At 54.7% G+C, this 271,310-nt stretch overlaps 75 protein-coding genes across 78 annotated transcripts; 42 read left to right on the top strand and 33 right to left on the bottom strand.

The window, feature by feature from the left end:
* Positions 1–35,442: 35,442 nt before the first annotated feature.
* IUM83_08171 (uncharacterized protein) lies at positions 35,443–35,796 on the bottom strand (the record flags this gene model as incomplete). The annotated part of the gene is made up of 1 exon (XM_067932526.1): positions 35,443–35,796. The coding sequence occupies one exon, from the start codon at positions 35,794–35,796 to the stop codon at positions 35,443–35,445; it is 354 nt and encodes a 117-aa protein (XP_067790082.1).
* A 2,406-nt stretch (positions 35,797–38,202) lies between these two features.
* Positions 38,203–39,844, bottom strand: IUM83_08170 (GTP-dependent nucleic acid-binding protein engD; the record flags this gene model as incomplete). The annotated part of the gene is made up of 6 exons (XM_067932525.1): positions 38,203–38,486; positions 38,555–38,847; positions 38,924–39,178; positions 39,259–39,429; positions 39,501–39,632; positions 39,726–39,844. 6 exons carry the CDS (start codon positions 39,842–39,844, stop codon positions 38,203–38,205), a joined length of 1,254 nt encoding a protein of 417 aa, XP_067790081.1.
* A 3,888-nt stretch (positions 39,845–43,732) lies between these two features.
* On the top strand, positions 43,733–44,113 carry IUM83_08169 (uncharacterized protein; the record flags this gene model as incomplete). Its single annotated transcript, XM_067932524.1, has 1 exon — positions 43,733–44,113. The coding sequence occupies one exon, from the start codon at positions 43,733–43,735 to the stop codon at positions 44,111–44,113; it is 381 nt and encodes a 126-aa protein (XP_067789932.1).
* A 4,661-nt stretch (positions 44,114–48,774) lies between these two features.
* IUM83_08168 (nucleolar complex protein 14) lies at positions 48,775–49,302 on the bottom strand (the record flags this gene model as incomplete). The annotated part of the gene is made up of 1 exon (XM_067932523.1): positions 48,775–49,302. The coding sequence occupies one exon, from the start codon at positions 49,300–49,302 to the stop codon at positions 48,775–48,777; it is 528 nt and encodes a 175-aa protein (XP_067789933.1).
* Positions 49,303–50,106: 804 nt separating this feature from the next.
* IUM83_08167 (Origin recognition complex, subunit 4) lies at positions 50,107–51,728 on the top strand (the record flags this gene model as incomplete). Its single annotated transcript, XM_067932522.1, has 4 exons — positions 50,107–50,505; positions 50,577–50,741; positions 50,822–50,904; positions 50,981–51,728. The coding sequence occupies 4 exons, from the start codon at positions 50,107–50,109 to the stop codon at positions 51,726–51,728; spliced, it is 1,395 nt and encodes a 464-aa protein (XP_067789930.1).
* Positions 51,729–53,137: 1,409 nt separating this feature from the next.
* On the bottom strand, positions 53,138–54,860 carry IUM83_08166 (uncharacterized protein; the record flags this gene model as incomplete). The annotated part of the gene is made up of 5 exons (XM_067932521.1): positions 53,138–53,149; positions 53,666–53,827; positions 53,907–54,078; positions 54,154–54,577; positions 54,644–54,860. The coding sequence occupies 5 exons, from the start codon at positions 54,858–54,860 to the stop codon at positions 53,138–53,140; spliced, it is 987 nt and encodes a 328-aa protein (XP_067789931.1).
* Positions 54,861–55,752: 892 nt separating this feature from the next.
* IUM83_08165 (uncharacterized protein) lies at positions 55,753–57,771 on the bottom strand (the record flags this gene model as incomplete). The annotated part of the gene is made up of 5 exons (XM_067932520.1): positions 55,753–55,760; positions 55,844–55,893; positions 56,147–56,695; positions 56,789–56,979; positions 57,046–57,771. The coding sequence occupies 5 exons, from the start codon at positions 57,769–57,771 to the stop codon at positions 55,753–55,755; spliced, it is 1,524 nt and encodes a 507-aa protein (XP_067789928.1).
* A 1,084-nt stretch (positions 57,772–58,855) lies between these two features.
* Positions 58,856–60,749, bottom strand: IUM83_08164 (uncharacterized protein; the record flags this gene model as incomplete). Its single annotated transcript, XM_067932519.1, has 3 exons — positions 58,856–59,711; positions 59,805–59,995; positions 60,069–60,749. 3 exons carry the CDS (start codon positions 60,747–60,749, stop codon positions 58,856–58,858), a joined length of 1,728 nt encoding a protein of 575 aa, XP_067789929.1.
* A 1,326-nt stretch (positions 60,750–62,075) lies between these two features.
* Positions 62,076–63,695, bottom strand: IUM83_08163 (FAM188A protein; the record flags this gene model as incomplete). The annotated part of the gene is made up of 1 exon (XM_067932518.1): positions 62,076–63,695. The coding sequence occupies one exon, from the start codon at positions 63,693–63,695 to the stop codon at positions 62,076–62,078; it is 1,620 nt and encodes a 539-aa protein (XP_067789927.1).
* An 875-nt stretch (positions 63,696–64,570) lies between these two features.
* Positions 64,571–65,194, top strand: IUM83_08162 (uncharacterized protein; the record flags this gene model as incomplete). Its single annotated transcript, XM_067932517.1, has 1 exon — positions 64,571–65,194. The coding sequence occupies one exon, from the start codon at positions 64,571–64,573 to the stop codon at positions 65,192–65,194; it is 624 nt and encodes a 207-aa protein (XP_067789946.1).
* Positions 65,195–65,583: 389 nt separating this feature from the next.
* IUM83_08161 lies at positions 65,584–68,187 on the top strand (the record flags this gene model as incomplete). 2 transcript variants are annotated; one of them, XM_067932516.1, is made up of 1 exon in its annotated part: positions 65,584–68,187. In XM_067932516.1, the coding sequence occupies one exon, from the start codon at positions 65,584–65,586 to the stop codon at positions 68,185–68,187; it is 2,604 nt and encodes an 867-aa protein (XP_067789925.1). The 2 variants fall into 2 exon arrangements, with proteins under 2 accessions (XP_067789925.1, XP_067789924.1); XM_067932515.1 differs by having other exon boundaries at positions 66,379–68,187.
* Positions 68,188–70,112: 1,925 nt separating this feature from the next.
* IUM83_08160 (cellulose synthase 2) lies at positions 70,113–73,193 on the top strand (the record flags this gene model as incomplete). Its single annotated transcript, XM_067932514.1, has 1 exon — positions 70,113–73,193. One exon carries the CDS (start codon positions 70,113–70,115, stop codon positions 73,191–73,193), a length of 3,081 nt encoding a protein of 1,026 aa, XP_067789926.1.
* A 2,388-nt stretch (positions 73,194–75,581) lies between these two features.
* IUM83_08159 (cellulose synthase 1) lies at positions 75,582–78,602 on the top strand (the record flags this gene model as incomplete). Its single annotated transcript, XM_067932513.1, has 1 exon — positions 75,582–78,602. One exon carries the CDS (start codon positions 75,582–75,584, stop codon positions 78,600–78,602), a length of 3,021 nt encoding a protein of 1,006 aa, XP_067790066.1.
* Positions 78,603–78,827: 225 nt separating this feature from the next.
* On the top strand, positions 78,828–79,412 carry IUM83_08158 (Gem-associated protein 6; the record flags this gene model as incomplete). Its single annotated transcript, XM_067932512.1, has 2 exons — positions 78,828–79,172; positions 79,254–79,412. The coding sequence occupies 2 exons, from the start codon at positions 78,828–78,830 to the stop codon at positions 79,410–79,412; spliced, it is 504 nt and encodes a 167-aa protein (XP_067790065.1).
* Positions 79,413–80,669: 1,257 nt separating this feature from the next.
* Positions 80,670–83,376, top strand: IUM83_08157 (methylmalonate-semialdehyde dehydrogenase; the record flags this gene model as incomplete). Its single annotated transcript, XM_067932511.1, has 3 exons — positions 80,670–80,966; positions 81,047–81,208; positions 81,298–83,376. The coding sequence occupies 3 exons, from the start codon at positions 80,670–80,672 to the stop codon at positions 83,374–83,376; spliced, it is 2,538 nt and encodes an 845-aa protein (XP_067790070.1).
* A 419-nt stretch (positions 83,377–83,795) lies between these two features.
* On the bottom strand, positions 83,796–84,665 carry IUM83_08156 (N-acetyltransferase san; the record flags this gene model as incomplete). Its single annotated transcript, XM_067932510.1, has 1 exon — positions 83,796–84,665. One exon carries the CDS (start codon positions 84,663–84,665, stop codon positions 83,796–83,798), a length of 870 nt encoding a protein of 289 aa, XP_067790069.1.
* Positions 84,666–84,962: 297 nt separating this feature from the next.
* Positions 84,963–92,933, top strand: IUM83_08155 (IQ motif, EF-hand binding site; the record flags this gene model as incomplete). Its single annotated transcript, XM_067932509.1, has 2 exons — positions 84,963–85,949; positions 87,327–92,933. 2 exons carry the CDS (start codon positions 84,963–84,965, stop codon positions 92,931–92,933), a joined length of 6,594 nt encoding a protein of 2,197 aa, XP_067790068.1.
* A 100-nt stretch (positions 92,934–93,033) lies between these two features.
* On the bottom strand, positions 93,034–95,880 carry IUM83_08154 (Pre-mRNA-processing factor; the record flags this gene model as incomplete). Its single annotated transcript, XM_067932508.1, has 1 exon — positions 93,034–95,880. The coding sequence occupies one exon, from the start codon at positions 95,878–95,880 to the stop codon at positions 93,034–93,036; it is 2,847 nt and encodes a 948-aa protein (XP_067790067.1).
* Positions 95,881–96,133: 253 nt separating this feature from the next.
* On the bottom strand, positions 96,134–96,610 carry IUM83_08153 (putative secreted RxLR effector protein; the record flags this gene model as incomplete). The annotated part of the gene is made up of 1 exon (XM_067932507.1): positions 96,134–96,610. The coding sequence occupies one exon, from the start codon at positions 96,608–96,610 to the stop codon at positions 96,134–96,136; it is 477 nt and encodes a 158-aa protein (XP_067790074.1).
* A 2,401-nt stretch (positions 96,611–99,011) lies between these two features.
* IUM83_08152 (uncharacterized protein) lies at positions 99,012–99,230 on the top strand (the record flags this gene model as incomplete). The annotated part of the gene is made up of 1 exon (XM_067932506.1): positions 99,012–99,230. One exon carries the CDS (start codon positions 99,012–99,014, stop codon positions 99,228–99,230), a length of 219 nt encoding a protein of 72 aa, XP_067790073.1.
* Positions 99,231–101,144: 1,914 nt separating this feature from the next.
* Positions 101,145–103,440, bottom strand: IUM83_08151 (Lysosomal beta glucosidase; the record flags this gene model as incomplete). Its single annotated transcript, XM_067932505.1, has 3 exons — positions 101,145–101,557; positions 101,658–102,095; positions 103,263–103,440. The coding sequence occupies 3 exons, from the start codon at positions 103,438–103,440 to the stop codon at positions 101,145–101,147; spliced, it is 1,029 nt and encodes a 342-aa protein (XP_067790072.1).
* A 1,770-nt stretch (positions 103,441–105,210) lies between these two features.
* On the top strand, positions 105,211–105,583 carry IUM83_08150 (putative secreted RxLR effector peptide protein; the record flags this gene model as incomplete). Its single annotated transcript, XM_067932504.1, has 2 exons — positions 105,211–105,344; positions 105,400–105,583. The coding sequence occupies 2 exons, from the start codon at positions 105,211–105,213 to the stop codon at positions 105,581–105,583; spliced, it is 318 nt and encodes a 105-aa protein (XP_067790071.1).
* Positions 105,584–105,844: 261 nt separating this feature from the next.
* IUM83_08149 (acyl-CoA dehydrogenase family member 9, mitochondrial precursor) lies at positions 105,845–107,740 on the top strand (the record flags this gene model as incomplete). The annotated part of the gene is made up of 2 exons (XM_067932503.1): positions 105,845–107,158; positions 107,222–107,740. The coding sequence occupies 2 exons, from the start codon at positions 105,845–105,847 to the stop codon at positions 107,738–107,740; spliced, it is 1,833 nt and encodes a 610-aa protein (XP_067789906.1).
* A 192-nt stretch (positions 107,741–107,932) lies between these two features.
* Positions 107,933–110,271, top strand: IUM83_08148 (Patatin-like phosphoLipase; the record flags this gene model as incomplete). The annotated part of the gene is made up of 2 exons (XM_067932502.1): positions 107,933–108,599; positions 108,701–110,271. The coding sequence occupies 2 exons, from the start codon at positions 107,933–107,935 to the stop codon at positions 110,269–110,271; spliced, it is 2,238 nt and encodes a 745-aa protein (XP_067790048.1).
* Positions 110,272–110,313: 42 nt separating this feature from the next.
* On the bottom strand, positions 110,314–113,235 carry IUM83_08147 (putative guanylate-binding protein; the record flags this gene model as incomplete). Its single annotated transcript, XM_067932501.1, has 3 exons — positions 110,314–112,915; positions 112,997–113,053; positions 113,168–113,235. 3 exons carry the CDS (start codon positions 113,233–113,235, stop codon positions 110,314–110,316), a joined length of 2,727 nt encoding a protein of 908 aa, XP_067789907.1.
* A 168-nt stretch (positions 113,236–113,403) lies between these two features.
* On the top strand, positions 113,404–114,292 carry IUM83_08146 (radial spoke protein; the record flags this gene model as incomplete). The annotated part of the gene is made up of 2 exons (XM_067932500.1): positions 113,404–113,624; positions 113,707–114,292. 2 exons carry the CDS (start codon positions 113,404–113,406, stop codon positions 114,290–114,292), a joined length of 807 nt encoding a protein of 268 aa, XP_067789908.1.
* Positions 114,293–114,490: 198 nt separating this feature from the next.
* On the bottom strand, positions 114,491–116,641 carry IUM83_08145 (putative dicer-like; the record flags this gene model as incomplete). Its single annotated transcript, XM_067932499.1, has 1 exon — positions 114,491–116,641. One exon carries the CDS (start codon positions 116,639–116,641, stop codon positions 114,491–114,493), a length of 2,151 nt encoding a protein of 716 aa, XP_067789909.1.
* A 147-nt stretch (positions 116,642–116,788) lies between these two features.
* Positions 116,789–120,127, bottom strand: IUM83_08144 (Nuclear export mediator factor NEMF; the record flags this gene model as incomplete). Its single annotated transcript, XM_067932498.1, has 1 exon — positions 116,789–120,127. The coding sequence occupies one exon, from the start codon at positions 120,125–120,127 to the stop codon at positions 116,789–116,791; it is 3,339 nt and encodes a 1,112-aa protein (XP_067789910.1).
* Positions 120,128–122,274: 2,147 nt separating this feature from the next.
* Positions 122,275–123,033, top strand: IUM83_08143 (YrhK domain; the record flags this gene model as incomplete). Its single annotated transcript, XM_067932497.1, has 1 exon — positions 122,275–123,033. The coding sequence occupies one exon, from the start codon at positions 122,275–122,277 to the stop codon at positions 123,031–123,033; it is 759 nt and encodes a 252-aa protein (XP_067789911.1).
* A 1,930-nt stretch (positions 123,034–124,963) lies between these two features.
* IUM83_08142 (pre-mRNA-splicing factor ATP-dependent RNA helicase PRP43) lies at positions 124,964–127,129 on the top strand (the record flags this gene model as incomplete). The annotated part of the gene is made up of 1 exon (XM_067932496.1): positions 124,964–127,129. The coding sequence occupies one exon, from the start codon at positions 124,964–124,966 to the stop codon at positions 127,127–127,129; it is 2,166 nt and encodes a 721-aa protein (XP_067789912.1).
* A 112-nt stretch (positions 127,130–127,241) lies between these two features.
* On the bottom strand, positions 127,242–128,717 carry IUM83_08141 (DEAD/DEAH box RNA helicase; the record flags this gene model as incomplete). The annotated part of the gene is made up of 1 exon (XM_067932495.1): positions 127,242–128,717. The coding sequence occupies one exon, from the start codon at positions 128,715–128,717 to the stop codon at positions 127,242–127,244; it is 1,476 nt and encodes a 491-aa protein (XP_067789913.1).
* A 1,452-nt stretch (positions 128,718–130,169) lies between these two features.
* On the top strand, positions 130,170–132,311 carry IUM83_08140 (myosin-like protein; the record flags this gene model as incomplete). The annotated part of the gene is made up of 3 exons (XM_067932494.1): positions 130,170–131,721; positions 131,798–131,945; positions 132,026–132,311. The coding sequence occupies 3 exons, from the start codon at positions 130,170–130,172 to the stop codon at positions 132,309–132,311; spliced, it is 1,986 nt and encodes a 661-aa protein (XP_067789914.1).
* Positions 132,312–132,748: 437 nt separating this feature from the next.
* IUM83_08139 (mynd finger domain containing protein) lies at positions 132,749–134,155 on the bottom strand (the record flags this gene model as incomplete). Its single annotated transcript, XM_067932493.1, has 1 exon — positions 132,749–134,155. The coding sequence occupies one exon, from the start codon at positions 134,153–134,155 to the stop codon at positions 132,749–132,751; it is 1,407 nt and encodes a 468-aa protein (XP_067790038.1).
* Positions 134,156–135,104: 949 nt separating this feature from the next.
* IUM83_08138 (uncharacterized protein) lies at positions 135,105–135,688 on the top strand (the record flags this gene model as incomplete). Its single annotated transcript, XM_067932492.1, has 2 exons — positions 135,105–135,410; positions 135,485–135,688. 2 exons carry the CDS (start codon positions 135,105–135,107, stop codon positions 135,686–135,688), a joined length of 510 nt encoding a protein of 169 aa, XP_067790037.1.
* A 333-nt stretch (positions 135,689–136,021) lies between these two features.
* Positions 136,022–137,523, bottom strand: IUM83_08137 (Tubulin-tyrosine ligase family; the record flags this gene model as incomplete). Of its 2 annotated transcripts, none has more annotated exons than XM_067932490.1 (5): positions 136,022–136,628; positions 136,698–136,964; positions 137,027–137,118; positions 137,186–137,354; positions 137,435–137,523. In XM_067932490.1, the coding sequence occupies 5 exons, from the start codon at positions 137,521–137,523 to the stop codon at positions 136,022–136,024; spliced, it is 1,224 nt and encodes a 407-aa protein (XP_067790045.1). The 2 variants fall into 2 exon arrangements, with proteins under 2 accessions (XP_067790045.1, XP_067790044.1); XM_067932491.1 differs by having other exon boundaries at positions 137,465–137,523.
* A 136-nt stretch (positions 137,524–137,659) lies between these two features.
* On the top strand, positions 137,660–138,699 carry IUM83_08136 (Dolichol-phosphate mannosyltransferase; the record flags this gene model as incomplete). Its single annotated transcript, XM_067932489.1, has 5 exons — positions 137,660–137,760; positions 137,835–138,045; positions 138,135–138,160; positions 138,238–138,298; positions 138,376–138,699. 5 exons carry the CDS (start codon positions 137,660–137,662, stop codon positions 138,697–138,699), a joined length of 723 nt encoding a protein of 240 aa, XP_067790043.1.
* Positions 138,700–139,037: 338 nt separating this feature from the next.
* IUM83_08135 (GntR family transcriptional regulator) lies at positions 139,038–139,970 on the bottom strand (the record flags this gene model as incomplete). The annotated part of the gene is made up of 1 exon (XM_067932488.1): positions 139,038–139,970. One exon carries the CDS (start codon positions 139,968–139,970, stop codon positions 139,038–139,040), a length of 933 nt encoding a protein of 310 aa, XP_067790047.1.
* Positions 139,971–142,389: 2,419 nt separating this feature from the next.
* Positions 142,390–144,627, bottom strand: IUM83_08134 (translation initiation factor eIF-2B subunit epsilon; the record flags this gene model as incomplete). The annotated part of the gene is made up of 1 exon (XM_067932487.1): positions 142,390–144,627. One exon carries the CDS (start codon positions 144,625–144,627, stop codon positions 142,390–142,392), a length of 2,238 nt encoding a protein of 745 aa, XP_067790046.1.
* Positions 144,628–144,894: 267 nt separating this feature from the next.
* Positions 144,895–146,387, top strand: IUM83_08133 (RasGEF domain-containing serine/threonine-protein kinase X; the record flags this gene model as incomplete). The annotated part of the gene is made up of 2 exons (XM_067932486.1): positions 144,895–146,079; positions 146,181–146,387. 2 exons carry the CDS (start codon positions 144,895–144,897, stop codon positions 146,385–146,387), a joined length of 1,392 nt encoding a protein of 463 aa, XP_067790040.1.
* Positions 146,388–146,519: 132 nt separating this feature from the next.
* Positions 146,520–150,387, bottom strand: IUM83_08132 (putative type II inositol-3,4-bisphosphate 4-phosphatase; the record flags this gene model as incomplete). The annotated part of the gene is made up of 2 exons (XM_067932485.1): positions 146,520–150,026; positions 150,133–150,387. The coding sequence occupies 2 exons, from the start codon at positions 150,385–150,387 to the stop codon at positions 146,520–146,522; spliced, it is 3,762 nt and encodes a 1,253-aa protein (XP_067790039.1).
* A 1,585-nt stretch (positions 150,388–151,972) lies between these two features.
* Positions 151,973–155,686, bottom strand: IUM83_08131 (Guanylate cyclase; the record flags this gene model as incomplete). The annotated part of the gene is made up of 1 exon (XM_067932484.1): positions 151,973–155,686. The coding sequence occupies one exon, from the start codon at positions 155,684–155,686 to the stop codon at positions 151,973–151,975; it is 3,714 nt and encodes a 1,237-aa protein (XP_067790042.1).
* Positions 155,687–155,942: 256 nt separating this feature from the next.
* On the top strand, positions 155,943–173,134 carry IUM83_08130 (Tudor-like, plant; the record flags this gene model as incomplete). Its single annotated transcript, XM_067932483.1, has 11 exons — positions 155,943–156,417; positions 159,034–159,770; positions 159,840–159,982; positions 160,060–160,114; positions 160,196–160,339; positions 160,404–160,604; positions 164,008–164,304; positions 164,375–164,425; positions 165,389–165,421; positions 165,497–165,668; positions 171,849–173,134. 11 exons carry the CDS (start codon positions 155,943–155,945, stop codon positions 173,132–173,134), a joined length of 3,594 nt encoding a protein of 1,197 aa, XP_067790041.1.
* A 2,919-nt stretch (positions 173,135–176,053) lies between these two features.
* Positions 176,054–178,416, top strand: IUM83_08129 (putative 6-phosphofructo-2-kinase/fructose-2,6-biphosphatase; the record flags this gene model as incomplete). The annotated part of the gene is made up of 2 exons (XM_067932482.1): positions 176,054–176,280; positions 176,355–178,416. The coding sequence occupies 2 exons, from the start codon at positions 176,054–176,056 to the stop codon at positions 178,414–178,416; spliced, it is 2,289 nt and encodes a 762-aa protein (XP_067790076.1).
* A 190-nt stretch (positions 178,417–178,606) lies between these two features.
* IUM83_08128 (putative N2,N2-dimethylguanosine tRNA methyltransferase) lies at positions 178,607–179,556 on the bottom strand (the record flags this gene model as incomplete). Its single annotated transcript, XM_067932481.1, has 3 exons — positions 178,607–179,114; positions 179,183–179,343; positions 179,449–179,556. 3 exons carry the CDS (start codon positions 179,554–179,556, stop codon positions 178,607–178,609), a joined length of 777 nt encoding a protein of 258 aa, XP_067790182.1.
* Positions 179,557–179,724: 168 nt separating this feature from the next.
* Positions 179,725–181,605, top strand: IUM83_08127 (uncharacterized protein; the record flags this gene model as incomplete). Its single annotated transcript, XM_067932480.1, has 1 exon — positions 179,725–181,605. The coding sequence occupies one exon, from the start codon at positions 179,725–179,727 to the stop codon at positions 181,603–181,605; it is 1,881 nt and encodes a 626-aa protein (XP_067790176.1).
* A 391-nt stretch (positions 181,606–181,996) lies between these two features.
* IUM83_08126 (uncharacterized protein) lies at positions 181,997–183,487 on the top strand (the record flags this gene model as incomplete). The annotated part of the gene is made up of 1 exon (XM_067932479.1): positions 181,997–183,487. One exon carries the CDS (start codon positions 181,997–181,999, stop codon positions 183,485–183,487), a length of 1,491 nt encoding a protein of 496 aa, XP_067790177.1.
* A 141-nt stretch (positions 183,488–183,628) lies between these two features.
* IUM83_08125 (uncharacterized protein) lies at positions 183,629–184,714 on the top strand (the record flags this gene model as incomplete). The annotated part of the gene is made up of 1 exon (XM_067932478.1): positions 183,629–184,714. The coding sequence occupies one exon, from the start codon at positions 183,629–183,631 to the stop codon at positions 184,712–184,714; it is 1,086 nt and encodes a 361-aa protein (XP_067790126.1).
* A 2,850-nt stretch (positions 184,715–187,564) lies between these two features.
* IUM83_08124 (putative beta-galactosidase) lies at positions 187,565–189,009 on the bottom strand (the record flags this gene model as incomplete). Its single annotated transcript, XM_067932477.1, has 2 exons — positions 187,565–188,726; positions 188,801–189,009. 2 exons carry the CDS (start codon positions 189,007–189,009, stop codon positions 187,565–187,567), a joined length of 1,371 nt encoding a protein of 456 aa, XP_067790175.1.
* Positions 189,010–189,558: 549 nt separating this feature from the next.
* On the bottom strand, positions 189,559–190,698 carry IUM83_08123 (arabinogalactan endo-1,4-beta-galactosidase; the record flags this gene model as incomplete). Its single annotated transcript, XM_067932476.1, has 2 exons — positions 189,559–190,432; positions 190,493–190,698. 2 exons carry the CDS (start codon positions 190,696–190,698, stop codon positions 189,559–189,561), a joined length of 1,080 nt encoding a protein of 359 aa, XP_067790180.1.
* Positions 190,699–190,966: 268 nt separating this feature from the next.
* On the bottom strand, positions 190,967–191,506 carry IUM83_08122 (Arabinogalactan endo-1,4-beta-galactosidase; the record flags this gene model as incomplete). Its single annotated transcript, XM_067932475.1, has 2 exons — positions 190,967–191,240; positions 191,301–191,506. The coding sequence occupies 2 exons, from the start codon at positions 191,504–191,506 to the stop codon at positions 190,967–190,969; spliced, it is 480 nt and encodes a 159-aa protein (XP_067790181.1).
* Positions 191,507–192,881: 1,375 nt separating this feature from the next.
* On the bottom strand, positions 192,882–194,051 carry IUM83_08121 (Arabinogalactan endo-1,4-beta-galactosidase; the record flags this gene model as incomplete). The annotated part of the gene is made up of 2 exons (XM_067932474.1): positions 192,882–193,755; positions 193,843–194,051. 2 exons carry the CDS (start codon positions 194,049–194,051, stop codon positions 192,882–192,884), a joined length of 1,083 nt encoding a protein of 360 aa, XP_067790178.1.
* An 866-nt stretch (positions 194,052–194,917) lies between these two features.
* On the bottom strand, positions 194,918–196,077 carry IUM83_08120 (Arabinogalactan endo-1,4-beta-galactosidase; the record flags this gene model as incomplete). The annotated part of the gene is made up of 2 exons (XM_067932473.1): positions 194,918–195,791; positions 195,869–196,077. The coding sequence occupies 2 exons, from the start codon at positions 196,075–196,077 to the stop codon at positions 194,918–194,920; spliced, it is 1,083 nt and encodes a 360-aa protein (XP_067790179.1).
* Positions 196,078–196,783: 706 nt separating this feature from the next.
* IUM83_08119 (uncharacterized protein) lies at positions 196,784–198,418 on the top strand (the record flags this gene model as incomplete). The annotated part of the gene is made up of 1 exon (XM_067932472.1): positions 196,784–198,418. The coding sequence occupies one exon, from the start codon at positions 196,784–196,786 to the stop codon at positions 198,416–198,418; it is 1,635 nt and encodes a 544-aa protein (XP_067790098.1).
* Positions 198,419–204,014: 5,596 nt separating this feature from the next.
* On the top strand, positions 204,015–204,584 carry IUM83_08118 (uncharacterized protein; the record flags this gene model as incomplete). The annotated part of the gene is made up of 1 exon (XM_067932471.1): positions 204,015–204,584. The coding sequence occupies one exon, from the start codon at positions 204,015–204,017 to the stop codon at positions 204,582–204,584; it is 570 nt and encodes a 189-aa protein (XP_067790027.1).
* A 178-nt stretch (positions 204,585–204,762) lies between these two features.
* IUM83_08117 (2Fe-2S ferredoxin) lies at positions 204,763–205,312 on the top strand (the record flags this gene model as incomplete). The annotated part of the gene is made up of 2 exons (XM_067932470.1): positions 204,763–204,887; positions 204,961–205,312. 2 exons carry the CDS (start codon positions 204,763–204,765, stop codon positions 205,310–205,312), a joined length of 477 nt encoding a protein of 158 aa, XP_067790026.1.
* Positions 205,313–205,569: 257 nt separating this feature from the next.
* IUM83_08116 (Vacuolar sorting protein 9) lies at positions 205,570–208,212 on the bottom strand (the record flags this gene model as incomplete). 2 transcript variants are annotated; one of them, XM_067932468.1, is made up of 2 exons in its annotated part: positions 207,249–207,307; positions 207,369–208,212. In XM_067932468.1, 2 exons carry the CDS (start codon positions 208,210–208,212, stop codon positions 207,249–207,251), a joined length of 903 nt encoding a protein of 300 aa, XP_067790025.1. The 2 variants fall into 2 exon arrangements, with proteins under 2 accessions (XP_067790024.1, XP_067790025.1); XM_067932469.1 differs by having other exon boundaries at positions 205,570–208,212.
* A 2,471-nt stretch (positions 208,213–210,683) lies between these two features.
* On the top strand, positions 210,684–211,835 carry IUM83_08115 (ras-like protein; the record flags this gene model as incomplete). Its single annotated transcript, XM_067932467.1, has 5 exons — positions 210,684–210,737; positions 210,816–210,996; positions 211,085–211,284; positions 211,373–211,459; positions 211,548–211,835. The coding sequence occupies 5 exons, from the start codon at positions 210,684–210,686 to the stop codon at positions 211,833–211,835; spliced, it is 810 nt and encodes a 269-aa protein (XP_067790023.1).
* A 397-nt stretch (positions 211,836–212,232) lies between these two features.
* Positions 212,233–215,492, top strand: IUM83_08114 (SAP domain; the record flags this gene model as incomplete). Its single annotated transcript, XM_067932466.1, has 3 exons — positions 212,233–212,420; positions 212,510–213,855; positions 214,471–215,492. 3 exons carry the CDS (start codon positions 212,233–212,235, stop codon positions 215,490–215,492), a joined length of 2,556 nt encoding a protein of 851 aa, XP_067790022.1.
* Positions 215,493–215,654: 162 nt separating this feature from the next.
* IUM83_08113 (run and fyve domain-containing protein 1) lies at positions 215,655–216,991 on the bottom strand (the record flags this gene model as incomplete). Its single annotated transcript, XM_067932465.1, has 2 exons — positions 215,655–216,737; positions 216,809–216,991. The coding sequence occupies 2 exons, from the start codon at positions 216,989–216,991 to the stop codon at positions 215,655–215,657; spliced, it is 1,266 nt and encodes a 421-aa protein (XP_067790097.1).
* Positions 216,992–217,514: 523 nt separating this feature from the next.
* On the top strand, positions 217,515–219,742 carry IUM83_08112 (uncharacterized protein; the record flags this gene model as incomplete). Its single annotated transcript, XM_067932464.1, has 5 exons — positions 217,515–217,649; positions 217,731–217,852; positions 217,937–218,087; positions 219,546–219,579; positions 219,648–219,742. The coding sequence occupies 5 exons, from the start codon at positions 217,515–217,517 to the stop codon at positions 219,740–219,742; spliced, it is 537 nt and encodes a 178-aa protein (XP_067790021.1).
* Positions 219,743–220,265: 523 nt separating this feature from the next.
* IUM83_08111 (hydroxyisourate hydrolase) lies at positions 220,266–220,682 on the bottom strand (the record flags this gene model as incomplete). Its single annotated transcript, XM_067932463.1, has 1 exon — positions 220,266–220,682. The coding sequence occupies one exon, from the start codon at positions 220,680–220,682 to the stop codon at positions 220,266–220,268; it is 417 nt and encodes a 138-aa protein (XP_067790020.1).
* Positions 220,683–220,784: 102 nt separating this feature from the next.
* Positions 220,785–221,700, bottom strand: IUM83_08110 (Mitochondrial Carrier (MC) Family; the record flags this gene model as incomplete). The annotated part of the gene is made up of 2 exons (XM_067932462.1): positions 220,785–221,311; positions 221,379–221,700. The coding sequence occupies 2 exons, from the start codon at positions 221,698–221,700 to the stop codon at positions 220,785–220,787; spliced, it is 849 nt and encodes a 282-aa protein (XP_067790019.1).
* Positions 221,701–222,142: 442 nt separating this feature from the next.
* IUM83_08109 (Alternative oxidase) lies at positions 222,143–223,168 on the bottom strand (the record flags this gene model as incomplete). The annotated part of the gene is made up of 1 exon (XM_067932461.1): positions 222,143–223,168. The coding sequence occupies one exon, from the start codon at positions 223,166–223,168 to the stop codon at positions 222,143–222,145; it is 1,026 nt and encodes a 341-aa protein (XP_067790166.1).
* Positions 223,169–224,320: 1,152 nt separating this feature from the next.
* Positions 224,321–225,234, bottom strand: IUM83_08108 (Alanine--tRNA ligase; the record flags this gene model as incomplete). Its single annotated transcript, XM_067932460.1, has 2 exons — positions 224,321–224,820; positions 224,895–225,234. 2 exons carry the CDS (start codon positions 225,232–225,234, stop codon positions 224,321–224,323), a joined length of 840 nt encoding a protein of 279 aa, XP_067790167.1.
* Positions 225,235–225,883: 649 nt separating this feature from the next.
* IUM83_08107 (Alternative oxidase) lies at positions 225,884–226,894 on the top strand (the record flags this gene model as incomplete). The annotated part of the gene is made up of 1 exon (XM_067932459.1): positions 225,884–226,894. One exon carries the CDS (start codon positions 225,884–225,886, stop codon positions 226,892–226,894), a length of 1,011 nt encoding a protein of 336 aa, XP_067790162.1.
* Positions 226,895–227,892: 998 nt separating this feature from the next.
* On the top strand, positions 227,893–228,900 carry IUM83_08106 (Alternative oxidase; the record flags this gene model as incomplete). The annotated part of the gene is made up of 1 exon (XM_067932458.1): positions 227,893–228,900. The coding sequence occupies one exon, from the start codon at positions 227,893–227,895 to the stop codon at positions 228,898–228,900; it is 1,008 nt and encodes a 335-aa protein (XP_067790163.1).
* A 369-nt stretch (positions 228,901–229,269) lies between these two features.
* IUM83_08105 (Alternative oxidase) lies at positions 229,270–230,274 on the top strand (the record flags this gene model as incomplete). Its single annotated transcript, XM_067932457.1, has 1 exon — positions 229,270–230,274. The coding sequence occupies one exon, from the start codon at positions 229,270–229,272 to the stop codon at positions 230,272–230,274; it is 1,005 nt and encodes a 334-aa protein (XP_067790164.1).
* A 1,179-nt stretch (positions 230,275–231,453) lies between these two features.
* Positions 231,454–233,298, top strand: IUM83_08104 (ABC transporter-like protein; the record flags this gene model as incomplete). Its single annotated transcript, XM_067932456.1, has 1 exon — positions 231,454–233,298. The coding sequence occupies one exon, from the start codon at positions 231,454–231,456 to the stop codon at positions 233,296–233,298; it is 1,845 nt and encodes a 614-aa protein (XP_067790165.1).
* A 438-nt stretch (positions 233,299–233,736) lies between these two features.
* Positions 233,737–235,599, top strand: IUM83_08103 (ABCG transporter ABC superfamily; the record flags this gene model as incomplete). Its single annotated transcript, XM_067932455.1, has 1 exon — positions 233,737–235,599. One exon carries the CDS (start codon positions 233,737–233,739, stop codon positions 235,597–235,599), a length of 1,863 nt encoding a protein of 620 aa, XP_067790158.1.
* Positions 235,600–236,068: 469 nt separating this feature from the next.
* IUM83_08102 (Secreted protein) lies at positions 236,069–236,572 on the top strand (the record flags this gene model as incomplete). The annotated part of the gene is made up of 1 exon (XM_067932454.1): positions 236,069–236,572. The coding sequence occupies one exon, from the start codon at positions 236,069–236,071 to the stop codon at positions 236,570–236,572; it is 504 nt and encodes a 167-aa protein (XP_067790159.1).
* A 495-nt stretch (positions 236,573–237,067) lies between these two features.
* On the top strand, positions 237,068–239,010 carry IUM83_08101 (Secreted protein; the record flags this gene model as incomplete). Its single annotated transcript, XM_067932453.1, has 3 exons — positions 237,068–237,597; positions 237,778–238,179; positions 238,476–239,010. 3 exons carry the CDS (start codon positions 237,068–237,070, stop codon positions 239,008–239,010), a joined length of 1,467 nt encoding a protein of 488 aa, XP_067790160.1.
* A 6,867-nt stretch (positions 239,011–245,877) lies between these two features.
* Positions 245,878–246,218, top strand: IUM83_08100 (ABCG transporter ABC Superfamily; the record flags this gene model as incomplete). The annotated part of the gene is made up of 2 exons (XM_067932452.1): positions 245,878–246,097; positions 246,169–246,218. 2 exons carry the CDS (start codon positions 245,878–245,880, stop codon positions 246,216–246,218), a joined length of 270 nt encoding a protein of 89 aa, XP_067790161.1.
* A 4,399-nt stretch (positions 246,219–250,617) lies between these two features.
* Positions 250,618–253,715, top strand: IUM83_08099 (ABCG transporter ABC Superfamily; the record flags this gene model as incomplete). Its single annotated transcript, XM_067932451.1, has 5 exons — positions 250,618–251,302; positions 251,374–251,655; positions 253,131–253,259; positions 253,329–253,610; positions 253,669–253,715. 5 exons carry the CDS (start codon positions 250,618–250,620, stop codon positions 253,713–253,715), a joined length of 1,425 nt encoding a protein of 474 aa, XP_067790075.1.
* Positions 253,716–254,302: 587 nt separating this feature from the next.
* On the top strand, positions 254,303–255,895 carry IUM83_08098 (ABCG transporter ABC superfamily; the record flags this gene model as incomplete). Its single annotated transcript, XM_067932450.1, has 1 exon — positions 254,303–255,895. The coding sequence occupies one exon, from the start codon at positions 254,303–254,305 to the stop codon at positions 255,893–255,895; it is 1,593 nt and encodes a 530-aa protein (XP_067790050.1).
* Positions 255,896–256,099: 204 nt separating this feature from the next.
* Positions 256,100–257,188, top strand: IUM83_08097 (ATP-binding Cassette (ABC) superfamily; the record flags this gene model as incomplete). The annotated part of the gene is made up of 1 exon (XM_067932449.1): positions 256,100–257,188. The coding sequence occupies one exon, from the start codon at positions 256,100–256,102 to the stop codon at positions 257,186–257,188; it is 1,089 nt and encodes a 362-aa protein (XP_067790053.1).
* Between the last annotated feature and the right edge of the window lie 14,122 nt (positions 257,189–271,310).

Raw genomic sequence — 271,310 nt, 5'->3', positions numbered from 1 at the left:
GACGGGCCGTCTGCTTCGCGGTCACCTCTGCCGGCACCGCAGCAAGATGTACCATCTTGCTGAAGCCGTCGACGAAGACCACAACACCGGTATTCCCTCCGCTGTCCGGGGGAAGACCAAAGATGAAGTCCAATGACATGGACTTCCAACACTCCGACGGAGTCGGTAGTGATTAATGGAGCCTGCGCGAATGGCGCAGGCTTTACGCGTTAGCATACCTCGCAAGCACGGACGTACTTGCGCACCCACTATACTGGTGGTGCCAGTAGAAGTCACGCGTGAGAAGGACGTATGTCTTCTCACGTCCGAGATGTCCCGCAGACGGGGCATCATGATACTCGTACATGATCCTGAGTCGCAGGTCATGGTCATTTGGCACGACAACGCGGTCCGCGTTGTCGTCGACTGCATTATAAAGAAGCAGTCCGTCGTGCACCCGATATCGGTGTGCACGCGCTCGAAGGTGCTTGGGCAGCTTCTGACGGGACTTGTCAGAAGGCGCTGTGCCATAGGCCAGCAAGAGCTTCGCGTCCGCGTCGTGCGCGTACGCGGCCTTCACGTCATCCAACAGAGATGATGTGGGTTTGCTCGATCGCATGGCGTCAATGGCATTGACGTCAACAGCTTCTGCATAGTCCGGCCGACGTGATAACGCGTCGGCCACCACGTTCAATCTTCCGGGTTTGTATTCGACCCGGAAGTTATACTCCGCAAAGAATGAGAGCCATCTCGCCATTCTTTGTGAAATGTGTGGCGACTTCACTGCGGTGCGCAGTGAAGCATGGTCGGTGTTGACTGTGACGAGGTCCGAGCCAATTCTTGGCCAGGACCCATCAGTCAGAGGCCCAAACCCTACCACGTACCGGCCACATGTCACTTGAAATGTGGATATTTCTTGACCCAAGTCTGGTTTTTGTACATACTTCAAGTTGTGCTGGCTACATCTGGAAACTGAGCTCTGCGAACGTCGAGTTGCGGCGACCCCAGAATCCCCAGGTCTGAGATTTGAATTCGGTCTGGAGTCTGAGGTCTGAGAATCGCTCTAGAGGCCACAGATCTGAGGTTCCAGGCCTTGAATCGGACTCTGGGCGAAGAGCTGAGCCCTGGCCTTCTGGGTTTGTGATTTGAAGTCCCATGGTTGCTTAAGTCTCAGACCCCAGGTCTCAGATTGGTGACCTCACAGTTTGGAATGCCCGGAGTTCTGAGACCTGAGAATGATGGCAAAAGTCTGAGACTTGGTGATTTGGAGTTCGGTCTGAGGTTTGCCTGTGGACCAGACCCTGAGATGTGCAGTTTGGGGTCTGGGAAGAGGGCGTGGCGTGCGGCGTCTGATTTCATCTCGGCTTTGGGGTGCCACAACTGAGATATGGAGTCAACATCGTAATTTTGCCCCCAGCTCAGATTCCCAGACTCAGAGTCCCAGAAGTTGAACCAAAACTGAGACTCGTCAAATTGGTTGGACAGCCGGGATATGGAATCAACATCGTAATTTTGCCCCCAGCTCAGATTCCCGGCCTCAGAGTCCCAGAATTCGAGCCAGAATTGAGACATGTCAAATCGGTTGGACAGCCGGGGTATGGAATCAACATCGTATTTTTGCCCCCAGCTCAGGTTTTCAGCCCGGCAGTTCCTCAACTTGTGCCAAAACTGAGACACGGTGATTGTGGGCGCAAGTTGGTGTCTGGATGCACGATGTTCGTGAGGATAAGTGGCAACTGGTGAAAGACAGCTGACGCTCCAAGCCTAGGATGTGACTAAAAGCCTACGGCGTGCCTGCAGAGCCCGAAGTATGATTTCGTGGCCTCGCATATGAAGTGGGTACACAAGCGATGGCTACATTGCCGGTCTGGGAGCTGCGGTAGTTGCTCTTTGGAGTTGGCGGTTGCCGCTTGGAAGGTCGCTCTGAAGGGTCGCCCCGTTGTGGCTTTTCGGCCCCTGGTGTCGGGCACACAAGATTCGGCCTGACCAGTCGCCTATGGATTTGGGCCAACGGGAGCCGCAGAATCTTGGCGTCATCCTGATTACACACTGATTTGTACCCAGAGTAATCAGTGTAATCAGGTGATGACAGACCAAGTCCGCCCAATCCCGGCCACAAGATCCTGGCGTAATCAGGATATCACTGATTTGCACCCAGGTGTAATCAGTGTAATCAAGTGATGACTGACCCAGACAGGCCAGCGGAAGGACGCCAAGGCAGCGACACGCATTCACGGGCGCCGCCAAGCCAGTAGTTTAGTGGGTGTCTCACCCTTGTTCAAGGTGTACCCAGGAGATGTTTGCACCCTTACTTGATAGGCCCTTTGTATGTGCATGTGCATGATAATAATCAGAGTTTGTTTTGCCCCGAAGACCGCAAGCTGCGGAGTTCGTCTTGCGCCGACGGGCGTGTTGCTTCACAGGGACCAAGTCCCTACCCCCGGCGGCGCGCGCAAGGTCAAGTGGAGTCGCTACGAGTGTTCTACGGTCAAGCTCAGCTAACTCCAAATAAATTCAAGTTCAACAACCAAGCCTTTTCGTGTTTCGGCCCGGTTTGCCTTCGTTGTTGTATTTCCACACGCGGGACATTGGTTTTGCTGGTTTTTCGTGCTGGTTGGCTGGTTTCCTGGCGGTGCTTCATATTTTCGGGCGGAAGGTGCTCCGCTCTGAGGTTTCAGCAGAGCAACACCTGGGATAGTGGTTTCTGGGGTTGCTGGTGGTATCCGTGTGGCGCGAATAGTCTGGGATAGTGGTTCCCAGCTTCGCTGTGTCGCCTACATCAAGGCGTGGTGCGCGGAAGTCCCGGGGTGCAGAGCGAGAACCCTGGATCAAGGCAGGCTCAGACCGAGCCAACTCTCGGGGCCACTCTGGTCTGAGGGGCGAGTGAAGACCGTTGTGCGGCTCTCAGTCTGAGCCGCCAGAGGAAGTGTCGTGACTGGAAGCGACTCGAAGCCGGAGTCGCTGAGCAAGGAGGAGGCTGTTAAGGCCCAGAGTCCAAGGGCCTGAGAAGAGAAGTGGACTAAGTGTGTGTGGAGTGAACGTGTTTATATTCAAGAAAACGGGGCACAGCGGACTCAGCACGTGCGTACAAGGGCCTTCCAAGCAAGGAGCAAGCTTCGTCTGGGGGCATCTGGGAACTGTCGAGTTCGGAGGCAGCTGGTGTGGCCGACGCAAGTCTGGGCCCACAGCGTAGCCTGAGGAAGAACCAAGTCAAGGGATTGCAAGAGTGAGGAACACACGCCTCACCCAGCTTGGGATCTGAGATCTAATCTCAGGTTCTGAGTTGAGTGGTCTGAGATCGAGGTCTAGCCGCGAGGCTATTCCCTGATTTTGGAGCCCGCATCGCCACAAGACCACAAATGGTCTACTCCCAAGCAAGTACACTCGGAACTTTGCGAGTGCATACTTCATGGCAAGGAGTTCCTTGTCATGCACCGGATAGTTGCGCTCAGCTGGCTTCAGCTGACGCGATTGGTAGTAGACGACACGATCACGGCCCTCGTGATCGTGCTGCATCAACGCGCATCCGATCGCGAAATCGGATGCGCCACACACTACGTGAAATGGGCGATCTTGGTCAGCCACTGCCAAGATCGGCGCCTCAGTCAAGCCCCGCTTGACTGCATCGAATGCATTTTGGCAATCGGTTGTCCAATTCCACACAGCTTCTTTCTTAAGAAGCTGTGACAGCGGGCGGATTTTGCCCGCGTAATCCTCCACGTACTTGCACAAGTACGTGGCCAAGGAACTGCCTCAGTTCCTTCGACACTTGAAGGCGTTGGCCATTCGTTGATCACTCTGACCTTTTCTGGGTCAGGGCGAACACCATTTTTCCTACGAGACACCCGAGGACGGGTATCTCGCTCGCCCCGAAGATACACTTCTTCAGGTTCGCGTAGAGCTTGTGCTTTCGCGTAAGCTCAAGTAGCTTCCGGAGATGCACCCTGTGTATCTCTACGTCGGTCTTCCGTCCACAGCCCGGCTGTGGATGAATACATCATCGAAGTCGCTCGGTGCGAAGTCGCGCACCGAGCGCAACAAGTGCGTCACGCACCTGTTGAAAGTCGCAGGGGCGTTCTTAAGCCCCTGTGGCATTACTAGCCATTCCCAGAGCATGCCGCTTGGCGTGCTCACTGCCGTGAGAGGGATATCGCTCTCACGCATTAGGATTTGATAAAATCCATCTCGCAAGTCGAGAGCACTGTAAACGGTGCTCCCGGCCATCGAATCGATGATAACATCTTTTCGTGGTATCGGCGTCTGCGCCGGTACCGTCGCATCGCTCAGCTTGTTGTAGGCATGAACGATGCGCCATCCGCCCTGTGGCTTCTTGACACAGAACGTCGGAGCACTGTGCGGGGACTTTGATTCCCGCACTTGTCCTGCTTTACGACGACTTTCAAAGAAGTCCTCGATCGCTTTCACTTGCTCTCGCGGCAGTGGCCACTGCCGCTGACACAGTACTTCGTGCCCGGCAAGAGATCAATCTCGTGCTGAATACCCTTATCCTACGGAAGCTCCGTAGGAATCTCTTCCGGGAGTACGTCTTTGTACTCCCTCAACAATTCGTAATAGGGACTCGACTTCAGCGAGTCCCAACCTTGTTCCTCGAAGCGCTCTCGCTTCGTCTTCGCACTGAGAGTGTCTTCACTCTCAGTGGTACTTCCCATGAAGAGCTGCCTCAGCTCTTCGCTCTCGCTCTCCGTTCTTTCGCTGTCCGAAAAAACGCACACTTGCTCGATGCGTCCATCGTGCAAGTCGCGCGTGAAGCGCTTCCAGCTCATGGCTGGAAGCGAAGTCAACTCCGACGCCGTCGTCGGAGGACTAGCGAGTTCCATGTCACGATACTGGAATCCAGTATCGGTGCGCGTCAAGACGCTTAGCGTCTTGACATTCGGCGTCACCGCCGCAGTCTGCCCAGCAGCCTGCTCTTGTTGCGTCTCGGTCCCGGACCGAGACTTGCGCAGCGTTTTCCGCTTGCGCCGTCTTCTTGTTGTGCGGAGCCCGGCTCCGCACAGTTGTTCTTCTGGTCCAGGCCCGGCCGTGGACTGTCGTTCGCCGGCGGACCCTGTCTGCGGGCGCGTGGTATCAAGCCCGGCTTGACCGCATTTTCCTTCGTGCAGCCCGGCTGCACGGTAATGTGTCCCTTCGCCGGCAGACCCTGTCTGCGGGCGCGCGATATCAAGCCCGGCTTGATCGCATGGCGCTTCGTCGTGCAGCCCGGCTGCACGACAGCATGCAAATTGCGTCAGTGCGGTACGTTTGCAACCGTCCGCACTGTTTGCAGCGTCAACTCCCGGAGTTGACACGCCTTCGTCACCTCGACGCCATTCATTGGCGGAGCCCCTCATGACCGAGGGTGCGTCGGCTCCCGGAGCCGACGCGTCGTTGTCGACCTGACCTTTTCGGGTCAGGGACTGTCCCTTACACGCTTGAACGTGGGTGTTGGTTCCCGGAACCAACACATCTTTTTCTTCCGACGTCGGCAGCATTGCCGACGTGGGTCTCACTTGTGCGCGCCCTCGCGCACTTCTTGGGCGCTCCGGGACAGCAGCATAAAGCGCTGTCTCGACTGGTGAGACGCGCGCACCTGCTGGTGCGCGCGCTGCGGTAACAGGGCCATCGCTCTCTGTTCCGCTGTCGCGTCCGAAGCGCACGAGCGTGCGCTTCTTCCAGTCTATCACCGGATCATGCCGTGCAAGCCACGGCATGCCCATTACTACGTCGAATTTATCGTCCAGGTCCAGGACGATAAAGTGTTCGACAAACACTTGTTGTTTGTACGAGAAGCGCACGTTCACGACGCGCTTCTCGGTTTTTACGATGGCACCTGTTGCCAATCGTACCTCCAGAAGACTTCGAGGTGTATCTACCTCCTCGAAGTCAAGTCTCGACAGGCTTCGTAGTCGAACAAAGTTGTTCGACGCGCCTGAATCTACCAAAGCTCGAAGAGAGTCACTCGCTCTCTTCGAGTAAACCTTCAAGATGACTAGGTTCGGCCTGTCATCTTGTTTCTTGCAGTGAGAGCTGGTCTCACTGGGGGCTGCAGTCCTCAGTGTCGCGTGCCCGATGTCGGCACGCGCGACTGCATTACCAGTAGGGCGCCCCGCGCCTACTGGATGTTCGCGTTTTTTGTTGGTCCGCGGCGATGCCTAGCATCGCCACGACGGCCACCTCCAGGGGACACTCCCGTGCAAAGTGACCGATCCTTCCGCAACGGAAGCATCGCACGTTACCTCCCTGCTGCTGGTAACCAGCAGTTGTTGCGTTCGAGAGGTCCATTGGTTCCGGACCTCCCGGCCTCGCTACCGGGCGCGGTTGCGGCCTCGGCACGTTCACATGCAGTTTAGCCTGCCGCAGGCTAAACTCTTCTTGCATGGCAAGAGTAATCGCAGCTTCGAGAGTACTCGGGTACTCTCGGAAGAGATAGGTCTTCACATGCCCATCTCTAAGTCCCTTCATGAACGTGACGACCTTGGTCGCCTCGTCAATCGGGTTAGTCACGATATTTGAGACCAAGTATCGTGCGCGCTGCGCGTAAGCATGGACGTCATGCTTACCCTGCTGAAGGTCGAGGAACTCCGCCCTCGACCGGAACTCGTTTGCGGGGGCTCAAACGCTTGTTTGAGCTCCTCTTTAACACTTCGTACGTGCTGAAGCACGTAGGATCGGAGAGTCGGCGTCCATACGCCCAACTCCTTGCGCGTCCGCCAAGGCAGGACATGGCGAACGCGACCTTCGACAGCGGGTCGACGATGCGTCGAGCCGCTATGGCTGTGTCGAGCTCGACAAGCCGCCGGAGGAGAGGCTCGCCCTCTCTTCCCACGTAATTACTTACGCTCAACTTTAATGGTTGAGCACGTGGTGTCGTCCCAGACGACGCCGTCATTGAGGAAGCAGCATCACGCTGCTCCTTCATGATGAACCCCAGAGCAACACCATGTTGCTCCGTCGGCGATAGCGTACGCAGCATTGTAGCTATCGCCGCTTCTCCAATGACTGTTGACAGTCGTTGGAGGGCCTCCCACTCTGGGTCAGACAGGTGGGGGCAGTCAGCGCGTGCAACATGCGTTGCAGGCGTGTTGGAGCTCTCCATGGGCACCTCCGTGCTCATGTGGTTCTCGGCTCCGCGTTCGTACACCGCGTACGAACGTCAAGCAGTCGGTCGTTGGACGGACTACAAAGTGCTACCAGGTGTAGTGGGTCTAACTTGACTCACTACTTTAGCTTACACGTTGCGCAACGTGTATGAGGAAGCGTAAGTACTTAGTAATTACTTAGGTTAATTATATTTGAATACACAAATATAAGTTAACTTATGCAAGACTCCAAGTAGCTAGTTTAGGGTAAAATGAGAACTGTATTGTTTTGTGAATTGATCTTCCTCTAAAATCTGCTAAAAACTGTTTATCATCTATGAAAGGGTTGGCAGCGACTGGCTGTCAGAGCCCCGCTAATATGCATGTCTCTGATTGGTAGAAAGATGCTGCTTTCTACCAATAGGATCTTTGGGTATGTGTGGACCACTAATTGTGGTGGCCCACTTCAATGTATCCATTGGTGTGTCTTACACCAATGTGAGGAAGTATCTAAAACCTTTAACATATATTTATCTGTTAAACCATAAGTGACAAATGTCATGCACAAGTGACAGTTGTCACTTGTGACCGTTATCGTGCACAAGTGACTGTTGTCACTTGTGTGTGTAACCCCGTTACACGACAGCTGCAATCGATGTACCTGTTCATGGCGGAACTCTACAAGAAGATGAAATTGTTGTTGCCTCCGAGGAGAAGCAACAAGAGGTGCTGAGTGAGATCGAAACAAATCTACTTAAGTCACTAAAGAACGACACAGCTGGAAAACGTGCGTTAGCCGCCATTCGTGACGTTGTCCAGCGATTTCGCACCCTCGCAACGTATTTTCGCAAGTCGCCAAAAGCGACAAATCGCTTGGACGCTATACAGAGCGAGGAATGGAAAAGACCACCGCTGCATTTAATCACAGATTGTCCGACAAGATGGAATTCGTGTCGTGATATGCTGGAGCGACTTATTGAGCTCGAAGCACCTCTAGATACCTTTTTTTTTACTTATCTTGAGAAGCCAGAGGGGTAGGCGGAATTTAGGGATCTCAGTCAAGACAAGTACCCAGTGCCTAGGGATTGGTTTATGATTAAGTGTATGGTAGCGCTGCTGGACCCTATCGCCGCTGTTACCAAGGTTCTTGGAGGTAATTACTATACTACATTAGCATTGGCCTTCCCCATGCTCCGCAGGATCAAAAAAGTGCATAGTAGCTCAACTATCTTGATAAGCAGGTGCGACTTGTGGCCCGCCATGACTTTCAAGCTGATACGCTTTCAAAAATGCACGTGGTTCGTAAAGCCATTCTTTCGCTTTTCATAGAGCGTTTTCAAGGGCTGAAGTTTGAGCTGGTTTGGATCACGTTTCTGGATCCGCGTTTCCACAAAATGAATTTGGTACGACCTGATGGAGTTGAGGCAGCAAAACACGCATTAGTTGACGCTGCTGCATTAGCCACCTTTGATTTTGCAGAACAATCACATACACCGGCCCAACAATCACGCAGAAGCTCTTTGCAGCGATCTCCAAGTGATGATACAGCTGGTGTTTGAGACGACGTGTTGGGCTCTGATGACGAAGAAGAAAATTTGCCTTCTGGTGATGGTCTGTTGCTTCAAAATATTCGGCTCACGTGCGCTCAGGAATTTGTTTCTTATCTCGATGCTGCGAAGATTGTCCCCCGTAAGCAGGATCCCCTTGTATGGTGGTCTGTGAATGGTCAACAATACCCTTCTCTTAAGCTTTTGGCACGAAAGTGGTTAGGATGCGTCGCTACATCAGTGCCATCAGAACGGGCGTTTTCCACGGCAGGCAACACAGTGACAGCGAAGCGCTGTCAAATGGATCCTAGCCTAGTGCGTGATATAGTGTTCATGGCTGAAAATGCCGACCGCAAAAACAAGTTGTGTGAAACTAATTCGTAAGTATTTACTTGCTAATTGATGATATCTTTGCTTGCGCTTTTAACGCCTCACACTGCGCACCGTCGGCCTTCATCGGCTGCGTACCGATCGTGTTATATAGCAGGTTGTTGTCCGTCGTGGCCAAGCTGTCCGTGTCGGTGGCCGCGGCGCCGAAGGATAGCTGCAGGCCCGTGGTCATTGGTGTCTGCACGAGACGCACGCGGCCGTCGTGTTCCAGCATCTCACACAGACGCTGGCAGGCCACGCACTTTTAATGCGCGAGGCCCAGCACTTGCCGCAGCACGAAGCGCAAGTCCACCATCTGCGGCGCAACTGCCTTCCCTCCAATAATGAGTATAAAGTGTGCAATGAAAGTGTACAGACGTAGGCTTTAACCTCAACCTCTGATTCTTGACGTTCGGCTCAACCGCGAGGTTGAAATTAACGTTGGGGGGACTAATTTCGGTGACACGTAGATCGACGAAGGAATGTGGTTGGTTAATTTCAGGTGATGGCCAGAACAAAACCTGTCAAAAAACTTCTAATTGCGATCTCCTTGCAAAACCGTTTCGGGAATGACAGCGACGAGCCAGTGGAAGCACGACAAAACGATCATCATTCTGGAAAATTCAACCCTGTGTTCATCTTTTCATTTTGTGTCTTACTCCTCGTCTCCTTCATCACTAACTTCGGGCGTACGCTTGCTAACAGACCGGATCTTGTGCTGCAGGTTAGCAGGGATAGCGGTCTCATTCTTCCATGTTTGGTGCCAGATCTGGTTGCAGTTAAACGTGTTGCCCTGGTCCAGCCGGCGAGCTTTGTTGCATAGCAAGACTCTGCCTCTCTTTGCATGAGAGCAGGTTGCGCAGTAGAAGCTAGTTTCGAAGCTCCGGACACCCGCACCAGCGTACGCAGAATACACCTTGCAGAGCCACTGCCTGCGCTTAGCTCCATTCATCTCCTCCGTCTTTTCCACCGTGTGCGCCTGTTGGTGCAACGGCTCGGTCACCAGGTCCACCAAGTCGTCGTCGGCAACGAAGTCGTCGCTGCCTTGGTTAACCAAGTCCACGTGCAGGCGACGCATGAATGCAGCGTGTGTCGGCACTGGCTTGTTTCGTTGCTTCATAGCTAGCTTGTGTATCATGAAGGCGTTGACCATAGCGATGTCCACTAACCCGAGGAATATAATCTTGTAATACTTGCGCATTCTGATAGAGCGTTGAATGGAGTACCGTTGTAGCCTTAGCTGATCATGCACGTCGACGCCCCGCCGTAGCCTCATGGTAATCACGTACCATGTGAGGGTATGGGGCCTGCGATACTGAGCCATCTGCCTCGTGTCGGGCCACTTGGGTCAGGTGGGTGGAGCATCCTGTAGCTAGAAACCACACAGGCTTGTTGTCCATCCACGTCAAGGCAACAAACTCGGGGCGGTTACGCCAAACACCAGTCCGATAAGTTCCTCGTGGCATCCGCTTGGGACGCCGCTTCTGAGTGAACTCAATCCCCAGGCACCAACCCTAGCGGTTCTTCCGAATGGTACCGACGTGATAGTGCCCCATACTCATGAGCTTGTGTGACAGTGGATGGACGTGTAGAAATTGTCTGTACAGATGAGACGTTGAGCTGGTTGACCACGTAAAACGTGGGTGAGGTTGCTCACTACAGCTCGCTGGGCAACACTGTCTTCATCCACGTTAGCCTTCCTACAGTAGATGTCCAATCTGTAATAAAGAAGGACAATGTCAGTATCATCCGTAATTCATATAGTTTGTTGTACGGAACATCCCGAACACATTACGGATTCTCCGTCTCGCACTAAAACGGAGTAGGCGGCGCAAACGCACTTCGAACCTTGAGCAATAGGCGGTTTCAGCACAGCATGCCAAGTAAAACTTGCCCCCCACTTGTTTGGCTTCATAGGCATGTACTGCCGCATTGGGTTGCGGCGGTGGCGCATCGGAACCATGCCCTCGTCGAATGAAATGCGAGCTCCCAGTCGAAAGCCACGGAAGAATGTCTTCTGCAGCGCTTGAACGACGGGGCGAATCTTGAAAGCACGATCTCCACTCTCGGCTTGCAGCCCGTTCTTGTTGAAGTGGAGATACCGTGCGATGTCGTGAAATCGATCGCGACTTAGAAACTGGCCGAATATTCCTCTCGCCAACGCTCCCTCGACCTTTGTTACCCAGTGACGGCTCAAGCTCTCACGTCGTGGTTTGAGCGTGCGAGCAATGAGAAGGCCGATGAACCTGTGACTGGATGAAGTTCTTGCGCTGGAGCTTCACCTTGTACTCGTCCACACTCAACACGATTGTCGACGGCGTTGAAATCCGTTTTTGTTGTGCTCGCGCGCGCAAACCTCGCGCCACCTCGTCAATACTGTCGCGTTGATACTGATCAGTCTCGTCGGCAATCTTCCTCCACAACTCCTTCGGCAGGAAAAAAGTAGAAGATGTCAAGAGGATTCTCAGCGAAGGCAACTGCCGCCCGTGTTGGTCCTGTCGGGCCCTCGCAAAGTGGTGCTGCGTCTGTCATCACTCCATGACTTACGCTCATCAAACGTCTCCCACTCTTCGTGTTGAAGTCTGTCCAATGCTTCATCGGATAGACGAAACTCTGCCGGCGTCTCGTCCACCGGCAAGTCTTCGTCGGTATGGTCGGTCTGGACAGGTCGGCCGTCTTCACTGTCTTCGTCATCTGAGTCTTTATCAAGGAGGATGAAATCCTCGTCACCTTCAGCATCAGAATCCAGAGAGAGCAGCCAGTCGTCGGCGCCAATGTTGAGATCGTCAGGGATCGTCGGTTCAAAGAGCAGATCTCTTCGGAGGGCGTCGGGAAATTTTCTCGAGTTGAAGTCGACCAACGAAACGCCGCTGCGTTCAGGAACGTGCGAGTGCCGGTTCGATTCGCTCTCATCCGGATCTTCCGTGTTGACTTGCTCCGGACTATCCCGAGTAGACCCAGGAGTATTCGGAACAATGTGTCCTGTAACCACCGTAATACAACAATCCATTAGTTTCTGATATGAATTGGCGGCACGCATACCAATAACGTCACTTACCACGATCCGATTGCTCTGTAGCCTGGCTTTCTGAATTGTACGGACTATCATCGGTAGGCTCCGGAAGAGGATATTCTGAATCATACGTAATAAGACATGTCACTATATATCAGGCGGCACACAGTCGTTGAACACGCGTACCTTTACGTGATCTCTTAGAAGCATCCGTAGTCGACGCAGTAGCTCACCGCTTCGAAGATGTCCCTCGCTTCTTTTGCGATTAACCATGGGAAGGCATCGACTCCACCGTCGCGTTCTCTTCGCCCACCGCAGCAGCAGGCGTCTCGCTACCTTCGCCAGGCGTCGCTGCAGGTTCAGTGGACGTCTTGTCACACACGGTTGCCGCCGCAGCGGAGGCACCAGACGTCTTGGCAGCTACGACAGATGTCGGAGTAGGAGCAGCGGGCGTCTGGTAACCTCCGGCGGACGCAGCAGCCGCAGCGGTAGTCAAGGCAGGTGCGGGTAGTGGTGGGGAAAGTGCCAGCCACCCTCGGCGCCGGCAATGACTTAGAAGGCTTGTCTTGCCTACAGACACCAATCCATTTAGCCATCAACCTCACCACAAATGAATAAGACTTGCATACCATCGAAGTAATCCACGCCTTCCGTGCCTCTGAGGTTTCCTGCAGGTGGCAGGTACCTGTTGTCGTTGCTCAGACCAGTGGACTTCTTGTACTTCCATCCTTTCTTGCTCAGCTCACGCCAGATTAGCTGGAGTGTCTTGTCGAAGACGAACATGGCAGTCAGGAGTGATTGTCTTCTCTGGAGGGGTGATTTCGAAATGAAGGGCTGAGAGCCGCTCCCAGGTATCTGGATATTCATATCTGTAACCCTACCCCTTTGCAGCAAATCTCATGTCGCGTACACCACAAATGACCTGCTTAAATTAATCCAATACAAATTCCTATATGCGGAATTTAGATGGCTCCTGGACTGATGTGAGCATCGCGGAACAATATCACCTCTATAAATTAGATTCCGGATAATCCGTAATACCGTAGTAGAAGGGTTATAGCGCTCGGCCCAGCTCCACTAAAAATAATGCACCAGCCCTGAGCCAAAAAGGTATAAAATAGAGCGGAAACCAAGCAAAAAAAGTGCGGCATCTGCGAGGCAACAGAACCGCAGGTAGGCTGGTTACTACTACGGCGTCAGCAATGCCAAAAGCTATGCCGGCATGGCGTATTGTGCGACGCTCATGAGTGAGGAAGCCTTCGAAGAATTCAGGGCTACTGCGTTGTGCTGCTCGGCTATCTTCAACATAGTGCAATTCAAGATTTACCGCGTGTGCTGTAGCACCCACACTATGACCGAACGGCGCCTTCACTGTAATAGCAACACCTGCCTTCAGTTTGACACAACGTGTCGTGTTGTATAGAAAGTACAGCACTGTAGTGAGCTATACAAATGGGTTGTAAAGGTGAATGAAGATCCGCATAGCCCCGGAGTGCTCCATTGCACTGTTGAACATCAACCAAAGGTTACCAAGGCCATAAAGGCTGCTATTGCCCATCAAGATGAGTGCGGTTTCCCTCCTCGCGTCATTTTGGTCAACATGAAGAAACAGCTTCAACAACAGCCCCAGCCCACGGGTGGCCAACTGGACACCAGATTCAAAACCAGTTTCGTCGTATTGGCAGAGATCAAGGCTCCAAGAATACTGTCGAAGCTGTTGAAGCTCTCGTTCGAGAACGTTGTTACAAACCTGGTATAGACAAGAAAGAGGCCTTCCTCTTCGGCTACACACTGGACTCCCATGGCTACGCACACGCTGGCCCGGGCGAGATGATGACCCGTTCATAATTGGCCTGACTTCCGTTATGCTCATCGATAATAGTCTGGCGTACGCTACGTCCGAACAGTACTCCATTTTTCACGCGGACGCGACGTTCTAGTTGAGTGATATCGGGTATCCAGTCATCACTTGTGGCTTCCCAGATTAAGCGCGATCGTATCAAATCGCCTTCTTTCTCGTGGTGAGTCGCCGTACCAAACTCGAATACAGACTGTGTTTTCAAAGATATGTTGAGATGGTCCGTGAGGTACGCGGAAGCCGCCAGCACATCCACGCACTCATGGGGGACGCGGAAGAAGCGCATATTAATGCGCTGGCGAAGTTACCCGAATTTGCCGAAGGAAAAGTTCTCGTTTTTCACGTTCTGTATAATGTGCGCAAATGAATTCGGCATTTGCCTTCAGCGGATTGCATGATGATTTTGCGATCCATACTTGATATGCATTTCTGTGAGGATGTGAACGAGTTCTACGACTGCCGTGACAAAGAGTTAACCAAGTGGAGAAAGCATCTCATTTGGAGGCGTTCGCGGATTATTTTCAAAAGCAATGGCTGTCGAGTCGATTTTGGCGCTGATAGGCGTTCCATACACCGGGAGACTGTGCCACGTCGAATATTCCTTGCGAAGTGTACAACGCCAGTATCAAACCCTTTATGCGGCGACACAGATTTCACATGCGTCGTCTACTCCTGAAGCTCTCGGACGTCGTAGAGATCATTGAAGCCTCCAAACCAGTTCCGAGCGATTACGGTCCTGCGCCTTCAACGGAGTTCAAACAAGCTGCGGACGTGTGGCTGTGTGATAAGTGCTTGGCCGTTGTCAAGACGGCTGTGGCGTTTCGAGTTCGAGTCTTAGATCGCAGTTGGAATGATATCAACGAAAGGGGTGATGACGATGAAGAGACGTATGAGTCCGAAAATTTGAGTCACCATGGTGCAGATCAACTCGACAGAGATGGTTTCGAGCTGTTGCTTGACTGTGAAGAGGAGCTCTATCCGTCTGTTGATAAATTGTCCGCTAAACTTGCTTCAATCCTGTGACCAGTCGGGGCGACTTGAACCAACGCTCAATATCTCGTTTACCAGTCTGCGGAGCCGCAAAAAAACAAGGATGAAAATGGACCAAATTCAGACGAAGAAGAGGACACTGGTTAGGCGATCGAATTGTACACCAACGCTGTGAAGTGGTCATTGAAAAGATCGCACAGAGCGGGAATGCCAGAAAACGACTGCCTGGTGGATGTAGAGCTGCGCCTGTGCTCGTGCAAGTATTCTGCCAAGTTTCTTACTTGTTATCACGTTGTAGTTGCAACCCCGAGCACTAGAAATCTATCCTGCAAGGGAGGGTTTCGGAAACTAAAAAATCGAGTCGTAGGCAAGACAAAATCCAAACAGACAGCATCAACACAGAGCGTGACGTCCACTGGAAAGCGTGGCACCAGAAACAAACAATCAATGGCATCACAGACAAACAGGTCGGTGTCCACCGTTTTATCGCAGAATACAAAAGAACCGGCTAATAACTCGCTCGACGGCAGTATAGCGATCGGAGACGTGGTAGCAGAGGTGACGCAAGGAAGGCCGCCTCATTCATCCAGAGTTCTTTCTATCCAGTTCCTACTAAATTTCTGAATAAGGCAGACATGTAGGTTAGCATATTACATTCGATTCATGAATAATACAATGCATGCCGTGATCTACCCTGATGAACCTGCCACAATAGGATTATGGGGAGATTGACCGTTTTCTAAAAGCGAGGATTTCGGATCCAGTAAAACAGAAGTGAAGCGATACATGGATTGATGTATTGAGTGCGAGTAGAATCTAGCTGAAAATATGAAATCGTTCAGATCCTTCAAACCGCTTTATTGCGAGCCTAAAAACTTAGTTAGGAAATCCCGACCGTATTGTGCCAAAATTAAAACAAAAATGAAAAGATATATGAATATATTTATTGTGAGCTAGTAGTGTCTTGAAAACAGGAAACCTTTCAGGTCCTTCGAACCATTTATTGCGAGTCGGTATTCTCTGGAAAACAGGGGAACCCTTCGGGCTTTCCAAATACCTCGAAACCCGGCGGAAGGATTGGTGGGCTTGGGCTATTTTGTAGTTCTATCCCGCTGTTGTAGAGAGCAGCAACTGCACCTCGATACTTCTGTCTGGCGCTTTGCACTCGCGCAGCAGCAAATGAAGGGTCTGATCCATCCCCGGTTGGGTCGGGAGGGAAACGAGTGATCGCACGTACACCCGCAAAGACATCCGCTAGCCGTGTTGCTACAGCAACAAAACAATCCGAATTTGTTTCTGGACGATCAACCAGTTTTGAGAGATGCACTGCACTCTCTGTGCTGTTCATTAAACTATCCAGCACACCCGTGAGACCCCTTGATCGTATGCGATCTGGACTTGCACGATCTCTTCCTTCATCCTCGTCTCGTGGTAATGTCTTCTAGACGTCGTAACACGATTCGCTAACTCAATGTTGTCGAAACGCCCTGTGGTGGGCGACAGACCAGCAGAGCTGCATAGTTCATCTGCATTTCCTGTGTCTAGAGTGGCAACTTCGGCCTCGACATGAGTCGCCAGGATATCATCTGTAAGCGCCCTGGGTTCCTCCATGACGCCATTTGTAGTGACAAGCGTGGATTCATCGGCGCCTGCCTCGACCATGGTCACTACAGAAGTATCCTGCGCCCTGGCTCCATCCATGATGCGCACCCCGCGTTCATCCATGACCCCAGTGTCACTATCTCCCCTAAAACTGGCGTCAGGTGTAGCTTCCATTGAGCGGAATCGGGTCTGTATCGATTGCTGCTTCCATGCATTCCTCAGGCGAGTCCCCTCACGCCCACGAATCCACTCGGAATCACGACGACGTAAATCAGTATCGCTTAGTATCATTGTTTCAGCAGCATATTGCTTTGCGTAGGTGTTTCCCTTATCTTCGGCAAACTTCCACATCGCGCTGTGTACTCACATTATCGTGAGCGCTCGGCAGAACAAGGCTGTTCAGAACTAACAATGGTAGAAAGCTCCAGGAGTGAATCGGAAATTAAAGATACGAGCATCTTCACAGCCAACGCTAAATACATCAGTGTAAGTTCAGCACAATTCCGCCGATATAACCTCTCTGAATATGTAGACTAATTTTGACACAATTCTGCTGGGACTACACTTTTTCATAGCCTGTTACAGTACGTTTCATTATACGGGGACTCTGTGCAAATTTAATTGGTTCCGCAAAAAAAAACAGAATGTCCTTTGTAATAGGGCATCCCCGATACGGTGTGCCCAAAAAAAAGCAAGGATTTGATATACAAGGTTGTCACACCCCTAAACATTATCATACTGTTCAATGGGATAATATTTTTGAAAAATTTCGTAGTAGCATGTCTGTCAGACCTCCTATTTTGGTTGGGTTCGTCAATGAGCTCAGTATTACTGCTGTGTTCGGGCTTAGATCGGATTTGTTTGTTGTGTTTGTATTTACCATTGTTTTTATTAGAACTTGAGGCCGACCTATGCTTAGTAGTCATGCAATCAGTGTCAAAGCTTATTATGAAGTTTGGTGGTTCATATCCTGACATTTCGTCAAGCAACAAAATAATTCAGAGATTGGTATGAATAAGGATATATATATATGTTTTTATACATGTGCAATGTATATTCTCGTGTGCCCATGGACAACGAGGAATCCCAGTCGTTCGAGCTCCTTTTGTTATTGACCAATCTGCTCTTCTTGTGATGTGAGGAGATGCACTATTACAAGGAAAGCAACATCAGTTTGGCACAATCCTGCCGGGATTAATACTATAAATATGCATACTATATCTGGCACAACCCTGCCAGGATTACCTCTTTATTTACATATATAGTGTTGAAGTACATTTTATTATAGTGAAAACCAGGCAAATTTCATTGGCTTAGATTTAATCTGGCTTATTTCTGCCGGCAGAATCACCAGCCGCGCAGTTCACGCCCCTCGGCATTCGTTCTTTTGCAGCCGCTACCATGGACCTAATAATGAGAAACAAGCGTAAGGTCTACCGGGCCTTGTGCATTGCCCATTTACGGTACAGAATCCTACGGTCCCGTCTGCTGGTCGATCATCCTCAGGACCTGACAGCGGTGACAATATCCACTCTAGATGCAATTAGCGACCGCCGCATTACCCACGATGTGGTGGATCGCTTCTTGCTGGCAGGCGTCACGTTCAACCAGCTGCTCCACCTGCCCAGTCCCCCACGACCTGAGCACCATGCAGCCCCACTGGTGCCACGTTCTCAGCCAGGTGCTGATACGGGGAAAACCGTGGCACTGTCTGCCCCAGGTGGGACTGGCACCGCGACGCCGCAACGCCGCAGCGCCCAGCACCCGTACGCGGTACGCCGCAAAGCACCCGTCGGTCAAGCACGCCTTTCACAAGCGCGTTGAGGCGCCGTCGTCACCGCCCGGTCTACCTAGCATCTGAAACTGGGTATGAGTACCCCTATCGAGGTATCCTGCAGCAGCGAGTTCGCGAAGGTGAGCCTCAGGTCCAAGTGGATTGGGAATCCACTTGGGAGCCTGCGCGAAACCTCTTGCGCGACGCGATTGCGAAGTGGTAGAGTCGGACGAGGTCCAAAAGGTGTGCACGCCGTCTGTAACTCCGTACAGCTAGCGCAGATAGCGATCACCATTAACGAAGAACGAAGAACGAATACAAAGGCATTAATGGTATACTTCCTACTCGTGCATTTAGCTTACAGCAAAGGACATTAATCTGAATTTGTAGATCAATACCGAAACAGGTTCCGCACTCTACACCTTCAGGCTACCAGCAGTTGCACACAACGCCCGAAGGCTAACAGTTATCGCGCGCTCATATCGCAGGGTAATGTTTGCCGCGAAACAACCAAGGCGAGAAGGATGAACGCCAAGTGCTTTATATTTAATACAGCACACGAAATAACATTCACACTAGTCAGATTCCAATAAGCAAGCGCAACTAACGAAACTAAATCCATGCCGTGTAGGGTCGTACCATTTTGCAATATCCATCATGCTGGCTGACATCTTGGAGCTTCTCATGCAGCTGCGACGATACACGTCCGATGCACGCAGCTCCTCTTGGTTCCCTGTATTATGTATTGTTGCTGCTGTGTTGCTTGGTCCTCCTGGTGCACTACTGATCGGCAATCGCCGCCGCGAGCTTCCGGAAGCTACGTTCATCGAGTGGGCAAGCTGGGTTCAAGCAGACTTTCCGCTCGCTACAAGACCTTCAAGCAGCTGATTGCGCGAGCACTGTTGTGCGATGACCGCCTACGTCGACTCGCTGATGATTGCCTCCACCGATGCTCCACTAGGCCACGCTATCAACTTCAATTGGATCAATGTATCGTTGAATACATCAAGGCGGCTGAAGAGATTCAGATGGCTATCTCGGGCGCGATGGTTGTTGTGCGAGTAAAGTGGGTGCACCGGCTCAACATACCTCGTGCTTCATGGCCACGACTCGAAAAGTCGAGGCTCAGACGGCTTCAGCGCCGCTACGGAATTCGTCGGCTGCGCTCGTATGGGGAGGTCGATGGCGTGGATTAGGGTGCAGTGGAAGGGGAAATTGAGAATCTGCGCGGTCTCGTTCGATCATATACGTACACGGACGTGTGCAAATGGATGAGACCAGCTTTTTCTGCTATAATGTGCCCTGAGGCTCTCTCTGTATCAACGAGGCCGCAGCGCTGAATCAAGATTAAGTACGCCTTACCTTGGCGGTGTGTACCAACGTCACTGGCACTTGTGGTATCAAAATCGTTAGCTTCACACTCCCACACCAACAAAACCTACGCTCGTCGAGCGTAGGCTTATCGGGTGATCCGAGTCGGGCTTCACTACCAAGTTCGAGTGCAACCAACAGATTGTGGTAGTCTTGGCCGATTGCTCTCGCCAGGCTTCTGCACTCCTCTCACCGAATTTTCGGGAGTGATCTCGGCCATCTAGCAAGTCCAAGAAGCGTACGTGAGCACGCAACGCCTGCCTGCCAGTCGAGTAAATGAATAATGAAAGAAAATCGTCGTTAAGTTGCTAATGTTTATATTAGCAAGTACGAGAGGAAAATGTTCAGATCGCCAGCTGCGATCTGGATAGTACAGGAAGAGAGCTGCCTGACATCCATAGTGCGATGACGACAAGAGGCCGAGGAGTGAGCTGTCGAGGACGCAGTCCGAAGACGAGCTCACTTCCTCTTTTGCCTCCAGGTACAGCGCACGGGCCTAGAGTAGTAGGCATAGGAATAAGAGGTTAAGCGTAATATATTGTTGAGAGTTACCTACAGTATTATGTTCATTTTAACATTTCAAGTAACATAAGCAAGCCCCCAGTTGATAGGAGTTCGGTCGACTCGCTGCGGTTCAGCGGAAAGCCTCTGCACTTCGCATCATGGAAGAGCAAGCTGGTCATCCACCTCGAGGCGTTAAGCGAACAACGCGCGCTGGAGGAGCTGCAGCACAAGCGTGCAAAGCCGCTGACTCGGTTCGAGGATTTGCTCGAGAGCCAGCTGGTAATGCCGCCGCGTCCTCCTGCAGAGGATAAAGACGCGGCATGGCAGCACGATTTTCACGAGACGCTGCTGAGTCAGCAGTCGTCGTACATCAAGCGGCTGCTGTGCGAGACGCTGCCGGGCGATTTCAAGGGAATCGTGACCAACAGGATGGACGAGCCGGTCTATGTAATTTGACGCTCGTTGAAAAACAGTACAGCCTCAGCAACGCGGCAGGCGTCGTTGGGCTGGTTCGGCAGTTCATGGAGATGGTGAACACTGACTTCAAGAGCGTGGGACAGCTCTTTCAAGATCTCAACAGTGTGCGTAGCCAAGTCAACGTGAACGCGCACGAGGCTCTGCACAGCCACATGATGACCTCTCAGCTTTTGCTGGTTATGGTGCTCGGAGTGCTTCCGAGGCACATATGGGGCCCTTCGGTTGAACTGACCCAGGATGGGTTTACGCTCGAGAAGGTGAGCGACAAGCTCAATGCCATCTTCGGCACCAAGAGCAAGAGCGAGATCTGGGCTCTGGCCAGCGGAAAGGCGGTCAACCATGTCAACGCGGCTCCTGCAAATCCGAAGGGGCCTGTGCTTGGCAAGCGCAAGGCCGTAGATGGGCCGGTGCGCGATTTGCACTACAACATTGGTGCAATGAAGTGCCACTACTGTGGTGGTGACTTGGGAGGTGTAGAATAAGTGGGAGGCTCTGCCGTCCGTGAGATGATCAACTGCCCCCAGCGTGCACTTGACAAGGCAGCTGGCGCGCACCGCCGGAACATCTGGTCAAGGCCGAGCCGCCAGGCTCGCAAGGAAGTCCACGAGCCAACGCCCAACATGAGGGGCAATGGCAAGGGAAGGGCCAAGGCCAAGGTGAGACGTGAAGTCCCATTGGATGAGTGCCTGGCTAAAGCCGTGGCGGTGGACGCGTGCAACGCTGAACACGGCGCGTCACCAGCGACAGCTGATGGGTACACGAGCCCGCCTCCGAGCAACTTCGAGGTGCCCGTGACCCCGGGAAAGGGCACGCTGCCCTTCAGCGACGAAGACGAGCCAATGGATACCGTCGTCAACGCAGTGAATGCTGACGCCACGGGCAAGGCTCAAGCCGCGGGTAAGGAACCGGACGGCGACGTGGACATGGAAGAGGAGCCAGGCAAGGTCAGCAATCAAGAGATTGCTGAGACGACGAAGTCCTTCGCCGGTATGCTGACTGAGCTCGAGAAAAAGGTGCGAAGTTTGTATCCATTTCTGTTAGATGATGAAATGTATCTAACCACAAATTCTTGGGTACTTGACTCAGGGTGCGGGCATGGCCTAACCAGCGAGACAGCGGGGTTTGTGCGGAAGGAGCCCAACACCCAGTACATGTTTACATTTGCACAGGGCTCTAAGCATTCAAATACACATATTGGTACAATAAAATTGTATTTGCATGGTCCACGAGGAATTAGACCTTTTCTGTTCGAAAATATTGCGTTAGTACCGGACGCTACCTCGAACAGTCTGAGCGAGTTCTCGCTCAGGCGCGGTGGGTATCAAATTTTGGGATCCTTAACTTGCGAGTATTTGTACTTTTCAAAAACTAATTAGGTTTTGTTGCGAAAGCTATCAACGGGGCGTATTATATTCAAAATAAAACGCTGCAAGAAAGACAACTGCTGTGTAACGCAGTGAAGCAAGGGCCGTGTAAGCCGCTAGCTCACCTTAATAATAAAAGGTTTGAGCGCACACTGCAAGAGTGGCATGTCAAACTAGGTCACCTCAATAAAGAGGCAGTTATTGCGATGCTAAGCGCAAAGTTAGTGGCTGGAATGCCAAAATTACCCGCGTCAGGTCTCAGAAAAATTCCGTTCTGCTGCACAAAGTGTGCAGAGATGAAGAAACGGAGGATGTCCTACCGGAATGCGAGGGGTTCGAGAGACGAACACCCGATTAGCACTATTCACATGGACACAAACGGCCCCATGAAAACAATTGGGGTGTATGGCAGCTGCGGGAAAATTAAATACTTTCTGAGCATCGTTGACGACAACACGTCATGGCGTTGGACTTATGTCCTGCGCAATAAGAAATAAGTATTTGGGAAAGTAGAGGAGCTACTGTTGCAGCTGGAGCGTGAGGGAAAGTTCACGATTCGTCGGATCAGGTCCGATGGAGGAACTGACTTTGTGAATGCAGCCTTTAAAAGTTTTTGTAAAATCAAAGGAATTGTATTCCAAACATCGAATGCCTACAGCCCTGAAGAGAATGGTGCTGCAGAGCGAGATCATCAGAGCAAACTGGACAGAGTTCGCTGCGCATTGAAAGACGCTGATATGACACACAAGTGGTGGCCAGAGGCACTTATGTACATGACGTATGTGCACAATCGCACACCTATGGCGCGGTTGGGAAATAAGACACCGTATGAGATGGTGTATGCAGGCCTCCGAAAATACCGTAGTCAATATACGCAGGCAACGCACCCACCAGTAATACATAGTGCAATATCAAGACGATCAATAATCTGCAATACCGCAATTTTCAATGTATTGTTGCGGCCAGCCTTAACTCTAAGATCACGGCACGAGCGTTGACGCGTTCCATAGATCCCGGTTAGCCTTTAGAAACATCAGTCTCTTGAAGGTTGCTGAGCGCATGGAAGCACGGTGCGACTCAAGCACGTACTTACACTCCGAGAATAACCGCTCGCATCGGTTACTGGTTGGGGGAATTGCACCAAGTAGTGGGACGTAGTCAACAGCGCGCCTCTGCGAGGTGCGGGGGTTCTTAGCACGGCGAAGAATCTGGCTCGCAAAGTCAGCAGCCGGTTCTTCATCAATGTGTTCGGAGCCTTCTGGATGTCGAAACGGCTCGAGCGTCTTGGACTCGGCACTGGAAACAGGACGAGAGCTCATGACCTTGATAGCAGCAGATTCAAAGGTCGGCGAGTGAACAATCTGGGCAGTAGGCTTGAGATACTCTTCCATGACAGGGTACTTCGCCATACAAGCGTCAAAAAGAGCACGTACTTCACCGAGCGTTCGCTTGTGCTTGCAGCCAGTCGTACATGTGGGTCGTCACCTCGTCCACGAAGCCGAACACCTCAAGGGAGTCAGGTTTCGGCGCTCGAACTCAGCGTACTCGTCACTGTGAGTGGGATGCTTGGAGTTCAGGTGCGACATCAGGTTTGTGTAGCCTGTATGCTGAGATTGCTTGCGTGGCTGCTCGCAGATGTTGCATCTATAGAGCCCAGGCTCCACGACAGTGTAGAAGAAAGCTGCGAGTTGCTGGGACGACATGGAGGATTGAAGAATGAACTTTTCTTGCTTGGGTGCGGAGCTACTCGAGCTCCGAGTGAATGGATGGCAGCGGGGAACGACTGGCTGGCAACATCTGCGGGATTTATTTGTATTATTCCGTCAGTATCACACTATATTATTTCTCGAAAAAAGCAATAATCCGCAGTATAATATAAAATAGGTAGTAATTACGGCAGTGATATTATTTTCTCGGAGGCCTGGGTGTATGGGACACCTCCCAACGTGGAGGAACTGAGTTTGTGAATGCAGCCTTTAAAAGCTTTTGTAAAAGCAAAGGAATTGTATTCCAGACATCGAATGCCTACAGCCCTGAAGAGAATGGAGCTGCAGAGCGAGATCATCAGATCAAACTGGACAGAGTTCGCTGCGCATTGAAAGACACTGATATGGCACACAAGTGGTGGGGGGCACTTATGTACATGACGTATGTACAAAATCGCACACCTATGGCGCGGTTGGGAAATAAGACACCGTATGAGATGGTGTATGGGACACCTCCCAACGTGAACAAGCTACCCGTGTGGGGCTCTGTGTGCTTTGCGCATATCCCTGTCGTCCTAAGAAAGGACAAGAAGCTGTCTGCTCGTGCCGTAAAGTGCCGGTTCCTCGGAATGTCGGAGGAAACGAAGGGTTATCGACTCTGGGACATGTACAACAACAAGTACATCCATTCACGATACGTGTTGTTCGATACGACCAATGTATCCACCATGGTCCAGTGAACGCTCGGGCAGACTGATGAGGCCCTCACAATTGAATCTGCGCGAGAGTTACCCGCAGCAGAGGGAGCCGATGCACTTGCAACCGAGACTACGGGAGCAGTGGGAGCTGAAGAACCTGTGGAAGGGTCTACTGGTGCAGTGGGGGCTGGAGAACCTGCGCAGGCCAGTAACCCAGCAGTGGGAGCTAAGAAACGCCGACGTGCGGGACTCGTGGATACGCCACCAAGGCGTGAGCCCCGCCCACGTCAAGAGGCGAAGAAACCGAAGTGATACTCGGACTACCAGTGCTTCCAGGCATTGTTAGAGCACAACGTTGCGCAAGACATTCTAGAGCACAGAGTGCCTACACCACGATCGCTCAAAGTCGCGTTGAGTGGCCCTTATAGAGAGCAGTGGAAACAGGCTCTGGATCTTGAGTACGACTCCTGGATCGAGAATGGGACGTGGAGACTCGTACGACTGCCACCTGGGCGTAAGGCTTTGCCATGTCATTGGGTACTAGTTGTAAAGTATAACGCTGACGGGACTGTCGAGCGGTTCAAAGCACGTCTCGTAGCACAAGGCAACCACCTGGAGTTTGGGGTAGGCTGTGACGAGGTATACGCACCAGTGACACGATTCGAGTCTCTGCTCCTAGTGCTGGCGATTGTAACGGTATTGGACTGTCATACCCATCAGATGGATGCCCATACGGCGTTTCTGAACGGCACGATGGGCGGAGAGCAAAAGATCTATATGAGGCAACCTCACGGATTTGCGAAGCGAGGCCATGAGCATTTGGTCTGTGAACTTCAAAGAGCATCTATGGCCTGAAGCAAGCCTCACGCATCTGGTATCGAGTTTTACATACCTTTTTGACGTCGATGGGTTTTGCACGCTGCCACAAAGAGTATTGCATCTACGTGCAAAACGTGGGAGAAGAATGGATCATAGTCGTGGTATATGTCGATGATCCGACGATCATGTCGCGAGATATGCGACTCATTAACAGGTTGAAAGCCGAATTGTCAACCGGCTCAAAATGAAAGACCTGGGCGACATTCATTACATCCTCAAGATGGAGGTGCACCGCAATAGAAATCAGCGTGTGATGATGATCTCACAGCGCAAGTACATTACAGAGCTGATTACAAAGTACAAACTGGGCGAATGCGCGCCAGTAATGACACCACAAGTGCCTGGCCTCGTACTCGAGCCCGAGACGAAACTAAGCGCAGAGCAAATTGCTGCGCAACCCTTTGACTACAGAGGTATTGTTGGCTCACTCTAATATTTGGTCCGTGGCACACGCCCGGATATCGCCAACGCGGTTAGAGAATTAAACAAATTTCTATCTTGCTACAACCGCACGCATTGGGATGCAGCTAGGCGAGTACTCAAATACTTGAAAGGGACGTCAACGTACGGTCTGTTTCTCGATGGAAAAACAAGAGACGTGACTTACGAAGTGTATACTGACGCGAGCTTCGCGTGTCAATCAAAAGAACGTAAATCCGTAACTGGGTATGTGATCCAAATGACCGGCGCGAGTGTGTCATGGTGCAGTAGCAAACAGGGAGGCGTGTCACTCTCGACTGCTGAAGCTGAACATATCGCACGAAGTGAGGGAGCCAAGGAAAGTGAGCGGTTGTGGCATTTGCTCGAGGAAATGGGATTTCCTCAAAAGGTACCAGTGCAGGTATGGTGTGACAGCAACGCTGCCATCAGCATTGTGAAAAACCCTGGAAATCACAAAGCAAATAAGCACATTGAGATCCACTATCTGTTTACGAGGGACCTTGTTGAGCTCGGTCGCTTTTAGATAGCCTATTGCTCTACAACAGAGATGACAGCGGATATTCTCACTTAAGCTCTTCCCACAAAACAATTCCTGAAACTAAGAGAGAAACTAGGCGTTCGCGAACTGAAATTGTCCCCTAGTACTTAGTGGGAGTGTTGAATGAGGTGGCGCGCAGCGCGCGCTCCGCTCGCAGAATAGCAGCAGGCAACGCCTGTCTGCCAGTCGAGTAAATGAATAATGAAAGAAAAACGTCGTTAAGTTGCTAATGTTTATATTAGCAAGTACGAGAGGAAAATGTTCAGATCGCCAGCTGCGATCTGGATAGTACAGGAAGAGAGCTGCCTGCCATCCATAGTGCGATGACGACAAGAGGCCGAGGAGTGAGCTGTCGAGGACGCAGTCCGAAGGCGAGCTCATTTCCTCTTTTGCCTCCAGGTACCGAGAACGGACCTAGAGTAGTAGGCATAGGAATAAGATGTAGTGGGTCTAACTTGACTCACTACTTTAGCTTACACGTTGCGCAACGTGTATGAGGAAGCGTAAGTACTTAGTAATTACTTAGGTTAATTATATTTGAATACACAAATATAAGTTAACTTAGACAAGACTCCAAGTAGCTAGTTTAAGGTAAAATGAGAACTGTATTGTTTGTAAATTGATCTTCCTCTAAAATCTGCTAAAAACTGTTTATCATCTATGAAAGGGTTGGCAGCGGCTGGCTGTCAGAGCCCCGCTAATATGCATGACTCTGATTGGTAGAAAGATGCTGCTTTCTACCAATAGGATCTTTGAGTATGTGTGGACCACTCATTGTGGTGGTCCACTTTAATGTATCCATTGGTGTGTCTTACACCAAGGTGAGGAAGCATCCAAAACTTTTAACAGATAACCTATCTGTTAAATTCACAAGTGGCTTGCAGCCACTTGTGCGTGTAACCCCGTTACACCATCCCCCCCTTAAGGTTAGACGCGCGGGGTCTCCGCACGTCAATCTTCGGAATTGATCATTCGTCAATTCTCCGCGTTTGGAGAAGAAATCCGCGCTCATTCAACGATGAGCGCGCCTCAGAAGAAGTCCACAAAGTCGGTGGGGAGTCATCTCTCCATCGATGACTACTTCGAACGCCAGAAGGCGAAGTATGGCGACGTCGTCGACTTCGACGACGACGATGGGGACATGGAGGGCGAGGAGGGCGAGGAGGACTCGCCCTCAAAGCGTAAAGACTCAGTGTCGAGCGAATCGCTCGATCCTCACGCCAAGAACGTTCGCCCGCGTGAAGGGGACGAATCGGACACTTCGAGTTCGAAGCGTTCGCGTACTGAGAGCGATACCCCACTCCCTTCCGCTGGGGCTCTCAGTACTCCGCGCGCTGCTGCTGCAGCGCGTGATGTCAAAGCTCAAGGCTCTCCGCGCGCTGCGCCTGCAGCGCGCGATCCATGGATGCCGTCCGCGTCCGAGATCGTGGACCGGTTTGGGAACTCGGTACCTCCGAATAAAGTGCCGTTGTACGTATGCAGCGCCATCAAAGATGACGCTGTGGCTGCCGAGCTACACTTTGATGCGGAAACGCATCAAAGGCGCGATTACTACATCGGACTCTTTCATGAGCTCCGATGGTTTCAAAGCAAGAAGACATCTTCTCGCAGCAAAGTGCCCGAATGGCAGGCACTTTGTCAACGTTTGAACGCCTTTGTTGAAAACTTCAACAAGAGGCCGAGTGCTTACCGTGATCGGATTAAGCAAGCGCGTGATCGCTTCGACACGTACTCGAAGCGTGGAAAGCTGGAGCAACTTCATGTTGCTGCTGAGGAGGCAAATGTGCCGTGCGCTGTGCCCGAGGGTTTTCAGTGCACGAAGTGCTTCCCTGGCGCGGTCCGCTTGAGCGACCGCGACCTGAACGGGTACACGTCGTTCCGTGTGCCCGAGAGTCTCAAAGAGCTCCGTGCTAAGTTCTTAGCACGTGAGGGTTTGGGCGCTAGCGATGATCGCAGCGCTCGTGTTACTTCCGCTGTGCCAGCGCGTACTGCTCCTCGTACGCCCTCACCATTTCCGGAACGTCCTCCAGCAAGACGTTCCGCGGCTCCCATGTATCTCGATGGGGAAGAAATCCTCTCCAACGAATACGAAAACGAACCCCTTGAGGGTTCGTTATCGGGATACTATGATCAACAATCCGCTCAACAATCCAGCGGGTTGAGCCGCGGGCATCACGGATCGGCGGTGGCGGGGGTGGGAACACGCCCCGGGTATGATCAGCCCCGGGCTGAACAGTATGCGCCTTTCCACGACCGGGTGACCGCCGTGGAGCGTCTGCAGGGCGCTGAGTTCGCCGCCCTGAAACAGGAGCTGGCGAACCAGAAGGCCCAAGTCGCGGCGGTCTCGCAGACCGCCTCGAATATCCAGGTCGAGCTGGGGACCCAGATGAAGGGGTTGCTCCAGCGCGTCCGCGCGCTGGAGGAGAGGCTGCTCGTCGCCGAGGCCAAGTCCTCCGCTTCTGCCTCGGCTCCTGCCGAGGCTTCGGGTCAGCCGAGCTAGATGGCTCGTGCTGCAGGTATGGCTTCAGCCGTCCGACGTAAAAGGTCGGGTGGAGGCGCATGCTAGACGGTATGTCTAGCGTGTATGCGTTGCCGTGCCGTGCCGTGCCAACACAGTGAACGGCCCGATGAAGCGCGGAGCAAGCTTGCTTGCTCCGATATCCGAAACTGCATGTCTAGGCTGGTTTTGTGTAGCTAACAAAACTAATGAACCAACTTTAAATTCATTTGTGTTGCCTCTGCCCGCATTGTCTGCGTTCAGCTTCTGTTGATCAACAGAAGCTGCTATTGTGTCTTGGACAAACCGAATTACGGCTTGTCTTTTATTGATGAAGTCGATTGCATCCGAGCTGAATCCATTCAGCTCGCTCTCCACTAGAGGCCCGGCCTCTGCGTGGTTCTTCGCGGTGTATGCGCCCTGCGCAGACCCGTGCGCCACGCGCAGACCCGTGGTCTTTGTCGTTGTTGTTGGAGGAGTCTGCGCCCTCCGCAGACTCATGCGTTTTGTTCGTTGTTGTTGCAGCTGACACTGTGCAAGTGTCAGCGGTTTTCTGCGGCTGCTGTATTGCAGTCGTAGATCCTCCCCCACTTAAGTGGGAGCCATCACTCCGAGTACACTCGGTAGACGTGGATGTCGCATGGCATTCACGTAGAACGGTGTATGCCCGGTCGAGGCATGCACTGAGTTATTGATGGCAAACTCTGCCATCGATAAGCACTCGCTCCAGTATTGGAACGAGTGAGCGTAGCTCTTCGAAATATCGACGAGCACGCGATTCACGCGCTCGGTTTGACCGTCCGTCTGCGGATGATCCGCAGTCGACATTGAAAGTTGGCTCCCAAGAAGTGTAAACACTTCTTGCCACAGGTGCGCTGTGAAGCGCGGGTCTCTGTCCGACACGATGTCGGACGGCATGCCATGGTGTTTAAACACCATGTCGACGAACAGACGGGCCGTCTGCTTCGCGGTCACCTCTGCCGGCACCGCAGCAAGATGTACTATCTTGCTGAAGCGGTCGACGAAGACCACAACACCGGTATTCCCTCCGCTGTCCGGGGTAAGACCAAAGATGAAGTCCAAAGACATGGACTTCCAACACTCCGACGGAGTCGGTAGTGATTGCAATGGAGCCTGCGCGAATGGCGCAGGCTTTACGCGTTGATATACCTCGCAAGCACGGATGTACTTGCGCACCCACTTGTACTGGTGGTGCCAGTAGAAGTCGCCCGTGAGAAGGACGTACGTCTTCTCACGTCCGAGATGTCCCGCGGTCGGGGCATCATGATACTCGTACATGATCCTGAGTCGCAGGTCATGGTCATTCGGCACGACAACGCGATCCGCGTTGTCGTCGACTGCATTGTAAAGCAGTAGTCCGTCGTGCACACGAAAGCGGTGTGCACGCGCTCGAAGGTGCTTGGGCAGCTTCTAACGGGACTTGTCAGAAGGCGCTGTGCCATAGGCCAGTAAAAGCTTCGCGTCCGCGTCGTGCGCGTACGCGGCCTTCACATCATCCAACAGAGATGATGTGGGTTTGCTCGATCGCATGACGTCAATGGCATTGACGTCAGCAGTTTCTGCATAGTCCGGCCGACGTGATAACGCGTCGGCCACTACATTCAATCTTCGGGGTTTGAATTCGACCCCGAAGTTATACTCCGCAAAGAATGAGAGCCATCTCGCCATTCTTTGTGATATGTGTGGCGACTTCACTGCGGTGCGCAGTGATGCATGGTCGGTGTAGACCACAAATGGTCTACTCCCAAGCAGATACACTCGGAACTTTGCGAGTGCATACTTCATGGCGAGGAGTTCCTTGTCATGCACCGGATAGTTGCGCTCAGCTGGCTTCAGCTGACGAGATTGGGAGTAGACGACACGATCACGGCCCTCGTGATCGTGCTGCATCAACGCGCATCCGATCGCGAAATCGGATGCGTCACACACTACGTGAAATGGGCGATCTTGGTCAGCCACTGCCAAGATCGGCGCCTCAGTCAAGCCCCGCTTGACTGCATCGAATGCCTTTTGGCAATCGGGTGTCCAATTCCACACAGCTTCTTTCTTAAGAAGCTGTGACAGCGGGCGGATTTTGCCCGCGTAATCCTCCACGTACTTGCACAAGTACGTGGCCAAGCCAAGGAACTGCCTCAGTTCCTTCACACTTGAAGGCGTTGGCCATTCGTTAATCACTCTGACCTTTTCTGGGTCAGGGCGAACACCATTCTCTCCTACGAGACACCCGAGAACGGGTATCTCGCTCGCCCCGAAGATACACTTCTTCAGGTTCGCGTAGAGCTTGTGCTTTCGCGTAAGCTCAAGTAGCTTCCGGAGATGCACCCTGTGCATCTCTACGTCGGTCTTCCCGTCCACAGTTCGGCTGTGGTTGAACACATCATCGAAGTCGCTCGGCGCGAAGTCGCGCACCGAGCGCAACAAGTGCGTTACGCACCTGTTGAAAGTCGCAGGGGCGTTCTTAAGCCCCTGTGGCATTACTAGCCATTCCCAGAGCATGCCGCTTGGCGTGCTCACTGCCGTGAGAGGGATATCGCTCTCACGCATTAGGATTTGATAAAATCCATCTCTCAAGTCGAGAGCACTGTAAACGGTGCTCCCGGCCATCGAATCGATGATAACATCTTTTCGCGGTATCGGCGTCTGCACCGGTACCGTCGCATCGTTCAGCTTGTTGTAGGCATGAACGATGCGCCATCCGCCCTGTGGCTTCTTGACACAGAACGTCGGAGCACTGTGTGGGGACTTTGATTCCCGCACTTGTCCTGCTTTACGACGACTTTCAAAGAAGTCGTCGATCGCTTTCACTTGCCCTCGCGGCAGTGGCCACTGTCGCGTGACACAGTACTTCGTGCCCGGCAAGAGATCAATCTCGTGCTGAATACCCTTATCCTGCGGAAGCTCCGTAGGAATCTCTTCCGGGAGTACGTCTTTGTACTCCCTCAACAATTCGTAATAGGGACTCGACTTCAGCGAGTCCCAACCTTGTTCCTCGAAGCGCTCTCGCTTCGTCTTCGCACTGAGAGTGTCTTCACTCTCAGTGGTACTTCCCATGAAGAGCTGCCTCAGCTCTTCGCTCTCGCTCTCCGTTCTTTCGCTGTCCGAAAAAACGCACACTTGCTCGATGCGTCCATCGTGCAAGTCGCGCGTGAAACGCTTCCAGCTCATGAGACTGGAAGCGAAGTCAACTCCGACGCCGTCGTCGGAGGACTAGCGAGTTCCATGTCACGATACTGGAATCCAGTATCGGTGCGCGTCAAGACGCTTAGCGTCTTGACATTCGGCGTCACCGCCGCAGTCTGCCCAGCAGACTGCTCTTGTTGCGTCTCGGTCCCGGATCGAGACTTGCGCAGCGTTTTCCGCTTGCGCCGTCTTCTTGTTGTGCGGAGCCCGGCTCCGCACAGTTGTTCTTCTGGTCCAGGCCCGGCCGTGGACTGTCGTTCGCCGGCGGACCCTGTCTGCGGGCGCGCGGTATCAAGCCCGGCTTGACCGCATTTTCCTTCGTGCAGCCCGGCTGCACGGTAATGTGTCCTTCGCCGGCAGACCCTGTCTGCGGGCGCGCGATATCAAGCCCGGCTTGATCGCATGACGCTTCGTCGTGCAGCCCGGCTGCACGACAGCATGTAATTGCGTCAGTGCGGTACGTTTGCAACCGTCCGCACTGTTTGCAGCGTCAACTCCCGGAGTTGACACGCCTTCGTCACCTCGACGCCATTCATTGGCGGAGCCCCTCATGACCGAGGGTGCGTCGGCTCCCGGAGCCGACGCGTCGTTGTCGACCTGACCTTTTCGGGTCAGGGACTGTCCCTTACACGCTTGAACGTGGGTGTTGGTTCCCGGAACCAACACATCTTTTTCTTCCGACGTCGGCAGCATTGCCGACGTGGGTCTCACTTGTGCGCGCCCTCGCGCACTTCTTGGGCGCTCCGGGACAGCAGCATAAAGCGCTGTCTCGACTGGTGAGACGCGCGCACCTGCTGGTGCGCGCGCTGCGGTAACAGGGCCATCGCTCTCTGTTCCGCTGTCGCGTCCGAAGCGCACGAGCGTGCGCTTCTTCCAGTCTATCACCGGATCATGCCGTGCAAGCCACGGCATGCCCATTACTACGTCGAATTTATCGTCCAGGTCCAGGACGATAAAGTGTTCGACAAACACTTGTTGTTTGTACGAGAAGCGCACGTTCACGACGCGCTTCTCGGTTTTACGATGGCACCTGTTGCCAATCGTACCTCCAGAAAGACTTCGAGGTGTATCTACCTCCTCGAAGTCAAGTCTCGACAGGCTTCGTAGTCGAACAAAGTTGTTCGACGCGCCTGAATCTACCAAAGCTCGAAGAGAGTCACTCGCTCTCTTCGAGTAAACCTTCAAGATGACTAGGTTCGGCCTGTCATCTTGTTTCTTGCAGTGAGAGCTGGTCTCACTGGGGCTGCAGTCCTCAGTGTCGCGTGCCCGATGTCGGCACGCGCGACTGCATTACCAGTAGGGCGCCCCGCGCCTACTGGATGTTCGCGTTTTTGTTGGTCCGCGGCGATGCCTAGCATCGCCACGACGGCCACCTCCAGGGGGCATGGGAGCTGTACACTCCCGTGCAAAGTGACCGATCCTTCCGCAACGGAAGCATCGCACGTTACCTCCCTGCTGCTGGTAACCAGCAGTTGTTGCGTTCGAGAGGTCCATTGGTTCCGGACCTCCCGGCCTCGCTACCGGGCGCGGTTGCGGCCTCGGCACGTTCACATGCAGTTTAGCCTGCCGCAGGCTAAACTCTTCTTGCATGGCAAGAGTAATCGCAGCTTCGAGAGTACTCGGGTACTCTCGGAAGAGATAGGTCTTCACATGCCCATCTCTAAGTCCCTTCATGAACGTGACGACCTTGGTCGCCTCGTCAATCGGGTTAGTCACGATATTTGAGACCAAGTATCGTGCGCGCTGCGCGTAAGCATGGACGTCATGCTTACCCTGCTGAAGGTCGAGGAACTCCGCCCTCGACCGGAACTCGTTTTGCGGGGGCTCAAACGCTTGTTTGAGCTCCTCTTTGAACACTTCGTACGTGCTGAAGCACGTAGGATCGGAGAGTCGGCGTCCATACGCCCAACTCCTTGCGCGTCCGCCAAGGCAGGACATGGCGAACGCGACCTTCGACAGCGGGTCGACGATGCGTCGAGCCGCTATGGCTGTGTCGAGCTCGACAAGCCGCCGGAGGAGAGGCTCGCCCTCTCTTCCCACGTAATTACTTACGCTCAACTTTAATGGTTGAGCACGTGGTGTCGTCCCAGACGACGCCGTCATTGAGGAAGCAGCATCACGCTGCTCCTTCATGATGAACCCCAGAGCAACACCATGTTGCTCCGTCGGCGATAGCGTACGCAGCATTGTAGCTATCGCCGCTTCTCCAATGACTGTTGACAGTCGTTGGAGGGCCTCCCACTCTGGGTCAGACAGGTGGGGGCAGTCTGCGCGTGCAACATGCGTTGCAGGCGTATTGGAGCTCTCCATGGGCACCTCCGTGCTCATGGGGTTCTCGGCTCCGAGTTCGTACACCGCGTACGAACGTCAAGCAGTCGGTCGTTGGACGGACTACAAAGTGCTACCAGGTGTAGTGGGTCTAACTTGACTCACTACTTTAGCTTACACGTTGCGCAACGTGTATGAGGAAGCGTAAGTACTTAGTAATTACTTAGGTTAATTATATTTGAATACACAAATATAAGTTAAGTAACAAAAGGATTCCAAGTGACTTTGATTAGGTAAAATGAGAACTGTATTGCTTGTAATTGATCTTCCTCTAAAAATCTGCTAAAACTGTTTATCATCTATGAAAGGGTTGACAGCGGCTGGCTGTCAGAGCCCCGCTAATATGCATGACTCTGATTGGTAGAAAGATGCTGCTTTCTACCAATAGGATCTGTGAGTATGTGTGGACCACTCATTGTGGTGGTCCACTTGAATGTATCCATTGGTGTGTCTTACACCAAGGTGAGGAAGCATCCAAAACTTTTAACAGATAACCTATCTGTTAAATTCACAAGTGGCTTGCAGCCACTTGTGCGTGTAACCCCGTTACATAAGAGGTTAAGAGTAATATATTGTTGAGGGTTACCTACAGTATTCTGTTCATTTTAACACTGTGGTTCCATTGCATTTCAACTACCGCCACGTAGATCAACGCACCAGTCGGAATTTCATGTCGATGTCAACAATGCCTGCCAAGTTGCCATTGAAATTTAGGCTCTTACTGCTCTGGTGAGCGAGCCATCACTATCACACCCAATGGATGACCCGTGATCACTTCGACGCACATCGACATCATGTCCACCTAGCAGCCCGACACACACCCGTGCCTGTTTGCTGACGGTTTAACATCATTCCTACCACCTTCAATGCGTTAAGAAGCCAGAAAATTGTTCTATCTCTTTCGATCTTCCTGCACCTGACACGCGCCTTGCTGAAGCGCGTCCAAGAGGACAGAGCAGGCAATATTGAACGGGTGTTTGCACCCTGTGAAGTCAGCCGGCGTTTTGTTTTTGGTGAGATAAACTATACGCTAGTGAAATGTTTCCAAAGACCGAACTTTATTGAAGTAAATTCTCGTGGTTTCCATATGGATGCTGCCAAGCCATCTCCCCCGTGCTCTTTGTAGATTGCCACCTATTTATGATGCCAAACTAAGATCACCGGCACCTATTGGCGTTACACGTCCTGATTGCACGCAATGCCTTTTGATTCGACGTCGCCGTGAGCTTATTCTCCCAGTGCTGCATTGCTGCGCTTGCGGCATGCCGCCCCATTATCTTCCGACTTGGGGTGTTCGTCGACCTCCACGTTGGCGGCGTCCATGAGCCTCATTGCGGCCACGTAAGCATGCACCATTTGCCTACGCTCCTTTTTCTCAGCGACAACGCAACGCGCCCTTGTGCATCCAATAATTGTCGAGACACTGGACAAGACGATACAACTCGGGATGGAGATGTCGTCCTCACCGCCGTTGTCGCTGTCGTCATTGTCGTCTTCGAGGCCGTGCACAGCAAGAGATCCCGGGAGCGACGAAAACACCTGCAGCTTAGCCTTCCAATTCTGCGTCGGTGTTTCAGTCATGGTCCTGTGCTTGTCCTTCGCATAGCGGTCGCACTGCAGGCGTCTGCTTGGGATTTCTGTAGAGACCACCGGCGCGAAACAGGATGTAAGGCTCCCACGTGACCCGCTCTTGGCGTCCCACACGGTGAACTGGGCAATGCAGGGCTTCTTCTAGCTCGAGGATAGTTCCAACAAGCCTTCGCTCGTCGCCTCGAAAAAATCGCGCTGACTAGCGTCGATGACAGTTACACGAGCCCCATTGTCGCCGTTGAGACTCTTCGACAATAAGTAACACATATTGGCAGTGATGTTGACGGCAGACGCTGGATCTGTGGAGGCGATGAACCTACGAAGATTCGCGACGCGCGCGAGAGAGTTTACGACCTCCTCTCTCTTTTGCCCCAACACGTCCTTGCGAATAGTGTCGTAGAGTTCCGTCGCGACCGCAGGAACGATTGAGAGTGAGTGAGAGAGAGAGAGAGAGAGAGAGAGAGAGAGAGAGAGCTGGAGGCAGGAGCTTGTCCTTGGGAACGCAAATCGCGAAGTGGTAGAATATCACCTAGGCGCTCTGTAAAACCACTTCGGTGCCAAGATACAGACACCGATCAAACCGAATGTGCTACACCCAACGCCTTCTCGCCCACTTCACAATGCGTTGTTAATTTTTCTGGGCGTGAGCAAACCTTTTCACACCCCTTTGTATCGCTTGTGTTCCATGTTTGCCTGCCCCCTGTATTCACGGGCAGATAAAAGATCATAATCCCATGGGCGCACCGGAAACAGAGAGAGAGAGAGGCTGGAGTGCATACAAAATCTTCTGTACGCGTGACTTGGTCAGTCGATATATAGCAACAGTACTGCAACCAGAAAACTACGACTGGGTGAGAACGTCGCGCACTCCCGGCCTCCACATTTTCGGACTGCTTCAGTTGCGGCTGCTGATCGCCACTCAGCAACGCTGCGATCGGTGGCAAACTTGCCGGTCAGTGGTACCGGCATATATACATCGCCGAGCAGCGGCGGCGTGCTCACGGACTCCCCGCGCTCCGCACTTGTGGTATGCTTGAATCGAAGCTTGACCGTGTCCTCGTGTTTCACTGCGTTCATGCAGTCTTTGCACGTGTGCGTGGAGAAGAGGTGGCTGTTGACGCGTCGCTGGTGCTTCAACTTGTCACCGATCGTTGAATATGCCCTGTCATAGCACCGTCTCGCCAATACCGCGCTCAACACATCGAGCTGCATTTTGAGCACCTACTCGTAGGTTAGACGAGGTTACCACCACTTTAAGCACACCAGTCCTAAGCTGACGATGTGCCGATACGCCACGCTGTGAAGCATCGCGCTTCCACCACTGTAGACTTTTTTTACGTATCAGTTCATACCGTTTTTAACCCCGATCTACACTTGAATCGGGGTGATCCATCGTGTAATTTTAAACTCGGGGATACCTCGTGAAACTAACTCATCACTTCAATTCGTAACGTAAAGCGTAGTATTTTACGTAACCCTTCACTGCCTAATACAAACACGAACCGTCAGGGTTCCATAAAAGATCGTTCTGGGTTTAGTGGTATCTTGACCTTCCGAAAGAGGTGAGTTTCTATTGCCGCTGTTTGAAGGGTCACACATCTGATTCTTATAAGGAGGTAAATCTCGCTCGAAATTTGCTAAAGCGGAACTGCATTGGAATACTCAAGGGAAGAATTAGTAACAGCACTTCGCTGGCCCTGTGCGATATTGTGTAGAGTTACGTATATTTGAGCACGCAGAATCGGACAGGTTTGATCCAGTAATTGGCAACTTCCGGACAGGAATCTAGAAACCTGCCAAACCTGCAAAAGAGCAACACAGGTGGAACATCGAAATCTCGACGATCAAAACCTCGCTTGGCCGGTCATGCGAACTCGAACGCGAAGGCGTGGGCGTGGCGCGTATGTGAAGAGGCCTCAACCGAGTGTTCTCGGAGCTGCTGCGCCAAGCGCACTCGAAATCCGCCACGCTCTTTTGAGGTATCGCGTGTGTACTCGCGGTTTCCCTGGTGGAATCGTGTGGCAAAGACCGAATCCTCCCAGCACCTCGAGCCAACGACGGTTGTTATGTTCAGGGCTGCCAAATATTGCATTCTTATCTATTGCTAACATCTACCGAGAATATATCATTGAACACCACGTCAAGCAAACCCCAATAGGACATTGGAATATCGATCACACACAAACAGATCATTGATGCAATGTCAATATCGATCACAGACAAATAGATTATTGATGCAATGCCATTGTATTGATGGGTTAAATACCTATCACTTACTCTGCGCTCTCAACCGTGCGAGCATCCCAGTAATCGGCGTTCTGCCGAAGAAACAGCAGCATCTCCAGCGTGTATGGCTGTAGCGAGCGGCGCTGCTGCCCAAACGCGGTTCGAGCGACACTAAAAAAATCGCTCGACCACGTAGGATATAGGCGGAATGGACGCCAACAGCTCGTAAGTTGGTTGGCGTTCTTCTAGGCGCCGGAGCTTCTGCAGCCGCTCCACGAAGGAGATGCTGGCCTCTTCGTCTTTCTCTTCCTGTTCACCTTCGTCTGCTGGGGGAGACACAAGCAAAGGCTCCAGCGCCGCCTTCTCCGCTCGGGTCAGCCGCTTGGCTTGCCCTTTGAGCACCCGCACGCAGCCTGCCTCGAAATCGGGGCTATGGACGATGTCAGCCCTAGGCGCTATAATAAAATACAAATAAATTCACATTAGTAAGTAAATCAATAATTCCAAATAGACTTATACGCACCGAGATAGCGGGCATATGAGGGCTTCGCCGCAATGAGACTGTCGAACCAGATGCGGACGTCGAGGAGGTTCGCGTCGGCGCCTTGGAGTGCCTTCGACACGGACTCGACGTCCTTCAGCTCGCCGAGCAGGTCGCGGAGCCGCCGCTTGGATGCTGCCGGTGGAAGCAGCTCGGCCAGCTCCTCGTCCTCCGCGTCAATAAATGGGAGAAGCTCGAAATATCGATTGAGCATAGTGAATGTCGAGCTCCAGCGGGTTTGCTGCCGGATGATTGGCCGAAGGTCGGTCTTGAAGCTGCAGGCAGCAAATGTAAAAGTTACAGTTACAATTTATAACATAACAAAAATAACCAATTAAATACCAAACTTACCGGAGTTTTGCAGAATGATGCAGAGTCCGTAACTTAATCATCAGCGCTTGCACCAAGTCGAGGTCATCCGCGCACTCACTGAGTCGAGCAGCGACGGCACGGTTGAGCCGGTGACTGGCACACCCGACTAGCGGGACGCCCATCAATGTTGCGAGGCGGCGGTTGACGCCACAGTTGTCGCCGACCAGGAACAGAACCTGTTCTGGGCGCTTCTGGTAGTCGCGCGCTAGCATCGTAGCCAAGAAGGCTTGATGACTAGCCGCAGAGAAGTCATAGGTCTCTTCATTGACGAGTGGGGCCATGCAGAGCAAGGGGCATCGCATGCCCCCATTCACCTCGTAGCACGCAAAGACTGACTCCATTGCTCGGAGTCATCGCTCCACCCGTCAAAGATGATTCCAAATCTTGCGGGCATTTCCACCGCGATTGCACGCTCAACAGAGCGTGTCACAGCCTCTATGATGCGCCGAAGCGTCTCAACAGAGACAGGCTTCGGGTGCGTGTAACTAGTCGCAAAATGTAAGCACGTCGTTAGCTAACCGTCAAACGGTACATGTTTGATGAAATGGGATCGTACCGCCGTGCGAGCTTGCTCTCACAAAACGAGAGCGGCAAGTTGCACTTCACCAGCCACTCCAACCACCCGAACAAATTCTGGGCGGAGTGGCGGACGTAGTGCACCAGCGAGCCCGTCTCTCCGGGGTCGCGGCTAGTATCTCCTCGTCAAACACGGGGTGCTCGCGCCTGATATGCTGCATCAGGTTCGAGTACCCCGTCCCGGCGATTCCGAACCGCCCCGCACCGGCAACGATAGTACTCGATAATCACCTCGTCGTACTGGTCGCGGCACGGTCGGAAGTAGAACCCGCAGACCTGCCTGTTGGTGAAGGTCGTGCGAGGAGAACGGGGGGCTGCGAGCATCGTGGTGGTTGGGTGGTCTTGCAGGAGGGCGGTGGGCTAGATAGAATCAAAAGTGAGGCGACGAGACTCGAGTCTCGGGTTTGAAGGATGGTTGGTTGCAGTAGTCTCCAATACATTATTGAAGATGTTCAGCCGTAATCGAAAGATAACTGGTACTAACCGTTAAGAACCACTCAATAAATTATTGGAGCACATCTATTGCAATAATGTCAGCACCAATTTATTTTCGGCAGCCCTGGTGATGTTGTCTATCCCGAGAATATTGGAAGGTGGAGACGCGTAGGTCGAGTCGTAGTTCTCACAGCCCAAGAAGCAGGATTGAAGTCTGCGCTCTGGGGTTGCAAGACGCCATCTTGGACTGCCACAAGACCACCAATGTGTTGGCGACACTGAAGTGAACGTGCAGTGGCTGGGTCAAGGTGGTTTGCTGCCGCCACGCTGGACCCTAACCTGGATCGCAAACACGTATTCTTGTAGCTCGCAGTAGTTGATATCAAATGCGTTGGTGGCGCCTTGGTTGAACGCGTCGACTTCGGCGCGCTCGGACACCGAGAAACGGTAAGTGAGTGTGAACCGGAGCGGGGGAACGACGGGCAAGGACGTACCAGGAGAACTCGTAGATGAAGCGGTGCTCGGTGATGAGGTACCACAAGACACACAGACGCGTCGGTGAACACAACAAAATCGGGGTCAGGAAGCGCGTCGAAAAATTCCAGCCAAACCCGTTGAGCGACGGGTTGCGAACGTTATGCCACCACCAAATCAGATCATTGCGCATCGCTGGAGTGACGGTACTGAAGGCATTTCGGTGCAGGATCGTCTTGTTCACCCTGAGCTGCTAGAGAAAGGCCGGGGCCAGGAGCTCGCATGGCGAAGAGAGTCGAGTAGTACCGCAAAGCAATGCGGGGCAATCGGGTGGCGTTGTAGGCATTTGCCACAACCCGCTTGGCCTTGGCGATCTGGTCGGGTGGCATAGTGGCTGTCTCACGCACAGCGTCGAAAATGAGGCCTAGTTCTTTTTGTCGCGTCCACCAGCCTCTCAATTCGTCATCAATGACGGTGCCGGGGCCCAAGCCAAGAGTCATGGCGTACCGATGCGAGCGGTCGGCGTCAGCACAGAGAGTTCCGGCGTTGGTTTCGATGCTGACGTGGCCGCTGGCTAGTGATAGTGATAGTTGTAGAATCCGGTGGGATGGGCGGCATCGACACTGATGCCGTGGGCGAACGCAACCGCCCCTCCTAAGATGCTGTATGTACCGGCAGAGCCGGTCGAACCGTATACTGTCAAGAGATCCTTGAAGACGGCGTTATCCTCTGTAATGTATCCACCAAACAGGTATATGCTCTCGCTGTGCGTACACGCGTTGCGATTCGCCACTGCCACATTTCACGCCATTACTGGACCTCGTGACTGGGGTTGGCACGGTTGCACCGCAACATCGCGCAGGATAATCAGGAACAGTGATCGTACAACGGCGTTGGTACGTCGGTGTCGTCCGTATCGCTGTTGACGGAGGTTTCGTCAGGACATGAGAGGCCGTGGATAACATGGTCGGAGACGAGGATGTCGCAAGTCACTTTGCCGACCACGCCAGAGGGACGGAAGTACAGCCCGGACCGCAAGGCGGCTACGTCCGCCTCAACGACGATACACCTGAAGCGGTCTTGCTCCTTACTAATGTTCTAGAGGAACACGTAGATTCACACTAATGCGGAGGGGTGGTTTCTGGGGTAACCATTTAGCACGGCGGCGGTTCGCGAAATTGCACCCGGACGCCCTCAGCCGCAATTCGCAGCAGCCTATCCAAATGAGCGTAGTCCCCGCACTGATGCCGCAGGATCGCCGGAACGTTAGACCGGTAGTCGTCAGCGATCCGTCCACGAATGAACTCGATGAATGCTGGCAGCGATAGTTGGGCTCGCCGTATGACCGTGGACATTGCGGTCTGGAGCGCTGTGTTTAGCTCGGGCGTGTGTCCAACAGTTGCCTCCGGGGCAGGATCTGGGAACGCGACACCGACGCAGCCGAACGCGGCAGTGATCGTTCCACGTTGGATGCGCTTCACGAAGCCCAGCTGTTAGACGCCCGACTTGCTCTAGCGGTCGAGGGTGGCAGGCATGGAGCCTTGCGGGAGAAATTGCCATGGTCGACGCTGCTGGGGGAAGTGATCGGCGCGGAGGGTGCGGCGGCAGCAGCAGTGGTTGGTACATTCTCGACATGGAATATCGAAGTACACGCCTCGGTGGAAGGACGGCAAGGCCGGCGATAGGGTCGCGCGGTCTCTTACTGGCAGAACTTGCGCCGCGAACCGGGGACTGTGCCTGCACGGTGGTGGTCCACGGTGGGATACCTCGGGGATAGGACGCTGTCACCGGCAGGCACGAGATGTGATGCTCCTGGACGGGAGCTGACGCGCGTCGCTGAAGCAGATATGACGAGGCGCTTGGCGGTATCCGTCGTGAGACGGGCTGGCTCAGTATCGCGCCGGAATGCAACTCACAATTGCCCGAAGCATGCAATTAATTTGGGTTGCAGCTGGGATCCGGATAACGAAGCGCTGGTGAATCAGCGACACTTCGTCCGCCAGCGCCGCTGGAGCTCTCAGCAACGTAATTTGTCAGCTACGAGGGAACCGGGCCACCCCGCTCGCGCGTCCTGTCCCTGGAGGATCATTGGGCGCGGGTGCCTCCTGTCAAGCGAAGAACCTCATGCACGGCTCGACGCTGTCGAGCCGGGATCAGCGCCTTGATGTGCGCAGGGGTGCTGCTGGGTACCCTCCAACGCTGCCCCCGGGGCAGTCGGCCAACCCCGCAATGTCAGCACAAAGCCATTGACCGTGCCTTGGAGTCGAAGTCAATCCGAGCGACCGCCGCTGAGAAGTCACGCCACCAGTGTGGCGAATCACTGGGGAGGTGGATAAACGCGGCGCCGAGTAGCTGGTTGACCTACTGGAGAGTGTGCTGCACCAGGCTCGGCGAGTAGCCCGAGCAGGCATCCATATTGGCGACGGCAAACTCGCGCACGCGGTACAGAGCGTGGGCCAAAGGTTCGAGCCATTGAGCATTCGCAAACGCACGACGTACAGGGCAGACCTGCGGGCGAGGCCGCGTTAAAGTCGAGCGAAACGTGCGCGTCGGAACTCACCGCCGCGAGCAGCGCTTCTTGGTCGACGCGGTGGAAATGCATGACTGGGATCCTGTATCGCCCAAAGCGGACTACGTTTGGGGCTGCTAACACCGAAGCCGTGTCGAGAAATGTCAGACAGGCCAGACTCTGCCATCGCAGCACGCACGATGTGGGCGGTTCGTGCTGGCCCTCGGGCGACAGCAGGCAGAAGTAAAGCCGATACACTGCAAGAGTGTACCTGGACGCCGGGCGGAAGCCCCCGCGTCCGCGACTGGCCAGGTGTCGCAAAATGCGCAGCACGGAGTTCGCGTACGACGGCCGTGGGTTGCGCGCCGTGGTGGTTAGGCAACGACCACGATGCAAATGCGGTAGCCGGTGTTGGTTACCCGCCGTCCAACTGTCCGTCAGCCTGGGCCAGATTCGCGTCTCTGCCCAGGAGGAGGACAAGCTCGCGGAGTAACTGCGCTACTCGTCCACTGGCTACTGAGGTATGATCGAGTACGTCGGCGATTAGTACTTGGCGGGCGGCCGCCTGTGTGCTCACCGGGAAATCACTAGCTGTCGATGCTTCCCGGAATGCGCCGGGCTCAGCGCGGAGACCACCGTGACATCGGCAGAAGCAAACGGAAAGTCGCTGGCACGTGGCATCTGGACTCTGAGCGAACCAGATACGGACACAAGGCCCCTCACAGTGGGTTGGGACATGTCCCGTTACGCCAAGCATATCGGACTAGGGTGTCGAGGTGTCCAACTCGCTGTCACTGTCGGAGTACACCGTCAGGACGGACGGCTGTTCGGGCGGTGCCGTCCAGGAGACAGGGCCGTTGGAATTGTCGAGTAGCGCGGAAGACGCGCTGGTTGCTGTCAGCGAGATGGGCGCCGTTGATGCCGTGTATTTAGCGGGAGTGGGCGACTTGGTGGCGGGCTCCTTCGAGCAGCGGCGCGCCGGCGACTTGACTGAGACCCGATCTTTGGACCTGCGGACGGACTGGGCCGAGCCGCGTGCCGCCGCAGCTGCAGCTTCGGTTGGATCGCTGGAGGTCGATTCGGCTGCGTCCGCGGCGGTGCAGGAGTCCGGTCCTGAGGTGTTGGGTGGGCTGAGCGACTCCACCAGTTCGGAACGGGTCGGAGATCCGAGTTGATACGTCGGCGTCGGGGCTGGTGGTACGACGACGACGCGGCGCAGACGCAGATGGCGCACAGCTGCGCGCGCTTCCGCTTCGCAACTCGCACGCTGTTGCGGACGCGGAGGGGGTCATCGGTACAGACACGCCGGCAGGTGTGTAGCCCACGCTATCCGAGCTAGGGGCGCTGGTGCCGTATGAGGCAAAGCGGCCGGCTTCGGCGGCGCCGCGGAAGCAATGGGCGAAGTCGTTACGGCCTTCGTGGGACGAGCCGATGATGAAGGGGGCGATTCGAGCGCTTGGTGGCGAGGGAAACGGGAAATGTGGTGGCGCAGCGTGCACAGCGCCTCTGTCAGTCGGCTTGGTGTTGTTCGCCCTGGACCTGGCCGCTGGCTCCCGCGTAAAGAAACCTCACCTTCAGAACCCAGAAGACACGATTTAATGAAATGAGAAAATCCTCTCGATTAGTTCTCTCTCTTATGGCGTTCTTCGGCACGACAAGAAGCAACACGGCGGGCAGCGGCGCACACGGACTACTGGAAGGCGGACGGCTGCGCTCACGGGAACCAAGAGGGCGTGCAGCGCGCAGGATCGCGGCGCAGCGATGGTCGGCACGGTGTTCTACGATAGTGTACCCGACAGAGACGCTGATCTTCGGGGGTAGGCCCCTCCATTCTCAACGCCACTGTAGCTCAACGGCAGAGCGGGAGCCTATGTCTATAGGACACTAGTTCGACCCCAGTCGTGGGCAATCTTGGTGTGTGATCGTTTGTGTTTCGTGTGTACTTGTCGTTGTGATTAGGTGAAAACTAAGTCAAATCCGAAGGCCACCACTGGTGCGAATCTGGCGTGCGACTGCACCACCTGCTTCTAGGGAACGAAACGGAGTGTCGAGTGCTCGGTTTGCGTTGGGAAGCGCCGTTCGAAGCTACCACCAGCGCTTTCTAAGCACCGATATCTCCCGGATGGGCTTTTGTTTTCATCAAAGACATACAGGCGCGGATTTACAGTCTTGTCTATTTTCAGTGCGATCTCCCATTTTAGGTGCTTCCAAGCTTGATATGTGGTGGCCTCGTTTCGCGGTGGTTCGGTAGTTATTCAAATGGTTTCTGGTAAAGAACATCATGATGCTTACTGCTGGCTTTGCCTCTGATCGCTTATTTTATTCGCGTTTTCCTTTGACTGTTTGCCAGATATGATCGACATACCAAAGCAAAAGGCAGCCAGGCAGCGTTGTTGCGGTCGCTCGCGCATGTGCTGATGGGGCTTCTGCTGAAGCGGCAGCATGGGTCTCAGTATACGCCTGGTTCTCGGATTCCACGAGAGGAGTTCGCGCAAGCAGCGCAGTGTGTGCGTCTTCAAGGCGCCCGAGTCAAACGTTGATCACTATTAGCTAGCCCAGCATGCAATCAGGAACGAATGCAAGCTGCGTTTCTCTGCTTGATACAGCTCTGCTAACATGTGCATGGTTCACTGTGCACCAGCGTGAATTGATGTGCTCGCCCCACGCGCAGTATTTTGCGATAAACACGCCGGATCCTAGGCAGGTGTTTGTTGCAGCGAGGTCACGCTCCAGTTCGTACATGTATCTCGCTACGTGGGTCTGTGACGTGGTATAGCTTCCAGCACTTCACTTAGATGTATTAGCAGCGCAGCAAACGTGGCGTCAACGGCATATCCTGCCACGTTGAAACGTGGACCGGGAAGACCAAGGACGTTGCGGAACAACTCATGTCGCAGCATGGCAAACAGGCCTTGCTCAGCTACAGACAGTATTTCCTGTAGATACCCAATTGCCGGGAGTCACTACCGGTACGTCGGGCGCCTCGTATCCAGCTAATAGTTTACTCACACTATGATCTTCTTTCGTGGTCGTGCATATGTAGGCGAATCCTTTTGTCAACGACTCCAAGCGCCACGCACCACGAGTGTAGATCCGCTGAATTGCAGCTTTTGGGGATAAAATACGCGGCAGCGCCACGACGCAGAGAGTGGCTTGTCAACAACGGCGTGATTGATTACAAGGTGGTAGGCTGCATCACCATCAATGTATCTAGGATTGCCTCTGTGATATAGCTGCCAGCATTGGGTCGCTTTCTCTCTCGATTTTGTGGTGGCTGTGATATAGATTCAACTTCCTCGAGGCTTTCCCAGCATACTACCGGCTCTTCCTGAGTGTAGGTTTGCTCCCAGACAGATCAGACTCAGCGTACCTCAGCACCAAGGGGAACAGACTTCGAGTGGAGTTAAATTGATGTCGACGCCCCTCCTCTATTTCTGCCAGATGCAGATGCACCCATCGCAGAAACCGTTCCTGAACCAGTGAAGAGCGAACAGAAGGTGCGGAGCCTCGCGAATGCATCAGCGACTGCCGCAACTGTTTACAATCTCTAGTCGACCACAATGGTGAAGAGGGTGAAAGCGTATGGATATGTTAACGACCTTTCCACACACGCTACGTGATCCGCTGCATTCTAGGTGTGGTAACTGTCGCGAGCCTATCGGTGTCGATATTGAACGGGGTGAGGCAGTTTTGTTGGACAAGGCCCTGCTCTACCGACGTGCCTAATCTGCAAAGCGATAAGGTAGCGCGCAAGGAGTTCATGATTAACTACTGCAACCCAAATGCACTGTGCAGTGACATCTTTATAAAACTGTTAGCAAAACCGCTATTCGTGAAAATGAGAAGAGGTACAACGAGTTACTCAAAAGCAAAGAGTATAATCACAACTAAAAGCAGTTAAAACAGTTGTGATGTGAATACGTTAATTATTGCTCCGATATAAACTAATAAAACAATTATTTGGTGAGAGCATATTATTTATTGTCCAAAGATTTAAAACGCACCGTAAAATCCTCTTTAGATTGTATTGCTCCACTACCTAGTATCGCCGAGCTCCTCGATAGCGTAGAGCTTGTCGATGCGGCTGAACAATACGCACAGCGGCCTCGGTGCGCTTGGTTTTGCCGTAATGGTCCGCGTCGATGAGCCAAGACGTGCCGTTGCTCATCGTACGGCTCACTGTAAGGGATGATCCATTCAGCTAGCTCGACGGAAGACCGATGAGTACGACTCGATGGCGCTCTGAACGTTCTACCTTCTCGAAGAGGTACTTATTTGGGCTTCCCTTTTGCCGGTTGCGCTTGACGAGGTTGACGAAGTCGAAACTGGAGATGTGCAACGCTAACCGTAACGTGTTAACATTGTGACAAGATTGCCCTGGTTCCATCGGTTTTCACGAGTACGACCCAAAGTAGTGAAGATGTCCGCCATTGCGTCAATTGTCAAAAAGTCGTATATTTGTATACAGTTATTGACAGCGTATAATTCATATAAAGCATATTTACCCGGTGTGTCACTGCGGTTCTGGTATCGAATTGCCCTATCACCACTACACCAGCGGGAGCAGGAGCAACGACCTCAACTCAAAAACCATCGGCAGGCGAACGTACCTAGAACGACGGTTTCCTGGGCTTCGGCGACAGCGGGTGCAGGCAGCACAGCAGGCCAAGAAAAAGTACGACCAACGCTCAGAAAAAGCGGGAAGCGATCGCACTCCTGACATTGCAGGCTATTGGCAACTCCTCGGCTTACCCGTTCCTTGTACGCGGTTTTCCTGCTGCGCGTCCGCTTCCGCTGTCGCCAAGCACCACGGCTCTATCACCAGCCTCGTATATGGAGTCGTCTACATCTTCTTCAAGTGAACCCATGCCGGTGCGTAGAGGACCGATCCTCTTAAGTCCATTACCGGTGTCATTGCCAGGAGCCCAACGTCAACATGAAATAATTTGAATTGAATAGTTACGAGGGAGATAGTGGTGTCGTGGAGGAAACCACTCCATTCCCGATTTGCATGGTGAATCATACTGCCACTGTGACCCCCCCCTTTTTTTTTCGTGTCTCCATGTCATGTGCGGTGAGCGCGTTTCCGTGCACGTGGGACATGCATTAGCTGAAGAAGAGGAGGCTCAGTGTCCGCTTCGCCGCGTCATCTTGTGAATGTAGAGGATTATGTCCGTTGTGTAAAGTTTTGAAGGCAGCGTAAAAACATATCGATCTTCGCAATGATTTTCATTAAAATCAATTAGTTTTTATCCTTTTGTTTAAACGTATATTAAGGTAATAGTTGAGCAATACTTATACTTAAATTTTACGCCCCTATGAGACTTTACTATGTACGACTCTTCGGCTTTAAATTGTAAGACTCGTTTTACTTTGAACGACTCGTAGGTTTAAGTTGTTCGATTCTGTTTTATACGAGTCGTAACATTTATCTACGTGCGAGTCGTACAATTTAAATTCTTAAGAGTCGTACTGTTTTACTAAATCCGACGTAAATAAGGATTTTTTCGATGTACTATGGAGCGGGAAATCTTATTGGTATTCGAAAACTTTGCAACATGTAGTACCTTTTTCACATGCACTCCCTGTCGTGAAGGTTCACGATTCTCCACATGTGAAGGTGGTCCGGCCTCGTGCTTACGTCGGTAAAACGCACCATATACTGACCCCGAAAACACAACACATATGCAAACGCTTTGTCAGAGCGAGTATTCCGTCCAGCTTCTCCTTGTACGCCACGGCCTGTTTCTCAGAAGTTTACTCTCTGGGGACTATTGCAAGCTGGCAGCAGAGGGTTTATGCTTCCACAGGTGGTGCAGCACGTCCCCCAGCTGCTTCAGCTCGCTGATGGTAGGGACGTCACCGCCTCCACGAGTTGATTATGCGACCGCAGGTCCACGTAACGCTCCAGCATCGCGTATGTCGACGACCAGCGCTTCGCGTTGCGTTTCTCGGCACGGAGTGGAGTGAGCTTGCGGAGTTCAACGGCGTTGTTGGGCTGGTGCAGCTGAGACATTAGACTGTTAGCCTTCTGTAACAGTGGTTCGTGTTCAGTTAAGAACTTCTTAGCCGCTAGGTTAAATCGGTGCGAGGCACAACCGACCAATGGGACGCCAAGCTTTGTGGTAATGCTGCGGTTGGTGTTATAGTTATCCACCACAATAAACTGAACTATGTTAACCGTATTGTTATAAGCAGCCAACACGTTTCGGAACAACTCAATATGCGCTTCCGCGTCCATCGGCGACAGCGCGAGCCGCATGCGCTGGAGTCGTCCACCCACCGCGTAGAGCGCGTTGACACCGATGAAGTGCGCGATCCCGTGGATCCACCAGCCGAACAGCAAATCGAACATGTTGCCCATCTCACCCCCCGATTACGAAGCCCAGTATCGCCGCCACAGTAATCATGTCCGCCTTGAGCGCCTAGGTGTTCGTTGCGCGACACGGCTCGCGTCCTCTCGTCGTCGACCTCGCACAGAGGTAGGCTCCGTTCAACATCCCACCGCTACCAGTGGTTGCGGTGGGATGTTTCTTCGAATACAAAGCCGAGTGCTTGGAGGGGGAGCGGTAGTAGGCGCCGTACTGCTGGCGAAAGTCTTCATGGCGGCTCGACAGGTGCGAGATGATGTTGGAGTAGCCCGTACTGGGCAGCTGCTTCCGGTCAGCGCCATAGAGCTTGCACCGATGAAGTACTTGGCCTTGAGGCTCGAAGAAGAAAGCGCAGAGGTCCCTTTTGGATCCATGGTGGCAGTTTTGAAAGTGAACTTGGGGTTTATATTCAGCGACAGAGCTGTTCAAACTACTGCTGAGCGTTTGGACCCACCCACCATATTACAGCGAGGTTGCCTCTCGGCGGTCAATCCAAGTGGACAACATAAACCGGACTGGATAGGGAAAAGGGGCTGGTTAAACCGGGCTGCGTCCTCTAGGGTAAAATTGTATTGCTATAATTGCCTCAATTTATTATAATATTTGACTATGTGTTATCCAATATTTTTATTATAATATAATAAATACAGTTATTGCAATTCCGCAATCATTTCTTTTTTTTTCGAGGCAAGCTGACCCGTTAAAATTGTAATCAACAAATTCGCCGTAAATTGGTCACTTACGTTCGAGTTCCAAAACCTTTTATCCAATCAAAACTGTCGCGACCTTGACCCAACATGGAGACGAATGTGGTACCGACGGAGGCAGAAGTCCGCTCTGTCCGCAGCGCACTGCGATTGAGCCTGAAGCGCGAGGCCCTGCGGATCTCTCCGACGTCTGCCGCAGTCACTGGAGGCCAGAAAAATGGGCCAAGAGACGGCAACGTGGCGGCGGCGACGCAGTTGGAGCTTCTGTTCGAGCGCACCGTCCAGTTCGGGGAGAACCAGTCGGGGCTGCTGCTCGGGGCTGTGGGCAGCGACCGGCGCGCCATCGTCACGCATGCGATGCGCAACTTGCGCGGTCGATTCGGCCGCTTCACGTTCGTGTACCTGAACGGCGTCATCCTGCAGAACGAGCTGGAGGCGTTCAAGGAGCTCATAGCGCAGCTCACCCACGCCACGGGGGTGAAGCACCCGGTGCGTTTGATGCAAGATGTATCTGTGGGAGGTCTGGCAGTGAGTGACCTGATCTGGTGCTGTGGCGGCAGATGCTGTCATATTGGAACATGTACGAGTATCTGCGCGGACTGCTGGTCGCCAAGGCCAAGGCGGGGGATCATGTGCTCGTGGTACTAGACGCTCTGGAGCAATTCGTGCGGGAAAACAGTAACGCAAAGCAGTTGCTGCTGTACAATTTGCTCGACTGGCTACAGGTGCGGCAAGATCACTCGGTGTACTCCAGTTTCACTGTGCAGCTAAATTGTGCTGTCGGTGCTCTGCTGCTTTATTGAAGGCGAAGGATATCAAGATGGGGGTGCTGGGCATCACAGACAACTACAATGTCGTGGATAACCTCGAAAAGAGAGTTCGCTCCAGGTACAAGGCTGTATTTTTTCTTATGGCCTTTTGGTCGATAGCGGACTGATGTTGTGCATCTGCTTCTCGTTACCAGGTTTTCAAACCTTCAGATAGTTATTGAACGACCTTCATTCGCCCAGATAAGGCAACACCTCGTCCGAGCTCTTTCGCTTGAGCAATTCGAGTGGGAAGAGAACCGCGAGTTGCAGCGTCCCTCGGCTGAGTACTCGGCGGCGTTCTCCAAAAGCGTGACCGAGCTGCTACTGGAGCAGAGCAAGTTTCTTGCAAGCCTTGAGTTTGACTACGACATTGGTAAACCGCAAACCTTTTTTGTAAGGCTCGCTGCTGCTGCAGTGTGTTATCTGGATGCAGATACACCGCTTCTCACAGCCCAACATTTCCGGCGCGCGAGGCATTTGCTGGAGCAAGATCACCAGCTTGCTGTGTTAGAAACCGTAACGGAGCATGGAATCGCGCTGCTAATTGGGATGGGGCACCTCGAAAAGGGTGATCAGCGTGTGTTCACGCTGGAAATGGTGTACGCGCGGTGGGAAAATTTCCTCCGTCAGCACGACATGCTTGCACAGCTGCCAACACGCAGTGAAGCACAAAAGGCATTGGAAAATCTGCTGCGCCTGAAACTTGTCAAGGATGCTGGTGATGCTTTCAAAATCGGTCGGGGCGGGGATAGCTCAATGAAGCAGGATACTTCAGGGTCAGTTCAGCCTGAGTTCCGAGCGGTGCATCTCAATTTTGCACCGCGAACTCTAGAAGGCATGCTGCGTAATGGGAGTATCAAGTGTTCAACGCTGCTGAAAGAATGGGCTATTAACGGTAGTTGATCGCTTAATATAGGAAACGAGTGCCAGATTGAAATCTGTGCGTGTCGAGTTTTGGACCAAAACCTATAGTTGTCGGTGGACCGACTGAGGTGATGGTACTTGAGCTTAATGATATCGCCGCGACTGCAAGCGCTGTTGCAGGCTCAGGCTCAAGAGCACCAGCAGACAAATCTAGGGGCTCCGAGCACAGCTACCCCATTCTCAACTATGTGTAAGTTGGTGGTACGCGTTCCAAACTGACCTGGCTACGACACTAATGCTTGTGTTCCTAATCGAATAAAGCCACCACTCGACTAACGTTCTGCGCAAGGTTCGCCTCGGCCAACCACTCGATACGGCGATGCATTGGGTATGTTGTAGATTGTTTTATTTCACCAGTTATTTGGATACGGCGATGTCTAACACGATAAATAATTGGGAGTTCTTTTGCAGAAACCACTGCGATCGTCATATCTGGAACAGTGTCACCTGCAGATCGCTCGCACTGACGAACGGGTGGACCCTCTGCTGTCATCTGGGGTCAACTTTCGACGGGAACGGACTTTGAATCGGCTTCGAGTGCTTCCAGGTCCTCGCGATCGGCCATCTCTCAACAATTCCAGCCCATCTATCTCCAGAAGCATTTCTCGTCAACAAAACAACCTCTCGTCTACTGCGATACCTGCGATACCAGCGATACCACTGATACCCGACAGCTTCGAGCAGCTCGATTGTAGCTCGGCTCTGAATGTAGCGGCCGAAAACAGCGACAAAAGCCCCAGTGATGGTTTCGGCCACTCTGGGTCGCGACCCGACCAACATAAAGCGGCACTCATTATTGCCCGATTTTTTCGTAGTGTGTGCCAACTCGATGATGCAGCTGATCGTGCCCGTGAAGTTTTGCGTCGACGTTGGCGAGGACGACACCCTGAAAAATACAGAAGCCCGCTGATTGAACTGACAAATCACGAGCAACTCCGCGTGTTGCAGCTTTATAAACCTCATCTCTACGGATCGCAGCACCCTGCATCGCCACTTGCCTCTATCTCAAAAAACTCGAGTCGGTTCGCACGTGTTCCTCAAATGGAGCAGCACAAGCGACTGCGGCAGTGGCAAATTCTTGCCCGGATGGACCAGGAAACTGCACTATTGAACGAAGCCAGTGAGCAAAAGATCCAAACCCCTGCGAGCTCAACGACGATACTCCATGAAGCGTATCAGCGGCAATCACCAGCGTCTCGCAGGCGGCCCAAAACTTTGCTTGGGCGTGAGCGAATACAACAAACCCATGATATGGTGATGTTCGCAAAATCTCCACCAAATTTCCGGTACAACACCTCACAGCAATCCAGTATTTATCGTATGACTCACAATCCAAGTGGCTTGGCCACCTTGCATCCATTGAACGGGCGTGCCAACAATGGGCAATCTTAACGCGAGAGCTGTATCGGCCGCCATAATTGTTAATGAGGTTCAACAGAGAATCAAAAATTATCATCTACTACTTCCGCTAATTGTGTGCTCAGTAGAAACCATCTCGGCTTTTTAGTAGAGCCAGCTGCTACATGTTCGGCAACAACATGAAGCGGTTCGTAAAGTTTCACCGATTTACCCGGAGCCAGCTTCAGAAACTCGGCAGTCTGAGGCTGGAAAAGTGCTTCTAGCACACCGGAGCTTTTCGTTAAGCTTGCAGCGGTAGTTTTCTCGACTTTGGCTGCAACCTCGCGGATATTGCATTTGTACGCAGCAAACTGGGATGTTCCAGCACAACACTGCTGGAGACAGACCACAATGAATCCTCGTTCTTGGATGGTCTCTACTGCGCCCACGGTGCCCATTGATGATGAATTGTTGCTTTGCTGGGATAATAGGTGTTGGCCACGTGATCGGAGTAGCGTAAGGTCCCGGTGACTCTTGCGAAGTGCCTTGCGCAAGACGTCGCCAACACTACCACGAACTTTGGAAACAAGGCCATCGGACTTAGACTTCCAGCTGTGCTTGGTCCCTGCTGCTGGCGCAGGCTTCGATGGGGAGAATATCTGCGGGGCGAATGGCTCCGCGCGCATTTGATGTTCGGTATCGAGAATGGCATCGCCGTCCGTGGGGTCGGCTGTTTGCGACTGAATATTTGACACACAAGAGTACAACAAATACAATGAGCTGTAGAACCACTGGTAGCTGGTGCAGGCGGAAGCATACGTGGGAGAGTGCGGATTCATCGTTGCCTGTGCTCTGCTGTGACAACAGTGTTGCACGTTGCAGCACATCAGACAACAGTCTCCTCTTGGGTGCAGGACGGCTGCCATCCCTGCTTTCCTCCACGCTCTGTGTGGTGCTTGGGCCCGACAGAGTTGGGGACATCGACTTTCGTCTACCAGTTGCACGTGTAATCAGCACTCAAGTCAACAACTACGGTGTCCTCCTACGAGCAAAGCACCGTTCTCACCTTTTCGCTGATGCGGCCTCCAGCTGCGACCGCCGCTTCTGGATTGCACTCAGCGACTTGCGGCGGTTCTTCGTGTCTGCAGCCGACGGCTTCTGCGTGCTCCACCGGGCCGGTCTCGAATCTGCCGCCTCAAAGCTCAGCTTCTTGTTCACTCCTCGTGTCGTCGCGACGCCATTGTGGGGCTGACTCCGTTTCAGGATGGAGCGGCCGACAGCGTTGCTGCTAGTGGCCGCAGGTCGTCGCCCTGCGTCCTCCGTACGCGTATCCACTTGCAGGAACGAGTTCGCGCGTCCTCCCGCCTGGCTCCGCGTCGACGTCCGCTCCGTTGCTGCTGGCTTGTGCGTCTGCTGCTGCTGGATGAGCGTCGCGAAGGGGTTTTCCTGCTCCTGCTGCTCCTTCTCCTCCGCCTCGTCGGCGCTGTCATCTGCACACACCACGCGTCAGTCTCGACCTGCAACAGCAGCAGACAGAGCCGCAACACGACGCGCACCGAGGTTGAACAGCGGCTGCTGCTGCCGCGGGAAGATGTGGCTGCCGTCTGCCTCGTTCACCGCGGACGCTCGGGGCTGCGCGGGGGCGGCCGCTGCGTCCGGGGACAGCAGCAGGTTGCGGCTGTGCGAGCCTGCGTCCAGGTCGTAGTACACGACGCGCTCGTCCTCCTCTTCGTCGAGCTGCGCGCGGCGGCGGCCGCCACTTCGGCGCAGCATTCCAGTTTGATTAGCGCGCCAAAAAAATGAAAATGAACAGATACAAAGGAAATAGTCGGACCAAAAATTAGTCTCAGAAGTTGACGTTGAAGCTGTGCCAGGCACCATTCTACTGCAGCATTCAACTATGATTTTGTATCGAAGGCTAGCGAGTCATTAGATAGAGAAGAAATCGAAGACGCCTATTTGCAGCCGAGCCAGGCCTCCACTGTCACGTTGCAAGCACCCCCAACCTTCCGCTCGATCTGAAGCTGCCGCATCGTGATGTACGCTGATTGTGTAACACAGCTAATCACCATCATCCGGGTATTGTAGCAGATGCCCTGCACCCCGTTCAAATAGCACTCCTTGTACATCGTACTATCGCAGAGGCCATCCGACGTGTACTTCGTCGGAGCTGATGCCTCCAAGTCGTACGGAAACGAGTTCGGACAGATCGCGGTTGCGTCGTACATATCGAGTATCGCTTTGTCTGCGTCGGACACCCGCTCGCTCACGCATGTCATCGGATACGGCTCGCCAGCTTTCGGCACACACTGGAACGAGGTGGTGTCGCACGTACCCGTGATAAACCCATTGCAGCATACTCCAGTTCGGTAGCGGATTCCGAGCGACTTGAGGCTCACAAGTGGCGTCAGCGAAGGAAGCGTCTTGGCCCTCGTCGCTTCCACGATGTTTAAGGTATTGAGCTTCGAGAGACCTTCAAAACTAGGAAATTCTTTCAGCGAGTTCAGAATGGCCAGCGCCAGATAGAGAAGGTTATTTAGAGACGAGAATGATGGGAGCTCCTCCACATCTGGGATACCGCCAAAATGGATAAATGTCAAGTGAGGCATGTGGTCGAAAATGCCTGCAGGAACAACTTGAAGTCTTTTGCTGGTATAGTCGCCTTCTAGATGACTGCCACATTCAAAACAAGACAAACATGTCAAACCACTACATAACATCGGCAAGCTGACAAACCCAAGTTGCTTCCAACTTACAAGTATTGCAGCTCAGAAAATTCGGACATCCACTCAGGAAGCCGCAACGTCTTCGTGTAGATCAAAATGAGCTGCTCAAGGTTTCGACATTTCCGTAACTCCTCCGGCAATTCCGGCACGGCACGGTTGATAATCTGGACGATACGCAATTCACCCGCATACGCCAACTCGGCCAAATTTGAGGTAGTATCCTTGGGATCCGTCCACTCCGCAAACGTCCGAGGTGCCGTTTGCCGATCTGCGAATACGAGGCACGGACAGTGCTCGGCTCCAAACGTCCAACGGTGACTCGCCACAACGCACTTGTCGAACTTGCGGCACACCGCTTTACTCGATCGCACAGACCCAATCGAATACACGAAAATCGCCGAGCCCGCAACAAAGAAGATCAACGACAGCAAGACTTTCGGAACAAAATGCTTCCCCACTTTTGGTTTCCATGTTGACGCGTCAAGCTTCTTGGTCATGGCCATTTTCAGGCTGTTTGCTCGTACGCGTGTCTTGTTCTCATCCGATAGCGGCTGCACCTGTGATTTGCGCTCCCGCTCGAGTCGACGCTCATGGTGGTTGTGGATCAACGTCATGATGATCTTGCGCCACTTGTACAGCGACAGAAGGTTGAGCGCAGACTTGAAGAACAACGATGACCCCGATGAGAATTGCAAGTAGTGGAACGCGTTGCAGAAGCTCGATATCTGTGACGGGTCTCCGAAGAGCCGAGCGACTGTATCGAACGATCCACCTTGGATTGTCTCCATCTTCGTCGCGAATTCGGCACGGTTGAATTGGAACGTCTGGATGAAGTAAATTAGCACTACTAGCGGAGCGAACACGGCAAAGAACAAGTCGTAGCTGCACAGGCAGATGAAGCATGGGACCATATCATGAGTGAGTTCTGGTATGTTTCTTTAGCAAAGAGGTGGGTTGTAACCACTGGGTACGTACGTATAGTAGAGTCGAGCGATGATGAGGGTGGGGTCCACCACGTAACGCTGGGAGCGGTAGCAGGCCACAAACCAGTTGCATAGTAGAAGAACAGAGTACGAGTATACGAGGGGGGCAGGAAATCCGTGGCTAAGGTACGTGAATAGTGTTGTTGTCTGAAAGATTAGCTTGGGGATATCCATTGCAGCTGTCTACAACTCAACATAAGAATGAGTAAGAGATGGTAGTAAAGGACTCGCAGAATCCGATTAACTTACGTAGTAGTGTTCGCGAATTTCTTTCGGGACGCTCCACTTGTGAGTCATCCACAGGACAAAGTCATGGAACTTATTGTTTTTCGCCTCACGTGAAACGACAACCATAGTGCTGTCGCCAGTGTCAGCAACCGTGTTCGTAACATTGTCCGAGTTCCCAGCGTCGGTGCTTGTCTTCTCTCTAATAGGTGTACGGCGATAGAAGAATAGCATCAAAGCCACCAACCCCGCGTAGCCGGTCCCAAATAACGAGAGCATTACTACAGAAGAAATCACAATAGAATCGTCCGGGCGGGGAAGCTGCCAGAACTCGCCGTTGTCGAAGTTAGTCGTGTTCATGACTGAATTGGCCATCTGTGTGGCGTGAACTTGGGTGTAGGCCAGCGTGAAGGTCCAAAGAGCAGAAAGCACGAAAACGATCATCATGGGCACTCCCAGGAAGCCAAATACATCGTAAAACGTTGAAATCTCGCCCAGCACAAATGCAGCCACCGATGACCGGGGTTCAACCGATGCGGATCTTCTTGGAGAAGCTTCCAGTTTGGACTCCTCAAGACAATGCGATTCATCGCGCTTATGCCCAATTCGGTGTCTCTGGTCAGGATGCTCATCGTCTACCACGGCGATGTCATCCGTCTGAAACACGAGATCTGATACTTGTGATACTTCCCCCGGCGTGTCGACAACGTTCGCAGTGTTGGCCTCTCCATTTCTCTGGAGCTCCGTCATCGTCGCCAACTGCCCTCTTGCGCGACTTTGGAGTTCTGCGCATGAAAAAGCTCTGCGCCCCTTTGGGGTCATGGGCCATGAGATATACAGCGCTGAAACGGACAGCTTATCAAATTATCGTATTTCTCGGGACTACGCGTTCAAGTCCTGCATTTCGCTTGCAACTGCCTCAACTAACAGTTGAAACAGTGGAGAAAAGTACTGCCGTACTTTACTGTTAACTTGATAACGACCTAACGAGATCGAACAAACGGAACATGATGAAAGAAAGTTATTGATTACTAAGCTTACCTACAGCCAAGCCAAGCCTCCACTGTCACGTTGCAAGCATCCCCAACCTTCCGCTCGATCTGAAGCTGCCGCATCGTGATGTACGCTGATTGTGTAACACAGCTAATCACCATCATCCGGGTATTGTAGCAGATGCCCTGCACCCCGTTCAAATAGCACTCCTTGTACATCGTACTATCGCAGAGGCCATCCGACGTGTACTTCGTCGGAGCTGATGCCTCCAAGTCGTACGGAAACGAGTTCGGACAGATCGCGGTTGCGTCGTACATATCGAGTATCGCTTTGTCTGCGTCGGACACCCGCTCGCTCACGCATGTCATCGGATACGGCTCGCCAGCTTTCGGCACACACTGGAACGAAGTGGTGTCGCACGTACCCGTGATAAACCCATTGCAGCATACTCCAGTTCGGTAGCGGATTCCGAGCGACTTGAGGCTCACAAGTGGCGTCAGCGAAGGAAGCGTCTTGGCCCTCGTCGCTTCCACGATGTTTAAGGTATTGAGCTTCGAGAGACCTTCAAAACTAGGAAATTCTTTCAGCGAGTTCAGAATGGCCAGCGCCAGATAGAGAAGGTTATTTAGAGACGAGAATGATGGGAGCTCCTCCACATCTGGGATACCGCCAAAATGGATAAATGTCAAGTGAGGCATGTGGTCGAAAATGCCTGCAGGGACAACTTGAAGTCTTTTGCTGGTATAGTCGCCTTCTAGATGACTGCCACATTCAAAACAAGACAAACATGTCAAACCACTACATAACATCGGCAAGCTGACAAACCCAAGTTGATTCCAACTTACAAGTATTGCAGCTCAGAAAATTCGGACATCCACTCAGGAAGCCGCAACGTCTTCGTGTAGATCAAAATGAGCTGCTCAAGGTTTCGACATTTCCGTAACTCCTCCGGCAATTCCGGCACGGCACGGTTGATAATCTGGACGATACGCAATTCACCCGCATACGCCAACTCGGCCAAATTTGAGGTAGTATCCTTGGGATCCGTCCACTCCGCAAACGTCCGAGGTGCCGTTTGCCGATCTGCGAATACGAGGCACGGACAGTGCTCGGCTCCAAACGTCCAACGGTGACTCGCCACAACGCACTTGTCGAACTTGTGGCACACCGCTTTACTCGATCGCACAGACCCAATCGAATACACGAAAATCGCCGAGCCCGCAACAAAGAAGATCAACGACAGCAAGACTTTCGGAACAAAATGCTTCCCCACTTTTGGTTTCCATGTTGACGCGTCAAGCTTCTTGGTCATGGCCATTTTCAGGCTGTGTGCTCGTACGCGTGTCTTGTTCTCATCCGATAGCGGCTGCACCTGTGATTTGCGCTCCCGCTCGAGTCGACGCTCATGGTGGTTGTGGATCAACGTCATGATGATCTTGCGCCACTTGTACAGCGACAGAAGGTTGAGCGCAGACTTGAAGAACAACGATGACCCCGATGAGAATTGCAAGTAGTGGAACGCGTTGCAGAAGCTCGATATCTGTGACGGGTCTCCGAAGAGCCGAGCGACTGTATCGAACGATCCACCTTGGATTGTCTCCATCTTCGTCGCGAATTCGGCACGGTTGAATTGGAACGTCTGGATGAAGTAAATCAGCACTACTAGCGGAGCGAACACGGCAAAGAACAAGTCGTAGCTGCACAGGCAGATGAAGCATGGGACCATATCATGAGTGAGTTCTGGTATGTTTCTTTAGCAAAGAGGTGGGTTGTAACCACTGGGTACGTACGTATAGTAGAGTCGAGCGATGATGAGGTTGGGGTCCACCACGTAACGCTGGGAGCGGTAGCAGGCCACAAACCAGTTGCATAGTAGAAGAACCGAATAGAGATAAACAACAGGGGTCGGAAATCCGTGGCCGAGATACGTGAAGAGCGTGGTTGTCTGAAAGATTAGCTTGGGAAGATCCAGCACTGCAGTCTGCATACCCCGCACACGATAACTCGTTAGTGTCAGCTTTACACTCGATTTGTCATACTAATACGATACTTACGTAATAGTGATCGCGGATGTCTTTTGGAACGGTCCACTTGTACGAAATGAGCGCATGCAGTTTAGTCGCTTTCGGCCTGGATGCCGCAACACTAACTGTAGTTCCAGTGTTGGGAGCGGCGTTCGCACCGTTGTCCACATTTTCAGGTTTGTGGTTCGTTTTATCCTGGCTGAACGCGCGGTAGCAGAACAGCATCACCAACACCAACCCCGCGTAGCCGGTCCCAAATAACGAGAGCATTGCTACAGAAGCAATCACAATAGAATCGTCCTGGTGAGGAAGCTGCCAGAACTCGCCGTTGTCGAAGTTAGTCGTGTTCATGACTGAATTGGCCATTTCGGTGGGATGTACTTGTATGTATGCCAGTGTGAACGTCCAAATGGCCGAAAGTATGAAAACGATCATCATGGGAATCCCCAGGAACCCAAATACGTCGTAGAACGTTGCAGCCTCTGTGAAGACGAGTTCAGTAACTGGTGGTCGAGGAGCGATTGACGTCTGAAGCGAGGATCGCCTTGGTGATTCCTCTTTGCAGCATCCGTCATCATCCTGCTGCCCACTATCGGGCAGCGCCGCGTTAACGATAGTGATGTCGTCCGTTCCAAGCACAAGATCTGCCACGTTTGCTTCTCCGTCTTTGTCGATCCCGCTCGCTGTGTCATCGCTCTCGTCTGCCACCATGTTCGCCACCCTATCGCCGCGACTTTAGATCTGCGCGCATGAATACTGCCAGGAAGAGGCCTTGTAACGGATACCCTGAAGACTTGGGAAAACGTAACAAGCGTCGACGCTTGAGAGCACTCTCCTTTAGCTAATATTGGATAAAGGTGCTCTGTCGTGCGTGTACTATATAATAGCAAGCTAATAGCGTCCTCGTTTCTTTGCTGTGCGCTCAAGTGTGTCTGCTGTGCTACCTCCCGCGCAGTGCTCACTCCCGTGAAGAATTATTAGCGCAAAAATGCACACATTCCGGCTAGATGCGGTTGCTGGTCAGGCAGTGACAATTATCCTACATTCTACATAGATGTAGAATGATCACTTTGTTCACATTTTAAGCTGGCCAGTGCATTCAATTAGCAGAAGTATGGTGATTACGGAGGCACAACAGTGATCCAGGCTTCCTGGAACTTAGTTGCGCAACAAACCGCGCCATCGCTCGGTAAAATTGCGAATTGCCGGGTACGTGATAAACTCAGGCAGCAGGATTTCATGCCGAGTGCAATCGTCGTTGGCCGCAAAAATAAAATCTAGGAAGTGGACAGACAACGAGAAACCTGGTAAGTTCTGCTTGGTCGTTGTCGTGCCATGGCCCTCGGTGCGCATTGGCGCGTGCACCCTGCGAGTTGCCCACCTATGCCGATCTGCCCTCGGAGTTATACAAGTTGCACGTCGAGTTGCACGTCTCATAGCTGCCGCTACACGTATCTACGGAGTAGTGAGAATTCCTGCTCTATTACTCCTCACGAGAGTAGAACAGCATAGATTTTGTTTGGTTGTGGAGCGAACATCGTTGCTAGAATACTCAACTGTCCTTGAGTCAATCCCGAGAGACACTGCGGTTTTATCACCATATTTCAAACCTCGCTGCTGTCTACGTCTGTTATTTACCGCGGTGCACTATCGGGGTATATCCACCGTGAAATTCCGCTTGCAAGGGCGTTCGCATCTCGTACAGTGAGTTTGAGCTCTGCCAGCAGCATGACGATAGCATTTGCTAGCACAAGATCCTGGCCGCTACTAGTAAGCCTCAGTAAAAACAGGGGACCGATTCCGGAAATCATAACTCGACATAAAGCTTACGTAAGTTGGAGAATGGAATACAGTAGTTCTAGCAGTGATTAAAAGTGCATTTCATTTTATCGTGTATCAATCATTTATAGGTTAGTCTCAACTTGAGTCATTGAATATGTTCTTTCCCAGAGTAATGACCAACACAAAACCAAATTCCTAAAAGCTTGCTAGGCGCTCAACAAAACCAGTAAACCCAAGAGATACCCACTCGCGCCATTAGTCAATACTTGGAACGGGAGAGCCCAACCAATCGATTCGAGCACTGGGCCACTTCGTCTTCATGATTTCTTCAAGCGGGGGAGAACCATGACCCCCACTCCTCCCCGAATTTTCAATAGGCACCGATTTACCAATAAACTCCGTAGACTTTTCGAGTGTCACACGACACTTGGCAAGTTGAGGACGGCGGCCACTGCTCCGGGCATCGTTGTTACCGAGCCCATTGTAGTAAAACCAGTCGAACGACAGCACAGGAGGTTGCGTTGGCTCCGGTGGTGGCGGGTGGCATGGCTGTGAGCTGGCTGGAACAGAGGCGGAGGGGGTAAGAGAGACACCTCTCTCTTCTGCATCAAATTGTGCCTGCAACTCCCGCGCGAGGTCAGAGTCCGACCGCTGAAGGGGAGGCCGCGTTTCTGTGGCGGTGTTAGGATTGTATTCGCCTGACAGCGCCAGTTCAAAGTCGTTAGTATGCAAGAGCACCGAGATGACCTTCCAGTACTCGTCCCAAAGCACGATGCCGGCGCCACTGGAGATTTCAAGTCTGGCCAGTAGCCGCGCCATCCAGTACTGGTTTGAGAGGACTTCGGGCGATACTCCGAGCTGCTTGAGCGACTCAGCTAGCGAGGCCATTTCCATGAAGCCTGTCTCCATAGGGTCGAAAGTCTTAAACACTCTCTGCACCCGCTGAAAGAGCTGCGCTGAGGCCGATTCCTCACACACGCGAGCATCCAAGGCAAACCCAATGCTGAAGTGCGAGGAGCTGCCAAGCACCCACACGGGGAACTGCGGGGACTTGTAGTAGCTGCCCACCTGGCAGTAGCACAGCGCTTCCAACTGCGTCAAGTAGCCAATCCGCGCCCGTCGCGGCACGCCATGCAAGGACAGCCCCGAGTCGCCCATGGGGACGCTCCCATCAAACACGTTGGACACGGCCTTGCCCGTGAGCAGCAGGTTCAGCAGCTCTTGCGTGCAGTGGCCGAAAGCCCCCGTCAGCGTGTTCGCTGGGTCGTCCATCTCCTCGCGCACAGTCTCGACGCCCTTGGTACGTAGCACGCTGAACGTGAAGTTGATGACGCCGAGCGGGCTGCAGAACGCTGGCATCTCGCGCTGCAGCAGCGCCACCAGCTCCTGCGGCGGGGCGTCCGCCGATGCCTGTCTCGCAGGCACTTGCACCGTGCTCTCTCTGTAGCGTGGCACCTCCTTCTCTGCTTCTTCCTCCGCCACCACCACGCGCACCACCGCTTGATCGCCAGCGCCGTCGTCGGCGCACAGCACCAGCAGCGAGGCCATGGCCTCGGCCAGCAGCAGCCGTCGCGTCGCGTCGTCCTCCGCCAGTCGCTCGCGCACCACCAGCTGCTGCAGGTCCAAGTCCGCGGCACCACGCAGCGCCTCGCGGTGGCGCACGAACAGGAAGCGGCGCAGCAGCTCGGCCTGCACAGCCGCCAGCACGCCGCACGGGCCGCCGTGGCCCTGCACGAGCCCCAGCGGGAAGGCCTGCAGCGCCTGGAACTCGAAGCCCTGCTGGTACCAGCGGCGTGAGTCGTCGTCGCCTGTCGCCGCCGCCGGCCACAGCAGACGGAGCAGCGCGCTCACCTCGGCCGCCGACAGGGAGCTCATGGTCTCGATTGAAGCGGAGCGAGCTGCCGGCGCTGCAACTTGGTGGGCGGCACACCAGTTAGAGTGACTCACACCGTGCTCACATGTCGCACACTTATATCGGCTCTCTCCGACCGTTACAACTGGTTCGGGCTCCAGGTTCCGCCCTGCTTGCGCGCTTGCGCCCTGCTTGCCCGCTTGCTCGTGGCGCGCGTGACGACCGACGCAGAATGGGGTCGTGCCATCGGACTTGAAGAAGGGGGCCAGCTTGACGCGCGCTGAATTGAGCAAGGCTCGGTTGCCGCGTCGCGCGCTCTCTTGCGGCCCTTCTCGCGTGGGGAAGGACTCGCCTCTCGCGGGATGTGTGCGAGCACGACAGCGCCTGGTTGAAGTGGCCGCACGAAGATGCATGTCTGGCGTCCGCGCGCGTCTGGCAGTTTTTCCCAGCCGGCGAGCGTCTCACGGGGTGGCGCAGCCAGATGGCTGCGCCCCGGAGCCGGCAGCGGCTATCCCCGCGCGAATCGGAGCTCGCTTGTGGGCTCGAGCGGCACCGGAGAGCGGTTGACCGCCTTGGTGAGAGCGAGCGTGGTGAAATGGGGGATATCAGATGCCCAGACGCATCGTGCGATCGAAATGAGGGATTCGATGTGCAAGACAATGTTGGTTTACAAAAATATGCGTTTATGAAACAGCATTCTGATAGTATACAACCCCCTCATAGCCGCTATTTAACACCGTATCGGTGACGACGAGACATTACGTCCCGCGCCGACGATGGCGGGAAAAGACGAGCGCCGGCCGTCGGCCGATGACAGTCGACGGACGCAACGAAGCGTCATTTGCGCCGCCATTCGGCTTATTTCCACGCGCGAGCGACGGAGAGCGAGAACAGCGAGATGCAGCAGCAGCAGGACAAGCAGGAGCTGGAGCGGCGGGCGGACGACGCGCCGGCCCCGGTCGCCGAGGCCGCGGGCCCCGCGTGTGCCCAGGACGTGGCCACGTTCTGCCAGAAGGAGGCCAACCTGGCGGCGCTGTTGCGCGAGGCGCCCGACGTGGTGGAGCCGCGGAAGATCGTCGAGGCCGTGCGCAAGGTGCGCCTCTGCATGCTCGCGCACGCCGACGTGCTGTCCGTGGACTGCGTGAACACGCTGTCGGCCGACGTGCTGGGCGCGGCACCCACGATGGCCGCGTCCGCGCCGGCCAAGAAGGTCGCGGCGCTGGACAACGAGGACGGCGTCGACGACGACTCGTCCATGGAGATCAACATCTACTACTCGAGGCACCACAACGGCGCGGGCCACGCGCTGCGCTCGGACGGCGCGCTCGCCGCTAACCACGTGCAGGCGGGCGGGCCGTCGTCCACGCTCTCGGAGGTGCTGGCGCACCCGCTCACGTGGGCCTTCGTGCTGCCGTTTTTCGTCATCGGAATGTACGTGAGCTTCACCAGGTTCGCGACGTTTCTGCGCCGACGGCGGGAGGAGCGCCGCATCGAGAGCAAGCAGTACATGCCTGTGAATTGACCGACCGCCGCAGATAGCCGCCACTGATTGTTTGTAAGTAGTAAAGACGCCCAGCCAGGAGTAGCTGCGCAGCATATATATAAGGGGCCGCGCCCACAGCACGCCGCCACACACGCACCAAATACACGCCGTAGATTAGCAACCACGTCCGCCAAGAATCAGCCCCTAGACAGGCATGGGCTCCGCTGGATCCAAGCAGCCGACACTTCGGCGCCGTTACATCCACTTCCGTGACGGCGGTATCTGAGTCTACGCGTGAGGCGTCGCGTCATCGTCATCTGATTCCGTGTCCATCACATCAATATTGTGTACAGTACACTACACGCGTGAAACGTGGCAGCGCATCCGTGGATCTAATCCGCAAACTTCCCCCTCGACCCGAAGTGACCATGCAGCAGGGCGGCTACGGCGGCTACGACCAGCAGCAAGGCGGCTACGGCCAGCAGCAGCAGCAGCAGCAGTACGGCCAGCAGCAGCAGTATGATCAGCAGCAGCAGCAGTACGCGCAGCAGGGAGGCTACGACCAGCAACAGCAATACGCGCAGCAGGGAGGCGGCTACGACCAGCAGCAACAGCAGCAATACGGCCAACAGGGCGGCTACGACCAGTACGGCCAGCAGCAGCAGGGAGGCTACGACCAGTACGCCCAGCAGGGCGGCTACCAGCCGGGCATGCAGCCCCAGGAGTGGGACTTCCACGCCATGGAGGCCAAAGACGGCGTGCGCTTCTCGTGGAACTCGTGGCCCTGCACCAAGCTGGAGCAGACGCGCTGCGTCATGCCCACGGGCTGCCTGTACCAGCCGCTGAAGCCCATCGACGGCATGCCGCCCGCCGTCGAGTACGACCCCATCCACTGCAAGGCCTGCGCCGCCGTGCTCAACCCTTTCTGCCAGGTGGACTTCGTCTCCAAGCTCTGGGTCTGCCCGTTCTGCGTGACGCGCAACCACTTCCCGCCGCACTACGCCGAGAACATCACGCAGGAGAACCTGCCGGCCGAGCTCATCCCGCAGTACACGACGCTCGAGTACGAGCTGCAGAACCGCCAGGCCGGACCCCCCGTCTTCGTCTTCTGCATCGACACGTGCGTCCCCGAGGAGGAGCTCGAGGAGCTCAAGGACTCGATCCAGCAGACGCTCAACCAGCTGCCGCCCGATGCGCTCATCGGTCTCGTGACCTTTGGCACCATGGTGCACGTGCACGAGCTGGGCTTCCCGGAAGTGCCCAAGTCGCACGTCTTCCGCGGCAACAAGGACTTCACGGCGCAGCAAGTGTACGACATGCTAGGCCTGGCGGCAACCCGCAAACAACAGCAGCAGCAGGTGCCGGGCCAGCCCCAGCAGCCTCAGCAGCAGACCAGCAACTCGGCCCGCTTCCTGCTGCCGGTGTTTGAGTGCGGCTTCACGCTCGAATCCATCCTGGAGGACCTGCAGCGCGACCCGTGGCCTGTGGCTGCTGACCAGCGCCCGCAGCGCTGCACGGGTGTGGCCATGTCCGTCTGCGTGGGTCTTCTTGAGGCTACGTTCCGTGGCCAGGGTGCCCGCATCATGATGTTCGTTGGCGGTCCCCCTACGGTTGGCCCTGGTGCCATTGTGAGCCGTGACCGCAAGGAGGACATTCGTTCGCACACGGATCTGCAGAAGGACAAGGCGCCGCTCACTAAGAAGGCGCTGGTGCACTACAACGATCTGGCGGCTCGCTGTGTGGCTTCGAGCCACGTGGTCGACATCTTTGCGTGTTCTCTGGATCAGAGTGGTGTGATGGAGATGGCGGCTTGTGTGCAGAAGACTGGCGGTGTTATTGTGCTTGCCGACTCGTTCGGCCAGTCTGTCTTCCGCGAATCATTCCGTCGCATGTTCAGCAAATTCTCGGACGAAGCGGCGGACTGTGACAAGGATCAGCTTACGATGGCCTTCGCGGCCTCTGTGGAGGTGCTTACCAGCCGCGAGTTCAAGGTCGCTGGTGCCATCGGCCCTTGCGCTCCGCTGAAGCGCCAGGGTGCGACACCGAAGAACGTCTCGGAGGTGGAGATTGGAGTGGGCGGTACTAACGCTTGGTCTATGGGCGGCATTGACCCCAACACCACCGTTGCCATCTACTTTGACATTTCTAACCAGACGCCGTTGGCACCGGGCAAGGCGCGCTACATTCAGTTGATCACACGCTACCAACACGCGAGCGGTCGTTATCGTACACGTGTGACAACGATCTGCGGTCCTTGGACCGTGGACCCGAACGACACGGCCACACTGGGACGTGGTTTCGACCAGGAGGCTGCTGCTGTGTTGCTGGCCCGTATTGCTGTGCACCGCTCCGAGCAGGGCGAGGAGCAGCTCGACATCATGCGCTGGATCGACCGATCGCTCATCCGGCTGGCCTCCCGCTTCGCCGACTACCGCAAGGACGATCCGTCCTCGTTCCGCCTGTCGCCTGAATTTGCCATTTTCCCCCAGTTCATGTTCCACCTGCGCCGTTCGCAGTTCCTGACGGTGTTCGGATACTCGCCTGATGAGAGTGCGTACTACCGTCACTGCCTACTGCGCGAGAGCACGACGAACTCGCTCGTGATGATTCAGCCGTCGCTGTTGTCGTACTCGTTCAACGGACCCCCCGTGCCGGCGCTGCTGGATGCTGCCAGCGTGCGGTCCGACACGATTCTGCTGCTGGACTCGTTCTTCTACGTGGTGGTCTTCCACGGTGACACGATCGCTGCGTGGCGTGACCAGAAGTTCCACGAGGACCCCGCCCACGAGAACTTCAAGAATCTGCTCGAGGCCCCGCAAGCCGACGCACAACTTATCATGGACTCCCGCTTCCCCGTCCCGCGTTACGTTGTGTGTGATCAACACAAGTCGCAGTCGCGTTTCCTGATGGCGAAGCTTAACCCGAGTGTCACGCACAACAGCATGGACGGCCAGGGCGAGGTCATCTTCACGGACGACGTGAGTCTCAAGGTGTTCATGGAGCACCTGATGAACCTGGCTGTCAAGTCGTAGAGCAGTAGACCATGACTCCCGACTGAAGGGTACACACGTAGTAATGAATGATTGAAGCAATGTCTTTTGGTAGTCGGGCTAGAGCTGTCTTGTGTTAGTCGATTCGTGTGACTACTAATCTGTTGTGGAGTACCGTATATCCATGAAAGCTGGCGATGAGATGCAGGAGTGACCCTGGGCTGAAATCGTTAGCTTCTAAACGGAACAGTCCATAGTGAGGATAGCTGGGTGACTAGGTTGAAGCATTTCTGTAATCTGTGCCCTCAACAAAGGTCGGATCAAAGAGCGCTCGCTGAGGGGCCCTCAGCGAGGACTGGGGAGAGGTGAAGCACATCAAGCGATGCGAGTGCTTGGACGTAGACACAAAGTTCACTACAACGTCCCTCCTGGCAGTGAATAGTGCCTTATCGTTCAGGCAACGAGGACGGTTGGCAGTTTGACCACGTATATCCAAGCGGTGATTGCTTGGAGAGCGGCGTGTTGTACTGCAAAACGGCCAAGCCACTAACACAAACGGAAAAGATGCTAGCATTAGTCCATTGCGCCCCGCCGAAGTCTTCACATGAACATGTCGCGATGACACTGTCGCCATCGTCTGTCTCGCAGTCCCCGAATCAAAATGGCGGAAGGATACGGACCTACAGTTTTTGTCGGTGCACTTCAGCAACCTGGTTGCCTCCATTCCGCTTTCATCGTATTCTCGCGAAATCTTGCGTGAGATTCCAGGCACCTAACACCAAGTATGATTTCTCCATGTAGGGCTTGTGGCGACTGATGCTGGTCATCGTTGTGGCCAGCGAATCCACTGAACCTTTAGTTGCGGTGGTTTGCTATGTGTATTTAGCAAGGTAACGCCTTGCCGACGTCAACTTGCTGTCATCAGCCTGCGTCGGCAACCTGTCTCCTGTGTGACGATCCTCGAAGTTGAGGTCGCGGATTTTGAACTTGAAGACACATCGTTTACACGTAATGCTAGCACAGTCAGACAGTACATGACCCGGCACTAGCGAAAGTATAGGCGGCGGCTAAATATTGGCACTGCAGCTAACGGGTTGCAATGGACTCGCATCCAGCAGCGAGTCTGTCGTAACGCGCCACGCTGGTGGGCATAGAGTAATGGTCTCTCTCGGGGCTTGCAGCCTTCACGTTCGAACGGCCGACGACGTCAGTCACGCGCTACGCTGCGCCGAGTGGCAAGTCGCGGGTTGCCATTGCCCGCTTGCCGCGATGATGGCCACACACTGACGTGCAGGCTGCGTCACCAACCCCGCAGGCAAGCGCCAGTAGGGCTGGGTGGCCTGGAATCTCACCCGTATCGGATCTCACACCTGAGCCCACACATGGGTACACTGGATTATCAATCAATCCAGCCTCTATCAAGGTCTCCTTTCCCGGGCCCCTGGATTGACCGCGCTGCGAACAACGGGCCCGTAGTCGGTCGACCCACGCCTATGCCAATCGAGACCATCGCCATCGTCAACCCAGCTCGGTCGCATGGTCTGCGATGCACCACAGACACGGGAAGCTCACCGACGTCTCCGATGTGGCACTGGCACATCGCAGGTCTCTGATGTGGCAGCCGCCACATCGCCAAAGGGTGCCCAAATATTTGGGTAAAAAACCTCACCCGTCCGCCCGCGAGCGGACCGTCCGCCGCCAGCTGGCGCATAAGGTGTCGGAGGTCCGGTATGCGGTTCCGCAGGTCGTGGCGGCATAGAGAATCCAAGTGGTTTGCCCCGTAACGAACCGCGCAGGTGGTTTCGCCCGCTCGCCGGCTCCTCGTCGTGCCAGTTGCGCTTCTTCGCGAGAGACCAAAGGACGACCGCGGAGTCTTGAGCACGCGCGCGCACACACAACCACACAGGGCGCTCCTTAGCTGAAAGGGGAGCAGGCCGCTGTGTAGTATACCACCCGCCAGCCCAGCCATGTTCGGCAACGACAAGCAGGGGCTCATGAAGCACGAGGACTACGAGCTGCACGCCACGCCCGCCACGGGCGCCAACGACGGCGGCGCCGGCTTCTACCCGCAGGAGGGCCGGCCCGTGGGCCAGCAGGGCTACGTGGACCCGCGCGGGCCGGCGCTGCCGCCCATGAACGTGTCGGACGCCGTGGGCGTCGGCGGCCAGCGCGACAACATCATCTCGGTGCACGGCTACATGCACAAGCAGGGCAAGCGCACCATCAAGGGCCCGATCCACAAGAGCTGGAAGCGCCGCTACTTCGCGCTGGAGAAGGCCAAGATCTACTACTTCCACTCGCACCTCGAGTGCCGCCAGTACTTCACCACGCGCAACGCCGACCTGGTGGTGGGCGCCATCGAGCTCAAGGACGCGCTGCAGCTGCGTCCCTGCGCGCGGCTGGACCTGCCCCACAAGGGCTTTGAGGTGCACACCAAGCGCCGCGTGTGGGTGCTGTGCCCCGAGACGGACGAGGAGTACCGCATGTGGTTCCAGGGCGTCGAGCGCGCCATCGTGGCCAACGGCGCCGGCAACATCATCGAGCGCAAGCTGCCCAACGTGCGCAAGTACCTGATGAAGGGCAACCAGACGTACCGCTTCTTCTACTTTCTGTTCCTGATCGCCGGCATCGTCGAGCTGCTGGCCATCGTCTTCTGGTTCGTCATCGGCCTCGAGCCTTGCGACGCGTCGCGTCTTGACTCGGATTGCGCCACCATCTTGGACACGACCTTGATATCGCTGCGGTGCTCGGACAAGCCCTTCAGTGGCTGGTTTACGCCGCCGAACTGGTACCTGAAGATCGCCGACGTCGAGGAAGTGGTGTGCTGGCACGACCCGCCCATCCCGCAGTGGGCGTCGTACTTCGCCATGCTGTTCGCTGAGCTGCTGACCTTCGCGCTGGGAGTCCTCTACTACCTCGGCATGTGGAAACCCGTGCGTCGCGGTGCTCACTACTTTGACGAGTTCGAGCCGCCTGTGCCCGACGAGCTGTGGCCAAAGGTGGACGTGCTGCTGTGCCACTACTCCGAGCCGGCTGAAGAGACCATCGACACGCTGATGGCCTGCATGAACCTGCAGTACCCGCCTCACCTTCTCCAGATCTGGGTGTGTGATGATGGCTACTGCAAGTCCAAGTGGTCCAAGGGTAACCCGGTCCCCACGGTGGAGCTGAACAAGGGCATTTTGGAAACCGCCGGTGACCTTCGTCAGGAAGTTGCTCAGTTCATGTACGATCGCGTGTGCGACCCGAACGAGGAGATGGAGGTCTACGCCTGGCGAAAGCTTCACTCATCTGCTAACCTGCCTTCCCCATCTCGTCCTAAGGTGGTGAACCGTCTAGACTGTGCTGTGGGATCGTTCCGCGACGACTACCGCTACCCGGGTCTGCCGCATGTGACTTTCATTGGACGTGTGAAGCCGGAGACGCACTACTCGAAGGCCGGTAACATCAACAACTGCCTGTACAACGAAGGCGCCAACGGCCGCTACCTGATCATTCTGGATACGGACATGCAACCCCACCCGAAGTTCATTCTGGCAACACTTCCATTCTTCTTTGACGACGAGGATCGTCAGGACAAGGCGAAGTACATTTGCTGCGGCATCGGCTGCAACGCCGTTGCGAAGCTGTGCTGTGCTTCTTGCCAGATTGCCGGCGTTCCTGAAGAGCAGATCAGCTATTGCTCAAAGGACTGCTTCGAGAACGCGATGCACGTGCAGAGCGCGGTCCACCGTCGCCAGGTGAACGGCACAATGAGCGACACTCGCTCGAGCAAGATCGACATGCGCTGCATGAACTGTGATGCTAAGCTGGGCAAGAGTGGCGTGTGCCGCAAGTGCAACCCTGGCAACAGCGAGGGTGAGGACGTGTCATCGCTTCACACGTACTCGGACGACGTTCGTGACAACGCCGTGGCTTTCGTTCAGACGCCTCAGTACTTCCGTGACTGCATTCAGCTCCAGATTGGCGACCCGATGGGCCACCGTAACGCTACGTTCTACGATGCCATTCAGACTGGTCAGGATGGTTACGACTGTGCTTCCTTTGCCGGCACGAACGCCATGTTCCGTCGTGAGGCTCTGGACTCTATTGGCGGCATTCAGTACGGAAGTCTGACGGAGGATTGCTACACCGGACAGGTGCTGTGCTCCATGGGCTGGAAGGCACAATATTTCCGCAAGGATTTCGAGGGTGAGCCGTCGGAGCGTATTCGTCTGGCTGAAGGACTGATTCCTGACTCGGTCGCTGGCTCGCTGGCACAGCGTAAGCGTTGGGCTAAGGGAAACTTCCAGATCGCGCTGATGAACAAGAAGACGCAGTACTTCGACCCCGAGTGGAAGATGCCGGAGGTGGAGGTTCCGTCGTACCGCAGACCGAACAACTTCATGCGCCGCGTGTTCTACTTCAACTCGACGCTGTATCCGCTCGGCTCGATCACGGCCATTCTGTTCTACTACATCACGATCTACTTCCTGTTCTCGGGCTACGCCCCGATCTACATGGCTGGTGCTCGTCTCGTGTACGCTCTGGTGCCCAAGCTGTTCGTGCAGGGCGTGCTATCGGCGCTGAGCAACCGTACCGTGGACAACAGTGATGTCATCCGATCGCAGGAGGTGTGGTTCGCGTACGCGTTCACGAACTGCACGGCCGTGCTGGAGGCGTTCTGGTGGAAGATTACGGGCAAGGAGCCGAAGTGGTTCAACACGGGTGGTGCGAGCCGTGGTTCGACCGCTGAGCTGCCCAATGTGATCATCTTCTTTGCCACCGTCGTGGGTGTGTTGTGGTCGGTGGTGCGTTTCCTGGCTGGCTACAACAGCATCCAGACGTCGCACGGCGCGTCGCTGCTGTTCGCCAGTCTGATGATGGGTCTGTTCATCGCCGTGAAGCTGGCGCCGAGCGTACGCATGAGCATCCAGGAGTACTTTGGCTGGAGCTACGAGAGTCTGACGGACCAGGGCAACGTCGTGGGTTCGATCTCGATTGCGTTCGGACTCGTCTTCATCACGCTGTGGGTCTGGATCGAGCAGCCCACTTCCAACCCCTTCTAAGAAAGGGAGCAGTGTAGCTAGGGCCTTAGGCCAGGTCCCGGTCACAAGAGACCAAGGATGCCGCATCAGGAGACTGCAGGCGTCTCCGTGTGCTATTCATGCTTACGTGCTTGATTTTCAATATATTTTCTTCCGCTCCCAGCTCTTGCGATGTGCTTATCTGTTCATGCCCGATATCCGTGCCCTAGGTATCTGCGATGCAAAACTTGCCGAATTGATAACGGATCCGAGCGTGAGACTCGCGTGGCAAAACGCCTTGGCACTTGTACGCCAGGAAAGGCATGCGAGTGGCTGCGATGAAGCTAGAAGGCCCCAAACGGCCACGAGGCATGTCCGTTTGGGCCAAACTTTGGCAGCATGCACCGATCTACACCCAGCGCTGGTCCGTTTCGACCCTAATCTAAACTTGGCGCCTAACATTAGCACCGCAGCACGCAGACGGAGCTCAATGGGCGCCCCCAATGCATGACATGCACTATCATGGATAGTCGCCGCCTTGGTGTCGTCGCTGATGCGCACCCACCGGGGCGAACCCAATGCACATGGTGTATGAGGGGTGGCATATGAGCGGCACCCTTGATTCTGCCGGACGGAGACCTGATATCGCACACCTCCACAATCCACTTGGGCGTGCCGAAAATTTGCAACGGTATCGCCCCGGTATTATCGGTTATACACCGATTATGTCCGCCCCCGAGCGGACGCAGTGGACGGAACACCACGTTCGCTGCGAGGTTTTTTACGGGCGAATGGGTCCGTGCAGGACAGAATGGGTCGCCTCGATGATCCGAAACTTTACCAGCGACTCCTCAACTTTACCTGACAACTTCCGTGCTGTCAGTGGCAGTTTGGCGAGCGGCGGTGACTTCAGTTTGGTTTTACGGTAACGTTGAGCCGTTTTGCGTGAAATAATCTTCTGAGGCTAACAGCCCAATTAAAGGCAACCACGACATTCTCCTCTCGTTTTTTTGCTAATCTGGGAAGCTCGATCGATGTTGTTGGGTTGGTTTACACCGTTGACCGTCGCTCTTGGAAGGATGTTCTTCTGCGGGTCGGTCCATGAGAAGTTTCGAGAGCGACGTGCGTGGGATACTCCACAGAAAACGCATGCGAGATGCAGCGGTATAAAGCCTAGTAAAACCAAGAGAACTCACGCTGCATCTCATTCCAACGCTTTTATTGTTTGGTTCGATGATAGATATGGTGAGTGAGGAACATAGCTGTAGCGAGTTGACGTGGTATCCGATGATCATACCAGTGAACGACCGCGTTGCCTCAATCTGGAGGTTGTTGTCCCCCAGTTGTGACGCTTACAGAGCAAGACTACCAGCGAGTCTCACGAAGAACTCTCAGTGCCATTTCAAATTAAGCACAGGAAAACACTCACGAGGCAGGTTTTCTCTGCATAATTTGACTTAAAATCGATTCATACACACAAACAATTTGTAAAAGGTAGATCTTACGGGGAGATCGGAAAGATCTCACTGTTTAACCCTCCCTTCTTTGCTGCACGGACCGACCCAGTATAATGGTTGCATCTTGCCAAATATGCCGGTTAAATAAGGCCAGCGAGCGAAGCATCGATACGAGGATAGCATTTGTACTTTTACGATAACTTGCATGACTGTTTAAGCCTTTTGACTACCTAGTTGCTAGTACCATGGTAGCCTCCTTTCCGTTGTATCAATTAGCGATCCTAAAAAGTTTTATCGTCAAGGACTTCTCGCCAAGGACTTCTCGCCAAGGACTTCGCGCTTTGTATCGATGAAGCAATGGCTTTCATCCAACGAACTGGCCTACACTAGCAACTTGGACAATGACGACTGCAGCGCAGCGTACACGCAACATTGCCTGCTGGTTGCGGTAAAGGGGACGGCTGCCTCTTATTCTCGCAATTCAGTGGTCGGCATAGCCTGTTGCTCGGTATGTAGAGGTCCTGCGGCAGCCCTAACTCGATTTAGCAGCTGCCATCCGGGCAGTTCCCGCTGCCACATCCGAGATCTTGGTCTTTGTATGCGCCAAGAATGGGTCTCCCAGGGACCCATTTGAGATGAGATGCGAGGTTCCGTCCGCTCGCCCTAGCCCCTTGGTCCGCCGTCGAGTCGCACCGTGCGCGGGCAGTTGTTGGCCGCGCTGACTAGTGCGATAGAGAGGACCGCTCACTCGGCGTTTCGCGCAAGAGAGGAAACCACCGCGGTCTCTTGAGCTCTTGAGCGCGGCCCCCTCCCTGCATTCGAGAGAAGCACGAGTGAGCGAGAAACGGAGCGGCCTCGACTGCCTCGGAACGGTGCGTCCACCCGCCCTCTACCCCCTCGACCCGCCCGCCGCCTTCTAACGCCTCCTCTCTCTCTGCGCAGCCTCATTCGTACCCAAAGCCCCGGAGCGGACATGTTCAACAACGACAAGCCGGCGGCGGCGCCGCCTGGCGACGACTACGAGATGTACGCGACGCCCGCGGCCACAGGCGCCCGCGAGCCTGGCGAGACGGAGATCGTGCGGCGCGACCCGCCCTCGGACGAGACCGGCAGCTTCCAGGACAACGTGATCACGGTGCACGGCTACATGCACAAGCAGGGCAAGCGCACGGTCAAGGGCCCGATCCACAAGAGCTGGAAGCGCCGCTACTTCGCGCTGGAGAAGGCCAAGATCTACTACTTCCACTCGCACCTCGAGTGCCGCCAGTACTTCACCACGCGCAACACGGACCTGGTGGTGGGCGCCATCGAGCTCAAGGACGCGCTGCAGCTGCGTCCCTGCGCGCGGCTGGACCTGCCGCACCGAGGCTTCGAGATCACCACCAAGCGCCGCGTGTGGGTGCTGTGCCCCGAGTCTGAGGACGAGTACCGACTCTGGTTCGAGGGCGTCGAGGAGGCCATCGTGGCCTGCGGCTCCGGCAACATCATCGAGCGCAAGCTGCCCAACGTGCGCAAGTACTACATGAAGGGCATCACCTCGTACCGCATCCTGTACTTCCTCTTCCTCATCCTGAGCATCATTGAGATCTTCGGCTTCGTCTTCTGGTTCGTCGTGGGCATCCAGCCGTGCGACTCCAGCAACCGGACCCTGACGTGCCAGGAAGTGTACGACAACACCCCCGACGACCTCAACTGTCTGGCCAACCCCATGAGCGGCTGGTTCACGCCCCCCGACTGGTACCTGAAGCTGGCGGGCGTGGACGACGTCGTGTGCTTCCACAACCCGCCGATCCCCCAGTGGGTGTCGTTCTTCGCCCTCATCGCCGCCGAGCTGGTGTCCATCGTCCTGGGCGCGCTCTACTACCTCGGGATGTGGAAGCCTGTGCGTCGTGGCGCTCACTACTTCGACGAGTTTGATCCCAAGGTGCCCGATGACCTGTGGCCGAAGATCGATGTCCTGCTGTGCCACTACTCGGAACCCGCCGAGGAGACGATCGACACGCTGATGGCCTGCATGAACCTGCAGTACCCGCCGCACCTCCTGCAGATTTACGTGCTGGATGACGGCTACTGCAGCACCAAGTGGACTAAGGGCAACCCGATCCCGGCGATCGAGCTGAACAAGGTGGTGCTGGAGAAGGCCGGTGACCTCCGTCAGGAAGTCGCTCAGTTCATGTACGACCGTGTGTGCGACCCCAACGAGGAGATGGAGGTGTACGCGTGGCGTAAGCTGCACTCGTCTGCTAACCTGCCGTCGGCATCTCGCCCGAAGGTGGTGAACCGCGCGGACTGTGCTGTGGGCTCCTTCCGTGATGACTACCGCTACCCTGGCCTGCCGCACGTGACTTTCGTTGGACGCGTGAAGCCGGCGACGCACTACTCGAAGGCCGGCAACATCAACAACTGTCTGTACAACGAGGGTGCCAACGGTCGTTACATGCTGCTGCTGGACTCCGACATGCAGCCTCACCCGAAGTTCATTTTGGCTACGCTGCCCTTCTTCTTCGATGACGAAGACCGCCAGTACAAGAACAAGTACTCTTGCTCGTGCATGGGTTGCCAGAACGTGGCTAAGATGTGCTGCGCGTCGTGCAAGATCGCGGGTGTCCCGGAGGAGCGCATCAGCTACTGCTCGAAGGAATGCTTTGAGAACGCGATGCACGTGCAGAGCGACCTGCACCGTCGCCAGGTGAACGGTACGCTGAGTGACACGCGTGCTACCAAGAAGGAGCTGCGTTGCATGAACTGCGACTCGAAGTTGGGCAAGAGTGGCGTGTGCCGGAAGTGCAACACGAACAACAACAACGGTGACGCGGACATGTCGATTCTGCACACGTACTCCGACGATGTTCGTGACAACGCTGTGGGCTTCGTGCAAACACCGCAGTACTTCCGTGACTGTGTTCAGCTGCAGATTGGTGACCCGCTTGGACACCGTAACGCCACGTTCTACGATGCTATTCAGACTGGTCAGGACGGCTACGACTGCGCGTCGTTTGCTGGCACGAACGCTTTGGTTCGTCGCGAGGCTCTCGACTCGATTGGCGGCATTCAGTACGGAACGCTCACGGAGGACTGCTACACTGGCGAGCGTCTTGTGTCTATGGGCTGGAAGGCGCTGTACTTCCGCAAGGATTTCGAAGGCGAGGCTCACGAGCGTATCCGTCTGGCCGAAGGACTGATTCCCGACTCGGTGGCTGGAGCCATGGCGCAGCGCAAGCGCTGGGCTAAGGGTAACTTCCAAACGGCACTGATGAAGAAGAACAAGAACGTGGCTGACCCGGAGTGGAAGCGCCCCCACGTGGACATCCCCAAGTACCGCAAGCCGAGCAACTTCATGCGCCGTGTGTTCTACCTCAACTCGACGCTGTACCCGATCGACTCGATCCCGGTGATTCTTCTGTACTACATCACGCTGTACTTCCTGTACACGGGCTACGCTCCGATCTTCGTGAACGGCCTGCGTGTGCTTGTTGCGCTGGTGCCGAAGCTCATTATCCAGGGTCTGCTCTCTGCTCTGAGCACGCGTGGTGTCGAGAACAACGATGTGGTGCGATCACAGGAGACGAGGTTCGTGTACGCGTTCACCAACTTCACTGCCATGCTGGGCGCCATCGTGTGGAAGTTCACTGGTCGCAAGTCCAAGTGGCTCAACAAGCGTGATGCCACGCGCGGATCTCTGGCTGAGCTGCCGAACGTACTGGTGTTCTCTGGCGCGGTGTTTGGCATCGTCTGGGCCATGGTGCGCTACATCGTGGCGTACTACAACCGCGTGTACTCTCATGGTGACTCGATGCTGTGCGCTGCCGTCCTCATGGGTATTTACATCGCGTACAACCTGGGCCCGAGCGTGCGAATGAGCATCCAGGAGTACTTCGGTTGGAGCTACCAGAGTCTCATGGACCAGGGTAACTTCATGGGCTCGATCTCTATCGCTGTGGGCCTCATGTTCATCGCGCTGTGGGTGCACGTGGAGAAGCCTGTCACCGGCTAGGGAAGCAAAGCTCGGTATCTAGGACCAGCCAGCAGTCTAGTGGCGTCCGAGGACGCTCCTCGCCACTACATCCTCAACTTCATCTTCCATTAGTTTGCTTTTTATGCCATATATCGAAATGTATATGGTTGTACACGCTAAAACTCGGGTCTGTTTTGCCTTGCCAACCATTTGCAGATCGGCCTCCAAAGAGCTACAGGTTTACTGGTATTATACCACAAGAGCATGGCCACGGAACGCTCGCTGTTCGACGAGTCCCGAGCGCTCATCGGGCAGCCCGTGCGCGTGCAGCTGCAGGATGGCACGGCCACAGACGGCCTGCTGTACTGCATCGACCCGGAGACGGACCACGTCGCGCTGCTGTGCCCTGCAGCCTCGGGCTACAGCGCCAAGGTTTTGATGGCCCGCCACGTCCGAGGCATCGAGAGGGAGCCGCACGACAGCGCAGATCTCCCCACGCTAGCTGCTCTACAGCGAGAGCTACGCGGACAAGTCAGCGACAGTCACGGCCAGGAGGACGCGACCAGCATCCAGCGCCGACGGGAGCAGCTCGCCCAGTTCCTGACCAAGGTGCGCGAGCCTCAGCAAAATTTGCGGCGGTCGTCCATTGTCTCTGCTAACTGTAGATGCTATTGCTGCAATTGCCGACAGAACTTTGTCCCGTTCCAGGCGGCAGCGGACGGCAGTGCCCTCGTACTGTTTGGTGGCGCCGCGACGCTGCGCGCGCCGTTCCGCGCCGCTCAGAGCGCGAACGAGCAGCTCCTGCGGCGCCTGCAGCAGCTCCTCGCCCAGTTCGACCAGCAGCAGTAAGTGCAGACTAATAGGACGCCACCGGTGCCGGTGGAATTAGCCCGACGGGCCCATTCCAGCGCGGCCGCTCAGAAATTACGCAGGGCAAATCTCCTGATCGCGATTCACCACAAGGACGGCGGCGCCGTCCATCGTGCCCAAGGCAAGGCCTGCCCTTTTTTGACTTGAGACGGAGGCGCGCCGCGTAGGCCTATGGCGGCAACTGCCGCACCTGTACGTGAGGGTGGCTCGAGTCGAGTCTTCCAGCGATGCGTTTCGGGCGGGCCTGTCGGTCTCGACACGCTGGGGAGCGAGGCCGGAGCGAGGCCTCGTCGACTTGACGATCACTCGCCTCGTCGTGGTGCAGGTATCTTCTCCTCCTTGTCGCGCAGTCAGTGACGTGGAGTTGAAGGCATGACTTGCGAGTCGACCACCATCTAAACGCGTGAGAGCGTCGCATCGGCGCCGCGCTGCCCAATGCTCCCACGCGTAGCGCTGACACGAAGCAGCAGCGAGTAACACGGCGACGGTCGTGACTCGCGAGCACACATCCAACGACGACCGCACCCAAAGGCCGAGGCCTGGTGGTTCGAAGCGCCACAACTTGTGGCCGACGTCGCCCCAGTGCCTGTGACTCACGGCGCCATCAATTGCAGGCAGCTACAAGTAATACATGCATCGCCAAGCGAAGTGCGGTCGATACTTTGGAGCCGCTCGCAGTGCGACCGCTTCAACTCGCAGGATGTTGCCGTGCATGCGACGTGTGAGCGCTGAACCCGCGCCCGTCTTTTGCTGCTGGTTCTGGTCGTCGACCAGCCCAGTCCTGCCCAGAGCCACCAAGCAGGGCGTTTCCCCGCGTTACGCGCCCCGCGAGTCCTTCGTGGTTGCGGTGCCCGCCGCGAAGCGGACTCGTCGCCACGCGATGCCGCCACTATGCGCCGGAATCCACCGTCGTCTACTGCTTTCACGTTAACACGCGGCCCATGCGCACTGAGTTGCGTTACGCACCTTCGACGCCGCTCACACTGTTATTTCCTCATTCCACTCAATGTATTCGTTTACCACGGTTATCAAACCTAACAGTCCAAAATCCAACACGACACGCACCATTCATCCAATCGTATTGGAAGGGGTATCGACAGCTGAGATGCGCCGCAACCGCGCTCTCTTTTTCCCGGCGGGCCTTTCTTTCCTAACGGCCGCTCCATACTCCGCCTCTCTCACTCTTCTATTGAGCCCGTGCGTCTCGGGTCGACCGAGACGGGACCGGGACAGTTGATGCGGGTGCTGCGCGCCGTGCGGGCGCTGGCCCACAACCTGCGCAGCCGCCGCCGCGACACCGAGCGCGACCCGCGGCCGCCCATGGCCTCCGCCTCGCAGCAAAAGACGCACCCGAGCGTCCGCGCCGCGTCCTCCAGCGCCTCCGCCGCTGCCAACGCCGACGCCAACGCCGCCGGGCCGGACGAGACGGTGCGCAACGCGGTGGCGTTTCTGACGCAGGAGGACGCCGAGAGCGCGCTCATCTACGCGCTGGTGCACGACCCCGAGTTCCGCCTGGCCTCGGCGCTCGCCACGGTACGCAGCAGCGGCGGCAGTAGCGGACGCGTGTGTGTGTGTGTGTGTGTGCTGACTTGACTATCGCGTGCTGCTGGCAGACGCCGCCCGGCGCGGACGTGAACGTGATCCGCGCGCTGCTGTTCGTGTTCGAGAACCACGAGGACCAGCTGCGCAAGCTGCTGGGGCTGCTCATGTTCCGCGAGATGGTGCACACGCTCAACTGGAACGAGCTCTTCCGAGCCAACTCGGCCACGACAGCTGTACGGCTTCAACTGCATAGGGTTCGTCGACGTGGCAGGGATAGGGAGACTGACGGACTGTGTAAAATGCTTGTGGATGGCTACTGCAGCTGCTGCGAGAGTACACGTGCGAGCTGGGCGGCGAGTTCCTGCAGCTCGCGCTGGCGGACGTGATCGACGAGCTCTGGGTCGCGGCCGACGGCTACGAGGTGAACCCGCGCTACCTGCAGCCGCAGGACGACCTGCTCGCCAACCAGCAGCGGCTCGAGGCGCTGGCCGAGCGCACGCTCGACCGCATTTTCAGCGCGGCGTCGCTGTTCCCGTACCAGATCGCCAAGATCTACCGCGTGCTGGAGCTGGAGATGCTGCGGCTCATCGAGCGCGACCGACGCAGCAACGTGTCGCTGCCTCGACTCAGTGCCATGGGCGGCAGCAGCAACAGCCTCATCTTCTCGGACGCTGGCAACAACAACAACAACAGCTTCTTGGAGAGCACGTCAGTGGAGAGCGCTGGACAGCTAGGAGGTCTGCCGCGACTCAGCTCCATCGAGGAGAATCTGTTCGAGGAGGTGCTCACGCAGTCAAACAGTTCCAACGGAACGTCTTCGACCGTCAGTGCCGCCAAGGAGGAGTTCTACATGCACTTGGGTGGCCTTGTGTTTCTGCGATTCCTGTGTCCCGCGCTCGTGGTGCCGCACAAGATGAACTTGACCCCGGGCAGTGCGGCTCCAAACAAGCAGATGCAACGCACTCTTGTGCTGCTGGCGAAGTTGATGCAGTCGCTAGCAAACAATGTCGAGTACACCGCCTCGACGGAATCATTCATGGTTCCGTTCAACTCCTTCCTCGCGCGAAATCGGCCAAAGCTCACTCGCTTTTACGACCAGCTATGCCAACAAGCGCAGAATGATCCTCGTCGGGAAAGCATGGTCGCCCGCAGTAACGCTGCCCCGCGGTTATCGCAACTTTGGGCCAGTCGGAGCAGCAGCAGTCTGGGTAGAGATCCATCAATTGTGAATCTCACGGGAGCACGGATAATGGAGGCACCTGAGGCTGCTTGTGCAGTGCTGCGCAACTGGATGAGCTGTAACCTGAACTACCTAGCGATGGAAGTTGCTGACAACAGCAAGTTTCGACGTCAACAACAGATCGTGGTCAACAACGGAAGCAGCAGTAGCAGTGGAAGTTCCACTCCTCCGACATCGGCCTCAGCTATGACAGCTTCGCCCGTAAGGCCTCAGAGGCCGAAGAGGAAGTTGAAGACATCGAAAAGTGCTGGGTACCCTGCAGAAATCCAGGAAGAAGATGAAGAGGAAAAGGCGAACGAGTTGTTGGCAGGATCCAAGGCCTCTCAGCGTCGTGACATCGCGATGCCCGTGTCGCTAGAGGAACTAGACAAAATAATAGGGCACACAAGTCATCGCGACAGTCAGCTGATGAAGGTCTACTACTCCAAGCTCTCTCAGAATGGCTTGCAGCGTCTACTGCAAGTAAACGATGTGGACGGCGCTGAGTGGACAGTGTACAGAAGTAGTGGCGATGTCGAGGTGCTGCGCAAAACGCCTGGACACTTCGTGTGCCCATCAGGAGGTTTTGCTTCCGAAAAAGACCGATTGGTGGAGATGAAGGGCCATGTTCTTATCCGGTCAACACCCAAGCGCGTGTTTCAGTATCTCCGATCACTAGAGAGCGCATGTTCTACGACTCCAAGTTGCAGCACTGACGATGGTAAGACGACTACGAGGAGGGTTGAACCACTGGATGACTCCAAGTCTGTGCTCTACCGAGAGCACTCAAAGCTATCGCTGTGGCCTGCGTGGTTGGTAAAGCCACGCGATTCTTGTGATCTCCACAGCTTCGTGGAGAAGACGGGTCGACCGGATACGTATGCAGTGCTTCAGGAGTCCATTCCACGCGCAGATGTACCTGAGCGCAAGGGAGTGGTGCGAATGGCATTTGCCACTGGCGGCTTTCTGATTGAGCCTTCCGCGGCTGGCTGGGATGAAAACTCAGACCCCCAGGAGCAAGACGCGGTCATTACAAGACTCACATGTATCGTGCGAGCCGACTTCAAGGGGCTCATGCCTAGGTACCTTGCCGAGAGCATCGTCTATCGGCAGGTGCTTGAAATCGAAACCATTCGTACGAGAGTGGAGTCGATGCGTCCCACGACGAATGAGTGGGTATAGTACATGATCACGACATTATCTATCAACCATCCGATGGCAAGATGGGCAACAGCTCAGGTGTGAAAGTCTGCTTGTATATTTGTTGGAATAAATACGATACTCTACTTGAAGGCTAGATACATGTACGCTTTGGGTTTTGCATGCTTGGGCAGAGAAAACTGAGGACACGACATCGTCGGGGGATACCGAGTAACTTGAATCACACGCGCACACTTCCGAGATGAGGGAAGGACGGCACATGATGCAAGCATGTATGCGTGAGCAGACAGCAACTTGCATCTGCCTTTGAGCCAAGCGAAGCCGTGATGAGGGCAACACCAGACGAATATGGCAGTTCACAAGTAGTACCGGCAACAGCTGATGCATTTCCGTAATGAGGGAAAGCTCAGCAAGCTCGCCACATGCGTAGGTCGGTGAGTTCAGACGTGGCTGTTTGCATCGCAAAGTTGAGGCACATCGTCGTACAGCGTGACAAAGGACTTGAACGCTTTGTCTTCATCTCCATTCCAGGTTCGCAGACACTCGTATGCAGCTGGGATCATGTCCGGTCGATAGCCAAGAACCTCGTTGTACGTCGAAAACGCCTGCAAGAGCCGCGTGACACTTTGCCTCTGCTGCACCTTGCGCAGAGATGTCTTTGCTGTCTCAGTACGTGTAGCGACAGCTCGAGCGATCTCTCCGTACTGTGGGCACTCGCCGCACGTGCAGAGATAGTCTTCAAGGTAGATTCGGCTGTCGTCATTATCTTCAGTGCACACGATTGCAGTCAGACGGAGCAATTGTTCAGCTTGAGTCTCGCAGTCACAGTCGTTGCAGCTCTCACAGGCGTCGCAGATAGCGTACAACACATCGTCCGACGCTGAACTTACGCTTTCCCACTCCGAGTCGGTCTCATTCTGCATCTCGTCTTCGCATTCGGTATCAGTGAACAAGTCTGTCATCTCTGTAGTGCACGAATGGCAGTCGTCGCCGGCAATATTCTTCTTGTCGCTGTGGCATAATTGCCAGTCGTTGCGGACAGCCAACTCGATGAAGTCTTCATCTTCAGTTTGGCAAGCAGAGTCAACCAGAATCGGAGTCTTTGTCCGTTGGTCCAGCGATCCGGTGAGGTTGCCCACGAGCAGCGCCGCCATCGTCGACAGCATAACCGCGCAAAAATAAGCAACAGTCTCCATCCAGCCGGATGTGGTAGTCACGCACTCCTGCTTCTCCATTTGGTCCAGCAGCCTGTCGGACGTAGTGAAGTCTGCCGAACGCGCGTACGATGCGGTAGAAGCAGTGTTGCCCATGGTAGCTGGCGGAACTGTTATGATAGTGGGGCTGGGTTCGATCGATCAAATTGGGAAGTGAGATTCTGTAGCTGCTCGAAAACATGCCCTTCCGCCCAGTCCGCCCTTGCCGTGCTGGTGATCATTTTCCCAAAGTTGTGCAGAACTTGTTGCCTTTCGGTGCTTGAAGCCGCGAACTTTCCACGGATACGCGTTTTTGATTGGCTGATCACTTCAACTTCGAGTGCCAGAAGATCGGTACATGTCGAAGCGACGCATGTAGCCATCTTGTCCAGCATTGCGCACAAGTCTCTAGTGATGCCGCGTCGACTGCCACCCGAAGACCACCAACGAGCAAGACCCAATGCGGCTGATCCGCCTGCGGACAGAGCTCGTGAAGTGCTCCAGGCTCTGACAGAGATTGTGGCTGAAGCTCAGAAACGGGGACTTCCGCTATCCGAGGCCTACGTACACTTCGACCAGCGCGATGAAGGGGTCGTGAGTGTCGACGACTTGATGCAGGCGGTGGTGGAGCTGCGCCTCTGTCCGAGCAGTGATCTGTGGAACGAGCAAGATGCCGAAGAGTGCGTGGCGACACTGTCTCGAGGCAAGTCGAGGGCGTATTTCACCCGAGAAGACTTCGTGCGCTACTTCTCATCGGCAGCCCCGTTCGCTGTGCCAAACCATGAAGATAAGTCGCGAATAGGATCAAAACGACGCGTGCAGTTCCAGAAAACATCCCCAGAGAAGAGGGAGCACCTTCAGCACCTGCAAGAGCAAGCCACTGCAGCTTCTCATTCACTTGCTGACCCGCCAGCGCAGAAACACTCGCAATTGCGAGTAACGCTGCCAGAATGGGCTCATGCAAGAAGCAAACGAGCACTCAAGGAGCTGGAAGCCAAAAGGCGAGTACGGACAAAACCTCAGCCACCACTGACGCTGAGCTCCACGCCAAATTTCAACTCAAACAGCTCGCTCTCTGAATCGCCGCTTGACAGTCATACTAGTAACAACGAAGTGTTCCATGATGATGACAACAACGAGCCTGCCCCTAGTTCCGCGGCAGTTCCACATCTACTCTTGAAAAAGAAGAAGTCGATGAAGGCTGGCGAGAAAGCTGACGATCTGCTTGAGTTTCCCGTGTCAGACCGATGGAAGACCTTCAACGTAGACTCGGACACCGCCATTTCCTACGGCATCCTATCACACGACTCGATACGGCTGTCTCCATCAAAAGCAAAGGCAGCAACAGAATGGGTGCCACCACCTCAGACGTCAGCAGAAAATACCGCTGAAGCGGAGGCGGTAGGCCTTCCCAACACGACAGCATTTCGACTGACCGTCTTCTTGGACGCTTTCCAGCGACTCGAAACATTAGAGGAGTTTTTTCATTCACTTCTCGTTCACTTCCCTAGAGGAAAAATATTGCTCTGTGGGTTCCCGACACGCTCGAAGCGAGGTGTCACATGGCATAACGCTCGCTTTGCTGCTGTCTACTCCAGACTGCTTGAACATGTAATGACACGCTCACGAGAATGGTTAGTACAGCCAAAGCTGGGCATTGGTGCAGTCCCTCAGTACCTTGTTGGTTTTGGCACGGGAGGCAGCGCTGCACTTCAACTGCTTGGTATGGAGCTCCCCCTACAGCAAAGTAAGGGCGACGGCGGTGGAGCGCTGGGACTTTTCGCACGCTCACTTCGTGGCGCTGTGGTTGTCAACACTCTTGCGAGCGTCACAGAGACAGAACGTAAAACGATACGGTCTCTCCAGAAGCTGCTTGATGCCAACACCCAAGCGAATTGTGGTGAGGCTGTGGAACTCCATGAAGCTCTAGCGTCTGCTCTTTTCAGTGAGCATTATCTGACACAGGTCGTCCCTAGCAGATCAAATGCTCTTGAATCCTTCTTTCGCTCACGACGTGGTTTTCTCCAAACGATTGAACCCTCTACTATAGATGCTGGTGAAAGCGTCGCCACATCCAGCCAAAATGTCACGGGTGGTGGTAGTAGTGGTTGTAGTGGCTACACAGGCCAGCTTCTCGGAGTCCTATTGCGCGGTGCCGTGAAGAATCGAGATACAGGGGCAGCTATCTCAAACCTGGCAGCTGCGGTTCCTGGACCCTTTGCACTGCTTGTCGTTCACGGATCTCAAAACGCACTATTCACTCCACGGCAAGTCGAATTGCTAACAGGAAATGGCAGTTTGCTGTCTCCCTCGACTGGTTTCTCGATGGTGAAAAATGTGTCCGAGGCCTTGGCGATAGATGGTGGTGTTGATGCTGAGGCTAATGGTGATTCTCGGCGCTTGCACGTCGCGTGGCTTAAAGGTGGCCACGAGTTGTTGCAAGAACGTCCTTCATTTTTCCTCGACTTATTCAAACAGTTTGCAAGTGCACCAGTGGCACGACCACGATCAAATTCGTTGTTTGGTGAACAGATTAGACGTTATTCCACCATTAACGAAGAACGAAGTTCTCTGGCTAGTAGCCCAACCCGTAAGAACAGCACGTCCACGTCTCCATCTCGACAACAAGCAGCTTTGCACGACGAAGCCGACAAATCAATTCCATCCAGTCAGGGCGAATGCTGCCCCGAAGCCCTACCTCAGTCTCCAGCAACCAGCTCAAATAAGCGTGAACGAGTTGCTGAGTTGATGTTAACGCGAGGACTTCCTTGGATTCAGCAGGAACTTTACGATCGCGGAATTGAAGGTGCAGGCTCTACACAACTCATCCTCGAGCGGTATGAGCGCGTTCTTGCCGAGGAAGAACAAGTTGCTCAGCGTCATGAGCACAACATCCAACGCATCCAAGCTAAACACGCTGAGATCGAGGCTCAACGCCAGGCCAAAGAAGATGAAGCCCAGGAGCGTGAACAGCGAGAAGCCGAAGCACGGCGATCCATCCTGAGGCGCGAGCGAGAGTCTCAGCAACAATTTTTCGAGCAGATGGAGGCAAAGAAGCTCGAGAATGCGCACAGACTCCAGGAGAATGAGAACATGACGCTGGAAGATTTTCGGTCTCGAAAGGTGGAGGACATGCTCATCAGCGACCAGGAGCGCAGCCAACGCAACCGAACTGTGGTTCGCCAGATGGGCGAGCTAGAGGCTGAGCGGCAGGAGCACGCACGACGTGAATCTCAGGTGGAGCTACAAGTACTTCGTCTAGAGGAGCAAAAAGCGCAACGAGAGGCCCTCAAAGCCTTCCAGCGAGAGTTTGAGCAAAAGGAGTTGGTTTCGAATCCCGTGGAGGCGTACTGGTTGGATGCCCCTGCCGTCTACGAACGGTTCGACGATGTGGCTAGCGGAGCCCGAGTTTTAGCCGCAGATCTTGGCCATTTTTACAAGATCAAGGCGCTTCAGATGCTCGAGTCGGCCGAGCAACGTACGGAGCTGGAGGCACTCCAACGCGGTCCACTTGCCACCAAGGAGCTCCAAGTTCGTAACTTGGAACGCGTGCAAGCTAAAGCACAGAATACAGGCATGATTGCCAAGGCTGGAATGGGCACAGTCCGCATCGTCCCGATCACCCCCGCAGAGATGAATGCACTTGGTCGAGAGCTGGATACGTCGCGTGACGAACTCGAGCGACTGCAAAGTGATGCGTCCTTGCGTCGTAAGGATTTAGCGTGGAAGGACCAGCTCCTTCAGCGGGTTAGCGTGATCATCCAGCGCAACGAACGTTTCCGCGAAGAAGTACTAGCGAAACTTGGTACATGTGCTGACCTAGGAAATGAACGCGTGCTGTCCTTGCGGGAGGACAATGAAGCACTTGAGCTCAAACGCGAATCATTGCTCGAGCTCCGCGAAAAGCTAAAACATCGTCAAGCAGCAGTGCAAGGCGAATGCGATCGCGCTCAAGCTGCGACTACGGCCTTCTTCGATACCAGTCTTCGTGTAGTTGGGGCTTTGCAGCGCGTACAACGCACAGTCATCATCAAAGAACTAGTAGCGGAAGGCGAAGCGCTTTCAACACGCATCCAAGCGGTAGATGAGCAGGAAGAAGCCATGAAACGAGCGATGGAGCGGAGTAAGACCACGTTGGAGGAGGTGGCGAACCAGACCTTCATGCTGGAAGAAAGCTTGCGAACGTTGCAGAACACGACTGAGACCAAACACCTTGAAGCAGACAGTAGTGGTGAAGACACGCCGACAAGTGGCAAGACTAAGAAATCTCCTGGGGCTCAGCAGCGGGATCTCGCCGAGATCGTGAGGCGGACGAAACACGTAGACCGGACCTCCGAAGATAAACGTTGGGTGACGCTGGACTTCTTGGTTAACTTTGCGCACTACTACAAACACGTAGCACCGGAAGAAGTTGAGATCATCCAAAAAAGCGCCGACTACCAGCAGAAAACTGAAAAGAAGTTGACAGTCGAGCATCTCCAGCGGTTGATGCAGCTTCCTGCGCGCAACTGTCTTGCGTTCGCGTTCCTGAAGTCACCCGAAGAAATGGAGGCCCACTACCTGCTACGCAAATACACTTTCGGTGACGGGGAAGAGTACTTCGCGCAGCTGGATCACGATTTCGAGGCTCCTAGTGGTGTCGCTGCGCCACATGCACCTCTGTCGCCCAGTCTTGAGAATATGCTCGCGGTGCTTCAGCGGATAGCGGACTCTCCACCATCGCGTACTCAACGATGCCCACGAGCACGAGCTGCAGTGCTGGACGATAAAATGCCGCCTCTCACTCTACTTCACGTGCCACAGACCCAGATCTTCCCACATAAAAGCACGACACACAGTTTTCAGCTGCCGAAATATGCCGAAGGTATCGCCATACTCTCACTCACAGTTTCCATAGTGTTTCAGGGGCATTTCAAGTCGGTCGGGTACCAAAATGGTCGGTTAGCTGCCATGATGTATATGTTGCCTCCGGTCACCGATCCCAGTTCCACGCAGCAGAAGTTTCGGGCGCCGATTCCCATCGGTAAATGTTTCTACACGGAGGACCTTGCACTTTGCTCACCGCACAGCATGGGCAAGCTAACTTTGCGGCACGAACCACTTTCGATTCCCCTCAGTGCCACCGCAACTTATCAGGTTGTGCTGGGAGCACCGGTTTTTACAGCCTATACTTTGGAGGTGTCTGCACGAACAGCTTTATTCGCAGATGAAGCTTTACGAAGGAAACGCGTCGATGCTCTGAAGAAACAAGACCTGCTGCCTCGCAAGCAGGACGAGCTGCAAAACATCTTCTTGACGATTCAGTTGAGTGAACGCAAGAAGAGGTTGGCACGTCATCTTGCCACCGAGGCAAAAGACCTAGCACGTGCTGCGGAGCTTGAGTTACTGAGAAATAATCAAAAACTTGAGCGCGACAATGCTGAGCCGGTGCTAAGCCACGAAGAGCGACGTGCACTGCACTCAGCAATTCAGACCGCGAACAAGACGTTCACTCACTGTTGCTTCCTGTTCTCCAAGCGTGAGGAAGAAGTTCGCGACATTGAACAGAGTCTCCGAGAGCTCACGAGGATACACGTGGACGTGCTGGAAGACTGCGAGAAAATGGAGAAGTTGTTGGCTGAGTATCGAACGTACTTGCCATCTATTGCCGCTCTTCTGTCGGGAGAGCGGGATATGACGGTAGGTGATGCCGCTGCGGCCAAGCTTGCCCGGGAACTCAACATTGAGTATGTGAATAAGAACGGCACGAAGTCATCCAAAGCTCGGTGGGCCGAGCTATCTGCAATGAAGGCGAAATTACCATCGATGATGACACCTGCTGAACGACTTCGGCGCAAGTACAAGAAAGGTCGAGATACACTGGACAAGAAGGAGCGCGAGTGGATACTGCTTGATCGTATCCTCCACCCACGAATGTATCGATGGGAGAACGACAAGCACGGTGGGGCCACTGACGGAGGATATACAAACGTGCCGGGGGTAAAGCTCAAGCTCCACGGCGCATATCCGAAGCTTTCCAAAGACGAAGAACAACTCGCTGCACTCTCGCAAATGGAGGTTGAACGGATCATGAAAGCACCTTGGAATTTGCTGGAGCGGAAGGAGATCCTGATCCGTAAAATCGTCACGCGATTCCGTGATGATCATGGAGGGAACCCCAAGCGCAAACCAAACCAGCAGGGAGTGTCCATGGTAGCACTGCTTCGGGGTCAGAAATCAACGGAACTTACTCGAGAGGAACGGGAATGGCGCTTGTACGATCAACTGTTGAACCCTATGTACTACCCGGTGAACTTCAAACGACTGGCAAAAGAAATAGCGGAGGCTACTGCCGTTCCTGGGGGGCTCGAAGAAGTGACAATCTCGCCAAAGATCACCCGAGAAGACCTTGTGATGGCTATCGGTACCCCGGAGGAAGAGCTATACAAACTGCCAAGTGATGTGCTCAGAGGACGCACATTGCTGCTCAAGTATGACCCGCAGCTCACCACAAATCTCATCAACGCCTCACGAATACAGCAGCAAAGTCAGGATTCGCAGACAGCGACAGACGTTGTGGAGATAGATGTCGACGCCCGGTGCCGCCTCGTCTTTCAGGAGCTCCAGCGTGCCATTGCCAACACGCGCAACGAGTTCATGGACTCTTACGTACTTCACTCGACATTGCAGCGCTTTCCCACCAAAGTGCTGCGGCTTGAACTGGAGAAGGACTTGGACCGTTTGCTCATTTCCCAGATCAAAGAGAAGGAAGACTTCGAGTTGGCCAACTTCCTCGCCAAGAAAGAAGCCCCAGAATTCACTGAAAATCCCGTCTCAGACTCTGACAGCGATGAAGAAGCCGTAATTGCTCGTGAAGTGGAAGCACGTCGTAAGGCCAAGGAAGACGCCAAACATGGTCCTAAGGTCCGTAGTAAGGCACTGAAAATGAAGTCTCTCCAGAAGCAGCGCCGGGAGATCAAAAATGCTCTTCAGGGACGTAGTCTAGAGGAGCAGCGGATGATCCTGCGAGAGCAGGAGCTAGGTGTTGATGGGTGTACTGCTTGCTGGACAAATCCGTGTACACGGAAACCCTTTCTGGAGGAATTTCACATGACGATTCAAGAACGCGTTGAAGTTATTCGTGAGGAGCTGGAGCGAGTTAAGCACTGTCCAGATCTCACCATCACTTCCAGCGTCTGTATGGCTGCAGTTAAGTCTGGTAACGAAGCCATCACGCTACGCAAAAGCGACTTGTTCGACGAACTTACGTCTGAGGTGAAAATTTGGGAGAAGAACCTGCGCTTGAAGGCCGTCGACGAGGAATTCCACGAGACCTTCCGCTCCAAGAACGAATTCTTCGAGACGCAGGCACTCCACGGGTTCCGACAAATTCAGCACAAAAGCAAAGTGCAGATAGCCCTGCAACGCGAGCACAACGTTCTGGTGGCGCATCTCACGGCGTACGAAGTGGTTGAAGACGTGCTCGAATCAATGCTGGAGGGGTGGATCTTTGGCGAACGCGAATCCGAGCGACAAGTTCTTGGATACGTTCCTAGCCTGAAACGCGAGGGTCCATTAACCATGCAGGATCTCCGTCGCTTCGAGCAGGATCGTCGTATTTTGCAAGTTCGTCAGGATATCCGCGAAGAACAACTCCAGAATGCACAAGGACTACCGTCAGACAAATGGAAACCCATCGAGGTCGAAGCATTTCAAGTGAATCTCACCAAGAAAGCGGTCCAAAAGGGTTCTGACATGGACAAATCACTTACGGAGACGGAAAATGCGCTGAAGTTTGGGCTGTTCTGCATGACGCTGATGTACTTCCGCGGCTTGTCGTTGCTCAAGAAGCAAAAGGCTGTGTGGTCTGTATCGGCAGCTAAACGTCGTGCCGCAGCAGAACCCCCAAAGAGCACAGAACGCCTTCGGATGGACAAAGAGAAGCGCAACGTCGAGTTGAGAGCCCGCAAGGCTGCTTTCTACGACGAGAAGGCTCGCATCGGCCAAGCCCGCAAGCAGAAGTACCACGAGCAGAAATTGGTGGCATACCGGAAGCGCTTGGTGGACGAGAACCGCAAGGCCAAGAGGGAGAAGAACGCAGCCATCAACATTCAGCGGGTCTATCGTGGTCATCTCGGCAAAATTGCTGGTAAAAAGTGGATGCTGCGTCGTCGAGAGATCGACGCTCAGCGTGCTCTCGATCATGCGGCGGCCGTCACCTTGCAGCGAGCATATCGCGGTCGACTGGGTCGCATTGCTGCCGAAGATCAGCGCGTGGAGCTCGCCGAGTTTATCTCTCAGATCCGAGCAGAGGAGGCAATTGACGAAGAGGAGGAGTACTGGAACAACCACAAAATCGAGCGCATGGCCCGTAAGGTCGCAGCTTTCGTCAAGAAAGAGGCCTAGGTTTGACAAGTGCACTGCATGTAGACAAGGGTAAGTTGTAACAAAGCTTTGTTGAGTATGATGGTTCAGCCTTTATCTCTTACCCGAGTTGAGAGACTGGCTACGGTTGTTCCGCAAACGGTAATGTGAGACTGACAAGTTTGATCAGCTCCTCAACCTTCTTGCGACGGTTCTGGGTCTGTTTCGACACGCGAGTCCATTTTTCGCCATGATGCGGATCAGAGCTCACACCGCGCTTTAGGATCTTCTCAGCTGCATCTTTGGATCCGTGCTTCAACTCAAAAAGATAGTAATGGGCCCATGCATCTCCGAAATCCGAGTCAAGCTGAACCGTGCGCTCCATCCACTTGCGTGCTTTGGAGTACTTGCGTTCCTGCCAAAATAATTTAGCGACGGACAAGCAAACTGATGGATCATTGTCCTTTTTCTTGAGGGCAGTGAACGACGCGCGCTTCTGCTGAGCTCGAGGTGCAATATCGATAGATTCTGCCAGCAGAATTCCCGACTCTGGACACTCTTGCAAGGCCTTGGCCATCAGCATTTCCTGACCCTTGGGATTATCCCATCGAGCTTCCAGTCGCGCAGCCTCCAACCAGAGCACGTCGTTCTTTGAGTTTTTGAGGCGAGCCATTTCCAACACGGAGCGCGCCTTCGTCACACCGTTCATCTTCTCCTCTAAGCGACTGGCGAGAGTCCACAACGGAATTGACTTTGGACAATGCTGAACGCCTTCACGGTACATCTTCTTCGCCTTCTCATAGTTCGGCGGTTCCAGTGCTTCATAGAACTGTCCAGCCATCATGTACAATCTAGGGAAGTCTGGATAAAGCTTGATGCCTTCCAGTACAAGGTCTTCTTCATCCTTGCGATTCTCAGCGCATTCCCTTTCAAGCAGCACAGATTTCATCCACACGTGAGGTGATGGGGCCTGAGCGCGCGCCTTCGCCAGCAACGCGCGTGCCAGGTCGATTTCGTCGTTTTCCCATTCCAACTTCACAGCAGCAAGCCAAATCGCCTCGCTGTTTGGGTTAGCACTAAAAGCTTGGCGCAAGATCAAGCGCGCGTTCTCTACCGAGCCGTTGGTCCACACCTCCTTGGCCGCCATAAGCCACAAAATCTCGGCGTGAGGGCAGCACGTGACTGCTTTCTGTAACAATTGCTCGACGGGCTCAGGGCTCTTGCCCTCCTGGACTCGCTTCTCGAGAGCAACAGCGCGCAGCCAGATTGACTTCTTGCCCGGGAAAACCTTCAACGCAGCCGCATAAATTGCCTTTGCCGTCAGCAGTGCGCCCCGGTTGATGCTGTTCTCGGCGTCGTCCATCCACGTGCGTTTTCTATCCTCAGGTTCCACCCCAACATCTAAGCTAGCACGAACAATAGCAGCGCACGTTAATGGTGCCTCGGCCTGCTCGCACGCTTCGGCTTCCTTCAGCCACATTTCTCGGTTCATGACCACTTGGTGCTTCTGCAGCGACTTGAGCGCCAGCTGGATGATGCGGTCGATCATGTCCAAGTTCTTTCCCTGCGCTTCTTCCAGCTTGGCAGCCGTGATCCAGATCGAGGGCTCTGTCGGGATTGCCGCGCGGGCCTTATTCAGCGTCTTCTTGGCGTTCTCGTACGTCTCCAGCCGCGCCAGCGCCAGCCACAGATCCACTGCCTGTGGGACGCACTCGACAGCGCGGCCCAGGAGAATGCGCGCGCCGTCGACATCTTCCATCTCGATCAGAGCCTTCCACAGCTTGACCGAGTTGGGGATGAACTCGAGCGCGCGGCGCATCACGAGCTTCTTGAGCTCGTCGTCGTTCTCGAGCTGCGCGGCCTGCAGCCAGACCTTGACGGACTTGGGCACGTGTCGGACGGCCTTGGCCAGGATGGTCTTGGCGTTCTCCGGGTTCTGCAGCCTGGCCGCCTCGAGCCAGACGTCCTCCTGCGTGGGGCACGAGTCGCAGCCCTGCGCGATGATCTTCCTGGCCTGCACGATCTTGCCGGCCACCTCCTCCAGCCTCGCCGCGGCGATCCAGCCGGGTCCGTGCTTGGGGTTGGTCATGGTCACCGACCGGAGCAGCAGCCTGGCCTTCTTGATGTCGCCGATCTCGGCGTCGCTCGTGAGCTTGAGGCTGTTGAGGTCCGTGAGGTAGCCCTTGGGGTCCACGACCGTCTGGCCGGAGATGGAGTCCGACATCTTGTCCAGCTTGTGCGACAGCTGGGCGCCTCTGGCCCCGGCCAGGCCCGTGACGGAGCTGGCCAGGCCGCTGCTGGGCGTCTCTCCTCCGGGCGTGACCGTGCCGCTCACAGCGGCCGCGGCCTGGGCCAACAGGCTGTCGGGCACGGGCGCGAACAGCTCGTTGCGCCTCTGCAGGGCCGTGTCGGTCTTGTACCTGAGCGAGTGGTCGCCGATGTCCGGGATCATGTCCCACTCGGCGTCCGACATGCTCTGCAGCGAGCCCTTGAGGTCTGCGAACTGGTCGCTGATCTTGGGCAGCTCCCGCCGCGCCCTCTTGAGCTCCTGCAGCTGGCGCAGCTCGCGCCTGCGCTTGCGGCGCGAGTCCATGCGCGCGTCCACCTGCTCGTACACGTCGTCCGCCTCCCTGTCGTCCTGGTCGTACGGCGTGTCCTGGAACAGCCCGCGCGACGAGTAGCCCGAGAACTCGTCGTAGTTCGTCTCGCTGTAGTCGCCGAAGTCCTCGTGCTCGTCCTTCTCGCGCCCGAAGCCGCCCATGCCGGCGGTGCCCGAGCCGCGCCCGGCGCTGGGGAGTCCGCGCCCCGCCGCGGCGCCCGGCGGAAGGAACGGCGCGTCCTGCGTCCCGTCCTGCGCCATGGGCGCCCGCGCCGGACCGATGTCCGAGCGCGTCGTGAAGCCCACGGCACCGCGACCCAGGCCAGGCACATAGTTGGCCGGCGCGCCCGACGCGTACGTGTTGCGCACGCGCTGCCCCAAGCCGCTCATGGCCTGGTGGTGCTGCTGGTGATGATCCGAATGGGTGGGGGGTACGCTGGGGTACGGTCGATGGTTGGTGTGGACCACTTTGTCAGGTTTTTAGCTGGACAAAAAGGCTAAATAAGAATTGTTAATGGGTAGACGATGGCTTTTTTTTTTCAGCAATGAGGGATGTGCTTTAGAATCTCTAATTCCAAATGTAACACGCGAAAAGTGTCCCTTGTCAGGACCTTGTCCACCCGTTGGTGCCTTTGAAGCGTCGTTACGAGAGCGACGAAACCCAGTCCGGATGCGTCCGCTGGTACCACGCCCTGTACTCCCTGTAGAATCGCCTGTTCCAGTGACGCGAAGACCACGTTCCGATTCGGTATTCCTTCTTGAAGTAGTCGGGGGTTTTCCCTTCGTTGGCCAACACTGCAAACCGCTTCTCCATGTTTTCAGTCGAAAAAGGGTTGATAGCACGGACTCTTTCCTTCAGTCTTTGGAATAATCCTTCGAGCTTGATCATGATCGCACGCTCTTCGTCGTCTTCAACTCTCGCGGCATCGATTTCCTTGGTTTTGCCTCTCAAAAGCCGTTTGGTTCTGTTGTTTTCGTCGTCCGTAGTAAGCAATGCCGTCTTCTCACCGGAGTTGACCTGCAACACTAGCTTCTTGTCGGGGTTTATAGTGCTCAATGCACCAGCAGAGGTCAAAAAGGTGGCCAAGGCCACGAGCAGCACCCAGAGCAACAGACGCATGGTTGTAGTGATATAGACGCTTCGGGTTGAGACTTGAGCGCTGGACGACGAAATTCAGACTGATCTAAGAGTTGCCGACGTAGATTATAGGGGAAGAGCAAAGCAATTATCGTTTCCCCGGATCCACTCGCTCCATCTGGTCGAGGGTTATTGGCAATTGTACGGGAGTAATCTCGCAGGACATGTCTCCTGTGCTGTATGATACAGCAAGTCACATCCTGTATCGAAATTACATTGGAATAGATGCTGTAAGGTGTACCGGTGCGCAAATCTGAGGTGTTATATGTATGAACACTATGTTTCCCGCCTCACGTAAGTTCATCCATGTAATACTGGGTTCCTATTGTACGCCTCAGCCGCCGCTATCGGTTACTAGAAAGAGTTAGGTAGGCTGTTCGGTATGATCGGTATGATCGCATCCGTGTGCTTCAAACCGGAACTTACTGTATTTTTTCTCACGCATATTGAGAACACGTTTATACAGCAATATGAACTCCGGAAACAGACGGACAGTTTGTGCTGACTTGCTATCTTCAGGATAAGTATGTAACATACTGAATGCTTACGTGAATCGGGTGATGATGTCGTGGCGAGTAGTTATCCGTTCTATACGGTTCTCGTACCACCACTTCACCACCTCCAAATGTCCGCGCGTTGCTGCGCCAACAAGAGCGCTACTTGTACCGCCATCTTAACGATTCGCATACGGCCACGCCTATTAGTATGCAAGCACTGGACAACATCTAGATGGCCGCTCCACTGTTGATAACATCAGCTTGCCGCTATTCAGGCCGAATGTCCAATATACAACCGACATTCGATCCTTGTAGCTAAATCAGCCTCACGTAATTCAGAGGACAATCGTTACAATGGCTGTCGCAGTAGCGTGTTAACTAAGTGTACAGGGCTAACAACACGAAGAAGTAAATGGAGCTGCGCACACCTGCATGAATGCCGATCGCATGTATATTTACAGATTGCTCATAACTATGAGTCCAAGGAACGATTTGTACTCCGATTACTTCGAAGTGTAATTGAGGCGTCCCCGATTAGAAGTCTGCAAGTCCTCTGTGAGCGATGCTTTACTGGCTAATTCAACAGAACAAACTAATCGGTTTTCGCAGTACTGTACCAGGTTGACCCAACCTGCAACTCGAACCCCCAAAAGTGCATTACATCGTGCCTTTGCTTCACACAACCGGGTGTTTCAGTGACATTGCGATGCTAATAGTGCATGGTGAGGGTTAACAATTATACGATAAGCATGATCGGTAAGGCTGCAAAATGGCCTGTCCGTAGGAAACATACAGGGGATACAGTAGCTAATTCAAGGCTGACTGGCTACAGTGTAACCGCTATTCACAACGCTTAGTCTAGGGGAGATACAGTAGTGGACCGAATTATGTCAGTCAACCAAATGTCCCAGCTAGTAGAGCTCAGAACGTGTAATGGCACGTACAATGTCGAAGCGTACGGAGCTTCCTGCAAACCCTCACCCATGAGAGTCATCGGTTATCACTGATTGATAACTTATCGATGGTAATTATCAATCCAACGGTTATCGTCGATACGACGCACCGCCCGTGTTCGTATAAAATTTTACATTTGATGTAATACCAGTACAGTAATGTAATGTAATATTTACGTTATCGCAGAGTAATGACATTATTATCCATGTGGCCTCAGTTTGCCGCTGCAACTTGCCTCAATATTTTTTCGCAAGAGCTCAAGCACTCCAATTCGTCCAAGACAGTCATGTGTTCGGACTACGTTCTGCCAGCTGCTGCCGTCATCCCTGAATTTGGCCGTTCGCAAATCTTATAACACGAATTTGCAGCACTTCCACATGTACTTGGTGGGCGACTGCCTGCAGCAACTGGCTGTTTGCCGATCTGTAGCCAACCGCCCGACAACGCTTTGCTTGCTTATTCTCTTGCAAGTTCGTACGTCCAAAAAGCTCCTGCCTGTCCGAATTTACTTCGCAATTTACTCGACAGTTTCCAAGACCCGAAGTCCCAGCCACGATGCAACTTGGATACGTTCTGTTGTTTGCTTTCACCGCCCTTGTTGGGTGCGGTGATATGGTTTCGGCATCTGTGTACACGGACTTGTTGCTCTCTAAGACAACTCCTCGGATCTTGCTGGACGCAAATATAGGTGATTTTTGAGAGCAAGCAAAACTGGCGACGACCAACGCCACATGAAATTGGACGGCGAAGAGAGAGGTTTGGAACTCCATGAGCAAATGGCGGGGTGGTTGGCACGAATGACCAAAGGAACCGCTGTTAAGGCTGAGGAGTCAGTTGAGTTGCCGAAGTCGTTGGTGAAATCCATGTCCATAAAAAACCACTTGAAGGATCTATCCGAAACTATCGATGAGCTTCAACACTCGCTTGCTAACATGTTCGAGATTTTTCTCAAGAACCACCAAGACCCCGACGAAATGTTCACGTTTTTCAAGCTCGACCCCAGAGTTGCGGGTGTTAAAAAAATTGACTACGACTTTTTCATGAAGGCGGCCAAGGAGGATGAGGAAGTCTTCGCCGATTACTATTTGTGGCACAGCTACGCGGCGTACTACAAGTCTCGGAACCCCGACTGGGTTAGCAACCTGGAGTAAGCTATTTGAATTGTCGTGACAGAATTTTTTTGTGATTCTGTGACGAAATTAACTGCGGCGGCGAATCACGGCTGATAGATGCGTTGCTATAGCTTTCCTCCAAGCGTAATAAAGACAATCTTGGTCCTGTTTTACTGTCAACACATCCATACTGTATCCTACTTCACTACTGCATCGGCTTCTGTGCGCTACGCTCTTCTCGCAAGCAGCGAGGCGACAATAGAATCCGATACGACTCTGGCCTCGCAGCTAATATTGTCGATAATATCTATCAGCGTGATAAAGACGGAGGAAAAGAATAGCAAGTGCGGGCTCATCTCGATGGGGTTCCCCGTACAAAAGACAAGGCTGTGGTTGGCACACCGAGAGGTACGAAGGTAAAACTGTGAAGGACGTTGCGAACATGCTGGGCATGCATAATCTGCCGCGCATGCGACGGGATGAAGCCACTCGCTTCACGCTGCAACGTACGTCGATTGACATGGATATGGGCTCAGCTTCACCGACAGAGAAGAACCCGCATTAAAACCAAGCTGAAGCTCAGCCTCTATGACAACCCGATGCCTGGTGCAGACTACGTTGAGATGGTCGGCAATGATGACGATATTGCTACTGCTCTGACTGGGGCTCGTGAATCGATTGTGCTGCTGCAGAATGATTACAGTTCACTGTCACTTTCGGAGAATGCGTCAGTATTTATGACGGGTCCTAGTGCCCACAACATCGGGTATCAAAGTGGAGGTTGGAGTCTTCAATCGTGGGGAGTATCTGGTAACGATATGTTCACGCATGATGTATCGGTAAAGCAGGGCATAGGGAAAATTGTCGACAACGATTCATTTACTTCAACGGCTTGAATGTGACGGGAAACGATAATGCATGGGTACGGGTCTAGTTCGTGGCGAATGTATGCTTCTATGCTGCTGAGAAAGTCATGTCAAAGACTTTGAATCAAGCGCAGTATCGTTTTTGTAGCATCCGATTAACCAATCAAAACGCAAAGTGTCCGAAAACGCATGCGTCCGCTTCGGTTGGAAACCATCCTCAGTCATGTACAGGGCGGGTTACGGGCTAGTAGTCCAACAACATCGTACCGACCGTGACTAAACAAACACCGGCATTGCCCCAAGTACAGAAAACGTTTCTGCATTTTCTTCGTTTCAGGTGTTTGCCAGGCTCAAAGCATTCTCAACGAACTGTTGGCGAGACTTCATTATTATCTCGCGGACTTTCGGGATGATGATGGCTTTCAATTTTCGGGTCTCTGAGGCTTGCTGGCGATATCCAATACCTGAAGTCACTTCGGCTTGGATCTTGGATACATCGCTGTCCATTGCACTTTTGCCGCGAATGTAGCTGCTTATGGCGAAGCACGTCCGCCCCTCGATGAGTTGGACCCCAGAGCTTGCCTTGTCGCAGTGTGCTACCCAGTCATCCACAAACTCCGACATCAGCACGATCCCACTTGACGTCTTAAAGTGCTTCACCACGCTGTGTCCATTACGAATGGCAAGACCGCCGCTTTCAAGACGCAGAATCATCTGCGAACCCACTGCGCACGTGTTCTCCGAGCGCTTGGTCACGCGCAACTCGTGGTCATCAGGAAATCCTCCAAATTCGACAAAGGACCAGACTGTCGACGAAATGGCTTGTTCTGCAAACGGAAGCAACTGGGTGCTCTTGAACTCCACCGTTCCTGTACCACAATTGTCTCCGTTCCCATTGTAGTTCTGGACAAAAGTAGTGTTTGGGACCGCGATACACTGTTTAGTTGATAGCGAGGCTTCAAATTGCCGGAAGCATTCACACGCGCTTCCAACATATCAAACATGATGGGACTCGAAATCCGAAGAGTTCTTGCAGCCGCCGCTCGCATAGCATCCAGAGCCAAAACTTGAAGTTGCTTTGTAATTATCATCGACTGCACCACCAAAGGTTTCGGATCTTCTTCTTTAACATTTTGTTCTCGTCCAACGCAGCCTCAAACTTCATCTTCTCCTCCTCCTCTTTTTCGTTGTTCCTCTCGTGTTGCTTCGGCGCTTTGGTCGTGCTAACTGGCGACACTCTCGAAAGTAAAAGTTCCCTTTGAATTTCGAGCGATTGGGCTTGTAAGCGCAAATCCTCCAGCTCACGTTTGCGCTTGATCCACGACGGATTCTGCCGTTTCTTCTTGATCGATGTCCTCATGTTTCCGTCGCTGGAATGCATCACTTTACGCTTGGTTGATTCAGTGGGTACTACTTCGCTCCTCGTCTTCGTGCTTGGATACCGTCGCTTGAGGAAGAGCATAACGATTTCTCTGCCGGCCTCACTGCCGTTGTTGGTCACTGTCACCAACACATTTACAGAGTCCAAACTAGACGTCACGTTTGTCGTGCTGATGGTCATGTTGGATCAGGTGAAGTCGGTGTATGCACTGAGGTTCACAATAGTCTCTCGACGCGCACTGGGACGTCACGCGGTGGTTGTACGGGATCATGAGATTGCCAGTGTCCTTAGGGTAATTGATCGGCATGCAGCCGCTTGGGTTGACGTCACCATAGATAATTTCAGCCACGGCCTGACAGCCAAGCTCACACGCAAGCATGCCATTCAAGACGGCGTGCACGTTTTCCGGTAAATCCTTCAGAATATGAGGGCGACCCTCGAACAGCACCACGATAACCTTGGTACCCGTGGACGCCTGCTCCTTCACGTACTCGATCTGGCCAGTGGGCAGTGCTAGGTCTTCTAGATTGCCACTCTTCTCCTCGTACGGCTCCTCTCCAATGACAATAATCGTGTACTCCGCCTGACTGGCGTATTTCTTAGCAGTCGCTAGACCCGCTCCCGAACTATTGGATTTTTTCTCGTGCTGCTTGATGACTACCAAGTCAACCTGAATGCCACACAGCTCATATTCAGCTTCCAAGCGACGCTGATTCCTCGCAATCAGGGCGCAGCGCCGAGGAGAACAATGTCGAAGCTGGACTGGCGCCATGTCAAAGAAGGGGGAACGCTGTGAGGAAGACTACAAATACTTCAATGCATTGATTTGTCAAAAACAGTTAGCGAATGGGTAGTGAAGTTGCGTTTTTGTAACTTTGTAAACCTTCACGACGGCAATTACGCTGCGCGAGCGCAAACAATCGCAACAGGACAACATACAGTTTTTCAAGCCAAGGTTGCAACATGACATCACTAGTATAAATTGCAAAACCAAGAACCAACTTACTATTTTTGGCGTACTATACTACTGATATCGGATCAACTTGAACTTTGTATGACATTCCAATACTGAGGTTAGTCTAAAGCAGATGAGTAATACCAGGCAATTATCTCAATCGTTGTGACTAATCACTGAGTCAGTGATTCACCGTATGGGAATTCCTCCCACGCAGACACCCGTGGTCAGGAGTCCTGGCTCAGGACACCTGGGATTATCCGGATAATACCAAGACTTTTACAATTCGAGCTGATTGCACACGTGATGCCACCTAAGCACCAGCTTTGGCATTGCTGAGCCGGCCAATCCTCCAGTGCATGTAAGACAACGTCAGACACATCGAAGATGTGCCACGTTGACCTAAGGAGGCAACGCACGCGCTCTCACCACCGCACAAGAATACCATGTCACTTCCCTCTCTCTCTCTCTCTCTCTCTCTTTCTCTCTCTCTGTATCTCTCTCCAAGCACATTTGCCAGCTTCACGTTAAGCGTACCGAGAAAAGCAGACTAATTATTGTCCAATACATACTTGTTAGAATGTTTGGTTTCACGCTCTAGCATTAACGGAGGTATTTTCACGAAAGCAGTCAAAAAGAGCAGTTTCTACATATCCATGGATACTGATGGCGAGACTGGATGATTTCACGAAACGACGGGATGACAACATTGCTTATTGTCCGGGCATCTGCGAGTGGGGGCCGCTTTGAGGTTTTAGGAGGGTCTCCAGGTTTCAGAATCAGTTTTGAGCGTAGTTGAGACACACCAGGCGATGCATTATTTGCAACACGAGCCCCGTCGATAGTATAGCTGCTTATCACAAAGCAACCGCCCTCGTCCATTGCATGAGTCCACGAGCCAGAGTCTTGAAGGTCAGCAGTCCAGTCCGATATTGACTCCAGCATCACCACAATTCCAGTTGGCGTCAGGAAACGCTTCATCACGCTATGGTTGTTGAGATTGACGCTGTCGCCATCGTCCAGGCAAACGATGAGGCGAGAATCCATAGACAAGGCCACCACAGGATGAACGTCGATACCGCTCCATCTCGATGCCGGAGGTGAAGCAACTGAACAAATTCTCTAAAAGCAGTCTGGTGGCGAGTGAATCGCAGGCGACGGAACTCGAGTCGACGGCGGCGGACTGGAGCGTGCATTACCCTCAGATCGGACAGGGCGTTAAGCTGGCTGCGGAGGATGCAAAATACGTTATTGCTATGAAACCCGAGACGAACTGCGACGTACTGCAGCAGCGAACCGTTGTGGGCAACGTTCGGTTTATCGACGGGCGAGTACCCGTTCGGTTTGCTCGTGGCGGAGTAATGTGTATTACAAGACATTCACCGCAAAATCAAACTACCAACTTACCCGAACATCTCACGGAACCATTTTCAAATAGGCTGGTATAAGTACTGGTTAACAAACCACTACCAGGTACTTCGAAGTACGGAATTACTAATCAAATATCGTTTCAAGCACGACGTACTTCACTTCCTCGTAACGCTAAGACATTTTCGTGAGCTCGGAGCTCGTCAGAAAAGTGGAGGTAGTGCTTCGAGTAGAAAAATAGTCGCTTGACGCAACGCAAACGAACTAACGAGCGCATCGCGGGCATTTATTTTTCCACCGCCATATCCAATTCATTCGGGTATGTGCGCGTACAAGGGAGTTCACAAAAAATATAGATGGCATGTAACAGTAAAAAGTTCTGTCTCACAAGCGCAAAATTGAATTTGTCAGAATAAGGATTGTTGTGTCATCTCATTTTCTAGACTAAAATCGACCAGCTCATTGAAATAGTGAGAGTGAATCCAAGAAAAATAAAGGCATACGATATCTGAAGTTTAACAACAATCTCGCAGGTGTCTGACCGAGTACAAGCTTTCAACTCAAAGCAGCGTTGTCGTCGGAAGAAGTCCATGAAGGCTTGTAGCTGTGGTGAGAGATGTGTTGCACTGATTCGAACGGCGTGGACGCTTTTTTTACAAGCTGCGTATTGGGCAGTGAAAGGGAACCTGGGTGCTGTGCACCAACCAACTACGGTAAACTGAGGTTTGTTCGATGGTAGTTGTCGCCAACTCGCCCTATTGCTTACTCGATCCAGGGTAATCCTCTTTAAGAAGTCGTAGAGGATCTGTACTGGTCGCGTCGAGGACCACTCATTTTTTCAGTTTGTCCTACCATTATTATACAGGAGAAGGTTTCGCAAACTTGTATGCTCGACGAGACAAATGTGCATAGTGCATCTTTGCTGCCCCTAATATTAATATTAACGCTTCTGTTGAATACACTCCATTGTATTTGACGGTTGTATTGCCGATATGCGGAGCACTCCATCGCGCATCCTATCCTGCTACTGTACTGTGCGGTATATCCAGCGGCGGGATTCCAGCCTCCACAGGTGCTTGTCGTGGAAGCGTCGAGTTGAAACATAATTATATGAGTGCATTCAGAACACTCCTATTAACAATATCATTACGGTATCATAGTGTTTCGGCACTACTGATTGCAGCTTCACATGGTGGCAGGATATTTTGTGAGATCGGCTCGTGCAGCTCGGAGTCGTAGGTATTCGATACACCAGTCACACAACGTTGTGGATCTCCTCCATCGTGGCGTCGCTTTCGTCGAAATGACTGGGTATGGTGCTCTGAAACTCATTCCGCAGTTTCCTTTTCGGCACTCAAGCACTTGAAAAGGCCCAACTCGCCCAAGACCATGCGTTCGCACTGCCTTCTGTTGTCTGCCGCCGTTGCCTTCCTCGCCAGCAGCGAAGCGATGTCCCCAGCATCGGACTCCGTTCAAGTGCTGCACTCGAATGTTCTGCAGGGAAACGTCATCGCCAACCGCTTCCTGCGTACCAACACGGTTGGTGACGAGGACGACGAAGAGAGGGCGGGCGAATATCAAGGGTATCGATAGAACCGAGAAGGAAGCAACCACATGGCTGACAGCTATGCTTAATAGTGGCCCGGTGAGCGTCAAGAATGCTGCGAAGGAGTTAGATATATTGGAGAAGGTCGGGGCCGAGGAGCATATGAATTGGAACGCTCTCGTCAAGTACATACAAATGCATCACAAGCGCATCACGAGAAAGGAATTGTCGTCGGAAATGGCCAAAATAGCCCTGCTGTCGGACATTCTCAAGTAATGTGCGCAAGGCATGTCCGACATTACCGCGCTCAGAGGCCTCGGGGACCAACGTTGCTAACTTGTTTAGCTGCAGTTCCGCCTTCTAACACGAAGCTATCACGAGCAGCAATACGTTGCAATTCAACTTGAAGTGTCACAAACAGACCATCACTCTTTCACGTCAGGCTGCTCACTCGAGCCTGACGTGAGCCACGTCGGATCTTCAGCCTTCGCGCCCTTTCGTTCAGTCCTGAATCCGCTGTCCGTCAGCCACCCCACGATGTTGTCTGCGCTTCGCCCGAGCCGCCGCCTGCTGCTGCAGCGCGGCGTGCGCTGTCTGCAGACTGCGGCCGAGGCCGCCGCCGACGTGTCGTACACGCGCGGGCTGTTCCTGGGCGTGAACAACGCGGCGCGCGCCTTCCCGTACCCGAAGCCGTCGGCGAGCGAGACGGAGACGCTGCAGATGCTCGTGGAGCCCGTGAACAAGTTCTTCAGCTCGGTGGACTCGCGCCAGATCGACGAGACGAAGGAGATCCCACCGCAGGTGCTGGGCGACATGAAGGAGCTCGGGCTCTTCGGCCTGCAGATCCCCGAGGAGCTCGAGGGCCTCGGCCTGTCGAACACGGGCTACGCGCGCGTGTGCGAGGAGATCACGGACGGCAGTCTGGCCGTCACGGTCATGGCGCACCAGTCCATCGGCCTCAAGGGCATCCTGCTCAACGGCAACGAGCAGCAGAAGGCCAAGTACCTGCCCAAGCTGGCCACGGGCGCGCACATCGCCGCCTTTGCGCTCACGGAGCCGTCGAGCGGCTCCGACGCCGGCTCCATCAAGACGCGCGCCACGCTGTCGGAGGACGGCAAGCACTTCATCCTTAACGGAGGCAAGATCTGGATCAGTAACGGCGGCTGGGCCGACGTCATGACGGTGTTCGCGCAGACGGAGGTGGACGGCAAGGACAAAGTCACGGCTTTCATTGTCGAGCGTGCATTTGGAGGCGTCACCAGCGGCCCGCCGGAGGACAAGCTGGGCATCCGTGGCTCCAACACGTGCCAGGTGTTCTTCGACAACTGCAAGGTGCCCATCGAGAACGTGCTGGGCGGCGGCCCGGACATGAAGACCGGCGGTGCAGCTGGTGTTGGCCAGGGCTTCAAGGTGGCTATGAACATCCTGAACAATGGCCGGTTTGGGCTCGGTGCGTGCGCCGGTGCATCTCTTCGACGTGTGCTTGGGGTAGCGGCAGAGCACGCCAACTCGCGCAAACAGTTTGGCGCACCGCTAGCGAACTTTGGGCTCATCCAGAAGAAGTTCGGCGTCATGGCGCTCGATGCGTACGCCATCGAGTCCATGGCGTTCATGACCACGGGGATGATTGACCGTGGCGACCCGTCCTGCGAGATCGAGGCTGCTATGTGCAAGGTGTACGGCTCTGAAGTGGCGTTCACGGGTATCAACGAGTGCATCCAGGTCATGGGTGGCACTGGTTTCATGAAGGAGTGGCCGTTCGAGCGGCTCATGCGCGACTGCCGCATTCTTTCCATCTTTGAGGGCACCAACGAGATTCTGCGTATGCTGATTGCACTCAGCGGAATTCGGGTATGTTGGCGCTGATGCTATTGACGTATATATCAGTGGACTAATAACTTGTTTTCTGTGTAGACTGCTGGCGAGCGTCTTTCGGCTGTGGGCAAGCTGCTGCAGAACCCGCTATCAGACCCGTCGAGCGCGGCCAAGGAGATCTCGGACCGCCTGCAGCGCAAATTCTCACCGGCCCCTCTTGACGGCGTGCACTCTAGCCTGAGAGGACCAGCTGAGCTGCTGCAGAAGCGCACTGCCGACTTCGGTGACGCCGTGGAGTACCTACTCCGCAAGCACGGCAAGAAGATCGTGGACGAGCAGATGCAGCTGGAGCGGATCGCGGACTCGGCCATCGCGCTGTTCGCCATGACGGCCACCATCTCGCGCGCGAGCTCGTCCCTGAGCACCGGCATCGAGTCGGCCGAGCACGAGAAGAAGCTGACGACGCTGTACTGCGACCTGACGTCCCGCAAGATTGAGACGCTGCTGAGCGACATCAAGACGGCCGTCAAGCACGACGAGCAGCTGCGCGAGATCGCCCACGAGGTGCTGCGCGCCGAGAAGTACATCCCGAGCCACGCCACGGGCATCGACTGCTAGCCACAAGCGCTAAAAAGTATCAATCGCCGTTACGTAACGTCACGCCAAAAACTGAAGATTCCGCAGTGGACCCATCCCTAATCATGTTGAAGTTCGCTACACTTGGCCACTGTATACCAAAAGAGTGATGGTCTCTCCAAGTTGCTGAGACTCTGCCACTTCCGCATTAGCAGCGCAGCGGGCAGGAAACCGATGGGCGCCGCGCTGTCCACGGCGACCGTCACGCAGCGGCAGGACGCGCTGGCGCGGCTGCGCGAGCGCGCGCACTGGCTGCTGCACCTGTGGGTGCGCTTCTGGATCTTCGCCACGGGCCTGGAGGCGCACGAGGCGCTGGCGTGGCGCCTGGCGCAGCAGCTCAAGCACCGCGTGACGCGCTCGGCGGCCGAGCGCCGCGCGTTCGTGCACCGCGTGACCATGACGCTCGTGGAGCTGTGGCTGCGCTCGCTGCGCGCCGTGCTGGTGCCCGACGTGTTCGCGCGCTACCTGTGCGCCACCTTCGTGCTGCACATCGTGTACGAGCTGCAGTCCGTGGCGCGCCGCGTGCTGGGCAGCGCCTGCCTGCGCCTCACGGCCACGGGGAGACGCACGCGGAGGCTGCGCCAGCAGCTGGAGAACGTCAAGACCTTCCAGGAGCGCCAGTCCATCGCCGGCGAGCTGGACAAGCTCGAGGGCAAGGACAAGTGGCGAGAGGACCCGGCGTCCGGCCTCTTCCTGTACGAGCGCGTGATGAACAAGACGCAGATGTACAAGCGGCTCAAGCTCGAGAACGACGTCATGGGGCTCATGTTCGCGCTGCGGGCCGGCCTGCTCAGGAAGCACTGGGGGCTGGGCAACCCGAGACTCTACTCGGTCAGCAACGGTACGCTCTCTCACTCACGCGCTGCGTCTTGGAGCGTGGAAAAAGTTTTTTCTTCTTCTTTCTGATGAGTTATGATTTGTTGTTGTTGTGGGTGACGCCAGTCGGGACGAAGCACGTGATCGAGGAATATCTGGACACCATCGTGCAGGCGATGAACGTCGTGCTGCGCGCGAAAGGAACGGAGGAGGAGAACAACGACGAGCTGTCGATCGACAACAAGCTGGCGTTCTTCAGTGAGACGCGCCACGCCTTTGGCCGGTCGGCGTTGATGCTGTCGGGCGGTGGCGCGCACGGGTTCTACCACGCCGGAGTGATCAAAACGCTGGTGGAGAACAACTTGTTGCCCAATGTGATTGCTGGCTCCTCGGCCGGGTCGATTTTGGCGGGAGCGATCGGAGTTCGCAATGATGACGAGGTGCTGGAGTTCTTGTCGGGGGAAACGGTGAACTTGAATTTCTTGGGACCGAACATCACAGAGCAGGATCGGGCGGATTACACGCCGTCGTTCTTGACCCCTGCACAGTTACTGCTGCCGAAGGGCGGGTTCGAAGTCGTGCGAGACGCGTTCATTCTTCTCAGTCGATTCCTGGACAAGCACTATGTATTGGATACGAAAACTCTCCGGGACTGCTTGCGAAGCGCCATGGGTGACTATACTTTCCGAGAGGCCTACGACAGAACGGGTCGGATTATTAACGTCACAGTGACCCCGCTGAGTGCCGACGATTATCCCCAGCTACTCAACTATCTTACAGCGCCTAACGTGATTATCTGGTCGGCATCGCTAGCTTCGTGTGCAATTCCGAATGTGTTCCGGCCTGTTGAACTGCTGGCTAAGGACGAGCATGGAAACATCGTGCCCTACTTCCGCGAGGGCCTGAAGTGGAGTGACGGCAGCGTCGAATGCGACCTGCCCATGGAGCGTCTGTCGGAGTTGTTCAATGTGAATCACTTCATTGTTAGCCAAGTCAACATTCACTACAAGATTGTGTCGGGCCATTCGGCGTTTGGAAATGGACAGACTGGCAGCCTCATGAGCTTCCTAAAGAAGCAGATGAAGGCCTACATCAAAAACATCGCTGAATTTGGTTTAAACACCTCCGTCCTGAAGTTCCTCGACATCGGGCTCATTCCTTTGATCACGCAAAAATATGAAGGCGACATCACCATCTGCCCTACTGACAAGATTTCTGCTGCTAAGTTGCTGCGGACAGTGCTGAGCAATCCGTCACGTGACACTTTTCCAGAGATTTTGCTGGCTGGTGAGCGAGCATGTTGGCCTGCTCTTGCTCGAATTCGCACCATGTGCCGCGTCGAGTTCGCCTTAGAGCGGGCTGTACGATACTTGCGCGGTGAGCAAGCGCTAGAAGACGAACGCCGATGTGGACGGAAGGCAATCGGCCGTGTGCCATCTTTCTACACCTCCCCGAGCTCAATGAACTTGTCCAACCTGGATCAGTCACCTCCCACACCGCGAAACTACGCATCACCACCTTGCAGTGAGGGCAGACGCTCTCGGCATGCCAGTGCTGACGATGGTGAAATGGTAGATGCAATGGGCAGTCCAGTTGCAAACCCCATGCGCCGGAACAGGTCGATGAACATTGCAGGCGCCGTCCTGTCGATAGATGGAGGAGCCAATGCTTCAGACTTCACTCACTTTGATCTGTAAAGAAGAAAGCACTATTTTGCATTTTATTGATTCAATTCCGTTTTACCATTTACTGGGGTCTCCGACAACCGAAGTCAGCGCATCGAAAAAGCTTGACACTGGTTCAGGTGCACAGAAGATCTGCCGTACGTAGAAGTCTGGTAAGGTTGATATCTTCTCGTGGAGATCACCGAGCTGCTCCTGCAACATCCGCCGCTCCTCCTGCAGCGTTGTTATCTTGTCTTCATCTGCTTGACGAACAACACTGGCCACGCAATCACGCAACACCTCTTCCACTTCACGATCGCCCTCAAGGCTTCCCAATTGCATCTGGAACCGCTTCAACCGGGCTTCCAGCCGTGCTTGCTCGCGCTCTGCAGCTTGTTTCGCCTTCAGTTGTTGAACAGCACTTTGCTTCAGCTTGCGTTCGAGCTCGTCGTTATCACCATGCAGCATATCGTAGTCTCTCTCCAGTTGAGCTCGAGCCTCAGCCTCGGTTTCGAAAAGCTGCTGCAGTTGTTGCCGCTCTTTGTCTAACAGCTCCTTCTCACGATTTTGCTGCTGAGCATCGAGCTCCGCCTGCTTAAGCTGCTTCTGCAGCATCGACTTCTCCGCTGTTTGGTCGGCTGCGCGTCGTATCCAATCCTCTTTTTCTCCTTGGTGCGTCGCACGGAGTGATTCCACTTGCCTCGTCAGATCTTGCTTGGTACTCTGCGCTTCGGCTTCGACCTTAGCAAGAGATTCCTCTTTGTGCTGTAGTCGCAGTTGTGTTTTCTCCAGTTCCCTTGTCAATTCTGTTGCTGCTGCTTGTAATTGTCCGATCTCCTGGTTCAAACTATTGCGCAGGTTTTCCAGATCGGTAATAGCATGGATTTGTTGCTGTGACGAGTGTTGCAACTCCGAGATTCGCTCTGCCTGCGAGGCTACCTTATCTTCCAGGTGGGTCTTCGTCTCAAGAAGCTGCTGTATTTCCATGCTCTTCGCTTGGAGTTGCTGCTTCCAATCCACTTTGTCATTTTCATGAAGACGTTGGAGCTGTTCCTGCTTGCGTTCCCACTCAGCTTTGTCATGCGCATGGTTACTAGCCATACGTTGAAACAGAGCCTCGAAGAACACAATTGCGTCAACACGCAGAAACTGGTAGAAGGCCTTCTTCTTCGCTGGCCCACGAGCTTTTCGTTCATACACTTCTTCCAGCACTTCCATCGTAGCTTGAAAGGCTTCATCCTTGTTAGCGGCAGCATCCCACGCACCGGCAGCGAGTGGTCGCATCAAGAACTTTGCGCGCAGCTTAGCTAACACTTTCACGCAGAAACGACTCGAGCGCTTCTGCAGCTGAGCAATTAGTGTAGTGCGTCGGGCGTGCATGTGTTGTTTCAATTTCTGAAAGCACGTAGCCCGTGATGCGCCTTCCACTGAGCGCACCTTAAACAGATTCAACGCCTGCTCCTGGGCGTCCTTGTAGATTGCCTCAAACTCTGCCTGTGACAAAATCTTCGGCTCATCGCCCTCTGCTTCGCCACTACCATCATCGGTATCTTCTTCAACTCCATCTGTATCTTCCGAGTCACCCTCATCGCTCACCTTCTTTGGGGGCTTTTTACCAGTTGTGGCCTCCATCAACGTGTCGTACAACTCGATAGCTGCCGCAAGTGCGGCCTGGCACGTAGCGTCTGACACGTATTCCCACGCAGCTTTAATGTCCGGAACCGCGCCGCTATTCATGGTGTCCGTGTAGCAACGCACAAGCTGTGCGACCTGAGGACCATCCAGGGTTTTGCCCAGCAACTCTTTTGCGGTCACCGCCGAAAGAAGGCGACGGCGCACAGCAGTCATCTGGTCGACGAATTCTCGTCGCAACTCCGAATCCGGGAGCTCCGCCGCACGCCGCAAATCGCGCTCATCAGTCACGGGACGGACCAGCGTGAGGCATTCACGACGACCAAACAAGACACGAATGGATGCACGAGTGCGATTCCGCTCCACTTGGCGCATTCTCGTGCTCTCCGACGCCGTAGTACTGACGTCGCGTGCATCCAAAGCCTTCTCTAGATACTCATTGGCAGTGAGGGCGTTGCCATCGATCTGCATATCAAGCAAAAAATCACGCAGCAGCCATACAAACGGTGGGAAGTGCGGTGCCAACGCGCGCGACTCCTCTAGCTTGTCACTACTGAGTGCCGCCTCCTCTGCACTTGGATTGCTAGCACCAAACCCATTCATCGCCGATGGTGCCGTCGCCGGGTGCGTACTAACACACACGTGCTTGGTGAGCTCGGACACGAGATACAGCCGATCGATAGCTCCTTCATCGATCACACCCATCGTGTTGAACACAAAAAGTGAGCTCAGCAGCAGCCCCAGTGAGAAAATCTTGGCGTCGTAGCTCTCATCATTATCCGTCGACGCCATTCCCTCCGTGTCCAGAAACAGCACGAGTTGCCCCGCCGGGTTGCGCACCGGAGGCTGCGGCGCCCAGAGCCAGATGCCTCTCGTGCACGACTCCGTCGTAGGCCCCACACGGAACCCATTGGCCTTGGAGGTAGCACCATCAACACCACTGGCCACGTTGCCATTGGCAACTGGGTCCTTAACACTATCGGCAATCCACGGCAAGTCGTCGCGATGAGAGGCCAATTGGTTGAGGAAGAAGCTCTTGCCAGTGCTGCAAATTGACAATTGTTTTGCACCGCGTTAGTCAGAGACAGCAATGGCAGTTAATTGCCTAATACAGACGATATCGCACCGGTATTGGCCCGCCAGGCAGACGACCGCCACGGGCTCATTTAAACTCTCCAGGAGGCTGCGTCAATGCGACAGCGCCGTAAATCAGGCATAACGACGCACACACAGAGAGTTAGAGCCTCGTTCGAGCTGCGTTAGACGCGCAGATCACTGCAGAACATGGTGCACGCACCGCACGCCGTCCTCCGTGACGCGCAGGCCGTCGGCGCCGCCCTCGATGAGGCACACGGGCGCGCTCATCGGCCGTTGCGAGGCGAGCTGACTAAATTGAACTGTCCTATCTCTATCATCGAGATGTGCTGCTATGTGGTGTACTCCACACAGGCGCGCAAACGATTCAATGAATTGCGATCTTGAAGCGACACTTGAAGAGACTGCAACTAGACCATAGCTAATTAACTCCGCGCCATGGAGCTGCAGCAGCTGGACGTCGTGAGCCGCTGCGTGGGGCAGGCGCTGACGCCGCAGGAGCGCTCCAACCTGGAGCTGGGCATGCTCAAGCGCAGTGCCACCGAGACGCTGCTGTCGCTGCGCTTCTGGGGGCGCGTCTCGGGCGAGACGCAGGACTATCTCATCGCCGTGGCGGTGCTGCCCGCCAAGGACTACCCCAAGAAGAAGTTCTACTTCTGGTAGGCTGCACTGACGGTTTGCACTCTGCATTGACTGCAATGCAAGTGCTGTGGCTAATGGCACGATCTACTGCTGCTGCAGCACCAACACGTCGCCGGAGCTGCAGCAGTTCCCGCAGCTCAACAAGAAGAAGAGCGCCATGGCGGCAGCCATGACCTCGCGCCTCAAGGGGGACCCGGCCTTCCTCATCGGCGACTCCGGAGAGCCGCAGAACCAGGACGAGGGCGAGGCCCCGTTCTGCGAGCTCGACCGCCTCGCCTACATCGTCGAGGAGATCGACCACGCCACGTCCGTTGTGCCGCTCGGGGCCTACATCGTCTCGCCGATGCACCAGGTCATCGCCAACCCCTCCTTCAACGGACTCACGTGGGACCAGTCCTTGCAGATCTACAACTTCTTCCACTTCCGGCACCCGGACCTGCCGGAGCGCGCTCAGATCATTGAGAACGCCGAGGGCCTGGTGCGCGCCGGAGACTTTTTTGATCCACTCATCCAGGATCTGGACGGCGCATGGGTCATCTCCAAGGACAACACCGGCGGCTACACGACATTGCGCAACTACGCGTACCCCGGCGCATTCTGCTTCCATCAGCCTTTGTCAGCGAACTACGGCAGCGTTTACTTCGGAGACGGCCGGAAGAACCCCGACATTGCCTTCATGATCTGATGATACAACTAACGTTGCCAAAACATGACCCATTATGTTTCCAGCTACGATTACCCTTACGCATTTCTTAATCTTGCTGGTACTGAAGTACTCCAAATTGCAAACGACAGTGCACGCAGAAGCCAATCGCAAAAACCTCTCTCCACATAGCACCAATTTTAGCTTCTCCTGTGGCAACGACTGGCCTGGTTGATGCATTTACGTGTGCAGGCGGTTCAGGAAGAAGGTCAAGTCCCGCGTGTTGGACGAAGACTTCACCTTGGTGGTGCGGTAGATCGAATTCAACGATTCATCAAGAAGTTGCTGATCCAAAAGCTTCTGACATGCACTGAAGGCTGCAGCAGCTCTGGCACCAGCCTTGGACGGCATGGGATCGCTCCGAAAAGTTTCCAGTTCCAGCTCAATCGGTAGATTGAGCTCCGCTGTGAACATGCTCTTCCCGCCGTAGCGCTCCTCCGATACCGAATACATGCGCTTCACGTCCACCGTGTACAATCTGCTCGGCAGAGACTGGCAGAACTGGTTGATGCACGCGATGCTGCTATCAAGATCCAGCACGGCGCCAGTAGACTCGATTTCAATTTTGTGTTCTCCGGTGCCCATCATTTGAGCAGCAATGGAGCGTGGTTGCTGCTGGATTGTCTCAACCTTTTCGCGCGAAAACTCGAGCTGGTTGATCACTTCGGCTTCACTGAGCAACTGCTTGTAATACACTTCGTGACCTAAGTCACCTTCTTCAGCCAAGTAATACACGATACCGTCCTCGTGACGCGCACGGCCCTTCAACTGCATCAACATACGCGAAGTTCCAACGCGATCCATCACCACGATCAATCCACACTGAGGGAAATCCACGCCCTCCACCGACACCGCAGTGGAAACCAAGACGCGAATCGAACCCGACTCAAACTTTCTCAACGTTGTCTCCATCTTCGGCAGTTGAAAAGATGCAGTATCACTACGCGATGCTCGTCCAAGGATGCTAGCAAACGGTTGGTCAACCGGTCGTTCGTCTCTCATCAAGCCGTTCGACTCCACTGCAAACTCTTCATTATCAGGCTCTTCAATTTCCTCCACTGGGGCAAACTTTTCGTTGAAATAGTCCGACAGCACGCGACATTCCGTCCGCGTGTTCACAAAGACAATCCCCTGCAGATCAAGACGCGCTTTGTTGCCACCTCCAGCCTGCTCCTCTTCAGGAGTGGATTTGCTCACCTCGGCCGCCTCATTTTCACTGTCCGAGACGTCACTGTTGCTCAGCTCGGCTCCAGCCACCTCCTCCACCGTGGCTTCGTCTTCCACGTCGAACAACTGGGCACGCAAGATCTCCTCCACCTTCTTCACCTTGTCAGTGCATGCAAAGTTGCACCCTTCGCGCTTGGCAGCCAGCAGCAGCATCGTCTTGACCGCATCCTTGTCCAGACCGAACATACTCCCCGGAACGGTAATCAACAGCGAGGCCGCAATGGCCAGTCGGTTGATCTCCAGCTCCGCAAAGCGGTAGTAGCACCAGGGCCCCAAGTTCTTGTAAACCGTGACACAGTTCTGCGCGAACTTGTTCCTGGCCTTCTTCAGCTTGGCCGGGTCGGTGGCGGCGTCGCTCTTGCCCTTCTTCGTGAGCTTCTCGAAGACCGCCAGGGCCTTGACCTCCTCCATCTCCTTCTCGATGTTCTCGAACACCCACGAGCCGTTGGCCGGGTCGCGCTCCACGTCCCCATTGACGACCCACGGCTGCTGCACCGGGTACGTCTCGTAGATCATGGGCGCCGCGGCTGCGAACTGCGCGAGCTGGCTCCGGTCCAGCTCGACCTTCTTGAGCTCGGCGTGCAGCTTCTCGGCGCAGTGGCGCGTGGGGCAGGCCGTGGTGCCGAAGATGCGCGGCATGGCTGCCGCGTCCTGCTCGTGGCTGAACATCTTGATGACCTGCGCGTACGGGTGGCGCTTGGTCACGTGGTGGCACTCGTCGAACACGAGCAGGTTCATGCGGCTGAGCGTCACGTAGCCCTTGAGCAGCACGTTGCGCACGATCTCGGGCGTGCACACGAACACGCGCGTGAGCCGCAGCTCGCGCTCCCACTGGGCCGCGTCCCACAGGTCGGCGGTGCGCCCGCAGTAGGCGTTGACGCGCAGCGTGCTGGTCTGGCGGATCTTGGCCGTGATCTGCACCACCAGCTGCCGCGTGGGGGCCATGAAGAAGGCGCGCTTGTCGCCCGAGTAGTCCTGCTCGGACAGCAGCGCGATGGCCAGGAACGTCTTGCCGATGCCCGTGTCCCCCACCATCACCACGTTCTTCTCGCGCGCCAGCTCCAGGATCTCGCGCTGGAACGCGCGCAGCTCCACCTGCTGCATCCTTGTCTGATTCCTGTGCTCTGGCCGCCTAATTCGATACTGAAGCACTCGTATGGCGTGTCAACGGGACATTGCGCTGCGATTGGTGGAAATGGCATTTCGTATTTTAGCAAGTCATCTTCAAGTTGAAGTGGAGTGTAGCCATGTCTACTTCTTGCCCTTCTTCTTGGGCTTGCCGGCGGGGCGCTTGCCGCCGCCCTTCTTGCCGCCGGCGTTGGGGCCGTGCAGGCCGGGCGCCGAGATCTTCACCGGGCCCACCATGCAGTTCACCAGCTCGTTCTCCGGGATGCAGCGCATGAGCTCGCGCTGCACTACGATCGGGTTCACATCCGGCTGGGCCTCGTCCTCCGCGTCGCCGCCGATGGGCCGGTACGGAGCGCTCTTGCTCGCGTCCTTCTCGTCCTTGAAGTTGGACGCGAAGAAGTGCTCCATGGCCTGCTTGGCCGCCTTGCCCTTCTTCTGGCTGCCCGGCGTTAGCTTCACCTTGTACTTGAACTTGGTCAGCGACGCGTACGGCGCGCACATGGGCATCGCGAACAGCACGATGTCGTCGGCCAGCGGCTCGCCCGTGAACGCGTCGAAGAAGTCGGCGCCCTCGGCCTCGTCCTCCTGCTCGTCGAGGAACTTCTCCTTCTTCTCACGCTGCTGGCGAATGTACTCCTCGCTCGCCTCCGTCTTGGAGGTCGTGCCAGTAGCTTCTCCGTTTTCATCCGCTGAGTGATCGGCGGAGTCATCGTCATCCTTGCTCTGGTCGTCTTCCTCCTGGTCCTCTTCAGCCATGTGGCCTAGAGCCTCCATGCGCAGCCGTCGGTCCTCCTCATCCTGGTCGGCGTATTTCTTCTTCATCTTTTTCATCTTGCCCTTCTTTCCACGAACGCTCTTCTTCTGCTGCGGTGCCGACGCAGCACTGTTGTCCTTGTCCTTGTCTTTTCCCTTCGCCCGCTTCTGCTGTGCCGGAGGCTGCTCGTCTATTGAGTCTTCGCGAGATGGCTGCTTGCCCTTCTTCAAGTCGCGGCGCTCCTTAGCAGACAACCGCTTCTTACCATCACGCTGTGGCTGTTGTGCAGGTGCTTCTTCTTCTGCCTCTTCGTCCTCCTGTTCATTCTCGTGGCCTGCAAACACAACCTTCTTGGCGACTTCTACTTTCTGCTGTGTTGAGGCGTTCTCAAACTCGTCCGGCGCTTCCTGTTCCTGCTCTTTTTGCGGCGTTTCTTCCACAGCAGGCGTGACTTCGCCTTCATCTTCGTTGTCCTCATCCTCTTCAAGTTCTTCTACTGCACGTGGAGTTCTTCCTTCACCCTGCCGTGAGTGGTTGCTGATAGAGCTCTCGTCGATACGGAAGAGAACCGCCAATCCCATCTCAAGTCGCGATGGCTGGATGTAATTTTTCTTGCCACGAATCATAAAACTACCCGTGGTAAGGTACTCGCCTGCAGGAGCCGTTTTAGAGACTTGGTCAGCGTGCACCCAGTACGCACCGGCAATCACCTGACTCGTCCATGCGTTGCTGCGGCACACACTCATGCATCCTGCCTGCTCAAGCGTAGCCACCGGAATAGGAGGAAGCTCCTGGGTCTTCTTGTCCTTCACAGTAGCGTGATTTCGGACAATACACGTAGCAGCACCGTGAAGGTCGGCGTGAACATATACATCACCCTTGCGCAGGTATCGTTTCACGAGCAGCTCATTCTGGTGAGCATCTTTTCCTGCCACAACCAAGTACTTCTCGTTTGTGAGGAACCAGTGGAATTTCTCGAACCAAAGCGTTTTGCGTCGCTGATAGATCACGTTGCGCTTGGTTTGCTGCTTCTCCAACGTCTTTTTGGTGTTCTTCTCGGCTAGTGCAATGGCCTTGTCAGTAGCCTCCGTGGCCTTCTTCACCTTCTCTCCAGCCTTCTTCTTCTTGGTGTAAATTTCACGTGCATTGGCGAGAGCTGAGAGCGATAAATCTATCCAGATGACATGCGCTTGCTTGTCTTCCTCACCGGTGCCATCCCCACCGTCCTCACCCTCATATTCATCCTCATCGTCACACAGCAGAATTGCCACGCGATTGTGCTCCAGATCGAGCTTGTGGATGAGGCTCGCTACGGGGTTTCCATTCTTTTGCTCGTAACGCACAAGCTCCTCCAGGCCGCGCCAGTCCATACCGCTAGCCAAAGCGCTACGAATCACAAGAAGTACATTCTCCACATCTTGCTGGTTAGCTTCAATAAGCTGGGCGTGCTGGAAACTCTGCTCTTGGACCTCACGCAGCTGAGCAAGCTGCTGCTGCTGGTTCTTCTTCAGCTTCGCGAGTTTGTTTTCCGCCGCAAGCTGGGCACTCTGCTTCGCCACTTCGGCAGTTTCTGCCTCGAATCGCGAAAAGTACTCGTCAACAGCCTCGTCAAACGTATCGAAGCTCTTCACCTTCTTGTGTGACTGCAGGTGCTGGGCATACAAGAACGGCGTGAACTCCTCGAACTGCTCTGGCGCGTTCTCGTCCGCAGAATCCTTCAAGATGATGAATCCGCACTTCTGTGACGAAGCAGACGACGGCTTAGCCGCAGGTGCGGCCTCGTCGTCATCGCTGTCTGCAGTATCCGTAGCGTCGTCGTTCTGCACGGGCACTGGCCCGTTAACCGAGGTCTGCTCGTCCTGCAGCCTCGCCAGCAGGTTCCACCCTTCCTGGATCTCAGCCAGCAGCGCCGCCAGCTTGTCGTCGCCCAGCGCCGTAAACTCCGCCGCGTTCTTGAGCTTGAGCGTGGGGGAGATGCCGGCGCGTACTAGACAGTGCTCGATGATGACGGGGCCGAGGCCGCCGAACGTGGACTCCTTGACGAGCAGCAGCTGCTTGATGGTCTGTGGCTTCTTCTTCTTCTGCGTCTTGGCCGTGGGCAGCGCGGCCGCCGCCTTGGCCTCCTGCTGCTCGAACCACTTGTCCACGAATGCCGCGAGCTGCGCGGGCGTCTGCAGGCCGCGCTGCTTCTCCTGGTCGCCCAGTAGCTGCACCGGGTACACCTGCTTGACCGCCATCTTGACGTTCTCGTCGAAGCGGTGCGTGCGCAGCAGCGACAGGATGCGGTAGTCGGCGTCCGTGAGGATGATGTTGCCCGAGGCGTAGAGCTCCAGGATCAGGTGGCACTGCAGCGCGTCCTGGCCGAACGTCAGGTCCACGACGCGGTCGCCCTCGAGCTGGCGCAGGCCCGAGAGCCGCTTGCCGCGCAGGTGCTTGCGCAGCTTCATGGTGAACTGGCTGGGCAGCGCGCTGCCGGCCTTGGCGTCGCGCGCGTACTTGCTCGTGTGGAAGCGCACGCCCGACTCGAGCAGCAGGAAGACCTTGGGGAAGGGCGGCTGGTGCAGCTTGAGGACGTACGTCTTGGCCGCGCCGGCCTCGCCCTGGCCCTGCACGTCGTAGATGTTGGTCACGCGCATGTTCTGCACGTTGGCGCGGATGCTGCCCACCATCGCGTGGATGTCGTCGATGGACATGCGCGTCTTCTTCATCGTGGCGGTCCTCTTCCTCTCTCCACGTACGCTGGTCGACTGGAGTGAGATATCCCCCGGACGGTACCAGATGTTGGGTACACTCACTTGTGTAAGACACACGAATGACTTCAAGTTCGAGCGTGTTGAACGCGTCGAGCAACTCGAGGTGACGACCAACTGAAGCTGCACCACACGTCTCACAGAGTGTTGGTGTATATGCAGATGCAGTAGTGGTGAGTGGGAAACGTCTTGAGCCGCGTTCCAGCCGTTCGTCTCAGCTTGCGCTACTGTACCATCCGTAGAGGGGTTCTGACGAGTTCGGCGTCAATCCGCACGGTGCATACACGTGACGTGCAAAAAGTGTGGCGACTTGCCTTGTTCGTTCGTACAGTATCAGCGATATACAGGTTGGGCGCGCTCAGGCTGATCAGCGCTATGAAGAAAAATAGAGGCATGACACGTTTGTATGAGGGGCGACTGCATTCATACATGTATCGTGCTGCACGATTCGTGCATGCACAGATTATCAGCCGAGCGGAAAGGGCAACACCGAGTGTGCATGCAGGTTTGCATCCTATCGTGGCAGGACAATTTGAGTGATCCGCGTCGCTGGCGCCGGCCTGGCTGGAAGCCGCACCATAACGAGGCCCTTCAGCTGTATTGGACAAGCTGACACTCCATGGGTTTCAGACATGATCCACTGGCTGAGACAGCCTCGATGCTCGAGGGTCGCACACGAGAAAGCAATGCCGGGGTTGGCGGCGAGGCAACACGCTTCCCACGTCCAGCGTGTTCGCCGGATTCGGAACCCTCCCGGGTAGCGCATCCCCCCAGCAGATTCTGCGTGTTGAACGGAGCCGGGGCATCCAGCCAGAAACACGCGAGTCTATCGTTTCTATTCGGTTTAGAAACGGATTTCTAAATAAATCAAGTGCAACATGCATGCATGGCGTCAGCTGTAGCACTCTCTTCGAGCGGACATTCGCCGTCAAGGTATTAATTACTCCACGCAGCGAACACATATCCGTGTGGTTTGCCCTGCAGATGCATGAGCCGCCTGCATCTGCCGTATCGATGAACGCCATCTCGTTTCGAAGCGCCAGTCTGAGACCGTGCTGTCATTGCGCGTCAACTAGCGGAACCAACTGGCTTCTTGACGAGCATCGCGTAACGGAAAACCTACAGTACAGCGGATCGGCTGGCCAACAGCGCTCGGTGTTTTCTCGTCGGTCGTAGCGCGCAGCCACTGACTGCTGGTGGTGCGCGCGGGCATCCTTCAGCTCTGCGGACGGCCCAACAACACAGAATTTCTGTGCGCGTGTAGCCGTGTTCGTCCGGCGCTATGCCCTGCCGAGGCCACAGCGGCCACCAATCAACGAACGTGAATGCAAGGCTTCACAACGACGAGGCCGGCGAGGCCTCGCTCAGCTAGCGCGCACGGTCCTCTGTGCGGCGCACTCTCTCTGCATTTGCACCTGTCGCGCTTGCTGGCATCCCATCAATCCTTCCCCGCTCAAACAGTAACTCGGACATCTCGGCTTGGCCTTCTTGAAGGTGACCGAGGACTGATGGCATCGAAAACGTCTTTCGACTGCAACTCTCCCCACCTCACTGGTGAAAGCAGCAGAGCCTACGAAGGTGCTCCTCCCGAGTGTTCGCTACTGTATCTACACCCGGCGGCCTTCAGTTTTTCTAGGGAAGCTTGGCCGAACTGTAGGTAAGATTTGACAGGCTTTGCACTGCAAACAGGAGCTTTGGCGTGTCTGCCGGCCGAGTCACGCTTGATGTGTGGCTCCGCTTGTGGAACCCAGGCGCTCCGGCTTTCTGCCAGCAGGAAGAGCAGCCACGACAAAGTCTCATCTCTTCCTTCATCCGGAGCCCCAGCCAAACTTTGGCGTGTTTTGGTTGGCCGGCGTGTCGACTCATCAGCTCATCGCGTGCTGCTCGCAGCGGCGAACACGGCTTTATCCAGCCGCGCCAGCTGGACCTCCCCGCAGCCGGTCTCCCTCTCCCTACATCGCGTGTCATGGGCTTGTGTCCGGCCGAGTTTGCATTCATTTCTCAATTCGCCAACAAGTGGTCAAGTGGTCAAGCAAGTGCATAGTCAACCAAAGTAAAACAACATGCCAGGTGCTTCCCCACGCCACTCGCACTTCTCAGTCTCGATGACCCCTCGCCAGCCGGAAGTGCTGCTGCCAGGCGGCCACGAACTGGCCACGTGGGAAAAGTGCCTGGAAGTATCGCGCGTGGTGGTCTACTTCCTAGGCTCGCTGCTCTTCCTCCTTGGTTCCATCTACTTCTACCCGGAGTACTCGGTCATGTGGAACGGCAAGGCTGGCCTCTTCGGTAGCTGGGCCTTCGTGGTTGGCTGCATCATGTTCTTCGCGGGCGCCAACCTGGACTTCATCCAGACCATCCGCTACAACCACGGCACGCAGCTGCGCCAGGTGCTGCGCGCGTTCAACGCGCTGACCAACTACATGGCCACGTCAATCTTCATCCTCGGTGCGCTCTACTTCCTGCCCACCTGGTACCCCAAGTCGCCCGAGCTGGGCTGCTGGTCGTTCTTCGTGGGCTGCATCCTATTCTGCATCGCCGCCATCGTCGAGATCATCTTCATCTGCATGACCCACGAGGACCCGCGCGTCACCGGCTTCAAGATCAAGAACGTCGTCTGCTGGGGCACCGTCGCCGCGCTCGGCACGTTCATCGGCGCGCTCTTCTTCATCCTCGGCAGCTGGTACTACCTGCCCCGGTACATCAACCTCGTGGACGAGGGCACGCACTACATGAACAAGGCCATCACGTTCTACGTTGTGGGCAGCGTGTTCTTCATCATCAACAGTCTCGCGCTGGCCCCGGACGTGTACCGCGCCATCAACGCCACCTCGCGAAGACAGAACGACTTGGACGCCAAGGTATAAGTTATAATATATTGTGCAAAGCGCGCCGTCAAGAAGACGCCGCAATGTGATATCTGTCCACCACGCTTTCCTTCTTGTTGATCATCATCGATATACTACTAGAATAGATCCCCCCCCACTCTTTCCAGAGCCTTACTAGCGATAAGAAGGTCAGCCACGTCCGCCTCGACACGCATATCCAGCGACGGCGTGTTCCTGCTAGGCGAGCCGCATTTTGAGACCATCCATTTCTTTTACTAGGGACGTGTATGCACAGTACCGTAGCGACATGTCAGCGATGACGAATATGTTGAGTACAATATCATGGCACTTGAAACGGCGGCATGAAACCAAACGAGCTTAGGCCAAGCCACCGCTACGCCCCGCAGCCATGGGACCATCGGGCTCGGAAGTCGGCGCAGGAAGCGCTGCACCCACCTTAGCAGGACCATGCGTTTCACATGCGAAGACATTGATAGACACGTGCGCATACCTCGTAGCGGCACCAGCACGAACAGTAGACACGTGAGCATTATGCGCAAAGAAGTACTTCTCGTCAGTAGGTAGCTATGCGTGCGGTGCAGAAACACTTGGTGGCGTCAAATGCGGGACTTCTACCGCGGTACCCGTGCACCGAGTGCACCGTGAGCCTCACGGCGTGAGGTGCTGGTCGCAGCCAACCACGGCGCCAGTACTCTTATCCTCCTTTGTCTCGCATTCACATGCAGGCAGTCGATGGCGAGGTACCTTGGCCTCTCTACACAAAGTGGCGGTTGCAGCCTGATGCGTCGGAGAGAACCATGGGATCATCAGTGACTATGATGAAGCACCACAATAAACCAATCCATCAAGCCATTTTCGGCATCCGTGGACAAGTCAGCACGTGGATAACTACAAAGGTACTTGTTCGCCAGCTCACAAGTTGTGAGACTTGCCAGGCATCAACCAGGAGGACAACCATCACTTCAATGCTGCACTGGAACAGTGTACCAGTTCGACATCAATGGTACACTGTACCGATTGGTAACTGCTTACAATAATCGGAGTATTAGTGCCGTGCGATGCCCCTTTTAATACTAATATTAGGGTACTAACTCAGATTCGGATTACGTATTAATATCTGGCTATGGTTATTTCCCTTTTGGTGCAACGGTTCAATGGCGCTACAGACTTAAGGGACCGGAATTGCCACTGCTGGAGGCCCCAGCGTGCGCACTCATCGAGGATGGCAAATAGCAATTGATAGAAGCAAGCTGTTTGTCGCACGAGACCGCTTCGTGAACCGTAGTCGTAAATCCTGTAGAGTGAACCACCACGATCATTGTTCATTCGTTTTCCAGAAATCAAGCACGCCTTACCGCCAGTCCACTTCAACAAGTCAATGACTCAATTAAGTGTGTCGGCTCTGACTTCTCGTGTGCCGGGCTAACCGTGACCGACCCCTTCGTTAATTTCGTGAAGTTAGCTTCCCGTCGATCGCAGAGCTAGCTCTCATTTGGCTGGGAAGGGCCCTCTCCAACGCGTTTCAAGCACGCCGGTGGGATCGTCACGAGAAATTGGCGCAATCAGTGGACCTCGCCGGAAGGAGAAGCAATTCCTGTTGAACAACAGGAAGGAGGTCCAGCGTATGGGGCTAACGACAGCGGCAGTGCGGTACTGTGGCTAACTAAAAGAGGATTTACTTGCTGGACATGAAGGCCAGGCTCGACAAGAGCGTTGTGCTTCGATGGTCGTCGTCAATTTGGTGGTCGACAATAGTGATATCCGATAATATAGCAGTACTAGTATATTAGGTCAGCTTGCTGACATAAGAATATTATTATGTTTCAGAACAGGAGACTGGATATTACTATATTATTTTTGCCGGTTGGCCACGGACCACCGCGGCTTCGTAGCCAACAAACAGTCCGTCAGTCGGGCGACGTCAGAAGCCAAGCGAGAAGCAGCGACCATGGCCGAACGCAAGCGCAAGGTGGACCTGGGCGACCTGGACGGCAAGAAGAAGAAGCGCAAGAGCAGGTTCTCGGACGCGCCGCCCGCCGGCGTCGCTCTCTCGACCGATGGCGGCGTGAACCCGCTCACGGGCGCGCCCTTCTCGGCCCGCTACCAGACGCTGCTGGCCGCGCGCCAGAAGCTGCCGGTGCACCAGTTCCTGCAGCAGATCCAGGACGCCGTCAAGGCGCACCAGGTGATCGTGGTGGAGGGCGAGACGGGCAGCGGCAAGACCACGCAGATCCCGCAGTTCCTCACGCTGCTGCACGCCGACAGCGACAAGATGGTGGCCTGCACGCAGCCGCGCCGAGTGGCCGCCATGAGCATCGCCAAGCGCGTGGCCGAGGAGATGGACGTGCAGCTCGGCCAGGAGGTGGGCTACACCATCCGGTTCGAGGACGTGACGAGCCAGAAGACCAAGCTGCGCTTCCTCACGGACGGTATGCTGCTACAGCACGCCATGAGCGACCCGCTGCTGTCCAACTACTCGACCATCCTGCTGGACGAGGCCCACGAGCGCACGCTGAGCACCGACATCCTGTTCGGCCTGCTGAAGGAGGTGCTGCCCAAGCGCCCGGACCTCAAGGTCGTGGTCATGAGTGCCACGCTGGACGCCGTCAAGTTCCAGAACTACTTCGAGGGCGCGCCGCTCATCGCCATCCCCGGCCGCACCTTCCCCGTCGAGATCTTCTACACGCCCGAGCCCGAGCGCGACTACCTGGAGGCGGCGGTGCGCACCGCTGTGCAGATCCACATCTGCGAGGAGGAAGGAGACGTGCTGCTCTTCCTTACAGGTCAGGAGGAGATCGAGAACGCGTGCCGCCAGATTCGCGCCGAGGCGGACGCGCTGGATTCGTCCAAGTACGGCCCGCTCGATGTGTACCCGCTGTACTCGTCACTCACGCCGCAGCAACAGCAGCTCATTTTCAAGGATGCTCCGAAGCCGCGCTTCGCGGGAGGCCCCAAGGGCCGTAAGATCGTGGTGTCTACGAACGTGGCAGAAACTTCGCTGACCATTGACGGTATCGTCTACGTGATCGACCCGGGCTTCTCGAAGCAGAAGGTGTACAACCCGCGTATTCGTGTGGAGTCGCTGCTGGTGTCGCCCATTTCTCGTGCTTCGGCTAAGCAGCGTTCGGGTCGTGCTGGTCGTACCCGCCCGGGCAAGTGCTTCCGCCTCTACACCGAGCAGTCGTTCATGCGTGACCTGGAAGAGCAGACGTACCCCGAGATTCTGTGCTCTGAGATGAGCGGAGTCGTGCTTACTCTGAAGCAGCTTGGCATTGACGATTTGGTGCATTTCGACTTCATGGACCCGCCTGCCCCCGAAACGCTGATGCGTGCTTTGGAGATGCTGAACTACCTCGGTGCTCTGGATGACGAGGGTGACCTCACGGACCTCGGCCGTCAGATGGCCATGCTGCCTGTGCTCCCGCAGCTGGCTAAGATGCTGATCTCGTCGGCGAAGTATCAGGTGCCGCAGGAAGTGGCTACTATTGTGGCCATGCTTTCTGTCCAGGAGCCTTTCGTTCGCCCCAAGAACGACGCTAAGGCCGCCAACGAGGCCAAGGCAACCTTCGCTCACGTCGATGGCGACCATCTCACGCTGCTGAATGTTTTCCATGCGTACAAGCTGAACAACGGCGACATCAACTGGTGTTACGAGAATTACCTGAACCACCGCTCACTGCAAAGTGCTTCGAATGTGCGCGACCAGCTGATCCGCAACATGAAGCGGCTGGAGATGCCGACCCAGTCTTCACTCGACATTCAATCGCCTCAGTACTACCCGAATATTATCAAGGCGCTCGTGTCTGGATTCTTCATGCAGGTGGCACACAAGGCTGTCGGCGGCCACTACGTGACGGTGAAAGACAATCAGGTCGTGCATCTGCACCCTTCGTGTGTGCTGGACAACAAGCCGGACTGGGTTGTTTACAACGAATTTGTGCTCACGAGCCGCAACTACATCCGTCTCAACACTCGCATTATGGGCGACTGGCTCGTGGACATCGCGCCTCACTACTTCGACCTGGCCAACTTCCCACCTGGTGAAGCTAAGCGCGAGCTCGAGACGCTGTACCGCCGCATGCAATCGCGTAACAACTCGAAAAAGCTTAGATAATTGCATTATACGATAGAACTGGTCTTCCCATTCCCATTGTCACCGATTGAAAGTTGCACTGTGTTTCTATTGCCATGCGGTTATTCATCCAGGACACGACTGTTATCTGCTCCTATCTACTCGAACGTGGTGTGCGGATCTTGTATTTCTGCAGCTTCTTGGTGCCACGACCGTAGCCGCCGCGCCTATGACTGGGTGGTCCTCGACGTGACTGTTTCTCCTTTCTGCTATCTGTCGTTGCTTCCTGCTGGGACCCTGTCACTGACGTAGACGTTGCAGCCTCTTCACGAAGCTCCTTGATGGTGCTGTTGCTGCGTTTGGAGTTCTCGATGCTCATGGCAAGCGCCAAATCGTGCTTAGTCACGAGACTGGTAACAAGTCCCTGCTCGCCAGCTCGGCCCGTACGGCCAGCGCGATGCACGTAGTCGACAGCGGACTTTGGGAAGTCAAACATCACCACGTGCTTGACTGTGTCGAAGTCTAGACCACGAGCTGCCAGGTCCGTACACACGAGGATGTTGATGTTGGGATCTTCCGTGAACGCGTGAATAGCATCGTGGCGTCTCGCTGGAGGCATGTCACCATGCAGACACACCGTGTCCTGGAAGCCGTGCTCGCGCAGCATGTGCTCCGTCGAGCGCACGCTCGCCGAGTTGCGACAGAAGACCATAGTCTTGGCCGCGCGCCGCTTGTGCAGGTGCAGCGCCTCGCGCAACGCCGAGTGTTTGGATTCCGGCACCACGCGCACGAACTCCTCCCTGATAGTGGTCGGCGTCTTGTGGATCTTGTCGTCGCTCACCAGCCTCAGCTCCCCGAACTTCTTTTTCAGCACCTGGTCGATCGGCGATCGGATCGTAGCCGCGGCCAAGACCATCTGCAGCGGCTGGTTCCTCTTGGCCGCGCTGGCCTGAATGGGTCCCAGCACGGCATCTAGCTCCTTCCTGAAGCCCATCTTGGCGTCAAAGAGCGTGTCGGCCTCGTCCACCACCACCGTGTCGATGCGGGAAACGAAGAAGTCCCCTTTGCTGATGCACTTGGCCACGCGGCCAGGCGTGCCGATGATCAGGTCCAGCCGGCGCGCGGCGTTCCGCTGCTGGATGCTCTTGCGCTCCCCACTAGTGATAGTGCAGGAGGCGAACTTGGCCGAGTGCGAGAGCTGCTTGGCCACCGAAGCCACTTGCAGCGCCAGCTCGCGACTGGGCAGCAGCACCAGCGCGCTGGGGCGGCCCAGCACCACCTCGGCGGGGCTGGCGAGGCCCTTGGCTTCGTGCTGCTTCTGCTTGGCCGCCTCCTTGCGCAGCAGCTGCTCCACCACTGGCACCAGGTAGGCCAGCGTCTTGCCCGTGCCCGTCTGCGCCGCGCACAGCACGTCGTGGCGCTCCAGAATGGCCGGGATGCTCTTGTTCTGGATGCCAGTGGGCGCCGTGATCCTCATCTCCCTGAGACCTGCCACGATACGCGCGTCCACGCCCAAGTCCTGGAAGCTCTGCGCGGCGAAGCAGCGCCGCGGGCCGGCGAGGGCCAGCGCTGGCCGCGCCGCGCGCGCTCGGGCCACGCGCCGGAGCACCGACGTCGACGCCAGCCGCATGATGGTACCTGCAGCACTTGTATCGGAGCTTTGTGGTGGACGAGCTCAGTCGGAAATAATCGGGTGCGTCTTGTCCCGCGGGACCTATACAAAGATCAAGTCACGGTCCCGCGTGTCAAGTGGCCAGGAAAGTCGAAGTTGTCCTTCGACTACAAGTATTACGGTACAGTACTGTACTTTTGACTCACGAACTGGGTCATGCAGCTTCTCTGGCTGGTTTGACGTGGACGCCAGCGGAGATACAACGAGGTGTTGGACCGGCTGACTTGGCGCCATGGGCCTCAGCGACTGACTTCCGGACTTGAATTGAGGCGCACGGCAGCTCTGGGGGGTCTTCTGTCGCTCGGTCGCTGCCTCCATGGTTTCGATGGACGTTGCGAGCCGCAAGCAGTCGATCACCACGCTGAACGTCCTGAAAAGTCGGAAGCCCCCCGTCGATCGATAGAGGCTCTATAAGTACAGCAGGATCGCTGGATTTGCTCAACTGTGATCGCTCGACGCGCCGGATGCACAACAATGAGGCTGGCTTCATGCATCTCTGTGGCTTGCGAGCGTGTGTTCTTCTCCGTGCGTTCCCAACAACCACGCAGCAAAACCTCTCTGCAAAACAATAGCCGGCACTCCTTGCTGCTCACCGATTATGGGCCTGCTTCGTCTACACCTGATCTCACCACTCGCAGTGCGTAGCGTAATGGTTGTCATGTCAACTGGTATTGCACTCCGAGTCCCGTGCTACATGTAGGTTTCAGCACTTTACGATGCTCTCGATACATGCACTGCGGCGGCATTTCACGATGACGGCAAAGCCCAGCAACGGCCATGCATCATCCCGTCGTGGGGCCAAGCCAAGCCCAAGCAGCGAGCGAGCTCACACAGCTTGGACAGGCACGGCTGCTGCTCACGACGTGACGGTACAAGTACGTCAGACGGAGGCCAGCACACTCAATGCGCTGGCCTGCCTCCCGGACAAAGACGCCCAGCAGCCAGCAACGTCGGACCGCGGCAAAGAGCTTGCGCGAGCGGCCAGCAGCAGGCATACAGTACTGTACACACCAACTTCCTGCCGAGGCTGTGGGCGCCGCACCGCAATGGCCGAGGTGCAAGTACAGTATCCTCGTCGTGAGTAACCTGGGCCCAGAAAGCCGGACTCGAATGATTGCCACGTCGTGGTCCGCTCTCTTGGCGGGTGGGTTTTGCGCTGCATACAAATCCCGAGTCACGCGTTCAAACCCGCGCGGCCGGGCCTCTGCCTCGGCCAGGCCCGTCTCTCCTCTCATTATCGCCTCGACACACGATCGACAAGCGCGGAGGCTTCGACCGCGCGACCAACGTCACGTCCCCGGCGCTCTCCCGTCCGCCTCGCCTCGCCGCCCCCCGGCCCGCCGCGCGCGCATTTCCCCTCTCTACTCGCCACCGCCGAGTCCCCTCTCTCCTCTCCGCTCTCTTAAGGCCATGTACTCGTCGTACTGGAAGCCCCAGGACGGGCGCGAGTCCAACGTGCTGACGGACCACGAGGCGCTGCACCGCGACGAGGCCACGCACAAGGGCCTGCAGTCCGAGGAGTCGGAGCTGCGGCCGCTGGACCTGGAGACCATCATGAGCTCCAAGGCCGCCGTCAAGTTCTGGTACCTGCACCGCCCCAAGACCATGGCCTACGTGCACAAGAACGCCACGAAGATCCAGAGCCTGGGCCGCGCCTACGCCGTGCGCAAGCTCAAAGAGCGCTACGGCGCCGAGTACGTGGCCGAGCTGGCCCGCCAGGACCAGGCGCGGCGCGACGCCGACGCGCTCAAGGACCTCACGGCCGAGGAGCGCGCGGCCAAGGAGCTCAACGACGCCGCCTACGACGCGCGCGTGGAGGAGTCCAGGCGCCTGCGCCGCGAGCAGATCGAGCGCGAGCGCCGCGCCGAGGAGGAGCTGCGCATGAAGCAGGCGGCCGAGGCCTCGGAGCGCCGCCGCATTGAAGAGGAGCGCAAGGCCGCCGAGCTCGCGGCCAAGCTCGAGGCCGAGCGCCTCGCCGAGGAGGAGCGTCTGCGCAGGCAGAAGGAGGCCGAGGAGGAGCGACGCCGTCAGGAGGAGGAGGCCGCGCGGCTGGAGGAGCTCCGCCTCATTGAGGAAGAAGAGCGCCGCATTGCCGAGGAGGCCGAGGCCAAGCGCAAGGCGGAGGAGCAGCGCCTTGCCGCCGAGGAGGCCGCGCGCTTCGCTGAAGAGGAGGCCATCCGCGCCGAGGAGGAGCGTCTCCGCAAGGAGGAGGAGGAGCGCTTCGCTGCTGAAGAAGCCGCGCGGCTTGCGGAGGAGCAGCGGCTCGCGGAGGAGAAGCGTCTTCGTGAAGAGGAGGAGGAGCGCCTGCGTCTCGAGGAGGAGGCGCGTCTTGCCGAAGAGGAGCGTATTCGCAGGGAGGAGGAGGAAGTCGCTTTCATGGCTGCTCAGGCCCACGAGGACGAGGAACGTGCCGCCCGCGAGGCGGAGGAGGCTCGCCTGCGTGAGGAAGAAGAGCGCCGCGCCCAGGCGGAGCGCGAGGAGCGTGAGCGTAAGCTCGCCGAGGCGGCCCTGGCTGCCAAGCGCGCCGAAGAGGAGGCCGAGCGCATTCGCCAGGAGCGCATCCAGCAGGAGAAGAACGAGAAGTACGAGCAGTCTCTGTCGAAGGACGTGCCCGTGCTCGTGCGTCAGCGTGGCCCGGGCCGCGTCGTCAGCTACGACAAGGAGCTCGAGACGTACTCTGTCAAGCTTGAGAACTCCATGGGCGGCATGCAGATCACTGTGCCCAGTGACGATGTCAACCTTGACGACGACCGCATCCTGTCGCCGCGCACCAAGGTGGACACCCCGTTCGGCACGGGCGAGGTCGTGGGTCTTGACCCCCACGTTGGATGCTACGCCATTAACACGGAGGTGAACGCTCCGGATGACGACCAGTTCCTCGCGTTCGTGCAGATTAAGGATGTCGCCGTGCACGTGGAGGAAGAGGAGGAGCGCGCCATCGTGGAGGATGCCTCCCTGCCAAGTACGTTGCCGATCTCTTCGTTGAAGATGGTGAGGGTCTTTACTGATGACGAGTTTGCTCGTTTTTGTATTTACAGTTCCTGATGAGATCGGTCTTGTGTCGGCTCGCATCGTCGACAGCCGTATCGTGAATCGCACGGGCAAGAAGTTCATCCAGTACAAGCTGGAGATCCGCACGACCAATTACGGCACGGTGTTCTGCTGGAAGCGTTACAGCACCTTCCGGTACGTGATTGTGGAGCAGTCTTCATAATGCTTCCCTTCATTGTATGCTTATGCCGGCGATTCTTGTTTGTATTGTGCAGTTCGCTGTGTGACCGTCTCATGAAGGAGAATGGCATGAAGCGCCAGGACATCCCCGAGCTACCGCACCGTCACCTGCTCGGCAACTTCTCACAGAAGACAATCGGCGAGCGTGCTGAGAAGCTCAACCTGTTCCTGAACGCCGCCGTGAAGGCCGAGCACCTGCAGTGGGGTATTCGTGTCGACGACCAGATCGCCGTCTACAAGCGCCGCAACAAACGCGCAACGCAGCCCAGCAGCCAGCCTGGTAGCCGCGGCAGCCGCAGCATCTTCTCGCGACGACGGTAATTGTAGGTAAATTCTCCGTCGCATTCTGCCGCGGGAATTGTTTAGTCCAGTCAAGCTATCTGCGTGCAGATGCAGAGCTGAGTCAGCATGCTCTCATTAGGAGAGAGCAGCAGAGCAGTCGGGTTGCAAGAGCTAGACAGTCAGTAAGTCCGTCAGCCCAAACATGTGACCTCCGCTCGATCGAAGAGCGGAGGTGGGGTCGGCTACTTAATGGAAATTGGATTTTTTATCTTCGTAAGCGTGTTCCCATTCATAGTTGGTCATTCACGGACTGCAGATCGAGCTATGCTTTTGTACGCAGTATATTTTTCTGGTTACATTTTATCTTGATGCACTTCTCGCATTCTCACGCAGCAAAGCTGCATGGTGTCGTATACAGGATGAATCAGTGTGGCACATCGATGGCCACGTTTGGTCACGTGGGTGTTTGAATCGCCTTACGCGACGCGGATCGGCGCGGCCGCCTCGTTGGACTGCTGGAGCTCGCCCTGCAGCTGCCTCCACTTGGCCAACTGCTGCTTGCGGTACTGCTTCACCTCAGAGCTCTTGTACTCGTACCTCTGGAACGGGTTGTAGCAGTCGCCAGCACAGCCTTCGCACACGTCCGAGTGGCACGGGACGCCGTTGCGCGCGCACTCGCAGTCTGACTCGGCGCTCTGGCAGTTCTTCTGCTCGCGCGCGACCTTCTTGGCCGCAGCCATCAACTCCGTCTTGCCCGTTCCAGGAAGCGGCACATTGCGTTCCTGCAGGAAGGCTCGGAGCTTTTTCACGTTCATCTTGGCCACCTTCTTGACCAGGTCTCCGCACGAGCAGCCGCACGCGCCGTCGCGCGAGTCGCGAATCTTGGCAAACTCGTCGAGCTGCTCAATGGACACGCAGCCAAAGTCGGGAGTAGTCAGCGCAGCGTCCGCCATCTCCTCTGCAGCCTCAATACTGGAAGTCGTCGAGCCCGTTGAGTACTTCCGCCACGACTTCTTCATGTCCGGCGACGAGGACATCTGAATCTCAATTGCGTCCTCTTCCTGGGCCTGTTTCTCCAGTGTGAAGACGTGTTTGCGTTCGTCCTCGCTCAGTCGTGCGAACAGCGGGTTGTCCACCCCTCGGCGGTAGTCGAACTGGCGCGTCTCGCCGACGCGGACATCGCGGCGCTTGGCCTTGGACAGTTTCTTGGCTCGGGCCTGGAGTTCCTGCTCCCGCAGCTGCTCCACCTCGAGCACGCTGCCAAGCTCTACGTCTGCCAGCTTCTTGCCGAGCCCCAGCGCCCACGTGCCGTCGTAGGGCACGGCGCCGCCTCCGCCGGGGAAGCGCGCGAACTCTCGCGCGGAGACGTCGCCCCAGATGATGTGCTTCTTGGCGCCCAGAGACGCCGAGCGGTTCTTGCGCTGCTGCGTCTGCGCCAGCGGCGCGCTCGTGGAGGCCACGTGCATGCTGTTGCTGCGCGTTTTGCGCTTCTTCTTGTGCTTCTTGCTCTTCTTCTGGGGCTTGAGCTGGTGCTCCTGCTGCTCTACAAGCTCCAGTTCGTCGTCGGCTGCTGCTGCGGGCTCCGCGGGGATCTCGACCACCTGCACGGGCTCCGTGACGAGGCGCACGCTCTTGGGCGGCGACGCCGTCACGGGCGCAGCAGCAGCGCCAGGTATACCAACGCACTGTATGCTATTGGAGGGATCGCGCGGCGCCGGCGCGGGTATATCGCGCGTCTGCAGGCACTCGGGGCGGTGGCTGGGCCAGCTCTGGCGCTGGCAGTCGCGGCCGCAGAAGAAGACGCGGCGGCAGCCGCCGCAGCGGTTCTTGGCGTCGGCGGCGCCGCAGGACAGGCAGCTCTTGGTGGTCGAAGTGGCGGTCATTGGGACAGAGTGAGAGAGTTCGAGAGTGGGGCAGACGAGTGCGCGCTTGGGCTCAGATTGGGAAGTGAGCTCTGTCCGCCGCTTCGAGCGCCGTGACTCGATTAGAGCGCGGTGTATTTCCAGAAGTTGCAGTCGATGGTGGGAGTTTGGTGCGGAATATGGGGGTTGGATGACCCGGTTTTGGTTGTTGAACGTACCATCGAACGACCGATCCCGGCTCTGCTCGCCTTCAACACACATGCATTGTGGCTAGGGGGACGGGCTGCTGCAACACGCGGTCAGCGCACGACGGGCGAACGACCGGCGCTGCCAAGGTGTCGTCATGGCCGCTGGCCGGATGGATGCATTTCGATTGCAGTCGCTGTGCGGTGCGGTGCGTCCCTGAAATTTGAGTTTGCGCTGCGTGGGACATCGCGCGGGGCCAAGGCCTGGCAATTCGCGTGCCCTGCCCGAGCGCCACGAGATTTTTTTGCGGCTGCAGAGCCCGTTTCTGCCTCGGCGCCGAGCGCGCTTCAACGTCGAACATTCCCGAAGGCAAGGCGAGTGCTGCGACTGCTTGTTGCAGTCGTCGTAACTGTTCGACTTCGCTCGCCACGCGGCACGCGTTTGCCAAGACTGCATGTGCAGTATTTTGATGCATTCCGATTACCTATTATAGCGCGACTTCGAGCAAGGGGATGGCGAACTTCCAGCAACGCACAACCCAGCGAACGGAATTGTAATACATGTTCACTGCAGCCCAAGCGGATGTCCTTGACTGGAGGCCGCTGGACTGACGACCACAGGGCCCGACTCAAGGTCTCACTCAAGTCCCAGCGCAGCGGAGGTCGCGCGTCGTGTGGCGCACACCACATTCTACACTTGCTCCCACTATGGCGGCTCTGCCGAGCCAACCACAGGCACGTCGACAGATATCTTGTGTGCCATTGTAACAAGCGCTCGACTCGCCATGGCCGACCCGAACCCGAACGCGAAGCTCAACTCCCTGTTCGGCAAGAAGAAGAAGAAGAAATCCACGACCGTCAACGCCAACGTCATCGTCAAGACCAGCGCGCAGAATGCCGAGCGCGCCGCTGCCGCCGCCGCGGCCGCCGCGGCGCCCCCCAAACCGGCGCCTAAGGCCGCTGCGCCCGCCGCCACGGCGTCCGGCAAGGTGCTGTCGGACCTGGCGCTGAAAAAGGACGAGCAGGAGCAGGAGAAGACGGCCTTCCAGTGGGCCAAGCAGCCCAAGAAGTACAAGAACCCGGACGAGAAGGTGCAGTTCACAGATGGCTCGTGCCTTGGGAGAGATATCCCACCGAAAGCTCTAACGTTGCTTCCTTGTTGCAGGAAGCGGTGGCCACGACGTGGGCCGAGCAGGAGGAGCGCAACCGCGTGAACCGCCGCATCCAGTTGGGCAACGAGCGCGCCTTCCCGTCGCTGGGAGCAGATGCGGCCAAGGCCCAGCTGCAGAACATGAAGGCGCCCAGCACCAAGGCGGTGGCGACCAAGAACGCCTGGGCCTCGCTGCACGACGACGAGGACGAGGACTAGGCCTGGTGAATTACTTGTCCCTGTATCGAGAGATTAAATTCGCACTCCTCGCTCGGAAGAGCAGGAAACCAGACAAATTTTAAGGACTAGGTTGTCTGGTCGAGGACGAGAAATTGCAAGAAAGTGGAGGGTGCTCTGCCTGGCCGGAATTTACTGGGGAAACGCTGCTGCTCATGTGCGCACGCAACCGAAGCGCGGCGTGGCAAACGGAGCTAGGGCACGAGAATTGTAATAGAACGGAGCATCAGGGACGGACTACCATAGCAATCATCATTCAGCAAACACGAATCGACCGGGCGACTTCTGCTGCCTTGCTTTCGTCGAAGTGCCAATCTAGCCTCGCTCTGGAGCGTCCATGGTCTCGAAAGCGCAGCCCAGGTACGAGCTGTAGCCGTTTGGCTTGGCGTTCGGTACAGCGCTGCCATTGTTCCAGATGAGGTCGAAGCCGCCAATGTGCAGCTCGTTACCTTCGCGACGACGCTCCAGGTCTACAATATCGAGTGTGTGCTGCACGAGGTTGGCCTTGAGTGAGTAGTCAGCGTCCGTGTCGCCTGTCAACGATGGCGAGGCGTTCACTTCAATGAGCCACGGCTTGAGTGCACTGTCAATTAGGACGTCGTAGCCGTAGAGCTCGAAGCAGTGTCGGTCCTGAATGATCGTGGGCTGCACAGCCAGCAGCGAGCGCGTAATGAGCGACTGGATGGAGTGGAACAATCGATCGACGGCTTCTTGGCCGTGTTTGCTTATCAAAAACATTTTGAGGCTGTGCAGCGGCCACTTGCAGCCAAGACGCTCGTCGTAGTCGTCCGCGCCCTTCTGCACTGATGCATTAGTTAAATGCATGAAGAGATTGCCCATGTCACCTTTGCTCTGCGAGTATCGTGTGTGCGAGAAGCGTGCGAACCCTGCTCGGTAGATCCAAAACGTCAACGGCGAGAAGCTTGTCACCAGCACATACAGTCGTAAGTCGAATTTCTTGCCGCCAAGCAGGTAGGGGGACTCGACATACTTTTGCACGATGTAGGTATCTGCGGTCTTGGCTTGCATGGCGCCGTCACCCTTCCACGAGGCATCCCGTTTCCACTCGCTGATGTCGCTGAGCTTTTCAAACAGGAAAATGCCGCGACCCTGAGCTTTGCCCACAGGCTTCATGATCCATCTGCCTCCTGGAGTGCGCTTGAACTCCTCCAGAAACATACCGTACTCGTGCGGCAGCACAAACGTTGCCGCCCAGAAGTCGTAGAGCTCTGCCTCGCGTCGAGACTCGGCACCTCCGCTTCAACACCAGTTAGCGAACATGGCTACATTTGTGAGACATGGCTGCAACCAGAGTCTCACCTGCGCTCGAGCTGCCTCTTGATGCGCTTGAGGTTCTTGACCAGCAAGTCCTTGCGCGTGAGCTCGTAGTGGTTCTGGAAGTGGTTGATCCGCTGCAACCAACAGAACGCAAAGCAGTGAGTCCCAGCCGCCTCTGCCTGACGCAAGGTCTTCTGACACCTGGTGATCTTGAAGCGGCGTGAACGCGTCCAGGTTCTCGCGGATCCAGCCCACGTCGGCCCAGTGCAGATCCCAGTCCAGATCACTGTCCGTCTCGATCCAGCCGCCCTGCCGCTGCATCACGTCCAGCACCGTGTTGTGCAGCGACGTCCGGAAGCGCACCACGCGCCTGCACACCATCACCCAGCGTCAATCTTCGAACACACGTACCACTGCGAACAACTCCTACTGCACAGCAATACCACACACATAGATACAATAAATACTGAAGTAATCCACCTTCGCTCCCTGCTGTCCGGCCTCGCCCCGGGCTGCAGCGACGACGGCTTGCGCTCCATGGTCACAACCGTTGAAGATACTGTGCGTGTGTGTACCGAAATGATCGCCACCACTGCGTGGTCCACACCGCGCCTACTCCGCCGCGTGGAAGCTACACGCAGTTTTCAATCAAGCTGGCGGGAGGGACCACGCGTCATGGCGGCGCAGCACAAGTACTCGGTGCTGCTGCCCACGTACAATGAGCGCGAGAACCTGCCGCTGATGGTGTGGCTGCTGGACAAGACGTTCACCGACAAGTGCGTGGCCTGGCGCAACGCAGCGAAACCGTGGTTCATTCATTCAGTCGGTGACTTGCTCTTGTCGTTGGCAGCAAGCTCCAGTACGAGGTCGTGGTCGTGGAGGACAACAGCCCGGACGGCACGCTGCAGGTGGCGCGCGAGCTGCAGCAGATCTACGGCAAGGACAAGATCGTGATCCTGCCGCGCGAGGGCAAGCTCGGCCTCGGGTCCGCCTACCGCGACGGCCTCAAGCACGCCACGGGCGACTTCGTGTTCCTCATGGACGCGGACCTGTCGCACCACGTGCGTCTTGCTTGCTTTGGTTGTGTTGGTGGAGGTGATGGTGAGGTTTCTGACTGCTTTTCCTGCTTTTTTGATCCGCACGGATGCAGCCCAAGTTCATCCCGGAGTTTATCAAGTACGTCAGGTTAATGCAGTTCAGTATGGTGATGGGAAGTGGAGGCTTACGTTGTGCCCACGTGTCGACGTCAACAGGAAGCAGGCGGAGGAGAATTGCGATATCGTCACGGGCACGCGCTACGTCTCCGGCGGCGGCGTACGTCGATGTGATTCTCAGCTGTGTCTACAGCGCGAGGGTGTGTGCTGAATGAGTTTTTGGGGATATATGTGCAGGTGTACGGCTGGGATTTGCGCCGCAAGCTCACGAGCCGGGTGGCCAACTACCTGGCCACGGTGCTGCTGAACCCGTCCGTGACGGACCTGACGGGCAGCTTCCGCCTGTACAAGCGCGACGTCATCGAAGACATTATGAGCGCGATCCAGGGCCTGGGCTACGTGTTCCAGATGGAGATCCTCGTGCGCGCGCGCCAACGCCAGTACTCTATCGCCGAGGTGCCGATCACGTTCGTGGACCGCATCTACGGCGAGTCGAAGCTCGGTGCTGGTGAGATCGTCGCGTACCTCAAGGGACTGCTTAACCTTTTCTTTACCACGTAGGAGAGCAAGCCGACGCGACGCGGGGTGGAAGCTGCTGCGAGTAGATCAAGATGTGTAGGTTGCGGTCAGCAACGCGTAGTTGCCGTGGTGCACTTTTGCATGTTGTTGTCACTCTTGTTTTATCGGATACTTTGCCTGTTTTACTCGTCGGTCTGGGTCCGAAGCTGGCTTGGCTGGTGGCTGTCTCGCTCGCTGGTGTTTAGGCCAGCTGCTTGAAAGCGCACACGGCAAACCGCTCGGCCCGACTCGTTGCAAGGTGGTGCTTTGCTAGCTCTGGTTGGTTGTGCTATTGTTTCGCTTTGTCGTACATTCAGTCACACACTCACGCGACTTCCTCGTCATTCGTCCGCCTGCTTCTCCTTCTGCGAGCCGCGCAGCCTGGTCTGGTCCGGCGACACGTCCAGCGCCATCACGGGGCTGTCTTCTTCGAATTGTATCTCCTCGGGCGGACGGGCGAAGGTCCTAGCGATCTTACCCCTGTGTTCCGCAGCCGCGTCGTGCCGCGCGGCAATCGAGTCCGGGTCGTTGTCCCCGCCGATGCCCAGCAGGCTGTTCATGGCGTTCGTCACATTGTTGGACGCGTCCGAGCCGTCCCCGAAGAGCATGACGAAGAGCACGAAGCCCAGCACCAGCACCAGCGGCACGGAGCACATGACCACGCCGACCTTGAGGGGCGACGTGGTGGCCCGCTCCGACATGGGCGTGCACGTGCGGCGCCTGCTCCTCCTGAGGCCGGCGCGCCGCCTCTCCAGCTCCTGCATCCAGTAGTTGTGCTCGTTGCTGTTCTCCTGCGGGTTGGGCTCCTCCTGTCCGTGCGAGCGCGCGAGCGGCTTGAGCAGCGGCGTGCGCTCCGGCAGCTTCTTCATGGGCGCCTGGCGCGCGCTGTAGCCGCTGATCTTGCTCATACTGTACATGTCCGGGGCGAACTTGGGCTTGGCCGAGGCCTGCGTGGGCTTGGGGCGCTGCAGCGGGTCGCCGCCGTTGCGATCGCCCTGCAGCAGCAGCTTGAGCGCCGTCTGCGTGCGCTCCGAGAGCTGCAGCGACGCGCGCGTGCGCGCGAAGGCCGTGTCCGGCCGCTCGAAGTACTCCTCCACGCGGCGCTGGTCCGGCAGCGGCGACGTGAACTGCGACACGGGCTGGTGCTCCGGGATGCTCTGCGGGATGTGGAAGCTGCCGTTGCTGGCCGAGCGGCTGAACGAGCCGTAGGACGCGCCCAGCGGCCTGCTGGGCGGCCGCTGCGTCTTCAGGTCCAGCGCCGCCGACCAGAACATGCTGCACGCGGTCTAGCTGCGGCAGGAGTTGTTGGGTCTGTGCTGCGTTACAGCGCGCGCGGATGGCGAAGTGAGAGGGCGGGCGGGCTGGCCCGTAGGCGTGGGCTGATGTTCGCTTGGCCCTGGCGCTTTGAAGTTGTGGCGGATCTTTCGCGACACCGGGCGGACTCGGGGCTGAGTCGGGAGCGCAGCTGGCGGCGCCTCTATGACGGAGCGAGTGGCGCTCACGGAAAGCTTCCTGGCTGATTCCTGGCAACTCGAGTAATGAGCTCGAAGCGGTTTAGGCTCGGGGGATAGACACGGCGGCCGCCCATAGTGAGCGCAAGTCGGAAAATCGAAAGTTAAAGCAGGTCTAAAGATAGCCGCAGGATACGGTTGCCACCATCGAACTGCATAACAGCTGGGGATCTGCCATATCCAGCACCTGATAACGGGCACATTTTCCCCAGAGGCGCATATATGCTGGCACTTTGCTTTGCATGGACTTGTTTCTGCGTGGTTTCTTCGAAACGCACTCGCCAATATGGTGGTCGGCTTTCACTGGCCCAGTCATGGGATAGTTTTCGCAACTGCATCAACATTTTCTCGACTGACCCTTGAGCTGATGCATTTGCGGTCACTTGCGATAAAGCTCCTCCAGTCAGCAGTGTCGGCGATCCCCGAGAGATAGATACTGCTTACAGATGCGACGCAACTTCGTGGCCGAAGCACCAAAAGGATAGTATAAGTCTTAGTGTACCTATGTAGCTGCTAGCCCAAACGCGCGGGTGGTCGACTAGCGCGTACTTCACAGGTGGTTATATCGAGACTTGGTAAGCGAGACCTCAACCGACAGCTCTGCTGAAGCGGGCGCACACTGGTTAAATCGGTCGAGACTTCTCCGTGTGTTTGGGTGAGACGGGTGCTGCGCGCGGCTCAGAGTCGACAACATGGTTTGGTAGTACTAGTCAAAATATCATAGGTATCAGTAATATTATCACTGATAATTATATTGGTATTGAGGTGTTACTAAAGTTTTCGATTTACATCTTAGTACTCTATATCTTGAAAGTGCGCCGATACTTGCTTCCGCTAGACGTGTGAGTGGTAGCAAGCACACCACATCAACTCGCGGAGGCGAAAACGAGAGCAAATGCTGGTAGTACTACTACGGTTGCGATATTTAGTAGTAGTACTAAGTCGACCGATAATCGCCAGTACTATTAATATCGAACCGAGATATGGGTATTGATGGAGGTGCGCGTTTTGTCGCTGATATGAAACTCTCATGCGCTAGGAGAGGCTCGATCTTTGCTGAGCCGTTTCTTACGTGGCGCTTCAACTAGGTCGGTCCCGCCTGTGTGGACGGGGATCGACTGGCTGTGGGCCAGCAAGTCACTCCAAGCCGTAGCGCTTTTGGCTCTGCCGTCAACAGTGTTCACACTCTGCTGTGAGCACAGTGCCGGTCGGTGTTCACGACGGCAAATTTTCAGCAATGGCCCCCTGACCTGATGCGCCGGCTGCTAACACTTCTCGATAATGCGGCCGCATCAACCTCGACTCAGATCAGCCCGTCCCGCTAACGTACCGCTGACACCGATTCGTTGTCAACGAAGGCAGCGGCTTGGCAGGAAGTGCGAAAAAATCGATTGCAAAGGCACGCCCGACAATTCCAGCTTAGCATGCGAGAAGGACGACGGCCTGCACGCCACCCCGCGGGGTATTCCAGCCCTCTGCGGAATTGGAACCCAGCCGATACCGCCGGCATGTACCTTGAGCTCTTTTCTGATGCTAGATGGTGCTTGGGCTTTCGGGTGCTCGACCTAGTTGACACAAGGGAGCCGCAGTAAACAGGCGTAGGTTCTTTGCCGCACCCGACTTCAACCTAGACTGACGTGGCCGATCATTGGTGACCCCGTCAGGCCACCCGCCCCCCTCGAGGCTCGTCCAGCGAGTGCTCGCCCTCACCGGCTGAGCACGGCCTTAAATTGCCAACACCGCGATCGCGGAGGCGCCAATGCGTTGCCAACCCGCTTTTCAATCGTGCGGCGCGGAGCATCGTCAATGATGTGCCCGCGCTCGGTGAAACTGTGGCGGCATTCCTCGGTTGTGACTTGTACTGCGTCACAGGCGTCTCCATCCCCATGACGCGCTTTGATGAGCGGTACCGTATCGGGATCACGCACGGTCAGCACGTGGACGTTGGTCTCCAAAGCAACTGTTGCTGGTTCCTCAACTGCATTGATTGTTCCTCAACTGGGGTTGATTGGAAATCAACGCTGTGAGTCACCAGGTTCGTGTATGCAGGTTTCACCGCTATTTGAGGTCTAACTGACAGACTGAACTACTGTAGCCACCAACAACCAACGAACTGCTCAGTAGCGTCAGTGAATCAAACTGGTGTCTTGTGATTAATATCGGACAATCCATATAAGCTACCTTACTCGTCGTCCGAATCGTCCTCCGAGTCGTCATCGTCGTCATCGTCATCGTCATCTTCATCCTCAGATTCCTGCAGCCAGTCAATAAACTCCTGCACGTCCTTCTTGGACGCAGCAGCAATCGCGTCTGAGGCCTCCTCCTCGTCCGCATTCGCCTGCTTGGCCTCATGCCACTCCAAAATCACGTCTTCACTGACCCACTCAAGGTCGTACACAGTCTGCAGCAAAAAGCGGAACAGCGGCAGCCAGATTACCCGGCGCTCCTCCGGTTCAGCACAGTAGCCCTCCAGCGCATCTACCACAGCAAGCTGGTCCTCCTGCTCCACAAGACAGCGCTGAATCACGGAGCTCCACTTCTGGAATTTAGTACGCACGTTGCCCAGAATCGTCATGGCCGATTGTCCGTTGCCCGTCGGGATCAAGTCCAGCAGACCCGGCACGATGGCGCCGATCACCTCCGCGAACGATCGGTTCTGCGCAAACTTGAAACTCTTGATCTCCATGAACAGATCATCCACATTGTGTCCGGCGGCGTCGCCGGTGCACACGTTTTCGCGAATAATCTGCTGGAACGGCACCTCCACCGCCGTCGCGTTGGCCTCAGCCAGGAGGTCGTCCTCGTCCTCATCTTCCTCCTCGGACGAGCTCAGCGTGTCCCATTCCTCCCAGCGGTGCATCTTCTTGGACACCACGTCGCGCGCTCCGATAAGCGTGCTCTTGAGTTTGTCCATGCGACGCGCCTGCATCTTGGCCTCGGCCTGCTCCTCATCCTCCTCCTCGTCGCTGTCCGAATCCACTTCAATGTCGTCCTCGTCCAGCGTCCAGATGCGTCCGACGCCGCCGACGCCCACGTCCTTCGGGTTCCACTCGCCGTTGGCCGCAGCAGGCGCCGCCTTCTCTGCCTCCTCGTCTTCATCCGAGGAGAACCCGTCGTCCTCCGCCTGCGCCAGGCTCTTCGTCACCTTGGTGTACGGCGGCAGCTTGAACCCCTCGCCAATTACCACGCCAAAGGACAGCACGCAACCTTCACCGACCACGGCGCCGCGCTTGACCACCACATTGTCACACAGAATGGCATTGGTGACCACGGCGCCGTCCTCCACGACGACATTGGACCACAAGAAGCTGCCGTCGATCGTCACGTCCTCGCCAATGACGCAGTCCTTGCCGATGGCGCTCTTGCGCACGCGGGCGTGGTCCGCGACGGTCGTCCCGGCGCCCAAGATGCACTCGCGCTGGACGTCGCACGTCCTGGCGAGCGTCACGTTGGCGTCCTTGTACCTCATGCCCCTCAAGTACTCGTAGTGGGTCACGTCCCCAGCGCCGAGATAGTTGGCGTCGGGCACCATGGGGAACACCCAGCGCTGCAGAATGGCCTGGGACACGCCCGCGTACGTCCGTGGGTCCATGACTCTGGCGGCGAACTCGTCCGTGACGATCTTGGCGAAGAACTTCTTGCCCAGCTCGTAGTTCTGCACCTCGTTGTGCAGAAAGTCCCGGCGCAGCTCCTGGTAGTCGAAGTCCTCGGCGAACTTGAGCAGCACCTCGGACGAGCACACGTCGATGTAGCAGTCCAGCAGGTCGCTGCGCAGCGCCAGCTGCGCGTGGTCCTCGAGGAACAGCGTGGCCAGCCGCGTGCTGCGCTGCTGCGGCTCGTCCTCGTACAGCACGAGCTGCGACGTGGCGGCGTCCACCCCCACCACGAGCTCGTCGGCCAGGGGGCGCACCTGGGACGCGCCCGAGCTCGGACGCAGCTCCTTGAAGACGCTGGTCATGATGCAGTTCGGGTCCGCCTTCTTGCGCTGCTTGTGCTCGGCCACGGCGGCCTGCAGGTCCACGTTGGCCACCACGTCGCCGCTCATGAGCACGAACGGGTTGCTCTGCACGAGCTGCCGCCGGTCGAGCTCGCGCAGCGCGTCGCCCGCCGTGACGCAGCTCGGGCTGCTCACGCAGGTCACGACGAGGCGGCGCGCCACCTGCGACTCCTGGCTGATGAAGCGCTCCACGCGCTCGGCGTGGCCCGTGCAGAAGAGCAGCACCTCCTGCACGCCCGAGGCGGCCAGGAACTCGAGCGAGTACTCGAGCATGGGCACGTTGGCCAGCGGCAGCAGCACCTTGGGCAGCTCCAGCGTGATGGGGCGGAACGTCTCCGTGAACGAGTCGGCGAACAGCACCGCCTGCAGCGGCACCTCGCGGCGCGTGTCGTCGCTGGCGGTCGGGGCAGCGCGGCGCGGCATCTTGGCGGCGGCAGTGGATGAGTGGGTACGATGGAGTGAGAGCAATAAGTGCAATAATTGAGCGGGTATAATAAGTGGAAGAGAGGGATTTTTGGTCGTTTTCGTTATGCAATTATTGGGATTTTGATGATGGAGAGGATGGAATGAAATGACAATTAATTAAGGCAACTTAACCAACTTCAACTTTGACGGAGGAGGACAAGTTTAGCTTGTGCTGGCTACGAGTACTGCGCTGTGTTGGTGTTTGGGCTTTTTAGTTGGGAGGGGATGCCGCTGCGGGGCTCGGCGTCGTGCTCGGCGTTCGACGTGTCGACGCGCAAGGTGCCGTCGCTGGCGCTGGTGCCGCGCGGGTACCTGAAGCCCGCGGCCCGAGACAAGAAGAAGGCGGGCTGTCTTCAGCCTGGCGAGGGGGTCGATAAACACCGGAGGCAGCAAGAGCGCAATGAGCGCGGGAGCTTTCGTGTAGAAGTCGACGTCACAGAGAGGAAACAGTCGCTGCACTCGCTGTCGCCGCCGCGGCCTGCGCGACGTCAGACGCTCAGCGATACCCTTGAAGAGGAAGCGGAAGAGCAGGAAGCTCAGAGCGATAACCCGCTGCAGATTAAAGAGGAGGAGGAAGGAGAGCAGGATGAAAACGTTGTTGTCGACGACGACGGACGAGCCGAGCTGAGGCTTGGCGAGCGGTTCCTGAATATGATGGCGCTCATGGCTCGACTGTCGACGCAGTCGTTGGGGGAGAACCCTCCTTCTCCAAGTCGCCTCGCACGAACAAACACCGAGCGATCCATGAGCCTCATCCGCTCCAGCACTGAGAGAACTCTGATTTCTGTTGCTCCTGGTGCTGCATCGCCATCACCACCACCGTCACCGCCGCAGATACAACTGTCATCTCCGGTGAAATCGCCTCCGAAGTCTCCAAAGCGCACGGTGCTCGAGGTGAGCAAGCGACTGCCTCGCGCTCTGCAAGGCCCGCTCACGTTCGACATCTGCATGCTGCTGCCGACGCCGATGGACGAACGAAAGAGCCCATTGCGGTCTCCGATCCGACGGAAGCGACTGCGGAAGCGCGTGAGGCGGCGGAAATTGAGACGCCGGGCGAGACGAACATGGCAGGCTTCACATGCGTCGTGGCCTCCGCATGCCTCTGCAGACTACATTGTTGATCACTCTCGCCAGGACATCGCAGGGATCAATGCTGCTCGCTTGGTCGAGCGCCTTGGCGAACGCAAAGTAAACACTCAGACGCTTCCTCGAGTAATTTCCATGCCGCTCCCACCACTTCGTCATAACATCCGAAGCGAACAAAACATCAAGTCGCCGACTGAAGTGAACGACTCGGTTCCCAGTGATAATGATGAGCAAGAAAGTGATGGCCACGACAGCGAGGGCGAACTCGACGACGACGAGGAAGGGGACGACGTCGAAGACGACACGCAAGACGAAGACGCTGAGGTGAGCAAGCACTGGCCTGGTTTCATTGAGATACTGCGTACGCTGTTCGCTATAGATGTCCACTAACTCTATGTGGCACTTTCAACGCTTGCTCTGATCAGACTCCACCGCCTAGTAGCGACTCCACCGAGACCACCATCTCATTACCACAAGACGAACTTGATGTCGACCAGCCAGCATTGCAGCTCAAGAAGCGACCGCTGTACCACCAGCCAGCCTGGATCTCGCCGGAGTTGCACACATGGCTGGTCGAGTCGGGGCTCTTCGCAACCAAGCTGCGCCACGAGTTGGTGTCCTCAGAAATCTGATCAGCGCAAGTCCAGGCCACGCCGTTTGTCGCCACGCTCGCACTAAATATTAACACTACGGCGTGGCCGTGTTTTCTTCGTCCGCTTCTATCCACGGAGTCGTATTCCCCTTTCATCATCAAAGGAATAGTTTTATGTCTTGCCAGACTTGTATGTGCCCGCCGGCGGTTTGTAGCAGTCGGGCAGCATCTTGCGCTGCATTTCGTTGAAAGCAAACTTGTCTGCCTTGGTGTTCATAAAGACGTTGCGTCGGCGCACGCCGTAAAGCCGCATATTGGCGCAGAGTGCAGCGCCCTGAGACGCTTGCAGCTCTGCACACAGCAGACGTGCCTGCTCCAGAGTCACGGACATTGCCGTGCGGTCCTTGCCACTCTTGCAGCACGTAACACGAGCTCCGCCAAGTGCTCGGCAGAAGTCCGACGAGTCCATCAGGAGAGCCACGTTCTTCTTGTACTGACTCGTGGAAGAGCAGATGTGGTGTTCAATCTGCAGCAAAAGATCATCTAGAGCTTGGAGGTCGTGTCGATCAATTGCCATGGCCGCTTCATCAGCATCCTCTCCGGAGATAGACGCCGTTGTGCTGTTGGCCCGCATCCGACGGCTTTCCCGCACGCGGTTCTCCGTTTCCTCCAAACGTAGTCGCCGGTAAAGTGCGTAAACTCGCTTTAGCTCCACCAGGTTGTCTCGGTTGACACGCTCCTGAAGCTTCACGGCACTGGACTTGTACGCATGAACGAGACTCTGTTTCTCATTTACACCTTGAGTGAACAACACGCAACGGATGTGGACAACACCATCACCCGAGACAAGAGACTGCGGCAGCACTGACATGTGGTCGTCGTCAACGCCCATGGTCAACAGCAAGCAGTCGTTGTCGTTCGAGTTGGAGCCCGCGGGCGTGTACTTCTTGAGGGAGAAGAAAGTGGCAGTGGTAGCGTGCCGACGGAACTGGATAAATACGTTGCGTAACCAGCGTGCTCCGGCAGCAAAATCCTCTAGCATACCGTACTCCTTGCCTTGCGTACTCAGCAGCGACTCGAAGTTCATGAGAAATCCAAACGTTGGAGCACGATCTAACTGCGCTTGGTGCAAAGCACTACCGCTGAGCGCCAGGTCCAGCGTTGCTAGTAAGCACGCAGTCGTAGCCGACAAAATCTGGCTGCCGATGACAGTCAAACGATCTTGCAGCTCTAACCGCAACTTGAATGCAGCCAAGGAATCGTCAGCAGGCGATGTCGATTGGGTAGAAGGCGCGTTGCTGTTGCAACTCCGTGATGATGACAAGGGTGACGTCGGACTCTGCATATCACCATCGTAGCTGCTTTCCAACAATACTTCGTCCTCTGCTGCGCCAGTTGGGACCACCGTCACGATGGGAGCCGAGGCGGGATATCCACCATTCGCGAAACCCTTAGTATGTGCTGCCGGACAACCCATTGTCATCGTATGCCACACAAAAGGCCGAGAGGCCAGAGGCGCACTTGCTCCACTGCGGCTCGGCTTGTTCTGTGTCGGCGGTTTGTACGAGCAGAGGAATTGATCCTGCATGTTGGTTGGCAAAAACTGCCACAGATTCAAGTTTTTGTATGTGCTGCGCTTGAACGGTGCCACTGGATCCCCACCATCTCCACCTGCCGCTGACGCTGCGCTAGCGACAGAAGAGCTCGAGGCTCCTAACGATTCCCGCTCACTTGGGACTGCTGTCATGCCCGCTCGCTTCGCAGCCAAGAAAAACTTACCGTCCTTTTGCTCATCCAGCAAGCGCTTCTCCTGCTGGATTAGGAACTGGCGTTGCTTCAGATACTCTTCCTGTTTCTTTCGCAGGAACTCCAGCTCTGCATTCATACGTTCGACAGCGCGCGGGTCAGGACCCTTAGTATGCATCCGCTTCTGCAACCAACGCGATCGCTCCAGTGCCTGTTCTTCCAGGAAATCCAGATACGCTACAGGCAACGCGAATGTGCTGCGAGGTACCCGAAGAATTTCGTCTACTGCTACGAACCGCAGATTGCCGTTCGGCGACTCATTCAAACCGCCCAACCCTGTGCCAGTTAGGAATGTGTCGTTCTCCATAAACGTCCGCACGTCGCTGCCGCGAGTGCCACCAGGGAAATCCATCCGCGAACCATTAGCCATCTTAGCAGTTTCGCGTCCAGGGGCCAGCATCGTCGGAATCAGGTACTTGGCGTTGGCCATGTCCACTCCAGTCGTCGGGAGCACGCTCTGAGGAGGCACCGACCGGAAGGCCTGCACCACCAGCTGCACACTCTCGCTGTCCGACGTAAGGCTCGACGATGATCCGCTTCCAAGAGGCAGGGGCCCACCGGGCTCACCAGGGTTCGGCTTCTTGAGCTGCGGCAACGGGTTGTTCGCGATAAGCGACTCTCTCGACGAAGTGCTGCGTTCCGTGACTGCAACAGCGCACGGCGTCGAGTTCAGCAACTGGTCGTCCAGCAGACACCGCCCCACCCCAATCGTCCCTTGCACACTGCCCGGACTCTGCGTAAGCTGCGTCTTGCAGAGCGTGAGTCTCAGCTGGTCGTACCGCTCCAGCTCCGCCGTCATGACCACCGAGAACGGCACCGGCGCCTGCTCCCCGGACGCACCCGACGCCGCTCCGCACGCGGTCACCAACGTCGTGAGCTTGACCGCATCCGTCGCGCCCAAGTCCACGAACGTGTTGCTGCTGCGGATAAAGCCGCTCACGGCCACGAAGCAGCCAGTTCGGTCCTTCTCCTTGTCCGCCGCTGCCAGGTGCTCCACCGACTTGGCTAGCTTGCTGCGTCTGCCCATGAGCACCGAGATGGACAGGTCGTACATCCGCCGAGCGCCTCCGCTGACACTTTCGGGGGCTCCTGACCTGGTGGACCCACTTGCACTGCTGGCCGTGAGACGGTGCGCGTTCATCCGGCGCGCGCGCATTTCCAAAACAGGGTCCTCCGCCACCACGCCGCTGTTCTCTGTCACGTCGTCCCAGTGTTGCGAGTTGCCGCTTGCCTCTAAGTGGGCGGCAACATTTGCCCCCGACTCGGTGTTGCGGCAAGTGTTAACCGCGGTACCTCTGCCTAAAAGCGAGGAGCGGCGGTTAGGGCCGTCCATGGAGAAACTGGACATGGAGGTGTTAACCGAGTACTTGGAGGCGCGGATGGCGTCCGCTAGCTCCTGGCACGCCTCGATCCAGCGCTTCTGGTTCTCGCGGCTCTCGGCCTCGAGCAGCAGCGTCTGCGCGTCTGTGCGGATCTGGAAGCGGAAGGGCGCGTGGCCCCCGCCGCTGCGGTCCAGCACGATGGTGTCCTCGGTGATGGGGATGTCCCCCAGCAGCTCCAGCTTGTCCTCGGACGTGAAGTAGCACAGGCTGGGGCAGTCGCTGCGCAGGATGAAGAAGCGCGTCTTCCAGTTGCGCCGCCAGCTGCCCTGCTTGGTGAGCGTGCCGGCGCGCAGCACGTCGTCCGCCGTGAAGGTGGACGGCGCGGCGGGCCGTACCGGCGCGCGCGTCTTCATGCCCGCCGCGGCCTTGCCAGCCTTGCCGCGGTGGCGCAGCGCACTTAACACCTTGGAGCGCTCCTTGGTCTCGAACACCTCGTTGTGGAACTTGCCAAACGTGCTGCATAACGGTGTTGCCCGCGCGGTGGTTCCTCTCTAAAGTGGAAAAAATTGTAGAAAGAAGAAGAAAAACTGGTTAGCACCACTTAAAAACCCGTCGGCAAACGGCTAGGTTAGGCTAGTGTTAACGAGGGTACTTTACCATGTTGCCGTCCGACAGGTCGATGCTGCCGATGGAGGAGGTGGTGTTGTGCAGGTTGGCGAGGAAGTCGTCGTCGTCCACGGCCATGGTCTTGTGCGCCGGGTCCATCTCCACCGAGTGCGAGATGGAGCGCGCGAAGGGCGGCGGGCCGTCGGCCAGGAAGGTGCGCAGGCTCAGCGGGTACGAGTCGTAGATGGTGGAGCCCTGGGCCGCGAGTCTCGCTCTCCCCGCGGCGGCAGCAGGAGGCGCCGCCATCCTCTCGTCGTTGTCTCTCGCTCTTCGAGGCGGCGACCGACACGACACGGCACGGGTTAGAGAGTGCTATAGCTCAAAGGCCCAGTGCCAGAAGGAAGGACGACGGGGAGAGGGAACAACACTCAATGCGGGTCAGCGTGGCGCAGGCGCCCCGTCTGTGTCCGATCCCACAGAATATTTGTAAGAGCCGAGATTGTGTGCACATGTCTTTACGGACCCACTTCTTTTTTTTTTCAGGTCGACAGCCCTAATTGCGCGCGGCAAGCGAGAGACCTTGGCACTTTGTCGCCCGTGTGTGCTCGCGGGGGCAACCTCCGCCTGCGAGTGAGTAACGAGCGCGCCTTTATTGAAGGCGCGGGCGCGGCGAGGCGGACACAGGTCGGGAAACGGGGGCGCACCAAGATGTAGCTGTGTGTCCGCTGCCTCGGCGCGGCTGAGAATCCAGCGCGAAACATTTGCACCCGGGTCGGTCGGCACCCACATCGGCCACTTTGCTGCTGTTGCCTGTTGCAGCCGCCAGCCGACGGCAGCGGGCGAACAATGCGTGCTGCGTTGAGAAGGGCCCCGTCGGCGCCGCAGATGCCTCGCTATAGCCAGTGCGCGGCGAGTCTCCGGCAACTTGCAGTGGCAGCGGCACGGGCAACCGCCGCAGCAACCGCCGGCACCACGTTGCACCCGCTGGTCTCCACACTCGCGGCGGCAACGGCTTCAACAGCTTCAACAGCTTCAACGCGCGTTGCCGGAGTCTCCGAAACGTCCTTCACGACGCGACGCGGTCTCGGACGACTAGTCAACGCACCGAAAACCCGAATCTTCCGACATGGCTACATCTGAACGACAACACCGGAACACAGGGTAGACCTAGCTGGTGTAGGCTCGAGCTCGAGCAGGCAACACTATCCGCCACGGAACTGAATTCCCTAGCGCCGCGCCGCGAAATATCATGTTCTGTACACGTCAAGTCGATAGCAAATAAGGCAACGTCTCTATCGGCACTAATGCCCATCTCAAGAGGACGTGCAACTTCACCTGCCCTTGTAAACACGACGCCTTGTCCTTCTCAGTGATCCACCGCTGGATCTCCAGGTCCGAGAGGCGAGCAATGGCAACTTGCCACGGCTATCGCTCAGGGCCGCGATCGGCTCTTTATCGTTGGTGTACGCCAACACAGACATCACCTCCACCCCTCTCTGCATTGTATCCCCCCCCCCTCCTACAGTTGCAGTTTGGCGTAATGCTTTTAGGGTGCTTTTAGGGTGTAAGATGAGATCTGCTGAAAAGCGGGATTGTATAAGTACCGTAGTTTGACCTCAATAGGAAAAGAAGAAACCCGTGTCGGTAGTCGGTAACCCTGCAGCTTTGCGTCCTTGATGCTATCTAGCTACGTTCCCTACCATTGACGTTCGCGCAAACAAGCTTTTTTACTTGTACCGTGCTCATGCACGTAATAGCCATTGCCATTTCGGCGCATAGGTATTATAGAGCTTCATGAAATCCTGACTATTGTTTTCCTAACAAACTAGCTCTATTGAATGAATACGTTTGGTGCTGGGGATTGCCAGCTAAATAGTGCACCGCGAGAGTCTCAGAGCACGAAGTACGTGCGGAGTTTCTTGGAGCTGCCGCTGATGGAGAGCAGCGTGTGATATTCGACCTTGAAGCCGTGGCCTGGCGTCTCCTTGTTCATGCTGGCCCAGGTGCTCTCGCTGATGTGGATCCGGCCGGGTACGCCGCTGCTCTCGAGGAAGTGCGCGATGCTAACGGTCTCGCCAAAGAGGTGGTAGCGAGGGTCTTTACTACCCACGACGCCCGCGAGTACGGGACCCGAGTGCACACCAATGCGAATATTGAGGTCGGGCACGCCGCAATTGCGTCGGAGCAGCGGCAGCGCGGCGAACATGTCGGTAGCGGCAGTGACCACTGCCAGTGCGTTGTTGGTGTTGACAATGGGGCAGCCGCCCACCACGAAGTACGCGTCGCCGATGATCTCCACCTTGTAGAGCACCTCTCGCTCGGCGATCGTGTCGAAGCGCGTGTACATGTCGTTGAGGAACTGCACGAGCTCCATGGCCGAGACCTTGGACGAGTAGGCCGTGAAGTTGACCATGTCGGTGAACAGCACGGTCACGTTGTCGAAGAAGTCGGCGATCGTGGTCTGCGGGTCCTCCTTGAGCTTGTGCACGATGGTCTCCGGCAGCAGGTTCAGCAGCAGCTTGGTGATGCGAGCCTCCTCCTCCACGAGCTTCTGCTTCTGCGAGTTGAGCGTGATGTCTCGGTAGTGGTTGATGCGCTGCTTGAACTCCGAGTTGAACACGACCCACGCCTGGCCCGCGAAGAACATGAAGATATACAACGCGTTGCGCAGCACGCGGAGCTGGGTCGCGTCGATCACCCAGCCAAAGAACGGCGCGATCAGCAGGTTTGCCACCAAGTACAGCGCCAATATCTCAAACCCCGTGATCACACGCAGCAGGAACGACACGTTCGCGAAGTAGCATTGGTACAAGGCTAACGCGCTCATGTACGCGTGGCCCAGCGAGTTGGTTGCCAGGCTTTCCGCGCACAGAATCACGGCCACGACTGAAATGACGATCACGGACTCGAGCTGCTCCCAGTGGCTGAAGCTCGGCGAGAACGAGTGCAGCAGGAACGCCAGCATTACCGGGTACATGATGCAGAAGTTGAGCAGGAAAATGAGCTGACTTTCGTCGAAGGAGCGCATGGTGGCCAAGCGCACGGTCTGGTACAGCGTCAGGAAGGGCTTCAGCAGCAGGAACACCGTCACCGACATCCGAAGGAAGCGCAGCCAACGCATGCGGTTTTCCAGTCGGTAGCTCTCCTCGAATTCGTACGCCTCCTTGGTCAGGCTGCGAAATCCGGATCGGTTGCCATGCACGCGGAATAACACCTCGGCACGGGTCAATCCCTTGGGCAGCGTCATGATCGTGGTGCTGAATACGGCGTTCTCGTCGGCTTCTGGTTCGCCACTTGCGTCCATGTCCTCGACGATGTCAAAGATGTTTTCCCTGAACAGCGACCTGCGGACCGTAGCAATTTGACTCAAGCTGTGGCCTTTGAGTGCGCTCACAGTTCCTCGCCGCTGCGTGATTCGGGCTGGTGCCGACGGTGAAGGAGGTTGATCAGCCAGTGCAAGCAAAGACTGCGAGGGCGAGGCTGAGGGGCTGGCTGCATTGTCGCTGGTCTCTTTGACGGACTGAGGGATGGTCGGAAGTTTCCCACCCTCGGGTAGCTGCATGATTGACATACTTCGTCCTCGCGGCGGCGCGAGCGCTAATAGGTTTGCAATGGTCTTCTGCTTGTTGGGCTGGTCTAGTGTTCCGATGCGACTAGCTCGTCGTGGCTGGCGGGCGTTTGCTGCTTTCGGAGTTGCTGGCACTGAAGACGGGGTGTCCTCGGTCGGGTTTGACTTCGGTGGAGGAGGCAGCGCAGGGGTAAACGTTGGCGTCTCGTTCTTATGCTCAGGGATGGCGTTGATGCTTGATCCAGGCATGCGACTAATTCGTCGGGGAACACGTCCTGACGTTGGGCTACCACCCGCCGTTTCTGCCACCGCATCGCTTGGTTCACCGTGTTCTCTCGGTAGCACCGACGCTGGTGGCACAATGTATCCGTCTTTGCCTCGCAAGAAGTAGGTGTCCATATCTCCTCGACCTTTTACGAAAACTTTGCCGCGCAACGCTGTGTGGAACTTGTGGTAGATGGCGTTGTGGGTCGCCTCCGTGATTTGAATTTGCCCGGGAAGATTGGTGGTCTCCATTCGTGATGCAACGTTAACCGTGTCGCCGAAGAGCTTGAAGCGGGGATTTCGGATGCCTACGACGCCTGCCATTAGCCCGCCAGTGTTGATACCGACGCGGATGTTGAGATTTGTGACCAAGTTGCCCCACGGTTTTCGTGCGATTCTCGCGCTAACCTCCGGGATGCAGCGAATCATATCCAATGCGAGGTTGGCAACCAACTCAGCGTGGTTTTGGATGACATCGGGACACCCTCCCACCACCATGTACACGGCCCCGATAGTTTCCACCTTGTGCACGTGGTGTACGTCTACGAGTTTGTCGAACTTGTAGAAAAGGATATTGAGCAGCTCGACCACCTGCTGGGGCTGAAGCTTAGAGGAAAACAGGTCGAAGTCACACACCTCGGCAAAGAGCACGGTGGCTTCGGGATATTCGTCAGCAATGAGCTCCCGCCCACACTGCAGCTGCACGACAATGGACTCGGGCAGCATACTGTTGAGCAGTGCTTTGGAACGGGTCTCCTCCATTTTGAGCTGCTCTTGCTGCAAGAGAACCATGAGTTCGCTCATGTAGCTGACCCGGATAGCGAATTCCCGGGACTGACTCGGCAGCAGAATCAGGAAGAAGAACAAGCACGCGTACATAGTTTCGTTGGCAATCTCTTGACGGCTCGAAGATGACGACGAACTGGCACTTCCAGGAACGTACGCGAGCATGACAACGACATACGTCGCGAGGTACCCGAGGCAGAATATTGAAACTGGGAAGAACCGGATCGGCGTGCAGCTGTAGACGTACATGATGACAAGACAGACCCACGAGACGCCGTAGTCGTTGGTGATCTTGTTGTAGACGACCGGATAGCACGCAACGACGAAGATGCAGAGCCACGTGAGCTTGACGTCTTCGTGATAGGGGTGTTTCCTCGCTCGAAAGAAGGTGAGAAACAGCAGAGGCAGTACTATTGCGAGCTTGAGTACTACGACGATCGTGAATTTCGGGAGTTTAGTGCTCACGACGCTGTCTTCGGTTGCAGTCGCACCGACGCTGAAATTTTCCCAGAGAACAAGGTAATCGTATACGAAAGTGGAAATCATGAAGCCGATGAGTGTGAGCAGTCCGCGCAGATACAGTTTGCGCTGCGAACTGGCATAGTACTTGGCGAAGGACTTCTCCATCTTGAGAATGACCGCCAGTGTGTTGATGTTGATGAAGTAGAGCGTGATGTGGTGGATCGCCACTTCGTCCATGATTTTCAGGAACAGGATGAATTCGCTCACGGCGGTCGCCCGAGACACGGAGCTCTCTCGCGAGCGTTTATCCACCTGACTCTCGGGTGCGACCTGCGACTGCAAACGGCGCGACGTGAGCCCCGACATCGCCGTCGAGTTCATGATGCTGCCTCGAACGCTGTGGAATTTGTCCAAGCTCTGCAAGACCTTGTTGGAGATGGAGCTGCGGGTGGTCATGGGCTCGACGGCAGTTTTTTGGCGCGGCACCGCTGGAGTGGGCACCAGCGACGAGTTGAGTGCGTCCATCGGCTGTATAGTCCCCAGCGACGGCATTCCTCCCGTGATAAGGTTGGGATAATTCCTCCGGGAGGAATCGACAGTCCTATATGATCAGAACGCCTTCACCTCGAAAGCCTAAACTTGGTGCACTGTCATGTCAGCACAGGAATAGTGGTGACCCGTAACGGATTGCCAAGCCGGACGAGTAGCTTTGACAAGTATCCGATACGTTTGAAGATCGCAGGCGTCCGTTCAACTAACTAGTCTGCTTCTCGAGTTCATCATGGTGCTCAAGACGGGCATGTTGGTGGGCATCGTGGGGACGGAAGACATGGGCGTCTTGATCCAGATCCGGTCGTCCTCCAACACGTGCGTCATTAAACTCAACAACGGAACGCTGAAGAAAAACGTGCCGTTGGAAGATGTCGAGGAGGCCAAAGACATGAGCGACACCAAGGAGAAGAAGTCTCCGATCCGTCTCGGCGGTGCCGTGGACTCGCCCGGAAAATCTCCGGCGAAACTCGCGTCGCTGTCGGTGGATACGAAACGAAGTACCGATAAACTAAAGACGGTGGCGCTGGAAGTCGGGGACACGGTGAAAGCGAGATGCAACGGCGGCAGTCGCTGGTTCCCTGGCAAAATCATCCGCGTGAATCGAGATGGCACATACGACGTGGAATATGAAGACGGAGACATTGAGAAGAAGATGGCTGCGGCTGATGTCGAAGCTACTTCCAAGCTTGTGAAGACGCCGCTGGGTGCGTCGCCCCCGCGGAAGAAAACTAGTAGCTCGAGCTTCGAATTGGGGGACAAGGTGAAAGCGCGATACAAGAAAGGAGCCAAGTTTTTCAACGGGGAGATCGCGCGGGTGCGTTCGGACGGCACGTACGACATCAGATACGACGATGGAGACTCTGAGACTCGAGTGGAGAAAGACATGATCGAGCTGAGCTCGGAGAAGCAGGCTCGTAAGCAAGATAGTGACGATGAAGCTCCACCTAGTACGAAGAAGAGGGGTAGCACCGGCTTTCGTGTGGATCAGAGCGTCAAAGCACGATACAAGGGCAGCAAGAAGCTGTTCCCAGGGAAGATCAAAAGCGTTCATAGCGATGGTACGTATGACATTTTGTACGAAGATGGAGATGAGGAGAAGCGAGTGAAGGCAGAGAACATTGAGGCTACGGGCGATCCCAAGGTTGATAGTGATAAGGAGCGCGAGCCCACGAAAGGATCTTCAAGCCGCTCGAAAGTGCTTACTGTCGGGAAGAAGGTGAAGGCGCGATACAAGAAAGGGAAGCGTTTGTATCCTGGTAAGATCAGCAGAGTGCGCACTGACGGCACGTATGACATCGACTACGATGACGGCGAGATCGAAACACGCGTAGAGGCCAGTCAGATCGAAGTTAGCGACAATGAAGACGATATGTTTGCGGATTCCGATGACGACAAGAAGCGCACAAGCTCCGCTAAAAAGAAAGCAGGCTGGGTAGTCGGAGATCGTGTGAAGGCGTACTATGGCAAGGGAAAGCGTTTATTCCCGGGTAAAATCGCTAAGATTAACATGAATGGGACGTACGACATCAAGTACGATGACGGTGATTTGGAAACTCACGTGGAGGCCAGCTCGATTGAATCCGTGAAGTCCGACGGTAAAGATAACGAAAAACTAAACGCTATAGAGAACCCAAAACCAAGTTCTAAAAGCTCGGCAAAACGTCCCTTACGCGTAGGCGATGCCGTGAAAGCCAAGTATAAGCGTGGGGCTCGATTCTTCCCCGGAAAGATTACTCGCGAGCGCATGGATGGCACTTTTGACATCAAATACGAGGATGGTGACGTTGAAGAGCGAGTTGAGGTAGACTTCATCCAACGCATTGACGATGGGAATGACATGGACAAAGATGAGGATAAACCGAAGAAGGCGAAGAAGAAATCGTTTGAAGTTGGTGATGTTGTGAAAGCCCCGTTCCAGCGAGGAATCAAGCTCTTCCGAGGCAAAATTTCTCGTGTTCGTAGCGACGGGACGTACGAAATCGTGTTCGACGACGGTGACCGAGACACCCATGTACCTGGCGATCTCATTCAACCGGAAGATCACGAGAACGACGATGACAAGCCGAATAAACCGACGCTTAAAGTTGGCGATGCTGTGAAAGCTCGATACAAGAAAGGCAAGAAACTGTTTGCAGGAGCCGTGACACGAGCGCGAACTGACGGAACGTACGATATCAAGTACGACGACGGCGATGTTGAAACGCGAGTTGAGATCGACATGATTGAGATACCAGAAGGCAAGAAGCGAGATGATGGTGGTAGATCAGACTCGCCTAAAGAGACTAAGAGCCTAAAGGTCGGTGATAAAGTGCGAGCTCGATACAACAAAGGCAGCAAGTTGTTTAGCGGTGAAATCACTGCCGTGCACCGTGATGGCACGTACGATATTCGGTACGACGATGGTGATAAGGAGAAGTATGTAGATGCCAAGGACATCGAGCTAGAAGAAGAGGAACACGACGCTCCATCACCGATAAAGAACTCGAGCACCCTTAAAGTGGGAGATGCCGTCGAAGCTAATTACAAGAACGGTGTAAAAATGTTCCCTGGTAAAATCTCGCGTGCTCACTCCGATGGTACGTACGATGTCACCTTCAACGACGGCGATTCTGAGCGACGAGTACCGAGGTCTCGTATCAAATATAAAGCCGACATCGACAGCTCACCGAAGAAGAAATCGGGCTTCGCTGTCGGAGATGCCGTCAAGGCCAAGTATCAGAAAGGAACCAAGTTTTTCTCTGGCAAAATTGCGCGTGTTCGATCGGATGGCACGTACGACATCGAATACGATGACGGGGATTCAGAAACTCGAGTTGACGCGTCGTCAATAGTGGGTGCAGAGCCTGAGAAATTGAAATCGTGTGAGGACTCGCCGAAGTTCACAAGCAAAACCAAGTGGTTCGAAGTTGGGGACGTGATCAAGGCGCGCTACAAGAAGGGAACAAAGCTTTTCTCTGGTAAAATCACTCGAGTGAGATCGGATGGCACGTACGATATCAGGTACGATGATGGAGATACCGAAATGCACGTAGAGAGTTCCTTCATAGAAGCTGAAGACAAACCAAAGCCCCGAGAGGAAGCAGACAAGAAGAGGTCAACATTTGCTGTAGGTGACAAGGTCAACGCGAGATACAAAGGAGGTATGAAGGCGTTCCCAGGGAAGATTGTGAAGGTCAGATTGGATGGCACGTACGACGTTGAATACGACGACGGGGATATGGAGCAACGCGTAAAGAGCTCTGCTGTCGAATTGGTCTCTGGAGCGAAGAAGTCTGAGGCAAAAACGAGCTCAGAAAAAGACGATATCTTCGGTGGTTCAGATTCTGATGGAAAGGGTAAGAAGCACGGCGACAAGAAGGGCGAGTCAGTCAAAGTTGGTGACGTCATCGAGGCAAATTTCAAGCGGAAAGGCAAATTTCATCGAGGGAAGGTCGTTCGTGCGCGATCTGATGGTACATTCGACATTGAATACGATGTCGGCGCTTCGGAAACACACGTACGACTGGAGGATATTAAAAAGGTTGGTGACAACCAAGAAAAGAGCGACCATAGCGCTGATGATGCAACGAGGAAGACCAAACCAAAGGTTCCCAGCGGTCGATCATCTGACTCGGACCAAGGGCCATCAAAGCCCAAGAAAAAAGACACGAAGAAGCCAAAAGCAAGTTCCTCGTCGGAGTCTTCCGAGTCGGATCGTGGTAAAGCTGTATTGAAAAAGGGAACAAGAGTCACGTATCGAAAAGCGGACGACAGCAAGTCGCGCCGCGTAGGGACTATCCGAAAGGTCCACTCAGACGGCAGCTGTGACATCAAATACGACGACGGTGACACAACCAAGCGGATAGCTAGAAAATTGCTCGTAGTGTGCTCCGATTCGGAGGATTCCGATGAAGAAGCTACGAGAAAGCGACGGCGCTCTGAAGAAGGACCAACCTTCCGTCGAAAAGAGCGTGTGCTGTCGAATTGGCGGCGATCAAGCAAACTTTCTAAACCTCGGATGACCAAAACATGGAGCAAGGCCACTGTGCTCGAGAAAAATGCCGACGGGACCTATACGGTAAGCGCTACAACTGCTTGGCAAACACCAAATTGGTTTAGTCGTCTCACTTCATTGACTGCTTTGTAGATTCGGTATAAGGACGGTGTTGTCGAAGAAGACGTGCCTTCAGACGCTATAAAATCTGATAAGAGTAAAGAGGAGAGCTCTGGATCGGAGGCCAGTTCAGGGAGAAGCGCTACGTTAGGCCGGAGACGAAAGAGAAAACTGAGGTGAAGTTCGTGTTTAGGGAATTATTTTGAAGCATACCTCCTCCCTGACTGAATGCGTTTGATTTAATGCACCACAGGACGAACGGAGTCAGCACCGAGTCACTATTCCTTCTGGAACAACTTGCCATGACGGTTTGTGCACCGGTGCACGCAATGGATCTCATGGCTGCACTTTCTAATGTCCTATTTGTACTTGAACTGTATGTTACCCAGCTTTTTGAGGAGGGGCTTCTGAAGAAGAAACCAAAGGTTCAGTTGCTTCGGAGCGACGCAGACAGCTCCAGTTCCGACTCGTCATCTAGTACTGAAAGTGGACCGGGGTCCCCAAAGTCAAGAACGAGATCTAGTGTCGACAAGGTACGGTGGGTATCGTTTTTCGACTCCGCTGGGTATTCACGCTCACCCCTTTTGCTGGCTGCAGGTGCTGAAGAAGCTTTTCGACTCGAGTTCATTGCAAACCTACCGCCAAATGTTCAAGGAAAATGACGCTAAGGGATCTGGAAAAATATCCCGAAGCAGGATCATAGCTCTCGTAGAAGAGCTCATGGCAGCTTCCAAGCCCGCAAAAGACAACGGTCGAGGAAACCAAGGTTCTTCCCGAAATGATGGAGATACCAATTCGGTTAGCCATATTCTTACAGAATGGTTTGCAACTCACGACGATCTCCGAATACATCGTCACTTTGAGTTCAAGACACTGATGCTGGCATTTGCATACGCTAAGAGCCGACTCGGAAAAGTGCGAATGGAACAAAGCGTTGCTACCGTTCTGGAAGGCAGGTTTGCTTCGTATCATGAAAACAAGCGGCAGCTCGAACTGTGGCAGCAAAAGTTTGGGTATCGATTATTTGAGACTCTCCAGCGTCACTTCCACGACCACGCTTTGCCCAATATGATCCCTTCACGTATCCGAGTGTCCGAGCTCTCTTCCATGTTCGAACAAGTGTCACGTCAGGCGATTCCCAACAAGCCACTGGATGTCTACTTGCAGCAACATCAGCTCTTCCCGCATCATACGCTGCTGCTTCCTGAATTTTTATGCTGTTACTTTCAACTTTACGGGTCCGAACACTCGGGCTCTTCACGCTGGAGTGGAGCAGTCGAGCTGCGACCGATTGCATTTGTTGCGTCTTGTTTGTTTTCGAATGGTGACGTTGTTTGTAAGCGTCATGGAGATCTTGTCCGACGTCTTTCAGTGGGAAGAACGCAAGCTCAAGTAGATATGATCTTGCGTTTTCGAGAAGCGTTCGAGTCGTTGCTCAGTACTGAAGCAGACAGTAGCAACCCTCATTCAGAACAGCTACTAGAGACGTCGCAGCTGTCCGTATTTGCTGCCAAAGTCGCACCAGATCCTACGCTGCTGGAGCCAGCTATGACCACATTACGCAAACGGTCTGGTGCAGTCTCGTTAGTGGAGGTTTACGGAAGCTGCGGCTTTATTATCGATGAAGTCACATCAGCACCGACCATTCGCAACGCTATCGAGAAGATGCGGATGCGTGTAGACTTGACAGAGGTACGTAGAATAATTGGATTAGTGCGAAATATCTGCGTCAAGATTTTGCGATTCCCCAACAACGCGGACTACTGGAGAATTCGAGCCGATAGCGCTGCCTTCCAGCAGAAAATAGGTCGGTTTGATGGTGCTACAAACCTCTTAGAGGCTGTGGGTTTTATTGAGCACCAGAAAACGCACTACGAGTTGCGAGGGGCACGAAATTCGGAGGGGAAACGTGTTACTGCATTAGAAAAGCCGGCGCTTGATGCACTAAGAGAGAAATGCGTTCAATTGGATGGTGAATTATCTTGTTTCGATGGAGTAGAAAGCATCAGCTCGATTCTGCAGCGCATTTCTCACGCACGAGAGCGTGAGGGCAAACATTTTTCTCTAGAAGAGTGTCAAGTAGCTTTGAAAAATTTGTCTACCTACATCGGAAACGTTCTTAAGAATCCAAAAGACTCGTGTTGTTGGCGAATCCGAGAAGCGAACAGTACGTTTCAGCGTCAAATCGGATATCTTCCTCACGTTGAAAGCCTGATGGAATCGATTGGCTTTGACCTTGTTCAAACATCCCATGGCAATGCTTACACCCTTCGAGGGACAGGAATGGCGGGTAAAAACACAAATAAGGAATCGGCTAGTTTGTCCAACTTTGCATTTACGAGTGTGACCAGTCAGATGGAGTGGTTTTTGTGGCGTCGAAAACAAGAGATTGATAGTCTTCTGGAAGACGAGATGCGGTATCTACATGATATTGCTTGTCATTTCTCTCATGCGCAAGATCCCGAAAATCGCTTGGCTAAGAACGGTGTTCTGAAAGCAAATGCCATGGAGGTTCGAGATGCAGCCGTTACGAAGATGTATCCCTACGGAACTAACACCGTCGAAACATTCAACAAGACATCAATTCAGCGACGTCAATTGGAAATGATGAGGAATGCGTTCAATAAACTGGACGTGGATCAAAAGGGATTCTTGGTCGAAACGGACTTCTCTAGAGCCTATGGATCGCCGTCCACTCTTCCGACTTGGGCCAGGTTCGATGCTTTTGACATCGGCAAAGATGGTAAAGTGGACTTCACGGATTTCGTGGCGGCTCTCGGTCCGCTTCTGGATCATCCCTACGAGGTAAGAGTTGACAAAAGTGGTGACCAGGTGGCGACACACTCGGGTGACGAAGTAAATTCAACACTTTGTGAAGCCATTTCCTTAGCTGTTGGCAACCTCCGACTAGAATCTAGCTGTGCCTCGGCTGCAGCAGCGTTGGAAGTACTGCTGAATCAGCTGTACTGCATCATCCAGGAGCCTGGCAATTCGTCACTGTGGTTGATAACTGATAAAGCAGCGATCGGCAGTAAATTGCTCCGTTTCTCGGCTGGACGGGAGTTAATCCGAATGGTTGGGTTTCGAGAGGCTACCAATGTAACGGATAACAACGCCACCGGTGTCGCAACTAGCACCTATGAACTTCAGCTGCAACGAGTACGGTTTAAAACTTCAAAGACTGCCTCTGAACTACCTGCGTCACTGGATGCAGCAACCGTTACAAGAATTCAAACTATCTCGGCCATGCTGGCTGGCCACTATCGCGGTCTAAAGAATCCTCGTGTGAGTGATATCAGTGCTGTATCGAGAGCGATCTCCGCTTCAGAGCGTTGCTCCGACAGTTGGAGCCGAGTAGTTGAGTTGGCGGCACAGTGTCTCAAGAACATCGAAAATCAACCCGAGAACCCTCGGTATCGGGAGCTCCACACTGCTACCAATACATTTACAAAACTTGTTGGCAGTATACAAGGCGGGCTGGAACTTCTGCTATCCGTCGGGTTTCGGGAGACCGACACCGGTACGTTAGCGATACCCCCCGACGCACAACTTGACGAACTGAAGGCGCGAAGACTGGAACTCGAGGTCGGTGTGGCTCTATTGCATCCTAGTTTGACTACTACAGGTACTTCAAAGTCTACTACGACGTCTAAAATGCTACAGCAAAGTTCTCATGAGCATCCAGTTCATCCGAAACCTGCTAGTGCCAGAGGTAAATCATTTTCAAGGACAATACCTATTCAAAAGAAGATGAGCAGCAAAACCCTTTCAGCTCCTCGTCAAGTCCAGAAGCAAGGCACCGCCGGCAGCGGTATTCGTCCTGCAACCGCTGCGCAAACTTCAAATTCGGCAAAGTTGCTGGCAACGAAAGCACCATCCTCCAAAAAGCGTCCGCAGTCGGCAAGATCGTTCGCTGATCCCATCGAACACGAGATTTTGTCTGGATTTCCTTGCAATGAAGAGAAAAATTCTCGTGGTAACGTTGTGAAAATGTTGAACCGCGGACGGCTGTCATCAGATGCATCCTCGCGGAAAACAGGCACTGCGGGACATGACCGAGCTCTCGTGAATCGAAAACACACCCAGCGGAGACCACCTAACAAACCACCGCCAGCCGTGTAGTAACTTTTCTGTGAATCCTCAACCTTGGGGGTGCTTTAAGCATGCTAACATGGTTTGTTGATGTTCTTCATGTGTTCAGAGTGGCCTCACGATGGTACTAGCAGAAAGCGCTAGCTCTGGAACCGAGGTAATCGTTGTCCAGAAAGGCCAATTCGTGCTTCGTGGCACCTATGTTCGTGTCGGAGCAGCGATTCGCGACCTGTACGAAGAACGCATGGTGGTAGACGTTTCCAGCAACGAGGAACACGCCCCAGGGTTGACCAAAATTCGGCTAGGTGTGCCATTACGGTTTTTCCATCCTGTTAAAGAATTGGTATCGACTATTTTGCTGCCATCGATGGAGCTGTCAATGCGCCTGGAAATGTCCGACATACAGGTGCGTTGATTTAACTTGGACTTTTTTTCTTTAATATTTTACGGACTCATTTCGTCACTGTCTGCATAAGACATTATGTCGCGAAATCATTCACGACCTTGTCGGAAGCACCGTCGAAGAGGTATCCACTTCTGTGGAGAACTGTCATATTCATGATGAACATGAACCGAAGCCAAGGAGACATAAAGTTATGACTACTGTTATAACTTCCTTCGAAATGTTGAACATGCTACCAGTGTTACCGATAAATATTCGTATCGGACCATCGATGCGCTATCTCGCTACTTGGGATGAAACTACCAGTTCAGCCTGTTCACGAGAGACCCCATCGTTGGTGTCGGTCGTAAGAGATCATTTGTCAGACCGCAAGCTAATAGCGTATTGGGAGGGATTAATTCTTCAAGCTGGCACCTCCAATAAAACGGCACGTTTGGGCGATGTAAAACACGTTATTCGATGGAATGGCTATCTTTCACTGCTTTTGTCTACTGCAGCTTGTGAACCGAGTACGAGGGAAGTCAGCAAATTCCTCAGCTCGAAGCATGACGAGTTTCAGATAAATTATAACCAATTTCGCGATTTCTTTCGACTCCCACCTTTACCGAAGGATATTGAGGAGGAAAACGATGGTAGACTGGAACTTCCGTTTGCATATCTGAGAAAGCACTTTCAGATACTCGCACAGATGACGGATTTTCTCGTTGATGGGTATAAATGTGTTCAAGCAGTTGATCTCTTGCATCGCGTCCACAAGGACGTTCAAGACCACCCGCCAGTTGTATCGGAGGACCGTCACGAGAACGAGGTGGGCTTAGAGCGCATTCAAGCGACATGCAAAAGCCTGGAACAGTTTTTTGTCGGTGCCCAACGCGCCGGAAAAATTTCGTGGCCACAGCTCGTATATTTTGTGCGATACAATCAGCGTTTGGAAACATCCGACATTTTCCCATCATCAGGTCCTCAATTAATGTTGAGGGCTGAAGAGGTCAAACCTGACGCTAGGGGCAACAGAAAAGTTGCTGAAGTTGTATCTGGAATGCATACATCACGACTATTGATCCTGTATTTCGATGGGACTGTGGAGGTTTGGAACCTGGCAAGTAGTAGTGCAGCGCAGGTAGGTTTAGTGGATCGGTAGTGTGTGCGGACCAGAACATCATTTGATATGTTGTATATGTCATGTCATATTCAGGAAGCCGTAGCTCAAGTTTTGTTCTCGACGAAAAACGCTTTGAAAGAAGGCAAGGAAAGGTCTATTGGGAGCAGTAAAAGCTTCGTAGAAGCCTGGATGGATGCGAATCAAACAACTGTAGCGGGCTCAGAAGAGGAAGACACGCATGCAAAGCGATGTTCAGCTCGTATCAGTAAGTTTAACCGCTCAGTGGGGGCTCGTGGGGCTATAGTTCGTTTTTGTGCTTGGGACTCGGTGGTATGTGTGAATTCCTCCATTTTGCAGGAATCTGGCAGTGGGTCTTTCAGATTTTTTCGCGCGGCAGACAGTTTTCTCAGCCCCATTCGCCAAATGGCGGTGGAGCAGTACAAAGTTGATATCACTGCCACCACCAAGACAGCTAGCACTGAGAAGAAAGCAGGTGGCGCTTCCTCCGGCGGGGTTATCAAGACTTTCGTAGTAACTGTGGATGGCTCGAAGATTGTATTTCAGACAGCATCCGATACTGTACTATGGATTGCTTGCGCGGGAACTGGCGCAATACTATGCCACGCGGACTTGCAAGCAGCGCAGGTGGGAAGATTCCGAGCCTTCTTTCAGATTACCGAGAAGGTTTTACCCAGTGGCGAAATAGAAACGCAGCTTTACGCCACGGCGTCAGCGAAATCGTACCGACACGTTGGAATGTGGGCATTACCTGAAAGATCGGAACTGGATAAAATCTTTGACAGGAAGAAGGTTTATAGTTTTGGAAAGTCGAAGGCTGCAACAGTGGTAGATCTTGCTGTAATTACAGATCTACTATTTATCGCGTCGCGGGATGGTGTGATCATTGTCTGGTCCACTACCACAGATCAAGAATCACCCATAACACCACTAGTTTGTCTTCAAATTCCACTACGCAGTACGGAGCTCCAGTCAATCGCCTGCCAATCACTTCGAAGTGAACCTCGTTCAAATATTATTCAAGTTGGAGATTGTGCAGCCGCAGATCTTGACAAGTGGGAGGTTGACGTCTTGCAGCGTTTCGATCCCGCTCCTCTGCGGTTTGCATTATATCTTTTTGATGACGACGAAATCGTTCGTTTACCAGTACCGGATAAGTTTGATCTGCGGTTGGTTACACTAGATGACCCTGCATTCGAGTTCGAAGTGTTCTTAGCTCCGGTTAGTGGCGTTGAGCGTAATCCAGCTAGACGAGTGACGCTACAGAAGCACCGAATTGTTCGTGTGCTGTTCATTGCCTTGCACCATTCTCGAGATGGGATCTTCGCACAGAAATCTGTTCAAGCATTTTTCCAGGACTTTGAAAAGTACGGAATTCTGCGGAAGACACACGACAGTATGACAACGTTTGCGTTGGCCTACCAGGAAAGTGTCGCTGTCGAGCTGCGAGTATTTTACAGATATGGTGACAGTGAACGTGTTGAACTCACCCAACCGCATCTTTTAGTGGAAAGCGGTTCAAGCGAGTTCACAGAGGCTAAACTTTCTGTTCTTGTTATCGGAGCAACTTTAAAATCTCGCACAGGAGACCAAACCCGGTTCCAAGCATGGAAGTTTGCCATGACCCAGGTAACAGATAATATTCGCAGTGAGCTTGAGCCGGAAAATGGTCAACTGGCTCGCGCACGTAAGGTACTGGCTTTGCAGAGCTCGTATCGAATGGAAGCGGAGCGCCTAGCACGAATCCGAAGCGATTATTCCTTTGAGGAGCACAAGGTGCTTACGAAAGGTAGGCACGCTGGAATGGTGCGGGAAATAAAGGATGGCGTTCGTGATATTATCGCACAAAATGGGCAGCCGGATATTTTAGCCGACAACCTTCTGAAAGCCGTGAATGTTTTAATACTGGCATCGTTTGATGCACAAGTTGGTGATGGTTTTGAGATGATTGTGCTAAGGTTCTTTCGCCAAAGTGTAGTGACCATTGGCGATAACCAGAGTTTTGAGTTATCATGTCCAGATTTTCGGGGCTTTGCCAAGGTAATGCAAGCTGAAGAAGGCAAAAATGTTTGCTTTGGGCCCTGGTTAAAGCGTCTCAGTCACGAGATCACCACCTCTGCGAAAACTGGGTGCACAAAGGACAGCTTCTGGAACTGGTTGTCTTTAACTGTGCGGCAAATAGAAGCTAGTACTTTAACTACTGCTGTAGTTGGGAGCCTGTTAGTGGATCTTGGGTTGGCCGACGCGTTCAATCCTTCAAGAGACAGAATGTTTGAGACGGAAGCAGGCTATCCTTCGACATCCTCGCTTCCCAGACTTATGCTGCAATTACACGATACTTTAAACTCACCGAAAGGAGACATGCCGGCCAAACTCCTACTGGAGTCAACGCTAAATGCACTTCTCACTTCACAGGCAGTGGTGGAATTCATTGTGGAATGCACCAATTTCGTAGCTTTCTTTCGAGTTAAGATGGCGGATTTACGAACTCGTGTGATGGAGTTACTTACTGCCGATGGCCTCCAAAAATCTACAGAAGCATCATACGTAGTTCAGCACCGTATTCATCAGTGGCAGCGCGAACTGCGTGAACTAGCCCAAAGTCAAAATGAGTTGAATGGTGAATTATTTGAAGACGTCCTCTTGGAACCTTCAGTTGAGGAACTGCAGCATCTTCAGCGATTACTGGAGACCCCACTGCCTACCACCCCGCCCAGCCTGTCTTCCATAACACTCGAACATCGATGTGACACTATCCTATCTCGCAATCGCTTCGTGATGAACGCTATCGGCAGACTAGCAGGTGCAGGAGTAGAATTTGTCTCGTTGTCTGTGATCTACTTGTTCATGGAGACGGGAGAAGGTTCTGAACAAGAGTTTCAACAGGCGCTCACGTTTCTCCGCAAAGTGCAGCATTTGCGGGTGCGTGAGTATTTCCTTCCTGCCTTTCTAGATATCATGAATGTCCCCATCCTTCCAGCAGCCAACGCATCGATGGTGTGTACCAGTGATACAGATGAAATACGCGGTATCGTAGTAGAATCCCTTCAAGGGTGGAGTTCTCTAGCCGAGTGCATCAGACTCCTGAAACTGTCTTCCTTACCAATGGCACAGTGGCAATCGTTGCTTTGGTTGTGGAGTCATCGTGTTTTAATGGCAATGCTGAAAATGCAGAACGAACGTTTTAAATTACAGCGGGGTGTCGACATGGACATGCTCTTAGTGTCTCCAGATGGGAGTGACCTTCGACTGTGCTCGCTCGCCGGTGGGACGTTCCTCCGCTTCGTTGAGAATGGTGAAGATTCCGATTCACTTAGCCACTCGATGGCAAAAACGTTTGGATGCTTCATCTACGATCTATTGCATCTCTTTTTCAGTAATACGGAAGGTATTAACGACAACCTCGACGCGAATACTTCACTAGTAATTGGAACGGACAGCGAAGATCTGTTGCGCACAATGAGAAACCACATAATTCGTTTGTTGACCGGTCAAAGCGCTGGCGACGATGGTGGAAGCAATCGCACAGCAGCCTTGACGGATTTTTCCAGTATTTCCCAGATTGTAGCCTGCAGAGTAGACACTCACGAAGGCCACGAACTAGAAAACCTTTGTGTATTTGCATTGCTAGCTTTGCAACCACCAAGCACGCGACTAGGACTAGAAGCGCTGTGGCTGTACGCAGGTCGCCCTGGGCTCTCAGAGGACTCCCTTCAATTGAAGACCTTGTCAATGCGTATGATGAAAGTTGTGGGGCTCCAAAAACCATTGCAGAAATTGCTGCAAGACCTTCTCGTGTGCTGTGAAGAAGAAGGCGACGATGACGAAGTTGGTGGTGAATCACTTTTTCAACGGGTGGTTGAAAGCTGGATAGCACTCCTTGAACGTCTGTTCCAACTTAAACCACCCGCTGGTGATCGTGCCGACCAGAAAGTCATCATTCACAACCAGATATTTGTGCAATCGCTGACCCAAATCCTTGAGAACTGCGTTCCCTACCAGCTATGTGCTGTAGCCTTGCGAACCTTCACGCAGTATTCAAAACGTGGGTACAGAGAGCAGGGGCGCCAAGCGATTCAGACACTCGTTGGAGGTTATGCAGACGTGTTCAAACTCATAGAAGCAGCCACAAGCTTCTGTGAACTGCAATGCAATTCACTCCTGATGCGCACTGCTCAGCAAGTGTTGGATTGCGTGATGAGTGTGGTAAGCGGGCGGATGCCAATAAATCATCTTAGCAACGATAATATGTCCATTTCCTCACGATTTCAGCGAGACACAGCATCGAGTGCGGTACTCTGGCGATTGAGCGAGCCTTGTTTTAGGGACTTACTAGCAATCGATATGGCGTCCAGAAAGTATGCTATATTGTTGCGATGGCTGGACTCTCGTCAACAATTGTTCGGCTTCGCATCACCACTTTCTGTAGTCTATGAAGGAACCCCAGGCGCTTCTGATATAGCACTGTGGTGGAGTGACCATACCCCGCTAACCCCTCGGCATACACTGAGCAGTGCGGCGGAAGATGACTTGCTGAACAAGGGCTCCACGGATGACAACCCGATGACTGCGGATTATCTGCGGTGCGTCTACGAAACCAAAGAAATCGAGTTTAAGCTGACGAGTGGGGTCAGCGTCCCCAAGTTTCGATTGGCAGCACTACAGCAATTCTTTGGACCAATTTTCTTCGAGCGCAAGCGATGTTTCCCCATGGTGTTTGTTAGACCTTTAGTGGCTCGCGTATGGAGAGACTTGGCATTCGATCGGCTGATCTGTCGTCTTCTTCGTGACGGTGACGAAAAGGTTGTGCTCGGTGCATTGTCATTGCTCGAGTGCAGTACTCGGATATTTCGTTTTGATGCGCTACGCAGTCCACGAAGCGCAGATTCCAAGGACGCGATAGGAACTACACAACCCTCGCTTATTTTTTCGTGCGCAGAGCGAACTTTTGCCTTAAGCTTGTGCTCTCCGAGTCTAGTACTCGAGGTGAAGCGCGTTCTTGACAGAACGACGAGGTCTCTAAAAGTGCTGGGAGAGAGCGGTACGTCTAGTGCCTCCCGAAGTCAGCACCCACTCGTTGCTATCCTTTGTGCAGGACTCGCGTGGCTAGTTAACTGCCTCTATGGTGGAGATAGAACAACGCAATTCTGGGGAACAGTAGGCATCGACCAACTCATCGTCGCGCATTGCAAAGCGAATTCGTTGTCGTTCGTGAAAATCAAAGATTCAAACATGATGGACCAGGTGTTTCGTCAAGGGCAGCGACTAGCACAGCAAGATCCGGTGACAGCTAGCAAATGGCAGGTATTTACTTCCGAGACAGCTCAGAAGTTGAGCCATCGCTCGTCTGCAGGTAGGAACCGCTCCCCATTTCACTTGCTGCTTGACGAGATTGTCCTCGTCGGAAGTACTCGAGCTGTAGGTTTGACGCGCACGATGCTATTATCGCGATCATTTCGTGGAGAAGCGCTGCTCGATGATTCACCAGGTAGTGGTCGAGACTCCGCTTTTCAACAAGATCTCATTTCCGGTGGTGACTACGGGAAAGTCGGTCATGCAATCGACCTTGCGAGGGATATCACTCAGCTCAACGGAACCACGAATGAACAGATCCAGCACATTTTGTACACCAAGGCGCTGTTCTTGCAGCAAACCGCAACTTCAGCGAGATTTCGCTTTGGTGTATTTGCACCTGTATGCAAAGATATTTGGAGCTGGATGGAGACGGCATGGCGCACGATTGCGAATCATTCAATGTCAAATGCAGTCGGTACAAATGAAAAGACAGTAACACTCTCTCGGGCTCAAGGCGATGTAGTACTAAGTGGGTTCGAGCTCCTCCACTCCATAATCATTCACCCATCGATCACGATCGAAGACATCACAGAGCTTACAACATTCGACGCTGGCGAGGATGTAGAAATGACTAATGTTCTCCACGAAATCTTTTTGTGGATCACCAATATGCCGTGTGGGATGGTATTAAGACGGCAGGGAAGTACAACACTATCCGTGCTCATTGAATGTGCTGTGGAGTTACTGACCAACGCGGTTCAGACTAGGGGGTACGATGAGGTGGCCCTAGCTACGGTGAACCGCTGCGTTGAGACCCAGATCCTACTTGAGATTCTGAGGATCGATACTACTTTCGAAACCAGCGAAGGGAAAACCGTTATATCTGCTAATGAAAAACAGAAGATCTGGTCGATGCTGCTCTATTTCGATAGCCGCGCCGTGACATCCCGAATTTTGGACTTGGATTTCTTGGGAAATGCAGTGGTGACTCGACTCGCTATCGACACTAACTCGGATGAAGACGAGTGCAATATCCTAAACCGAAGATTGGAAGCCGTATTACTTTTGGAGACCCTTGTTTTGGCCGCTTCGTGTCGTGCAAAAAGTGTAAATGTCCACATGCTTTTTGCAGAAGCCTGTAAACTTCTGCTACACCACGACATCATCGCTCAAGAAGCTCAATACTTGCGCAAAGTGCACGATTCCAGTGGCAAGGCTCAGAAGTACGTAGCTGTGTCGAAGCGCGTGATGCAGTTTGTGTGCTGCCTGTGCATTGATTTTTCTTCGCAGATTGCTAGCCGAGTGTTCCTGTCGCACCTCGACTCGGTTGGCATTCCAGCGTGGGTCGTCGCCTTTCACCAAGCGCAGGATGTCCTGCTTGATGGTGTGAGCAACGAGAATCAGCTTACCACCCGCGTCGATCTGTTTTGGAAAGACTGGAAAGGCAGAGGGGCTGCAGTGAAGTCGATCAACCGTACAGTGATTCTAGAGTCCTCGCAGAATAGCAAATCGGAGAGAGGTATCGTTCAGACTGCACCACGAATCCAGCGTTCAGCCTCCCATTCATCAAAACTCCCTCATCTGAAGAAAAATACTTCCGTTGACGTCGACATCCTGGAACCAGACGACGATTCCGCTGGTGCAAAATTGACGAGGCCACTGGTATCAGTGTCACCGGTCAAGGAGTCCGATGGCAAACCAACCAACTCCAAACTAACGCAGGCTGCAGCTCGCAACACCGCTGCCGTCGTCAAGAAGGAACCCAGCGTTATCCACACGCTTTTGAGCATTGACGCAGACTCCGCTCTCCGCCTCATAAAGAAGGGGTCTGCGGCCCCTCTCAAGATCAACCGAAAGCAACGACAAGAGACTGCTGAAGATGAAGAAGCCTTGGACTCGGACGCGTATTCTCCGTTTCCGGTTGGGAGCTCGTCAGAAGACGAATTTCGACGAGCACCGCGCAAGGAGAAGAAAGAGACAAAGCTTTCAAAGGAGAAGAAATCCATTCGTAGCCTAGAGGCCAAAGACAACGAGAGCAAGTTGGAGCGTGACAGCACTATGAGCAGCCAGACTCGAGGTAGTCAGGACAGCAGCAGCTCCGACGACAGCTCGGGTGTCTCGAGTCGAGATCGACTGCGTCGACCGAAACCCACCAGAACTCGAGTGAAACCTGCACCATCAGCCACCGACCGCCAGCACGAAGCACTGCGGGCGATTTTCCGCAAGTACGACGTGGACGGCGACGGCTTCATCAGCTTCATCGACCTGCGGCGAGCGATGGACAAGCAGACGGAGAGACAAAGCCATCGCCTCTCGGACCTGGAGATCCAGCGGTGGATCACCGAGAAGGACCGAGGAGGACAGGGCGTCGTGAGCTTCGAGGACTTTGCCGAGGCGTTTAAAGGGCAGATGAAATAGAGGCACAAGCAGCTTCAACCATGCTCCTAGCACCACCCCAAATGTCGCTTCAGACGACCACCGAGACGCTTCCGCGTGCGTGTCACCGCCTCGTTGACAGCTTGAAGTGGCCGTTCGCCGGCGAATCGTCGCCCGCCGCTGACGTGTTCAACTTGGCCGCACTTGATACTGCACAGCCAAATAGACATGCTCTCACACACATTGATGCAGCAGTGACGAGATCGCTGAAAAATTCCCCTCGACCGGTGTGCTGGGACAGGCTCGCAGACCGGCCGTCCGCGAGCTGATTCCGGCCGTCGCAGGAAGGCACCCGGGTGGACGAAAATGCGTACTCGACCCGGCCTCACCCCGCCGTTCACCGCAGTCGCCACACGACACCGTCCACACAGACAACGGGCAACGCAGGACACCGTTGTGAGATGCATCGCCGAAACCCTTTTGGTCTTTTTTTCCTCTGCACCATCGACCGAGCAATCAACCGGTTGCACCTGCACTGGCGCGACAAGAAAATCCCGAACTGTTCGGCGTGGGCGCCTCGAATCTGCTGCTCTGCTCGCCGAGGACACTGGCGTGTCGTCCTTTGCGGCGACTTGGACAGTGCTCTGGCAACTGCAACGCCTCGCTTGCTAGCAAGCAAAGGTGGCGGCGACTGACGTGGCGCGCCTCACATACAAACTCCAAGTCAACTCTGACGGTGGCGTGTCACCGTCGTGAAACCTAGCCCGCACGGATACCAGTATACATGTATACACCACTTCAATCTACGACAGCCTTCAAGAGCTTTTCGCTCTTCGTGCGGTCGAAAGCTGTGAGGCGGGTCGAGGCGCAGTGGCTGTCGTTCATCAGCCCCGGAGTCGAGCTACATGCACTCGGCTCCAAAGCTCACCGCTTTGCAGCCAATATACAGGTGGGTAGCAGGCCCCTCCATTCAGATGCAGTTTCGTTGGCTAATAAAACGATCTAGCAAAACCTTTAGCCATGATAGATACTGTAGACCCCATTTTTCATATCGTATCTCTTATATTTGAGGTATCCTCGCTTCCTTACAAATGCATGTACAGTAGACCCCCACGTTGTTTGTTGTACGTGCGAACGTCAGCGACAGCGTGGGGAGCTCGATCGCCGACAATCTGTGTTGCTGCAAAGCACGGGACACACCCATAGAGCAAGCCGCCGGATTTTGGGTACACTGTAGCTTCAGAAAATGAGCACACTGTGAACGCCCGTTCCTAATTTTCCGTTAGTGCCCTAATCTGCATCGACAACCTAACCCCATATTAGTAGGTAGTTGTTATACATACTATTCTATATCTAGCGGATAAATGTATTAGTAATGATAGCAAGAATCATACCTGGTTGGTTCACGATACTATTAATTATATACTAATAGCAGAATGGTAATAAAACAGGAAGCCGAAGAGAATCAAGTTTACTGTTTGTAAAATAGCGTTAACCCCTTCTACCCCTATAGTTTTAAATGAATACAAACAGTCATGACCGGCAGTAGAACATCACATGCACTTTTTAGTAGAACGGAAACTTTCACTCTGGTGATTATATTCCTCTTATAGTGTTTTGTTTGTCGCCAGACAAGTGCGCGCGGTCACACTCCCCTGTCACCTCGACTGTGTACTGGTCAAGGTCATTGTGACAATCATATTTACTAACGTTTCATTCAGTGACCAGAGATGAGCAAATGTAGAGTGACCTTGTCATAGTATACCTGGACATGGAAGCGTCAGAAGCGCACAATAAAGGTGTCTATCGAAACCTGAACCACTGTCTTATTAATATGAGTTCTCAAATAATGATATCAATGCAATGTGTGTACTAATATCTGGCTAGGCCACTGATGCGTATACTTGTGTACTATCATTATCATTTTGATATCATTTTAATGTTTATATCAATAATGAAAGTAATGTATGCATCAATACTACCAAACCCTATTCATTATATCGTTTGGAATTGCAAGTCTGACTGAAGTACTTGCGAAAGGTCAATACGACCCATTTTCGCGACATTTGGGGATTAAGGTCCTACGCAGGAGTAAAACAGGATCCTGCCGGAGAACTCTTTGGCGACCTGCTATAATGAAAGCTGGTATAGGAGGAAACATTGACTATGTAGGAACTTATGACGCGCTCGATAACTTCACTGGCATTAAATGTCTTTAATGAGGTCTATCCTCTAATGTTTACTGTAGAGTGCTCCAACGGAGTCGGCAAACTGACTGAAAGGCATGTATTGGCCAAAGTTACCAATACTACCAAATCTTGCGCACCTTGCGACTTTTGGTCGACACGTTCTCTTTTCCGTCCGTTTGACAACGATATCCTGCACCCCTCACTACCGGATCTCAGCAATAATTGCTTGGCGTATGGCTCAGCACGTCACCACTCGGTACTCGTTTCTCAACCGCCGTTTTTTTATTAAGTTTTTTATTAAGAGGGGGTCTTCAGGTCGTCGGTTTGGGTGCTAATGGGTAGCAGGTCTGCACGTACCCAGCAGTGCCACCTCCGGTGGATATATATACCAGCGCTTGGAGAACCCAATTGAGACGTCAAGACTAGCACACGCTACTCTGAACTAGCCCACTCGAGTCGTAAACAACGCGTCGAGCACATTACTCATACCCGTAAGTTAGCTCCTGCCGCCAAGCGAGCGAGCCTCCGTGGAGAGGTATCCACCGCTTGTACATCCTCCGCCTCGTGTCGTTCGTCGACAAGTTGCATGGCCAGTGCATCGGTCCGCCCTCGAAATCCGGATACAATTTACCCTCCTTCATCTAAACCGTCATCCGGACGCGCCGCCAGTATACGGTTCAACGTATACTGTTTCCCGACCTTGGTGGCGTCGGCGCATAATCGAAACGGAAGCCTCGGACGCAAGCGTCTCCGATCGCCCGACCGCTCCGCGATGAGCTCCGACGCCGCGCCGCACGCGAACGGCAGCACCAGCCCTCTCTCCCTCAACTCGCCCAGCAGCAGCAGCAGCAATGCCGTCCTCCAGGTGCGCGTGGAGCCCGCGGCCGCCGCCAAGACGCCGCTGCTGAGCGTGCACGAGGAGGCCGAGCACCTGTACCCGGCGGTGATCGAGTGGGCGCGTCCGTGCGAGTCCGTGGGCGTCACGGGCTCCTTCAACAAGTAAGCGCTCGTGCGTCGTTGTCCAGGCAATTGCACGCGTCTAACGTGTGTGTTTTCACGTGTTTTCCGGCCAGTTGGGGCTCGCAGATCCTGCTCAAGCGCCAGAAGGCGACGCTGGACGGCGCGCCGCTCTTCCGCGCCAAGCTGTGGCTGCCCGTGGGCACGCACCTGTTCAAGTTCTGCGTGGACGGCGCCTGGCAGTACGACCCGGAGGTGACGTTCGCGCCCGACGAGTACGGCAACCTCAACAACTTCATCAAGATCGCGCCCCAAGTGGACCCGCAGACCAAGGACAAGCCGCTGCAGCGCGCCATCCGCACCATCATCCGTGATGCCAGCGAGGGCCTGCCGGTCATGAACCCCGTGGCCAGCGAGGAGCTCATGAAGCTGCGTCTGCAGACGTCCCCCGTGCTGCGCCCGCAGCGCTCGCCCACCTCCAAGACGCAGGGGCACCACCCGCGTCATGACAGCCGCTCGGAGCCCGCCCCCAGGTCCACGCCGCTCGCGGCCCCACGCCAGCCACAGGAGATGGAGGACTCCGAGTACGGCATCGACGTCAACGAGCGCCGCATGAGCAACCACAGCTTGCTCGGACACAGCGCCAACAAGCCCCGCCCGCGCGCGGGCACGCTCACGCGCTCCAAGAGCGAGGAGTCGCTCAGCCACGCTGCCTCGAGCTCCAATCTGCTGGCGGCCGCGGACGTGTCGGCGGCCGCCACGCCCAAGTACACCAACTACATGGACGACGCGATCGCCAACTCGGTGCTGCTCGCAGCGACGACGCAGCACTTCGGCGGCGACTTGGTGACCCACGAACACAACACGCGCGCGCAGCTCGGAGGACACCGGTCCGTGCTCGTGCGTGGCCCCCACACGGCTATGCAGACGACCCCGCAGCAGCGCAGCGGCGGCAAGCTGATTATCTTTCTGGTCGGTCTGCCTGGTCGCGGCAAGACGTACATTGGCCACATCCTGGCGCGTCACTTGACTTGGATGGGGCACCAGTCCCGCACGTTTAACACGGGGGAGTACCGCCGAAAACTCGTGGGCTCGAATGTGAACCACGCGTTCTGGGACCCGTTCAACGAGGAATCGTTCCAGATCCGCACCGAGCTCTCGAAGAAATGCCTGGAGGACTCGATCGCCGCGCTGGAGAGCAACGATTGCGACTGCGTGATCTTCGACGCCACGAACGTGACGCGCAAGCGCCGGCAGTTGCTGGTGAACGAGGTGCACCAGCGTTACAAGTGCGAGATGATGTTTATCGAGTCCGTGTGTGATGACCCGGATATTATCGCGTCCTCGATCAACGAAATGAAGTTGAACTCGGCGGATTACGCTGGTCAGACCATGGAGGAGGCTGCAGCAGACTACAACAACCGCATCAACCACTACCAGTCGCTGTACGAGCCGCTCGCAGCCGACCTCGAGGGCGCGCCGTTTATTAAGATCATTGATGTGGGCCGTCAGATTTTCTGCAATCAGGTGTATGGCTACCTGCAGTCGCGTATCATGTTCCTGATGGCTAACCTGAACCTGAAGCCACGACCGATTTGGCTTAGCCGACACGGTGAGAGCATGTACAACACACAGAAGCGCATTGGCGGCGATGCACCTTTGAGTCCGCTAGGTGTGCAGTACGCTGAGCAGCTAGACCGGTTTATCGACGCGTACTACCCGACTCCTGACACAGAACTCGCAGTATGGACTTCGACGATGCTGCGTACGGGTATGACAGTAGAACGGATCGCGGCCCGCGGCAGATCGATTGTGAAGTGGAAACAGCTAGATGAGATCGATGCCGGTATTTGCGACGGCATGACGTACGAGCAGGTGGCCGAGGAGATGCCGGAGGAGTATCTGGCGCGCAAGAACAACAAGCTGCACTACCGCTACCCGCGTGGCGAGTCATACCAGGACGTGATCCACCGCCTCGAGCCGGTGATCACGGAGCTGATGCGCATGGACCAGCCCGTGCTGATTGTGGCGCACCAGGCTATCCTGCGTGTGCTGTACGCTTACCTCACGAACAAGTCCCCGCACGAGTGCCCGACGCTCAACATCCCGCTGCACGTCGTGATCCAGGTTACGCCCAAGGCCTACAAGTGCGAGGAAGTGTGGCACCGCCCCATGTAGAGATGAACCCCAGCCAGATCAGTCCAGTTCCAACCCAGAAAAAGCAAAACAACCTAGCTGAAGGTATGCCTTCTCAATCTCTTGTCTGTCTAGAGTCTGACTGGATGATGGTCGTCGGTGACCTCGTTGTAGCTATGGCAGCCCTGGAGCGGTGGATGATGCTGCGTGTTCTGCGTGTTGCATACCCTTTTCATTCTCTCGGCATGCCTAGATAATACACCTCTAATCGATTATTGTTGGTGCCCACCGTTTGCTCGTCCAGCTTGCACTCGAGCTTGGTCTCCTTGTCCACGAACGCCAGGAACTTGTCGATGCCGTCCTGGTTGCGCCTCTCCACACCCATAATTACCACGCACTTGGGGTTCGCCACGCACAGCAGCTCCATGGTCTGCGCCAGCGCGCGCCACGACGTCCCGTACAGCGGCTCGTAGATGCAGTCGCAAGACAGCACCACGTCCACCTTTTCTTCGGGGTATTGCGCCAGATACTCCTCCGTCTGCTGCACGCCCCAGCTCAGCGGCCTCGCCACGATCGCCCCTTCATCGTTGACATCCTCACCAAGCTCTTCACCTCCCGGAAGACGCAGCACTTCCGCATTGGCCGCCAGATTCACGTGCATCAGGCGGAGCAGCTCGTCCTGTTCCGTGAGCACCACATGCTTAGCACCGGCAACGCGCGCCGCCATGCCCGGCACGCCACTGCATCAGTAAAAAGCAAAACAAAGTCAGCAGCAAAGTTCTCATCGCCAAGAGCTTTCAAGTCTCACATTCCGGCGCCGAGTTCGATGACGCGCAGGGAGTTGCTCGGGTCCTCGAGTTGCTGCCGGTAGTCGGTCAGAAATCGCCGCGCCAAGTGCACCGCGGCGTCCCAGAGCAGCGTTCCGGCCCAGGCCGCACCGGAGAACAGCGGCGCCAGCTCATCCGCTTGCTGTCGAGATGGTTGTCAAGTGTCGTAGTACAGTGGCCGAGTCGAGTCAGACGTGGCACGACTAAGCGCCAATGCTCTCGAGTATGAAATTCACTCGTGACTTACCATCAACAGCGTCAAGTTCAGCTCCTTGTCGAGCACGCGGACGCGGGTGGACGTCTCCACCTTGTCCACATTCTGCTCAGGGAAGACCTGCACGGGCGTCTCCATCATATCGTCCACCCAATAATCCGTCTTTACCCAGAAAACCCGCACACCAAACCGAGGTATAAAACACCTTACCGCATGTGGTCAATTAAACGTCACATACATCCGCCCATATAGTTTCTACCTAATTGTAGGATTTCCACGACAAAGAGAGAGAGAGAGAGAGAAGTCCCGATGAGCCACTGGTGGCGCCGCGACGAGCTGCGTGCGCTGCTGCAGGCGTGGGAGCAATCGCTGCCGGCCCCACGTGACCGCGAAGACCTCGAGCCCGACGAGCTGCGTCGCCTGTACGCTCGCTTCGATGCGCTGCGGCCGCGTGACACGGCCGCCGTCCCCATCCAGGACGTGGAAGCGCAGCGTCAGCGTCTGGTGCGCACCTTCCTCTTCCAGCGAGCGTTCGACGCCGAGAGTAGACGTGGCGGGCGCCCCACGTGGTTCCAGCTGCCGCCGGCGCAGCAGGACTCGCTGCGCCGCATGAACAGCCGCCTGGGCGACTTGGCCGCCGTCACGCCCGACGAGTTCGAGCTGCTCACGCGCATCTGCGAGGCACCGACACCGACACCGACACCGGCATCGATACCGGTACCGGCAACTGCGTCGGTGTCGACACCGACGCAGTTGCCGGCGGACGAGATGCAGGCGGCGGCCGAGGCGCTGGCGGGGCTGCCCATGTTCCGTCCGAAGAACCAGCCACGCCCGACGTTGTCGCCGTCCCTGTCGCCCCCGTCGTCCCCCGCGACGGGGCAGGAGGCCAAGCAACAGGAGACGTCGGAGTCCGACGCCTTGTCGGCGGAAACCGCGTCCGACGCGGACGACTCGGAGTACGCGCCGACCAAGAGGAGTCGCAAGGACAGGGACGCGGACTCGGACTACACGCCCCCCAAGGGCAAGGCCAAGGCCAAGGCCAAGATCTCCAAGTGGTCCAAGCGCGACGAGAAACGGCTGATCTCGGCGTGGCACGAGGTGGTCACGCTGCTGGCGGAGAACGGCTTTGACGGGTCCTTCGCGTCCCGCAACGAGGGGTTGAGGCTCAACTCGCTGATCCACCAGAGGTATGTGGAGCTGTGTGACGCTAACGCGGCGCGCACGAACCAGTCCACGGGCGCGAAGAAACACGCCATTATGATGGCGTTCCGGTCGCTGCGAGGGGTGCTCCGGACGTTGGCGTCGTTGAGTGAACGCCCCAACTGGTTCGGGATGACACCCGACGAGAGGATGCAGCTGCAGAAAATGCACGGACACCACCACGAACACGCGTGCTTGATCGAAAAGGATACGTACCAGCGGCTGGCGGAGATTGATCGGGCGCAGCGGATTATTTCGACACCGACGGCTAATGCTCTTCGGGCTCCGACGACACTTGACCAAATTCTTGGAAGAACAAACGGAGGTGGTGGTGCAGGCGACGCTCGCAAGAAAGGTAGCAAGACGTCTGGTACGAATCAGCATGATGGTGGCCCACCTCGAGGTTACGTGGTTGCAGAGCGGTCATCGGAGGAGTCGGAGGGCGAAGAAGCGTCGGATGATGCTGCATCAATGCGAAATGGCAGAGCTGAAAACTCGAGTCGGAGTGCAAATTCACAGGCATTCGTCACGTCACGACATTCTCGCCCTTCCAAGGTAGTGGCTCGGAGATCTAGTCGCGAGGTGAACCCTGCTGATGATATAGGAACCACCGATAGTTCCTCTCCTCCTAAGCGCCGGCGCACGGGATTGAGCGACACCAAGTGGGTAACCCGTCTTCTAGATGCTCAGACGCAGCGGTTCGAGGCGCTTCTCGCTGAATTCCAAGAAGAGCGGCGACAAGAGCGTCAACACAACACGGAGATCATCCTCGAGGCGCTCAAGCTGCGCGGTGCGTCCGCGCAGAAACCCGATCAGCCGTCGCAGTTCGCGGAGGCGTTGGTGGAGAAGCAGCGGCAGCACATGCTCCGTCTCTTCAACCACCTGCAAGACGAGCGATCGCAGGAGCGCGAGCAGGCTCGGATGCTGCTCCGAGAGCTGGGCGCCCCCCGTCTCGTCGGCAGCCAGGACCAGGAGCACAAGGACGGCTGAGCGAGCGCGTAAGTATCATGCACGGGGCCAACGGGGTAGGCCCCTCTTTAGTCGTAAACGTACGTATCGGATAGTCGCCTCAATTTCGACGTTGCATTGAGCCAAGCCTCCGCAGTCCCCAAGACAACCTAAGTAACTAGATATCCCGCCACGCCGGACAAGACACGGCACGAAACCCCACTTCATTTTCCGAAATTTGGGTTCGTCATACAAAGCGCAAGTGAAACGGCCTTTTTCAGCTTTTTGGTCCCCATAGCCAGTGAGATTTTCGGCGACCAAAGCAGCGGAGTCTCGCACCCCGTCCTGCCACGCACTGGGTAGTGTCCCGCCGTCTCCAGAGCCCCCGCGAGGCCGCAACGTGCCTTGCCAGCTCCACGAGAGAGTGACCATCATGCCGCCCGCACCTGCCGCCGCCAGAGTCAACGCGGCCTGGGGCAATGACGAGTTGGCGCAGCTGGTTCAGGCCTGGGAGGAGGTGGTGGACGACCCCAAGGACCGCCTCGTGCTGTCCCCGGGCGAGCGCGCCACGCTGCACGCGCGGTTCTGCGCGCTGTCGGGCTCGAGCCGACGTACCCTGTCGTCGGTGACCCGGCAGCACCACAGGCTGTGCACGTCCTATCGCCTCATCGTGGAAACCAATCGCCGCAGCCTGCGTGCCGGCACACCCGGCTGGTTCGACCTGTCGGCGGCCGAGCAGCACGAGCTGCGCCGGGTGACCAACAAGAAGGAGAAGGGCATGACCGTCGTCAACCCGGAGCTCTTCAGCCAGCTGGACCGGGTCTGCGGCGGCGTCCAGGGCGCCACCAAATCCCCGGTCACCAAAGCCCCGGCCAAGAAGCACAAGGGAAACGCTATCAAGCATGGTCACCATAAGAGGAAGCCCTTCAAGGGGGAGGGGGTCGCCCCCGAACCGGAGGACGAAGAGGTGGACGACAACTTGGAGCTGCAGCCCAAGAACGCGTGGACTACCCGGGACTGGACCTTGTTCGTGGACTCGTGGCAAGAAGCAGCCGACGAGTTCCTCGAACTCGGCAATGAGCCCGACGAGAAGGTCAAGCTGCCGAATTGGCTGATCCGACAGAAGTTTGTAGAGATGGGAGGGGCCGCGGATACGACCGTGGGTTCCATCACGGCTAAGAAGAGGTGCATCATCCACTCGTACAATTTCATCCGTCAGTGCGTCGCGGGGCTGGAGGCGCTCGACGGATCGGACTGGTTCGACCTGACGTTCAATGAACGCTTCCGCCTGCAGAGGAAGCTCGTGAGCCCCAAGTCCAGTCAACGCGTGGGCTGCGAGATCGATCGAGAGACGTTCCACAAGATCGGTGGTATCATGGAGAAGGAGGACATTCTCGGCGCGGTGACAGGTCGCAAACGGAAGCGCAGCCACAAGAAGGCGCGACAGCCGTCGATGTCGTCCGAGGATTCGTCGGACGAATCGCTGCCCCGGTCACCCAGTCTTTCACCATCTCGTGACGAAGATGAAATGTCCGACCCAGAGGAGACGCGCTCGATTACCAAGTATCCCCAGTCGCCAGAGTACGAAGAGGAGGAAGAGGAGGAGGAGGAGCCACAAGTGGATGAAAAGGTTGTGGAGTCGTTACTCGAGGCGCAGAATGCGCGGTTCGAGCAGCTCATGCGCGACCTGAAGGAGGAACGGATGGAGGAGCGCAAGCAGAACCAAGCGATGCTGCTGGAGATTCTGCACCAGCGGACACCGGCGGAAGACACGAATCAGAACGTGTCCTACATGGAGTCTCTGGTGGGGAAGCAGCAGGAGCAGCTCATGGATTTATTCGCACAGATGCACAAGGAGCGGCAACAGGAGAGAGAGGACTTCCACGCGTTGCTGCGTCAGCTCTACTCCCGGCCAAGATCGTAAGGCGGAAGCGGCCGTTAGGGACAGCTTGATGACATCTAATATCACTTTATTCGGATTTCATTGTGTGGGACGGTGTGGCACGTCCAACTCCACCAACGCGTCAGAGAAGCTTTTCACAGTTGAAAGACATCAGGCGAGGCGATGTCGAACGTAACTTCCTGGAATGAGACGGAGATCGACATCCTCGTTCAAGTGTGGAGCGAGGTGGAGGCCAAGTATCCTGCTTTGCGCTGCTCCCGTGGCGCAGGCACCCTTCACGCGAAGTTGTATGCGCAGTTTTCGAAGCGATGCAAGTTTACTCGTTCGTCGTGCGCTGTGAACCGTGCTAAGAACCGCCTCCGTATCTTCGCGCTGTTTGTGACGAAATTCAACGAAGATAGGCGTAAGGAAGGCGAACGCCTGTGGTTTGAGCTTAGTGTCGAAGAGCGAGAGCAGCGCCGGGCACTGCTGCCTGCAAATATTCGCGGATTGACAACAAGCGTCAGTCAAAAGACCTTTGCCACGCTGTTAACAATGGAGCGAGCTCAGAGGTGGTTGGAGAGTGCTCCTGCTGACGTCAAGCAAGTTGATGACCCTATGGATGACCGATCAACCTTAAGCTTTCTTTCGTCGCTGCCCCCGTCGCCCCACCTTGCACTCCCAACAGAAGTTCCAAAGGACCAAGATGATGGTGAACACGATTTGTCGTCGATGTTCGAGTCTACCCATCCTAGCACCGAACAATGCGCGAAAGAAGCCGAAGACCAGTTATCGATTGGAGGCTCCGAGAGTAGTTTGTGCAGTCCGCTGTCAAGTTTCGGTGATGACAAATCGTCCAAGGAGTCTAATTTCAAAAGGTTCAAGCCCAGAGTCCAGGTCTCGCCACGAACGCATACACCAGAGGAGAAAGAAACGGCAGGGCAGGAGCCTCAACGCAAGCTTAAGCATCGAGAGTGCAATGCGCTTCTCGAAAATATGATCAAACTGCAAAACAAGATAATGCGGCGCGCTGAAAGCAAATTGCGGGCGGATATCGAAGATGAAGTCCAGCGCAGTTCGGAGATGCTTCGCTCTATCAGCAGTAACCAGTCTGACGAAGATGTTGAGGGTAACGGAGATGCCGCCTTCGTGGCGAAGGTGCTGGATATGCAACTACAACAAGTTCAAAATCGCTTCGACGAATTTGAGGAGTGGCAAGTAAGAGAAGAAGCTGCTAACCGCGCGCTGCTTGCCCAACGCTTTGCGTGAATGGATGACTGGCTCAATGCTTGCCGTGGATCTCGAAGATCCGCTGTCGCAAACCTGAGAATGTAGGGGGTTTTGATAAGCAGAGTTGGAATGAGACTACTTTCTGGTTTTACTATTTTTCGTTCTCAAATTTTGATTGGGGGGGGGATCAAGTTGGGACCGTACAAGTTCTTCCTGGTGGTGGTCGAGCATCTGAGTGAGAAAATCATCAGCAAAAATGACAAGGACTATCGTCACTTCCTGGACTGAGCACGAAATTGACACCCTTGTTCAGGCATGGAGCGAAGTGGAAGCCAAGTATCCTCTCTTGCGATGCCCCCGCGGTGCAGGCACGCTTCACGCAAAAGTGTATGCGTTGTTTTCGAAGCGATGCTCGTTTACTCGGTCGCCCAACGCTGTCGAGAACGCAAAACAACACATCCGCAACTTCTTCTTGTTCGTGGTCCAGTATGACAGAGATCGCCAAAAGGACGGAGGCCGTCTTTGGTACGATCTCAGTGTCGACGAGCGCGAGCGACGTCGTGGACTCGTACCGCGCAGGGCTCGGGGATTAACGACAGCGCTTGGGCGAAAAGCGTTTGCGAAGCTTCTCAAAATGGAGAGAGTTCAGAGATGGTTGGGTGCAGGCTCAGACAAGGAGATCAGCGAACAAGAAAGACGAGGAGAAGCAGTTCAGGCTAACGCAAGTTTTCTCTCACCGCGACTTGAATCACCCCAGCCAAGCCCAATTACTGCGTCACTACTATCCACAGCTGTCTCTCCTCCGTCTGGGGCTAACACTCCATGCATTGAGCAAGACACTGAAAACATTGAGGGCCGTTTCCATATTCCGGAACGTCACCGATCTGACAGCAGCACATGCAGTCTGCAGTCGAAATCAAGTGAGGAATGCTCACCGATGTCTACTGCATCTACCGCAAGTCAAAGTGTACCTTTAAAAACTCTTACCCGTCCAGCCCCAGCTAAGAATCGAGGAAAACCAAAGAAGACCACGGCAGACCTGGAAGTTCAAAGCAATCTCAAGCACCGTGATTGCAACATTCTACTCGAAAACATGATGGAGCTGCATAATACGAAAGTGCGACGAGCTGCAGGCAAGTTGCGAGCGGATGTCGAAGGTGAAATCCAGCGGAGCTCAGAGATGCTGCTCTCAATCATCAGCAACCAGTTGAAGGACCCCAAAAGCAGTGGGGACGTCGCTTTCGTGACAAAAGTGCTGACAATGCAAAAGCGGCAAGTACACGATCGATTTAATCGATTTGAGAAGAAGCGGGCTCAAGACGAAGCCGAGTGCCGAGCGCTGGTCGGCCAGCGCTTTGCGTGAACTTGAAAAGAACACTGCATGTGTTGTTTGTTGTGAAATATCACAATAAAAAGGTTTCTGAGCAACTAACTCCTTTCCCACATTCGTTCTCGCTCAGTCCCTATTGCAAAAGCCAAGAACATAATGGCATCGATGGAGCCGAGGAAAAAGATTGATCGAATCGGTCCCAGTTTTCTCCATCCTGACTGGACGGAGTCTGAGGTATCTCTGTTGATTGAAATCTGGAGAGACCTGGAGACTCGTCTGGCTGCCTGTCGTATTAACCCACAGGAGCTGGCAGGAGGTATCGACAAGCGTATCTCTTCTTTGCTTGCAAAACAGATTATAACTACCCGAACGCCGGCGTCTGTTTCAAGTCAGCGCTTCCTTTTGTACAAGGCAATTCGATTTATAAGCCGCTTTAACGAGTTTCAACAGGAATCGGGAGGTCGCGGGTGGTTTGATCTATCGATGGATGAGCAGGACCGGGTGGAGATACCGACTCGAGAACGAAAAGCCTGTAAGCTTCTCACTCGGGAATCGTTCAACAAGCTTATCAGATTAAAATCGGTGAAAAAATGGACAAACACGCACAATGTTGCCCTGCCGAAGCCGAAACCTGCAGTGGCGAGTCGGGAGAGTCTCAGTTCCTCGAGTTGCCGTTCATGCTGGTCTACATCTGAAGTGAGAGATCTGGTGAGGTCCTGGGGCCTCGTAATGAAGAAAACAAACACTTTCGTCAGCGATTTTGTGACTCAGGCGTACGACAAGACCGCAACGCTGTATACTCCGTGGCAGCACTCAACCATGAGCGCATGGCGCAAAATGAAGCGCATTGCGGCTTCGTATTTGTTCATTCGGGATTTCAACGCACAGAACTCGCCTGCGCAATGGTTTCAACTCTCGGATGGTGCGCAAAACTCGTGGATAGATTGGAGTGCTCTCCCAGCAGATTTTGAAGATATCCCTCAAGCCATTTTTGACGAGATCAGCGCCATGGATGCTTCTTCGTATTCTGCTTCATCGACTAGCGTCAATATATTTTCCGACGATTGCTCAAGTTCAGCGGCGAGTCCTGAAAAGTTGCGGACCACGTCGCCACATCTTCCTTGTCCGAGTCCAAGCAACGTGAAGATAACAACCAACCGCCACCAAGAATGCAACGCTTTGTACGAATATATGGAGCAACTGCAGAAGAAACAGTTCAAACAAGGGATCACGCGGTTGCGAACGGATATCGAGCGCGACATCCGTCTCAGCGCTGACACAGTGCGCGGCATACTCTTCGAACGGCTTGGCGACCCTGGTCAAAACGGAGACGCCACATTCGTCGCAAATATCCTAGAAGGGCAGCAACGTCGAATCCACGAACGTTTTGCCCAGTTCCAGTGGGAAAAATGCAGCGACGGCTCTGACTACGCGTTTGGAAAATCTCTGAAAAGTTGATGAGGAGCTGTGGAGGGAACATTGATGTTGTACTATAACTACTTGCCAACATCCAACCATATTCCAGGGTAATTGACACTGAGGTTACTCAAAAAATGACCTTACTGCTGCACAACGCTATCGTCCGATTGCTGGGCGGGGTTTTCCTCGGTTTGTTGGGTTGAAGTTTCACTAGACTGCTGCGTAGAGCTTTCACCGCTCTGTTGACTGGAGCCACTGCTACTCTGATCCAGTTGCGAGAAACTGATCTGCTTCTGCTGAGAGGAATCCGTCTGTGTCTGTGGTTCAGCGGTTAGAGTTGGAGTAGAAGTAGAAGTTGGCGCGGAATCGGTCTGTGTCTGCGGACTGGGAGTGCTCTGCGATTGTTGAGCGCTGTTCCCCTGGCCGGAGCCCCCTGCAAACATGTAGACGGACGAGAACGCCTTAGCATACGTGTCCGGCCAATTGTCCCAGTTGACGCTGAAGAGCAGGTTCGATCCACATTCACTGCCAAGTCCAGGCACCGAAATATATCCGGGCTCCCAGTAGAAGATTCCAGCGCCCAGGTTGTTAGGCAAGCCTTCCAACACGTCCATGATTGCCATCACCCACTCGCGCTGGCCTCGCGCACTAACCGCGAATTTCTCACTGAGCGTGACTGTCGTGCAGTTCGTGGGCCAGTCCGTCTCGGCAACGTAGATCGGTTTGTTATATGTATTCGCCATTTGGGTGAGGGACTCGGCCAGTGCCTTGAGCGTCGCGTTCACGTTGTAGTATGGGTAATAAGAAAACCCGAACACGTCCACGTCGTCCGTAGTCACCGTGCCTTCAGCAAAAAGTCCTTTGAAGAACCACGACACGATCTTCGACTCCCATCCATTGTCGAGGTGAATCATGATCTTCGGCTGCTTCGTTCCAGCAGACACAGCGTCGGAGACGCCGTCGCGTGCAGCCTTCCAGAGCTTGGCGAAAGGACCGAAGTCCTTAGTGATCTTTCCCGTCGGGTAGAGGAATCCGTTCGTGATCTCGTTTCCAATTGACAAGATGTCGAGATCCACTCCACCCTCCGTAAACGCCTTCAACGTAGAGCTGACGTGTTCGCGGCATGCTGCTGCCAGAGTTTCCACTGATGAAGCGTCCCAAGCCGATGGGGTTTGCTGGTCGCTCGGCTGCGCCCAGGTGTCCGAGAAGTGCATGTCCAAAAAAATCTTGTAACCTGCTTTCGAGAACCGCTGAGCGAGCGGTAGCGTGTAGTTCAAAGCGTACTCCTCCCCCGTCCAAATACTGCAGAACCAGAAATGAAGTCAGTAAGATGAGCACAAAGTCAAAAAAGGTGGAGTAGCTTGTCGCGGACGCACCGGAGTCGCACGCTGTCCATGCCGCCAGCGCCAAGGATGTTTTCAATGGCTGCCTGTTTGCCCGCTGTGTTGTACCAAACGGTGCCCTGCTCCTTCTCCATGACGGCGACGGAGGACAAGTCGTGGCCCTTTGTCAACGCCTGCACTGCATCAACCACCAACGCTGCCGCGCACGCTGCAGCCCAGCTCAACGTCCTCCGAGCGAACATCGTGTCAAAAGCGAAGCGTGGTGTTGCTCCCGGCAGGAGAAAAAGTAAAGTACATGAATACAGTGTAACCGCGAGCAGATCCGATGCACTGCAGGCGAGTGCACGACCATAGAGGTCGGAGATTAGAAAACGAACAGCGCAGCGCAGTCAACCCTCCCATCTATGAACGTCAAGCCCCGAAGGCGTGTGAAATTCGCCGTCAACACCGCCGCAAGGATAGTCCCATCCTGAGCTCTTGCTGCCCTTGCAGCTGGTGCCGACACCATCCATGAACAAACAATACCGTACCTAGCACTGCTAGGCTAGCAGGCCTGTAGTACAGAGAGATGGATGTACAGGCGGTACATCCAACTCACAGGCAGGATATCTGTCTTCTCGTCGCGCTAAATGGCGACTCGACACTATAATAACTAAGTGCACGAAGATGAGAATCGTGAACCGTATTTAGGGAATAGGGTCACATTCAATACTAAAAACAAGACAAACAACGGGCACCTTGGCTGTTCCAGGTACCTAACTCTCCAACGTCACTTTGATGCCTCGACTTGTTCATGCGAACATGTTGACCGAGGGGAGCGCCGTCGCGCACGCCTCCGGCCCCTTCTCCCAGTTCACGCTGAAAAGTAGTGCAGACTCACACGAACTCCCGAGACTCGCCATGGTCAAATACGCAGGTTCCCAGTAGAAGATGCCGGCGCCCACACCGTTGGGCAGACCCTCCAGCGCATTCATGATGGCAGTCACCCACTCGCGCTGGCCGTTGGCGTCCACCGTGTAATCCGCGCTCAGCGTGACCTCCGTGCACTCCGTGGGCCAGTCGGTCTCCGCTACGTAGATCGGCTTGCTGTAGGTGGTGGCCAGTTGAGTCAGCGAAGATGTGAGCGCGTCGATCGTCGCCTCCGTGGTGTAGTACGGGTAGAACGAGAAGCCGAACGCGTCCACGTCGTCCGTGGTCACCGTTCCCTCAGCGAAGAGCTCCTTGTAGAACCACGACATGGTCTCGTACTTCCACCCGTTGTCCAGGTGGATCATGACCTTTGGCTGTGTCGTGCCAGCGGAGACCGCGTCGGTCACGCCCTGCCGTGCCGCCTTCCACAGCGTCGCAAAGTTGCTGAAGTCGTTATTGCTGATCTTCCCAGTCGGGAAGAGGAAACCTTTACTGATCTCGTTGCCCAACGACAGGATTTCTAGGTCGACACCCCCGTCCGTGAAGGATTTTAGCGTTGAGGTGACGTAGGCTTGCAGGCCAGCCGCGAGTGTTGAGACGGATGAGTCGTCCCAGGACGAAGGGGTGGCCTGGGCGGTTGGGTCGGCCCAAGTGTCGGAGAAATGCATGTCCAAGTAGATTTTGTACCCCGCCTTCGAGAACCGCTGGGCCAGCGCCAGTGTGTAGTCGAGATCGTAGTCGCCGGACGTCCAAATGCTGTTCAAGTGCGACTACGGTGAGCTTTTTGCTGCAAGATCTTATCAGATATAAACGTACCGGAGTCGTACGGCGTCCATGCCTCCAGCGCCAAGAATGGACTCGATGGTAGTCGTGTTGCCCGAGGTGGAGATCCATTTGGCGCCTTGGCCGGTCTCCATGAGGCCAACAGACGACAAGTCGTGACCCTTAGTTAACGCAGCAGTCGTGCCAAGTGTATTTGCTGCCAATGCACCGGCAAACAACAGTGCTGTCTTGAGGAACATGTCGCCTGAGTATCGATCGCGAACCAACTGGGGAGAATGACGAATGAAGTCTTCCACAACTCGCGAGTCGCGAGCCACGGTGATATTTTACGCTCATGGAAGAGAGATACCCCGTGAAGGTGGCGATACTTTACATGACCTACTGAGATCCAGCTGGCATCCATCTGGAATTCTAGTAAAGCTGACAGGGGTCCCACCATAAACAACCAAACAGCGAGTTGGAGATAATCAACATTTTTAAAAAATGTTGCACAGTAACAGTTCCCCATTAATCGAGTACATGTAGAAAATGTTGCGACACAATGTCCAGGTCAACACCGCCGTCCGTGAAAGCCTGGAGAGTCGAGGTCACATACGCTTGCAGATCGTCAGCTAAGGTCTCCAGTGAAGAGTTGTCCCAAGCCGCAGGAGTTTCTTGGTGTCGGGGGTCAACCCACTTGTCGGAAAAATGCATGTCCAGGTAGATCTTGAACCCTGCCTTGGAGAACCGTTGGGCAAGTGCCAACGTGTAGTTGAGGTCGTAGTCGCCCGACGTCCAGATTCTATTCCACATGAACAGGGTGAGATTGTTGCTAGCGGTGCAGGGAGAGAACCTGGCGTACCGGAGACGCACGGCATCCATGCCACCAGCCCGGAGGATATCCTCGATCGCTTCCTCCTTGCCCGCATTGTTGTACCAAACCACTCCCAGCTTCTTTTCCATGAGGCGAACGGACGACAAGTCGTGGCCCCGGGTCAACGCCTGCACTCCATAAATCACTGCCGCCATGCACATTGCAACCCCCAGCAACGTCTTTCGGGTGAACATGGTTCAGAACGGAAATGGTGTGGAGGCGTCCATTGATCATGTAAGATTTTGCTGCACAGAGTAAACAACAACGACAACCCTTGTCTGCGTTACGTAGGCTGCGTTGACGCCTGCCACCCATGCGTGTGTTCATATTGGATCTGTCGCGGTGGTGTTGAAGGTTTCCCATCTAATTTTTTTTATTTCGGCGAACCGTACTTATAATAGGGGGGGGGTCAGAATTAGCAAATGGTGCAAAAAATATGACCACTTGTGATCAAACCATGTTCAAAATATCATCCCAGTTAGATATGATATGACCGGTCATTTTGTATCTGACAATCACTCTTCACCAGCCCGGCGGACGAGGCCGCCACGACCGGCGGGCTCAACGAGCAGGTGCACCGCGCGCTGCAGGGCAACGGCGGCTACGGGCTCGTGGCGGACCAACTGGACGCCATCTTCAAGCGCCTGTCGGGCACGGACACGGCCCCGCGCGCAGCTAAACGGTGTCAATGAACTAATTCGTGCGGCTGTGTTCGTTGAAGGCTGCTGAGGTCTAGGCCGATGGCAGCGTGGCCATCAACTGTTTGCTGCAGGCCATCGATGCGAGCAAGCTATCGCCTCTGCAAGCCACGCGTTGGCGCTCCGCATCTGGGGAGGCGCTCAAAGTGGAGAGGAAGTGGATGCCTGGATCCAGCGATGCGGGCAAAATGCTCTGGCTCATGCAGAAGACCGGCGTGCTATCCACCACCTTCAAGCCGTCTACTAACGCAAAGACAGCACAGCTATCGAACGGCAGCAATTGATCCCCGAAATGCATTAGGTAGGGCTCTAGCAGTAGATCTCAGGCATTAAAACCCAACGCAATACATGGAGCATGATTTCTTTTGTCTAACACGACTCGTGTTCGACGAGTAGCGGACTACATCAACGCCCGTACTTGCTGCACATGGGCGAGAGGTAAGTTGCCGCGGCTCACTTGGCCTTCCGAGTGTGCGCTGCGGGGGGAAATTCAAGACTGAGGGGAAACTTGCCGTTGCGGATTGTCGACCTTTCCGACCATTTTAGAAATGGTTGGTCATTTCGGAAATGGTTCGCCCAAACAGCTGAACCATTTCGCTAAATGTTATGTCCGCAATATGGTCACCATTTCGGTCGGCCAAAAAGCTAATTCTGACCCCCCTAATAGTTATAAAAGAAAGATAAAATTGCATTCGAGATTTTGGAGTCAAGAAGACAGCCGAGTCAGGAGAAAACTCTACCCTTCCATGTGGATTATCTGAAATGCACAATGAGCACTCCGTGGTTGTACAGCAAGAGAAACACCGAATCTGAATTCATGTTGAGTGAACAGTACATTTTTACGTTTGAGTAAGGTACCTCAAAACCTCGTCTAGACGAACATGTTGACGGACGAGAATGCCGTAGCCCGCGTCAGCGGCCAGTTGGTCCAGTCCACATCGAATAGCAGCGCCGACGCACACGAACTTCCGAGACTTGCCACCTTGATGTAAGCGGGCTCCCAGTAGAAAATGCCACCTCCGAGGCCATTCGGCAGGCCTTCAAGCACTTCCTTGATAGCGTTCACCCACTGAACTTGACCCTCAGGACTCACCGGGTAGTCCGCACTCAGCGTCACGTTCTCACACGCTACCGGCCAGTCAGTCTCCGCCACGTAGACGGGCTTGTTGTAGTCGTTGGCGATTTGGGTCAGCGAGGACTTGAGCGCGTCGATCGTGGCCTCCTCACCGTAGAACGGGTAGAACGAGAAACCGAGTACGTCCACATCGTCCGGGGTCACCGTGCCATTAGCAAACAGACCCGTGAAAAACTTTGAGACGTAGTCGTAGTCCCATCCGTTGTCCACGTGGATCATGATCTGCGGCTTCTTGGTCCCCGCGGCCACAGCGTCGGTCACGCCCTGACGCGACGCCTTCCACAACGTAGCAAAGTCGTTGTAGTTATCGGTGGTAAGCTTGCCCGTTGGCCACAGGAAGCCGATGGTGATCTCGTTGCCCAACGACAGGATATCGAGGTCGATACCGCCGTCCGTGAAGGCCTGGAGAGTCGACGTCACGTACGCCTGCAGGTCGGCAGCCAGCGTCTCCACCGACGAGTTGTCCCAGGCTGCAGGGATGTTTTGGTGGTGAGGGTCAGCCCAGGTGTCGGAAAAATGCATGTCCAGGTAGATCTTGAACCCCGCCTTGGAGTACCGCTGGGCCTGAGCCAGCGTGTAGTTGAGGTCGTAGTCGCCTGCCGTCCAGATGCTATGATACATACACAACGGCCATGGAGACGGTGAAGTTAACGATATCGGTTTGAGGATGTTAATGGCATGAGAGAGATCGGCGTACCGGAGACGCACGGCTTGCATGCCACCTTCGCCGAGGATGGTCTCGATGGTGGTTGTGTTGCCGGAGGTGGAGATCCAGTGAGCACCTTCGGCGGTTTCCATGATGGCGACGGAGGACAAGTCGTGGCCATTGGTCAGTGCTGCCGTTGCAGTGTTGAGTACTCCTGCAACGCATGCACCGGCGAAGAGAAGTGCCGTCTTGAGGAACATGCCGCTCGTGGTTGGTCTTGTGTGGGCTGTGACTTGTGGCCGAGACTTGAAAATGGCGAATGAGCTTTTCAGGGGGGGCTCAAGGATGCATTGCGGACTGGTGTTCGTGAGGAGAGGAAGGAGGCACGCAACCAGTTGTAGAAATGTAGCACCGTGCAGCCTGACTCAGGCGGAGCCACCGACGTGGTTTAGAGTTGTTTACATAGGTCTGATCGGAGGTCCGAGTACAAGTAGTACATCAATACACATTCCAAACATTGCTTGAACTTGGGGGCACATCCAGTCTGCAAGAACTGCATTCCGCGGTGTTCGAACGCAATGCTACTGTAGACGACGCAAGATCTAACCAGATCGCTTGGTTGAAGATCTCAACGTTGCAAAGCGCCGTGGCTGAAGTACGACGCATTGATGATGATGACACCTGTGGCACCGTTTGCTCGTGCATGCTGCTGCTGCGAGGCGCGTGTTGCGGTGGCCGGCCGGGGCTCTCAGCCTTATGTACGTTGGCATCGCGCGAGCTTTCGGGATCTGTTCGCGGCGTCATATTTACCACTGCTTACATCGATGCTGGTTGCAGGCGCAACGCAGACCACGTTGAAGACAACTATTCCATGACCTCGTGCCTGCTGACGTGTTGCACTTGCTAGACAATCCACATGAAGCTGGCATTTCAAATCTCGAACGCATAGTTCAAGAGTGACCAAGACAAGGTTATGCAGCGTATGCTTCGAACCGTTCCTGCATCGCCCGCAGGCCCTGCTGCAGGGGGGGGGGGATACAACACTCGACGTCAAAGCTACATGCAATTCATGGTTTGGTTAAAACGCTCGGAAGGCCCAACGGCCAATGCTCGACCATTTTGACGGCTAAGCGAACATGTACACGGACGAAAGCGCCGTGGCGTACGTCACCGGCCAATTGGCCCAATTGACGCTGAAGAGCAGAGCGGACTCGCACGAGCTGCCCAAACCCGCCACGGTCAAATACGCAGGCTCCCAGTAGAAGATGCCGGCACCCAAGCTGTTGGGCAACGCATTCAGGACGTTCATGATAGCGCTCATCCACTGGCGCTGGCCCGCGGCGTTCACCGGGTACGAAGCACTGAGCGTGACCGTCGTGCACTCCGTGGGCCAGTCTGTCTCGGCGATGTAGATCGGCTTGTTGTACGTGTTGGCGATTTGCGTCAACGACGACGTGAGCGCGGAGATCGTGGCCGCGGTGTTGTAGAACGGGTAGAACGAAAACCCGAAGACGTCTACGTCGCTGGTGGACACTGTGCCGGTGGCGAACAAACCCTTGAAGAAGGTCGAGACGGTCGTGTACTTCCACCCGTTGTCCAGGTGGATCATGACCTTCGGCTTGGTCGTGCCGGCGGCCACAGCGTCGTTCACGCCCTGGCGGGCCGCCTTCCACAGCGTGGCGAAGTTGGCGTAGTTGCCCGAGGAGATCTTGCCCGTCGGCCACATGAACCCGTAAGTGATCTCATTGCCCAGCGACACGATGTCGAGGGTCACGCCGCCGGCAGTGAAGGACTTCAACGTCGACGACACATAGGACCTGACGCTGGCGGCCAGCGTCGTCACCGACGTAGCGTCAAAGGACGAAGGCGTTCCTTGTTTGGTGGGGTCCGCCCACGTGTCGGAGAAGTGCAGGTCCAGGTAGATCTTGTAGCCCGCCTTGGAGAATCGCTTGGCCAGAGCCAACGTGTAGCTCAGGTTGTAGTCGCCGGACGTCCAAAGACTGCAGTGCAGCGGTTGTAAAAGCAAAAAGGTGAGAGATCTGCATGCGGTCGAAGTCACATGGAGAAGTCGACGTACCGGAGTCGAACAGCGTTCATGCCGCCGCCACCGAGAATCGTCTCGATAGTCGTGGTCGTGCCGGTGGTGGAGATCCATTTAGCGCCTTGGGTCGACTCCATGAGAGCGACCGAGGAGAGATCGTGGCCCTTAGTCAGCGCTTCAGTGGATGGGGAGAAGACGCTGGCGAACAACGCTCCGGCGAAGAGCACCGCCGTCTTGAAGAACATGGTGCCGGCACTTCCGATGCTTGAGCGACTTGTGCAGGAGGCTTGAAAATGGGGAATGAGCTGTCTTCGAGCAGCTATTAGAGTACATGCACGACATGGAACGTGGCCGATGGAGCACTCACCCGAGAGTTGATCAGGTTACCTGGGATCTGGTCTGATGGCATTGCACCTCGTGCTACATGTACCTCTCGTGATCGGCTGGGCACATCCTGCCTGCAACACGGGCGTTTTTCGGTAGTGTACGCCGGCATCGCTGTTCGAAGACGTTTCTCTGCTTGGTTGAAGTCATTGACTACAACGCTGCAAAGCGTGCTGGCACATGAGGCGCGACTGGGATCGGCGGCTCGAGCTGAGCAACAGTATGACGGTCAACTTGAATCTCGCAGCAACGATGCAAGCAAACAAATGACTCCTGCTCCGTCACTCAGATGAATAGTACAGTGTAGCAACGGTGGCCACTGCAACCTCTTCTTCTCCGCCCACCATGTTCAAACACCACGCACTGAATAGACCAACGCCGTCGACACCATGGACGGGGGCACCACTTTAACGAGTCACCAACTTCGAGAACTTGATCGCCCTTTTCCAAGTTAACTGTCAGATGAAGTAGAAAGGCATTGCCGGGAGACCAGAGCTCACCGCGTCCCAGCGAGAAAGTCTCCGCTATCCTTTTACGTGGTAGCTCAGCATCAGTCGAGCAACGAAGATGGAGTGCAGAGCGGCTTTGAAGGTGCGGTGGAGCGAGGAGGAGGTGACCATGCTGGTCGAGGAATGGGCCGGCGTGTGCTCTACCCCGGGCAGCAACACCCTCAACGGCGAGCGGCTGAGCAAAGCCATCTTCGACCGATACAACGGCCGCTGCATCAGGACGGGTCAGCTCCGTCGCTCTCCTGCCGCCGTGGACACCCAACGCAATCGGATGACCCGTTTTGCAAGATTCGTGAGCGATTTCGACTGCACCGAGCACGCTCATGGACGGCGTCCGTGGTTCGAGCTGACCAACGACGAGCAGCAGGGGATCGAAATCCCGCTCGAGTGCAGGCGACAGCTCACAACGTTCACACCGGCAGCGTTCAATATCTTCAAGGACAGCATTCTACCTACCGAAAGCACGCACAGTGGGGGATTGAAGCGTAAGAGGATTTTCACCATGAACGACGGTCATCGCGTGGGTGACAAGCCTCGAGGGAAAGTTCACGTTGAGCGCCGCCCGTGCTGGACGTCGCAGGAGGAAGTTCTGCTGGCTAAGCGGTGGGGTCACTTTATGGAGCGCGAGAAAATGACGCTGGCGGAGTTCATGGAGACGAACTACAGCAGTCGACCATGCAGGCGTCTTGAGTCTCCTGGTCGGTCATCCTTCATGGCGTGGAAGAAACTCCGCGCGCTTATCCGCTCTTGGGAGTTCATCACTGCGTTCAACGCGCAGCACCGGCCAGGGTGGTTTGAGTTGGACGACAATGAACAAGACTTGCGGCTGATGTGGGGAGAACTGCCGGACAACTTCGAGGCGATGGAGCAGGAGGTATTCGACGCGATGGAGAAGGTCTCACTCAAGTATGGCGGGCTGGTGATGAAGGAGGAACCCAAACCGGTCGCCGGATCCGTTGTTCCTCTATCGCCCCTGGCCACACCTGCCCCCGTTCCAATCGCGCTGGAACAGTTGATGCCGTTGGCACTGTTGTGTCCTGCCAACGTTGGAATCGGAACGAATGCGCCTGCTACTTCCGATACGTCGCTCGACAGGCTTCTACTGGAAGACGACGATGACCCTGAGAGCGAGGCGGAAGTGCAACAGCCTGTATTGGCTGTTGTGCCCGCCGTGAACGATGTAACCTTGCTGCCAAACGCGTGTTTGCTGCTGAATGGCAAAGTACATGGACCTACGGAGACCGAGGGTGACAATTGTGAAGATGCATCTAAGCAGCAGCCAGTTGGCTTGGAACCGGTGGAGCTGAGCACTTCAACTAGCGCAAACCAGACGCTCATGTCCGCGCTGGCGGCACACAAGAAGGAGGTGGAGCAAGGCATTCGTCAGTTTCAAGCACTACAAGAGGAAGAAGCCAAGAGAACTCAAGACTGCATCCGAGCTATTCAGCTTGATGGGCGGGCATCCGCCAACAGCGGAGGCCTCGTCAAGCACATGGAACTAGTCGTGGGGCAGCAGAACAGCCGCTTGATGTCCGCGCTTCACAATGCAGAGGAGATCTGCAGTCAAAATGGAGCGGAGGCACGCTCGCTGATACAAGAGCTGCTAGGATCTGGGCTGGATTCACGACGTAGTGAATCAAGTGGTCTCGATGTTGTGGTCCGCGTTGCGACTCCAAGTCGTGTGATGATTTGAGCGGTGTCGTGAAGATGGTACTACGTACTTCCAAGCAGCAATGTGGTCTATGATTTTTTTTTCTTTTGCGAAGGCTACGAGAAACGATAGCAAGTTGTACAAGAAGAGAACTCGCTAGTGTCGCAACGCCAAAATTAAAGCAAACCCGTAGGGGCAGATGATGTTTGGTGCGTATTTCAGGATGATAGTTTTGCTTGCGAGTATTGATGACCTCATCTCAATTCCTAAGTTCCCGCTTATCCACGATGCTTGATCAAGAACGCCGCGCTGTACACAGCGAGAGAGCCGAGCCGACCCAGCCCAAACCTATACTCCAGCGCCGCTTATCGCTAGAAGATAGGGTACTTCGTAGGTCGAGCAAAGTTTTCTGCACCACATCTCCGACACTCACTTCAAGGCGGGCAATAGTGGCGCGTCCTGAAATTCATGCGGTTCCTACACTCGCCAAATCAAAATCCAGTTGCTCCCTGCATAATTTTACGAAGCTGCGGGCATTTCAAGTGGTGTTCTTCGAACAAAGCTTCTACGACGTATACGGCCACTTCGGGCCTGTAATGCTACTAGCTTTCGCGCTGGCCAGTATCACCATGGCGTACGAGGCAGTGGTTCAGGTCATTCCGAATTGGACAGCCAATTTCTTGATGGGTACCGCAAAACTCGACCACGGCGAATTTTTGGTGATTTCAGCGCCATCCGATGCCATTGTCGTGACGTCTGCGTCCATGTTTGCGCTGTTCGCGTGCTTGTATTTACACTTGATCGTGTTCATGCTCTCGTACAACAGCGAGGCTACCGTCAATAGCCTCGCTCAGGCACCAAGCACTAATTCATTGCTAACTCGCATCGTTCAAAAGTGCCTCACAGTCAGGAAAGTTGGTGAAAAGACTGCGCCGAGAGCATTCGTAGTGGGCACTGCCATTGCTTCGAGCCGATCGAAGCGGCTGAAGGCATATGCGGTTAAATTACAACACAGTCCAGTTTTCCAGGCGCATCGAGCAAATAATCTCATCCACAATTTTATGGATACCGATGGGAAATACTACCGCTACTACGTAAGTTGAAGCTCGTTGCTCGTTCACAGTTCAAAGCTAACGGTAGTTCGGGTGGCTGTCATCCGGAGAACACATGTAGAACGCGCTGTTGGATTTCCCGAAGCTGATTTTTCAGACGACAAGCCTCGAGACCTATCTTACCAAGGGATATCAATTGCCGATTATCGTTTTCTATGCAGTGCCTCTAGCCATAAACTGGTTAGTTTCGTTTTATCGCTTTCAACGAACCAAACCTGACCCAAAGGTGATCGTCGGTCGCACTGTGAGCTTGTATGATTTTTTTTATCTGTTCTACTGCAAAGTATCTGACAATTGGCAACCCGCGACGTACATACTCACTTCGGCATGCTGTTTCTGATACAGGTTCGATTTGTTCTTCTCAGTCTTTTCACCCGTGATCATGCTCGTGTATGCCTACGAGCGCTTCACTATGGACCGCGCAACTTTCGCCACACGAGAGGAGACGCTAACTCCCGGGAGTTTCGATCTAATCGCTCGTGTGTTTGCGGATCCCATCCAAATTGAGCTTCTCAAATCCAGCTTTGCAAATTTGCAGGTTACTGAGACTCGGTATATCTTCACCAAGTGCTTCTTGAATTTTATGGGTGTTTACAAGTGGAGAAAGTTGATTCGACACCTTATCCTCGTCAACCGTCAGAAAAATAACAAAGCTAGCAGCAAAAAGAGCCCACAGTCCCACTCACGAATGCATGCTACGGTCGGTGGACTCATCTTTGTCACTTGTTGCCTCGGGATCGCTTCCTACACCGTTCTCTCACTCTACACAAGCACCAAGAACTGCGAGCCGTACGACCACTGCGCCGTATATTCATACCAGTGGCAATGGGGGCAAAGCACGACCTGCCTTTGTATCGTTTTCATAGACACAGACGTGTCCCCACTTACGTTTGATGAATGGATGAATGCTCCCGACGTGACGGAAGCTGTGCGTGCATTGGCTGCGAGTGGATATTTACAAACAGTTCAAATCATCAATCGGGCGATGCCTGAGCTGCCGGAAGAGTTACGATTATGCAAAAATCTGAAAGACTTGTAAGCAAGGAGGTGTGATGTGCTGGCTGAACACGAATTTACTGACATCTTGATTGTGAACCCTACGCAGGATTCTTGTCTACACGAAGACACGGAGGTTCCCGGAGTGGATGAGCGAATTCACAACCATGCAATACTTGTAAGTCCGCCACAGGTCGTTATATGTTTGTCTACTTGCTCTTACTCACTCCGCTTTGTTTGTGTGATAGCCACGTAGAAAATGATTTTTTGCATTCAAGTCTGCAATATCTGCCGCCAGACATTTTCACAGACATGCATAGCCTCCGATTCGTTCGAACGGGTGGTGCGTCCGGTCTAACCGAATACCCGTCGCTGAAGGGTCTTCACAGTTTGTCGACACTCGTCATGTCCATTGTGCGAGGTCTAAAAGAGCTGCCCAACCTCGACGACCTGTCCGGACTCACCACCCTGTACGTCGCCGACGCCATCCACGTGCACAGCCTCCCGTCACTCACTGGTCTCACGAGTCTCAAGAACTTTGCCGTCTTCCGACGCAACGAAATCTGCTGCAACGGGTGGGCCACGGGTTACTGCGACCTCACCAACTTCCAGTGTCTGCCTCGAGCGAACGAGCCAACGGTGCATTGCGTGAGTGACCGTATTCCTGCCGAAGACCTGGCGGTGGTGCACCGCATCGATGGGTTTTGTGTGGCACAAACATCACGCAAGACTTGGAGGCGTCGGAGCCGTCCCTGGAATCGACGGACGGAGTGTGTCAAGGTGTGCTGTACCGCGAGTGCTATTTGAATGGTACGCGCGGTATCTGCTACAATGGTCGGATGCAGGTGATTCATTGCGACGTATTCGGCGAGTACGAGAAGATGCGTCGACTGCAGATTGCTCGAGGAGTGGGCGACAAGTGCCATTCGGAGGTGGAGGCTTGGTTGGGTTGTTCTAAGTTATAGTACCCGATACTAGAATGGAGTTGATACATAACTAAGGTTAGACTGCGTGGCCAGTTTAAGGAGTTGAAAACTTGTCCACGTATTAACTCCAGCGGCCATCGAGTGATTAGGGCGCTGGAGCAGCCAAAATAACATTGACTTGGCGACAAGCTCGCCGCGATATTTCAGGCAGCGCCCACGCGCGGCAAGTCTAGTAGGCGTGATGGTCATTTGTGCAGTCTTCAAAACTTCCGAGTAAGGTGTCGCATCAGGCATGGAAACATACCATCGAAAGAACCGCCAGGACCTACCAGCCTCGGCTACTCGTCTAACAAGCTCCGAAGGGGTTCCTGATCAGATTGAGCAAGTGAATCAGCGTCGAATGTCACTCGACCAGGCATCTGACCACGGGCTTGCAATTTTGAGCGGACTTCTGGGTACAATCTATTCTCCATCCAATAACCAGTCGATTCGCCGTGCCGCGGCAAATGCTCAAGTCCAGCCTATCCGCCCATTTTCACGCAAAGCTTCACTGAAAGCCAAGCTCAGCAGCAGTCAAGCACTTCGTCGTGCGAGATCTTCCATTCGAGTCGTCTTCTTCAAGGAAAGCTTTTACGATGTCTACGGCACCTTGGGAGTTGTCATGCTTTTTGCATTTACGCTGTCATTCCTAGCAATGTTGTACATGACAGTCGTACAAATTATTCCAAATTGGACGGCAAATTTTCTGATGGGCACGGCTACGCTCGACCACGGCGAATTTCTGCTGATGTCGAGACCGCCGCAAGCCATTGTTGTGACGTCTGCGTTGATGTTGTCGGTGTTCGCCTGCTTGTACCTCTGGCTGATCGTGTTCATGCTCTCGTACAACAGTGAAACCACTGTCCACCACCTTGCCCAAGCTCCAAATTCAAAGTCGCTATCGTATCGTGCAATGCAAAAACTACTGCCGCTCTTGAAGCGCATCCAGGCCCAAACGAGAGGCACACCAAGTAATACGGCGCCCACGGTTGTGAATGCGTCGACGAAAATGAGATTTCTGGGCATCGCATCCACCCGAACTTCACTGTCCAGCTCTCAAACCTCGTCATTTGGCGCACGAACATCGTCGTTTGGCTCTCGTGCGTCGTCATTTGGCTCACGAACGGCCAGCAAATTGATTTCTGACTTCACTAGCATGGAGGGAGCTTACCATCGCTACTATGTAGGTTGGAGTGTATACATGGCGTTGAGTGCGAATACTTATGCTATATTTTATGATAGGATGCCTTGCTGGATTTCCCGAAGTTGATTTTCCAAACCATGAGCCTTTCAGGGTACTTGAGTCAGGGATTTCCATTGCCGATTATCTTCTTCTATGTGCTCCCGTTGGGATTCAACTGGCTCATCTCATTCTACAGGTTTCAGCGCAACAAGCCGGACCCGATGCTTATCATTGCTCGCGTCTTCTATCTGTAAGTAAGTTGGTAAACTCGCTGTGAGTTGATAGTCGTAGCATCTAACACGAAATGTGGCTTGATGCTGCAGATTTGACCTCTTTTTTGCGGTATTCGCTCCCATCGCGATGATGCTCTACTCGTACTACAATTTCAGCATGGATCGAGCAACCTTCGCCACCCGAGAGGATACACTGACGCCAGGTAGCTTCGACCGTATCGCACGGTTGTTTGCTGATCCAGTTGAGGTGCAAATGGTCAAATCGAGCCTCACGAATTTGCAGATCACAGGTGGAGAGTACATCCTGGTCAAGTGTTTCTTGAATCTCTTGGGGATTTATAAGTGGAAAAAGGTCATCGCTCACCTTATTCTCGCCAACCGCGCTCGTCGAGAAGAAAAAGGAGGCCCAAAGACCCACGCTCATCCACACTCGAGAATGCATACAATGGTCGGTGGTATCATCTTCATTTGCTGCAGTGTGGGTATTGCCATCTACACAGCGCTGGCATTGTCAACAAGCATTCGGAACTGTTTACCATACTACCATTGCCCCGTGTATTCGTACCGGTGGGAGTGGGGCCAAAAGTCGACGTGTCCCTGCATAGCCTTCATCGACAGCGAGCAGGCGCCTAAAACGTACGACGAGTGGATGCATGCGCCCGATGTCACAGATTCTTTGAGTGTTCTGGCTTCGAACGGGTACTTGCAAACTGTACAAATCATTAACCGAGCGATGCCCGAGCTTCCCGAGGAGCTCCGTCGGTGTAAAACGCTGAAAGACCTGTAAGTTCTTACCTCCGTGTGGTGTAGAGACCACAATTGTTGAACCTGAGTTGTATTTCCATTCGTCCAGAATCCTTATCTACACCAAGACGCGGAGATTTCCCGATTGGACCAAAGAGTTCACACACTTACAATACTTGTAAGTCCGCCACAGGTCGTTATATGTTTGTCTACTTGCTTTCACTCACTCCACTGCGTTTGTGTGATAGCCACGTAGAAAATGATTTTTTGCATTCAAGTCTGCAATATCTGCCGCCAGACATTTTCACAGACATGCATAGCCTCCGATTCGTTCGAACGGGTGGTGCGTCCGGTCTAACCGAATACCCGTCGCTGAAGGGTCTTCACAGTTTGTCGACACTCGTCATGTCCATTGTGCGAGGTCTAAAAGAGCTGCCCAACCTCGACGACCTGTCCGGACTCACCACCCTGTACGTCGCCGACGCCATCCACGTGCACAGCCTCCCGTCACTCACTGGTCTCACGAGTCTCAAGAACTTTGCCGTCTTCCGACGCAACGAAATCTGCTGCAACGGGTGGGCCACGGGTTACTGCGACCTCACCAACTTCCAGTGTCTGCCTCGAGCGAACGAGCCAACGGTGCATTGCGTGAGTGACCGTATTCCTGCCGAAGACCTGGCGGTGGTGCACCGCATCGATGGGTTTTTGTGTGGCACAAACATCACGCAAGACTTGGAGGCGTCGGAGCCGTCCCTGGAATCGACGGACGGAGTGTGTCAAGGTGTGCTGTACCGCGAGTGCTATTTGAATGGTACGCGCGGTATCTGCTACAATGGTCGGATGCAGGTGATTCACTGCGACGTATTCGGCGAGTACGAGAAGATGCGTCGACTGCAGATTGCTCGAGGAGTGGGCGACAAGTGCCATCCGGAGGTGGAAGCGTGGCTGGGCTGCCCCAACTCAACCAGCTCATGACTCAAGTCGTAGATGGCTACATTACAACAGCAACAAAATTCCCGATTCGAATTAAGCTCACGGATTGGATGAAAACGCGTGTTAAATGACGCGGGCTAGGGCAAATCACTACATGAGGATTACCACCATTCCCGACTATCGGAGCTCTTCGCCCACACATTTCCACCAGCTCCGCGCAATGCTCCGCGTGCTCGGCCAGCGTCTCCTCCCGGCGCGCGCAGCGTGCGGCCGCGCCCCGCGTCTCTTCCACGCGTCGGCGGTCGCGCTGCACGGCGACATGTCCAAGTTCGCGGCCAATCCGACGTACGCACGCCACGCGATCTCCTAAAAATGCGCTAAAACGGAGGTCTCACTGTTGTTTTTGCCTATTTGTTAGGGTGCACCTCAAGTTCAGGCTGCGCGACGACTCGGTCAAGGAGGTGGAGGCCAAGACGGGCATGTCCATCCTGGACGTGGCCCACGCCAACGACATCGACCTGGAGGGCGCGTGCGAGTCGTCCATGGCCTGCTCCACGTGCCACGTGATCCTGGAGGACCCCGTGTTCGAGCAGCTGGACGAGGCCTGCGAGGACGAGGAGGACATGTTGGACATGGCCTTCGGGCTCACGGACACGTCCAGATTAGGCTGCCAGGTGATCGTGGACGAGGGCTTCGAGGGCACCACCGTCACGCTGCCCAAGGCCACGCGCAACTTCTACGTCGACGGCCACGTACCCAAGCCGCACTAAGGTGCTGGTGTTGCCTGGTATGGGGGACGGACGGACGGGTGGGTGGATGGATGGATGAATTGGTCACTGCGGTCGAGTGCGCGCTTGGCGCATTTATTTAGATTCAAGGGGGCGGGAGCGACCTGCTTCGACATCTCCGCCCGTGGTGCTGCTCCCCGCGCGTTTTGTTTGCTACACGCTACATAAATAAAAGGATATGGTGCTTCGCACGACTAGCTAACTACGCGCGTTATCTACTTCCAGGGTAGGTGGCTGGTTTAGTTGCTTGCAGGCATTCCGGTTTCTTCGGGCTGCTCCACATCGCAATTCCTGCTGTTGCTTGATGGACTGGCGACTTTCACTTCCAGCTCCGCCTCCAGCTCGGTTTCCAACGAGAACGCGGTGTGGTTCTTCGGTGGCGAGACGCCGCCCATGGGCATGACGGACGTGAGGCCGGAGCCGCCTGGCGTCGAAACTGCACTGGAGGCTGTGCTCATGGACCCGGCGGGATTGGGGGTCGTCCCAAGTCCCGCCGTGTTGCAGACGTACTCGACAGCGGCGTGTACGCAGTAGACGTAGTAGGACTCCTCGCCGTTCGCGTTGTCGGCAGTGATGGCGAAATTCTCCAGGAGATGCAGTTGGGCGTGGATGGTAGGCAGGTGGCAGTGCACCAGGACGTATGCCAACAACGGAAAGAATGTTTCCACCGAGAACTGTGTCGTGCCCAGCACAAGCGCCGCCTCGTGGTGCAGAATCACGACACCATGCATGAGCTCGTCCAGCAAGTCACAGGGTACAACACTATCCATACTGTTGAAAGCCTCGATCGCGCGAACGAGGTAAACTCGCCGTTGACTCGGACTGTTGCCGCCACTACCATGCAACCGAACGCGATAACTGGGCAATTTGGAGCGGATCTTGGCCACTAGATCAGGCGACACGCCCAAGTTTTCCATAGGCAAGCCATTTAACTCCGCACACTTCTTGCGCCACAGCTTGTCTTTCCTCTGGCAGTCACGAGTCGCCCGCTGGTTAAAGCAGAGGACAGCAATGCGCGGAAATACCGTGCGCTGGATAAACACGTGTAGACTCTTGCTGACGTCCGACGGTACGTCAAACTCACGTCGCACACGACCCGTCAAGCGCTCAATAAAGTCGAGAATCTGCTCGGGTGGTGGATCTTGAGTCCATGAGGCGTGCTGGATGGCACTCTTTTGATTTCCATTCCCCCCTGCCAGTGAGCCTGTTCGTGAGCGCAGACCACCACTTTCATTTTCTTCCAGTTCTTCGTAGCTCACAGCAGCAACATCCTTCGAGAGCTGCAATACCCACTGGCAAATGCGCGAGTTTTTGGACGAGAAGATGAGGTTTTCAAAGTGGGCTTGGGCAATCTCCCACCAGTCTGGCTGACACATCAACTCGTTGAAGTCTGAGTAGAACTCCTCACCTGCAAGGACATCCAGAATCTTTTCCACCTGGAGTTCCTGTAGACCTCCTGAGCTGGGCGCAGATGATGCGGTTGACGCTGGAGCTGATACTGCCCCAACGGAGCTTGAAGCTGATATTGCCCCAACAGAGCTTGAAGCTGATTCCTCCCTAGCATTACGTTGCACCAGTCTGTACCAGCTCACAGCCTCCAGTAACTTGGACAACATTACACTCTTCACATGAGGCTTCTCAAAGCATTCGTTTCCATTGTGGAGTTTCGCCTCGGCCAGCGCACGTCTCCGCTGTTTCGCACTTGTAGCAAGAAGTTTGTGCTGCTGATGCAGCACAGTGTACTTGATATCATTCGCGAGCATGGCCTCGGCTGCTTCGAACGAGTCGAGCTGCCGCTCCGTCAGCTCCAAGTCGGGGTTGTGTGCAGTCACGATTTGCAAGATGCCACGCACGTGACGTCGGTGGCGCTGCAACTGGTTCAGCGCGCGGTGCGAGACCGCCACGCCCAGCTTGTCCGTCAAGAATCCCAGTCCATCGGCCTGCGACGCTTCCCCCGTCCGCGCACCGCACAGCAAGCTCCACATGACATTGGCCGAGCCCGCCGCAGGTTGCTTCGCCGTGGATTTCTTGGTCAAACGTCGTGCTTGATTCAGCCTCCTGTGCTCCTCGGCGATGCGGCCGTCCATGTCCCTCAGGCTCTCCAGCAGCTTGGCGCGCAGCCTGCTCGACGTCGGCGGCGAGTGCGGTCGGTCCAGACTGTCGAGGTCGGAGGACGACGCCGCGGGGCTCACTAAGTCTCCTCCGCCCTGCGGGTTCTCGAGCATGGAGCTAGCCCCCGCCCGGTCACTTGTCAAGTGGTGCTCGGGCGGAACGGGTACCAGCCCCCCACCGAGACTCATGGCGCGCCGCATCTTGTTCCACTGGGCGAAGCCAGAGCTGCTGCTGTTGTCCGCGCTGTTGCACGTGCTGCTGCCCGTCATGGTCGCGTGGCGGTCGTACAGCGGGCTGTCACCGCCCAGCCCGAGCCCCACGCCGGCGGCGGCCTCCTCGCTCGTGTCCGTCGTGCAGGAATAGGCGAAGGAACCGAACGGACGGCGCGTCCGACCGGTGGCGGCTCGCCGGCCCTCGTCCTCGTCGTCACTGGGCGCCTTGGCGTCCGCGTAACCGCAGCAGCTCTCGCCCAGCGTCGTGGTGGCCGTGGCGTTCATGGGCGAGCACATGACCTCGTAGAAGGAGCTGGCGCGCGCGCGCCGCGCGTGGCCGTAGAAGCTCTCGATCACGGGGTGCGTGGCCCAGTCGGGCGCGATCCACACGGCGGGCGCGCCCACGTCCTCGTGCTCCTTGGCGCGCAGCCGCCGGCGCGGCGACTTGGCCGGCGACGCCGAGCCCGCGGACGTCGCGCGTTCCTTCCGCCGACGCGCCGCCTGCAGCTGCAGCTGCTGCTGCTGCACCTGCACCTGCACGTCGTCCAGCGAGCGCATCGACTGCAGGGCGAGGAGGGCGAATGCTCTTGTGGGGCCTGGCAGCGGCAGAGCGCGGCGTGCTAGTGACCAGTCGCGCTGGAAAGATCGGCCTGAAAATTCGCGTTTCGCGCGAGGCCTCGGCGTGTGCGGCGAGCGGCAGATGCGGGGCGCTCGGAGGAGCGCGGTCTGGGGCGTCAAGCAGCCGACGCGGCAGCAGGAGAGCGCGGGTCTGGCCCGTAGACGAACAGCTACAATGAGCGCCAGGCTCCCCTGACGCGGACTTTGGCTCACCTGTTGATAAGAGCGCCAGACGGCAGGGGCAGGGGGAAGAAGGGCTCGCCGAGATGGCTACATCTGGACAAACCTACGCTTCTAGGCAATTGCTGCAAGCAGGAGAATACAGGGCTGACAGCCTACCTTGCTTCGTGAATCGGAACCCAGTAGCTGAGGCCTAACCTGACTACTCCATCGTAGATAAGGTTGTTGTTGTCGTCTGCTTTATCGAATTTACGACTCAGTGCTAGAGAGTTACTTGTTTGATTGGGCTTGAAGCTTGAGTAGGTCATTGCGATCGCTGTCTTTGTGTTATCGAGGGGCATAGAGGCGAAGCGATCGGTTATGTCCTATTGCGGTGAGATCATCCGTGACAGCATCAAGCTAATGTCACTCGAAACGCCAACAGCTAGCTGAAAAAGACTCTACTTCCAAATCGTAAGTAAGAACTCGCCACTCATACCTACCTACGTGAAGCCTAACTTCATCCATCCAATCTTGAATTCTGCAAAATCCGGAGCTGCTGCGGCCTTGCTTCTAAACGCTGAAGACGATTCACCGAGCCGGTATACTAGAAGCCCGCTTATATCTCCACAGTGGCCAATGTATAACATTTACTCAGATTTCCCACCTTACCAACGGTTTCGTCTGAAATCCATTACTTGGAGATGCTACCAATGGCGTAGCGCAAAGCGATGTATCAACAGCTAACTAACGTGGCAGCAGGAACACTGCAACACATTGGATGCCAAACTTGGCTGTTTGATATTAGACACACTGCCTGGGCCAAAGCTAGCCCTTAGTGAAGCGGTCGTCTACTAACTCCACCGATTATTTCAGCACTGGCAAACTGCCTCGTCGAGGTTTTCGCCAAGGAGGACCAGTAGACCTCGCTGATAGAATACGCGTGACGGAGAGTTGCAATCATTACCATCTATCGAGGCTGCCAATACCCGTCCGTGCACAATGAATGCTTGCAAATTCTACGTAGGTCCGCTTACAATCCACGCAAAACCTAATTAGTGTGCTTGTTATCGATTCGCTTGTCGGCGTTTATAGCAATGTGAATGCGAGGGCCACGCAATGCTCGTGCGATATCCATTTCATTGATGGCGCCGTCTGAGTGATCATTGTTTTCCTCGTAATAGCTACGGACGAACAATACTAATTTTGAGGCACTGAGCTGTCAGTGTCCAGTCCAAGCGCACGGGCTCGGGGATGATAGCTTATTCCACCTCCTTCTCACTCTCGAATAAGAAGAACTCCGCCGTCTCGACTCACTGGCGTTTTTTTGCTATAGCTCGCCAGTCCTCGTGAAGCACTCAACAGCGAGGACAGCACCACCAAAAGTTGTGACGGGGAGTGCTCGAGTCAGTATGCACATCAAGGCCTGCATAACAAGTCGCACCGTCTACAGCTCTGACAGTAATACATACGGATTTCGTCATTTTTGCCTCGACCCGTATGCCACCCAGGTTCTGAATATGAGGATGGGGCTGCCACGCACGTACAGGTTCAGACTCTCTGCCTAGTTCTGGCGTTGCAATGGCCGACGCACAATGGTCTTTACCAGCTCTGTATCGCTGGGCTGCCTGCCTTCGCGCCGCAGCCTCTTCGCCCTTGGCCACATCGGCGTGGCGTGCATGCTCGCCCGCTGTGTGTCCGCTCGTGCCTACTCTTTGTTAGCGGCGGCGTGCAGAGCCCGCGCGATTGTCATGATAGGACGCGGGAGGAACTTTTTTCGCCGAGGTGCGCAGCCTCAACCGAGAGGCAGCCAGCACCTGCAGCCACAGTCGGCAGTACTGCAGCGTGCTGTGGATGATAGCTGCCAGGCTCGATGGGGTCTCGCTGGCGCAACAATCGCAGGTTTGCCAGTCAGCGGAGCCCAATGCTCACTCGCAGGTCTGTCAGCGGGGAGTACCACTGTCATTAGCTTACGGAGACTATGTGGCTATATGTGCAGATTCCGCAAACTGGACAGCTGTACCGGTAATTTCGGTAACCGTAGCCCATACAAACGCCAAGTCAAAAGCCGTTGCGGGCATTACTGCCGCGGCAGGGGGGACACCCGGCGCGACTTGTGTGTGTTGTAAGGTTGCGCACTCGAGGAAGGCGAGAACTCAGGCAGGCAAGCAGGCTTCGACCGCGGCCCGCTCGCTTCCACTGGCCGGCGAGACAGAGCTGCACGCAGCCAGCGGACGGCCACAGGGACCACCATGAGCGACATGCGGCTGTTCATCTACCGCAACGAGGCGGGCTCCGAGGGCAAGGTGGGGGAGACCGAGAGAGATGGGCGTGTAGGTTCAGACGAGGGGGCTCAACGCGGGGCTTGACCGTGTGCTGCGCAGGTGATGAACCTCAAGTCCAAGGACAGCATCGCGCGGCTGAAGAAGGTGGCGAGCAAGAAGCTGGGCGTGCGCGCCAAGCGGCTCTTCCTGGCCAGCGGCGCCGAGATCTCGGACGTGGACGAGCTGCAGAACAACGACACGCTCTACGTCTCGCAGGGCGAGGCCTTCTACAAGTCCCTCGGTACGGGGTATCGAGCTGCAGTGCTGCACGTGGATGGAGGCACTGACGGGCGGCTTCCTTTTCCCCTCTCTCTCTCTGTCTGACACAGGTCCGGCCAACGGACAGGAGACCTTCCACATGTCCGTGCTGGGCTCTGGTGGCGTGGGCAAGAGTGCGCTCACGCTGCGCTTCGTGAGAGACTACTTCGTCAAGGACTGGGACCCCACCATCGAGGACGCCTACAGGAAGGCCATCACCGTGGACGACGGGCTGTGCATGCTCGAGATTCTGGATACCGCAGGGCAGGATGTGCGTTGATCAACCAGAGCGCGCTGAGACCTGGAAATTGGGAGGTAGTGGCTCACTCGCTGTGCGCTGGTTGTTGGTACTGCTGCAGGACTTCGAGTCGCTGCGAGGACAGTGGATGATGGACAAGGATGGCTATGTTTTTGTGTATAGTATGGACTCGCGGATCTCGCTTCACGTACGTGCTGGCAGGAAACAGCAAGGACGTCGTTCGTTTTGTCGGGCTTGCGACTGACACTCGGCGATTTATGTGCTGTGTACTGCAGGAGTTGCAACCGTTCTTCGACCTGCACCTCCAGATCAACGAGAGCCGCCGCCCGCTGCCGCCGATTATCCTCGTGGCCAACAAGAAGGACGTGGTGGACCGCGACCCGAGCAAGTGCCAAGTGAGCACGGAGGAAGGCCGGCGGATAGCACACTCGTACAACGCGCGCTACATAGAGACGAGCGCGCTCACAGGGGCGAACGTGACGGCAGTATTCGAGACGTTCGTGCGCGAGGTGCGTCGGAAGAAGGTGCCCAAGCAAAAGAAGAGCTCGTGTATGATTCTGTAGCGGCTCTGGGGGGCGTTGCAAGGCGGTCGGACCATATCGCGCACGACCCACAGACTCAGCGCAGGTGGACGAAGCGGCAGCAGGACACCCGAGGTGCCAGTATAGACACTCCTATTAGTAAATAGACAGTAGCAGGCAGGGCAGCGGCAACTGGAAGCGGGCGGGTGGCAATTGCAGTGCAAGTAGCAAGCAGGCCGGCACCAGCAGCAGCGTAGCGGTGCTCGCCAATGTGAATTTTCATTTTTGACTTCCCAAACATTCGCAGTAGTGTACCAGTACCGGTTCAGTACTGTCGCCTCTCTTCAAATTGTACCACTTTACCGGTACAATCCATGTTCAAAATTCAAAAAGCCGATAACGCGCGCATTATTGCGAGGAAAGGCGAGCGACTGGCAGCATGGGCGACGCCGTGCTGCGCGTGCGCGGGCAGCTGCAGAGCCTGGCGCGCGAGAACTGGTCGGCGCTGGAGAAGCAGCACGCGCGCAACGTGTCGCGGCTGCGCGACGAGCTGGCGCAGATCGCGCGCGCGCTGGAGGTCAAGGCGCGCTTCGAGCAGTCGGCGGCCATTCCAGCGCCATTTCCAAGGTAACTAGGCGCTTCTGCGGGGTGGCAGCGGGTGCATCAGGTACAGGAGACTCACGCGCGTCGTTTGCACTGCTTCTCGTGGCCTGCAGATGCCTGGAGGACGCGTTCGAGGCCAAGGCACCCGCGCACAAGAAGCAGCGGACGGAGAGCGGCGCGCGGCTGTCTGGGAGGCTCCGCGCACGGGCGGAGAGCGCGGACGCGGGCGACAAGAGGCCGCGGAAAAGAGGCCGCCCGTCCGAGGAGCTGCTGAAGGACCCGGGCAAGCTCAAGGTGGCGGAGCTGCGCTCCGAGCTGAAGAAGAGGGGCCTGCGCACCAGCGGCCTCAAGGCGGTGCTGTTCGACCGCCTGCTGGACGCGCTGGAGGAGGAGCAGAAGGAGCACGGCGCGCTGGCGATGGAGCAGGTGGAGGAGGCGCCAGAGGAGCAGGAGCAGCAGGACAAGAGGCCGCAGGTGATCGAGATTCTCGACGACGAGGCGGACGAGATTGTACGGGAAAGTGTGGGCTCCAACAAGTCCCCGCGGAGCCAGGAGGTGAGTCAGGCCACGTCGCCGAAGGCTGTGGAGGAACAGCAGGACGACGCGGTGGTGCTGGAAGCGCCGGTGGAGGCTGCTGATGAGCCGCACGGTTCGTCTTCACCTGTAGAAGGCGGAGAGGAACTGCAGGCAGGAAGTTCACCACAAACGGAGGAGACGCCCTCGACAGGCCTGGACACTGCAGAATCGGTGCCTGAAGCTGATTCAGGAGAACAGCCAACATCTTCTGAGGCGAGCAGCAGCTCAGCTAGTGGTGATAACTCTCGGCATGCAGAGGACATGGTCACGCACGACGAGCTTAGACTCACGCGAAAGTCGATGCAGGTTAGTGGAAAGAGCGAACTCACGAGCCCGCTCGCTTGGAAGCGGAAGTCGATTCTGCGGAAGGCTTCGTCGCTGGCACCAAGCACACAGGGAATTACCAGGAAAGTCAGCTTCGCCCCTACTGACAAGGTGGACATTATTGTCGAGAGCTCGCAGACCGATTCTACCCAGCCTGACCCCAGCCCAGAAAAGGCTCCGCTGACACCACGAGACGAAAGCAAGCCTGCTACATCTGAATCAACCCCTGGACCTGAAGCGAGATCGTCATCCGTCAGCACTCCTGTGGCCCCTTCATCATCCTCTCTTTCTCCCAAGGGTGCCTCCGTCAACTTAATACCAGAAAACGAAACAGAAGAGCAGCGCAGGAAGCGAGAATTTCAAGAGAACGTCGCGCGCGAGGCTCAGAAACTACGGGCCGCCGCCAAACTGTCTGCGCAGAAGCGTCTTGAAGAAGCTAAAGCAAGCAAAGCGTTCTGGGCCAAGCGCGACCAACTCAAGGCAAAGTTGCGAGCTTCGTCAGCTGGAGACAAAAAGGCTCATGCCCACACGCCTGTGTCGTTATCCTCCGAGAAATCTGGTACCGACCACGTTTCGCCACCTACTTCTGAGGCTTCAGCAACAACCCGAGAACGTGGCTCCACACCTTCAAGTGCGACTCGTCAAGCTGCTTTAGCTTCAAAGGCGGAAGAGCGAATTCCTCACTCAGTTGTGGCACCACAGCTGGATACGGAAGAAGCTAAGGACTACGATTTTATGCGATCTATGGCCCGCCATCACGAGGTGGAAAGTATCTCGGATGTGTCATCAGCCCTCGACAGCACACTTTACGAGCCACAGGCACCACGATTCACGTATTCTATGGTTGACGAACAGCACCAAACCGAACGCTCCTTGACTCATCGGATTGCAACGGCAAAATCGATGCCAACCACATTGAACAATGATCCGTCAGACAAAATAACAGCGCGTACCGATGTCGCTAATCCGTCCAACCAGAAATCGGATCGGGCGGCGCCATCCATTCTATCTTCCAAAACACTGCAAGAAGCCACAGAGAAGCCGGATTCGGCAAAGGTGCAGACCGTTGAAGCCTTGGCAAACAGGAACAGATCGGACTCTCTGTCTTCGACAGTGTCATCCATTCCTGAACCATCAATTGTGGAGAATGCTTTAAAGTCTGGCACTTCGACAGCTACGACGGGCACTCGAAAGCCTATCTCGAACTTAGTCAGTGGGTTGCATTCGTTCACGACGCTGCTAGAGAAGGATACTAGTTCGCAAGACAGCAACAGCGGCCGCAGTGCACCGGTTGTGAATGCTCTCAAGCTGGCGGAGAGATCGCGTGTACTTGAGGAACAGAAGAAGCTCGAGAAGGAGAAGCGTAAGGCTCTTTTGAAAAAGAAAATGGAAGAGCATAGGAAGGCTGCAGCACTAAAGGAAAAAGCCGAGAAGGATGCCCAGGCGAAGCGAGAGCAAGAACGGTTGAACGAGCGCAAGAAACGAGAGGCTGAGCTAGCGAGAAAGCGTCAGCAAAAACTGAAGGAAATGCGTGCAGGACTGGAAAAGAAGCGAGCAATGCTTGCGGCTGAAAAGAAGGCCGGTCACGGAGCGAATTCGACTGTGGCGTCCAAAACTTCATCTACAGTCTCATCACAACAAAAGTCTCGTGGCCTTGCGAGTGCATCTGGGTCGTCCCAGCCTACTACGAAGCCGGCATCAAGGCCACTACAGAAACCTGTTTCCAAATCCGTTTCCAAGCCCGTACCCAAGCCTGTCAAGCCTGCCCCGGTATCCAAGCCTGCTCCACAACCTGCGATGATGTCCCCCCCTCCCGTAAAGTTGTATGCGCCTAAAAGCCATTCGCCCGAGATCGTAAACTATGAGATGTCGGACAATGCGGAGTCGTCAGATGGCGAGAGCAGTGATTCGGACTCGGAGCGCCACGGAAAGAAGAAAGTGCCGAGGTGGGCCCAGAAGGATCATCTTAACAAGACCCTCAGCGCGCAATTTGGCAGAAACGCTATCGATCCATCGCCTGCGATTTTCCAGGACTTCGTGGACACATGCAATCTGGAGGCGATCTTTGAGACCACCGACGTCCGCAAGAAGAAGCGGTTCGCTAGGCGGACAAGTAGCGGCAACTGGTTAGCAGATCGCCCGACGGCTCGAGACAGAGCGCTGTATCAACGTGATATGGGGTATGATGGCCGGTGAGTTGGGTAAGTGCAGGTCGAAGAAGAGTGAGATTATCTGCTTGTCGTTGTGGCATTTGTACTTTGGTGAAGTGATTAAAATAATATTTACGAGTTGCCACAGTTTACTCAAGGTACAAGAGAAGCAGGGACTGCTTCTGCATCGGGTGGGGTTCACTGTCGTTCATGCTGCTTTCAGGGCTGATACGCTGCGCGAGCTGCTGAGAGCTGGTCGCTTTTGCTCGTTCTTTGAGGGGAATGCGATGTCAACAGCTTTTCGAATGGCTGATCTGTCTCCTTTGAAGTTAGCACTGCGAGTGAAAAACTCGTCGCTTGACGCAAAGCTGCTCGATCGCCGGGGTCGCGTGTGCATGGACGAAAAGAGAGAACCCGAAGCTACGGTTGACGAGGTACTGCTAAACCCATCGAATGACGGGCTCGGGGCAGGGAAGTTGTCCGTGGCGGTTGACGCAAAAATCTTGAAATCGCCTGAAGCGTAGATGCGCAAGATGGTTTCTTCCTGCGCCAACAAGTCCATGACGTGGTCTGCGAGGTTCTCCAACGTGACTTCCATTTTCGCCGCGGCAGCAGCAGTACGAGGTCGGGTGTCAAGTGCCACAATGCACCCGAGAGCTGGCCCAGCGGACTCACGAACATCAAAGAGCGGGGAAGCTCCAAAAAACTGAAACGTGCTGGGGTCAACGAATGTAGAAGATGAAGACGAACTGTTGGGATCAGGTACGGTGAAGGCGCTTTGCGTGCTCAATGCACGGCTACAGATGGAAAGAAATGCGGGGTCCCGCAGAACTCGCGATCGGAGCCCCTTGTGTGCGATCACCCACAGGTGCAGGTCCTGCATGAGAACGATAGCTCCGCCAACGCAGTCAAGATAGTCCACAAGCAGAGAGCAGACTGAGTGGAGCTTCTGGTTACGGTACTGACTGACAACCACATCAAACTCGCGCGCACTTTGAGGCGGGGAAGCAGTCGGTGTGATCGACCAGGAGAACGAGCACGGCGAGACTGGAGTGGGCAAAGGTGTGCAGTCGCTCATCGCCATCGTCGCAAGCGAATCGGCCGATCGGCTCAAGTGGAGTCGGGAGCCTTGCGAGTCTCCGGTGAACGGCCAGCTGACGTCCCCGACCAGCGCGTGCTTACTCGTGTTCTTCTGCACACAGCGAGCACAAGTGTACGCCAAATCCACGCCTTGTTCCGGGACGTCCACTAAGCAGAACCCAAGACACCGACGACAACAAATATCACCGCACTGCAAGCATCAACGGTACGTGAGCACCTCCGTGTCTGGACCTAGAAACGAACCAAGTATCTCGAACTTACAGCTCGGCAGTGGTGCTTCCAGCGCAGCAGCCCAAACTTCTTGGCGCAGATCCCGCACCGCAGCACCTTGTCGTCCTGCTTCCAAGACGACACCGGGACACCAGGAACAACCTTGGGGCCTGAGCGAGCCGACTGCGCGCAACTGTACAGCGCTGGGAACGAGAGCGGCAGACTATCGGCCATTTTGTTGTGGACTCGTGGCGTTCTCGACGTCGCGGAGCAATTTGAGAAGTGGCAAGCCTAGCTCGTTGGCTGCCCTGGACGACGGGCTCACCACTGCCACGCGGAGACTTGAATGCAGGCTTCTAAAATCGGCTGAAGTACTCAACGGCCCAGCACCCGTTGGTAAGGTTCCCGCCACTCGCCGGACCGTTTCGAATATCACCGCGTGGCGCCTGCATCAAGTCCAGCACAACCTCGCACTAATGCCAACAAGCCGTCCCCAGCTCGATAAGACTGGCCCGGCATGACATGGGGGAACGCGCGAGGAAGGACGGCGACATAACGGCTACGAATTTTTATCCAGACGCGCGTTGCGGTGCGTCCAGATAGCTGCCTCTTCCCTGCCTCAAACCAGTTGCAGGCATGCTGGTTTGCCCGAGGGGAGCTGGAGCACAAGCCTCCGTCGACTTATTTTCAGCGCCTTGCAGAAAACATCGACGCGCACCAGGGAGCGCTGATACGGGCAGTCCGCAACATCAGAACGATGACGGCGACAGTTGAAATGAACTCCAGCGACAAGGACCTCGCTTCGACGCTGGTGCTGCTGGGCGAGGACGAGTTCGTGCTGCGGGCTTCGCGCGCCCGTGTGGTGTTTGAACACTACAATCGCGATGGAGAGGCAAGTTCCAACGACGAAACGCTGCTGCTTCGAGTCTTTCGTGTCTGACGCCACGTTGTCTGTGTCAACATAACATTACAGGCGACTGGGGAGCAGTCGATCACGCTGAACCTCGACAACGGACACGCGCAGCACGCCGACAGTCCAGCAGACAACGCCAGTGTTCCGATCATCCTCTCGCCCCCTTCGACGCCGCGATTCGAGTTAGTTTTGAATGACTCAACATCGTCGTCACCTTCACTCGAGGCTGTGTTAAGTCGTGGGTCTCAATTGAGCTGTATCATCAGGTTCAAACGTCCCGAAGTGTCTGAGAGCGACTACGCTTGGGACAACTTCCAGGATCAAGTTGTGGTTCATACGAGGCTGAGCAAGCTTGTCATTCGCCTCGAAGCCTGGAAAAACGAGGCGTTGTCGTCCCCGCGTGACCGAGAGAATAATGTACTGTTTCCACCGTCGCTGCCAGAAGTGAAAGCCCCACCACTAAGGCTATTCGGTGCAATCGAGCGAAACGCTGTACGCCAGCGTGCACCTTCTCCAGGCCTAACAGAAATCACCAAGACGTCGTTGGTACCGGAGCAAAATAACGCAACAGACAACGCGGAAGCCAATCGAACCCCACGAACGGAATCTTTCCCCCCTCTGTCGCGCCCTGGATCAAGTGAATGGCAGTCGAGTCCCATGGTTTCGTCACTAGGAAGCTCAGCAATATCGTCACCAGTAAATGACGGCCCGCTACCTCTTCCAGATGTGACTTCAATTCAATCCCAACGCGAGGCTCGCGAGGTGATCATGAAGCTGCGGTGTCGACGAACGCTCCAAAGCAACCCCAGAATTCCGATCGGGACATTCCCGACATCTGTCGCGGAGACCGACTTGTTCCCGGAAACTGTCGCGCTTGATGCTAAAACGAAGGCTGAGCTTGAAGAATTTAACAACCTTGTTGCCGCTGCACGGGATCAGGTCACGAAGGAGACTATAAAGGCGAAGAGCGAATTGGCGTATTACCAGCAGCTTCTTCCAGTGCCCCCACCTCGCGGTTCGACTCCAGAAACACCAACACTGGTTGCTCAGAAACCAAGAAAAGCTCGGCAGATGTCTGCAGCGACTAAGCGACCATCCAAGTTGCCGTCACTGACGCGGCCTTCCTCTGGCACACCAACTCCTCCTGTGTCCATGACGGTTGATGTCTTGTCCGCTGTGAACAACCAAGAAATGTCTCCGCATGGGCAAGACTCACAACACCGTAGGTATTCTGCTCGCCAGCGAATCCTGAGAACAACGAAGCTTCAGTCTCTCTCAGCACCGCTAGGTGGTCTGCAAGTCTTACAGAAGCAAAAAGAAGCTGCCAACTTGCCGACCAACTCAAAACGCCGGAAGAGCACAGACAACCAGCTACAACAGGAACAAATAGACGAGCTCAGCGACTTCGACGATCCCGATCCTGAAGTAGACGATGCCCCGGTTCTCCCCGATGATCTCAGTGGTGTTGCCACCTTGGATGTGGATGGATTTATCTGTTGAAAGCGTAAAATCTCATCAAGATCGCTTCATTTCGTAGAATCTCTTGGACTGCACGTCTAACGAAGCTCAAACGCCGACACTGGAGCAAGTTCGAGATCGCTGGAACAAGTATACTGCGTGGTTCGCGGAGACACCCAACAAGCGCATTACTCTCGTGTGCACGATAACTACGTTCATATGCAGCTAAGCGAAGCTCGCAACGTTCTTGAAGTTGGTGCGGGCCCAGGCATCTGATCGCTGGACATTCTCCACCGCATGAGCTCCAAGGGTGGCCCCAAGAAGGACAAGAAAAAGTTAGTTTTCACCGATTTGTCCCCTGTGATGGTGTGTCCATGGCGCGTGAGACGCTGGCAACTGCTGCCGAGGCCGCAGTAGATACCGTGGAGTTTGAAGACGTCGGAGGCCAATGGTAAGCCCATCTACACGAGAATCATACGTCGAGCTACGGAGATCCTAACGACAGCTTTTAATTCTTAGACGAAACCTTGTCCGACGTGGCTAGGGCCTCGGTGAATCGATATGTGTCGAGTATGTGTCTACAGCTCACACCAGACCCAGGTGTGATGCTGTAGGAAGCCAAGCGCGTGCTCATTCCGGACGGTCTCACAGGTTTCATGATCTGGGGCAAACCCGAGCACTCCGCCAAGCACTCACTCTCCACCGCGGTTGGTCGCGAGCTCGGACTCGAGCACGGTTGGGACACCCGCAGCTTCGATCTCGGCTGTGACCTCCCAGTTGTACGCTCCAGACTCGCCGCCGCAGGGTTTTCCGTATCCGCATCTGGCCGTTCATGTGCGTTCTGGAGCTCTGAAGTGGCGAAGCCTTCGCCTCGTTCTACTGCCAACGATCTGTTGTAAGCGACGACGGGATTCTACGCGCAAAATCCTTCTCGAGCGCGCCTAACTCGCTGACCAGTACTTGTCAAAGGTCCCCCACCGGTCTCGAAACTTACGTCGTCCTTACCAAACAATAACATGCTGCAACAAGAAAAACAAATAGTTTGCGCTAGTTTTCCATTTACGAGCCGTAATTTACGACTGAAAGTTTTAATAACTTTTTCCTGGTTCACCTTAGCAACCTACTCTTTTACCCTTCTTAGCTTCCGCGGTACGTCGAGTAGCCGAAGGGGTTGATGAGCAGCGGCACGTGGTAGTGTTGGGTGGGGTCCTTCACGATGAAGGCGATGGTCACTTCCGGGTAGAAGTACTCCGACACCCCGTTGCGCTCGAAGTACTCCTGGGTGTAGAACACCATGCGGTAGGTGCCGGCCTCGAAGGGTGTCGCTTCTGGCACCAAGGGGGAGGCCACGCGTCCGTCGGCGTTGGTTCGACCGTCGTTCACTCGCAGCCACTGGCCGCTTGACTGCAGTCGCTGCAGCTCCACGCGCACGTCAGCAGCCGGACGACCCAGCGACGTGTCCAGGATATGCGACGTCACGGGCGACTTGTAGCTCATGGGGGCGGCTGAGAGGTGGCGGTGAACGGCGTCGACGCGGCGCGAGGCAGAAGACATGGGGGGATGCGTGTGAATGCGAATGTAGCCATCTGATTACATGACGATGTATTGTGAATTTCGAGGAATTATTGTGGACTTTTGAGGCTGTATTACGGAGTCTTACAGCATGGCTGAGCCGAGTGAAGGCCTGGCGACGATGATGTAGGTTTCCAGGCCGATGGGAGCTCCCTTTGCGAGCCATTCGTTGGCCATACGCTCCACGACGGAAAAGCGTCGAGCTCGGAGCTCCTCCTGGCCGTCCTCGAGCGGGAACATGTCTAGGTGAAGCTTTGCGAACTGCTTGCCGCTCCAGAGCTCCACTACGCACTGGAAGGGCCAGATCTGCACGTGCTTGAACCCGGCCTCGGCGAACTGGCGGCGCAAAGCTGGCAAGTCTCTCCCCATGGCGAAGTTGGAGTGCTCTGCCGTGTTCTCCTCGAGCCCCAACTCCTTGTTGGCGGCAGCGTTGATAGTGAAGTTGCCACTCCGATCGGGAGAGCCCCAAATGGTGAAACCTGCGATTCCGTCGGGGGTCAACACTCGGTTGGCCTCGCGCAGCATCGCGTCCGGGTCGGGTGCCAGCTGCAAGCACAGACTGGCAATATAGCGATCCACACAGCCTGCAGCCACTTCAGCCAGGTCTTGACCTAAAGGCACGCAAAATCCTTTAGCAACTGCAGGTGACTCTGAGTAACGAGAGGTAGGCGAGCTTACCGTTGGCTTCCCTGCAGTTGATTTCGATAATGCTCGTGTTGACTGTACGCAAGTTCTCTTCGGCCATTCGGATCATCACCGGGGACAGGTCGGTGACCGTGAAGGTCCGCTTGGCTCCGTGATGCAGCTCAGATCGCCCGTGAAGCATGCGCTGGGCTACGTCGAGCGAGCCTAATCCAGCACCGGCGGCGATCTCAAGAACATTTTGGGCGCCATCCAGCTGCATGAAGGAATGCAGGTGCTGAGCACACTGCAGCGTCATCGACTTGTTAGCCGTCTCCGTGTAAACGGCAGCAAAGTTACTCCAATTTTTCCGCATCATGGTGACTCGGTTAGCCATGGTTGCAATTACTACTGCTTGCGCGCTTGGATGATACTTGCAGACTGACATCATTTGCCGAGGCAGCTAGCCAGCTGTGCTTGAGGACTTGACACTTCAATGTATACGAAGCACCATGGCCCCCAGTACTAATCAGTCCTGACAGGAGTATCCTGTACTAATCCAGTTCGTAAGAAAGTTTCTTATAAGAAACTCATCACAGGCCACGATTCATGATCAAAGTGTTGAATCAAACGTATTCATCTATAGCAACGAAGATGCAATCTCGAAACTCGATCACTATTGCTATATCTGAAGTTGGCAACGGCGAAATGATATGAAGGAATTGTCCTATTCCTCCGAAGAATGAATGCCTCTCAGTAGAGAAATGAGTATGCCGGACTTGAGATGAGTCGTCAATGGCATACAGCGCAGCGGCCCGTCCTTAGTGGTGGCTGTAGACGAACGGGCTGACGCCCTTCTTCTGGTCCAGGTTGGCGAACGCGTGGTTCACGTCGCGGTGGTTGCACTCGTCCGCGCGCACGCACTTGATCATGTCGTACACGGACGCGTCCTCCGGCAGCTTGTAGTAGGTCTGCGCGATGAGCGGCGCCTTGCGCTCCTTCCACGCGTCCAGGTGGCCGTCCTCGATGTCCTGAAGCAGACACGTGTACGTCTTGACGGCCTCCTCCTCGAGGTAGCCCACGAAGCGGTGACACGTCTTGGGCGAGACCAGGTAGGTGAGGAAGAAGCCGTTGAAGAAGACGCCCTGTGCGCCCACCACGAGCGCGCGGAAGAAGTAGCCGGGCTGCTTGATGTTCATGAAGATGAGCAGGTGCATGCGCTCGTTCTCAGCCTCCTCGAGCAGCGTGTGGATCCAGCCGTAGTCGCGCTTGAGCAGGCGCAGCGAGCGCAGGTGGCGCAGCATGCCGCCCACCATGCCGGGTACACCCGCCACGGACTCGAGGAACAGGCACCGGTTGAGCCAGTCCTTCTCGGTCATGGCGCCGCCGGGGCCACGGTAGCCGGAGATGATGTCAAAGCCTGTGCGGAGCGCCTTGACGGCCATGTAGGCGACGCGTTCGTGCATCTTGACGATGGGGTGGTGGGTCTGTTCCATGTTGGTGATCTTGTCGAGGTCGTAGACGGCGTGGTTGATGGGGTTCTCCCAGATTGGCTCGCCGTCGACTGATGTTGGTCCGAGAGGGTGGCGCGATGGCGATTGTTTGAAATGAGCCTTGTAGGCGGGCTCATTGGTCACATCGGTAGGCTTGCTCGTGGTTGTCTCACTTGTCTTGGAAGGGTGGATTAAGGTCGTTGACGCGAATCGGGTCGTGGAGTTCGGTGCAAAAGGGACCGGGGTCACGGTGAAGAACGAGCGCTGGCGTTTGAACAGACTCAGCGCCTGGCGGCGGAAGTGTTGTTGCGTGATGGAGCGCTCCATCATCTTGGCAGTCGAGGCGTAGTGCATGGGAGCTCTACCAACGAACTTGCTTGGTTTGTAGGTCACTTGAGACTTGTCTGTCGAATTGGACAATGACCAAACGCCTATCGACGAAAAGCAGGCAGGAGAACCTCTCAAGCTTCAGTCTGATGAAGCGACATGCTGAAGTAGTTAATGAAGCAACCCTCTCTCGGTATCGGGTCAACTTCAACTTTGTGTTGTAGGGTGGGCCGCACCACCGAATATCACCAGGCAGACTTATTGCTGCGTGTCCATGGCCCCGAAGGTGCGACTTGGGTGTTCACAGGGCAACCACTGCTTCAACCGGCACGCGAGACTCGGGGCGAGGCTGGGCTGACTCGTGCTACAAGTATACAAGCGGCCACACGCTTCGGCTAGATAATATCTAGTAGATATGTGGCAACGTGCCCATGCGATTCACAGGCTTGCGCGAAGCCTTCCTCCTGCAAGATGGGAGCTGGATTCGAGCGGCACCAACGCTGTCCGCCATCGCTGCCATCGTGGTGAGCCATGTTCACAGCGGTGCCGACTAACCTGTTCCTCTGCTGCGATGAAAAACGCAGAGGCACCAGAGCTGCCGGCATGTCAAACCGAGCGTACGGTACATGTAGGGCAGCCATTGCCTCCAGCCCCGCCTTGAAGGCTCGGAACGTGGGGCCACGGTGCGTCGTTACTCACGACGTGCAATCCGACCCGCCCGCCACAACTGCACACGAATGAGACACGGCACAGGAACAGGTCAGGCGAGCTGCAACGGCGGAATGGCTCGAGGTAGGCGAGTCGCCCCTCCCGGCCAGACCTGTCAGGCGCAATGCGTGCCGCTCGCTGACGGTGCGATCAAGGCGACGGCTGAAGATGCCGAGGACTGCCAATCCCTATGGCCGATCCGTTCGTGTCAACAATGCGCGGCACATGTCGGCGGGGCGACATCGTGGCCGACTGCATCCAGCAAAGCGGCGAAGCGCATGCTTGCTCGCTGGTGGCGCGTGCCACCAGGAATCCAGACTGGATAGTCTGGGCGGCGCCATCTCCGTTTGACTTCGCTTGCAAACCACGTTACCCAACACGACCATGTTGAAGCAAAAGTTACAGACGCTAGGCTGACGTCGACTTACAGGCTACCGGTCCTGAAACTTTTCGCCTAACTGGAAGCTAGGGCTACTTCCGCGCGAGGATGATGTAGGTCTCCAGGCCGATCGGAGTTCCCTTGGCGAGCCACTCGTCGGCCATGCGCTGGACGATCGCGAACCGCTTGGCTCGCAGCGCCTCGTCCTCCAGCGGGTGCGTGTCCTCGAGGAACTTGGCGAACTCCTCACCGCTCCAGAGCTCTACGACGCACTGGAACGGCCAGATCTGCACGCGCTTGAACCCGGCCGCCGCGAACCGCTGCCGCAGCGCAGGGAGGTCTTTGCCCATGGCGAAGTTCGAGTGCTCGCCCGCGCCCTCCTCGAACCCCATCTCCTTGTGGGCCGCGGACGCAATGGTGAAGTTCCCGCTGCGGTCAGGCGAGCCCCAAATGGTGAACCCGGCAATGCCGTCGGAGGTCAACACACGGTTGGCCTCGCGGAGGATCGCGTCCGGGTCAGGGGCGAGCTGAATGCAGAGACTAGCGATGAAGCGGTCCATCGAACCCGTGGACACCTCAACCAGGTCTTGGCCTGCACAATACTACGCAGTTAGTACAAGTCGCACTGTTCCCGTTAAGAAAGATTGTACACATTTAGCTGCATACCATTGGCCTCCTGGCACTTGATCTCAACGTTGGCGGAGCTTAGACCGCTCAGGTTCTTCTCGGCCAGTCCGATCATCACGGGGGACAAGTCCGTGACCGTGAACGCCCGCTTGGACTCACGTGGGAGCTTGGATCGGCCGTCCGCCAGGTACTGAGCGACGTCCAGCGAGCCCAAGCCTGCGCCCGCCGCGACCTCCAGCACGCTTTGCGCGTGATCCAGCTGCATGTGCGCGTGCAGGTGCTGCGAGCACTGCATCGTCATGCGCTTGTTGGCCGTCTCCGTGAACCGCACCGCGAACGCGTTCCACCGCTCGCGCACCATCTCGAGTTGGTCGGCCATGGCTGGAGAGGATGGTTCTCTGCTGTCCGCTGCGGCGACGAATCCAAAATGACGGGATCAGGTCGGAGCTGGGGCGTATCTCTGCGCACCAGTCGCCACAGCCGCCTGATCGTCAACCAGTGCTGGTATACGGACGAGCAAGTGTCTTTAGCGTAGGTGGTCATGCATGAGCAGCTATGGTGGTGGTGCTTGGGCTCCGGAACTTTGTCGGACTTCAAGGACACTTGAACTGCGTTATCAACGACCTGGAAGTCATGCGTTGCGCGTCAGCGCGGTGCCTGACAACGCCCAAGCCCGATTCCACATGATTTCGCATGGCGATCGTGAGATTCCGACGGTGGTGGGTAATAACCTCGCGAGCGCACCAGACAGACGGATTTGCGTGCTCCGCCTAGCTTGCGCCGCCACTGGGGCGGCGCAATCTGCTCGCGAATCGCGAGCTTCAACGACAATTGTCGAGTGGCTGCACCAGCAACCGTACACTGCACTAGCGGGACAAGAAGCTGAAGAATGCAGTCTGAAACATTTAGCTCATCTCATCAATTCCACCTGAACGCGTGCTGCCTATTCTCACTCATTCCTCAATTTGACTTCCAAGTCTCGAGCAACAACAACCAACCCGCCTCCAAGCACCCAAGCTTCTAGCACCATGCACTACTCCAGCGCCGCCAAGTTCATGGAGCGTTCAGCCATGAGCCAGCTCTACCGTCGACAGACCATGGGCTTGCTCAAGCGTCAGCGGTTCGACTCGATCATGGCTCCTGGCACAAGCTTCCGGTTCGCCTCGACCATTGCTCCTGCTGCTCAGGTGGGGCAGACTACGGCTGTGGAAAAGGCATCTCGTCCTGAACCAACCAACGCCACCAACGAGCCCGCCTACAAGGCTCACTTCACACAGTCTCGCGTCGCTACCAGCGAGAACGGCGAGCCGATCTGGGAGAACCCCATCAACCACGCCGTCTACGACCTCGACAAGATCACCAACATGGAACAGACCCACCACCCCATCGTCAAGATGCACGAACGCGTCGCCTACATGGCCGTCAAGGCGCTCCGCACAGGCTTTGACATCATCTCCGGCTACCGCGGCCCCGGCGGCGCCATGACCGAGAAGGACTGGCTCAACCGGTGCCTGTTCCTCGAGTCCGTGGCGGGTGTACCCGGCATGGTGGGCGGCATGCTGCGCCACCTGCGCTCGCTGCGCCTGCTCAAGCGCGACTACGGCTGGATCCACACGCTGCTCGAGGAGGCTGAGAACGAGCGCATGCACCTGCTCATCTTCATGAACATCAAGCAGCCCGGCTACTTCTTCCGCGCGCTCGTGGTGGGCGCACAGGGCGTCTTCTTCAACGGCTTCTTCCTCACCTACCTGGTCTCGCCCAAGACGTGTCACCGCTTCGTGGGCTACCTCGAGGAGGAGGCCGTCAAGACGTACACGTGTCTGCTTCAGGACATCGAGGACGGCCACCTGGACGCGTGGAAGGAGCGCAAGGCGCCGCTCATCGCGCAGACCTACTACAAGCTGCCGGATGACGCGTCCGTGTACGACATGATCAAGTGCGTGCGCGCGGACGAGTGCAACCACCGCGACGTGAACCACGCGTTCGCCAACCTGGACCAGAAGAAGGGCGTCAGCCCGTTCGTTTACGGTCACCACTAGGCATTGGCCTGCCATGCGTAGATGATGGCGAGCTTTCGCATTTGTGAAACCTTGCTGCCTTGCGATCAAAGGTGGCGTTAACCCTCCAGCAATACCACATTCCGCCTTGTTGGTGTTGGTTCTGTAGTATTCTTGTTGTTTGCTTCCGAACACTCGGGTCGTGGCTAACGACCCCAACAGCAACTGCATGTGCATCGCTTTTTGCTGGCCAGCATTACCGCGCTGCGGTAGCCCGTGACGAACTTCAGGTTCCAGCCTTGAAGTCCACTTCAAGGTGCCTCGACTGACTAATTCTGGCCTTTCTGTAACCACAGGGTAAGACAGCCATGTTGGTTGTCCACCCTCCACGTACACGCACAAAATTGGCGCGCTTTCTCGTCCTAACGTCGTAAACCGAGCGCTGATGATTCCCATGCAGCGATGCAGACAACCAACCTTTGAAAGGTTACCACCCAGTGGGTGGCACCCACACTTTGCATGTCTTAGTAGGAGATACCTTCACTGCTAAGACATGCAGGCCCCCTGCAAGCGGTGAGGGATGACCAACACCACCAGTGGCCCCGTCTTCGACAAAAAAAACAACAAAAAAACAAGGGCAGCGTATCATAGTACAACACGAGGCGATTCCTGAGGTGTTGGGTGCCATTGGATACGCTCTGCAGTACTGTCGTCGAGCTCTATGAAGCGGCTACCGACATGTAGGATAGTATAGTGAAAGAAAGTACCATCGATGTGTTGTCCTCCCCTTTGGCAGACAACGCTAAATCGTAATCAGTGTGATTCGCATTTGAGACACCAGCGCACCGTTTGAATGCTTGTTGCCGCTCTTCCTGGCCCCACGATTGTCTACTGTCGATTCAGTCGGTAGTTCTGCTTGGGTCTACGCAAGTGAAGAACGCCACCTACCAGGAGATCTCAACCAATTTGTTCTTTTCAGCCCGTCACTCTTCAATTGAACGCCTTGGCCCCATTTGCACCACCAAAACTGCATTGCAATCATGACTTTCGCTGGCACCGCCAAGGTCATGGAGCGATCGCTCGTCCACACGCTCTACCGCCGCCAAGCCATGGGCATGTTCCAGCGGAACACCGCTCCCTTCACTACCCGGCGATTTGCATCAACTGCAGCCTCTACAATCCAGCCGGCAGCAACTACGTCAATCCCCGCAGAGAAGATAGCACACCAAGAACCTACCGACGCGACCAACGAGCCCGCGTATATTGCACACTTCAAGCAGTCTGCATTCCGCCATGCTACTAGCGAGACTGGTGAGCCGATCTGGGAGAACCCCATCAACCACGCCGTCTACGACCTCGACAAGATCACCAACATGGAACAGACCCACCACCCCATCGTCAAGATGCACGAACGCGTCGCCTACATGGCCGTCAAGGCGCTCCGCACAGGCTTTGACATCATCTCCGGCTACCGCGGCCCCGGCGGCGCCATGACCGAGAAGGACTGGCTCAACCGGTGCCTGTTCCTCGAGTCCGTGGCGGGTGTACCCGGCATGGTGGGCGGCATGCTGCGCCACCTGCGCTCGCTGCGCCTGCTCAAGCGCGACTACGGCTGGATCCACACGCTGCTCGAGGAGGCTGAGAACGAGCGCATGCACCTGCTCATCTTCATGAACATCAAGCAGCCCGGCTACTTCTTCCGCGCGCTCGTGGTGGGCGCACAGGGCGTCTTCTTCAACGGCTTCTTCCTCACCTACCTGGTCTCGCCCAAGACGTGTCACCGCTTCGTGGGCTACCTCGAGGAGGAGGCCGTCAAGACGTACACGTGTCTGCTTCAGGACATCGAGGACGGCCACCTGGACGCGTGGAAGGAGCGCAAGGCGCCGCTCATCGCGCAGACCTACTACAAGCTGCCGGAGGACGCGTCCGTGTACGACATGATCAAGTGCGTGCGCGCGGACGAGTGCAACCACCGCGACGTGAACCACGCGTTCGCCAACCTGGACCAGAAGAAGGGCGTCAGCCCGTTCGTCTACAGCCACCACTAGAACTGTTGTTGGTGGTGATGATGTTGCAACAACGATTCTCTGGGGCGTGCACACCGCTGTGGTCGTGCTGGAGATGGATATCTAGCTAGGTGTAAGTGGAGACCTTGGTTGTCGAAGCAGACATCTGTATACATATGTATTTGCCTGTCATGCCTCGTCACAGTTTTTGATCAAATTGAACCTGGTGTCTCAGCATTGTACCCCGATTATAGTGAGAAAACTTAAACACGGATCGTGTAAACTTGCGTGAGGTGAGACGACCATGGGTCGACAGACTGACCCACCCATCCACCCGTGTCGCCCTACCTTAGCCCCAGTCTTCAATTCGTCTTTCAAGACACACGTCACGAGCAGAAGTGCACCTGAAACATGAACACCGCCAGTGCCAAGATGTTAACGATGCTTCGCCGCCAAGGTCTAGCGACAATAAAGCCCCATAACTTCCTGTTCCCTGCGCTCCGATCCTCAGTGAACTTCTCCACTGGTGCTGTTCACCCGGCACCGACAACGAATGCCACGAAGAAGGAGGAGCACAAGGGCCGCCCCGACCCCGTCGACGCTTTCAGCGAGCCAGCGTACAAGGCCCACTTCCTCGAGTCCCAAAACGTCCACCCGCTCAGCCCCACGACCAAGAGCGGAGAGCCCATGTGGGAGAATCCGATCAATCACGCGGTGTACGACCTGGACAAGATTTCCGTCATGGAGCAGACGCACCACCCCGTTGTCACCATGAGCGAACGAGCAGCATATTACGCCATTAAGGCGCTGCGGGTGAGCTTTGACAAGGTGTCTGGGTATCGTGGCCCAGGCGGCGCGATGACCGAGAGAGATTGGCTTCACCGCTGCCTGTTCCTCGAGTCCGTGGCTGGTGTCCCTGGTATGGTGGGGGGCATGCTGCGTCACTTGCGCTCACTACGACGCATGAAGCGTGATTACGGCTGGATTCACACACTGCTGGAAGAAGCTGAAAATGAGCGCATGCACCTGCTCATCTTCATGAACCTCAAGCAACCGGGCTGGTTCTTCCGAGCCCTGGTGATCGGAGCCCAAGGTGTCTTCTTCAACGGCTTCTTTCTCACATATTTGGTGTCGCCTAAGACCTGCCACCGCTTTGTGGGCTATCTCGAAGAAGAGGCCGTGAAGACGTACACCTGCTTGCTGCAGGATATTGAAGATGGCTATTTGGATGCATGGAAGGAAAAGAAGGCACCGCTCATTGCCCAAACGTACTACAAACTGCCGGAGGGGTCGAACATCTACGATATGATCAAGTGCATCCGTGCGGACGAGTGCAACCACCGTGATGTGAACCACACGTTCGCTGATCTGGACCAGAACAAGGGAGTCAGCCCTTTCATCAACAACCACCACTAAGTTGTTTCAGCTCACGCAACCGAAGCAATCAGCTCGAATGTTCGCATGGCAGGAGCTGTAGGTATTCTTTATGGTCAATTGCTCATTTTTTAGCTCTCCTTCCGTACGTCGTCCTTATGTAATAGTTCTTGCCGACCGCAGTGTTCGTCCTCTGTAGAGATCTGAACTGCCAACCCAACGGTTCGACCAACAAGCTATTGAATACCGCGAGCAGGACGTCATTTAGACAGCGCTGGGCTCGACGAAGTCTCAGGGCCGGTATGGTTCATAGATCGCCGAGCATAGTGGCTGCATTAGGACAAGGGCGAGCTCGATCACCACGATGAACCTGAGGTGTTCTTTCACAGACCCGCCTGCTGCTGTTTCGAGGAAGACGTTGTCATTGACAACTTAACACACTGTTCAGAGGCATCGAAGCCGATCGCGGTGAGCAGTGGAGGTCAATGCATACTCCAAACGTACTGCTCCGGTGGCCGCCGCCGTCAACCACAACCTCGCCGACGAGACGGCCGAGCCAACGTGAATTAACAGCACTCGCGACTAGAGTACTCGGCTCTGAGAACGCAGACACGCGCGTCGAAACTACTTTCTCGTTTTCCAGTACCCAGGGCTCTTTGCTGTTCGCGAGAAACAGCGCTCAAAACGTTTTGCGCTGCCATTATCCTTAAAGCGCAGCACTGCCGGCGATCGGGTGACGAGCCTGCGTGGCGCTCAGTCCGACACCATGTCTTTCGCTACCACGCCAAGCAGCGAACACAGGAGGGCTAGTAAAGTATCCACCGCCGGCAATGCTCGGCGAGTGCAGCACCGCAGTTGAATCCAGGTGTGATATACTACACGTAAATCCACCGCGTGCGTGACCAAACCAACCAACTCAGATATGCATCGGCCTCTCCGTGCGTGACCAAACCACTGAACCGAGGTATGCATCAGCCGTCCCGCTCAAGGCCGAAGCCATTTCCAAATTGGATGCCAATTTCCAATACTGTGCATCCTGCTGAAACGGCCAGCTTTCTGGAATTTACCCAACGCCTCTCTCTTTCTGGCCGTGCCGTTGAGCGCTGCAATAAGGACTCGAGGCCTCACTTTTCAATTGTGCTCCGAGCGCGCGCGCCTTCACTACCCCAGCTCCGTTCAACTTCTCCGCCACTTTCGAGTTTCAACGCTTTCTCGACATCCATGGCAGACACCCACCCAGCGTCGCCCAGCACGGCCACGTCCTACGAGGCCATGACCAGTGGCAAGGCCAAGCCCAAAGACATCGCGGTGCCCGTCGACACCTTGGCCATGACCAAGAACCCATGCATACTCAGCTGGAAGAACCTCTCGTACACGGTCGAGACCAAGAAGACCGAGCGATGCCCCACCGGTAAGAAAACCATCCTCACCAACGTCAGCGGACGCTGCGCACCCGGCGAACTCACCGCCGTCATGGGGCCCTCCGGGTGCGGCAAGACCACGTTACTCGACATCCTGGCGGACAGGATCAGCTCGGGCACCATCGAGGGAGATATCTCGCTCAACGGTGAGACCCGCAACGTCAAGACGTTCCGTGCAGTGTCGAGCTACGTGGCCCAGGAGGACTCGCTACTAGGGTCGTTCACGGTGCTGGAGACCCTGGAGATGGCGGCGAGGTTGAGTCTGCCCAACTCCGTGACCCACCACGAAATCGTCGAGCGGGTACAGACTGTCATTGATGAAATGGGACTCAGAGTCTGTGAGCACACTTTGATCGGGGACATCTTCCGCAAGGGCATTTCAGGCGGCCAGAAGCGTCGACTGAGTATTGCCATTGAGCTGCTGTCGGAGCCATCGATCTTGCTGCTGGATGAGCCGACGTCGGGTCTCGACTCGGCTTCTACGCACAACGTCATGCAGTTCGTTACAAGGTTGTGCAAGGAGAACAAGACGGTCATCTGCACGATCCACCAGCCGTCGTCGCTGGTGTACGAGATGTTCACGAACGTCGTGATCCTTACCGCCGGTGAGACCGTGTACTTCGGCCCCAGGGAACACACCATTGACCACTTCGCCGCGTCGGGCTACTCGTGCCCGATGTACATGAACCCAGCTGAGTACTTTATCAGTCTGGTGAACTCGGACTTCGAAGGCCATGCAGACATCAAGCGGCTCGTTAACAGCTTCAGCAGCAGCACGATCGCTAACAGCATCGTGCAGAGGATCGACGCTGACACCGCAGCTGTGCACAGTGCAGCGCCGGTCATACCTGTGAAGCCTTCAGCGGTTCGCCAGTTCCTCGTGCTCATGCAGCGCAATTCGCTCAATAATGTCCGCAACCCGGGCATCTACTGGGTACGGTTGGCCATGTACACGATGCTGGCGTTCATGGTCGGCACCATGTATCTCTCCACCAATGATAACATCTCCGAGGAAGACATGATCCCGCTGCTTTTCTACGTGCAGGCGTTCCTGGTCTTCATGTCGGTGGCAGTGCTTCCGTTCTTCATCGAGCAGCGCGCTGTCTTCCTGCGCGAGCGTGCGAACAGCGGCCTCAACGTGTTCAGCTTTGCGCTCTCCAACTTCATCGCTACTCTACCGGGCATTTTTGTGATTGCACTCGTGTCGACATTGCTGGTCGTGTTGCTGTCGGGACTGCACGGATTCTGGTACTTCCTACTCAACCTGTTCCTGTCGCTCGTGGTGGCTGAGTCGCTGATGCACGTCATCGGAGCTGCTGTCCCGCACTACATCATCGGAATTGCTCTTGGTGCGGGCATCTATGGAATGTTCATGCTGTGCGAGGGCTTCATGGTGCCGAAGGAGACTATTCCGGACTACTGGATCTGGGCCTACTACATCGCCTTCCACACGTACTCGTTCAAGTCGTTCGTGTACGAGCACTTCATCCACGTAAACACCCCCACGGCCAAGGCGATCCTTGAACGACTGAACCTCACAGACGTCAACACGCCGCAGAACATGATCATCCTCGCGTGCTATGCAATCGGCCTGGAGCTCATTTTCACTTTCATCCTCTACAAGTTCCACACCGGCCGCCGGTAATGTAAGATTCCGGTTGTGCGGAGTTGCTCATGCTAGCCATTTGCATTTTCCACCACATAAGCGTATAAGGCATGCAAGTACATTACACATTTTAGATTTTCACTTCATACACCCTGATCCTAGCGCAGGTATAACTTGGCTACACGAACAACTACGCCATTCCATTCCTTCAGACTCCTGAGCTTTCGGGACGCTACTAGTCCCGTCCCGCGTGAATTGCGCCAGAGTTATTTATCCTATCACTTCGCTGCCGTTGGGCACCGTTACTTCTGGACAACCAACGGCACTTCGGAGTATGAACAGAATTGAGGGAGTCAACTATTCCAAGACTCAATGTGTTGATGGTCTTATCATCCAGGTCGCACTCACGTGAGATTCACTATTTATCTGCCGCCCCAAGGAGCAGTCTACGCTTTCACTTCAGACACAACTGATCAAATGGGAGACGGTGCTGGAGTCGTGGCGCTCGCCGCCGTTCAGATTGGTCTTCCGACGCTGAACCCTGCCGCGACTCACACTCCTACAAAGAGCAGTACTAGTCTTGCTGGGAAACCGCTTCGTATGACTACCAATCCGTGCACGTTGAGTTGGAGGAAGTTGTCCTACACCGTCGACACGAAAAAGAAGACGCCGAAGCACCCTGACGGGAAGAAGACCATCCTCGTCAACGTCACCGGTCGATGTGCACCGGGAGAGCTAACCGCCGTCATGGGTCCGTCTGGGTCGGGAAAAACCACACTGCTTGATATCCTTGCCGACCGGATCAGCTCAGGTACCATCCAAGGCGACATCGCACTCAACGGTGAGACTCGGAACCTCAAGACATTTCGAGCCGTGTCAAGCTACGTCGCACAGGAAGACTCACTTCTAGGCTCCTTCACCGTCTTGGAGACGCTCGAGATGGCAGCCAAGCTCAGTCTGCCCAATTCAGTCACCCACCATGAAGTCGTTGAGCGAGTGCAGGTGGTGATCGACGAGATGGGGCTCAGAGTCTGTGAGCACACCTTCGTAGGGGACATTTTCCGGAAGGGCATCTCGGGTGGCCAAAAGAGGCGGCTGAGTATTGCCATTGAGCTGCTGTCAGAGCCGTCGATGTTGCTGCTGGATGAACCAACGTCAGGCCTTGACTCGGCGTCGACTTACAACGTGATGAAGTTCGTATCAAGACTCTGCAAGGAGAACATGACGGTTATTTGCACGATCCACCAGCCTTCGTCGCTCGTGTACGAGATGTTTACGAATGTGGTGATCCTCACTGCTGGCCAAACAGTATACTTCGGCCCTCGTGTTGACATGCTACCGCATTTTGCTTCATTAGGGTATGTTTGTCCCGAACACGAGGACCCTGCCGAGCACTATATCAGTATTGCGAACACGGACTTTGAAGGTCACGGCGATATCCCACTATTGGTGTCTGGGTATGCTACCAGCTCTGTAGCTACTCGAATTCAAGAAGCCATTCAAGCAGACACAACAAGTTCGCACGCAACCAAGGTTATCGAACGGGTGCCAAACTCCCCGCTACGCCAACTGATCGTGCTGCTGCAGCGCAACTCGCTCGACAACATTCGCAACCCGGGCATTTTCTGGGTCCGATTTGTGATGTACACGGCGTTGTCGTTCATGATGGGGACGATGTTCCTCTCGACCAACAAACGCATCACGCCGCATGATGTGGTGTACCTCCTGACCTACGCCAACTGCTTCCTGGTCTTCATGTCCATCGCCGTGCTGCCGTTCTTCATCGAGCAACGCGCTGTGTTCCTCCGTGAACGCACCAACAGCAACCTGAACGTGTTCATCTACGTGGTCGCCAACTTCTTAGGCGCGTTACCAGGCATTTTCCTCATCGCGCTTAGCTCGACGCTTCTCGTTGGGTATCTCGCGGGTCTCAACTCGTGCGGCACGTTCCTGTTGATCGTCTTCCTGTCGCTCGTGGTCGCCGAGAGCCTGATGCATCTCGTAGCCGCTTGTGTGTCGCACTTCATTATCGGAATGGCGATAGGCGCCGCTCTCTTCGGTTGGTTCATCCTGTGCATGGGGCTGTTCGTGCCTCGGCCTGCAATCCCTGACTACTGGATCTGGGGCCACTACCTCGGCTTCCTGTCCTACGGGTTCGAGGCGCTGATGCACAACCAATTCCACAATGACACTTCAGCAGAAGCTCAGCGGCTGCTTACCAAGTTTGGCATGACGGACGCAGATCTCGGACGCGACCTTGCGATCGTAGCAGCAAATGCGCTTGCTTTCGAGATTCTTTTCACGTGCATCTTGTGCAAATTCCACACAGGACGGCGGTGAAGACAAATTGGCTTCTTACCTCAGCAAAGTCGACAATACAAACACAAAACGAATAATTTTGCAAACTTATTCAATTTTCAATTTTATTCCATATATTTATATGAATTTTAATTAAAATGTTCACGTAACGTTAGTTTGATTTGGTATATTATAATTATGTTTGCTTAATTTATGAAACTAATTTGTTACATCAATTAACATTATTATTATCATTAAATATATTTGATTTTTCAATTCGCAGTTCGTAAGAACTGTGCTTGCAAGTTTGTCATCGAACGACATTCAGCTACACTCACGCTACATTATGCAACATTAGCGTTATGGCACACAACTTGCACCCCCTCGTCATGTTTGTCATTGCTGTATTCCATGACAGAGCCAGGGAATTGTGTTTTCCACTTCAAAATTGTACTTCCGGTATACCGGTATATACCGGTACATTGGCGGTGGCTACACCGCAGACCAACCGATGGACGCGTGGCGTTCCCCCGCACCTTGTCTTCAGACCAACAAGCAAACAACGAAGAAGGGGGTTACCTTACTCAGCTACGCCATGATCACCCGCGGAACCACCGACCAAGCCGCCCCCAGCTCCCCGTCATCCAGGGGCGTGACGGCTCCATCGGATAGCGAACTCCCTGCGGCTGCTGCTGGTGTCGCTCCTCCTGACGTAGTGGACGTCACGGGTGCGGATGAGCCGTGGACGACGGCACCTGCTAGGCACACGTCCGAGCCCGTACCGCTACGCACGAGCAAGCGGGCGACATCGAAGCCGGCTTCTGGTGAGGCTGTGGTCGACACCCGCACGGGCAAAAATAAGGTGTCGAAGCGCGCCACGGTGGCATCGACTGCGGGGACACCAAGGAAGCCCACGGGTGACAGCGCCCGCGACTCCGATTCCTACCTGGAGGATAAGCCGCCGGCTCCACCTGCGAAGAGGCCGAAGAAGACGGTGGCCTCGGCGAAGACCTAGAAAGCCAAGGTGGTGGCGTTCGCGAAGCGTCCGGCGGCTACGCCGAGATCCGGTAGCGGGTTCGACCTACACGAGTTCATTGCATCGTTTTCGCCCGGTACCGCAGTCGAAGAGAGCGCCGTGACCGAGGACCCCGCGGCTCAGGCCAGTGCGATCACGCAGGGAATCGTAGGCCAGGACGACCATGCTGTTCCCGCTCAAGTGTAAGCCCTGCAAGCCGAGACAGAACGGCTCCGTACGCTGGTAGCCCGGCAGGGCGTTGGCCAGTTACCAGCAGTCCCCGCCCCAACCATGCATGCAAGTCCGACGGCTCCCACTGCCCCGAACAGCAAGGGCGAGATGCCGCCAGCGGAGGTGTGCTACCCTACGATGGCAAGCTTCCCGAACGGGGCGAAGTAGGCCAAGGGCGACTACAATCCTCCGCAAGCCCACCTGCTGGCCGCGAGTCGTATGTTCCGTGCCTTTGGCACGGAGACAGGTAAGTCCCTGTCTGCGATGTCGTTTGTGTTGTGGTTGCGGGAGCTCGAGTCGACCAAGTTCCGAACGACGCCGGAGGTGCTGATGGCGATCTTCAGCGGACGTCTCGGGTCACGCGACCTCACGATCATGCACTTCAAGGAATCGTCGGAGATGACGACGCTGGAGTACGGCTCCACGAACGCGAACTTCTCAAACGACTTCAGCCCGTCGGCCTCTCTGTCTCCTACGTCGATCAAGTGCGCGAGCTACGAGGACATTCTGGATGCTCTTCACGGTCTCGCCTCCCTCGGACAGGAGGTGTCGTATGACCACTTGCGCAAGCTCACGTCAAGGCTTCGCAACTTCGTGGCCAACAACATGTCGGCTGATCCTGAGAACACGCCTGCGCGGGTCCGGCTGACGAAATCGGCGCGCGAGCGGGAAATTTTCCGCGAGACCGTCTGTTTTCCTAATCGCTCAGCCCCGCCCGACGCCAAAACACCGTGTCTACCTGGAAGTCAGGAGGACTGCACCGGCACCGCCCAGACGGGTATTTTGACCTTACGGTCCGGGTTGGCCATACAGTCGCCCACACCTCAGACTATACAGTCCGGGTTTACCATACAGTCACCCACGGCCATACAGCCAGTACCGGCCATACAGTCGGTACATTCAATTAAGCATATGCGTAGAGCGTCAGCTCTGACTACATTGCAAAATATTTCGTGTGTATCACTTCATGAAAGCGAGCTGAACTCTGCTACAGAATCAGTATCACGGACAGTCACGTCGCCGGGATCGGTGTACCAGTCTTCGAGCCGCGGCGTCAAGTTCCCCACCGAAGAAGAAGACCGGTTGCGTACTGGAACTGCACAGCGACCAAGCCACCTGCGCCCAGTCATTAGCGTCAAGGCTGCAGCAGTGATGCACTCGAACGCTCGTGAAAGAAGCAATCTATTGCGCGTTACTCGCAGAGCTACTCTGGCTCAGGCTATGGCGAAATTGGGCGTTACGCTGCCTCCGGACAACTACCCGCTGTCGCGACCGGGAGTGGCAGGGCCCGAGTTTCTTCTTGATATTCCGCTGCGGAAGGCACTATCGGAGTTGCACGGCGGTCGGGCGCCTCCCTTCCAACTTTTGTCGAAATGGTGCGCAGGCAGACGGTTAACGACTACCGACCAAACCAAAGCTTGGTGCCAGCTGTGCTGAACGAAGTGTGCATGGGCTACGAACACTTGGAAGAGCTCCAGAAGATTGTTCACGGCGGTGTTGAAATCCGGTTAAGTAAGATCCCTCCGCGACAGGTACAACAGCCACCAAATCACGGGTCGGCGAGAGACCTCCTTAATGTGCTCCGCAAGAACATCCGCAAGGAACAGGACGCAGGGCGATGCCTGGTGCTCGACCGGGACCTCCTCAAGCAATGACCCGAGATTATCATCAGCCCCTTCGGAGTCGTTGACAAGAGTGGCGAGGACACCAACGTTACAGGTCGAACGACTCACGATCTGTCGTACTCCGAGGGCACCTCCATCAACGACTGTACGGACCAAGACAGCATCGTTAAACCGGAGTATACCCACTGCGACGCGGTTGCAACCGAGATCCTGAAGTCCAAACGCGTCCACCCGAATGCTCGTGTCTGTGTGATGGCTGGTGACGTAGCCTCTGCTTTCCGCAACATCAGCATCCACAGCAACAGCATGTATCTTTTCGCCGGGCACATCGAAGAGGACGGTGTCATTGTGATCGAGCTCGCGGCACTATTTGGCTGGACCAGGTCTCCGGAGTTCTACTCGATTGCTGGTGGTGCCGTCGCTTACGTGCACGGTTCTCACACCACCGACACGTTTCCGGATGGTATCTTCAACTATCACTGGGTCGATGACCATATTAATGTGGCTGCGGACATGGGAACATCCTGTGATGACGCGAATCGGCCGCTAAGGTACGCCATGGTAGCGGTCCTGGGTATTTAACGCTAAGAAGTTCACCGATTGGAACACACGACAACGCGTACTGGGCCTCGTGTTCGACTCTGTGGAGGGAACGGTGTCTACACCACCAGAGAAGATACTCAAGGGACGGAGAATTGTAGCGGATACTTTCTCCACTTCGTCGCTCTCAAGGCAGGCCTATCGGTCGCTGATGGGTAGTCTTCGGCATGTAGCAACATGCATCCGTGCTGCACGGCCTTTTCTCCAGCGCCTGCGCCAGCGCGAAAGTCATCTACATCGTTTCCAGCGTGTCCCTGATACACCTGACATGAAGCAGGACTTGCTATGGTGATGGCGTGTGCTCCACACACCCCAGCTGAACGGTGTCTCGCTGGAATACTTCAACTCACTCCCGGCACCGGATTTTGCAGTTGAAATGGATGCGTCAGATTACGGACTCTGCGCTTTGGACGTGTCATCGCAGGTGGCTCTCACTTACCAGTTCACGGACAGCGAACGCGAGCTGATCGCAGCATTCAAGGACGGCGCGCCGAACGCGTTCGATATCAACTTCCGCGAATTACGCTCTTGCGCTTTCGCAGTCCACGCGTGGGGACGTCGTTGGGGAAGCAGCGTTCCTCGCAACGGACGCCCTTGCCACGTCCTGTTTCGTATCGACAACACCTCTGCCGTCGCTTGGCAAAACAAGCTCACCTCGCGGATCCCACGTACCCAAGTAATTATCCGGCTCTTAAGCTGGTGAGAAACTTCATTCCAGCTCCGTTTTTCAGCATCTCACGTGCCGGGACCGACAACGAACGCGCAGACGCTTGCTCCCGCATCGCCGCTCACCCATAATATACAGCCAAATTTTCATCACTAACTCCCGGTTGGTCGCAGGTATCACCGACAGTCGATATTCATGGTCTGACCGACATTTGGCTGCGTATCTCCGAGCGCACTCCGTTGCCGACTCCACGTTCGATCAATACCGGCGAGCCCTGACGAAGTGGACGACCTGGACGTCTCGCCATGGTACCGCACCTTCGCTTGCGTGAATGCCTCTCGCTGTCCAAGTACAGCACATCTCCACGGCTTCCAGTATGGCTTCGGGTCCGGGGGGGGGGGGCATTCGCAGCGACTCGATCATGGCAGTCCTCCTCGGTGTTCGGCACTTCTTCGCGGCATCCGGTCATGACTTCCCAATTGCACACCCGCACATCCGTATGCTGCTCAAAGGAATCAGCCGCCTCGACTCGCCACCAAGCCGAAAAGCACCAATGTCGATCGGGCTTCTTGAGGCATGTTTCCGCAGCCTCGCGATGACTGAACCATTTGAGCAAGCCCTATGGGGGTCATGAGCTTGGCGTTCTTTTTCCTCCTGAGGCGATCGGAAATCGTAGCAATTGTCTGAGGTTCCTTCAAGTGATTTGCTGTTCGAGCTCAAGACATCGCTGTTCTAGACGTGGAAGATCGACCGACATTGACTCCTTCGAAAGCACAATCGCTGTGTATGCGCTTGATCGGTTCCACAACCAACCAAGGCGGATCCTCCACAATACGAATGCTGTCGTGTTCTGGGCACCCATTCCTGTGTCCCGTGTTTGGTGCCCTAATCCTGCTCCAAGTCCATAAAAACTTGCCCACCGACATACCGGTTGCAGTGTACCTGGACCGCCGCGGAAAGCCGGCCTGCATTGCAACGGCCGACGTGGCAGAAGATATCAAGCGAGCGGCTACTAGTACAGGTCAAGCCCCGCGATGTTTCAGCTCACATTCTCCACGGGCCGGCGGGGCAACTCACATGTATCGATCTGGCACGGACGCCCTAACCATCCAGTTTCACGGACGTTGGGTCTCCGATGCGTTCAAGACCTACACGAGGCTATGTAAGGAGTCGGTGGCTACTCTGGCGGCAAGCATAGTAGAAGGTCCACGGGGCGATTCGACGTTGCATTAGTGGGGCTCACTGCATGACCATTTGGGGGCACCGCTCTCCTTGTCCCTTATTGGACTGAACTGATGGTCATTGCATAAGCTCCCATTAATGAAACTTCGTTGAACCCCCAAATGTAGTGGAAAGTGCTACTTACTGTTTATCAGCACGAAAGCAGTAAAAGAAACTACGTAGACGACGCAAAGCAAGTTGCAAGGCAAACAGGGCTACACAAGGAAGCAAGTTGCAAAGGCAAGTCAGGCTCGGTAATAAGGGAGAAAGTACAATCACCAGCACTGAGCTGCATCAGGAGGGTTATCGCCGCTAGTCAGCGTGCCGATTGCGTGCAGACAACCTGATCTCGTGCATAGATCCGGGGAGCGTTGACGGTGTTGGCTGTGTGTGCGTGGTGGTCACCATAATCTTGACCGCACAACCGGCGAGCTTTCCTCATGGATTTACTCAAGGCCCTCTCCATGATCAAATCCGCGGCCCGCGTAAATTTACAGCAAATCTCACGCATTTTACTTAAAACGGGTGGAGCGCACAAACTAAATTTATCGCTATATCTGGTATTAAATAAAAAAAGATTTTTTTAGTAAGGTACGTTGTTGTCACAAAAAGAACGAATTTTAGTTTTACATCACGACCGGTGGAAATGCTCTTAATTCTACATTCAGACCCAATTAGCTTCCTAAATACAAAAATAATCGAACTGAGAATCAAGCGGGGCCCTAAAACCCGCGAACCAATATAAAATCCTATTTCCAGCCACGATATCGTTCTCAAATTAGAAGACGATGCTGTCATATTGCATTGCTTCGGTCTTGCCTTCGTGTAATGAGAAATGGGGTTGGCCTCCATGCTGGGAAAGATTGCCGAATGCTGGGAAGCTACGCAGGTAGAACTCCACGGATTTTACTCAGTTGAGCGTGTTCGGGAATTTATCCGGTACAGCGAACGCACCACCAAGTTTCGAGCACTTATTGTGATGGCGTTCATGCCTTGGCCATGTGTCGTCATTACTCTTCTCGCTGACGTGATTCCTTTGGGTCCACCCTCTCAAGGGACAAATTCTAGCTATCCATTCATTGTACGGACGCTCTTCATCTACTGGACCTCAACTATCGCCGTCAGTCTGCAATTCCGACACAGCGTCCCAAGTGTTAGGCTCTCAAACGCGCGCGTGATGATAAATGCCGCATTTACAGCAGCTCTTTCATGTGGTGCAATATATGCGCTAACGGTCATCATCGGCTTCCCCCTGCCATTTACATTTATCACAGTCTCTCCAGCCTGGGTGGCGTTTATGCTGCTACCTCTCGCCTCGTTCTTGAAAAAAGCGCGTTCTGATCCAAATGTGTGGCTTCAAGTAATCAATACGCTGAAAACGTGGATCGCCCAAGAAAGTCTGGTGCTTATTTACCCAACTTATTTCTACATTTTCACGACGTTGCCCGCCCATGCGAAAACACCTTTCGCGATGTTGATGCTGCCAGTTATCAAGCTCTTCATGCGCAATGTCATGGCACGCGCTGTGCCGCATTTGAACGACGAGATCCCGGAGGTGGTCCTGATGACCGTGGAGGTCTTCAATTCGCTTTTCATGTCGTACTGTATGCAGAATTCGCCTTCGATATGGAAAACACTGGGGCTAATTTCTGTGGATGGAGCTCAAATGCTGGCCTCGATGCATGACGTCGAAGTTGTCATCCAGCAGTTACGATTTTTAAAAGAACGAGTGGATGCCGAGCATGCTCAAATAGTGTTTGATAATTCAGCGGGTACAGAGGTGACTGCATCGCGCAGGAAGACTATACTTCATTACACACTAGATATTTTGGATCGGCATCAAGTATCACAAACAGCACGAGTCATCACTAAACCGGTACTACCAGAAGTGGCAGAATCTAAGGTTAAGCCCAAACCTAAACAGGTGCCCAACATCCTTTATTCACCTCGACTGCTCTCTCACGCCAAACTGATGAGCAGCTTCAGTTTAAGCCGCAAAATTTTCATTGGCGGCGAGGTAGATGACCTGAAGGGAAAGGTGGACGCCACCCAGCTGGAGTTGGAGTATGCAACGAAGACGAGAAAGCTGCTGTATATTACTGAGTTCATGCTGTTGATCAACTACGTGGGAGTAATCGTCCCTACCATTTTTTGTACGTTATTCAACTCTTGATGACAACATGTACTTTACTCAACTGACTCGTATGCCCTCTATTTACAGCGGCGAATTTGATCGTGATGTATAACCTTCCAAATAGGATTTACTACTCCCAAATCAAGAGTATGAATGATGGACAGTTGTGGGACACAATCAGGAACGTCATGCTGTATGGCCTCTTGCAGCTTGCGTTACTGATTATACTCTTTATGATGCTGTGGCGAAAATTACGTATGTCGGCGGTGCGTCAGCTAGCTTTCGTGCTGGAAAAACAGGGAGAACAAGTGCAGGCTAAACTTGTGTTTTGGGTTTTCTACAACGTAGAGGCTTCGTTGCAACACTACGGTAAGAATTGCGCCGCATATTCTAACGCTTTTGACCAAGCCTGACAAACGTTTGGTTGCCGTTTCTTTATTGCAGCATCGGACTATACATTCAAATTTGCCTGGCTTCATGATACACCATCATGAAACACGGAGGAAATTCGAGGAGCACATTCAACATTGATGGTGCGAATGCCAATAACGATGATGAGCAATGGACCACTTTTTCCTTCGAGAATTGTCTTGTTACCCCTTTCTATGCATTGTTGATCACAAATATTTGTTTGTCTTACGAATTCGAGTGTTGATGCCGAGCCAACCGAAAGGAATGCACGGAGTGAATATTATCGCGACTGCTCATATTAGACAACAGAATCTTCGAGCAGTACTGAGTCCGCATGTGCTATCTATGATTCCATCGGCGCTACTTCCACCGACATTTTTGGCACTAACCCTCCGAGTGACCCTGTCATCTTTCCATTACAATTCAATTGGAAGAACGGATGGCAATGTCTTTGAAATGCTTGCATCCTTTTATCTAATATGTGCTTGTGCTTCATTAACAATAGATTTTCCTTTTAACATTCCAAGCTAGCACACAATCGACTTCGGGTGACCAATCCACGGCAGTCAAATACTTCTCACGCTAGCGTTCGTACTGAAAAAATAGAGAGAGCAAAACCAGGCAAAACTTGTGTTCTGGGTATTTAACAACGTACAGGCGACACTGCAGCACTTTCGCATGAAGACTTGCTTATCTCAAAACCGAAACCTTCCTTCTAAACATTAAATATCTTAGTAAATGATTTCAAGCTCTCGAGACGTTCGTAGCGTCTATTTTGAGTCGAGATACCTCACTGCTCTGTCGTTTGATGAAAATAGAAAACGCGCATTTTTTTTCGTCACTCAAATTTAGTTTCGTTTGTACAGTTCGCAACTCGATCGATCCGTCCCCAAGACTACTCGTTCTTGCCTTCGTGCACTCTGGCTCCATAGAAAATGGGGCTGGGCTTTGTATTGGGGAAGATTGCCGACTTCTGGGAAGCCACGCAAGTGGAGCTACACGGATGCTACTCTGTCGAGCGAGTTCGGGAATTTATCCAGTACAACCAACACGCCAGCATTTTTCGGGCGGTTGCAGTGTTGGCGTTGATTCCGTGGCCGTGTGTGATTATAACGATTCTCGTTGACGTGATCCCATTGCGACCACCAGCTGAGGGACCAAATGCCAACTACCTGTTCATGGTTTGGACCTTTCTTGCGTTCTGGATCTCAACCATCGCCATAAGTCTGCAGTTCCGACACAGTGTTCCGAGTGTTGGTCTCTCAAACGTACGCATCGTGGTGAACGGCGTCTTCACTGCTGTCTTTTCCACCGGCGTTTTGTATGCACTATCCCTCGTCATCGGCTTCCCATTACCTTTCGGAATCCTAACAGTATCACCAGCCTGGGTGACGTTTATGCTGATACCACTTGCTTCGTTCGTGAGGAAAGCTCGATTAGATCCGGCGGTGTGGCTCCAAATCATGAACACGCTAAAAACATGGGTTGGCCAAGAGAGTCTCGTGCTTATTTACCCGGCGTAGTTTTACGTCTTTACCACACTACCGACGAATGCCAAGACACCGTTCGCTATGCTTCTTCCTATTATCAAGATATTCATGCGCAACGTAATGTCAAGGACTGTGGTGCATTTAAATGACGAGATCCCGGAGGTAGTACTGATGAACGTGGAGGTTTTCAACTCGCTGTTCATGTCGTACTGTATGCAGAATTCACCTTCGATATGGACAACACTGGGTCTCATAGCGATTGATGGCGCTCAAATGATTGCGTCGATGTATGATGTGAGCGACGTTATCCAGCGCTTACGAATACTAAAAGAACGAGTGAACGCAGAGCATGCTCGTTTATCAATTGACAATCCAGCGGGTACGGAGGGGATAGGACTACGCAGGAAGACGATACTGGTGTACACAGAAGACATATTGGATCGGTATCCATCGACACAGAAATCGCCGGCTGCAACAATGGTTACCGAAGGTCCCACCCAGTCTATTTTACCGAAAGTAGTGCACCGGGAAGCTAAGGTCGCGCCAAAGAGCTACAGGCGTATCCCCAAACACATTTTGTACTCGCCCTCTGTTCTCGCTCGATCTAAACTCGTGAAACGCCTCAGTATGACTCGGAAAGTGTTTTTAAGTCGAGACGTAGACGATGTCGAGGGCAAAGTGGACGTCACACAGCTAGAACTTGAATACGCAACGAAGGTTCGAAAGTTGCTTTACATCACCGAGTTTGTCTTGTTGATCAACTACGTCGAAGTAATTGTCCCGATCATTTTTGGTACGTTCATCATGGACTTCTGTGCTGAAATGGTGTCTGATCATAGTTCTAATCCAAAGTTTGCTTTGTAGCGGCGAATTTAGTTGTAATGTACCACCTTCCGAACAGTGTTTATTACTCCCAAATCTCAAACATGGATGACCAACACTTGTGGGACACAATCGAGAACGTCATGCTGTACGCCTTCCTGCAGCTGGTATCGCTGGTAGTACTCTTCACGTTGTTGTGGCAGAGGCTGCACATTTCAGCGGTTCGCCAGTTAGCATTCGTGCTTGAAAAGCAGGGGGAACAAGTGCAGACCAAGCTTGTCTTCTGGGTTTTCTATAACGTACAGGCCTCCTTGCAGCATTATGGTAAGAATGACCACCACACCTTCGCTCTGCTCATCGAGCCTGACAAACTCTGGCTGTCATTGATTTTGCAGCATCGGACTACACGTTCAAGTTTGCGTGGCTCCATAGCACGCCACAATAGTGGCGCCGTTGATACGGTTTGAAGTATCCAAGCTAGAATTCTTCAATACTACTAATAAACTATGCGAAGTCATCGTCCTGATCGGTTTTTGTAAGTTCACCAAAGCTGTGATACCTTATTTTGTGTTACTAGCACTATAGTGATAGCGGTGTATCACTGTCGAGTTTACTACTCTCAAATTGACAGCATGGACGATGAAAAGCTGCGACAAACGCTCAGATCTGCCATACTGAATCCCTTTATGACGTCGTTTCGTTGGGAATTTTGTTTCTAGTGTTATGGCAAAGGTCACAAATTTCCAGTTGGAGCCTATACCTGAAAGGTAAGGGGAAACGACTACAGTAGAGATGAAGCTTGTACTGCAGGCTTTCTACAGCCCGCGCTGTGGATTCAGATAACTAACAGGCTGAAGTCGCGGGTTTCCCAAGAAAGAGGCGGAGACGCAGGGCAGTTCCAAGAGCACGACGGTGGCATTTTTTTTTGTTTAATGTTGTTGAGGTGTATTGTATTACTAGCTCGCACCGAACTCCAAATACCCCTTCCGCCTCAAAATGAAGAGGACTGGGAAACGCAACCTGACATGCGGTATATGCAACTCGAGGGCTGGGCATCAACGTGGTTCTCCCTCTCTCTGTGTCTGCCACTGACTAAAGTTATCGATTAGGTGGCTTAGTAATATGACATACTTCTACATCATTACCACTCTACCCGTTGCTCTTTGTGCAGTCTGTAATTCCGACCCAGCTTTCCAAGTGTTTCTCTCTCAAACGCACGAATTGTAATAAACAGCACCGTAATATCAGCGTTCTCTACAATTGCGGTGTAGGGGCTACTGTTAGTAATTCATTTCCCACTGCCATTCACATTCCTCACAACTACCCCAATATGAGTGGCTTTCATGGTTCTACCTCTCGTGTCGTTCCTGCGAAAAGCTCTAGTCAACCCAGAAGTATGGCTCCAGGTTGTCAATACTCTGAAAACCTGGGTAGGCCAAGAAAGTTTTGCGCTGGTTTTTCCTGCGTATTTCTACATCTTTACCACACTACCGGCCCACGCGAAAACACCTTTCGCTATGCTTTTCATGTCGCACTGCATGCAGAACACGCCTTCAATATTGACAACAATAAGTCTTATCACTGTTGATGAAACCCAGATGGTCGTGTCGATGCACGATATTAAGCGCTGTTATTCAGCGGTTAAACTTTAACCATACAGCAAATCTCAGAAGTTTTGCTAAAAGCGTTGAGCCAGCAACAAGGTCATCCATTGATAAAGATATCACAACCGCACTTCACCGAAAGTGTTCATTCCCGACGCAGTCAAATTTAGTTTGGTCCGACTTCTCATCACTCCTCCTCGCTCCAAACTCAGTCGCCGATGAGGTTAGCGAATATCATCCATAAGGCTGTCGAGCTGTGGGAAGCGACGCAGGTGGAGCTTCATGGATTCTACTCCGTTGAACGCGTTCGCGAACTCATCAACTACAGTCAACAAACCAGCTTATTTCGATCCCTCGTGATTTTGTCGCTTGTTCCATGGCCATGTGTTATCATCACGATTCTCGTCGACTTAATCCCGTTGCGCCCACCATCAGAAGGCCTTCGTGCTAACTATCTCTTTATTATGCGGGTATTCCTCGCGTTTTGGGTCGCAACTATGGTCATCAACCTACAATTCAAACACAGTGTTCCAAGCGCCCCTCTAACGAAAGTTCGCATTCTTATAAGCGGTGCGTTTACTGCAATTCTTACGACTAGTGTTGTGTATGCTCTATCGCTCGCAATTGGTTTCCCGTTACCCTTCGGAATCATTACTGTCTCCCCGGCCTGGGTGGCATTTATGTTGTTTCCTCTTGCATCGTTCGTCAAAAAGGCTCGATCCAATCCTGCAGTATGGCTTCAGATTGTCAACACACTGAAAACCTGGGTCTGTCAGGAGAGCCTCGTAGTTATCTACCCGACATATTTCTACATCTTCACAACATTGCCCGCCGACGGGAAGACGCCTTTCGCTATGATGCTTCCGATTATCAAGATCATTTTGCGCAACGTCATGGCACGGACTATCGTGCACTTGAAAGATGAAATCCCGGAGGTGGTTCTGATGAACGTTGAAGTGTTCAACTCGTTGTTCATGTCGTATTGTATGCAGAACACGCCCTCGATATGGACGACGCTCGGTCTTATTGCGATCCATGGTGTTCAAATGATAGCGTCGCTCCATGATGTTGGGGTTGTCATAGAACAATTGCAAAGACTGAAAGTCCAGGTGATTTCAGAACGTTCTCGACAGGGACTAAGTCCAGAAATGAGAACACAGATGAGAGCGTTCGACAGCAAGCCAATTTTTGTATACACCGAAGAAATACTGGATCGATACAAATCGACGCCAGCAACTGACATTGATACGGCGTCTGTAAGACCAGGTGCACAGCAAGTGGCGCATCTAAACGTCAATGCTAAGCCAAAGGGCTTCAAAGCAACATCTAAACACAGTGTTTATTCGCCCCGAGATCTGGTGCGACCAAAACTTGTAGCGGGCCGAAGCCTACGCAAAATTTTCTCCACACACAGTTCAAGTGGCGAGAATAAAGTGGACATATCGCAGCTCGAGCTCGAGTATGCTGCCCAAGTACGGAAGATGCTGTACATCACCGAGTTCATGCTCTTGATCAACTACGTGGACATTATTGTTCCTATCATTTTTTGTAAGTGCGCTCACATAGTTCATGTTGGTGTGTAGTTGATACATGTAACCCGGCTGATCGCTCTCAACGATGTTTTCTAACAGCTGCGAACCTCGTAGTTATGTATCAGCTACCAAATCGTGTATATTACTCCCAAATCGACAGCATGAACGACGAAAAGCTGTGGCAAACCCTCGGAAATGTCATGCTGTATTGTTTTTTGCAGATTGTATCGCTGGTTATCCTTTTCCTGGTACTGTGGCACAAACTGCGCATATCGGCTCCGCGTCAGTTAGCTTTTGTACTAGAAAAACAGGGAGAGCAGGTGCAGACGAAGCTGGTGTTGTGGGTCTTCTACAATGTTCAAGCTACGCTGCAGCACTTTGGTACGACGCTTAGCACTTGCTCATCGAACACATACAAAATAACAATAACTAACAAAACGTTGCTTGTTGTTGTTGTTCTGGCTACAGCATCAGACTATACTTTTAAGTTTGCTTGGCTACACAAAACATCTTGATGACGGAAGGGAACATTATCTTGGAATTGAAGCAAACCTCTAGGAGGCAAATGAGGTACCATATCAAATAGGTACCATATCAAATATATCTACTGTAGTTGAAAGTAGTCGCTTGGATCCAGAAATAGCAGAATGGGATGCTAACGTGTTAACATCTCGTTATGCACGTCAGCGAAGATTTTTTTTTTTTTTTTTTTTTTTTTTTTTTTTGGTGGGGGGGGGGGGGGGGTCAGAGAATCTCTATTTACGTCAGCGAAGAGGTTTAAACGTTATTACTTGCCAACCACCCGACCTGGTTTGAGAACATTTGGAAACGAATGTACCCTTCTAATAAAAATTAAGGCTCCGTGGACATATAGCGAGTGCAGATATGCCTTAAGCACAATGCCATCGTCTTTAACAAACAAAAACCGATTATAGTTGCCAATCGGAGGTCCACACGATGTGGCATCTCATAATGTCGTATGCGTGTTCGTCAAATATAGCAACCCATCCCTACAAGAACAACAACAGGTGTCCGTCGAACTTGCACAGTGTTTGTCTTGTGCCACGAGGGAATGGGCGTCTTGGTTTGGTTGGGACGAATCATCGATTTTTGGGAGGCTGCCCAGGTTGAGCTCCATGGGTTTTACTCGGTCGAACGCGTTCGCGACTACATCGCCTACACTCAACGCACGAGCATTTTTCGAGCACTCGTGATTCTAGCGCTCGTGCCATGCCCATGCGTTGTCATCACAATTCTCGCTGACATGATACCGTTGCGTCCGCCGGCCGAAGGACCAGATGCCAACTACCTCTTCTTGGTTCGGACTTTTATCGCGTTTTGGATGTCAACTATCATCATCAGTCTCCAATTCAGACACTGTGTCCCAAGCGCTTCATTCTCGAACACTCGTATAATCGTTAGCGCTATCTTCACAACAGTTCCTACGATAAGTGTCTATTATGAACTATCGCTCGCAATTGGCTTCCCACTACCGTTTGGAATTCTACTGGTATCACCAGTCTGGGTGCTCTTCATGCTGATCCCTCTCCTCCCGTTTCTCAGCAAAGCGCGTTTGGAGCCCACAGTGTGCATTCAAATCGTCAACACATTGAAATCCTGGATTTCCCAAGAAAATCTGGTGCTTATCTACCCGACATTTTTCTACATCTTCACCACCCTACCCACCCATGCCAAGACACCTTTCGCGATGCTGCTTCCGATAATGAAGATCGTCATGCGGAACATCATGTCACGCACCGTGGTCCACTTGAGCGACGAGATCCCGGAGATCGTCTTGATGAACGTGGAAGTCTTCAACTCGCTCTTCATGTCCTACTGCATGCAGAATTCACCCTCGATATGGACGACTCTAGGACTTATTCTGATCGACGGCACTCAAATGATCGCATCGATGCACGACGTCGAAAAGGTTATCAGGCGCATGCAAATTGTGAAGGATCGAGTGACGACGGAGCGGGCTCGACTTTTGATTGATAATCCCACGGTCGAGCAAATTCTAGAGCTGCGCAGGAAGACAATTTTGGGTTATGCCCAAGATATTTTAGAGCGTCATAACCCGACTCAAGTTGCGCAAGTTGTCGTTGCAGCTCCAAAACCTGAGGGCCCGATTGTGGTGCCTTTCGGTACTTCTGTTGTACCAGACAACGATGCGCGCACACAGCTTAAATACTCAGCAACAAGCATTCGATCCCAATTCAGGCAAAGTTTTAGTCTGGTGAAAGTGTTTTCGATGCCCAAGCACAAGGCTAAAGAAGGTATGAGCGTTACGAAGCTCGAACTTGACTACGCTATCAACGTTCGCAAAGTGCTGTACATCACGGAGTTTGTACTCTTGCTCAACTATGTCGAAGTCATCGTCCCTATCATTTTCTGTACGTTGTCTACGCTCTACAGAAACATGTTGTTTGGCTCACTTGCAATTTTGTGTATCATGAATGCCCAGCGGCGAACCTGATCGCGATGTACCATCATCCGAATCGAGTTTACTACGCCCAAATCAAAAGCATGGACGATGAAAAGCTACGTCGAACACTTGGGAACGTGATGCTGTACTGTTTCCTGCAGGTTGTGTCGCTAGTAGTCCTGTTCTACGTTCTGTGGCACCGATTACGGATTTCAGGACTCCGCCAACTAGCGTTCGTGCTAGAGAAGCAAGGCGAACAGATCCAGACGAAGCTCGTGTTTTGGGTGTTCTACAACGTGCAAGCTACGCTCCAACACTACGGTGAGTGGTGTTGTTGTTCGTGTTGATAGCTTACCCTGATTTATTGTCACCTTATTGTGCTCTAGGATCGGACTACTCGTTTGAGTTTGCCTGGTTGCGCAGTCCAAAACCGTGATGTATAAGACCAACTCGCCCGTTTCGTGACTGCTAACATAGCATCACGTCGAACACTACTACAGAATTAGTCTCTTTAGAACTCATGAGAGCAAATATAGCGACTACTCATTCCTGAGAATTGCTGCAGTGGTCTGAGCGCTAGAATCTGTTCAGCATGGGTTTTGGGAAATGGATTGCAAGCCTCACGGAGTTCTGGGAGGCAGCTCAGGTGGAGCTTCATGGTTCGTATTCGGTCAGGCGCGTCCGTGACTACATCAGCTACAACCAACGAACCGGATTCTTACGAGCGCTTTTGGTGGCGGTGCTCATTCCTTGGCCGTGTGTTATTATCACTATTCTTGTTGACTTGATCCCGTTGCGCCCACCGTCCGAGGGCCTCCACGCGAACTACCTGTTCGTCGTCCGTGTTTTTCTCTCCTTTTTGGTCGCAAGTATCGTTGTGAACTTACAATTCCGGCATAGTATTCCGAGTGCCCCGCTGTCGAACTCACGTGTTCTCGTCACGAGCACCATCACTGCTGCTCAAACTACTGGCGTGCTTTTGGGGCTGTCTCGAGCTGTCGGGTTCCCTTTACCGTTTGGAATCATTACAGTGTCTCCAGCGTGGGTCGTCTTCCTTTTGATTCCGCTTGCATCGTTTTTGAAAAGAGCTCGAGCGGATCCAGAATTATGGCCCCTTGTGGTGAACTCACTGAAGGTTTGGGTATGTCAAGAAACCCTCGTGGTTATTTATCCCACGTATTTCTACATCTTCACTACACTTCCCGTCAAAGCGAAAACACCTTTTGCAATGCTACTTCCGATCATCAAAATGGTGTTGCGCAACGTCATGTCACGCACGGTGGTCCACCTAAACGACGAGATCCCCGAAGTGGTCCTTATGAATGTAGAGGTCTTCAACTCACTGTTCATGTCATATTGTATGCAGAATACCCCGTCAATATGGACAACACTCGGACTAATTGCGATCGACGGAGCTCAAATGGTGGCATCGATGCACGACGTCGGAAAAGTTATCAGACGCCTGCAGATTGTGAAGAATCGTGTGAATGCAGAGCATATTCGACAGATTTTGGCAAGTTCCAGAATTCCTCAGGTACAAGAATTGCGCCGAAGTACTATCCTAGAGTACACTCAAGACATTTTGGAGCGCCACTGCTCCAACAAGCCAGCACAAGCACCCGTGGCTGCTCCTAGAATTGAGGGTCCGTCATCAACCAAAGTGGTGCCTTTCAATGCAATTCTTCCGGCCAGCCAGGACGTGCTCAGGCAACTCGAAAAACCACCAAGCGTACTGATGAGGCCAAAGCCGAGCTCAAGTTTTAGCCTGGATAAAGGTTTTTGTTTGCCTGAAGCAGGTGCTGAAGCCAGTGCGAAAGTCTCGAGGCTAGAACTTCAGTATGCCCTCAATGTCCGGAAAGTTTTGTATATCACGGAGTTTGTGATCTTGATCAACTACGTCGAGGTCATCGTCCCCATCATTTTCTGTACGTCACCTGCATCCTACTAATTTGGCTGGTTTGCATCAACTCATGTGTATTATTCGCTATGGACAGCGGCGAACCTAATCATCATGTATCACCTTCCCAATCACGTCTACTACTCCCAAATCAAAAGCATGGACGATGAAAAGCTACGTCAAACCCTCGGGAACGTGATGTTGTACTGCCTCCTGCAGCTTGTATCACTTGTTGTTTTATTTTTTGTGCTATGGCACCGCATGAAAATATCTGGCCTACGTCAATTGGCATTTGTGCTCGAGAAACAAGGAGAGCAAGTGCAGACAAAGCTCGTGCTCTGGGTCTTCTACAATGTACAAGCTACTCTGCAGCATTTTGGTACGAGTTCTTCATTTTTGTTTAACGAAGTACAATTCTAACCGATTCATATGTGAAGCATCCGACTACACGTTCACGTTTGCGTGGCTGCACAACACGACATAGTGTATTATTGATGGTCGACTCACTAACTACATGTACATATCGCATTTAATCCCCTCTGTGCCAATGTATCGGTTTAAGCCTAACTTTTGCCTGAAATACTACATTGGGCTCCTTTCCGCGCCCAAGCTAAAACATGCTACCTTTGATTGTCAGATTAGCCCACATTGACCGAGAAAAGGTGTAGTATATCTCGCTTTCTTATTCCAGCGGCTTCGTGCCAAAATAGTCCAGGCACACACATGTGTGCACTTGCAACCAAATATCTAGACTTGACACATCACTTACTCCTCATTTTCCCACTTTTCGGTGCAATGTTTTCCTCGCCATCGCAGATATCGCCTGCGTCGAGCTCGTGCTTCGAGCAATATCCAGTCTCCGTTCGCTCGAATGAGCACCACTCGGTCGAAACTAGCGCTCAAGGTGCCAGTAAACCCGTACTTTCAAACCGACATCCATGCATACTGAGCTGGAAGAGCTTATCCTACTCGGTCAACACCAAAAAGAAGACCCCCAAGTCTCCTGACGGCAAGAAAACCATCCTTTTCGAGGTTACTGGGCGATGTGCACCAGGAGAGCTCACCGCGATTATGGGGCCGTCCGGATCCGGCAAGACCACATTGCTCGACATCTTGGCAGACCGCATCTGTTCAGGCACCATCAAAGGCGACATCTCGCTCAATGGAGAGACAAGAAATAATAAACTATTCCGGGCTGTGTCGAGCTATGTGGCACAGGAAGATTCGCTCTTGGGTTCATTTACGGTGCTAGAGACACTAGTGATGGCGGCAAGGTTGACGATGCCGAGCGGTGTTACGAAGCTTACTCTATTCAAGCGCGTTCAGAGTGTCATTGACGATATCGGGCTTCGAGTGTGCGAGAACACTATGGTAGGCGATATTTTCCACAAAGGCATCTCTGGAGGCCAGAAACGCCGCCTTAGTATTGCGATCGAGATGCTGTCAAACCCGTCAATTATTCTCCTGGATGAGCCTACGTCGGGGTTAGACTCGGCTTCCACATTCAACGTGGTAAAACTCATCTCACGCTTGAGCAAAGAAGGGAGGACTGTCATCTGCACAATCCACCAGCCATCGTCTCTCGTCTACGAAATGTTCACGAATGTGGCGATTCTGACGACCGGTCAAACCGTCTACTTCGGTCCACGTACTAAAATCATCAGTCACTTCTCGTCTTTAGGCTACAACTGTCCTCAATATCAAGACCCGGTCGAGTATTTCATTGATCTCGCGAACACAGATTTCGAAGGCCACGGTGACATCGTGCAACTAATCAACGGATACGCTTCTTGCGCGATTGCTGCTCGCATTCTCAGCGCTATTCACACCGATGCCTTGGGTACCCACACCATTAAGTCCATGCTGCTCACATCCCCATCGCCCATTCAACAATTTTTTGTACTGCTACATCGAAATTTGCTGAACAACCTCCGCAACCCTGGAATCTACTGGGTCCGACTAGTGACCTACACCGTTTTGTCGTTCATGGTCGGAACCATGTACCTATCCACGAATCCGAAGATCATCGCCACGGACATCGTGCGACTGATCACGTACGTGAATATCTACCTCGTGTTCATGTCCATAGCAGTTCTGCCGTTCTTCATCGAACAGCGTTCTGTGTTTCTGCGGGAACGGACCAACAGCGGGCTCAACGTGGGCAGCTACGTGGTGGCCAACGTTCTCGGTGCATTGCCGGGCGTCTTCCTTATTGCACTGAGCTCTACTCTTCTCGTCGGGTACTTGGCCGGTTTAAAATCGTACGGGATATTACTCCTCGTGGTGTTTTTCTCGCTCGTCGTGGCCGAGAACCTCATGCACCTCATTTCCGCTATTGTACCCCATTTCGTCATGGGAATGGCGTTGGGCGCCGCGATTTTCGGCTGGCTTATCCTGGTCATGGGGCTGTTCGTGCCGGGTCACGCCATGCCCAGCTACTGGCGCTGGGCCCACCAGCTGGGATTCCTCTCCTACAGCTTCGAGGCTTTGATATTCAATCAGTTCGGCGAAGATTCGTCCCCCACGGGCCTGGCCGTGCGGGCCAAGTTCCTCCCGGACAAGGTGCACGTCGGCCGCGATTTGGCCGTGCTGGCCGGCAACGCGGCCGCCTTCGAGCTGCTCTTCGCGCTCATCCTGTACAAGTTCCACACGGGCCGGCGGTAAATTACCTACTGGTAGATGAGTTGTCAGATCAATGGACTTTTGTTGAAGTTGTGGTCCACACCATTTCATTTTGGGCTCTAAAAATGGGCAAACGCGGAATTCAAAAACAAAAACAGAACGAAAAAAAAAATCCGCGCGAAAGCCGTTTCCCTCCAAACAGGAATTCAAATTATTTCGACGCGGCCAGGGCAGTGCATGCGGCCCATGGCGTCCGCGTCGGGGCGTCGGCCGAGCGTGGACCAGGAGGAGGCGCAGGCGCTGGAGGCGGCCGCGGGGCTGCGCTCCGCCGGGGCCAAGCTCGTGTGCATCGACTTCGACGCCACGTTCGTGCGCGTGCACACGGGCGGGCGCTGGGCGCGCTCGGCCGCCGAGCTGCGCGCGCACGTGCGGCGCTTCTTCCTGCTGCTGGTGCCGCTGCTGTGCGAGGCCGGCGTGAGCGTGGCCATCGTGACCTTCAGCCCGCAGACGGCGCTCATCCGCGACGTGCTGCGCCTGAGCTTCCCGGCCGCGCTGGCCGAGCAGCTCGTGGTGCGCGGCGACGACCGGTCGTGGTCGCTGGCCAATGCGCAGGCGGCCGACTTCCTGCCGCTGTGGCAGGCCGACGGCCGCCACCTGGACCGCAAGTTCAAGCTGCCCTTCATGATCTCGGCCGCCCTCGAGGTGCAGCGCCGCCGCGGCGCCGTCGTGCGCAACCGCGACACGGTGCTGGTGGACGACGACGCCGTCAACATCCGCGTGGCCAACGACAGCGGCGTCGTCGGCGTCTTCTTCGACCCGCAGCAGGCCGACGTCGAGCACTTCTGCCGCAGCATCCGGAAGCTGCAGGTGCAGCAGCAGGAACAGGAGCAGGAACAGGAGCAGGAGCCGCAGCCGGCGCCGACGCCGTTGAGGACGCCCAGCAAGAAGCCCCGGTCGGTCGCAGGAGGAGTCAAGCTGGTGGCCAAGGAGCACAGGTTTTTGACTACAGGTAGTGGCAGTGGAGCCAGGAGACGGCTGGGCATTGCGCCCGGTAGTGCAGGTGGAGGAGGACGCACCTCGACGTTCAACATGTGCACGCCGTCACCCGTGATGAAGTTGAAGTGCAGTGTGGACATGGGCCGCCCGAGGTCCAAACGCGCATCCAGGATGATGAGGAACTACAGGAAGGAGATGGAGGCTGCCTTGCCCGTGGTGGCCGAGGCGGCCGCGTCCACGTTCTCAGTTGCGGAGGTGCCGACGACGCCGACGAAACCGCCAGCTGCCTTGAGTGAGACTCGAGAACCGCAGACGTCGCCTGTTGTACATGAGATGTAAACGACGCGCGGGCGAGGATGATCAAGATTGTAGATAGACGAACGATTAGGTATGTAGTGAGCGCTCAAGAGCGTATTCAAGCGTGAAGAATTGCTGTGAGGCGAAGGCGCTGCCATGTTTAAACCAATATCGACCAACTTCCGCTTGCCTGTTTGAGTGAGTCGATGCACAGTAACGAAGACAAAGTGCTGTCCTCCCGGAGGACTCCTCCCACAGCGTGGCGCGCATGAAGACATATAGAACGATGATCAACGATAACAAACGACAAACTCTCAGTCCAGTAAGAACAACAATGAGCGACAATTATCGAAGGAGCAATCGGTTGGTTGCCATCGCGCAGGATTAACATTTACGGTTTCGTTTCTGTATACTGTACACGCGTGAACAATCTTGAATTGCAGTGTCATAAAGACAACCAAACGTGGCCAACAAAGCGAGAACAAGCAGATCTGGTCAACAGGGGTGATACCAGGAGTATACCTAGTAGCGCCGCATGTAAAACTCGGTTGTAGTTGTGCTACGCGCGACTCGAGAACTTGAAATCATTTACTAAGATGTTTCATGGTTAGAAAGAGAAGGTTTTGGTTTTAAGAGAACCATTCCTGAACAACATTTTATTTCAGCCAATCATATCCTAGGTGAACAGAAAAATAGACTAAACCAGTTCTTCAACATGTAGTTATTGCTGTAGGATATCATATTCTTTATATCCTTTATATCCTAGATATACTTGTATAGCGTAGGTTATCGTTGTGATTCAGCTCTCCATTCTACGTTTCCGCTTTGACGGTTACCGTGACATAAGTCTAGTGTACCCACGTTTGATCCGGGAAATGCGAAGAGGTAATATTTACAACGATTTTAGCGTTATACACGTGGATTCCTATCATATACCCAACTACGACTTCAAACCAATACGATTTCATACCAATCGAGGTAGTCATGCCGGAATGTATCATGATTATACTAAAACCTACAAGGTTCATACTCTTAATAATAAGTACGCGTTCATACTTATTATTTCCTTCAACACGTCGTAATGTAGCGTGGGGTGCAAATCGCGAATCATTTATTGGCCCTGTAACGGGGTTACACGCACAAGCCACTTGTACTTTTAACAGATAAGATATCTGTTTAAAGTTTTAGATACTTCCTCACCTTGGTGGAAGCCACACCAATGGATACATTGAAGTGGGCCACCACAATGAGTGGTCCACACCTACCCAAAGATCCTATTGGTAGAAAGCAGCATCTTTCTACCAATTATAGACGTGCATATTGGCGGGGCTCTGACAGTCAACCCCTTTCATAGATGATAAACAGTTTTAGCAGATTTAGGAGGAAAATCAATTTACAAACAATACAGTTCTCATTTTACCTAATCTAAGTCATTTGGAGTCTTATCTGATTTAAATTATATTTGTGTATTCAAATATAATTAACTCAAGTAATTACTAAGTACTTACGCTTCCTCATACACGTAGCGCAACGTATAAGCTAAAGTAGTGAGTCAAGTTAGACCCAATACACCTGGTAGCACTTTGTAGTCCGTCCAACGATCGACCGCTTGACGTTCGTACGAGGAGTATGAACGCGGAGCCGAGAACCACATGAGCACGGAGGTGCCCATGGAGTGCTCCAACACGCCTGCAACGCATGTTGCGCGCGGACTGCCCCCACCTGTTTGACCCAGAGTGGGAAGCCCTCCAACGACTGTCAACAGTCATTGGAGAAGCGGCGATAGCTCTGATGCTGCGTACGCTATCGCCGACGGAGCAACATGGTGTTGCTCTAGGATTCATCATGAAGGAGCAGCGTGACGCTGCTCCCTCAGTGACGGCGTCGTCAGGGACGACACCGCGTGCCCAATCATTGAAATTGAGCGTAAGCAATTACGTGGGAAGAGATGGCGAGCCTCTCCTCCGGTGGCTTGTCGAGCTCGACACAGCCATAGCGGCTCGACGCATCGTCGACCCGCTGTCGAAGGTCGCGTTCGCCATGTCCTGCCTTTGCGGACGCGCAAGGGGTTGGGCGTATGGACGCCGACTCTCCGATCCTACGTGCTTCAGCATGTACGAAGTATTCAAAGAGAGCTCAGACAAGCGTTTGAGCCCCCGCAAAACGAGTTCTGGTCGAGGGCGGAGTTCCTCGACCTTCAGCAGGGTAAGCATGACGTTCATGCTTACGCGCAGCGAGCACGATACTTGGTCTCAAATATTGTGACCAATCCAATTGACGAGGTGACTAAGGTCGTCGCGTTCACGAAGGGACTTAGAGATGGACCCGTGAAGACCTATCTCTTCCGAGAGTACCCGAGTACTCTCGAAGCTGCGATTACTCTTGCCATGCAAGAAGAGTTTAGCCTGCGGCAGGCTAAACTCCGTGCAAATGTGCCGACGCCGCAACCGTGCCCAGTAGTGAGGACGGGAGGTCCAGAACCAATGGACCTCTCGAACGCAACAACTGCTGGTTACCAGCAGCAGGGAGGTAACGTGCGATGCTTCCGCTGCGGAAGGATCGGTCACTTTGCACGGGAGTGCACAGCTCCTATGCCCCCTGGAGGTGGCCGTCGTGGCGATGCCTGGCATCGCCACGGACCAACAAAAAACGCGAATATCCAGTAGGCGCGGGGCGCCCTACTGGTAACGCAGCCACGCGTGCCGACATCGGGCACGCGACACTGAGGACTGCAGCCCCCAGTGAGACCAGCTCTCACTGCAAGAAGCAAGATGACAGGCCAAACCTAGTCATCTTGAAGGTTTACTCGAAGAGAGCGAGTGACTCTCTTCGAGCTTTGGTAGATTCAGGCGCGTCGAACAACTTTGTTCGACTGCGGAGTTTACCGAGTCTTGACTTCGAGGAGGTAAATGTACCTCGAAGTTTTCTGGAGGTACGACTGGCAACAGGTGCCATCGTGAAGACCGAGAAGCGCGTCGTGAACGTGCGCTTCTCGTACAAACAACGAGTGTTTGTCGAACACTTTATCATCCTGGACATGGACGATAAGTTCGACGTGGTAATGGGCATGCCATGGCTTGCACGGCGTGATCCGGTAATAGACTGGAAGAAGCTCACGCTCGTGCGCTTCGGCCGCGACAGCGGAACAGAGAGCGATGGCCCTGTTACCGCAGCGCACGCACCAGCAAGTGCGCGCGGCTCACCAGTCGAGACAGCGCTTTATGCTGCTGTCCCGGAGTGCCCAAGAAGTGCGCGAGGGCGCGCACAGGTGAGACCAACATCGGCAATGCTGCCGACGTCAGAAGCAAAAGATGTACTGGTTCCGGGAACCAACACCCACGTTCAAGCGTGTAAGGGACAGTCCCTGACCCGAAGCGGTCAGGTCGACAACGACGCGTCGACTGCGGGAGCCGACGCACCCTCGGTCATGAGGGGCTCCGCCAATGAATGGCGCCGAGGTGACGAAGGCGTGTCAACTCCGGGAGTTGACGCTGCAAACAGTGCGGACGGTTGCAAACGTACCGCACTGACGCAATTTGCATGCTGTCGTGCAGCAGGGCTGCACGACGAAGCGCCATGCGATCAAGCCGGGCTTGATATCGCGTGCCCGCAAACAGTGTCTGCCGGCGATGGAACACATCTCCGTGCAGCCGGGCTGCACGAAGGAAAATGCGGTCAAGCCGGGCTTGATACCGCGCGCCCGCGGACAGGGGCCACCGGCAAACAACTGTCCATGGCCGGGCCCGGACCAGAAGAACAACTGTGCGGAGCCGGGCTCCGCACAACAAGAAGACGGCGCAAGCGGAAAACGCTGCGCAAGTCTCGGTCCGGGACCGAGACGCAACAAGAGCAGTCTGCTGAGCAGACTGAGGCGGTGACGCCGGACGTCGAGACGCTAAGCGTCTTGACGCGCACCGATACTGGATTCCAGTATCGTGAGATGGAACTCGCTAGTCCTCCGACGACGGCGTCGGAGTTGACTTCGCTTCCAGCCATGAGCTGGAAGCGCTTCACGCGCGACTTGCACGATGGACGCACCGAGCAGGTCTGCGTTCTTTCGAACAGCGAAAGAACGGAGAGTGAGAGGGAAGAGCTGAGACAGCTCTTCATGGGAAGTACCACTGAGAGTGAAGACACTCTCAGTGCAAAGACGAAGCGAGAGCGCTTCGAGGAACAAGGTTGGGACTCGCTAAAGTCGAGTCCCTATTACGAATTGTTGAGGGAGTACAAAGACGTACTCCCGGAAGAGATTCCTGCGGAGCTTCCGCAGGATAAGGGCATCCAGCACGAGATTGATCTCGTGCCGGGCACGAAATACTGTGTCACACGGCAGTGGTCACTGCCGCGAGAACAAGTGAAAGCGATCGACGACTTCTTTGAAAGTCGTCGCAATGCAGGACAAGTGCGGGAATCAAAGTCCCCGCACAGTGCTCCGACGTTCTGTGTTAAAAAGCCACAGGGCGGATGGCGCATCGTTCATGCGTATAACAAGCTGAACGATGCGACGGTACCGGCGCAGACGCCGATACCACGAAAAGATGTTATCATCGATTCGATGGCCGGGAGCACCGTTTACAGTGCTCTCGACTTGCGAGACGGATTCTATCAGATCCTAATGCGTGAGAGCGATATCCCTCTCACGGCAGTGAGCACGCCAAGCATCATGCTCTGGGAATGGCTAGTGATGCCACAGGGGCTTGAGAACGCCCCTGCGACTTTCAATAGGTGCGTGACGCACTTGTTGCGCTCGGTGCGCGACTTCGCATCGAGCTACTTTGATGATGTGTTCATCCACAGCCGAGCTGTGGACGAGAAGACCGACGTAGAGATGACAGGGTGCATCTCCGGAAGCTACTTGAGCTTATGCGAAAGCATAAGCTCTACGCGAACCTGAAGAAGTGTATCTTCGGGGCGAGCGAGATACCCATCCTCGGGTGTCTCGTAGGGAAGAATGGCGTTCGCCCTGACCCGGAAAAGGTCAGAGTGATCAATGAATGGCCAACGCCTTCAAGTGTCAAGGAGCTGAGGCAGTTCCTTGGCTTGGCCACGTACTTGTGCAAGTACGTGGAGGATTACGCGGGCAAGATCCGCCCGCTGTCACAACTTCTTACGAAAGAAGCTGTGTGGAAGTGGACAACCGATTGCCAAAAGGCATTCGATGCAGTCAAGCAGGGCTTGACTGAGGCGCCGATCTTGGCAGTGGCTGACCAAGATCGCCCATTTCACGTAGTGTGTGACACATCCGATTTCGCGATCGGATGCGCGTTGATGCAGCACGATCACGAGGGCCGTGATCGTGTCGTCTACTACCAATCGCGTCAGCTGAAGCCAGCTGAGCGCAACTATCCAGTGCATGACAAGGAGCTCCCTGCCATGAAATACGCACTCGCAAAGTTCCGAGTGTATTTGCTTGGAAGCAGACCGTTTGTGGTCTACACCGACCATGCTTCACTGCGTACCGCAGTGAAGTCGCCACACATTTCACAAAGAATGGCGAGATGGCTCTCATTCTTTGCGGAGTATAACTCCCGGGTCGAATACAAACCCGGAAGATTGAACGTGGTGGCCGACGCGTTATCACGTCGGCTGGACTATGTAGAAGCTGTTGACGTCAATGCCATTGACGCCATGCGATCGAGCAAACCCACATCATCTCTGTTGGATGATGTGAAGGCCGCGTACGCGCACGACGCGGACACGAAGCTCTTGCTGGCCTATAGCACAGCGCCTTCTGACAAGTCTCGTCAGAAGCTGCCCAAGCACCTTCGTGCGCGTGCACACCGCTTTCGAGTGCACGACGGATTACTGCTTTATAATGCAGTCGACGACAATGCGGATCGCGTTGTCGTGCCGAATGACCATGACCTGCGACTCAGGATCATGTACGAATATCATGATGCCCCGACTGCGGGACATCTCGGACGTGAGAAGACATACGTCCTTCTCACGTGCGACTTCTACTGGCACCACCAGTAAAAGTGGGTGCGCAAGTACATACATGCTTGCGAGGTATGCCAACGCGTAAAGCCTGCGCCGTTTGCGCAGGCTCCATTGCAATCACTACCGACTCCGTCGGAGTGTTGGAAGTCCATGGCATTGGACTTCATCTTTGGTCTTCTCCCGGACAGCGGAGGGAATACTGGTGTTGTGGTCTTCGTCGACCGCTTCAGCAAGATGGTACATCTTGCTGCGGTGCCGGCAGAGGTGACCGCGAAGCAGACGGCCCGTCTGTTCGTTGACATGGTGTTCAAACACCATGGCATGCCGTCCGACATCGTGTCGGACAGAGACCCGCGCTTCACAGCGCACCTGTGGCAAGAAGTGTTTACACTTCTTGGGAGCCAGCTTTCCATGTCGACTGCGGATCATCCGCAGACGGACGGTCAAACCGAGCGCGTGAATCGCGTGCTCGTCGATATGTTGAAGAGCTACGCTCACTCGTTCCACTGCTGGAGCGAGTGCTTACCGATGGCAGAGTTTGCCATCAATAACTCAGTGCATGCCTCGACCGGGCATACACCGTTCTACGTGAATGCCATGCGGCATCCACGTCTACCGAGTTTACTCGGAGTGATGGCTCCCACTTTAAGTGGGGGAGGATCTACGACTGCAATACAGCAGCCGCAGAAAACCGCTGACACTTGCACAGTGTCAGCTGCAACAATAAACAAACCACATGAGTCTGCGCAGGGCGCCGACACCGCGAAGAACCACGCAGAGGCAGGGCCTCTAGCGGAGAGCGAGCTGAATGATTTCAGCTCGGATGCAATCTGCTTCATCACCAAAAGACAAGCCGTGATTCGGTTTGTCCAAGATGCAATAGCAGCTTCTGTTGACCAACAGAAGCTGAACGCAGACAATGTGGGCAGAGGCAACACAAATGAATTCAAAGTTAGTTCATTGGTTTTGTTAGCTACTCAAAACCTGCCTAAACATGCAGTTTCGGATTTCGGAGCAAGCTTGCTTGCTCCGCGCTTCATCGAGCCGTTCACTGTGTTGGCACGGCACGGCAACGCTTACACGCTAGACATACCGTCTAGCATGCGCCTCCATCCGACCTTTTACGTCGGACGGCTGAAGCCATACCTGCATCACGAGCCGTCTAGCTCGGCTGACCCGAAGCCTCGGCAGGAGCCGCGGCAGAAGCGGAAGCCTTGGCCTCGGCGACGAGCAGCCTCTCCTCCAGCGCGCGAACGCGCTGGAGCAACCCCTTCATCTGGGTCCCCAACTCGACCTGGATATTCGAGGAGGTCTGCGAGACCGACGCGAATTGGGCCTTCTGGTTCGCCAGCTCCTGCTTCAGGGTGGCGAACTCAGCGCCCTGCAGACGCTCCACGGCGGTCACCCGGTCGTGGAGAGGCGCATACTGATCAGCCCGGGGCTGATCATACCCGGGGCGTGTTCCCACCCCCGCTACCGCCGATCCGTGATGCCCGCGGCTCAACCCGCTGGATTGTTGAGCGGATTGTTGACCATAGTATCCCGATAACGAACCCTCAAGGGGCTCGTTTTCGTATTCGGAAATGGTGAGGGCGTACGAAGAGCAGTACGCGCTGACGCAGCGGAAGTAGTGCGAGCGCTGCGGTCATCGCTAACGCCCGAACCCTCACGTGCTAAGAACTTAGCACGGAGCTCTTTGAGACTCTCGGGCACACGGAATGACGTGTACCCATTCAGGTCGCGGTCGCTCAAGCGGACCGCGCCTGGAAATCACTTCGTGCACTGAAAGCCCTCGGGCACAGCGCACGGCACATTTGCCTCCTCAGCAGCAACATGAAGTTGCTCCAGCTTTCCACGCTTCGAGTACGTCTCGAAGCGATCACGCGCTTGCTTAATCCGATCACGGTAAGCACTCGGCTTCTTGTTGAAGTTCTCAACAAAAGCGTTCCAACTTTGACAAAGTGCCTGCCACTCGGGCACTTTGCTGCGAGAAGATGTCATCTTGCTTTGAAACCATCGGAGTGTCCGATGTAATAATCGCGCCTTTGATGCGTCTCCGCATCAAAGTGCAGCTCAGCAGCCACAGCGTCATCTTTGATGGCGCTGCATACGTATAACGGCACCTCATTCGGAGGTACCGAGTTCCCATACCGGTCCGCGATCTCGGACGCGGACGGCATCCACGGATCGCGCGCTACAGGCGCAGCGCGCGGAGAGCCTTGAGCTTTAACATCACGCGCTGCAGCAGCAGCGCGCGGAGTACTGAGAGCCCCAGCGGAAGCGAGTGGGGTATCGCTCTCAGTACGCGAACGCTTCGAACTCGAAGCGTCCGATTCATCCCCTTCACGCGGGCGAACGTTCTTGGCGTGAGGGTCGAGCGATTCGCTCGACACTGAGTCTTTACGCTTTGAGGGCGAGTCCTCCTCGCCCTCCATGTCTTCATCGTCGTCGTCGAAGTCGACGACGTCACCGTACTTCGCCTTCTGGCGTTCGAAGTAGTCGTCGATGGAGAGATGACTCTCCACCGACTTCGGCTTCTTCTTTTCTTGAGGCGCGCTCATCGTTGAATGAGCGCGGGTTTCTTCTCCAAACGCGGAGAACTGACGAATGGTCAATTCAGAAGGTTGACGTGCGGAGACCCCGCGCGTCTAACCTTAAGGGGGGATGGTGTAACGGGGTTACACGCACAAGTGGCTACAAGCCACTTGTGATTTTAACAGATAAGATATCTGTTTAAAGTTTTAGATACTTCCTCACCTTGGTGGAAGCCACACCAATGGATACATTGAAGTGGGCCACCACAATGAGTGGTCCACACCTACCCAAAGATCCTATTGGTAGAAAGCATCATCTTTCTACCAATTATAGACGTGCATATTGGCGGGGCTCTGACAGTGAACCCCTTTCATAGATGATAAACAGTTTTAGCAGATTTAGGAGGAAAATCAATTTACAAACAATACAGTTCTCATTTACCTAATCTAAGTCATTTGGAGTCTTATCTGATTTAAATTATATTTGTGTATTCAAATATAATTAACTCAAGTAATTACTAAGTACTTACGCTTCCTCATACACGTAGCGCAACGTATAAGCTAAAGTAGTGAGTCAAGTTAGACCCACTACAGACCCGACCACGTGAGCACTAGTGCTCATGCTACCCCATAGAATGGTCGGGCGCGTGATGGTTGTTCGCGAGAGCACGCTTTTGGCTAGATGAAGTCCGAAGCTGGAGCTTGTCGGATGTAAACTTGATACGCATCGGAGGCCCATCTGCCATGCATGCGTATTGTATCTGCGTCGAAGCTGAATGCATCGCCGTGGCTCCTCCCGTCCGCAGCGAGTGCGTTGATATTCTGCTTGACTCCTCTCCGCATTGTGTTGCTGCACCTCGTAGGACTCGAGTCATGTTTTCTGACGATAAAACTTTTCCGTAGCCGGTCGAACACACCGGGTGAGTTGATGGCAGCCGTAGCACGTCTGCGTTGCGCTTGAGTAGTACTGCCGCGAAAACCGGACAAACGGGTGCTAGATCGCTCCTTAGGGGGACGCGTTTTGACTATTGTCCAGCTTGGTCAGTCTTGCTTCCTCGGAGCGTGATTTCAACGGACGACGCGTTCTTGAAGCTGCTTGCAGGCGAGCCAGCACTGTCGAGCACTACGAAATCTCTGACTTACCAGCAGTAACCGTGGAATCTTTTCGGGACATTCCCACCGAGTACCGAGAAGATCTAGCCCACTAGCCCCGCAAAGGACGTGGTGTTGGGTGACTGTGAAATCTGCTGCCTTCGTGATTGCTTGGAGCATGGGAATGGTGACGGCTGCCCGTTGTCGTCGGGGTGGACTGAGTCGTCGGATACCTCGGAAGACAAGCTCGTGTTGGGGCTGGATGTATGGTCTGAAGCCGGCACAAGCCTGATGACACCATCTAGCGTGGCAACCGTTTTGAGCCCGTACGGTCTCAAAACGGTTAGATGGGCCATGTTGTCCGGGGTGTTCAGCTTTCAACCGCGAAAGCAATGAGCAGTGAGGATGTTGGTCCTGGTCGTGTGGTGGTAGCCAGCAGGAGATTCCACGCCGGTTGCAGAATTGGCACCACTGGTTCCAGGTGTGGAGATAGCGCTTGCAGGAAGTGTCCGATAGCGAGTGCCATTGCAAGTAGACAAGTTTGTCTTGTAGATCTTTCGGTACTCGGTGGGAATGTCCCGGGAGAACCACGAATACACACCGTTAGTCCAGGTTTCCAGCATGTGTCCAGTCCATGCTCTAGAGCCCAAGTCCGTCAAGAAATTTGAAGTCGCAGGTGCTCTGTCGAGGACAGCCCAAGATTGACCAAGTTCTGCGCAAACACGCGATTAAGTTCTTGACCCGTTTGTCCGGTTTTCGGGCAGTACTACTCAAGCGCAACGAGACGTGCTACGGCTGCCATCAACCAGGCCACAACGGCTATGGAAAAGTTATTATCGATCCAGAAAACAGACTCGAGTCCTCGTGCAGCAAACAATGGCTGATTGTTTGATCGCACTTGTGACCACCACGGACCCCAGACGAGTGTTGCGAGGACCGCACTTAATGCCTCGCGAACGTTTATGCTTAACCATGCCGATTCGGCGGACTGCACAGATTTAATCGCCTGAAGCTCTTCCGTGTCAAAGTGGAGGCGAATGTATTCGCGGGACGGCAGGGTATAGGAGGCAGAGCCTGTAGTAGGTCTAACTTGACTCACTACTTTAGCTTACACGTTGCGCAACGTGTATGAGGAAGCGTAAGTACTTAGTAATGACTTAGGTTAATTATATTTGAGTACACAAATATAAGTTAACTTAGACAAGACTCCAAGTAGCTAGTTTAAGGTAAAATGAGAACTGTATTGCTTGTAAATTGATCTTCCTCTAAAATCTGCTAAAACTGTTTATCATCTGTGAAAGGGTTGACAGCGGCTGGCTGTCAGAGCCCATAATATGCATGACTCTGATTGGTAGAAAGATGCTGCTTTCTACCAATAGGATCTTTGGTATGTGTGGACCACTCACTGTGGTGGTCCACTTCAATGTATCCATCGGTGTGTCTTACACCAATGTGAGAAGTATCCAAAACGTTTAACAGATAACCTATCTGTTGAATTCACAAGTGGCTTGCAGCCACTTGTACGTGTAACCGTTACACCATCCCCATAAGGTTAGACGCGGGGTCCCCGCACGTCAATCTTTGAATTGACCATTCGTCAATTCTCCGCGTTTGGAGAAGAAACCCGCGCTCATTCAACGATGAGCGCGCCTCGAAAGTCCGCAAAGTCGATGGGGAGTCATCTCTCCATCGACGACTACCTCGAACGCCAGAAGGCGAAGTACGGTGACGTCGTCGACTTCGACGACGACGATGAAGACATGGAGGGCGAGGAGGACTCGCCCTCAAAGCGCAGTGTCGAGCGAATCGCTCGACCCTCGTTCGCCCGCGTGAAGGGGATGAATCGGACGCTTCGAGTTCGAAGCGTTCGCGTGCTGAAGCGATACCCCACTCGCTTCCGCTGGGGCTCTCAGTACTCCGCGCGCTGCTGCTGCAGCGCGTGATAAACTCAAGGCTCTCCGCGCGCTGCGCCTGTAGCGCGCGATCCGAATGCCGTCCGCGTCCGAGATCGCGGACCGGTTTGGAACTCGGTACCTCCGAATGAGGTGCCTGTACGTAGTCAGCGCCATCAAAGATGACGCTGTAGCTGCCGAGCTGCACTTTGATGCGTTTCCGCATCAAAGGCGTGATTACCACATCGGACTCTTTCATGAGCTCCGATGGTTTCAAAGCAAGAAGACATCTTCTCGCAGCAAAGTGCCTGAATGGCAGGCACTTTGTCAAAGTTGGAATGCTTTTGTTGAAAATGTCAACAAGAGGCTGAGTGCTTACCGTGATCGGATTAAGCAAGCGCGTGATCGCTTCGAGACGTACTCGAAGCGTGGAAAGTTAGAGCAACTCCACGTTGCTGCGGAGGAGGCTAATGTGCCGTGCACTGGGCTCGAGGGCTTTCAGTGCGCGAAGTGCTTCCCAGGCGCGGTCCGCTTGAGCGACCGCGACCTGAACGGGTACACGTCGTTCCGTGTGCCCGAGAGTCTCAAAGAACTCCGTGCTAAGTTCTTAGCACGTGAGGGTTCGGGCGCTAGCGATGACCACAGCGCTCGCACTACTTCCGCTGCGCCAGCGCGTACTGCTCCTCGTACACCCTCACCATTTCCGAATACGAAAACGAGCCCCTTGAGGGTTCGTTTTCGGGATACTATGGTCAACAATCCGCTCAACAATCCAGCGGGTTGAGCCTCGGGCGTCACGGATCGGCGGTGGCGGGGGCGGGAACACACCCCGGGTATGATCAGCCCCGGGCTGATCAGTACACGTCTCTCCACCACCGGGTGACCGCCGTTGAGCGTCTGCAGGGCGCTGAGTTCGCCGCCCTGAAGCACGAGCTGGCGAACCAGAAGGCCCAAGTCGCGTCGGTCTCGCAGACCGCCTCGAATATCCAGGTCGAGTTGGGGACCCAGATGAAGGGGTTGCGAGGATGCCCGTCGCCGAGGCCAAGGCTTCCGCTTCTGCCTCGGCTCCTGCCGAGGCTTCGGGTCAGCCGAGCTAGATGGCTCGTGCTGCAGGTATGACTTTAGCCGTCCGACGTAAAAGGTCGGATGGAGGCGCATGCTAGATGGTATATCTAGCGTGTAAGCGTTGCCGTGCCGTGCCAACACAGTCAACGGCCCGATGAAGCGCGGAGCAAGCTTGCTTGCTTCGAAATCCGAAACTGCACGTTGAGGCAGGTTTTGAGTAGCTAACAAAACTAATGAACCAACTTTGAATTCATTTGTGTTGCCTCTGCCCACATTGTCTGCGTTCAGCTTCTGTTGATCAACGGAAGCTGCTATTGCGTCTTGGACAAACCGAATTACGGCTTGTCTTTTGGTGATGAAATTGATTGCATCGGAGCTGAAGTCATTCAGCTCGCTCTCCGCTAGAGGCCCTGCCTCTGCGTGGTTCTTCGCGGTGTCTGCGCCCTGCGCAGACCCGTGGTCTTTGTCTTTGTTGTTGGGGGAGTCTGCGCCCTGCGCAGACTCATGTGGTTGGTTCATTGTTGCAGCTGACACTGTGCAAGTGTCAGCGGTTTTCTGCGGCTGCTGTATTGCAGTCGTAGATCCTCCCCCACTTAAAGTAGGAGCCATCACTCCGAGTAAACTCGGTAGACGTGGTTGCCACATGGCATTCGCGTAGAACGATGTATGCCCGGTCGAGGCATGCACTAAGTTATTGATGGCAAACTCTGCCATCGATAAGCACTCGCTCCAGTATTGGAATGAGTGAGCGTAGCTCTTCAACAAATCGACGAGCACGCGATTCACGCGCTCGGTTTGACCGTCCGTCTGCGGATGGTCCGCAGTCGACATTGAAAGCTGGCTCCCAAGAAGTGTAAACACTTCTTGCCACAGGTGGGCTGTGAAGCGCGGGTCTCTGTCCGACACGATGTCGGTCGGCATGCCATGGTGTTTGAACACCATGTCAACGAACAGACGGGCCGTCTGCTTCGCAGTCACTTCTGCCGTCACCGCAGCAAGATGTACCATCTTGCTGAAGCGGTCGACGAAGACCACAACACCGGTATTCCCTCCGCTGTCCGGGGGAAGACCAAATATGAAGTCCAATGACATGGACTCCCAACACTCCGACGGAGTCGGTAGTGATTGCAATGGAGCCTGCGCGAATGGCGCAGGCTTTACGCGTTGGCATACCTCGCAAGCACGGACGTACTTGCGCACCCACTTGTACTGGTGGTGCCAGTAAAAGTCACGCGTGAGAAGGACGTATGTCTTCTCACGCCCGAGATGTCCCGCAGTCGGGGCATCATGATACTCGTACATGATCCTGAGTCGCACGTCATGGTCATTCGGCACGACAACGCGATCCGCGTTGTCGTCGACTGCATTGTAAAGCAGTAATCCGTCGTGCACCCGATATCGGTGTTCACGCGCACGAAGGTGTTTGGGCAACTTCTGACGAGCCTTGTCAGAAGGTGTTGTGCCATAGGCCAACAAGAGTTTCGCGTCGGCGTCGTGCGCGTACGCGGCCTTCACATCATCCAACAGAGATGATGTGGGTTTGCTCGATCGCATGACGTCAATGGCATTGACGTCAACAGATTCTGCATAGTCCGGCCGACGTGATAACGCGTCGGCAACCACATTCAATCTTCCGGGTTT

This window comes from Phytophthora cinnamomi, assembly GCF_018691715.1.
Source record: "Phytophthora cinnamomi strain GKB4 chromosome Unknown Contig49, whole genome shotgun sequence".
NCBI lineage: Eukaryota > Oomycota > Peronosporomycetes > Peronosporales > Peronosporaceae > Phytophthora > Phytophthora cinnamomi.
Note: the sequence above shows the minus strand (reverse complement) of the source record. Positions and strands in the feature narration are given on the sequence as shown.